The 254,411-nt window shown below is 53.1% G+C and overlaps 3 protein-coding genes across 5 annotated transcripts in view; 1 reads left to right on the top strand and 2 right to left on the bottom strand.

The window, feature by feature from the left end:
* Window positions 1-4,778, bottom strand: part of VAV1 (vav guanine nucleotide exchange factor 1) — a 77,282-nt gene extending 72,504 nt beyond the window's left edge. The window contains exon 1 of the mRNA XM_048487523.1: window positions 4,699-4,778. Within this exon, the coding sequence (XP_048343480.1) occupies window positions 4,699-4,778 (80 nt within the window). The remainder of the gene's footprint in view (window positions 1-4,698) is intronic.
* Window positions 4,779-36,717: 31,939 nt separating this feature from the next.
* LOC125429932 (breast cancer anti-estrogen resistance protein 3 homolog) lies at window positions 36,718-84,144 on the top strand. 3 transcript variants are annotated; one of them, XM_048491538.1, is made up of 10 exons: window positions 36,718-36,833; window positions 52,102-52,229; window positions 55,093-55,517; window positions 63,662-63,759; window positions 66,051-66,616; window positions 67,980-68,095; window positions 72,037-72,208; window positions 73,805-73,916; window positions 77,781-77,972; window positions 83,445-84,144. In XM_048491538.1, exons 2-10 carry the CDS (start codon window positions 52,122-52,124, stop codon window positions 83,594-83,596), a joined length of 1,941 nt encoding a protein of 646 aa, XP_048347495.1. In that variant the 5' UTR covers window positions 36,718-36,833; window positions 52,102-52,121; the 3' UTR covers window positions 83,597-84,144. The 3 variants fall into 3 exon arrangements, with proteins under 3 accessions (XP_048347495.1, XP_048347496.1, XP_048347494.1); XM_048491539.1 differs by having other exon boundaries at window positions 36,747-37,014; XM_048491537.1 differs by lacking the exon at window positions 36,718-36,833 and adding an exon at window positions 41,233-41,683.
* A 1,613-nt stretch (window positions 84,145-85,757) lies between these two features.
* On the bottom strand, window positions 85,758-226,346 carry TRIP10 (thyroid hormone receptor interactor 10). Its single transcript, XM_048490618.1, is given in 15 exon segments — window positions 85,758-87,135; window positions 90,194-90,324; window positions 93,330-93,454; window positions 95,321-95,453; window positions 96,311-96,375; window positions 96,378-96,425; window positions 106,129-106,332; window positions 108,576-108,722; window positions 109,904-110,032; window positions 110,385-110,489; window positions 113,492-113,554; window positions 117,244-117,391; window positions 120,284-120,340; window positions 141,039-141,154; window positions 226,211-226,346. Coding segments are annotated over 15 exon segments (1,644 nt in total). The 5' UTR covers window positions 226,235-226,346; the 3' UTR covers window positions 85,758-86,986.
* Window positions 226,347-254,411: the final 28,065 nt, after the last annotated feature.

Raw genomic sequence — 254,411 nt, 5'->3', positions numbered from 1 at the left:
AATACATGCCCAGAGGCATGCACAGATGGTGCCCAACCCAAAGGCCAGGAGGGCCAGCATTGCCCAAAAATGGATGGTATCAGCGATCAGGCAATGTTGAAGATGGTAAAACTGTCGTGGGGGCTCCAGGGGGGGCAGGCCCTTGATCTAAGAGGCTGGCATCCCCTGAGGCCCAGTGGGTGCTCGGTCTTACAGGCCCTGCGGAACTCACCTGGGTCCGCCAGGGCCCTGGACAGCATATGGTAAAGCATTCCTGCAGGGCCGGGGCCAGGGCTGTAAAGGCCCTGGCCCGGGTAGAGGCCAGCCGTATCGATGGGGGGGCGAGGGACTGCAGCTCAAGTGGCCTCTGCAGAACGCCAGGGCTGGCTGGGCCAGCCAGGGTCAGAGCGGTCTCGTGGGGTATAGAAGGCCCCAAGCGGCTGAGGGCCTTAAAGGTTAACACCAACACCTTGAGAGACGATCCGGAGTCCCACTGGGAGCCAGTGCAGACGGTACAGCACAGGGGTAATATGATCTCTAAAAGAACCACCTGTCAAAAGCCGGGCCGCTGCATTCTGGACCAGCTTTAACTTCTGGATCAGTCGCAAGGGAAGGCCCGCGTAGAGCGAGTTGCAGTAGTCCAGCCTGGAGGTGACCGTGGCATGGATCACTGTGGCCAGGTCGACCTGGGAGAGATAGGGGGCCAGCCGCCGTGCTTGGCGAAGATGGAAAAAAGCCGTTCGGGTAACACAAGCCACCTGTCTCTCTATGGATAATGAAGAAAGTGGGGAGGCTTATCTGGTGGCCCAGATGTGTTTCCAAGACTGCATCTCTTCAAGCTGAGTGACCTTTGGACTAGTCACAGTTCTCTGAACTCTCTCAGCCCCATCTACTCCTCACAGAGTGTTTGTTATAGGGAAAGGAAGGAAAGGAGCTTTAGGCCACCTTTGAGTCTCCCTTACAGGACAGAAAGGTGGGGTGGCAACCAAACTCTTCTTTCTATCCATCACATTGCATCTGCAGGGACACATAATAAGCACAATGGGTGGGGTATTTTATATATATTTCTACACACACATCCTTCCCAGCAATTGCTCATTTCATAGAGCCAGCATCTCAGAACAGAATAACAGCGTAAAGCGGTTCTGTGATTACAGTTCCCTCTGAACACCTGGGCCGCTAAAATCTAAAGTATGAATTGTAAGGTGGTCCGCGACTCACTGGCCTCTGTGAAATTAACCTTTGATGAACTCGCTTTTGTCGAGGAATCCGGTCTGCTTTCTCATCACCCTCGCTTGACAGAATCGTCTTTACATGGCTGCCAAGCTCGGGTTACAACGCAGTCTCACATACAAGCATAAGCATAAGCATTTTATTGTCATTGTGCACGACAAATCTAAATTTACAGCAGCATTCCTCGATGCACACACAATTTCAGACTCACACCCCCATCCTCCCTTCCCCCCTTCCTCCGCCTCCCATCCCTACACAGCCCCTGCTAAAACACATCAACATCGGCCGCGGAGTTCAGCATCGCCACAGCTCTAGAGTAGAAGCCGTCTCTAAGCCTTTGTCCTAGTTTTGATAGACCTGTGTCGTCTGTCGTGGATGGTAACAGTCTGAAAAGAGAGTGTGCTGATGAAACGGGTCTCTCAGAATATTTTGGGCTTTAGGCTTCTGGGAATTATAGAGTTCTTCCAAGGAGGGAGAGGGCAGCCAATAATCCTCTGTGCAGTGATCACCCTTTAGAGCGCCTTCCTATCTGCCACTGTGCAACTGGAACATCTGTAAGTTAACTTCCTTTGTAAAAAAAAACATTTTGTGGTTATCTGTAAGACAGCTCAGAAAAGAGGTTCTAGTAAGACGCCGCGATGTTAACCCAGCTGGGGCCTTGAGAGAAAAGAATCACTTCTGGTTTACAAGAACTGTCTGGAGCCAGCGTGGTGTAGTGGTTAAGAGCAGGTGCTTGGAATCTGAGAACCGGGTTTGATTCCCACTAGTGTAAAGGATTCAATGGTGTTAATGAGAGGGGCAGCCGCCTGGCTATGACTGCATTCTAGCCCAGGCGATAGACTAGCTTCTCCGGCCGACCTTATCTCACGAGGGAGATGAGACCTCCATTCCCGTAGAATCCGGGAGGGGGGATGGGATGAACAGAGTTATAACCTGTAAACAGTAGGAGATGTTTACTTATTCCAAAGTATGCCACTGCGTGCACTTGAGCTTTCTAAGATGTCAGAACCAGCGGTCTTTTGCACTGGGCGCTGTTTCTATGGAATTTCGCCGTACATTGTGGCGGCGAGATCCTGGTGTCCTCTATATTACTGGTCCAGTGGACCTCTGGTGCCTTTCGGCATGCGGAGAGGTTGGATGTTTCTGGGGAAGGTCGCGGTAGCCCCCAACGAGGGCTCCGACCTTTCCCTTCTGGATCTTGAATCGGTAGGAGAGCGGGTCTAGCTGAAGAGTGACTCTTTCCCGTCCTCGATATCAAGCACGAGTCTTCCTTTACTCCGCTGGAGCGAGGGACGTGAAGCCGACCATGGGGACTTACCTGCGTCGTTTGGGGCGCTGTCTATGGATCGAGCGCCTGTGGATCCCGGATATCTACCCGTTTTGTTATGGATTACAAACCTCTCAGATGCAACCTGTCGCGGAGGAGACGGACGTGACCACCTTTCATGCGGCAGCAGGAGTCCATTGAGCGATTCCTGGACTGCATTATTTTGGTGATGCTCCCAAAAAATTACCATTGGCACAGCACTGGGGACCCGTCCGAAGACCACCCGGTGACACTGGGACTATACCAGGGATTGGGAGGGGTATCCGTACCGTCTTCCGATCGGACCCCCCTGATCCCGGACCAGCGGCTGCACCTGAGATACCCGTGGAGCTTACCGGTGGAGCACGATGCCTCGCGTCCAGACGGCGAGGAGTCGGGAGAAAGCCTGCCACTCCCAGCCGGATCTGTTCCCTCTCCCGCTCGAAAGAGAGCTGGGAGGAGGAAGTGGGCCGACTGCGAGATACCCAAGAAGCATGGAGCCGTGAGCGCCAGCTATGGGAAGGCGAACGGGAACAGCTGCAGCAAGAGCGTGAAAACCTGCAGAGAGACCGGAGAGCGGCTTGGCGCAAAGAAGTCCAACTTCAGGTGGACCCGTGCCAAAGAAGCTCCAGCGACTTATTATCGCGCAGAATCTATCAGTCCATGATAAAGTCCTGGGGAACACTCCAAACTGAACTGGCGTCCCTTACGAAAGTGTCCCACGGGCCTTGCGTACACAAAGTGAACTTACTGCAGCTGTTCAACGGGACGGAAACTGACTAAATTGGAACGAGAGGCAGCAGCTTTGCATGCGCACCAGGATGCATTGACTCGCCGGTTCGTGAGCCGGCTGCCTTGGAGAGGGAACTGAAGAAGCGGCGGTGGAAGCCTGGGACAGCCCAAGTTGGAGTCTCGGCTGTCACGGGTGCAGCCCGGCGCCAGAGGGGCGGCGCTGCTGGAGTCCAACCACCTTCCAAGGACCGGCATCCCGCCTCACCTGCGGCACCGGCGTTGATACCTCCGCGATTCGGCCCCCCCCCAGCGCAACCGCTACCTCAACCCGCTCAACCTGCACAACCGCCACCCTCACGGGCGCCAAGAACTGCATGGAGAGGGGTTACTGCAGACCTCCAGCGCACGCCCGTTTTGATGGGACCGCTTTAAACCTCCCTGCGCTTCATCTTGCACCTTCGATGCGCACATGGAGGACTATGATGATTTATGCCGGTCTGAGCGCGAAAAAATACGGGACATCGGCTCAGTCCTGGATGGGGGACAGCAGCCTGACACTGGTTTGTGACTCTTTTGAACCTGCAAGATGAAGATGCTTTCTTACCCGGTGCCCGCTTGTTCCTCCAAGAAGCCTTGAGGGGCTCGCTTCCAAGATCCAGGTGCGAAAAATGAAGCTATCCGCACCATCAAAGCTATTCCAGCAAGGCAACCGACCTTCAGTTTGCAGAATTTGCCTGTGAATTTAAGATGCTGGCTGCTGGGTAGAACTCCCTCCTGAGTGGCCTGGCGCATGAAATCGCGAATACTTCTCGGATGCTGTCGGGCGGCAGAAGCTGCGTGAAGCGGTGTTTTTAATTCCGGGTCCCCGCACTATTGCTGATTGAGATTGCATTTGGGATCCCCAGAGTGAAGCGTCTATTGGAATGCGCTTCCGATGCCGGAGGCCGCATACCGCGCCCGAAGCCGGCCACTGCGTCCACCAAGCCAAGCCCAGCCGCTTCGAGACCACCTCCGAGCGCCGTATGTGGCTGGGATTGTGTCTTTACTGCGGAGAGTCCGGTCATCTAGCCGCCAGCTGCCGAAAAAGCAGAAGCCAACCACTCCGGCAGCGCGCACCCCATCTGCTTAGCTTCACCCGCCAAATCAGGGCCGCCCCCAACGACCTTCGTCTAAAGCAGTCATCGAAGCTGACCCGGAGGAGGAAGCAGCGGTTTGCCTTTCTTCAGCCCCAATGGACATGGGTTGCGACTCCAGGCAGCAGGTGAGTGAAGGCAAGCTCCCATTACAATCCAAGCGTTTCTGGCCAACCCCGCTAAAGCATACTTTCATTATTATAGCCTCAGCCCCTTGTGGATTCCTGGCTGCTCCCATTGTTTAATGCATTTGACCCAGGTAAAGGCGGAGGAGCTAAGAGTCTAGAACCAAATCCCCTGGCTGAAAGCCCATACCTTTCACCCCAAATGGGCCGGCAGTCCTCTCGGGGCGAAGGACAGGCCCAGTTCAAAACGCATAGCCGGTTCTCCTCCATCGCGACCATTGGGAGAAAATTAGATTTTATTCTGGCAGCCAGTGACCTAAACACTCCATAGTTCTGGGCATGCCATGGTTGTTGTTACATGAACCAAAATTCCTTTGGAAAGAAAGGATCTTGGAATTCACTGACCCTCCTCTGCGGGGAACACATGAATTGGGGGGAAAACTTCGACTTCTCCTGACACACCCCGAGCTTCATCAGCGATTGCTCGATTCTGCGGCATCCCACCGGCGTGCAAAGATCTAGCCAGAGTATTTCCAGGAGCAAGAATCACGATCAGTTGCCACCCATAGAGACACTGACTTGCAGGTAATAAGTAAATACAGCCAGGAGCAACTGCCTGAAGGTAAAGTCTGCCGTATGAGAGTCCCAATGAGGAGAAGGAACCCGTGCCTTCTTAGAACAAGAACCTATAAGCATTTCAGCGGGTTCATGCTGGCCGGAGCTACCAAACACACACATGCTGCTCCTGTATTGTTTTAGCGTAAAAAAAAGAAAAGATGGGTCTTTTCGGCTCTGCGGTGCAGATTACCGAGGTCTCAATGCAGTCTCCCTGTCAATAAATACCGCTTTGCCTTTGATCAAGGACCTTTTAAGGCGCATTGGGCAACTGGGACGCATCTTCTACTAAGTTTGGACTTGAGAGAAGCTTACTACAGGGAGGTCAGAATTGCTGAAGGCTATGAACACTTGACTGCATTTAACACAAAGTTTTGGACAGTTTGAATGCCAATAATGCCATTGGCGGGTTAAGTGGGGACCCCGGAGCTTTTATGGCCCTTATCAGCGAAGATTCTCCATGATTTATTGTGTACAAAAGGGGAGTAGTGGTGAATAGCGCACGGGTAGATGGCGTTTTTAATTTATTCACAAACCATGGAAGAGCATGAAGCATTGGTTGGGAAGTATTGAAAGCGGCTTGCTCAGCACAACTCCTCTCTTTAGCAAACTTTCCAAGTGCTGTTTCCACCAAACCTCTATTGACTATTTGGGTTACGAATCTTTCGCCCGAGGGCCTAAAATGGATCCTGCTAAGATTGATCACTTGGTCCTCCAATGGCGGCCCCACCAACCGAAAAGAACTCCAATCTTTTTCTAGGTTTTCGCCTTCAATTTCTATACGGTGACTTTATACCCCAATTACACAGCTGGAACTGACTCATCCCTCTCACGAGACCTCTTGCAGCACTAAGGGTAAAGATCTTACACTGTATCCGCCAAGCCCGGGGCCCCCCCGCTTCCTGGTCTGAAGAATGTCAGACCAGCCTTTTCCAGCTTTTAAAATCTGCTTTTACCACCCGAACCTATCCCTAAAGCACCCTGACCCCAGATCTCCCGTTTGTGGTTCCACGTGGATGCCTCCGGACAAAGCGCTTAGGAGGCAGCCCTATTGCTGAAGAAAAGGAAATAAAGATGATAGGCTGGTTCCGGTAATTAACTTATTTATCAAAGAAATTCTCCGGTGCTGGAACTCAACTGGACTTGTGGGGGGATTAAAGAGACTCGCGGCCATTAAAGTAGCACTCTCCCACTTGGCGCCACTTCTGGAGGGCTAAACTTACCCCTTTCAAGTTTGGTGGGATCTCCACCAAGAACTTGGCGCCCTCTCCACCCCCCCCTCAAGATGTCCGGCGAAGCAACTTCGTTGGAGCCCGATTTCTTTTTTCGTTTCATCTTTCACGGTCCATTTTTTCCCCGGAAGAAACCAATAAACTGGCTGATGCGGCTCTCCAGCGCCTACCCGGGGAGGGGGGTGGAGCCAGCTTCACGGGACATTCGGCGTCAGCTGTTCTCTCCCTCCCAATTAGGGGCTGGCTGTCACCCGATCCTCAGACATCCACTCCTCCTTCTCGCCCATTCCCAGCCTGGTCTCCTCTCCTTTCCCTCACCGGGGGGAACTTCGAGGGAGGCGAAGCGACGCGAGCCTCGGCCGGGCGACTCCCCAGTTAGCGTTTGGAGAATGGTGTTTGGTGGCCCGGGGGGGATTGTTGTCACGATGCCTCCCTCCCTCCGCCAAGCCAGAGTTCTCGAAGCCTGCCATGATGCCCGCTTCGGCTGGACATTTTGGCTTTCCTAAAAACTCTGCATTTTGGCCGCTTGCCGTCCGAGATTTCTGAGGTGGCGCTAGCGTCATAAGGAACATTGAGGCGGTATATTAAAGGTTGCTCTGTTTGTGCAGAAGCCAAGACCGTTCCGGGAAAGCCCATGGTCTGTTGAAACCTCTCTCGGTGGCCTCCCGCCCCTGGGAAGTCATCTCCATGGATTTTATTACAGATTTGCCAGAAAGTCATGGCAACCTGGTCTTGTTAGGGTGGTGGTGGACTTATTTTCGTAAACAAGCCCATTTTATTCCTTATGTGCTTCCATCCCCTCCGGCTCCTAAGTTAGCTCGTCTGTTGCATTCCAGCATGTTTACCGTCTACACTCCGCCCGTTAAAGGTGAGATTGCTCCGACCATGACCCCAATTCATTTCAAAGTTCTGGAAGAAGCTTTTCTAGAGGTTGTTGTTGTAGGGGCCGCCCCGGCACGGTATTACCGCCCTACCGCGTTCAAAGTAGGCGGTGAGTGGAGTGAAGGCAGACAGAACCCTAAGAGCAGTATTTCACGTTGTTACACCAACTACCACCAGGAGCAATGGTGGTCGCGAGGCTCACGTTCACGTTTGCGGAGTACGCCTATAACAATGCGGTTCATAGCGAGTACAAAAAAACCCCCTTTGAAATTGTGTGTCTGTCAAGTCGCTTCCCGCTAATCCCACCGTTACGCCGCAACTACCTCAGCGGAAGCATTGGATCCCTCAAGAGTTTCAACAATGGGATTTCATCTCTGGCCGAGGGGTGGAAATGCGGTCCAGACTGCCTTACAACAGGCTAAAGACTCCCAAAAGCTGCAAGCGGATAAGTACCGCTTCGGATTTCCCTCTGCGTGTAGGGTAGCAAACCTGGGTGTATTTGTCTACCACCAAAATCTCCAGAGGCGTCGCCGGTAAATTTTTCTTTCCTAAACTAGGCAAAGATTACGTGGGACCTTTTTCAGATTACTTAAAGTGATTAATGATGTCACTGCCCGATTGGATTTGCCTAACTCTCTTAGTAACATTCATCCTGTCTTCCATTCCAGTTTACTCAAGGAGGCTCCCGTTTCCGATGCCTGTACGACCACCGGAGAGGCCCCCACCGACTATTATTGATGGCCACAAGCATTACGAAATTGACGCCATCCTGGACTCTCGCTTTAATCGCAAACGCTTACAATATTTAGTCTCTTGGGTGGGGTATTCCTCTGGGTATAATCAATGGGTTTATTCCGAAAATATTGACGCCCCCGCCCTTATTTCTGCTTTCCACCGCGCCTTTCCGCACAAACCTGGGGGGGAGGGGTTTTCTTTAAGGGAGGCAGAGTGTAAAGGATTCAATGGTGTTGACGAGAGGGGCAGCCGCCTGGCCTTGACTGCATTCCACAGCCCGGGCGATGGGCCAGCTTCTCCGGCGGAGACCTTATCTCTGCGAGGGAGATGAGACCTCCGTTCCCATGGGAATCCGGGAGGGGGGATGGGATGGACAGAGTTATAACCTGTGTTTCTGGCGGGAGATCTTATTCCTGCCACTGCGTGTACTTGAGCTTTCTAAGATGTCTGAATAAACGGTCTTTTACACCAAAGAGCCTTTTATTTCTGCTTCTATGGAATTCCTTACAGTAAGGGTGGGGGTTAGTTTCTGCTCTTTCTGCCTGGCCTTGGCGCATTCCTCGTTCTGGGCTTCGTGCCCGGGATGGTTGTGGCCTTAATCTTGCTGTGATTATCTTGTGTGTTTGAAGCTTGTTTCTGTTCTGTCGTGGGAAAACTGCTGGGACGTTTGGGGGAGGTGGCTGAAGGGTCCGTAAAAGCGACACCTGAAGCCCGGGAAAGTCAGAATCCGCATCCCGTGTATTGCGATCATTGAAGTTTATGAAATAAACGTACTGAATTCAGTTCCTTTGTTTCGAGTCCTTTGAGGTTCCTTACATTATGCGGATTCTCTCTTTTCTATCTTCGGATTGATTTTGGGTCGCTACCATTGTCCATCCGTTTTGTGGATCCCTGATGCCCAACGACATGCAGGGATTGAACACCGAGGAGCTTCGTCATTAATTCTTTGGAAGGCGACAAGACTGTAGGCTAGCCCCCAAAGAGGGCTCCATATGCCTTCCCTTCCATAGCGGTGCTCTCTGGAGGAGCCAGCGGAACCCGTCTCCTGGTGAGACCCTCTCTAAGCCTCGGCTCAGCGGTGAGCTAGCCTTCCTCCAACTGCAGCATGAGCAAGTGGAAGAAGCCCCTGATGGCTCGGCAAGCCACCGGTTTTGGCCCGGCCGCCTGGAAGATCGCGATCAGGCTTTCTAATACGATCCTGGTAGGCCGGAATAGTCGATGGATCCAGCTACCCTGGGGCAACAGATTGTTCACCACCAGCCAGCATATGGATTACAGAACTGAGTTGATCACGCGACGGGTTGAGGAGAGGAAATCCCCAGGGATTATCAACCATCCACAGGGACACAGGAAGAGTCCTGGCAAAGATTCCTGGGTCAATACCTCGAGGGTCCCCCTCCCGAAGATCGCTGGCAGAGTACCGCAGCGCGCCCGAAGGCTCGACCCCAATGACCCAGGACTCTGAGGAGGAAGTGTTGGGGAGTTACCCTAAAACTTCCAGACTCCAGGCTCCACGTTCGCAGAAGATGCTCCGATACCGCGACTTAATCTCCAGACTTTATCGGATCTCGAAGAAGCAGCCCCCCCGCCCCTTGATGGTGCCTGCGCCTCCAGCTCTGAGACGTTGATAGGGGCTACCGCCCTGACCGGCCACGGATGCACGGCGTCCCCTGGTTTGGATCTTTGGGAACAGATGGAGGCTCTCGAGAGAACCAAAGCGGGACTGGGGAGCAGGAGCGACGATGGCTCTCGAGAAAGAGCGTGAAGCCTTAGAACAAGAACGTGAACAGCAGCGCCGAGCCGTGGAAGTGGAACTTTCATGAGAGAAGGATGTCCTAAGAGACCAGTTCCTCAAAAACCTCACTTCCCGTGACCGAGTCCTAGAACACTCCCGACTCGGGAGGCTCCAGGCGCCAACGCCTTGAATGCCTTTAAAGGCAGCTGGAAAACCAGGAGTAGGTCGGTAGGCGAACTGCAAGCAGTAGAAGAATGGGATAGACTGCAAGCGTGAGCGGGGAGGGCTCTTCACACGTTGTGAGAGGGAGTTGGCTGCAAGGAGAGGCGGCAGCTCGGAGAAGATCTCGAAGCGCCACCAGTGGCTCTTACCTGCAGCACCGGTGGAAGCGACGACTCACTGACCTATCGCCCGGATATTGCGGCATCGCTCCCCTACTCCCAGCGCCATAGAGAGTCCTGCTCGGTGCTGCAACCTCCAGCCCCCGGTCCAGGGGCGCAACCACCGCCTGCACAAGCTCCGGCCCCAGTTCCGCGAGGCAGTAGGGGTTACCCTCGCCTCTCACATTCCTGCAGCGTTTTGATGGGGACAGCTTCGAGATTGCCATATTTCATCCTACAACTCGACGCACACATGCTTGAGTTTGATGATCTTTATAGGTCCGAAGCCGAGAAGGTGCGTGACATCGGGTCCGTGTTGGATGGAGATGCGGCGGAATGGTTTGTGGAATTGCATGAAGTAGCAGGGGCCCCTGAACTTCAAACCATGGTGGCTTTACTTCAAGGGTTGCGACTCCGTTTTCAAGATCCGGAAGAGGTGAACAAAGCCATCAAGACTGTTAAAACTCTCAAGCAGGGAAATAAAACCTTTGCAGAGTTCGCCCGAGAATTCCGGTTGGCCGCGAGCAAGCTCCCGGACTGGCCCGAACGCATGAAGTGTGAATACTTCCACGACGCTGTCGAGGAGGAAATCTGCACCTGGGCATGCATGGTGCGTGAACCCCAGACCATTGCGGAGTGGATTACAACCGGCAACCTTATTGCGGCCCGTCTTAATCGATCTAAGACAGGGAAAACCGCTCCGGCCAAACCTCCTGCCAAACCGGCAACGACGGTCACCGTCCCACCGAAGAAGGCGAGTGCAGGACTGCTGGCAGCCGAATCCACCTCTGAGCGCTGCCGCCGCCTCGGGTTATGTCTATACTGTGGGGGCCCGGGCCACATGGCGGCCAACTGCCCGAAAAAACAAAAGGCGCCTGTCCCCGCTCCCCGCAAGTCAACGGCACGAACTCCTCGCAAGACAGGTCCTCAGGGGCCCCAAGGAGCTGCGCAAACCACCTATGATGATGAGCCCGGGGAGACCGATGACACTGAACCTGAAGGGGTGAGCCTTTCGTCAGGTCCCACGGAAGAGTTTCCAGGCGCCAGATCGCGGTGGAAGGTGAAGGGGAGCCCCCATAGCTTAATATGACCACGCTAACCAATACCTCCAAGCACACCCATATTCTGGCACGAAGGCTCTCGTAGATTCCGGTTGCTCCCACTGCCTTTATGAAGTCCTCAGGTGGCTGAGAACAACTAGAAGGGCTTCGAAGCATTATAGCATTAGCCAAACCAGATTCCCTTTACTCAAATGGATGGCAGCCCGTTGGGCAACCCGACGGTCCGGCCACGCTTCTGAAGACCCAATCAGTGCTTCTCATGCGATGTGCTGAACACTTTCTGGGAAAGACGGTGAAGCTTCATTCTGGCTCCAGTTAAGCCAAACTTGTCCCATAGTGCTGGGCATGCCCCCCTGAGCTCCTCTCCCATGAACCCACCATGCTTCTGGGGACCAACGCCTTAGATCCGGGATTCACCGATCGCCCTTTGTGGGGATCCACATGCATCGATGGTGAGCCACCCGGTAGAGGCTAAAGAAGATCCCGAGGGACGCCCCAGGCAATGGTGGCTTTAGCCAGCGCTGAGCCCAGAACTTGGGCCGGGGCAGGTTTCCCAAACTCAGTGCACTGGGACTTAGCCAAAGTTTTTGCAGAACAGGAATGCGATCCAACTCCCCCCATAGGGACACAGACTGTAAAATCCTCTTGGTCCCAGGGGCACAACTCCCCAAAGGTAGAATCATATCGGATGAATTTGCCCAACCAAGGAGAAGGAGCTTGAGGGCCTTTCTTTCGATAAGAATCTGGCTGGCGGTTTGCCATTCAGCCGAGCCACCAAGAGCACTCCACACAGCCCCCGTTTTGTTTTGTGAAAAAAGAAAGATGGAGACCCTCACGTCTGTGCAACGCGGGTGATTATCGTGGTCTCAACGCTGTTTCGCTGTCAAATAAATACCCCTTGCCCCTCATCAAGGACCTGCTCGATGCCTTGGGAAAGGGGCGTATTTTTACCAAACTGGATCTGAGGGAGGCTTATTACCGAGTACGAATTGCTGAGGGTTTCGAGCATTTAACAGCGTTTAATACCAAATTTGGCCAGTATGAATATCTTGTAATGCCATTCGGATTATCCGGCACCCCAGGGGCTTTCATGTCACTTATCAATGACGTTCTACAAGATTTTCTGTTTAAAGGGGTGGTGGTGTATTTGGATGACGTTCTAATATATTCCCAAACGATGGAAGAGCATGAACGTTTGGTCAGGGCTGTGTTGCAACGTCTGCTCGATAACTCACTCTTCGCAAAACTGTCCAAATGTGCCTTCCACCAAACCTCCATGGATTACCTAGGGTATCGGATCTCTCCAGAGGGCCTGGAGATGGACCCGGCAAAAGTTGCAGCTGTAGTGAATTGGCCAATACCCACCACCCGTAAGGAACTTCAATCGTTTCTAGGTTTTGCGAACTTTTATCGAGATTTTATCCCCCAATTTGCTAAGCTTGCTCTACCACTCACAGACTTACTGCGTACCAAAGGAAAGGGGCCCCAGGCATCGAAACCCGGGGCTCCCCTTTCCTGGTCCCCTGAGTGTCAAAAATCGTTTCAGGCTCTTAAGACAGCTTTCACTACCGAACCCATTTTGAAACACCCAGATCCCACTTTGCCTTTCATCGTCCATGTCGATGCTTCGGATAAAGCCCTAGGAGCAGCACTCTTGCAGAAAAATAAAGATAACAAACTCGTACCGTGTGCTTATTTATCGAAAAAACTGTCCGGCCCTGAACTCAACTGGACGGTTGGGGATAAAGAAACTGCAGCCATTAAGGAGGCTTTGTCTACGTGGCGGCATTGGCTGGAAGGCGCCGCGCGCCCGTTCCAAGTCTGGTCGGATCATAAAAACTTGGCAGCTTTGTCTACTCCACTCAAAATGTCGGCCAAACAATTGAGATGGGCGGATTTTTTCTCCAGATTCAACTTCACTGTCCATTTTTTCTCTGGTAATAGTAACAAATTAGCTGACGCCCTGTCCCGCCTCCCCAGGGGGACGGACACTTCCTTACGCGCCATGCCTCGTACTATTCTCACACCTTCTGAATTGGGGTTGGCGGTAACCCGATCCCAGACAGTCACGCCCCCGAAACATTCCCCCATGAAGGTCCCGGACGTTGTATCCCCGTTTCTACGTCACCTGGAGGAGGCGGGACGACAGGAGGTTCCAAAAGAGGAATCTGACCCCCTCCTGCAGTTGCAAGGGGGAGTGTGGAGACGGGGTGACTGCTGGTACGTCCCACTGGCCTTACGTAAGCAGGTTCTACTGGCTGGTCATGACGCCCGACAAGCGGGACACCTTGGATTTTTGAAAACGCTTCACCTACTTAGGAGGCAGTTTTGGTGGCGCACCATGCGCAAGGACATTGAGGCATACATAAAAGGGTGTCCGACGTGCGCAGAGGCTAAGGCCATTCCTGGTAAGCCGCACAGATTACTACGCCCCATCCCCCCGGTGGCTCGGCCGTGGCAAGTGATTTCCATGGATTTCATCACAGATCTCCCCGAAAGCCATGGTAATACAGTACTTTGGGTAGTAGTGGACCTCTTTTCCAAACAGGCGCACTTCGTTCCGTGTTCCACCATTCCCTCGGCGCCTAAATTGGCCAAATTGTTTATTCAACATATCTATCGTTTGCATTCATCGCCGGAGAGAGTGATCTCCGACAGGGGCCCACAGTTCATATCTAAGTTTTGGAAAGTGTTCCTGGAGTTGTTGGGAACGGCCTCGGCTGTGGCTGCCCCGTACCACGTGCAAAGTGACGGCCAGACCGAACGGACCAACAGAACGCTTGAGCAGTACCTACGTTGCTACACCAACTATCATCAGGATAACTGGACGGAGCTTCTTCCCTTCGCCGAGTATGCCTACAACAACGCGGTTCACAGCAGCACCAATAAAACTCCATTTGAAGTGGTCTCGGGTCGTTCGTTTCCCCCATTACCCCAGCTCCCCGATCATGCGCTCCAACCCCCTGACTTTGGTGACTGGATCCGGTCTCTAGCTGAAGGCTGGAAATCCGTTTCTTCCTCGCTCTCGCAAGCGCAGGAAGCCCAAAAAAGACAAGCGGACAAACATAGAATGGATTTTCCTCTGCAAGTGGGGGCGTGGGTTTATTTGTCTACCAAAAACCTTAGGGATGTGCATAAATATTCTAAGCTAGGCAAGAAGTTCATAGGCCCGTTTAGGATCACCCAGGTGATCAACGATGTGACTGCTCGGTTAGAATTGCCCAATTCTCTCAGTAATATTCACCCTGCATTTCATTCTAGCTTACTCAAGCGGGCTCCAGATTCAGATGCTTGGCACGACCCAACGGAGGTTCCCCCGCCGGTGATCGTTGATGGCCACAAACACTACGAAATCGACGCTATTCTGGATTCTCGTTACATACGCAAACATTTGCAATATTTGGTGTCCTGGGTGGGATATCCCTCGGGCCATAATCAATGGGTGTATGTTGAAAACATTGACGCCCCCCCTTTGATCGCTGCTTTTCATAAGGCTTTCCCTCATAAACTGGGGGGGAGAGGGGGCTTTCGTGGAGGAGGCGGAGTGTAAGGGTGGGGGTTAGTTTCTGCTCTTTCTGCCTGGCCTTGGCGCATTCCTTGTTCTGGGCTTCGTGCCCGGGATGGTTGTGGCCTTAATCTTGCTGTGATTATCTTGTGTGTTTGAAGCTTGTTTCTGTTCTGTCGTGGGAAAACTGCTGGGACGTTTGGGGGAGGTGGCTGAAGGTTCCGTAAAAGCGACACCTGAAGCCCGGGAAAGTCAGAATCCGCATCCCGTGTATTGCGATCATTGAAGTTTATGAAATAAACGTACTGAATTCAGTTCCTTTGTTTCGAGTCCTTTGAGGTTCCTTACACAAGGGGTTCTGAGATTACTTCTGCCAGTTCTTTTAATACCCTGGGATATAGTTCATCAAGTTCTGGAGATTTGAATTAATTTAAAGTAGCCAGGTATTCCTGTACTACCTCTTTATTTGTTCTTGTTTGGTCTCAAACTTGAAGTCAACAAACAGACTCTGTGTTATTGATCAGTAGCGTTTATTGATTAGGCAATGAAGCAGTGAAGCTTGGCAAAGCCAGTTCTAACAAACCTTTATTCCCCGGCAATTCCCCTCCCCTCTTTCCCAAGAATTTGTGAAAAACAGTCTCCGGAGCTAAGGCACCCCAAGGTCGGCAACAGATACCCTGTTTCTCCGAAAATAAGACATCCCCTGAGAATAAGATGTAGTAGAGGTTTTGCTGAAGTGCTAAATATAAAACATCCCCTGAAAGTAAGACGTAGCAAAGTTTTTGCTTGGAAGCATGCCCTTCGAACAGAACACCAGAGCACGCAGCTGTGGAGTGGAAAACTAAGACATCCCCTGAAAATATGACATAGAGCATATTTGGGAGCAAAAATTAATATAAGACACTGTCTTATTTTTGGAGAAACACGGTAGTAATAGAAAGACACCTGGCTTCCTGCCCCTACAACAGATAGTACCTCTGTCTCTCATGGAACCAGGGTGTCAGGGGTAAGCCTAGTTATCTACAAAGTGTATGAAACCATAAAATAAAGATCAAGGCAAGAATGCCCCAGATGGCAGTGGTAACATATAACAGGCTAGTTACATATATCTTTTAGCAGCACTGATTTGTAGCTCTAAGCAGTTACATTGAGGTAGGAATGCATCTCAATCACCTAGATCAGGGGTCTGCAACCTGCAGCTCTCCAGATGTTCATGGACTACAAATCCCATCAGCCCCTGCCACCCAATACATCTAGGCTGGCCTGGGCCGCTGGGCACGACATGTAGGTAACCCTGTTAAGTGCCGTTAAACCCCACTGATTTTCATGGGAAGAACTAAAGCACAATCCTTTACCTGGGAGTAAGCTCGGTTGCTGGCAATGGGGCTTGCTTCTAAACCCTCCTAGGGTCATGATTCACCCATTTGAAGTGTTGCATGGTTGCTTCGAAGCAAAGCCACCGACTACCACCAAGCTTACTCCTGAGTAACACACGCCTCGGAGCCAACCATGTTTCTAAATTAAAACCTCAGTATTCCGGTTAAATTGCCGTGTTGGCACTTTGCGATAAATAAGTGGGTTTGGGGTTGCAGTCTCGGCACTCGGCCTCGAAAAGGCTCGCCATCACTGCTTTAAGATATAGCATTGTGGGAAATGTAGTCATGTGTATAGCATTACTATTAAAAGTGTATATACTTTTTTTCAAAATTATTTTAATTTTAAAAGGAATTTTTTTTTTATTTAAAAAGGTGGATTAGTTTTACTGAAATAACTGAACCCTACTCGGGGAAGCACAGTGACCCTATCATATTCCTTTGCTATGAACTAACCCAAAAAGCCTTTTTTATTGTTTTTAAACTCTCTGGCAAACCAGAGCTCATTCTAGGTTTTAGCTTTTCTGACTTTCTCCTTGTACGTCCGGGGTATTTGTTTGAATTCCTCTTTGTTGATTTCCGCCTTTTTCCATTTCTTATGCATGCCCCTTTTAAATCTCAGCTTAGTTGAAAGTTCTTTAAACAACCATCTTAGGGGCAAGAGGCAGCTCACAGCGCCCAGGATACACCCCTGCAGGCTGCACCATCAGGCTGTAAAATGACACAGCTAAAGATAATAATGCCAGTGGACATGGAAATAGCCAAGGAAAGATCAAAGGAGGAAGAAATCACACCCATAGCAGAGAAGGAAGGAAACTGAAGGATTGCCAGGACATTTCCCCCTCTTTTATTAGAAAGGAGGGGAGGGGGGATCCAGATAGGGAGGGGGCGTAGGTTATAAATTCTCTGGACACAAAATGGAAGCTCTCTCTTCTTGAGCTTTCTTGTACTGCATAGTTTCAGAGGACAGCTATGTTGGTTTGCAGTTAGGATCATTAGATTAGAGTACAGGAGCACCTTACAGACCAACAAGATTTTGCTTTCCAGAGTCTAAACTCCCTTAGTCAGACTTGAGTAAAATAGAGAGTCCTTTTAACCTATTCAGGAGGCAGGAGGGGCATTGCAAATACTGCTTGTAAAGGATGCAAAGGTACAACTCATAGTGTAATCAGCTTATGCGTCAAAGGATTCAGTGCTTGTTCCTTTAAGCAAATCTATTAGGGACACATCTATTCAGGGTGAGACAGACTGTGGTTTGCCATTTTATCTTTCCTCTTTTGCTCAGTCCTGTAGCTCATAAGTAAACTGGTGTGCGCACACGATTCTTTTAAACGCTAAAAGTCTAATTTCTTTACTGCACCAATATCACATCCTACTCTCAACCATATTACCAATGGCCAAACAAGAGGAGGGGGCAAGTTGACTTCTTCATCCCTGAGGGTTAAAAGGGGCATCTGCTCATAGTGTTACAATCTCCAGGTGGGGCCCAGAGTTCTCCTGTAATTATAAGTGATCTCCAACCTTCAAAGATTAGTTCCCCTGGAGGAAGTGGCAGGGGAAGCTGATTCCATGTTCTGGCCTTCAGTAAGGGAGAACCCGGTTCTCTAGGTTAGAGTCTACCCAGTGGTGGGATCCAAAAATTTTAGTAACAGGTTCTCATGGTGGTGGGATTCAAACAGTGAGGTAGCGCCAATGGGGCAGGGCGGGGCACGACGGGGGCGTGGCCGGGCATTCCGGGGGCAGGGCATTAATAATTTCTCTGTTACTGTAAAAAACTCTTACTGTAAAAAAAAGTTCCTAATTTCCAGCTGGTATCTTTCTGTCCATAATTTAAACTCATTCTAGCAAGCCTGATCGTCTACTGCCAACAGAAACAACTACTTCTCCTCTAAGTGACTGCCTGTCAAATACTTAATATTTTCAAATACTTAATTTTGTTTCTAGAAATCAAAAGAAGGATACTTTCCTTAAACAAGGAACTTTACCATATTTCTAAAACATGTTTTTAAAACAGCCCAACAGGGAGAATTATCCTGTTTTCTACCTTCGCTAACCAGCCACATAGGAAACAACAGGACTCTATGATTTTTGGACCTAATGAAATGTCTAACGGAAAAGCAGACCCAATTAGTAACCCCCCTCTCGGCACACACCAATAATTAGTAACCCACTCTCGGGAACTGGTGAGAACCTGCTGGATCCCACCTCTGAGTCTACCTTCTCTTAACATCACGCTGGTTCTCTCCTTTCATCAAGAAAATGGTGATAGAAAAGGGATGCTGGAAAGTGTGGATATTTTCTCCTAACATCATTTCCTTGGAAAGTGTTGGTATGCAGGTTTTGTTCTTGCTCAAGGTCTGTCAGGGAAAAACTTGTGAGGAATCAGTGGAAGAGAACAATTTGGAAATCCCCCCAAGCCGACAGAGATTAGTTCCCTTGGAGGAAATGGCAACTTCGGACTCCGAAGTTCGGAGTGTGGACTCTGGAGTATTATAGCCTCCTGAGGACATTCCCCTCCCCAAACCTCAACATCCCCATACTCCCTCCCCCAAAATTTTTGTGTTGAATTTTGCAAAGTGGAGTTGGCAATCTTCATTAAGCAGGTGTATGTATTTATTTCATCACATTCAGAGGTGGGATCCAGCAGGTTCTCACAGGTTCCCGAGAGTAGGTTACTAATTATTTGTGTGTGCCGAGAGGGTGATTTTGCGACGTGATTTTTGCCTTAGTTACGCCCCTCCTTCGTTCCTTAGCAGTAGCATGCAGAACTTGAAGCAGTCTAGCAGAGGTGCACCGGCGTGCGTGGCAGCCTGCGCCTGCGTGCATTCGTTTCCCGTCCAAGGACCAGCGCAGTGGCTGCGTCCTTGCCATATCCCCACCCAGCAATGCCCCGCCCCCAGAATGCCCAGCCACGCCGCTGTCGTGCCCCGCCCAGCCCCATTGGTGCTACGCCACTGTTTGAATCCCACCACCATGGGAACCTGTTACTAACATTTTTGGATCCCACCACTGATCGCATTTCTATACCGCCCTCCCCCGAAGGGCTCAGGGCGGTGTCCAACATTAGCCATAAAAAAGTTACAATTAAAACAAGTAATAACAACTAAAATCCAATTAATAGAACAAATATCCAAATGTGAATACGAATGTAAATGGACTGAAAACCCACAAGCAATACAATGCAGACAACCACACCTTTGAATAACAAGTTCCATCCAAAACACTTACTGATTGGTTCCCCACCCTGAGACATGGACAATATATACCCCACTAAACATTCCCTTCTCACTGGACACAGTGTGTAGCACACTTCTCTCTGTGATACACCTCTGAAGACACCAGCTACAGATACAGGCAAAACTTTAGGAACAAGATCTACCAGATCTACCACAGCCCGGAAAACCTACAACAACGAGTTGAATCCAACCGTGAAAGCCTTCGACAATACTTTTCACACTTTGTTGTTCTGTTAATCCATGGGAAGATGGGAGGGGTGTTCAAGAGAGAAAAAAGGGAATACATGTGTCTACAAAAGCCAAGATCTCCAGATCTGGTTTTCTGCCGTTTGAGTCCTTGTTGCCACCCCAATAAAGGCTTCTGATTCACATCCAGAGTCAATTTATTGATCGTTGTGCCAAGACCTAACAACTTCCAATATTTATTTTTTCCTTTGCTTATTAAATACTTAGATCACACTTTTCCTCTTGGCTTGGATCGTATTCTTCTTGGACAGAATCTGCCATTCTGTTGCCTCACCATACCTTCTGAAGAGGTCCTTTTCACATTCTCAATGGTTTGGGATTTTACTCTATGGACAGATTGGTTTCACCTGCTGACTTTGCAACCCCCTGCCTTGACTCCAGATCATGTATGGATGACGTTGGGGCAGGTTTGCCAAGGCTGGGTTGGGAAACCCCTGTTGCTTTGGGAGCAGGGCCTGGGGAGGGTAGAATTTGGGGAAGGGTGAGAGTTCAGCCAGGATATATTGCCATTCAGTCCGTCCTCCAGAGCAGCCATTTTCTCCAGCGGAAAGGATCTCTGTAGCCTGAAGATCAGTTGAAATTTCAGCAGGAGGCTGGCGACCCGACTTTGGAGGACTCTACAAATTTGTCAGAGGCTTCCATGCCTGGAATCAATTTGGTGTTGTGGGGCTTCCGGGCTGCATAGGCATGAGTTGGTAGTTTTGCTCCTAACGTTTTGCCCGTGTCTATGACTGGCACCTCAGAGTCACATCACGGCAAGATGTGTTTCAAACACCGCTGCCACACAACCCAGAAAACCGACAACAACTACTGTACTGATTACTTTCCCTACAGTAGGGAGCAGCAGTGGCGTAGTGGCTAAGAGCAGGTGCACTCTGATCTGGAGGAACCGGGTTTGATTCCCAGCTCTGCCGCCTGAGCTGTGGAGGCTTATCTGGGGAATTTAGATTAGCCTGTACACTCCCACACACGCCAGCTGGGTGACCTTGGGCTAGTCACAGCTTCTCAGAGCTCTCTCAGCCCCGCCCACCTCACAGGGTGTTTGTTGTGAGGGGGGAAGGGCAAGGAGATTGTAAGCCCCTTTGAGTCTCCTACAGGAGAGAAAGGGGGGATATAAATCCAAACTCTTCTTCTTCTTCTTCATTTATCCCTACCCTACCTTTTGGACAATCCATATGAGGAATTCTACCATTGGTACCCTCCTTTCTATGCACTTAATACATTCCAAAAAAATGAACGATGCAAACTTTCTGTTGCAGGAGATGTACTGATTCTTTTTCAGTCCAGTTTGTTGTTAACAGTGTTCTCCATTATAGACTCAAGAGAAATTTCCACCAATTTAGCTGGGCTACATGCAAAACTGGCGGCTCTGTAGTTAAACCGACCCACCCTTCATGGATTAAGAGGCACAGAAGAACACTTCAGTTCACCGAGTGTGACTTGAGAGAACGAATGCTGAACGGCAGACGTGATCAAATCAGTCCAGATACAGGTTTTGTGTCATGCGATATGCTATGGTGAATATCTGCATCCTGATCTAGTGAGCTTGTAAAGGAAATGGCAAACCCAAACTTGGCGAGTGAGCAATGTAAATGTTGTGGCTCTTTCACTCAGACAACTATAGATGCACAGCAAAACTCATGTTCTTTCAGGCTAACAGCTTGGATCCAAGCGTGCTTATGGACAGCAGTGGCAAAACACTCACATAGCCAGTGGTGGGATTCAGCAGGTTCGCACCACTTTGGAGGAACCAGTTGTTAAAATGGTGCTTGTAAACAACCAGCTGTTAAAGTATTTGGAAGTACCACTGGAACCGGTTGTTAAATTATTTGAATCCCACCGCTGCACATAACCTTCACCCCCATGATGAGAAGCAGCATTTCTAAGGGGAGATGGCTTCCCTGTAGAAGGAGAGAAGAAAAGTATGGATTTATAACGCCCCCCCCGTCTCTCCTGTAAGGAGTCTCAAAGGGGCTTACAATCTCCTTCCCCCCCCCCCACAACAAACACCCTGTGAGGTGGTGTTACCGCCCAGGAAAATAGCCAAAATATTTTCCTGAGTCGAGTTACCTGACTACACTGGATCCAGGTCAGGACACAGGGACCTGTGTGGTTCAGAAGCCTCCATAAGGCTTGCAAAGGACATATATATGTGACTGTGCCAATGTTTTACATGGTTTCCCTCTTGCCTTTGCCCCTCTTAGGATATAATGAAAGCCCTTTAGTGTTGAATTTACTATTTACCCATTGTCTAGGTTTATATTTTAGCTAGGTTTTCCAGTTGATTTAAGGTTTTGTTATTGTTTATTTAGGATATTCTTGCCAATAAGTATATGTGCTTGTACTCTCTAAGGTTTTCTCTAATGTTTAAGGTTAGAAATGTTATTTTTTTGATATTTTTTTTTGTTTTGTTAGTAAAAGCAGCAGCCTGTATGAGAGCTGATAGTTAAGGGACAAAAGGAAGTTAGCCCTGGAATTCAGCTTAGACCAACCACCCTAGTTGACTCCTCAGCAAACAAGCAAAGACCCCTTTGGTTTACGCAAATCAAATCCTGATGACAGCACACAGATGTCTCAGCCGTTGGAATTTAGGCGATGTCGGGACCACCATTGGACAGTTTGAACTTTTCTTTTGTTTAACTTGGAACTGAGGCGCGGGAGCCTCGGAAGGTCATAACTGAAGGAAATAGCCGAATCGTCTGATAACAGAGATAACTTTGGGTGTGGTATGCAGGCCTTTACCCAGTTTATGGAATGGAACTTCTCCACTCTCCTTTCAGCACCATTGTAAAGTATTGCGGGAAGACGCTTGACAGCGAGATTTCATGGTCCCATTCACAAAAGTTGTAACTGTATCTTTGTTTTGTATTGATGTTTCTTTATTGGGGTTCGGTAAGGGACCTGCCCCCTTACCTGCCCCCTTTACCTGCCCCTTTGCTCCTTTTGATGTATGTGTATAAAAGTTCTTGCGCTTGGTTACGAGAGGGCAATTCTCCTGCCCGAGCTGTCACCATCACTTCCGAATAAAATACTTTGCTTTGAAGAACACCGGCTTCCTGCGCCTCACTACATTGCTTGAGCTGAAATCACTTATTGTTACCCGAGCAGCAGCGGTAACAGTGGGTGGGGCTGAGAGAGCTTCGAAGAACTGTGACTAGCCCAAGGTCACCCAGCTGGCATGCGTTGGAGTGCACAAACTAATCTAGTTCACCAGATAAGCCTCTACAGCTCAAGTGGCAGAGCGGGGAATCTAACCCGGTTCTCCAGATTAGAGTGCACCTGCTCTTAACCACTACACCTAGAGGCCTAGGCCTGGCCACCAGGATGCTGGGCAGAATGGGAGCTGCAGGCAATTTGAATGGTACCGTCCTGCTGCTACTGCTACTACTTAGAATCACAGATTTTTAAAGCTGGAAGGGGCCTAACTACCACGCAGTCCAACTGTCTGCACCATGCAGGATGAATGACAGCATCCATGACAAACAATTATTCAACATCTGCGTCAACATCTTCAAGGAGGGAGAACTCGTAATATCCCTGGACAACCAGTTCCATCACTGAAGTGCCCTTATGTTACTACTAATCCTATTAAACCGTGTCTGTCTGTTTCCACTTCTTGAGCCTGGATTTTGCCAGCAGTTAGAGTACCTGAAAATTAACTCCCACTTCACAGAGGCAGATATAGGAGGATAGTCTTCCATGGGTGTTTTCCCACTTACCTTCTGCCCCGCGCTACTGTAGGCAAGTAGCGCGGGGTCCCCTGGAACTCCCCACTACAGGGGCCGCGACAACGCAGTCGCCCCGACGCTGCCGCTGTCGCGCCCCCTCAGCGCGCGTCATTCCTGGCACTCTTCCAAATGGCGCCTTTTGATGACCCTGCGGCATGAAGCGCAGAATCGATGAAACTTCCTGGTAGCATGCCAGTAAAATGGCCTGCGCGCTAAGAGGAGCAATGCAGCAGCGGCACAGGGGGGTCGTGGCAAGTGGGGAAACGTCTCCTGTTGTTTGGAAATGTCCCTCACTGGTTAAGCAGCCCTGGAACAGGCTGAGATCAGTGTACTCCATTGATTCAGAATTACACTTGTTTAAATAACCAGCATTTCCATACCCTGCTGTAACATCAACGTCCAATCAGCTTAAGCGAACAAAAGGTTAACTGCATAAGAAGGCATCTGTGTATATGAAGCAAGGGTAATGCCTTGTGTATTCATGTGTTCAGTTCTTGGGTTGTGGCTTAATATATAAGCATCATTCATATATAAATATAATTGCATGGCCAAACTAACGAATCTTGTAAATTGACACTCCAAACACCAATTCAATGAGAAATTGAGTCTTTATTTTTTTTCTACAAATCTGAATCGATTATGTAAAAACAAGACAATTTGAGGATTGAAAATTGATAGATATAATAATTGGACTGGTAAAAATGCTTTGGTTCTCCCTCCCTAAGATCTTATAAGGTCTCTCTAGTAATCAGAAAATGATGTATTGGGATCCATCTGAAAATGATGTATTGGGATCCATAAAATCTAACAGTGTTTTTGTTGATGATAGCATAACTCAGTAACTGCTGGGCCAATTCCTCTGAAAATTCCCAGCCACTATAGTCAGCCAGGTGAGAGTGTTTTTAGATGTTCACATACCTGAAATTTCATACCTGGCCCAGGTAAAACGCCTTTTTCCTGGCACTCCCTGGTGAAGGACATGCAGCTGCCTGTGTGTAACTGTCACCCTTAGAATGTTCGTGCTGCTTAGAATGTTCACTCAGATGGCCAGATATGAGCAGTGAAAACAGTACATAGGCAGTAACTCGAGTGGAAGTGAAACACATACACACACATACTCAGGAGGGAGAGGGAAGGGAGGGAGAGGGAGGGAGGGAGGGGTGGCATGCAAGGGAAGACAGGGAGAGGAAAGGGACGGAGGGGGAGGCATGCAAGGGAAGAGAAGTGAGATAGGGGAGACAGTGAGGGGTGGCATGCAAGGGAGGGGAGGCAGGGGGCCCAGAATCTTGATATGACCCACCCACCCTAGTGGAGGAAAAGGGAAGGGAAGGCGTGCATGCAAGGGAAAAGAAAGGGTGTGGCATGCAAGGGAAAAGAAGTGAGGGAGGGAAGAGAGTGAGGGGCGACATGCAAGGGACGGGAGAGAGGGGCCAGGCACCCTAGATTCCCTGAATACTGCGGTTACAGTTGAGAAAACCAGGCACACATTACTCAGGAGTAAGCTCGGTACAGCAACCGTGACATACTTTGAATGGCTGCATCGCGCCCCTAAGAGGGTTTCCTCAGAAGCGACACCCATTGCCACCAACCAAACTTACTCCCAGGTAAAGGATCATGAACAGCCAGCCTAGATGTGTGGGAGGGGTGCCTTTCTATCCCCCCCCCAGGAATGCGGGCACACACATCAATGACATCGCACAGTATCAGGCTGCGTGTTTGCATGAGCACGTACTGCTGGCCTCTGCAATTGATTTGCTGCTACTGTTCCTTTCCCATTTCACCACAATAAGCCACAGCAACGTGTGGCCGGGCCCCGCTAGTTATGTAATATGTACTTAATATGATGTTGGGCAGATATCTTTATGCTGTAATCTTAACTATTTTCTGTTACTTTTTCTTCCCTTTTTCTGCTCTGTTTAATATATGTTGAAAAATCATTTAAAATTTTTTAAATATATATATAAGGCTTGAAATGTTACAACACACTGCTAGCCAATAGCTACACAGGACTCAGTTCCACCGAGGCCATGTGGAACTGAGTCCTGTGTGGCTATTGGCTCACTGCCAGTCCCCCACTGCCCTTATCCCACTGCCCTTATCCCACCCCAAACACCAAGTGGGGCCTGGCACCAGCCTCCCACTCCCACCACCTGGCTTCCCCCTGCCCCCAAAACCAAGCTGCATGTGTCCAATCCCCTCCCCCCAAGTGCGTCTCCATCGCCTGGGCCCAGGTAGGCTCTGTGCAGCTACCCGGGCCCAGCAATCGCCATTCCCACTGGGTATCAGTATGTTGGATTCAATGGGTATCAGTATGTTGGAGGCGGGTGGTTAATGTCTGGGCTTTACCACCCTGCCGTGTCTCTTCAGCTTGCTGAATCTTTTCATTAATTTCTTATGGGTCTCTTATTTCTTATTGGTCTCTGTTCTAGTAACTGCAGACAACAATGGCATCTCTGTACTTACTTACTGATTGGTTCCCTACCCTGGGACATGGACAATATATACCCCACTAAATATTCCCTTCTCACTGGACACCGCATGTAGTACACTTCTCTCTGTGATGCACCTCTGAAGATGCCAGCCACAGATGCAGGCGAAACGTTAGGAACAAGATCCACCAGACCACGGCCACACAGCCCGGAGAGCCCACCACAACCAGTTGAGTCCGGCCGTGAAAGCCTTCAACAATACATTAAATAACATTGTTTGATTGGCAGCTGCCATGTCAGCTGCCTAGCAGTGGCGTAGGAGGTTAAGAGCTCATGTATCTAATCTGGAGGAACCGGGTTTGATTCCCAGCTCTGCCGCCTGAGCTGTGGAGGCTGATCTGGGGAATTCAGATTAGCCTGTGCACTCCCACACACGCCAGCTGGGTGACCTTGGGCGAGTCACAGCTTCTCGGAGCTCTCTCAGCCCCACCCACCTCACAGGGTGTTTGTTGTGAGGGGGGAAGGGCAAGGAGATTGTAAGCCCCTTTGAGTCTCCTGCAGGAGAGAAAAGGGGGGGGGGATATAAATCCAAACTCTTCTTCTTCTATTCTCTCACCCCTTCTTCCCAGAGTATTTTTATTACCTCCTGGGCTACAGCAACCATTTTGTGATTGCATCTACTACACTGTGCCAGAATTCCAAAGGTGTCCACCAGCTCAGGAAGGTTAGGAGCCCCTGATCTAGATGTTCACAAATGTTTTGAAGCATTTTGTTGAGGAGGAGGGGTGGAGTGACTTTAGAAAGACGTAAAGTTTGAATTCAAAACTTACGAGAAAGACTGTTGCAAGTGAGCAGGATTCCCAGCATGCAGTTCTGCAAAACGCTGGAGAAGCCAGGATGTGCACATCAGCGTGATGACAACCGAGACAAAATAGCTGAAAGGGAAATTTAGTGGCCCTTGAGGCCGCATGATTGTGATCTGGTACCAACCTTCTTCCTAACAACCTCCATAATACATACACAAATCAGGAATTTGCCTATGCAAATGTTGGCTTTGCATTTCGTCTCTGAGATGTCAAACTGGGCTGTCCGGTTGCCATCTCCCTGTAGATATTATGGCATGTTAATTTTTCATGGGCTCTTTGTTTACCGATAAGAATGAAATCTACAAGGGGAGAAAAGTCTATCCGTTTTCCTTGTGAAGCCCCAACTTTCCTTGTGAAGCCTTAGGAGCAAACAATGACGTCATACACAAATGCATATCAAGGAAGTCCTGTACTTAAAAACAGAGCAAAAATTAAAATTCAGCCTTGGAAGGCTGGAGTTTTGAGCAAAGGAGGGCATGAACTCTTTGTACAGCAGCCAATTCCCCTGCTGAAAAATCTCTCAAGTGTTTTTCCCTCCTCAGGGTGCCAGACGTAGATTTACCCTCTTGAACATGCTCTTGGAAATCTGGGGGCTGGGAAACAGCTTTCAAAAAGAAAACCAGATGACAAAAAATCCACCACTTCCTCACTCAAACTGGTAGCACCGTAAGGCTGCATTTCATACAGCCTGGCCCTCAGAAACAGGTATTCTTAGAGGCAGCTCCAAACACTCACAGAAGCGGAAGGCCCATGTTCTGCAAAATTAACTTCCTCACAACCCCAGCAGATCCAGGGGGCCATCAGGCATAATGGAGTGGGAAACATTCTTATCTGATCTGTGGGGTAAAATGGATTGGGAAGTCCCACTGAAATGAGTAAGATTGGCACAAGTAGATGCCAGGATGGAGCAGTTGGGAATAGGGGTGGTGACGGCCAGATTTTTGGCCTCTGGATGCTGCTGAGGCTACCTTGCAGGAATGTTGTGTGGCCTAAGTGCCATGCCAGTGGTGATGGATCAGGGATAGTGATAATACAGCGCTGAGATTTTTTAACCCTTAGAATTGTCATGCTGGATCAAACCACAAATCAATCTAGGGCAGTGGTGGCGAACCTTTGGCACCTTTGGAACCAATTGGCCATGCTGGTGGGGGCTGATGGGAATTGTAGTCCATAACATCTGGAGTGCCAAAGGTTCACCACCACGGATCTAGGGTATTTTTTTTCACACAGTGGCTCATTCCGCACATGCAGAATAATGCACTTTCAAACTGCTTTCAGTGCTCTTTAAAGCTGTGCGAAATAGCAAAATCCACTTGCAAACAGTTGTGAAAGTGGTTTGAAAATGCATTATTTTGCGTGTGCGGAAGGGGCCAGTGTTTCACTGCAACAGTTTTTCCTCTAAGTTTCCCTCCTATATTGCTTTTCACTGGTCATATTTCTGCTGTTGCTTCCTTGTTTCTCCAGACTTTTTAAAACCACCACTGATCCAGTGTGAGAAAGGAACGGTGAAGAAACCATGGAAGGACGACAGATTGAAAATGAGGAAATGAGCAAGCCTGTAGAAAAACTGTTGTGAAAACAGAAAGAAAAACTTCATGAGGAAAGACCCCTTGTCTAGAGTCAGGCCTTTTGGTTCCAACAGCGTCGATCAGTGGTGGCAAACCTTTGGCACTCCCGATGTTCTGGACTACAATTCCCATCAGCCCCTGCCAGCATGGCCAATTGGCCATGCTGGCAGAGGCTGATGGGAATTGTGGTCCAGAACATCTGGAGTGCCAAAGGTTCGCCACCATGGGGACTCTAGCCAAATGCCTTTGGAAAGCTCACCAGAAGAGCATGAAGCCAAAGGTAACCTCCCCATACATTCTGTTTTCTGAAAAGGCTGTGAGGAATCCATGATGGCCATTTCCATTTACAGTAAACATAAAGCAGGTTTAATCTTGCGGGGCTTGAGGAGAAGAAACCCGAGAGGTACCCCAGAGACGATCCATGAGGTACTTACTTCTCAGGCACTCTGTAGGCGTTCACACTTTGTGCCTTCTCTTATCAGCCCTCCCATTTGTTCAATTCCCTGTTTCAGCCTCTAACAAAACCTACCTTAGGGTGTTGTGGGTTTTCTGGGTTGTATGGCCGTGTCCCAGTAGTATTTTCTCCTGACATTTTGCCTGCGTCTGAAGAGGCCAGCCACAGATGCAGGCGAAACGTCAGGAGAAAATGCTACTGGAACATGCCCATACAACCTAGTAAAACCCACAACACCCTAGTGAGTCCGGCAGTGAAAGCCTTTGACAATACAAAAAAACTGCCTTCTCTAAAAGCAAACAACGACCTGCATTCAAGAATAAACCAGGCCGGGGTGCCACCCTGTTTTAGCCTGCAAGCACCTTTGGAATCCTGGTGGGCCCAACCACAAAAAGACTGCCACAGGAGAAGGGGAATGGTTTTTTAAAAATACACACTGAAAGAGCGTAGAACCAACTCAGTGGTGGCAGCGACCACTGGAAAAAAAATATTATTTTAATCTGCCCACCAATTGGATCTCCCATTAGAACAGTGGTGGCGAACCTATGGCGGGGTGCGGGAACGGCGCTCGAAGGCCTCTCCTTGACCGGCATGTGCGGCAGAGTTGCGATGTGGGAGAGGAAGTTGCTTTTACCCCGTCCCTAGGCTAGCCTGGACCCATAGACTCGTTTATTAGCATTAAACCTAAGACCTCATTTTGGGGATTTAAACCTAAGACCTAGTTTTGGGGAAGCAGTATAGGTAACCCTGTTAAGCTGTTAAACCCCACTGGACAGAAAAAGAACTAAAAGCGATCGCCTGTTTGGGAGTAGACAAGTTGCTAGCAATGAGACTTTACTTCAGAGACGACCCTCACAAGGTAAAGTGATTCACTTGTTTGAAAGGATTTTGCGGGTTCAAAAGCCCCAAAAGCAAAACCACCAACTACCCTGAAACATACTCCCAAGTAACGCACACCTTGTAGCCATGCATTAATTTTCTAAACCAGAACCTCGGTAAATCAGAGTTTAAATTGCCGTTTTAGAACTTAGCCAGAGTAGGTTTTGGGTAGCAATTCGAGCGCTCGGTCTCGAAAAGGTTCGCTGTCATAGGTAGAAGCGGAGCTGTACGGACTGGGGCCGCCCTTCGCCCTGCCCACTTGCTAAAAACAAGGGCCCAGGAAAGGTGCTGTGCCTGATAGTAGGTCGCCTTACGCGCAGTGTTGCCACGGTCCTGTTGTTCCGGTTTAGAGTTCATGTATGTGGCAGGGGTATGCAGGGGCGGTGGCCGGGGCAGGCGCCAGGCGGTGGACCCCTGCAAGTCAGAGCTAAGAACATAAGAACAAGCCAGCTGGATCAGACCAGAGTCCATCTAGTCCAGCTCTCTGCTACTCGCAGTGGCCCACCAGGTGCCTTTGGGAGCTCACTTGCAGGATGTGAAAGCAATGGCCCTCTGCGGCTATAGTCTTATCTGCCATCTTGAGTAGCCCACAGAGCCCCTATCTTGAGTAGCCCACAGAGCCCCTATCAGAAATTGTGGGATAACTCCAGCCTCACTGCTAATATGGCTGAATCGGGCAATGCTCCTTGGTCTGGAAGAAACCCACCCCCTTGAAGCCCCTGTCTTTCCCTCCTCTTCCTCCCCCTTAGAAATAGCAAATCTTCCTCTTCCCAGAAGACAACGGGCAGTGATAGTCTACTCCCACCCCATCTATCCCCACTCTGCACCCCTGCCCCACATCACAACAAAGGAGACCAACATTCCCCACCCACATATATGAGATCACATTGTGATCACTTCCTCTCAACCCTTTCGCTACCGGACTCAGCTCCACCAGTTCAGATTCCTTCAGCTTGCTACTGCACTTTATCTGGACACCAACCCCCCATCCCCAAATCTCCTGCTCCCCTCCCTCTATTACCACACACATTTATTCACCCTATCAGCGCCACAGAGAGCGTTCTGTTGATTGCCACGAGGCTCTTTGCTTCCCCGCGAGGTCCTTCGACAGTTATTTCAGCAGTGGCGTAGGAGGTTAAGAGCTCGTGTATCTAATCTGGAGGAACCGGGTTTGATTCCCAGCTCTGCCGCCTGAGCTGTGGAGGCTTCTCTGGGGAATTCAGATTAGCCTGTGCACTCCCACACACGCCAGCTGGGTGACCTTGGGCTAGTCACAGCTTCTCGGAGCTCTCTCAGCCCCACCTACCTCACAGGGTGTTTGTTGTGAGGGGAGAAAAACAAAGGAATTATCCCAGCCCCTTTGAGTCTGCTGCAGGAGAGAAAGGGGGGATATAAATCCAAACTCATGCTTCTTCTAAGCCTGTTCTGCTTTACAGAACAGGAGACACAATTCCGTGTTGTGTCCATCAGCTTCTGTTTTTTAGCGAACGAGAACATGGGAAACACGAGTTCAGATCTTTAACTCTGCCATGAAATTTGCTGGGTGACTTTAGGCTACTTGCATCTCAGCCCAGTTTTAGGCTGCTTAGTCTTGTTGGTCTTCAGTAGAGGAGCAAGGATTGAGTCCTAGAATGCTTTAAAGGTCAGTATGAGCTTTTGAGAATCAAAGCTCCCGGGGAAAAGCTCATTTCCCCCTCTAAGGTCCTCCTGGACATGAATATAACTGCCCTCTCAGCCTAATGCACTTCACAGGATTGCTGAGAAGGTAAAATATGAGCGGGGAGAACTTCCCTGTGTCCCTCAAAGGAACGGTTGGATAAAAATGCTGATGAACGCATCTCTGTAAGAAAGTTGCTGGCGAGGCTGTGCTTCTCCCCGAAACGAGAGAGGTTCTCTCCCCACGTATTTCACTTCCCGCGCCAGCCCCACTCACCTGGGACATCTGAGGACGCAAATTGATCTCACGCAAGTTGACAGCGTGGGGCGTGAGGTTGTTGAGCAGTTGGCAAAGGAGGACGCCGTCCCGCACCAGAGACCTGGGCTGAATGGTCGAACACCGGGGCCCCACCAGAATCACTCGGTGGTTGGGGGGCGGCGCCGACACTTCGATTAGTACCGGGCACATTGCCTCCACAGCTCCATCTCCTCTGCCAAATCCCTCTCCAAACAGCTTCTCTGGTGGCTGTCGGAGAGGCTGGCCCGGCTCAGCTCAGCTCTTAGCACCTTTCTCCACGGCTGGGAAACCAAGCAATGGGTGAGAGCTTCCTCTTTTGCAACTGACTGTAGACCACAAAGACAAGGCCCAGGTGGGGGCTGGGGGACTTCCTTCCCCCCACCTCCGAGGAGGAGCCATCAGTGAAAAAAACCCCACCACATCTTCCCCTGGGTGGCAAAGTTCTCCGCTGGGGAGAAGGGGTTAGGGTTACCAACTCCAGGTTGGGAAGTTCCAGGAGATTTGGGGAAGGCAGGGTGTGAGTTGGCGGGGGCCGCAGCATTTTACTGCAGTATTTATATCCTGCCCTCACAAGGGCCGCTGAGGCGCCTAACCATTTAAAACAGACAAGTTAACACGACATTATAAAACCGCCAACATCATCCCCTCTCCTAAACAACCATCAGTAAAACATTTTTTTAAGAAGAAGAAGAGTTTGGATTTATATTTCCCCTTTCTCTCCTGCAGGAGACTCAAAGGGCCTTACAATCTCCTTGTCCTTCCCCCCTTCTCACAACAAACACCCTGTGAGGTGGGTGGGGCTGAGAGAGCTCCGAGAAGCTGTGACTAGCCCAAGGTCACCCAGCTGGCGTGTGTGGGAGTGTACAGGCTAATCTGAATTCCCCAGATAAGCCTCCACAGCTCAGGCGGCAGAGCTGGGAATCAAACCCGGTTCCTCCAGATTAGATACACAAACTCTTAACCTCCTACACCACTGCTGCTCCTAAAAAGATTTTTTAAAAAGTTAAAATACACACAGTTAAAAGACGTTAAAACCGTTAAAACATTGAGGGGATCCTTGAGCAGATGCAAAGTGATTCAAAGGTCTCTTCGCCCACTGGTGGAAGACTGCAACAGAAAGGGACAGGAGAATCTCTCTGGGGAAGATGTTTGAGAGCTTTGGCGCCATGACTAAGAAGGCCCGCACCCAGGTTGACAACCCCCCCCCCTTCCACATTTCAGAAGTATGATAAAATGCCTTAGAGTTGTACTTAAGGTCTGGGGCCTCTCTGCGGAAACATAAATCTCTCAATTCATTGTGTTCTTTTCCCTCTGTGCAACACCAAATGCAGATATCAATTAGCATCTCTGGAGCCTCCTCACCAAAGGAGAGAGCGGTAGCCAGATGGCTCTCTATCTTTCCCTAGACCTTGGGAATGGACTTTCGCTTTCCTTTAATTTCCCCACTTTTACTTTGTGTAGTTGGGGGCGGGGGAGTGGACAACAGAGGTAATAAAGCTATGGGCATTTGGGGGATGGGTCAGAACTGGCTTTGCAAAAGCCAGGGGTTCAATGTTCGTTCCAATAAAGACTTCGGATTGAAGAAATCCAGAGCCTGCCATTGATTGAATCACAGACCTCACAAGCGTCTGCCCTCCAAATTTGTGGCTTGTGTCTGGGAGGCAACCCCCCCCCCCCCCCCGCCCATCCCATCCCATCCCATGTGCAAGATTAAGTCCTTATGCAGTTGCTGGCCAAACAGAACATACTAAGAGGTGGGATGTAGAATTCTGGTTTCAGTTCTTTTCTTTTTAAAATAATATTGATTGAATTTCAGATAATCACAAAAAAGGCAAGCCAGTAATCACATACATACATGCAAACAGCAAAGAGACATATGGTGTCGTTCCATTCAAGGCATTTGGAGTTTGGCTACAACATTTTTGAAAAGGTAATAGACTGAGGATGGTGGTTCCTATATCGAGTTACCTATCATCTCCACCATTACTTCTGGCTCTTTTCTGTTATTAATGAAACTATTGTTCCATATTTATTTTGATTAATCAAAAGGTCCCCAAATCTATCAAGAAAGAAAAATGCTTTAAGTTGTTGCAGGCCATTTGTGCTGTTTTCCCATTTGGTCCATTTGAAAAGAAAATAAGGTAAAGGGTTTCCCATTGGCTATCACGTTATATCTTTTTAATGATAAATATTCACTCCTTCTATTGTTTTGTCATGTCCAAAGAGAAACATTACTATTGGGGTGGCTCTATGGGAAAGGATATCAAAATCCATATTGATTCTTATTTCTTTCTTTCTAATATATTAGGCTGATTTTATCTATTGTCATAACCGTTCAAGGAAGTCCAACATTCATTTTTTTTAAAGTAAGGTTCTGAACGCTATCTAGTAAGACAGATGAGGGCACTTCTTGGATACCAAAACAGAGGGGTGCAGGCGGCGTTCCTCGTGCGTCACTTTTTTCCCTACTCCTTGATGCACAGAAATAAAGAACGACTCTCATCCTTCTAACCAGCACCCAGAACAGACACACAAAGCCTCAGTCCCACCTCTCTGTTTGTTCTTCATCGAGATCAAAATACGTCTTTGCGAGAATGAAACCCAAAAGAATACAGCCAACCACTAGGCACAATCCAGGAAGCAACGGGGAGTAGTTACAGAAAAACAAAAAAGCCATTTGAACAGTTTGGCCTGGCATTTCCTCCTGAAAAATAATAAACTGACAGCACAATCCTAAGCACGCTTTCCTGGAAGTAAATTCCATTGAGTGAACCCGGATAGGATGCTGTGGAGATGTGCTGAGGATGACTGCACCACAGAAGGATGACTGTACCACCTCAGTTGGAAGCCCTTTCTACAGCCTGGAACAACAGCACAAAATGCTCTCTATCAGGCTGAAGATACCCATTCCTATGGGATGGAAGGCACAGATAAGAGAAGCTAAGCATACTTGTGGGCCAGTACAGGCTGGTGATGCAAGCCCAGTTTCTCTTTACTCTTGGTTTCCTTCCTTTCATTTTTAAGAACCCAACAGACTTATCACAGCTCCACATGATGTCCCCACATGATGTTTCTGTTCAGGATAGGCTGGAAGCTTTCTAGACAAGACTCTAGAATAGTTAAAGAAAGAGGTAGAGAGGCAGGAAGAACTACAGAAATAATGGCTACTGTCCCGAGCTGTGGACGGCCAGAGTTGGGTTATGTCCCCCCATACTCTCCTGTAAAGAGACTCAGAAGGGCTTGCAATCTCCTTCCCCTTCCCCCACCCTGCTCAACACCACAGCTAGGAGGTGGACAGAGCTGACAGAACTCCAAAGAACTGTGACTGGCCCGCAGTCCACCCAGCTGGCATGCATGTTGGAGTGCTGAAGTCAGATCTGAGTTCTGGAGATGGCCCTCACAGCGTAAGTGTGAGTGGGGAATCAAAAACCAGTTCTCCAGATTAGAGGGAGTACACCTGCTCTTAACCACTGCACTTGGCTCGTCTCTCTTTCTTTGAAAAGACTTTTCCAGGGACAGTGAAAAACAGGCATAGTTTGCAAGTACTGCTCCTACTATACATCATCCTTGAGAGTGCTGCCTTCCAAACACCAATCTTGCTTAGCTTTGGAGATCTCCTGAAGGAAGTGTCCAGAGGGATGCTACAGGGTTTGGTGTCCAGTGATTATAATATTTTTATAAAGGATCTTTATAAAAATCACAGGCCCTCCCGCTTCCCTCCCTTTCTTTTTAGCCTTTGGATCGGGCGCCGATTTTATGAAACTGCTGCTTAAATTTTAAATGTTAAATTTAAGGTCCAGTTTAAAGCTGGTGTAGGTTTCCAGGGCTATCATTATGTGATTGCTGTCTGGAACTGCTGCAGCCATGTTGTGAGCCGCCTCGAGCCCTTCGGGGGGGGGGGGGAAGGCCTATAAGTCAAATAATAAATAAATAAATAAATCTGGATGAGGGGGTTGAAAGACTACTCATTAAAACTGCAGATTGATACCAAATTGTAGTGAACACCCCAGTAGAATAAAGAGTGAAATTTCAAGCAAGATCTGCACTGAGAAAAGTGGGCGAGATGAAGACGAGATGCTAGATTTCTGACAAGGACCCAGTGCAGGTTCCACGTACTGGGTAGAAAAATGAGAAGCAGGATGGGGGATATACTTCTCTGTAACACTGTGTGTAAACAAGATCTTGAGGTATGGGTGGACTGTAAGCTGAATTTGAGGAGCCAGTGTGATGTAGTGGCAAAAAAGGCTAATATAGTCTTGGGATGTATCCACAGGGGCACAGCATCTAAACTACACGATGTCATAGCCCAGGCCACACTTGGTATACTGTGTACAGTTCTTGAGGCTTGAAACAGGATGCAGTCTCCTGCGTGCAATAAATATCCGTTGCCCCTGATCAAGGACTTACTGAGTTGTCTGGGGACGGGCAAAGTTTTCACTAAGTTGCGAACAGCTTAATAAGAGCCTCTAGTTCTATATCCAGAATTAAGGTGAAATTGATCATTATGCAAAACCCTAACAGAGGGCAGGGAACAGCAGTGAATTATGGCCCGGTTAGGAAGAGCAGGTGTACTCTAATATGGAGGAACTGGGTTTGATTCCCTGCTCTGCCGCCTGAGCTGTGGAGGCTGATCTGGGGGATTCAAATTTGCCTGTACACTCCCACACACGCCAGCTGGGTGACCTTGGGCTAGTCACAGTTCTTCGGATCTCTCTCAGCCCCACCCACCTCACAGGGTATTTGTTGTGAGGGGGGAAGGGCAAGGAGATTGTAAGGCCCTTTGAGTCTCCTGCAGGAGAGAAAGGGGGGATATAAATCCAAACTCCTCCTCCTCCACCAAACTCCTCCTCCTCCTTCAGCAGTGGCGTAGGAGGTTAAGAGCTCCTGTATCAAATCTGGAGGAACCGGGTTTGATTCCCTGCTCTGCCGCCTGAGCTGTGGAGGCTGATCTGGGGAATTCAGATTAGCCTGTACACTCCCATGCACGCCAGCTGGGTGACCTCGGGCTAGTCACCGTTCTTCGGAGCTCTTTCAGCCTCACCTACCTCACAGGGTGTTTGCTGTGAGGGGGGAAGGGCAAGGTGCTTGTAAGCCCCTTTGAGTCTCCTGCAGGAGAGAAAGGGGGGGATATAAATCCAAACTCCTCCTCCTCCTTCACTGATGGCTTTGGGTCCTCAGGCTTGCTGACAGGGCGGGCTTCTTCTTCCGTATCGGTGCCTCGCGGGCTCCTTCACCTTCGATCTGGCGGGGAGAAAGCGAAACCCGCCCGGCGAGGTTGGGCGGCCGCGGGACCCGGGGGAGGCGGAGACCGGCGGGGCGGGGCGGGGCAGGAGGGCCGGCCGAGGACATCCCGCCCCAGCCTCTGCGGGAGGCGTGCCGGGGCGGGTGGGCCGAGCAGAGCCGTCGGGGGCCCCCGGAGCCTGGCAGCGCGTCCGCCGCCGGGGAAGGTCGGTCCGCCCCGTCGCGTCGCTGAAAGGGCTGCGGGACTGCTCCAGGGCAGCGGCCCCCCACCCCCGCGGGCTGTGTCCCCTCCCCGCCTTCCCTGCCCCCCTCCCCGACGCCCCTACAGTGCCCTTGCCTTCAGACGGGCTGAAGTCCATGGAGGATGCCCCCCGGGTCATCAAGGGGGTGCGTCTTGGGTGTGGGGGTTGCGGGGGGGGGGTGTTGGAGATCTGCTGGAATTACGACGGGTCTCCAGGCAACAGGGAGCACCTCCCTTGGAGAGAGAGAAAAAATGGATCCTGGTGTCTTTTTGCCCCAGGGAAGTCCCTACCCAAACCTTGCTCACCTGAGGCTCCGCCCCCCGCCCCTCCCGAATCTCCAGGGATTTCCCAACTGGGGGGGGGGGGGGCGCGCAACACTTAGATAGTTCTGGATCTGCAAGGTGGACTCCCTAAAATACCTCGGTCCACTAAGCAGAGCTGTCCTCCTTTGGCTTAAAAAAGATTTAGTGCCTTTTATTCCTACCAGCCGCCTGAAAATAACCCGGGGTGGGGGGGGGGGGAGGGATATACAGTTTGCAGCCAGGTTGGCCTTTTCCAGGTTGGGAAACTGCAGATCCGCCTGGGGACAGCAGGGGTTGGGGCGGGGGGGGGGGAGGGGGGGAGAGCTCAGAGGTGTGGAATAGCATCGAGCCTACCCCACAAGGCAGCTGTTTCTCCAGGGGGATTGTAACCTCGAGGTTGGTTGCAATTCTGGGAGATCCCCAGGCTCTGCCTGGAGGTTGGTAACTCTATTTGCACCCCCTTCTCTTTTGGGCTTACACAGTTCTTTTCCCTGGCTCAGCAGCAAGGAACTTTCAAGGTCCTCTGAACTGCAGCCTCTCACATACATTTGAAAGTTTGCTTTCCTTCCCTGGTAAACCCACCCCCACCCCCCAAATTGCCAGTTCTGTGTCTGCTGGTCCCCCTTTGCTCTGAATCGTGGCCTGGTTGCCCCCCCCCCCCTCCACTCTGTTTGTTTGCAGCTGGCAGGAGGCTGCACCCTTCTATAGGGAACCGAGTCTCCCCCTTTTGTGAGCGTGCGTCTAGTTGCCAGTCGGACACTCCTCTTGTGAGTATGTTGACTCAGAGGTGTGTCAGTGGAATGTTTCCTCCAAAGGAAACGTGTGTAATTGTTGCCCAAACATGTCAGTTGGATAATGCTGATCATGCCGCGCACTGTGGAGTTGCAGCCGAGTTAGTCCGGGGATCCCCCGAAGTTCCGTCTCTTAGGGTTCTCAAGGTGAGAGGTGATTGGCCATTGCCTGCCTGGACTTCCTCCGTGGTCTTCCATCCTAGCACCAACCCTGCTTCGCTTCTGAGCTCTGATAAGGTGGACTAGTCCTGGCCTACCTAACAGGATTGGTGTGATAAGATGGAGAAGAGGAGGACGCTATAAGCTGCCTTGGGTCTCCACCGGAGCAAAGAAAGAAAGGAAATAAGTGTTGCCTTTGTGCCTAGTCTTTTCTCAGAGTAACTTACATTACTTTCCTCTCCATCTTTATAACCCTGTGAGGTAGGCTAAGCTGAGGTTATGATGCTGGCCCAGGGTTTGCTTCATGGCTGAACATTTGAAGTATAGGGGCCCTTCCAAGCCCTCTAACCACTGCTTATCAGTGTAATAATTGCATAGGTTGCGGCAACTTTTAGTGAGTGCCATTTTGGGGGGAGGGGGTTGAGATCTTGAGCCCTTCGGGGATAGGCGGCCTATAAGTTTAATAAAATAAAATAAAATAAATCTGTGTCTCAGACATAGAGCACCCATTTTTCATACACGAGGTTGCATGTTCAAATCCCAACACTTCTCATTAAGGCATCTTGGGTAGCAGGCCTTTCTTTGCTTGAGAACCAATCAGAGCAGACCATACTGATCTCAGTGGCCCAATAGGGTGGGCTCATTATAAGGGATCTTCGTGCATTCGAGTTGCACAACAATGGTCACTCACTTCTGGAGTTCTAATGGAAGGAGCCACTTGTTAAGTATTTCTTGTGTGAAACTTTTTACATATCCCAATACAGGTGTACATTTCACAATAACCAGAGCTGTAGGTACTCCTGAGGGTCCCTAGAATCTATGGTTGTGCACCTTTAAAAATGGCTGTGCCTGACCCAAAGCTTTTTGCTCTTTTGATCGGGGGCATGCTAACAGAATAGTGAGCATGCTAATAAAATTTGCAGATGACACCAAATTAGGAGGGGTAGCTAATACCCCAGAGGACAGTGTCAGAATTCAAAATGACCTGGAAAGATTAGAGAGCTGGGCCAAAACAAACATAATGAATTTCAGCAGAGATAAATGTAAAATACTACACTTAGGCAGAAAAAATGAAATGCAGAGATATAGGATGGGCAACACCTGGTAGTAGACCACAAACTGAACACGAGTCAGCAGTGTGATGCGGCAGCCAAGAAAGCCAATGCGATTCTGGCTGTATCAATAGGAGTATAGTGTCTAGATCAGGGGTCTGCAATGTGCGGCTCTCCAGGTGTTAATGGACTACACTTCCAATCAGCCCTAGCCAGCATGGCCAATTGGCCCTGCTGGCAGGGGCTGATGGGATTTGTAGTCCATTAACATCTGGAGAGCCGCACGTTGCAGACCCCTGGTCTAGATCTAGGGAAGTAATTGTACCTCTCTGTTCTGCATTGGTTAGACTCACCTGGAATATTATGTACAGTTCTGGGGACCACAATTCAAGAAGGATATTGACAAACTGGAACTGGTCCAGAGGAGGGCAACCAAAATGGTCAAAGGTCCGGAATCCATGCCCTACAAGGAGAGACTTAGGGAGCTGGGGATGTTTAGTCTGGAGAAGAGAAGGTTAAGGGGAGACATGATAGCCATGCTTAGATATTTGAAGGGATGTCATGTTGGTAAGGGAGCAAGCTTGTTTTCTGCTGCTCCAGAGACTAGGACCAGGAGTAAGCGGTTCAAGGTGAAGGAAAAGAGATTCCACCTAAACATTGGGAAGAACTTCCTGACAGTTAGGGCTGTTCGACAGTGGAATGCACTGCCTCGGAGTGTGGTGGAGTCTCCTTCTTTGGAGGTTTTTAAAGAGATGTCCATCTGTCAGGAGTGCTTTGATTGTGTTTTCCAGCATTTCAGGGGGTTGAACTTGATGGCCCTTGGGGTCTCTTCCAACTCTATGATTCTATGATAGACTAGTGAGCAAAACTGGATTGGGCTTGGGGGAGAGAGGCATGGCATGATGCGTAGGGGACATTTCCTGTCTATTGTGTGCATGCCATAAAAATCAGTCGCCTGGCTGTAGCCAAGGGGTGTGTGCAAGCGTGAACGGAAGAGCAGAAGGGTCATTTTTTTTTGCTTCCTGTATTTCACTAATCAGAGAGTGTCTCTTGGAACCCTCTCTTCTGGGATCAGAACTGATGTCCAGCTGGAAGCATTACGTTTTCCACTGTGTCTCTAACCACAAACTTGGGGGGACAAACCCATTTAAACCCCTGTGATCTCTGATCTGCCCTCCAGTGTGATTCTTTGGAGGTGTGGATACAGCTTTGGAGATTGTTTCAGAGGGGAGCCATGTTGGTTTTCAATAGAAGAGCCAGATTCAAGTCTATTAGCACCATGGAGATCATAAGGGGGTATAAGCATTCCAGACTCAAAGATCCCTCCATTGGATAGATCTGACAAAGGGAGCTTTGACTCCAAGAAGGAGAAGAGGAGTTTGGATTTATATCCCCCTTTCTATTCTGTAAGGAAACTCAAAGAGGCTTACAATGTCCTTTCCCTCCCCCCCCCCACACACAGTGAGGTGTGTGAGGCTGAGAGAGCTCTGAAGAACTGCGACTCGCCCAAGATCACCCAGCTGGCATGTGTTGCACAAGCTAATCTGGTTCACCAGATAAGCCTTTACAGCTCAAGTGGCAGAGTGGGGAATCAAACCTGGTTCTCCAGATTAGAGTGCACCTGCTCTTAACCACTACATCATGCTGACTCTCATCCCCCCCCCCCCCAATTCTGCTGGTCTCTGGGGTGCTTCTGAAAATCGCATCTTGCTTACTTGGAGTGACTCGTTCAAAATTCAGACTAGACTGAAAGAGCCAGCAACACAACTGCCGATTATCTTGCAGTGGCGTAGGAGGTTAAGCGCTCGTGTTTCTAATCTGGAGGAACCGGGTTTGATTCCCAGCTCTGCCGCCTGAGCTGTGGAGGCTTATCTGGGGAATTCAGATTAGCCTGTGCACTCCCACACACGCCAGCTGGGTGACCTTGGGCTAGTCACAGCTCCTCGGAGCTCTCTCAGCCCCACCTACCTCACAGGGTGTTTGTTGTGAGGGGGGAAGGGCAAGGAGATCGTAAGCCCCTTTGTGTCTCCTGCAGGAGAGAAAGGGGGGGATATAAATCCAAACTCCTCCTCCTCCTCCTCCTCCTCTGCTTCTTCTTCTTCCTCTTCTTCCTCTTCTTCCTGTTCTTCCTCTTTCTATGTCTGCTGTGAATCAGTTTTCCTAGATTTTCAAACCTTGTTTATAAGCAGAGAGCCATTTCCTCTTCAGGCTTACCTAAGCAGCGGGCTAACATTTGCCTTCCCAGGGTCAGGGAGTTTGTGGGCGACTTCTGCTTTTTGTTCTCTGACACACTTTCCTTCCCTCCTGGGAACTGACTCCAAAGTCTGGCATCACCTTTCCTTCCCCTTTAAAACGAAATGTTTTCAGCAAGGATGGGGGGGTGGCTGGCAGGCTAGTAACTGAGCTGGCACTTGGCTGCCTTTCCCGTGCATAACTCTGAATGTTCCCGGAGGACTCGGCCATGCGTCTGCGACTGGGGAATGTCTTCATGCATTCTTTCACCAGGACGGGTCAGTACGTTCCACCTTCTGCATAGTTTATGTTTAACCTTCTCATATACTTCCTTCTCAGAAGAGAAGTCCAGGAAAATGGCGTGACTGATTTGTTGAAAGATGTCTGGGAGGTAGCCTTGGCCCCAGGCACGGTTCCTTTTCTGTCCAAAACACTGGTGGGCATCGTGTGTCCGCAGGGCACAGTGAAAGCAGGAGGTGACGGCTTCCTCGCGAGCAAAGCAGAAGCTTTCTCACCATCCTCTCTACGTTATCGGAGGGTGGCGAGCAGTGAAAATTTGGCCATTTTCTGTTCCAGAATGCACCCCGTATAAATCTCAGTGCAGAGTACTTTTGCCTTACAAGGAGAGACTTGGGGAGCTGGGTATCTTTAGTATGGCGAAGAGAAGGTTAAGAGGTGACATGAGGATGGAATGTATAGAAGTGAAAAAATTCTGGGCAACCGTAATGTTATATATCGAGAAACTGGTGAAGATTAATATTGAGATAAATAATGATTTAATGTTCATGGGTGTAATGGAGGATAGGAGGGTAGATAAAAAATATAGCTGTATGTATAAAATAATGATCAAAGCAGCACATGCAACAATAGCTTTAGGCTGGAAAGAAAAGAAAAAATGGACAATCCAGAAATGGTTGGAATATATCTGGGAACAAGTGACACTGGACATTTTCGACATAATAACAAAAAATAAATTGTGGCAAGATAAACAGCGAAATTTTGAAGATATGGACAATATATGCGGACTGGATGAAAGAAGCTGGAGTCAATGAGGAGATATGGGAGAAGAGATTACAAAGAATGAACTTACTGCTGTTTGTTTGATAAAGCTATGAAGAAAATACAGGGGGGAGGGGAAAAAGGGGAAAATGTATTGTTTGAAAACGAGAAGTGTATAATATAAAATGGAATATTCAAATGATACAATAAAAATTATTTTAAAAAGAACAGAAAGATAGTAATGTACTACAAAAAAAAAAGAGGTGACTTGATAGCCGTGCTTAGATATTTGAAGGGATGTCATGTTGTTGAGGGAGCAAGCTTGTTTTCTGTGGCTTCAGAGGTTCCAGGTGAAGGAAAAGATATTCCACCTAAACATCAGGAAAAACTTCCTGACCGTCAGGGCTGTTCGACGGTGGAATGCACTAGCTCGGAGTGTGGTGGAGTCTCCTTCTTTGGAGTTTTTTAAAGAGAGGCTGGATGGCCATCTGTCAGGAGTGCTCTGATTGTGTGTTCCTGCATTGCAGGGGGTTGGACTTGATAGCCCTTGGGGTCTCTTCCAACTCTATGAATCAGGTCTTGACACTATCTGGGCAGCTACCTTGCCAATTGCACCGCCAACGCATAGATGTCAAACCAGTAGAAATACCTGCTTTAAACTGTGAGCAAACCAGCAACGAGTTGAACTGGCATCCTTGGCTTAAGAGCCAATTGGGCCTTCTGAGTAAAGTGCAGTTCAGTTTGGAAAGCTTCACTAAAACTTTCAGATGGGACAGTGAGAGGAGACCAGGAGTGATGGGTTCAAGGTGAAGGAAAAGAGATTCCACCTAAACATCAGGAAGAACTTCCTGACAGTCAGGGCTGTTGGTCAGTGGAATGCACTGCCTCGGAGTGTGGTGGAGTCTCCTTCTTTGGAGGTTTTTGAGGAGAGGCTGGATGGCCATCTGTCAGGAGTGCTTTGATTGTATCTTCCTGCATTGCAGAGGGTTGGACTTGATGGCCCTTGGGGTCTCTTCCAACTCTATGATTCTATGATTCTAAATATCAGATGTCATGGAAAAGGCAAATATCTCTGTTCCATAGGTGGGAGGCTCAATTAGTACTTGATCCGAAGAGCTGTTTTGGGGACATTCCCTGCTGTTCTCTTGGGGGAGTATATCAGGGTTTCTTTCTAAGATCATTCCTCCTATTGATTAAACATGCCTGCATTGCTATTCAATATGAATGCCACTTAGGATGTTTTAGGGCAGTGATGGCAAACCTTTTTGAGACCGAGTGCCCAAATTGCAACCCAAGACCCACTTATTTATCGCAAAGTGCCAACCTGAATACTGAGGTTTTAGTTTACAAAAAACGGTTGGCTCCAAGGTGCGCGTTACTCAGGAGTAAGCTTGGTGAAGCAACTGTGCAACACTTCGAATGGGTGAATCACAACCCTAGGAGGGTTTACTCAGAAGCTAGCCCCATTGCCAGCAGCCGAGCTTACTCCCAGGTAAAGGATTGTGCCCAGACCAGCCTAGATGTGTGTGGGTGGGTGTGGGTGTGTGATTTTCCGCCCCCCCCACATGATGAATTCTGTGCACGCGTGCCCACAGAAAGAGCTCTGAGTGCCACCTCTGGCACCCGTGCCATAGGTTCGCCACCACTGTTTTAGGATTAAAAAGGAACAAACTTTAGAACTTTGTTTTTGTACCACGCTGAGCTGATTTATTCCTCTGAATCTGCTATTGGTCACAGTGGCATATCTTTAATGACGGGAGGCCCTGTTAGCTGAGAAATCCTGACCGGCTTGTTGGGCTGGAAATTGCAGCACGCCCTGTGGCTTGTATTCAGCCATCTGCAGAACTTCCAAGCGTCTCTGGGCTTTGTATCTTTCTCCTATTAATGGTTAACCTTTCCCTGGGTAGTAGTCAATTCCCGGAAGCAACAGCGGCTGTTTGCATTGCTTTAGGGCCAGCCCAAGGCGGTTTCCTCTCCCAAGCAATTTTCTAAGCTGGCTGAAAAGCGGGAAATGCTTCGGATACATCATTTGTGTTTGCTGTGAGGTCAGTCCTCCTGCGGTGCTGTGCGAAAGCAGCCCTGAGAGACAGTTCAAGGGACATTGAGGGACCCGTCTGTCTGTTCCATCCTGACGTCTCTTCATCTTGGCACCTCCTGGTTCTCCCAAATGCCCTCTCTCACATTTTGGTTTGCTTCTGTGGGGCGCCAAAATGCCAGCGGCCCTTACTTAAAAAAAAAATGTTATTGAAATTTAAAACTTCCATGTGTGTAAAGGGCCAGCATCTGATTTATGGAGGTTCTTAGTTGGGTTAAGAGACAAACACAGGGGATTTGCCCTTGCCTGACTGAAAACCAGTCAGTCAGTCAAGTATTTATTGTTTGAGCTATTGGCTATAACAATACAGAGATACATGCAGTTAAAACAATAACTTAGTTAAAACAATAACTTAATTAAAGCGCTTTAAATACTTTGCTCGTAATTTCCTAGCCGCCAGGGCAAAGAGAGCCATCTTGTAAAAAACAGGAATCAATATCAGATAATAAGAAAATCAGTTTCTCATCATCGGACAAAAAAGCTGTCCTAGGTAGGATTGGCTCCAAAAACCTTTTCCTTATTTCTGAATATAAAGGCCATGAGAGTATGTAATGAAAGAGATCCTCAGGCTCTTGTTTTCCACAGATACAAAAGCGCTGAGAAAATGGTACTCGTGTGTATCTACCACTAAACACTTCTGAAGGCATTGATTGAAATCTAATAGAAGTATAAGCTATTCTTAGGTTTTATTTGTTGGTGTGCCGGTCAGATATGTAGCATCTTCATGTGATCATAAAATGGTTTATGCCATGGAGCAGTTTTTAGGACTATTAATGGTGGGACACGAAAACCATATACGTTAGTAAAGTAATGTTTGAGGCGACAGGACTGGATTTACTAGGGTGTTGTGGGTTTTCCGGGTTGTATGGCCGTGTTCCAGTAGCATTTTCTCCTGGTATTTCAAGATGCCAGCCACACATGCAGGTGAAACGTCAGGAGAAAATGCTACTGGAACTCCTGTTTCTGTCTTCGAGACTCCACCACACCCTAAGACAAAGTGTCGAGCAGGGCCCTCCAGATGTTCCTGAACTACAATTCCCATCAGTTCCTCCTAGCATGAACGTTAGGATACTGGCGGGGCTGGGTGGGGTTATAGTCCTCATGAGTATCCTAAGACATATCCGAAACATCTCTATTAGCCCCTAAGACATAGTTTATTCAAAAAGTCTTTCTGCCATCTCTGAACTTCTTCAGGATAGAAGTCTAGCTCTTTCTGTACAACTCTGGCAGGCATCCCCCCCCCCTTTCCGGTCTGCCAAAGGCAATGGAGGATTTTGATTATCAGAGGGGTGCTATCCAGGGAGATCCATCTAAGAAGAAGAAGAGTTTGGATTTATATCCCCCCTTTCTCTCCTGTAGGAGACTCAAAGGGGCTTACAATCTCCTTGCCCTTCCCCCCTCACAACAAACACCCTGTGAGGTGAGTGGGGCTGAGAGAGCTCCGTAGAGCTGTGACTAGCCCAAGGTCACCCAGCTGGCGTGGGTGGGAGTGTACAGGCTAATCTGAATTCCCCAGATAAGCCTCCACAACTCAAGCGACAGAGCTGGGAATCAAACCCGGTTCCTCCAGATCAGAGTGCACCTGCTCTTAGCCACGGCTCTTAGCCACTATGCCACTGCTGCTCCCATTAGTGCAATTCCTGGGGATGTGAAAAGAGCCGGTTGCCCGCTCTTCACTGTTCTGTGGCTTCCTCAGCTGCCAAATGCTTGCCTCTGTGCCCGTTCGGTAACCGTGGCTTCCCCAAGAGGGCACCAGGGTTTGAATTCAGCCTCTTCTTTGCTTGTCAGTTTCCTAACTTCATCAAATGTTCCTTCTATTTTAAAGCTTAATGTATTGCTGCTTAAAACGTAACGAATACAAATGAGAAAAAAAAATCTGTATCGTAAGAGGAACTACAATGTAAAGGTCTGCTACCTACAGGGTAGATTTGATTAAGTCAAATGGATTTTTTTAACCACAATTTAAATCATGATTTAAATCACAAATCTGTAAGTCTAGACTTAAATCATAGTTTTCTACATAGAGACTCACTCTTGCTAGCATAATCTTAATATTTACAACCAGATGAAGGTTTCATTTTTAGAATAATAACTTTTCAGATGAGTTATAGCCAAACATTATTTATTTGTTTATATTACTAGAAATACATAGATAGTTTGCCTTGCAATAATTTAATAAATATCTGTCTCCAGACTTGTGGAATATTCTGCTCAAAAGGTTTCACTTTTATGGCTTCCCCCACTCCCTCCTCACATTTAGCTCCTTGTGCAGATCTATTCCACTCCAAACAATCTTCTAATTGGTTGTTGTGGGTTTTCCGGGCTGTGTGGTTGTAGTCTGGTAGATGGCCACACAGCCCGGAAAACTCACAACAACCAGTTGAATCTGGCCGTGAAAGCCTTCGACAATACACCCTTCTAATCATTGAACTTCTTGTAGCTCTTAAGAGATAAGGGGTTGATTCAGTCTATTGATTTGCAAAGGAACAATAAGATTAAGGTCTTTTCCTCAACTCTGTATGTTTATTTTATAACGTTTTTGATGTGAAGAAGAAGCATGTTTTCTCTGCAGACACAATTTCACAGTTTTGAGAACTGCAAAACCAAGTATAGATTCTAGGTAGAAAAACTGCCCAAAACAATTTTACAAGAGCCTCAGGAAAAACATGACATTTAAAATTTCTATTATCAAAAAATTTAAACACAGCATCTGCATAATCAAAAACTAATCCTTATTTCATAATGAATAAACTTTGGATTATAATGTACCTTAAATAGAAAGCTATCTTTACATAGATTTTCCCTCAAAAAGCATTTTATTTAAAAAATCTGATTTAAATTTTTAAAAATCCAATTTTAATTTTTTTAAAATCCTTTTAATTTTTTTTAAGATCATTGATTTTTATCCACCCTGTCTGTCTTACTGCCTGTCAGATGTTGGTCAACATCTTGCTTTCACCCGCTGGAAGACAGGCAGTAAGACAGACAGTCTCTGTGGCCTTGTATTCTTTTAACCACCGAGACTGACAATGCAGCATTGCTGAGGTTCTCGAAACTGTGCTGAGGTTGCGCCTTCTCTATTTCCCCCTCTTATGTTAAAAAAATTCCTACCCAGGGATTCAGATCCTGACTGTCTAATCAAAGAAGCTTGGTGAGTGGGTACATGAGAGAAGGCCTTTTTGGTGACAGCCCCACCCTTATGAAACATCCCCAGGGAGACATCCCTGGCTCCCTCACTTTCAATTTTTTGGAGGCAGGGTGAAGACGGTTTTATTTAGGACTACTTTTGGTTAAGGTTGCTGGCTTAAATTGGGTGTGTGTATGTGTTGTTTTTAACATATCAAAACATTAAACATAGATGTTTGATCTCCACTGTCAACTGCCTTGAGCTCTGAAAGGCAGAAGGAAGGCTTTAAACAAATTAACAAAATAAATAAAAACCAGTATTCCAATAAACAGTAGCTCACGTAGAAGAGGTCTCTGCAGCCCTGTCCGTGTTTTGAACTGTCCACCCTCCAACTCTGCCTGTGCTCTTGGAGTCCTCTTGTGCTGTTGCCCAGCACTTCCCTCTGGGTTGTCAAACATATGTACTGTCGAAGGATTTTCACAGCCGGAGTCACTAGGGTGTTGTGCAGTGATGGCGAACCTGTGGTACGGGTGCCAGAGGTGGCACTCGGAGCCCTCTCTGTGGGCACGCACACACAGAGTTCGTCGTGTTGGGGGCGAAAAATCACCCCCCCACACACACATATCTAATCTGGGCTATTGAGCACAACATGCGCGCACCGTGGTGACCAGGGAGGACTTGGCTGGTAGGCCTGGTGCCTATGCTCCAGGTGGCTTCTCCCGAGGGGGGCGGGGGGCGCAGAGGAGGCAGAGATGCTAGAGAGGCACAGAGTGGTGCATGCGGGACTTGCTGGAGGCTAGAGCAGGCTGGCCCCTGCTCAAATGGGTGGGGAGGAGGACGAGGGAGCCAACAGTTTTTTTCTAAACTAAAACCTCAGCATTCAGGTTAAATTGCTGTGTTGGCACTTTGCGATAAATAACTGGGGTTTGGGTTGCAATTTGGGCACTCGGTCTTAAAAAGGTTCGCCATCTCTGGTGTTGTGGGTTTTCCGGGTTGTATGGCCGTGCTCCAGTAGCATTTTCTCCTGACGGTTTGCCTGCATCTGTGGCTGGCATATTCAGAGGATCCTCTGATCCACCCTGATAAGTCGATGTACTTGCTCTGCCATGTGAACTTTACCTCTTTTCCATTGGACATTGGAGGCTGCATAGTCTTCCCAGTAAATGTTGTGATATAACATCCTCCTGTGGGTTGGTAAAGATTTGGAGCTTGCATAGGGGAATATCTTTACCTTTGACCTATTTGCTGTTATGTGCCTTCATTTCTCTTGTGTTGGGAGAAAGGTGGGGGTATATCAATACTCGAAATAAACAAAATAAATATTAGTGCCAAAAATAGCATTCTGCCCTGTTATCTCCCTTGTGTACCAACAATGGTGCTGGTGGGTGTGGCAAGACAATACAGCCTGCGGCCTCTGCTTGGTCCTTGCCCATTTGGCTTCTTGGCAGGACAGGGGGAGTGGTTTAATGCTTCATTGATGGAGGAGGAGTCATTCCAACCACCTTAAAGAAGGCGCTTAAAACCTGTTTTGAGTGCCAGTGTGGTGTAGTGGTTAAGAGCAGGTGCACTCTAATCTGGAGAACCAGATTTGATTCCCTGCTCTGCCACTTGAGCTGTGGAGACTTATCTAGTGGACCAGATTCGCTTGTGCACACCAACACATGCCAGCTGGGTGACCTTGGGCTAGTCACAGCTCTACGGAGCTCTCCCAGTCCCACCTACCCCACAGAGTGTTTGTTGTTGTGGGGGGTGTAGGGGTGAGCCCGCAAACCCAGCAGAACCATAGATAGAGCGCCTGGAATGCCGGTGCCAGCTGCGGCCTTCTGGGCGCACACGCTCCCCCACCCCCCCACCCCCGTTCCCCCGTGAGTCACAGGTCATGAACTACCTTACTGTCACCAGGTGTCCCAGACAAAGGGACAAAAGGGCTCTTGCCCCCAGGTATGGATTAGACCCAGACGCGGATGCTTCCTCCTGCACGTAGCAGCCTGATGAGATCACGCATCACATGACGCTCTCCCGCTCTCCTACCTGCCTGCCTCCTTTACACGCCCCCAGAGAAACCCTAATAAAAGGTGCCAGGGACTAGCACACGGCAGAGTTGCCAGATCCAAGGATCCCGCGCTTCCTGCTGCTGGCTCTCTCCACCGGATGATATCACCGCGTCTCGCCTCTTCCTTGTGATCCTCGCGGGCACGACTTCATGCGGGAAGGGCAAGGAGCTTGTAAGCCCCTTTGAGTCTCCCTGCAGGAGAGAAAGAGGGATATAAATCCAAACCCCTCCTCCTCCTCCTTCCCAGATTTTGCCCCCAGATCTCCAGGAAGTTCCCCACCTAGAGTTGGCAATCTTGGGCCAGGGGTTGCTTCCTTCCGTGAGGAACTTCCTGAATGCCCACCTCACAGGGTGTTTGTTGTGAGGGGGGAAGGGCAAGGAGATTGTCAGCCCCTTTGAGTCTCCTACAGGAGAGAAAGGGAGGATATAAATCCAAACTTTTCTTCTTCTTCTATTGGAGGCCCGATAGATGTGTTCCCATTGGAAACGGCATTTGTGGAATGCCCTCTCTTCTATCATTTGCGTGGGCATCTGTCCTTTTTAGTATTCAGACACTGCGTCAACAGGATTTTGTTTCCTCAGGCATTTGGCAGTTAGTGGTTTTGGTTGGAGCGTAGTGTGGATTATGTTTAAACATTGCTTTCCTCCCTGTAAACCTTCAACATTCTTTTCCTACCTTGCTGCTTTTGAAATGCTGTTTTATAGCTTACAGCAGTGATAGCGAACCTTTTCGAGAACGAGTGCCCAAATTGCAACCCCAAACCCATTTATTTATCGCAAAGTGCCAACACGGCAATGTAACCTGGATACTGAGGTTTTAGTTTAGAAAAAGGCTGGCTCTGAGGCGTGTGTTACTCGGGAGTAAGCTTGATGGTAGTCGGTGGCTTTGCTTTGAAGCAATCGTGCAACTCTTCCAACGGGTGAATCACAACCCTAGGAGGGTTTATTCAGAAGCAAGCCCCATTGCCAGCAACCGAGCTTACTCCCAGGTAAAGAATCACGCTTTAGTTCTTCGCATGAAAATCAGTGGGGTTTAACAGCACTTAACAGGGTTACCTACACTAATAATTGAGCCCAGCAGCCCAGACAAGCCTAGATGTGTGCTGGGGGGGTGGGGGTGACTCTGTTTGCACGTGCCCACAGAGAGGGTTCTGAGTGCCACCTCTGGCACCCATGCCATAGGTTCGCCACCACTGGCTTACAGGGTCTTTGACTGTGTTGTGAATCAGCATTGAAATAAAGACATAAGCACCATTCCGGGCCTGCTCAGCAAGAGAAAAACTTTAGTTGTCTAGAAAAGTGGGCCCTTTCTCCGGTCTGCTTGAAAATTGGTAGAGAGGGAGTTTCGTAGATGAGAGGTTGCCAATTTCACCCACATTCAACAGAAAACCAAGCAATCCCTAGAAGTGTGTTTTCATGAGAAATGAATAATGCACTAAGAGAAGGAAATGAATACCTTTTCTCAAAGCCAAGAAACAAAACGTTGCTTGCAGCTATTCCTGTGCACCTAGTGAATACTTTGATCTGGCCACTTTTGGTTTTTTTTTCTCTCTCCATGCAAATCTGGACGTGCTGGGAAGAAGACTTCCGTGGGCCTTTGTGCTTTGCTGTGGTTGCCAGGGTATCCAGGAGCAGAAGTGGCGTAGTGGTTAACAGCAGGTGTACTCTAATCAGGAGGAACCGGGTTTGATTCCCTGCTCTGCCGCCTGAGCTGTGGAGGCTTATCTGGTGAACCAGGCCTCGCCTGGGGCTATTTCTGCCCTGTGGTGAAAATCTGTTAGAAGAACCCAGAACCTGCTCCCAGTGGGTGGCTCTGCATTAGCCTTTTTGGGCTGGGAGATACTCACAAGATTAGCTTGTGCACTTCAACACATGCCAGCTGGGTGATCTTTGGAGCTCTCTCAGCCCCACTCACCTCACAGGGTGTTTGTTGGGGGGGGGGGGGAGGAAAGGAGTTTGTAAGCCCCTTTGAGTCTCCTTACAGGAGAGAAAGGGAAGATATAAATCCAACTCGTCTTCTTCTCTGTCATACAGTGCTGTCAATAACGTCGTCTCTTTTTTTAAAAAGTAAATGTTATTGCTTAAAAAATACAATAATACATACTAAATCCTATATTACATTCAGATTAAAATTAGACTTCTCCTTCAGCACAAAGCTAAACATCATTCAATACCTTAGTTGAAAAAGAAAGAAAACTTAGAAATGTTACAGAAACTAGAAAAGAAGATTATAAAATGTATCTTCTATTTCGCCGAATTTCGTAATCAAAATAATGAATTCAGTTGTCATTTATGCCAATAGTAAAAATCTTTGTGAGCATTAACTTTCGCTCACCTTATTGCTAAACTTCATTCAATAGGGAGTATTTCGTCTGCTCTGTGATGATCAGGTAATCAATCAGTTGTGTCTTGATTTTTTTAGGAGGCACGATCCACAGGAACATGGAGCCTGCCAGTGAGAAACTACGGAAGGAGTTGGAGGAGGAGTTGAAACTCAGTATGGATCAGCTGTGCAGCCACGCCTGGTACCATGGCTGTCTGCCCCGCAAGGTAAGAACAGTGAGGTGACCAGGCCTCGCCTGGGGCTATTTCTGCCCTGTGGTGAAAATCTGTTAGAAGAACCCAGAACCTGCTCCCAGTGGGTGGCTCTGCATTAGCCTTTTTGGGCTGGGAGATACTCACAACACTATTGCCCCAAGATTGGCCTGCCCTTTTCAGAGCTGCAGAAGGGAAAAGCACCTCTTTCCCTTCCCCACTCTCTCCCCCCCCCCCCCAAAGTTTTGAGCCCAGCAGACAGGGTTTCAGTGCAGAAAGCTTGGGGTCTAGATCAGACCTGGGCATTATACGGCCCGCGGGCCACATCTGGCCCGCCGGATGACCCTGACTGGCCCCCCTGCCGTGCTGGAGAGCGAGGCACCTTTGAAAGCCCCGCAGAAGCCGGTTTGCCTTGGCTGTCGGCTTCTGCGGGGCTTTCAAAAGCGCCTCGCCCCCCTGCCTTTTGGCCCGGCCCTCCACAATATTTTCTGTTTCTTATGTGACCCCATGGAAAAAATAATTGCCCACCCCTGGTCTAGATGGTAAAAAAAAAAAACCCCAGGTGGGTGCATCTGGGCCTTGAAAGGACACATTTCGGGTAGAGATGATGAGTCCGGTGTGATCGGGCCAGCTTCCCAGGCTGGACCCAGTATCTTGTGCAAGTAGTCAAGCACAGGGAAAAAATCTCTCCTGTCCCATCTTGGTGGTACTTCTATGTATGTGGAAATGAGCGAGCTAGAAAAGTAGACTGGGAGGGCGTGAGTAACTTGGGGACATGTGTGAAGGTAGAGAGTGAGAGGACAGTTACAGGAAATAACTCAGTAGAGAAGTAAAGAAAGACAGAATAAGTGTGTTCAGGGAAAGGGCTGTGGCTCAGTGGAGGAGACAGTTTTGCATTCAGAAGGTCCCAAGTTCAGTCCCCAGCATCTCCAGGTAAAGGTGATGTGAAGGACCTCTACCAAGATGTCAGAGAGCCATTGCCAGCCTGAAAAAGAAGAAGAGTTTGGATTTATATCCCCCCTTTCTCTCCTGCAGGAGACTCAAAGGGGCTGACAATCTCCTTGCCCTTCCCCCCTCACAACAAACACCCTGTGAGGTAGGTGGGGCTGAGAGAGCTCCGAGAAGCTGTGACTAGCCCAAGGTCACCCAGCTGGCGTGTGTGGGCGTGTACAGGCTAATCTGAATTCCCCAGATAAGCCTCCACAGCTCAGGCGGCAGAGCTGGGAATCAAACCCGGTTCCTCCAGATTAGATACACGAGCTCTTAACCTCCTACGCCACTGCTGCTCCTACTGTACTGAATTGACAGTACAGATCTTGATGCTCCCAGCAGAGGAATATCTAGGGGAAATGTAGCCCGGTGCAACTCACTTGCGTGCTGGGGCCTGATGTCTTCAGATGTCTTGTCTTGAAGTCAGTGTATGGACCTGGGGGAAGGAGGAGGGGTGTTGAGGCGATTTTCTGCTGCTGCAAGAGAGGATTTCATGAACTGCAGCTCACACGACCATCCCTCGAAGAAGAAGAAGCGTTTGGATTTATATCCTCTCTTTCTCTCCTGCAAGGACACTCAAAAGGGCTTACAATCTGCCCCCCCCCCACAACAAACACCCTGTAAGGCGGGTGTGATTGAGAGAGCTCAAAAGAACTGGGACTATCCCAAGGTCACCCAGCTGGCATGTGTTGGAGTGCACAAGCCAATGCGGTTCCCCAGAAAAGCCTCCACAGCTTAAGTGACAGAGCGGGGAAACAAACCCGAAAATGTAAGAGAAGTGGAGACTGAAGCGAGTGTTCTGATTGGTGTGGGGGGCTGAGGGCAAGGAGCAGACGTACCCTGGGTGTGTGCATGTGCAGATATGAAGACCCAGGAAAAAAGCCAATATAAATCAGAGCTTGTGTATCTAATCTGGAGGAACTGGGTTTGATTCTCCGCTCTGCTGCCTGAGCTGTGGATGCTTATCTGGGGAATTCAGATTAGCCTGTACACTCCCACACACGCCAGCTGGGTGACCTTGGGCTAGTCACAGCTTCTCGGAGCTCTCTCAGCCCCACCTACCTCGCAGGGTGTTTGTTGTGAGGGGGGAAGGGCAAGGAGATTGTAAGCCCCTTTGAGTCTCCTACAGGAGAGAAAGGGGGGGATATAAATCCAAACTCCTCCTCCTCCTCCTCTTCCTCTTCCTCTTCCTCTTCCGCCTCCTCCTCTTCCGCCTCCTCCTCCTCCTCCTCCTCCTCCTCCTCCTCCTCCTCCTCCTCCTCTTCTTCTTCTTCTTCTTCTTCTTCTTCTTCTTCTTCTTCTTCTTCCATTTTTCCGCCAAGGCCTACTACGACAAACGAGGACATTTTGGGAAGCATTTTGGGCAGAGCCGGGGGAAACACCTCTGAAAGAATTCCTTTGTTTTGGAATGAACTGAATGCTTTTGAAAACAAGGTTTTACTCACTCAAAATATATAAAAATCCACGTAAGACAGTGGTTCTCAACCTTCCTAATGCTGTGATCCTTTAATACAGCTCCTCATGTTGTGGTGACCCCCAACCCTAACATTTATCCATTTTACAGGTGGAGAACGCTGATGCAAAGAGTCTTAGGCGACCCCTGTGAAAGGGTCGTTCGACCCCCAAAGGGGTCCCGACCCCCAGGTTGAGAACCACTGATGTAAGACATCACTTCAATAGGGTGGTGTGGGTTTTCCTGGTTGTATGGCTGTGTTCCAGTAGCATTTCCAGTAACCATTCCAGTAACATGGCCATACAACCCGGAAAACCCACAACATCCTAGTGATTCCGGCCATGAAAGCCTTTGACAATACATCACTTCAATATTGGGCAATTCCTGGGTATAGCAAAGACAACTCCCTCTCTTTCCATCCTTCTGAGATTTTAGGAGGCAGAGTCTTTGCTGCAGAAGGATGGAGAATTCCTGATCCGTGACTCACGGTCCAGCGCAGGAGACTATGTTCTGTCCTGCTTCTGGGGTGGCCAGGCCCTACACTTCAAGATCATCCGAGTGGTCCTCCGTCCTCGCAAGGGTTATTCCCGCACCCTCTTCCAGTTTGAGCAGGAGCAGTTCGACAACGTGCCGGCCTTGGTGCGCTTCTATGTGGGCAACCGGAAAGCTATCTCGGACACCTCAGGGGCTGTGGTGTCCCAGCCTGTCAACAGGAGCTTGCCTCTCTGTTATCTGGAGGAACGCTACAGGGACACCGGACAGCTCCCTGGACTGGACAAGAAGCACAGAGCACCGGCTTGGCGGTTCAGTTCCCGCACAGCCACAGCTGGTGAGGAAATGGCGGAGGTGAACATACTTTGGTAAGAAAACTGCTGTGATGAAGGAATACAAGGTGGTGGAAAGGGCTTGTGGAAGGTGACAGGGAGGATAGGGTGTGGCCTGGAGCTCAGAACCGTTGCCGTAAGCAAGATCTACATCTGAGTAACTCTGGCCAGCGTGCTGTGTCCCAGCCTCAGGTCCTCACCTGTAAAGTGTAAATGATGAGTGGTCCAATGGGGGAGAGGGCCTATGGTTTAGCAGTATTGCACCTAGCTTTGCATGCAGAAGGGCCCAGGTTGTGTAGAGTTCTGGGCATCGCAATTCAAGAAGGTTATTGACAAGCTGGAACAAGTCCAGAGGAGGGCAACCAAAATGGTCAAAGGTCTGGAATCCATGCCCTACGAGGAGAGACTTAGGGAGCTGGGGATGTTTCGTTTGGTAAAGAGAAAGTTAAGAGGTGACATGCTAGCCATGTTTAGATATTTGAAGGGATGTCAGGTAGGTGAGGGAGCAAGCTTGTTTTCCACTGTTGCAGAGATTAGGACCAGGAGTCATGGGTTCAAGGGGAAGGAAAAGAGATTCCACCTGAACATCAGGAAAAACTTCCTGACAGTCAGGGCTGTTCGACAATGGAATTCACGGCCTCGGAGTGTGGTGGAGTCTCCTTCTTTGGAGGTTTTTAAAGAGAGGCTGGATGTCCATCTGTCAGGAGTGCTTTGATTATGTGTTCCTGCATTGCAGGGGGTTGGACTTGATGGCCCTTGGGGTCTCTTCCAACACTATGGTTCTATGATCCCTGGCATCTCCAATTAAAAGGACCATGTAGTACATAATGTGACAAATCTGAGACCTGGGAGGGCTGCTTCCAGCCTGAGCAGGCAATACTGACCTTGATGGACAAAGGATATGCAGATGGACAGTCAGATGCAACTGTGTGTTTCACATGTTAGGGCCTTGGGCCAGACTAGGGCCTACTAACCGCTTAGCTCTCCAAAGAGTTTTCTGGCTGAGCAAGTGGGAGTGAACACTAGCTGGAGTTGGACTGTTGTGGGTGCCCTTCAAGGGGCACCCACCCATGTGTGGGTGCCCTTCAAGGTGGGCCAGAAAGGTCAGGTGGTTTGATGGAATTCCAGTTCAGTGTGACATCTGAATGAGGATTGCCAATGGAGGTTTATTGGGGAAGCCAAGTGGAGGTGTATTGTAGAATGCTGAACTGGGATTCTAAACCATGTTTTTTTCATAGCACACGAACTAAAGTTGGCACCTGATGGGCCACTGCGAGTAGCAGAGTGCTGGACTAGATGGACTCTGGTCTGATCCAGCAGGCTAGTTCTTATGTTCTTATCTGACAGGCCACCTTCCAAAGTGGCTTTTTTCTCCATGTGAATTGATCTCTCTTGGCTGGAGAGCAATTGCCTGGAGATTTCCAGACACCACCCAGCAATCCTACTTGTCTGGATATCTGGGTGCAGAAATCTTATTTGTTCAGTGGGGCTGCCCCTCTGCAGGTGGCTACACCTGGGCCCTGTGTTTCCTGTGGTCACAATCCTGTTGAACCTGAATATCTGGCCCCTAAAACAACAGCAACAACAACAATAAAGGGTTTGAATTTATATCCCCCTTTCTCTACTGCAAGGAGACTCAAAGGGCTTACAATCTCCTTTCCCTTCCACCGCCCCGCCCCACAACAAACACCCTGTGAGGTGGGTGGGGCTGAGAGAGCTCCCTAGAGCTGTAACTAGCCCAAGGTCACCCAGCTGGCATGTGTTGGAGTGCACAAGCTAATCTGATTCCACAGCTCAAGTGGCAGAGTGGGAAATCAAACCCAGTTCTCCAGATTAGAGTGCACCTGCTCTTAACCGCTACATGAGAAAGAAAAGAGAAGGAACAGGAAACTCACATTGTGTGATTCCTTTTCATTTGAGTCCAAACAGCTTCAACTGTAATGCCTCGTTGTGGAATTCTTCCCTTGTGTAAGGAATTCCATAGACGCAGAAATAAAAGGCTTTGGGAGTAAAAGTCCATTTATTAAGACATCTTAGAAAGCTCAAGTACACGCAGTGGCAGGAATGACACTTCCCGCCAGAAGCACAGGTTATAATACCATTCACCCCATCCCCCCCTCCTGCTTCCCATGGGAACCGAGTCTTCATCTCCCGCGCAAAGATAAAGTCTCCGCCGATGCATCTGGCCTATCGCCCGGGCTGTGGAATGCACTCAAGGTTACTTCACCATCAACACCATTAAATCCTTTACACTCTGCCTCCCCTAAAGAAGACCCTTCCCCCCAGGTTTTATGCCCGGAAAAGTGAAAAGCAGAAATAAAGTGGGGGCTTCAATGTTCCGGAATAAACCCATTGATTATACCCAGAGGAATATCCACCCAAAACTAAATATTGCAAAGCGTTTTGCGATTAGCGAGAGTCAAGATAAGCGTCAATTTACCGTAGTGCTTGTGGCCATCAATAATAATGGGTGAGGGGCCTCTCCGGTAGTCGTGCCAGGCATCCAGGCAGGGAGCCTCCTTGAGCAAGCTGGAATGGAAGACAGGATGGATATTTACTAAGAGAGTTAAGAGGGAAATCTAAGCGAGCAGTGACATCATTAATCACTTTAGTAATCTGAAAAGGTCCCACAAATCTCTTGCCAAGTTTGGAAAATTTATGCCGTCTCTGAGATTTTTTTGTAGATAAATACGCAGGAGCCCACCGCAGAGGAAAATCCGGCCCGGTGTTTATCCGCTTGCAGTTTTTTTGGGGTCCTTTAGCATTTGCTCGAAGCGGTCTGGACGACTTCCATCTCGGCTGGGATGAAATCCATTGTTAGCGAAATTCTGGGGGTCCAGCTGCTGCGGGTAGTTGTAACTGTGGCCCGGAAGGGCGACCAGATACAATTTCAAAGGGTTTCTTTGTACTACTATGAACACGCATTGTTGTGGCGTGCTCCATAAGCGGAATAGCTCGCACCAATTGTCTTGGTGGTAGTTGAGGGTATGCTGCGCGTAAATACTGTACTCTAGGGTTCTGTTAGTTCTCTCTAGTCTGGCGTCACTTTGAGGAAGGCGTGGTAGAGGTGACGGTAGGCGACCCCAACAACCCCAAAAAAACTTTCAGAACTTTGAGATGAATTGGGGGCGTGATTAGGAACCTATACTTGGTGAATGAGCGGTAAACATGTTGAATCAAACAGCCGTGCCAACTTAGGAAGGATGGAAGCACATGGAATAAAATGGAGCTTGCTTGAAATAAGTCTACCACCACCCATAAAACCCGTGTTGCCATGACTTCGGGCAAATCTGTAATAAAATCCATGGAGATGACTTCCCAAAGAGGCGGGAGGCTACCCGGGAGAGGTTTCAATAGTCATGGGGCTTTCGGAAGGATAGTTTTGGCTTCTGCACAAACCGAGCAGCCTTTAATATTTACCTCAATGTCTTTGCATTAGCAGCCACCGAACACTACCCGGCGGGCTAAATGCAAGTTTTCAAAAGCCAAAATGTCAGCGAGCGGGCATGGCAAGCTTCAAAGAACCTGCTTGCGGAGAGCCGCGTACCAACAGTCCCCTCCGCCAAACTCCATTCTCCAAGCGCGGTGGGAGTCTCCTTGACAAGTGCAGCCCGCCTCCTCCAGTTCCCGCAGGAAGGAGAGCGAGACTGGGAGCCGGGGGGTGGAGGAGAAGTGGGCGTTGAGATCTGGTAGCCAGCCCCAACTGGGAGGAAAGGAAAAGAACAGTCGTGGAATGTCTACATTAAGGCAGCCCCACCCCTCGGTAGGCAGCGTCAACCAGTTTGTTAGTTTTCAGGAAAAATGGACTGTAAAGAGAAGCGAGAAAGAAATCATTGCTTGAAGTTGTTTGTATCTTGAGGGGTGGAAAGAGCTGCCAGGTTTTATGATCCGACCAAACTTGAAAGGGGTGCTTAGCCCCCTCCAGCCAGTGATGGCGTAAGTGGAGAGTGCTACATTAGCCGCCAGTCTCTTTGTCTCACAGTCAGTTGAGGTTAGAGGCACCAGAGAATTTTTAGACAAATAAGCACCAGACCAGTCACCATCTTTATTTTTTCTGCAACAGGACTGCCCCAAGTGCTTTGTCGAAGCGTCCGCATTGAACCACAAGCGGAGATCTGGGTGGGAATTGCTTTAGGATAGGTTGATTAGTAGCATGAATTTTAATAGTTGAAGAGCTGTTTGACATTCCTCAGACCAGGAAAGGGGGGGCGGGCTTGGCCGGACAGTGGATCTTTACCCTTAGTCGTAAGAAGGTGTGAGGAAGGAGAGAGTCAGTTCAACAAATTGGAATAAAATCCACGATAGAAATTAGCAAAACCAGAAGCGACTGGAGTTCTTTGGGTTAGGTAAGGGCAGGCCATTGGAGGACCTCGTCATTTCGCAGGATCCATTTTTAAAGCCTGGTGAATCAGTAACAAATAGTCAATGGAGGTCTGATGAAAACAGCTGGAGAGTTTGTAAAGAGAGTTGTCAAGCAAGCGTTTCCAATACCTCTCGAACCAATATTTCATGCTCTTCTATAGTTTGTGAGTAAATTAAAGCGTCATCTAAGTATACAACAACTCCTTGTACAGTAAATCATGGAGAACTTAGTTGATAAGGGCCATAGAAGCTCCGGGGCCCCATAACCCGAATGGCATGATTAAGTATTCAAACTGTCCAAGCTTTGTGTTAAATGCAGTCAAGGTGTTCATATCCTTCAGCAATTCTGACTCTGTAATAAGCTTCTCTCAAAATCCAATTTAGTAAAAATCGTCCTTTGCGAGTGCATCTAAAGGAGTCATGATCAAAGCCGAAAGGATATTTATTGGACAGGAGACGCGTGAAGACCTCGATAATCTGTGCAAAGCCGTAAAGACCCATCTTTCTTTTTGACAAACAAAGCGGGAGCAAGCGTGTATTGTGTGTTTGGTAGCCCGCCCGTATGAACCAGCGAGAGCAAGGTTCTTGTCTAGAAGGCCGCAGTTCCTTCTCCTCATTGGGACTCATGCGGTAGATTCTACCCTTGGGTAGTTGTGCCCCTGGTTGTATGACAATTTTACAGTCAGTGTCTCTGTGGGGTGGCAACTGATGGCATTCCTGCTCTGAAAAACTCTGGCTAGATCGTGATATGCAATTGGGATGCCAATAGAATCCGGAGCAATCACTGAAAACCAGGGAGGGTGTGTGTGTCAGGAAGCGTTAAGGTTTTCTTCCCAATTCATGTGTTCACACTTGAGGGAGGAATTGATTGAATTCTGGGATCCTTTCTTTCAAATGAATTTTTGGTTCATGTAACAATAACCAAGGCATGCCCAAAACTATGGAGTGTTTGGCCACTGGCATGCAAAATGAAACTAATTTTCTCCCAGTAATTATGAGGAGGAGGAACGGCTGTGTTTTGTACTGGGCGATCCTTAGTTTCGAGGGCTGGCCGTCCATTTGGGTGAAAGGGTATGGGCTTAGCCAGAGGAATTCGGTCTAGACCTAGCTCCTCTGCCACCTGGGGCCGCATTAAGCAGTGGGAACTGGCGGGAATCCACAAGGCCGAGGCTATAATCTCGCAGTGTGTTTAGCCAGGGTTAGCCAAATGCTTGAACAGTAATGGGGCGCTGCCTTCCTCACCGCGTCAGTCGGGCCCATGTCCATGGGGGGGGCTGAAGAAAGGCAAACAGCTGCTTCCCCTCCTCTGGAGTGGCAACCCGGTCACGCTTTGGAGCGAGCCAGTGGGGCTGAAACCCTGACCTGCGTGGTGGTTTGGCAGGCGGAGTCTGTGAACTGGGGTTGTTGGTTTTGCTTCTTGGAAGGACAGTTGGCTGGCTAAGATGACCTGGCCCTCCGCGTAAAGACACAATCAAATTAAAGCGGCCGGCGTTCAGAAGGTGGTTCCGGTAGGGCGGCTGGAAGCGGTTGGTGGACACAGTAGTGGTTTTAGGGCGTGGCGGCCTCCTTGGCTGGCGTATTCAAGCGAGGCGCCACCTGAGACTAACTGCTGGATCCAATCTGCAATGGTGAGGAACCCGAATTAAAACACCGTTTCCGCGTAGTTTGTTGTCCACCGCATCTGAGAAGTATTAGCATTTCATCGTTCAGGCCACTCAGAGAGGAGGAAGTCGAGCAGCGCCGCCCGCCTGAAATTCCGCGGACAAATTCTGCAAATGGGCGGTTGCCTTGCTGGATGGTTTGATAGTGCGGATAGCTTCATTCTACGGCCTGGATCTTGGCGGCTCTTAGAGCTTGGAGAATCGCGGGCACTGTCACGAGAGTCCTCATCCCTGCACAAATCAAAACAATCCCGAACCAGTGGGCTGCACCCCATCCAGAACTGAGCGATGTCCCGTATTTTCCAGCGTTCAAGCGGTATAGATCATCATAGTCTTCAAGTAGGCATTGAGTTGCAAGATGATAGGGAAGTTTGAGGCGGTCCCATCAAAGCGGGCTGGTATGGGGCGATGTAGCCCGTTCAGCTGGCCGCAAGCGCCTGCTGGGAGATGAAGTTCGCTGGTTGAAGCGGAGTTGGGCAGGCAGCTGTTATGCGAGAGGCGGGCTCAGGCGCTGGCCGGTGCAGCTGGCGTTTGGAGTGGCGGGACCCGATGCGGCGTGGCCCCCCTGGCACCAGCATGATCAATGCTGCCGCAAGCTCCAGCAGGGGACCCCCCTGGTCTGCTGCCTCCCTTAGTTCCCGTTCCCTCTCCAACGCAGCCAGCTCTCTCTCCTTACTTGAGCCAATGCATCTTGGCGAATGGCATGCAAAGCAGCTTTTCGTTCAATTTAGCCAGTTAGGTCCGTTTGGGGCTGGTGGGATTCACTTTTCGCGTCTTGGTACAGGCAACAGCGTTCACCGTTGTAAATCAGTCTGGACATTTCAGGACTTTATCATGGACTGACAGATTCTGGGCATATTATGGATTGGGCGTCTTTTAGCGCGGTCAACTCGAGCTGGACTTCTTTCGCGTTGCTGTTCCGGTCCCTCTGCAGAGGTTTGGCGCTCTCGCTGCAACTGTGCCGTTCCTCCTCCATAGCTGGCGTTCGCGGTTCCATGCGGCAGGCATCTCGAAGTATTACTTCCTCATCCAGTCTTCTCTGCGATGGGAGAGGAAGCCGGTCAGCTGGGAATGCAGGCTTTCTTCAGACTCTTCGTCGTAGGCGAGCCATCGGAGGCAAGCGTAGCCGCCCGTATACCCGGTAGCTCGAGGCACCTCAGGTCGCGATGCCCGGACGGGATGGGGGAAGTCCGATTAGGGAAGCGGTCACCGGATACCCCTCCCAATTCCAGATTAGTCAGTGTCCTTAGGGCCAGACCCGCTGTGCCACGGTGGTTCCTTGGGAGCATCACCAAAATCACGAGTCAGGGAGATACCGTTCAATGGATTCCTGGATTTGCCGCTATGTGAAAGGTGGTCAAACCCGTCTCTCCTCCATGACAGGTTACGCATCTCACAGGGTTTGTAATAATCCCACACGGAAGCGGGTAGAATCCCGATCCACAGAGCTCGATCCAGACCTTGGCGCTAAGCGGCCATGAAGTCCCCATTGTAAATTAAATCACGTCCCTCGTTCCAACGGAGTAAAAAAAGGAAGACTTCGTGCTGTCGAGGGCCGGGGAAGAACCACCAGCGGTACGTTCTCCTGCGGTTTCTCCAGATTAGAAGGGAAAGGTCAGACCCTCTTTGGGGGGCTTTACCGCGCATTCCGCCAGTAATTCAACCTCTCCGCCATAAGACAAAGAGGTCCACTGCAAGAATATAGATGAATTATGATTCCTGCCACAATGTAAGGAATTCCATGAAGCCTTGAAATAAAAGGCTTTGGGAGTAAAAGTCCATTTATTAAGACGTCAAGCTCAGAATTACCGCGGTAGCAGGAATGACACTTCCCGCCAGAAGCACAGGTTATAATACCATTCACCCCATCCCCCCCTCCTGCTTCCCATGGGAACCGAGTCTTCATCTCCCGCGCAAAGATAAAGTCTCCGCCGATGCATCTGGCCTATCGCCCGGGCTGTGGAATGTACTCAAGGTTACTTCACCATCAACACCATTAAATCCTTTACACCTTGTCTGTCTGAACAATCCTGCCCTGTGCTGGGCACCTGCAGCCTCATCTGCCCACGCAGTTTGAACTCAAGATTTTGTAAGAGAAGGGGGTCTGGGCCACTTGATCTAAGCACTCTCGTTCCCCGCCCCCCTCTTGCCCGGCAGGACAAAGGACCGAAGAGGAAGTGACCCCAGTAGCCTCAACCAGCTGGACTGGAGACCCTCGCTGTACTCTGCTCGTTCAGACAGCAATTTGCTAAATGGTGAGTGTGTGCGTGTGGTGGGGTTTTTCCCCGCCCCAAAACATGCAGCTTGGTACATCATGGAGAGATTGTGCAGAATATATGTATTGTCGAAGGCTTTCACGGCTGGAATCACTGGGGTGCTGTGTGGTTTCTGGGCTGTATGGCCGTGTTCTAGCAGCATTCTCTCCTGACGTTTCACCTGCATCTGTGGCTGGCATCTTCAGAGGATCTGATAGTAGGAAAGCAAATGGAGTATATATACCTGTTGGAGTGTCCAGGGTGGGGGAAAGAACCATTGTCTGTGAACAAGTAATTGCACCCTTTTGCACCCTTTACTTGTTCACAGACAATGGTTCTTTCCCCCACCCTGGACACTCTAAGACAGTGATGGCGAACCTTTTCAAGACCGAGTGCCCAAATTGCCACCCAAACCCCACTTATATATCGCAAAGTGCCAACCTGGCAATTTAACCTGAATACTGAGGTTGTAGTTTAGAAAAACTGGTTGGCTCCAAGGCGCGCGTTACTCGGAAGTAAGCTTGGTGCATGCTTCAAATGTGTGAATCATGACCTTAGGAGCGTTTACTCAGAAGCAAGCCCCATTGCCAGCAACCGAGCTTACTCCCAGGTAAAGGATCGTGCCCAGGCCAGCCTAGGGGTGTGTGCGGGGAATCGTTCCCCACCCCCCACATGATGAACCACAGAAAAGGCTCTGAGTGCCACCTCTGGCACCCGTGCCATAGGTTCACCACCACTGCTCTAAGAGGTATATATACTCCACTTGCTTTCCTACGATCAGATCCTCTGAAGATGCCAGCCACAGATGCGGGTGAAACGTCAGGAGAGAATGCTGCTAGAACACAGCCATACAGCCCGGAAACCACACAGCACCCCTCTGCAGAATATAGTTTCTCTTCGGTCTTCCCGTGCAGAATCTAATGCCTGACATACCCCTGAAAATACTTCGCTGCTTTGCAATGAACGAATGGGTTTCCTACATGGTAGTTGCCTACTTCCTCAACTTGTTTTGGTTTGGGCTCAATGTATTTTGGGCTCAATGTATCCTTTGGACCCAATGTATCCTTTCTGGCACGGAAGGATGATATATGCAGAGCCGTACGGCCTATAGGGACATGGCGTCACCCATGTCCCTGGGTGCATGCTTTTCGGTCACATGATGAAACGGCATGCACCCCAGTTGCAGGCTGCTGAGGGCCCCCCCCGCCCCCCTGCAGGCCATTTCCTGCTGTCCCCAGGGGCTGCCTGGGCCACCCACCGCCGTCAAGCCCCGCGCCCCCGGCCCTCCGTGTAGGCTACCTCTTAGGGCAGACCTGGGCATTATACGGCCCGCGGGCCACATCCGGCCCGCCGGATGACCCTGACCGGCCCCCCTGCCGTGCTGGGGAGCGAGGCGTCTTTGAAAGCCCCGCAGAAGCCGGTTGCCTTGGCTGCTGGCTTCTGCGGGGCTTTCAAAAGTGCCTCGCCCCCCTGCCTTTTGGCCCGGCCCTCCACAATATTTTCTGTTTCTTATGCGGCCCCATGGAAAAAATAATTGCCCACCCATGTCTTAGGGAGAAGAAGAGGGGTTTGGATTTACATCCCCGCCTTTCTCTCCTATACAGAGACTCAAAGGGACTTACAAACTCTTTTCCCTCCTCCCCCTCACAACAAGCACCCTGTGAGGTGGGTGGGGCTGAGAGAGCTCCAAAGAACGGTGGACACCCAGCTGGCAGGTGTCGGAGTGCACGAGCTAATCTCGTTCACCAGACAAGCCTCCACAGCTCAAGTGGCAGAGCGGGGGAATCAAACCTGGTTCTCCAGATTAGAATGCACCTGCTCTTAACCACGACACCATGCTGGCTCAGCAAAAGATGAGCAGGATTTCTGGGGTGTAATATTCCAAGGGTCACGGTGATGATGAAAGGAGTTTTGACTTGAAAACTCATAGAAGAGTTTGGATTTATATCCCCCTTTCTCTCCTGCAGGAGACTCAAAGGGGCTGACAATCTCCTTGCCCTTCCCCTCTCACAACAAACACCCTGTGAGGTGGGTGGGGCTGAGAGAGCTCCAAGAAGCTGTGACTAGCCCAAGGTCACCCAGCTGGCGTGTGTGGGAGTGCACAGGCTAATCTGAATTCCCCAGATAAGCCTCCACAGCTCAGGCGGCAGAGCTGGGAATCAAACCCGGTTCCTCCTGAAATCCTTGTTGCTTTCTAAGATGCTCCTGGACTCAAATTGAGCTCTTCTGCTGCAGACTAACAAGGGGAAACTCTCCCTCTAATCATCTTTTGTTCTTCCTCCCATCCACAGGCAGCCCAGAAGCTCCGCCTGGAATCCAGGACCACAGCCCTCTCCCTCTCCCTCCCCCATCTCCAGTCTTCCGCACAGGGAGCGACCCCGTCCTTCGGCCAAACACTCCTTCATCTTACGCACAGGGGGGCTCGGCCCTGAGTGGCTCTGAGGGGCGGCTCCATGCCAAGGCGCCACTCAAGCCCCTCCGGGCCCCTTCCGTGCTAGTGAATGACTACTGTGAACTGGTGCCCAAGGCCCCCGAAGGCCCCCGGAGCCACGTGGAACACCTGAAAGTGGAAGAGAGGTGGCGTGGCTGGGCTCACGTCACAGAGACTGCCTTTGGGTTCCTGGACGCGGAAGGGTCTTCTCCCTTGCCTGACTTGGGGGACACGAAGGAGGAGCTGGGATTTGAGCGGCCCCTGCTGGAGACGGTCTCCTCCTTCCAGCCTCGGCTCTTCCGCTCACTGCTCTTGCCTCCTGACAATAAGCCCTTGGACCCCAAAACTCTCCAGAGCCTCAAGGCCATCTTTTCCCAGCACGACTGCCGAGTGACTGCCTTGCACATCCTGCAGGTGGACTGCCAGGTGAGGAAAACTTCCAGCTCATCGCTTTTACTCCTCCTCCTCCTCCTCCTCCTCCTCCTCATTTTACAGATGGGGAAAACTGAGGTCGATGGCTTTTCTTTTGCCTACAACTCTCCTGAGGGCTAACAATTGAGCATAACCCCTCCCCACAGGGAAGTTTCTCTTACAGAGAGAAAGAGGAGATATAAATCCAACAGCAGTGGCGTAGGAGGTTAAGAGCTCATGTATCTAATCTGGAGGAACCGGGTTTGATTCTCCGCTCTGCCGCCTGAGCTGTGGAGGCTTATCTGGGGAATTCAGATTAGCCTGTACACTCCCACACATGCCAGCTGGGTGACCTTGGGCTAGCTACAGCTTCTCGGAGCTCTCTCAGCCCCACCCACCTCAAAGGGTGTTTGTTGTGAGGGGGGAAGGGCAAGGAGATTTTAAGCCCCTTTGAGTCTCCTGCAGGAGAGAAAGGGGGGATATAAATCCAAACTCCTCCTCCTCCTCCTCCTCTTCTTCCTCTTCTTCTTCCTCTTCTTCCTCTTCTTCTTCTTCTTCTTCAAGGTCAAAAGCCACTTCACTGATACAGATGCTATTTCTATTATTGGGGAACAACCTCCAATTTTCATTTTTAAGTTCCCAATTTTTCTTCAGACCTGTTTCATTTCCTCAGGTTTGCGGAAAGAACTGTCTCGTCTGTTCGTGACCTCAGTCTTTAGATGTAAGTGTCCACAGATGGGGCCATGTTGAGAGTCAGATGTATAGATTATATTTTTACCATTTGCTAGCCTTCAGTGATGCCAGACAGTCTGTCATTGGAAGCAGTCTTAGTCCTACGATCATTCTTTCTACGAGCGTCCAACTGAAGTGAAGTCAGAGTTAGATTCAGGTGAAAAACTGTTGTATTCTAATATATGCTGTGCAGCATTACAAGAAACGTTGGCTACTTAAAATATTTCCTCTTCTAATGACTCGGGGCAGGCTTTAATATGACAGAACTAAAATCTGAGGGTGTTTGCAGCACCCAAACATTTGAGTGATTTTGATTCTTGAGCTTCCAGTCGGAACATAAATTGGCTTTGTGTAGTCAGAACATACAGTGGTAGCTTGACGTGTAAAGCCCCACCTGCCTGCAGCCTGAAGTTGGTCTGGGTGGGTGGGTGGGAGTGGATTCCCAGAAAAAGCTGGAGGGGATCAGGAGAAGTCTACAATGGGAAGGGAGAATCAATGAAAATGGCTCCTTCTTGTGCATATAGAAAGGTTCCCTGAGATCTAATCTAACATCTTGGCAGTCCGTCAGAGAAACTTCCCCGCGGGGAGGGGTTATCTTCTTCCTCCCCCTTCTATCATTTCCCTAAACACTCCATCTGTTCCTCAGGCTGCCAGAATCACTGGTGTCTCCAAGGAGCAGCAGCAGGCCATGGGGGTTGACTCAGGCCTGGAGCTGATAACGTTGCCTCAAGGGCACCAACTGCGGAAGGACCTGCTGGAAAGGTACCAACTTTGGAGTCTTCTCTTTGCCATGACTGTCAGAACCTAGAGCTGACACTACAAAGCGGCAGGAGGCAGGGTGTATCTTTCACAAATGGCACACCTGCTTCATATAGCCCAGTGATGGCGAACCTTTTCGAGACCGAGTGCCCAAATTCCAACCCAAAACCCACTTATTTATCACAAAGTGCCAACACAGCAATTTAACCTGGATACTGAGGTTTTTGTTTAGAAAAAACGGTTGGCTCCGAGGTGTGCGTTACTCGGGAGTAAGCTTGGTGGTAGTTGGTGGATTTGCTTTGAAGCAACCGTGCAACTCTTCCAACGGGTAAAACACGATCCTAGGAGGGTTTACTCAGAAACAAGCCCCATTGCCAGCAACCGAGCTTACTCCCAGGTAAAGGATCATGCTTTAGTTCTTCGCATGAAAATCAGTGGGGTTTAACAGTGCTTAACAGGGTTACCTACACTGCTTCCCAAAAACTAGATTTTAGGTTTAATGCTAACAATCGAGCCCAGCGGCCCAGGCCAGCCTAGATGTGTGTGGAGGGGTGTGTGTGTGAATGTTTGCACGTGCCCACAGAGAGGGCTCTGGGTTCCAGCTCTGGCACCCGTGCCATAGGTTCACCACCACTGATATAGCCAAAGCAAAATCAGAACTTGACTGAAAAGCAGAAGTGGGGGGGGACAGGCCAAGGACAGATCCCTTTCCCCCCTCCCAGTTAAAAGCAGAAGGAATAGCAAACTCTGAAGCCTCCTCTGGCAATTAGGGAGCCAGGGCCATTTGTAGAAGACGCTCTGCCCATTCGTTCCCCTTCGCTTGGAGATGAGAGGTGATGGAAGGCAGCACCCCTGGGCCTGTACCCCAAGCTAAGGCCAATCTGTTAGTGGTTCCTGGCCCCTCAATGATGCGGCTGGCCTCCACACGGGCCAGGGCCTTTACGGCTCTGGCCCCGGCCTGGTGGAACACTCTTCCTCCAGCTGTCCGGGCCCTGCGGGATCTTGGCGAGTTCTGCAGGGCCTGTAAGACGGAGTTGTTCCGCCGGGCCTTTGGAGGGACCAGCCGCTGAAAGTGCCCGGTTGGCTCCTGATATCTGGGCCTCTCTCCAGCTAATGGGATGTGCCGTCTCTCCCTCCTGGGGAGGATTTTATTAAAACAAAATGGGGTTCGTTGGATGCCTCCTACTGTTATTGCTGCTTTAATTGTTTTACCTAGTTTATTTTAACTGTGTTTTAAAGTTGTACACCGCCCAGAGCCCCTCGGGGATGGGGCGGTATAAAAGTTCAAATAATAAAGAAACAAACAAACAAACAAACTCCGCCGGTGGCTGGGAAGGGAGGACTGAAAGGCCAGCGGGCTGAGGGAACACAAGGATTCCCTTGCAACCGCCACCTCCTTTGCTCAGCCCTTGGCTGCCTGAGGCAGCTGTAGGCATGTGGGGTGGCTTCGACAACAGTGGGCTGGGAGACTACGCCAGAAGGCGGCCTAGCCAGGTGCTCCGACTTGGTCTGCTGCTCCTCCAGGGCCAGGCAAAGAGCTGAGACCTCAACCTGGCTGAAGTGCAACAGACCAGGATTGGACCTGAAGGTCCAGGGGCTCTGACACAATCACTGGGTCTGCTGAGTGGCTCACATCCCAACCAAGCGGAAACCAACCAGGCATCCCCCACCACCAAGGAAGGGAAACAGTGACCCAAGAGACTGGGCTGCTCTCTGTGTTTCACCTTTTCCCCCTTACCTGGGCTAATGCCAGCCCATAGAGGCCAATTCTGATCAGGTCAGTAGTGTAGAATTAGCTCCCTGGCCTTTTCCCACTTCTAGCCCTCCCCAGTAGTGGTTTCGGGGGCACATCGGAGAGCCCTGTTCCAGGTCCCCGGTGTAACTTGGCCTCTGCATAGGTGGAGCTGTGAGTCAGAAAAAGAGTGGCCATTCAAAGCAGGGTCTTTTTTTAACCTTGCCCTCTGACCTTCCGGGAGCTGCCCCACTTCAGAATCCCAGTTGCAATAAAAGCCATCTGGGCTCACCTTCTTTATGTAGTGGCCATGAAGGCAGTGGCGGAGCTATAAGGGGACTGGAGGGAGGGGTGCACCGCGCACCGGGCGTGCACCATTGGGTCATATGGGGGGGCAGAAAATCACCCCTGACACCTCCCCCTTCCCCCTCATACCCCCTTCCCCCCACTCCTCCCCCTTCCCCCTGCAGCCCCCCTTCCACACTGACCTTACTTTAAAGCAGCCTGGTGGGAACTACATTTCCTGGTGTACAAAAAGCAACCTGGTGGAAACGACACTTCCCAGGAGACCTTGCGAGCCCCACTCCCAGGAGTTGGGGCTTGCAAGGTCTCCTGGGAAGTGTAGTTCCCACCATTCTGCTTTTTCTGCATCAAAAAGTGTAGTTCCCACCAGGCTGTTTTAAACTGAGGTAAGTAGGGGAGGGCGAGGGGGGGAAGGGGTAGGGGGCGTGGTGGTGGGGCCGGGCGCCATTCCCCCTCCCCACGCCTCTGCATGAGGGTTACAGTGTACCACATGGGAAACATTTGGAATACTCAGAAATTCTATACAAAACATGCGTAATATTATGCTAAGAAATACGGTAGAAAAACTGAAGCCCCCCCCCCCCCCGCCAGTGGTGGGATCCAAAAATTTTAGTAACAGGTTCCCTCGCCAGCCCCCCCTCAGCAAAGGGGGCAGAGGCGTACCTAGGCAAACCTGAGCCCTGGGCAAAACCTGAGTTGGATGCCCCCCCCATGGGCAGCCACCCCACCACGCCCCCCCCAATTTTTTTTGCACCAGGTCATTTCTAAATCATCATCACATTATAGAAAATGCCCCAACTCACAAATCTGAACACAGCAATGGTGAAACACACAGGTTCTTTGATAGAGACTGGTGAGATAAAAGGTACAAAAGGCTGAGAATCCATGAATTGCAGTACCTGAAAGGGATTAAACCAGTTCAGGGAGTTACATTATCAGTCGCAACTGCTATATGGAACCTTCACGTTCGAAGGCAGGATGCCTCTTGGGGAGGCGAGGGCGTGGAGATGGAAAAGCGGACCCAATTAGTAACCCCCTCTCGGCACACACAAATAATTAGTAACCCACTCTCAGGAACTGGTGAGAACCTGCTGGATCCCACCTCTGCCCCCCGCCCCACCCCCCACCCCCAATTTCTTGTGTGTTTCTTTGAGCACTGGCTTTCTGCACCCTGTGGCACAGCACCCTCTTGGGTCTCACAGAATCGATGCTGCTGGAGCACAGGCACGTGTGGGGAGGAAAGCTGCTGGTGGGGGCATGTGGGGGACAGAAAGAAATCCTAGCATGGAGAACCTCCACTCCTACAGCTTGTGGGCCTACAGCTTGTGGGTCTTGCGGGGGAGCAGCAGTGGCGTAGGAGGTTAAGAGCTCGTGTATCTAATCTGGAGGAACCGGGTTTGATTCCCCACTCTGCTGCCTGAGCTGTGGAGGCTTATCTGGGGAATTCAGATTAGCCTGTGCACTCCCACACAGCTGGGTGACCTTGGGCTAGTCACAGCTTCTCGGAGCTCTCTCAGCCCCGCCCACCTCCCAGGGTGTTTGTTGTGAGGGGGGAAGGGCAAGGAGATTGTCAGCCCCTTTGAGTCTCCTTACAGGAGAGAAAGGGGGGGATATAAATCCAAACTCCTCCTCTTCTTGTTCTTCTTGTTCTTCTTGTTGTTCTTGTTCATGGAAGAAGAGTTTGGATTTATATCCCCCCTTTCTCTCCTGCAGGAGACTCAAAGGGGCTTACAATCTCCTTGCCCTTCCCCCCTCTTGTTGTTGTTCTTGTTGTTGTTCTTCTTCTTCTTAAGAAGGTTGCAGATTCTTCCCTGCTTCTGGCAGAGACCTTTCCTCGCCGGATCCAGAGGAAAAGGCCTCTGGAGGGAGCAGTGCTCAGGACTCCTCTGTGCTCTTTGGCAACCCCCAGGCACCACTTGATCGCTCTGGGCATTGCGGTGGACATCCTGGGCTGCACCGGGGCAGTGACGGACCGGGCGGCCATCTTGCACAAGATCATCCAGCTGGCCGTGGAACTCTGGCAGTCGGCGGGGGACCTCTTTGCTTTCTCCGCTGTGATGAAGGCCTTGCAGATGCCTCAGGTGAGGGGTGGGGAGGGAGAAGGTGGCTGGGAGGGACAGCAATACATAAGGGAGGGGTTGTGGCTCAGTGGTGGAACATCTGCTCGGCATGCAGAAGATCCCAGGTTCAAACCCTGGCATCTCCAGTTAACGGACAAGGCAGTAGGTAATGTGAGAGCAGCAGTGGCGTAGTGGTTAAGAGCAGGTGCATTCTAATCTGGAGGAACCGGGTTTGATTCCCCGCTCTGCCACTTGAGCTGTGGAGGCTTATCTGGGGGATTCAGATTAGCCTGTGCACTCCCACACATGCCAGCTGGGTGACCTTGGGCTAGTCACAGCTTCTTGGAGCTCTCTCAGCCCCACCTACCTCATAGGGTGTTTGTTGTGAGGGGGGGAAGGGCAAGGAGTTTGTAAGTCCCTGTGAGTCTCCTTACAGGAGAGAAAGGGGGGATATAAATCCAAACTCTTCGTCGTCTTATCCTCACAACAACCCTGTGTAGTAAATTAATCTGAAATGGTATGACTGGCTTAGGATCATGCAGTGAGCTCTCATGACACAAGTGGGTATTTGAACCTGGGAACTCTAAATAGTAGTCTAGGAGAAATTGGTTTTCGGAATCGACCCAGGGTCCGTGAAAGTACTGACCTAGGTCGATTCCACAGTCACTCCCCACAGCAGCCGAGGTCGTCGTGCTGGAGCCATGCTCAGAGGGCGGGATCACCTCGGCGCCTCTTCTCTTCGTTCCCGATTGGCTGCTTTTCCCCACCGTTAGTCTCCCGTTCTGCGCACGCCCAAAACACTTATCTGTGATTGGCTGAACGGGAGAATCACAGCAAGGAAGATCCCCCACTTTACTAGTTTCAACCTGAGTTCGACCTAGGTTGGCAGAAAAAACTATCTCCCTGGTGGAATCAGAAAGTTAACAATGGGGCTTTCCCCACTGACAGAGTTGAACTGGTTTCTACCTAGGTTCGCCTCAGTGAATCCCCACTGCCCCCGAGCTCAATATTGTTTTGTCTCAGTCCCCCCCACCCCCAGAACTGCAACATCCTTGTCGCAGTTATGAACTACACTTTTCTGCCAGAACAAGGTCGATACCGCTTCGAAGTGGGGAAGCATCGGAACGACACCTCATTCGTTCAACCAATCACGAGCCGCTTTTGTGGCATGTGCAGAATGGGAGAATCGTGGCGGGCAGAAAGCGCATGTAACTGTAAACTGTAAACTTTAAAAACTGTAAAAAAAAGAAAAGAACGCTCCCGTTTCCCGCTGTAACACAAGCGCCAATCACAATCGAGGAGCGAAACAGGCACCAAGATGGTCCCGCCCACTTAGCTCGGTTCCAGGGGGCCAACTCAGTTGCTGTGGGGACAGCCTGGAATCGCCCTCCACTGAAGGGAACCGAGTCGACCTTAGCTCCCTTCTGTAGTGGGGAAAGCCTCAATAAGAAGGGGCAGAGCTGGAACAGACCTGGGTTGAACTCAGCGGATGTGGGGAGTTCCTAGGGCAAACCTAGGTTGATTCCACAAGTGGGGAATCAGACTCCTTACTTGATCCTCCACGTGACTCACAGATGCAAAGTGGGAGGTGACTCGTGTTTGTTCCTCCTCCTTTAGATTACGCGGCTAAACCAAACATGGCGGCAGCTGCGGCAAGGCCACACACAGAGCGCCATCGTCTTTGAGAAGGAGCTCAAGCCCCTCATGGGGAGGCTGAACCGGGCCGAAGGTGAGTCTTGATAGGCTTTTTTTGCATCTAGTGAAGCAGAGGGACTGGTGGCTACTTCATGCGACAAGTCGGCCTTTGCGGCCAGGTGGTGACACTCCATGGACCCAGCTTTTAGGTTGGGTTGCTCTTTCCTTGTTCTTATAGGGTGGGGCTGTGGCTGAATGGCTGAGCTTCCTCTTGGTATTCAATCTCTGGCATCTCCAGTTACAAAGGACTAGGCCAGGGGTCTGCAACCTGCAGTTCTCCAGATGCTAATGGACTACAATTACCATCAGCTCCTGCCACCATGGCCAATTGGCTGATGGGAATTGTAGTCCATTAACATCTGGAGAGCCGCAGGTTGCAGACCCCTGGACTAGGCAGTAGGAGATGCAACAGACCTCCATCCGAGACCGCAGAGTGCCGCCACCAATCTAAGTAAACAATACTGACTTTGGGGTGTTGTGGGTTTTCCGGGCTGTATGGCCGTGTTCTAGTAGCATTTTCTCCTGGCGTTTCACCTGCATCTGTGGCTGGCATCTTCAGAGGAGACTGACTTTGATGAACTGATGCTCTGATTAAGGGCTTTTTCCACATTCTCATTTTCCTTGTTTGTAAGTTCCTGTTTCTTCAAGGGGTAGTGGTGGTTCCCGTTCTGCATACGTTCTGCTCTACCTAGGGGTTGATTCAATATTACATACATTTGTGTCTGGTTTATTACCCTGCAGATTTAAACTGCAGGTATTTCTGCTGGACATACATCTGAGGGATATCTAATCGACCACCAGAGGGAGCAAAACACATGCAAGACAGGAAGCTCATCCCCAAAAACAGGAACTTGCAAGCCAGAAAAACGTGGGAAAACCCTCAGTATAAGGCAGCTTCATGTGTTTGGGGAGGGGTCATAGCTCAGTGGTAGGGCATCAGCTTAGCACCGTGGTGGCGAACCTTTGGCACTCCAGATGTTATGGACTACAATTCCCATCAGCCCCTTCCAGCATGGCCAATTGGCCATGCTGGCAGGGGCTGATGGGAATTGTAGTCCATAACATCTGGAGTGCCAAAGGTTCGCCACCACTGGCTTAGCACCTTGTTCAGTTCTTGAGAGCATTACCAATTGAAAGGATGAGGCAGTCGGTGATTCGAAAGAGTCCTGTAGACCAGGGGTCTGCAACCTGCGGCTCTCCAGATGTTCATGGACTACAATTGGCCCAGCAGTTACTGAGGTATACTGTCTTCAACAAAAACACTGTTAGCTTTTTATGTATATAGACTAGCGGGGCCCAGCCACGTGTTGCTGTGGCTTATTGTGGTGAAATGGAAAAGGAACAGTAGCAGCAAATCAATTGCAGAGGCCAGCAGTATGTGCTCATGCAAACACACAGCCTGATACTGTGCGATGTCATTGATGTGTGTGCCCACATTCCTTGGGGGGGGGGAATGGAAAGGCACCCCTCCCACACATCTAGGCTGGCTGGTCATGATCCTTTACCTGGGAGAAAGTTTGGTTGGTGGCAATGGGTGTCGCTTCTGAGGAAACCCTCTTAGGGGTGCGATGTAGCCATTCAAAGTATGTCACGGTTGCTGTACCGAGCTTACTCCTGAGTAATGTGTGCCTGGTTTTCTTAACTGTAACTGCAGTATTCAGGGAATCTAGGGTGCCTGGCCCCTCCCTCCCATCCGTTGCATGTCGCCCCTCACTCTCTTCCCTCCCTCACTTCTCTTCCCTTGCATGCCACCCCTCCCCCTCCCTCCCTTCCCTTTCCCTCCGCTAGGGTGGATGCGTCATATCAAGATGCTGGGCCCCCTGCCTCCCCTCCCTTGCATGCCACCCCTCACTGTCTCCTCTCTCACTTCCCTTGCATGCCCCCCCTCCGTCCATTTCCTCTCCCTCCCTCTCTTCCCTTGCATGCCACCCCTCCCTCCCTCTCCCTCCCTTCCCTCTCCCTCGTGTGTATGTGTGTGTATATGTTTCACTTCCACTCGAGTTATTGCCTATGCACTGTTTTCACTGCTCATATCTGACCATCTGAGTGAACATTCTAAGCTGCACGAACATTCTAAGGGTGACAGTTACACACAGGCAGCTGCATGTCCTTCACCAGGGAGCGCCAGGAAAAAGGCGTTTTACCTGGGCCAGGTGTGAAATTTCAGGTATGTGAACATCTAAAAACACTCTCGCCTGGCTGACTATAGTGGCTGGGAATTTTCAGAGGAATTGGCCCAGCAGTTACTGAGTTATACTATACTATCATCAACAAAAACACTGTTAGCTTTTTATATATATAGATGTTATGCTTATGCGATTTTTACCATGTGAAATCTTACGATTATTGTCATTTGCTGCTTGTATTGCTTATGTTTATTGATGTTATTATTTTGTAATGTTATGCCTATTGCTGTTTTGTTGATTGCTGTTTGTTGTTTATATTATTATTGTTTGTTGTTTATATTATTATTGAGCGCTGTATTTTAATAAGGACCACTACTAAATGTACGGAGTTTATTTATCTATTTAACTGTGTTGTAACTGTGTTGTAACAACTGTGTTGTTATTTATCTATTTAACTGTGTTGTGAACCGCCCTGAGCCTTCTGGGGGAGGGCAGTATACTACCATTATTATTATTATTATTATTATTATTATTATTATTATTATTATTATTATTATTATTATTATTAATAATAATAATAATAATAAGCCGATACATTACAACTTCCTAGGCCTCTGGGTGAGGCTCGAATTGTAATTAAGGCCAACAACCAGCTAAAGATCTGGCAGCTGTGAAATCTACAATAATAATAATTGTCCACCACCCTGAGCCCTACGGGGGGAGGGCGGGTTATAAATCGAATAATAAAATGAAAGGGGCAAAAGCCAGGAGCTTGTCAGAGTTTACAGCCGTTTGAAATACTGTTCGGTGGTGGTTTCACAAAGCCTGAAAAATTGTGCAATTTAGCCCCAGAGTAGCCAAAATGGTCCCATGAAGAGGGGGGCGGGGGGAGAGGCAGAGGTGGTGCTGGAAAGGAAGTTGCTGTTCTGGCAAAGTGCCTGGCTTCATCTTGTGATTGGCTCAAACAGTTGAGCCCTCCCCCTCCCATGTTCAGTGCATCAAAGGGTCAGCCTTCAGGTTGGGAGAGCTCACCAAATTACAACTGGTCTCCAGACCATAGAGGTCTGTTCCCTTGGAAGAAATGGATGCTTTGGTGGAGGGAGTCTGTGGCGCCGAGGTCCTTCACCTCCCCAAACCGCAGGCACCCCCAAATCTCCAGGATTTTCCCACAGTCTAGGACTCACTACTTTTTTTTTTATGCAGTCATTTGATGTCCAGTTGTGGTTGCAAGACGGAGGTGCTGCGCGCATGAGTTTCTGAGCCTTTCATTGTGAAGCTGCTTTAGCCCGTCGGTCTTGCATCCTCTTTCTGATACCGGGGGGTGGGGGTGGGGGAGCAGAAATCTTTCCCAGTCCTGTTGCTGATCCTCTTAACCATGTGGAGGCCCTTCTGCATGCCCGACACAGGAGCAGCAGTGGCGCAGGAGGTTAAGAGCTCATGTATCTAATCTGGAGGAACCGGGTTCGATTCCCAGCTCTGCCGCCTGAGCTGCAGAGGCTTCTCTGGGGAATTCAGATTAGCCTGTGCACTCCCACACACGCCAGCTGGGTGACCTTGGGCTAGTCACAGCTTCTCGGAGCTCTCTCAGCCCCACCTACCTCACAGGGTGTTTGTTGTGAGGGGGGAAGGGCAAGGAGATTGTAAGCCCCTTTGAGTCTCCTGCAGGAGAGAAAGGGGGGATATAAATCCAAACTCTTCTTCTTCTTGTCTCTGAGATCCCCCTGCCTTAAAGCTTATTCTTCACCTGTGTCTGTTCTGCGTCTGTCCCACAGGAGATGAGGTCCCCTCCCTGAAGGAAGTGGCCGTGCCTCACATCCTGCCCCTCCTCTGCCTGATGGAAGGAGAAGAGCTTCTGGGGGAGAACGAGGAGACCTGCGCGGTCCTCTTGCGCATCCTGGCAGCTGCCCGCTCCGTTGCAACCAACACCGGTGTCTTTCGTGCCAACGCGGAGGCGAAACTGCAAGGTAGGATCCCGAGAAAGCTGAGCCAACCCCCCTGTTCAGCTGCTACACTAGTAGCTGGTAATTTCATTTTTTCGCCTATAGATCCTGTTTCATATCCAGCTTAGGGCCAAACTCGACGGGCAGGTTTTTCAAGAGTTTGGGTCCCCAAATAGCATCCGGGAGGAGTGGGAGTTGCTGTTCCAGGTGGACGTGGAATTAAAAAAGGGGGAATGACTCTTCCCACGTTGCTGTTTTGGCATGAGAAAATGGCTTGGAGAGAGAGGCAGGGGCCCTTCCTCCCCTTGTGGGGATGTGCCAAGCCCATTTTGGCCCTCCTTTGCTTTTGAAGATGCCATTCCTCATTCCTGCTGTGTGGCTGCAGGGAATGCAAGCCCCAACGCTTCTAGAAACCTCTCCATCTAGTCTGGCTGTTGGTTTCATCAGAAACTGAGGACTAAATGTTCGTGGAGGCAGAGAGTGAGTTTCAAGGCTGAGCTTGAGCCAAGGGCTTTGACCTTGAAGCAGGAAGAAGAATTTGGATTGATATCCCCCCTTTCTCTCCTGTAAGGAGACTCAAAGGGGCTTACAGTCTCCTTTCCCTCCCTCCCCCCAACAAAACCGTGAGATGGATGGGGCTGAGAGAGCTCTGAAGAACTGTGACTAGCCCAAGATCACCCATCTGGCATGTGTTGGAGTGCACAAGCTAACCAGATAAGCCTCCACAGCTCAAGTGGCAGAGCAGGGAATCAAACCTGGTTCTCCAGATTACAGTGCACCTGCTGTTAACCACTACACCACGCTGGCTCTTCCCATGGAGGAGCTGCTGCACTACTGACTCCAGGGCGATTTGCTGGCCAGGCGCTGGGCATTCTCGATTGCTGATCTTCCTCCTGACCCTTCCCTGGAGCGTCAATGCAAAAGTGGGTGCCTCCTGCCCTCTACTGCACGTGTTGCTGGGTGAAAGGTTGGCACCTCTCTTTTCCTACCAAGGCCAAAATGGGCATGGACCCTCCTTGGATTCTGCCACTTCCTCTTTCCACAGACATTATGTTGTGTCCTGGCCCCGCCCCCGTGTCCACAGACAGCTGCATTCAAGAAATAGCTGACCTGCTCCAAAACATGAAATAGAACAAGAACCAGGTTAGCCAACCCCCCAAATTTCTTGCCACAACACAAAGAAGCGTAACAAATTGATATACTGTATTAACTATTACTCATATACTAGTCAGCAATCAATGAACAGAAATCATATCGAATGTCCATGAAATACTTCTAACACACAGTCCGTTTCTACTCATTCATAGTCCATTGAGAGAACAAGTCAAAGCACGATGGGACCACAGTCCACTCACCACGCTACCAAAATGTGTGAATAGCCGGACAAACCAGCTGGGCAGGTTGAAGACGCGGCTATTTGGCTAACCCGGTTCTTGTTCTATTTCATTTCTTGCATTCTTGCCTTTTCTGCTTCCACTGCTCCAAAACATGCCTATAATTGCCTTTGGTGATCAAAATCTGGAAGTCGGATAGCAGTGGGAAATTTTCTCAGCAAGCAAAGCATGCAAGCGTGAGAGGAGGGCGACCAAAATGGTTAAAGTAGGAGAGGCTTAGGGAACTGGGGATGTTTAGTTTGGCAAAGAGAAGGTGAAGAGGTGACATAACGGCCATGTTTAGATATTCGAAGGGATGTCACGTTGGGGAGGGAGCAAGCTCGTTTTCTGCAACTCCAGAGACTAGGGCCAGGAGTAATGGGTTCAAGGTGAAGGAAAAGAGATTCCACCTAAACATCAGAAAAAACTTCCTGACAATCAGGGCTGTCAGACAGTGGAATGCGCTACCTCAGAGTGTGGTGGAGTCTCCTTCTTTGGAAGTTTTCAAACAGAGGCTGGCTGTCCATCTGACAGGAGTGTTTTGATTGGGTGTTCCTGCACTGCAGGGGGTTGGACTTGATGGCCCTTGGGGTCTCTTCCAACTCTATGATTCCATGAGAGCAACCCTACAGAGGGGCCAGCGTGGGCAACTTTTGCAAAGGGGCAGAGGGGTGGCATGTAAGGGAAGGGGAGTGAGTGAGGGGTGCATGCAAGGGAGAGGAAACAAAGCTCCAAGAGCAATTATCAGCAAGCTCTAAAAAAACAGAGTAAAGCAATGCAAAGCATGTTTATTGGTGGACGCTCTACAGTGCAGGTGCCTCCTTGTTAGAACTGCCACCAGATTTTTGCCCCACTGCAAAACAAGTAGCGAAGCTGGAGGGTTAGATAAATTCTAGATAAATTCAGGATGAAGGCCTGAGGATGAGGGGTGGCATGGAAGGGAGGCAGTGGTGGGATCCAAAAATTTTAGTAACAGGTCCCCATGGTGGTGGGATTCAAACTGTGGCGTAGCGCCAATGGGGCTGGGCGGGGCATGAAGGGGGCGTGGCCGGGCATTCCTGGGCGGGGCTGTGGCAAGGATGCAGCCGCTGCGCCGGTCCTTGGGCGGGAAACGAATGCACGCAGGCGCAGGCTGCCACGCACGCCAGTGCACCTCCTGCTAGACTGCTTCCAGTTCTGCACGCTACTGCTGAGAGGAGGGGCGTAACGAAGGCAAAAATCACGTGGCAAAATCACCCATTAGTAACCCCCTCCCGGCACACACAAATAATTAGTCACCTACTCTTGGGAACCTGTGAGAACCTGCTGGATCCCACCTCTGAAGGGAGGGACCTCCCCTCTGCCTGGGCATGGCTTGAGGGAGCTGAGGCTGTGCTAGCCTCAGGCAAGGCCTTTTCAGCATGAGCTGGCTCTGCCAAGGTAGCTCTGAAACCCACCAGCCCGGCTCTGTATCCTGCAACTCCTATTGGCGGTTTGCATGCTCAGGATATCACCTGAAGCTTTCTGGCTGAAGGGTCAGGAGTGACAAAGAAGCAGCGTTTCCTGCTGAGGCTTGCTTCACGTTCCTTTTCTTGAGCGAGGGAGCAAGGCGATCCAGTATGGAACTTGAGTTGAAGGAAATCCCCCTTGTGGAGCGCATGTCGCAGTGGGAGGGGCAGGCTGCTGAGGGCGGGGTTCACATCCTGTTTAAACACCATCACCAAAACCACTGAGGGGCTGGTTTCCCATTAGGGCAGAGCTGGGCATTATACGGCCCGCGGGCCATATCTGGCCCGCCGGATGACCCTGACTGGCCCCCCTGCCTTTTGGCCCGGCCCTCCACAATATTTTCTGTTTCTTATGCAGCCCCATGGAAAAAATAATTGCCCACCCCTGCATTAGGGTGTACAATTCACAGACTGTTGTTGTAATTCTGTATTGCAAAGTCACGAAAGGCACGATGATCGTTGTGTTGATCTCTGGAAGCGTCATTATCATTCTGAAAAGCTGTGTCAGGGGAAAGTTTCCAATTAAATAAGTATTGGAACAATACCCCTAAATCAGGGGTGTCCGACTCAGGCGCCTCAGATGTTCATGGACTACAATTCCCATCAGCCCCTGCTGGCATGGCCAATTGGCCTTACCAGCAGGGGTTGATGGGAATTGTAGTCCATGAACAACTGACATGCCAGGGTTGAGCACCTCTGCTCTAAATGGATAATCCTTAGATGATTAGTGAGCCAGCGTGGTTCAGGGGCTTGCGTGATGGACCCAGATGGGAGAGACAGAGGTTGGTAACCTCACTCAGCCATGGAAGTTTGCTGGGTAAATTTGGGCAAATCACACACAGCCTAACATACCTCGCAGGGTTGTTGTGAGAATAAAATAAGAAGAGGAGGGGGTGAATGAGCTGCATTGGGTTCCCCCAATTCCCCCAATGCAGGGGAGAAAGGCGGACTGTAAATAAAGTAAATAAAATACATAATAAACTGAACTGAAATTAAACTGATTACTTGTTGAGTATGAGCAGGAGTGGTGTGGTGGTTAAGAGCAGATGCGCTCTAATCTTGATTTGCACAATTTGATTCCCTGCCCTCCAACACATGCCAGCTGGGTGACCTGGGGCTAGTCACAGTTCTTTGGAGCTCTCTCAGCCCCACCCACCTCACAGGGTGTTTGTTGGTGGGGGGGGGAAGGGCAAGGAGATTGTAAGCCCCTTTGAGTCTCTTGCAGGAGAGAAAGGACGGATATAAATCCAAAATCGTCTTCTTCTTCTACTTCCAGGTCCCAGAGGCTCAAAGGGGCTTACAATCTCCTTGCCCTTTCCCCCTCACAGCAAACACCCTGTGAGGTGGGAGGGGCTGAGAGAGCTCCGAGAAGCTATGACTAGCCCAAGGTCACCCAGCTGGCATGTGTGGGAGTGTACAGGCTAATCTGAATTCCCCAGATAAGCCTCCACGGCTCAGGTGGCAGAGCGGGGAATCAAACCCGGTTCCTCCAGATTAGAATGCACCTGCTCTTAACCACTACGCCACTGCTGCTCCTGATATCTAGAGCGTTGGCCTTCGAAGAGGTTGTGCCCTGCAGACCAGGTGGGGAGCACGTTTTCTCCCCCACCTCTGGCTCTCCTGCCTCCACAACTCAATCCCTAATCCCACTATTACTGGCAGTAATTGAGAGCCAGCGTGGCGTAGTGGTTAAGAGCAGGTGCACTCTAATTTGGGGAGCCGGGTTTGATTCCCTGCTCTGCCACTTGAGCTGTGGAGGCTTATCTGGTGAACCAGATTAGCTTGTGCACTCCCACACATGCCAGCTGGGTGACCTTGGACTAGTCACAGTTCTTTGGAGCTCTCTCAGCCCCACCCATCTCACAGGGTGTTTGTAGGGGGGGGAAGGGAATGGAGATAGTAAGCCCCTTTGAGTCTCCTTACAGGAAAGAAAGGGGTGGGGGGCGGATATAAATCCAAACTCTTCTTCTTCTCTTCAGTAGTACATACTGGAATTGAGACAGGTGGATGGGGCCTTGAAAGATCAGGCATTTTATTGGGCTGGCAGTACATGACTTATGCAACTCAACTTCAGGGCCTGCTTCCTGTCCCTCTGTACTGAAATCACAGGGGCTCGTGTGATTTCCGTCCAAGGCTTCAGCCTGCCCCAGGGGTGGTGACCGCATCCCTCCAGTGTGGCAAGCTGGTGCCTCCAGCAGGCACTTTGGGGCATCGCTTAGGCCTCACAGTCCTTTGAGTAGGTCACTAGATTGTGCACTCAGCAGCAGTGGCATAGGAGGTTAAGAGCAGCAGCAGTGGCGTAGGAGGTTCTCATGTATCTAATCTGGAGGAACCGGGTTTGATTCCCCGCTCTGCCGCCTGAGCTGCGGAGGCTGATCTGGGGAATTCAGTTTAGCCTGTACACTCCCACACACGCCAGCTGGGTGACCTTGGGCTAGTCACAGCTTCTCGGAGCTCTCTCAGCCCCACCCACCTCACAGGGTGTTTGTTGTGAGGGGGGAAGGGCAAGGAGATTGTAAGCCCCTTTGAGTCTCCTGCAGGAGAGAAAGGGGGGGATATAAATCCAAACTCCTCTTCTTCTTCTACCCGGCTCTTCCCCAGGCTCACTCCTTTGGTATTTTCTTTCCTCCCTCTAGGACTCCAAGCCTTCCCTGAGCTTCTGGAAGCTTTCAGAACAGAGTTTGCCCTTCTGTTATTCTGGGGCAGCAAAGGAGCTGAAGCAGGCAGGACCGAGCGCCACCGAAAATTCGACAGGATTCTGACCGTCCTTTCCCAGAAACTAGAGTGAATGAGGCTGGGGCAGTGTCGGTTCACCCTTCTGGAAATGAACGCAGCCTTATTGGAATGGGCACAAGGCCAGGGAGGCGCGCTAGAAGTGGCCTCTGGAGCCGTACTGGGCTGCTGCATCCGCTGGCTGCAATGCACTTCGGATGGAGACCAGCTTTGGGAGTTGTGAAATTCATCAGCCGGACAAGTGGTCCTGGCCTTCCCCATGGTAGAGCGTGCGCCTCGGGCTGGTCTCATGTGAACAAGTCGATTCACTTCCCCCTCCTTAACGTAAAGCCATGCGGTGTCCTGGTCCTAGAGGCTGCTGTGTGCCCCAGCTGGCAGGCAGAAGTTCAAACAGTGTAGCCCCAGTGGGGGAGGACACAGGCTCCTTCTGCCCACCTCTTCTACTACTGTACGTGTTCCCATCAAGATGCCTCCTACCTGTGGCAACCCTATGAATCAACGTCCATCGATGTAGGGGTGAGCCAGCGAACCCGGCAGAGCTTCAGACAGAGCACAGGAATGCCTGTGCCATCTGTTGCCCTCTGGGCAAGCACCCTCACCGGTCACAAGACCCCCATGACTCACGGGTCACAAGATGTTCTGGACAAAGGGACAAAAGGTGCATACCCCCAGGTATGGATTAGGTCCAGACAGGAACGTTTCCTCCTGCACGTACGCAGCCCCTATGATTCATGTATTGTGCAACATTCTCCCGCTCTCTCGCCTTCCCAAAAACCCTAATAAAAGGTGCCAGGGACCCCAGTTCGGCAGAGTAGCCAGATCCACGGATCACGCTATATCGCCACTGGCTTCTCTCCACCGGATGATATCGCTGCGTCTCGCCTATTCCTTGCGTCGCCCGTAACGACTTCACACCACAACTTGCAAACTGAGGACTGTGTCTCCCATTATGGAACCAGCCCGTTTCATGTCAAGCCTCCCTCTTTTCTTCTGCCTCCAAACCTTTCCAAAGCGCTGTTTTTCCTTCTCCGGTGACTTGTCTTCCTCTTCTCGTTATGTGACCAAAACACGAGAACTTCAGTTGAGTCATTTTAGCTTCTATGGACAGATTTGATCTGGGATCTGCTGGTTTGGTTTTTGGGCGGTTTAGGAGACCCGTAACACTCCCTGCCAACACATTTCAAAGGAATCTACTTTCATCATACTATAGTGGGCGGCCGTACAGAAGGGGGAGCCGGGGTCCTTTGGGCTTCCTGCCTTAACTCTCCTGCCCTCTGCTTCCTTGAGAGCAGGGACGTAACGAGGCAAACTGTAGCCCTGGGCAAAACCTGAGTTGGATGCGCCCCCCCCCCCAATAGGCGGCCACTCCACCACGACCAAATTTTTTTGCACCAGGACATTGGTGCCTGCAGGGGGTGCATTTTTAGACATATCAGCACTTAAATGTCAGCGTATCATCAGGAGACTGTCCTTATGCTACCCCCCCAAGTTTGGTGAGGTTTGGTTCACGGAGTCCAAAGTTATGGACTCCCAAAGGGGGTGCCCCATCCCCCATTGTTTCCAATGGGAGCTAATCCCCAAATTGCGTGCCCTGTGCAGCCCTTTGTCTGGAGTTAGGTCAAAACTCCTTGGAATCAGCCTTTGGGAGTCCATAACTTTGGACTCCCTGAACCAAACCTCACCAAACTTGGGGGGTAGCATAAGGACAGTCTCCTGATGATACGCTGAAATTTTGGTACCGCTAGCCTAAAAACTGCACCCCCTGCAGGCCAAAAATGGAAAACCACTAAAAATACCCCAAAACAAACCCAGCATTTTGATGCCCCCCACAAGGTGATGCCCTGGGCAGCTGCCCACCTTGCCCAATGGGCATTACGCCAGTGCTTGAGAGGGTCCTTTCTCTCGGCTGTCATTAGTCCTAACTGCAGCGGCATTTCCTAGATGGGGAGGGGAGAGAAGGCGGCAAACAGCCAGACAGCCAGGATGTGGATGTTCAAAACAAAAGTGTGGGCAGTAGCCCGTCAAGGCTGGAGGTGAGGAAGCAGGCTCAGAGGATAACCCCCCCCCTCCCCAATTGTCTCATGTCGTGTGTTTGGATTTGGGGGAGAGGGGGAGAACAGAGGTAAGCCCAAGACCTTGAGTGTCCACAAGTATCAAGCGAAGAGCATTTTTACATATTAAAAGGCCAGAGGAACAAATGAACACAACCTCCCGACTGCAGAGGCAGCCCATAAGCTAATTTTATCTGCAATTTCAGAGTGTGTAAAAAGGCACCAGGCTGACCTGGAAATACATTCTACATCTCCAGAGAGAGAAGGTGGCTCAGGAACCCCCTGGGGGAGGGGCCTACAGGTATGCACAGTTCATGCCAGTCAATAGGCTAAACCAAGTAGTAAAATAAATTGGTCACTGTATAAAAAGGCTAATACATTAGTATTTTTTTTTAAAGACACCACACAAAATACAGAGGTTGGGAGCGGGGGGGAGAAGGGGAGGGGTTGAGAGAGAAATTGCGGGGAGGGGGCACAGCGTGCCAGGTGTTCCTGGCTGCAAAGGCCACTGGGAAAGGGACTCGAGATAGGCACTTTCCAAGGGCAGAGTGGGCCAGGGGCCTCGAGTCCAGGCCAAATAAAGTGCATTCAAGGAAAGAGAACCTGGATGTTGGTTAGCAGCCAGAATTGGCCTGGAGGCTGCCCTCTCCACAAGTTTGCTTGCGGGCAGCTGCCCCCGCCCCCTAAGGTCAGCTGACCAGCCTTCCCAAGCACACAGCTGTTCTCCCGGAGGTGCAGGGCCTCTTGTGAAAGGAGAGCCCAAGACCGGCCCAGCAGCAACAGCACGGGGTGGGAGGCCCAGATGCCCCCACAGACCCATTCTCAGAGGCACCACGCCTGGAGGCGCTGTGGGGGCAGACACGGCGTGCCGAGTGCAGCATCGAGGAGGGAGAGAGGTAGCTCTGCTCCACTCAGCCTGCGCCTTGCTGGCAGGAAGGGAAAAGAGCTGTTTCGAGCAGTCCCGCTGGCCCCCCACTCTGCAGACAGAAAGGAGCGTCCCTTTTTTATATGCTCCATGTTTCCAATGTCCATGGAGTTGGGTGTGGGGGTGATGTTCACTCCTGGCTGGAGAACCATTCCCTAGGACTGTGGCAGAGCTGTGCTTACATCAGAAGCTGGTGCAGGGAAAAGCGTTACTAGTTGGGTGCATAGCAGAAGGAAGCCCGTCTTTCACCCCCTCTCTCGCCCGAGAGCTTTTTTTTCCTCTGGAGGAAGGCGATTATCTCGCTCCCTGACCTCTGCAGCAGTAATTTGGCAGAGTGTTCCTTCTTTGACGTTTCCCAACAGGCAGGTACCGAGCGACCTGAAATGCTGCACCCCCAAGGTTGGTTCGCAAGGTCCAAGTCGCAGCTTTTGGGATGCCGCTCGCTCGCTCCTCCCGCCCCCCCCCCCGTTCAGTTTAGGCTGACGCGCAGGTAGGAGGTGGGGACGTATCCCTCCCCCCCTTTGCTTCGTCGGACGCGGGACCACCCATCCCCTTTGTCTTCCTCCATCAAGCTGAGCTCTTCACCCTCCTGCATAGATATGGTGCCCTCGCTAGAACCTGGTGGGGGAAAAAGAAACGGGAACATAAGAACATAAGAACAAGCCAGCTGGATCAGACCAGAGTCCATCTAGTCCAGCTCTCTGCTACTCGCAGTGGCCCACCAGGTGCCTTTGGGAGCTCACATGCAGGATGTGAAAGCAAGGGCCTTCTGCGGCTGTTGCTCCCAAGCACCTGGTCTGTAAAGGCATTTGCAATCTCAGATCAAAGAGGATCAAGATTGGTAGCCATCAATCGACTTCTCCTCCATAAATCTGTCCAAGCCCCTTTTAAAGCTATCCAGGTTAGTGGCCATCACCACCTCCTGTGGCAGCATATTCCAAACACCAATCACACGTTGCGTGAAGAAGTGTTTCCTTTTATTAGTTCTAATTCTTCCCCCCAGCATTTTCAATGAATGCCCCCTGGTTCTAGTATTGTGAGAAAGAGAGAAAAATCTCTCTCTGTCAACATTTTCTACCCCGTGCATAATTTTATCGACTTCAATCATATCCCCCCTCAGACGTCTCCTCTCCAAACTAAAGAGTCCCAAACGCTGCAGCCTCTCCTCATAAGGAAGGTGCTCCAGTCCCTCAATCATCCTGGTTGCCCTTCTCTGCACTTTTTCTATCTCTTCAATATCCTTTTTGAGATGAGGCGACCAGAACTGAACACAGTACTCCAAGTGCGGTCGCACCACTGCTTTATATAAGTGCATGACAATCTTTGCAGTTTTATTCTCAATTCCTTTCCTAATTATCCCCAGCATAGAGTTTGCCTTTTTCACAGCTGCCATGCATTGAGTTGACATTCCCTCTGTTGCTGCATAGTCCGCTTTAAGTCTTGGGGAGAAAGGCAGGCTATAAATGTAGAAAACAAATCAGCCATGCAAAGGAAGGCCAAAAAACACGTGATGCTCCAAGACAGCAAATGGTGGGGGGCGGGAGTCAGGAAATGCTGGTTTCTTTGCGGCAAATTTATAACGGGTTGCAACCATTACACAGGAAGTTGTTTTCCTTTTCCCCATTCACATGCGTGCTGCGCCAGTGGCGATTGGAGCCCATGGAAACAATCTGGGTTGCTTTTGCGCCTTTGCATGGAGCCATTTCTCTCTCTTTTTTTAATTTCCAGCAACACATGCATAGCTACGCAGGCAGAGGTGGAGCTACGGGGGGAGGGGGGAAGGAGGGTTGTGCGTTGCACCGGGTGTGCATCTAGGGGAGGGAAAATCACCTTCCCCCACTTACCTTAGTGAAACAGTGCAGGCTGGAGAAGTGGCCTGTTCCCTTCAGGCTGAAAATGGCCTGGTGGGAACTACACTTGCAAGCCCCAAGGTCTCAGGGAAGTGTAGTTCCCACAAGGCCGTTTTCAGCCTGAAGGGAACAGGCCGCTTCTCCAGCCTGCGCTGTTTCGCTAAGGTAAGTGTGTGTGTGTGTGTGTGGGCACCGCGGGGGGGGGGGGGGCAGGGTGCCGTGGATGGGGAGGAGGTGCAAAGAACACAAAGTGCGTACCTGCGCAGTATGGCCCAGCTACGACTCTGTATGCAGGCATGCAGAAATGAACCCCCACACCCATGGGGGACCAGAGTGGCAAAGCTCTCCTCCCTACTGCGCCAGCAGGAAGATCCTGATGGCATCACCTGCGTGCTGCAGTTCTGCAAGAGAGGTGCTGGATGGGGTGCGAAGCACACAATTCAGTATATTGTCGAAGGCTTTCATGGCCGAATTCAACTGGTTGTTGTGGGTTTTCCGGGCTGTGTGGCCATGGTCTGGTAGATCGTGTTCCTAATGCTTTGCCTGCGTCTGTGGCTGGCATCTTCAGAGGTGTATCACAGAGAGAAGTCTTACACTGTTACACAGTGTGTAACAGACTTCCCTCTGTGATACACCTCTGAAGATGCCAGCCACAAATGCAGGTGAAACGTTAGGAACAAGATCTACCAGACCATGGCCACACAGCCCGGAAAACCCACAACAACCACACAATTCAGCTTCCTTTATTGCCTTTATTTTTAAAAGTACGGTCCTATCTGTTTGCAACCATCTGCCTAGTGCCAGAGGTGGAGAGGGATGAGTATCATTTGATGCTGCTAGCTCAGTGAGGCGAAGGATTTGCAGACCTGACTGTCTCTTGGTAGAAATATCCCAGAAGGATATTGAAGGACAGAAAGAGGCGAATGCCCTGAATTGGCCATGCTGGCAAGGGGTGATGGGAATTGTAGTCCATGCACATCTGGAGAGCCGCAGGTTGCAGAGCCCTGGCCCAGGCTAACCTGATCTCATCGGATCTCATAAGCTAAGCAGGGTCGGCCCTGTTGGTACTCGGATGGGACGAGCAAGGTGGCTCCACAAAGGCAAGGACTCCTGGGAAGTGTAGTTCCCACCAGGCCATTTCCAGCCTGAAGGGAACAGGCCGCTTCTCCAGCCTGCACTGTTTTACTAAGTTAAGTGGTGGAAGGTGAAGCCACCCCTGTCTGCCTCTAGCTTGGGAAACCCTGTCTGCTGCCATTTGTTGGCATTTTCTGTTACCCAAATGGCGGATGATCCCTGAAAGCTGAAATCTCAGGAGTCCAAGGGGTTATGGACTTTTCAAGAAGTCGAAAGCCTCATGCTGTGCATTAGCAGTACATAACCTGGTGAACGATCAGAAAAGTCCGATGCCGTGGCTAAATAGCGGCATCAAGTAAACGAATCGGGCGCCTGGAAATCAGAGAAGCTACCAGTAGCGGGAGTATAACTGTAAGAAAAGTTAGGCTGTTTGATTTGCACAGCTTAACATTATTTGCACAAAACAATTCTACATGAAGGGAAGCTGATTTCTGCAGGGCGTTTAGGCCCGAGGTTGTAATTCTGACAGGGGTGGCAAGGAGAGAAAAAGAAAACGCACAATTTACACGACAATTCAGTCAAACGTCTTCCTCCCATCCCTCAAACAGGTGGCAAGTTAGGATAGAGCAGAATGGAAAACAAGACCTCCCATCTCCTGTTGCCTTTGGCACAAGGTATGCAACACCGCGACCCTCCCAAGCTAAGGGTGCCAAATTTGCTTCTCGTCAACGTGAGAGCGGTTGAGCAGGTACCTTCAAACTGGTACAAGGCCACACAGGTGCCCACGGGAGAGGCCAGGTCTTCTTCAAAGTCCTCGTCAAATTCCGTGTAGATGGGCTGGTTCAGGGTGTCCTGGCTTTCGTCGGAGAGGGTGGCGTCTGGGCTGCAAGGGGTTAAGGGCAAGCGTTGAGGGAGCTGCGCTGGCAGGCTAAAATTCTTCTCCAAAAATTCTTCTCCAAATCTGACCAACCCCCCCCCCCCCGGCTGCTTCCCACCCCCACAGCTAACACCCACAAATGCCCATTGACATTTTGTGATTGGCTCCACCTCCTCTGGAAGTCAGTTTATAATTGCGCCCAACTGCCCTGCCAGTCAGGACTTGTTTTCTGTACATTCAGGTGTGAACACGGCGCACACAAGCAGCCCGTCAAGTATGCGTTGTGTCTGCGTGTGATATTATTAGCCACCCAATTTGCAGTTGGCTCGTCAGTCCTGTATTTTGTCCCTGGGTGTTCCATACCAAGAACAAGCAGGGAAATGCAACACAGCAACCAGCTCCAATCTCACCTTTGCCACAAATGTATCAGGTGGCTAGAGACTGGCATGGATTCAGACTCATGCGCCCTCACCTGTAAGGTGCGCCTTCACTTGCAGGGCTTTGCATATATCAGAGGTAATGTTTGTGATGTGCTGACATTTAAGAACATAAGAACATAAGAACAAGCCAGCTGGATCAGACCAGAGTCCATCTAATCCAGCTCTCTGCTACTCGCAGTGGCCCACCAGGTGCCTTTGGGAGCTCACATGCAGGATGTGAAAGCAAGGGCCTTCTGCGGCTGTTGCTCCCGAGCACCTGGACTGTTAAGGCATTTGCAATCTCAGATCAAAGAGGATCAAGATTGGTAGCCATCAATCAACTTCTCCTCCATAAATCTGTCCAAGCCCCTTTTAAAGCTATCCAGGTGAGTGGCCATCACCTGTGGCAGCATATTCCAAACACCAATCACACGTTGCGTGAAGAAGTGTTTCCTTTTATTAGTTCTAATTCTTCCCCCCAGCATTTTCAATGGATGCCCCCTGGTTCTAGTATTGTGAGAAAGAGAGAAAAATTTCTCTCTGTCAACATTTTCTACCCCATGCATAATTTTATAGACTTCAATCATATCCCCCCTCAGACGTCTCCTCTCCAAACTAAAGAGTCCCAAACGCTGTAGCCTCTCCTCATAAGGAAGGTGCTCCAATCCTTCAATCATCCTCGTTGCCCTTCTCTGCACTTTTTCTATCTCTTCGATATCCTTTTTGAGATGTGGTAAACTGTTTCCCGCTAATTTATTACTGTAATTGGGGTCCCCAACCTTTTTCAGCCTGCTGGCATATTTGGAATTCTGGCATAGCGCAGTGGGTGCAATCACACAAAATGGCTGCCAGAGGGGGTGGAGCCAACCGCAAAATGTCAAGGAACGAGTTTGTATATAATTCCAGTAGTACCTCTTCAACTTTTCAGGCAGAAGCTCAGTTTAACACAGTGGTTCTCAACCTTCCTAATGCTGCGACCCTTTAATACAGTCCCTCATGTTGTGGTGACCCCCAACCCTAACATTTATCCATTTTACAGATGGAGAACACTGATGCAGAGAGTCTTAGGCGACCCCTGTGAAACGGTCGTTCGGCCCCCAAAGGGGTCGCGACCCACAGGTTGAGAACCACTGGTTTAATAGGATGTGTCTTAATCTGGCACAGCCAATCAGAATCCTTCTTGGCCAAAAGCCTCACACTCTTTCTAAAAAAGCAATTGGTGGGTGTCACTGCACCCAGGGGAACCACACTGGAAGCCCTGTATATCTGGTTCTCTTCTTCTTACAGAAGAAGAAGAAGAAAAGTTGGATTTATATCTCCCTTTTCTCTCCTGAAAGGCGACTCAAAGTGGCTTACAGTCTCCTTTCCCTTCCCACCAACAAACACCCTGTGAGGCGGGTGGGGCGGACAGAGCTCCGAAGAACTGTGACTAGCCCAAGGTCACCCAGCTGGTGCGTGTTGGGAGTGCACAAGCTAATCTGGTTCTCCAGATTAGAGTGTACCTGCTCTTAACCACTACACCACGCTGGCTCTCAAGGGAAAAGGGGGAGGGGAGAAGAGCTGAGCCCCAGTACAGAGGGGGCTTTTCAGCCTCTATTTGATGCTTTCTCCTGAAAAGGAAAACCATGTGGTCTGTGGGTCAGAGAAACGGGTGTGGATCCAGGGAGAGTTTCCTGCACCCTTTCCCAGCCAGGTCCTCCACTCCAACATTGGGGGAATGGTCCAAATTCACAGCGATAAGCAATGAATGTTAGACCAACGCCTGTCTCTCCATTGCTTCCGGAAAAACAAGGTGGTGTAGTGGTTAGTGTTGGGCCCTAGGATGCAGAAAAAGCAAGTATTAATTCCCTCTCTGCCACGGAAGATCGCTGGCTGGTGTTGGGCCATTCAGAGTCTCTCAGCCTAACCTTCCTCACAGGAATGGAAGAGAAGTTTGTAAGCCACCTCGAGTCCCCTCTAGGGAGAAAGGTGCGGCATAAACAAAGTAAATGGATAAATAAACAAACTTGCCATCAAGAGCGAACATGCAAGGTATAGAGAACTCAGTTACACCAGAAGTCACTGAAAAGACCTCAGCAAGACCCACGCCACCCAGAAAGCAGTTGAAGCCAACCCCCCCACCCCCCACCCCACGGTGGAGATCTTGGGTGCTTCCAAGCCATCCCCCACCCTCCCACGATCCCCATGCACGGGGCCCTGCACAGCTGCCAGAAGGGAAGAAGAAAAGTTTGGATTTATACCTGCTTTGTCTTTATGGAAAGGAGTCTGAAAAACTCCTTTCCTTCCTCTCCCCACAACAGACACCTTGTGGCACAGGAGGGCCATGAATTTGACACCTATGCCTTGTGGGGTGGGGGAGCTGAGGGAGGCAACTGTGATGGGCCCAAGGTCACCCACCAGGCGTCATGTGTGTGAGCAGCCATGAAAGCCAGTTCCTCAAATTAGAATCCACCCCTCATGCGGAGGAGTGGGGAATCAAACCCAGTTCTTCAGCTTAGAAGTCACCCCTCTTAACCACTTCGCCAAGCTGGCTCTCACAGCTGGCAGAACTTCCACGCACCCACCCCCTTCCAGGCCCAAACTTGCTCTCACCTGTCCTTCTCGTGTGAACAGGTGTTGTTGTTCAGGGTGCTGGCATGATCCAGGTGGCGGTTATACCGTGTGACCGTGTCGGGGCGGTTATTCAGCATCCTGCCTTCTGCATCTGTCAGCCAAGCCTGCACGGACCCAGAAGAAGGGTGAGGGGTGGGGTTTTGCCGCATAAGTGTTCTTTCAAGAAGGGTGGTGCCACCACTAACAAGGCTGACCCTCCCAACTGTGCACAGAGACATGAAACTCAATACTCCTGAAGCCACAACCTATGATGATGTCCCATCTGATCCTGCTGTTTTTGACTCACCGCACAGATCTGCACCAAAACCCACCCCCTCTTCATCCTATGACCTTCAGGACAAACCATGGAGAAGAGTTTGGATTTATACCCCCCCTTTCTCTCCTGTATGACACTCAAAGGGGCTTACAATCTCCTTGCCCTTCCTCACCACAACAAAGATCCTATGTGGTGTGTGGGGCTCCGAAGAACCGAAGAACTGTGATTAGCCCAAAGTCACCCAGTTGGCATGTGTTGGAGTGCACAAGCTAATCTGGTTCCCCAGATAAGCCTCCACAGCTCAAGTGGCAGAGCGGGGAATCAAACCCGGCTCCCCAAATTAGAGTGCACCTGCTCTTAACTACTACGCCACTGCTGCTCCCAAGGCGCAAAAGAGACGTGATTCCCTCAGTCTCTTAACGCTTAATACACACAGAGCACAATCTACCGGTAACTGGATACACAGCATCTCAGGGTTTTCTCAGGAGTGGTCACACGTGTTAAGACCTGTGGATATGGTTGCCAACCTACAGATAGGTTGGGAGATCTCCTGGAATTACAGCTGAGCTCCAGGTGATAGAGATCAGTTCTCCAGGAGAAAATGGACACTTTGCAGGGGGGGCTCAGTCTATGGCAGGGGTCTACAACCTGCAGCTCTCCAGATGTTCAAGGAGAGCCGCAGGATGCAGACCCCTGGTCTATGGCCTCTTTTCTGTCCCTTCCCCAGGCTGTCCTGCTAAATCTCCAGTGATTTCCTAGCCCAGAAGGGCTCAAGGGCTCAGGTGTCCAGTAAGGCTCACGGCCTCAGATGCCCCCCAAGCACAGGCTGCTAGGGAAAAATTACTGGGGGGGGGGGGTTACTCCTGGCAGCCACAGTGGGGGTGTTCCCATCTGCACACATCTCCCAGCACCGCTGGTAAAAGGACATACAGGGCGATTCCGCACACGAGTAAAATAGGTTCGACCCAGTTCCCTGAGAAGGGTACTGACCTAGGTCGAAGTCACTGTTGTTCCCCACTGCAACCAGCTTGATCGCAGCTCGGAGGGCTGGATTATCCTGTGCCTCTTTGCCGCTCCGTTCCGATTGGCTACTGTTCTACGGCCATGTTCCGTCTATGCCCACACACGTTATAAAAAAAACTGCCACAGGAATGGAGGGACGAAGGTGGCGTTTTTTGATTGGCCAGCTGTACGCATGCCCGAAACCCTCAGCTGTGACTGGCTGAATGGGGGACTCCTGGCACCAGAGATTCCTCACTTTACAGGAATCGAGCTGAGTTCGAGCGTGGTTCCCTGAAAAAGTAGTAGCTCCCAACTGGAGTCGGAAATTTGACCGTTACACGGGGCGAAGCTGGTACAAAACCACGTCAATCCCAGTGGTTGTGCGGAGCACTTAGGTCGAACGCAGCTCGAACTGAGGTCGATAACACAAGTGCGGAATCGACCACAGTCAGAGTGAAGGCTGAGGAAGGAAGAACACACAGGGGTGTGGAGATAGGCTGCAAGGAACCCATGAATAGGGGTCCTGATGGAGATGGGGAGAAGGGGCATTCACTGTCTGCCCAGGGTCTCCCTAAACCTGGAACTGGTCTGGAGTGGGAATGCAGCCCTCTGGCGGCCACGTCTGGGCACGAGTGCTGGGTGACTTGGGCCCGCAAAAGGAAAGAGACATCCAGAAAAAGCCAGGCAGATGGACGCCCCCAGCTTCTCTTACTTCATACTTCTGGATTTCTAGGTGCAGCCTCTCGATGTTGCCGAGGGTCTCTGAGATCTTTGGCTCCAAGCTGCTGGGGTCTCCCATCTGGGGTGTCTTCTGATAGACGTCCTTCATCTTATTTAAGGCATCCCTGAAAGAAGGGAGACAGAGAGTTGGTTACTGGACAAAACTTTGCGGATTCCATGAAGGCAGCAGCAGCAGCAGCAGGAGGAGGAGGAGGAGGAAGAGGAGTTGTTTGCATTTATATCCCCCCCACCCCGGTTCTCTCCTGTAAGGAGACTCAAAGGGACTTACGATCTCCTTTCCCTTCCCCCCTTCTCACAACAAACACCCTGTGAGGTGGGTGGGGCTGAGAGAGCTCCAAAGAACTGTGACTAGCCCAAGGTCACCCAGCTGGTGTGCATTGAAGTGCACAAGCCAATCTGGCTCACCAGATAAGCCTCCACAGCTCAAGTGGCAGAGCGGAGAATCAAACCCGGTTCTCCAGATTAGAGTACACCTGCTCTTAACCACCACACCACGCTGGCTAACAAGACCGCCCGGGCAGCCATCTTTTCACACCGGCATAAGGTACTGATAAAACGTTTGTCACCATCAAGTTTAACTGTGAGTCCTGACAGACCCACATTTTGAACCCTCAGTTGCAAAAGTGACACCCAATTAATTTAGAAGAAGAAGAAGAAGAGTTTGGATTTATATCCCCCCTTTCTCTCCTGCAGGAGACTCAAAGGGGCTGACAATCTCCTTGCCCTTCCCCCCTCACAACAAACACCCTGTGAGGTAGGTGGGGCTGAGAGAGCTCCGAGAAGCTGTGACTAGCCCAAGGTCACCCAGCTGGCGTGTGTGGGAGTGCACAGGCTAATCTGAATTCCCCAGATAAGCCTCCACAACTCAAGCGGCAGAGCTGGGAATCAAATTTAGCCGCTTTCATGCCTCCTTCTGGAAGCTGAACAAAAGACAGCGCCGGTTTGGCTTTCAGCCTCTGACCTCTGATCCAGCTCCTTCTGCAGCTCCCGATTTTTTTCTTCAATCTTCTGCTGCAGTTTCTTCCTCCCTTCTGCTCTGGAGGCAGGTGGCTGGAAGTCTTCTGTGATCGTACCGCCTGGCACCATAGAAAGAAACAGAGATCAGCCTTCGATCCTGCCTACCTCACCGCGGACTGCTCCCCGACGACCCTTCCTTCCAACAACATCACAGGGCACCAAAAGATCTGCTTCAGCTGCTCCCAACCTCGCGGGTAGAGGGGACACTCATTCTAAAGGGCTTGCAGGAACCATTCCAGGTCTTGGAAGCTAAGCAGGGTCGGCTCTGCTCAGTATTTGGACGGGAGACCGCTAAGGAAGGCCAGGGTCTCCATACAGAACCAAACAATGGCAAGTCATTTCTGTTTAGTCGAAGGCGTTTCACAGCTGGAATCACTTTGGTGCTGTGTGGAAATATAATGTATGGCTTAGTAAGTAGCATTTTCTCCTGACGTTTCGCCTGCATCTGTGGCTGGCATCTTCAGAGGATCCTCTGAAGATGCCAGCCACAGATGCAGGCGAAACGTCAGGAGAGAATGCTGCTAGAACACGGCCATACAGCCCGGAAACCACACAGCACCCAAGTGATTCCAGCTGTGAAAGCCTTCGACTAAACAGAGGCGGCTTGCCATTGTTTGGTTCTGTATGGAGACCCTGGCCTTCCTTAGCGGTCTCCCGTCCAAATACTGAGCAGAGCCGACCCTGCTTAGCTTCCAAGACCTGGAATGGTTCCTGCAAGCCCTTTAGAATGAGTGTCCCCTCTACCACGGGTTGGGAACAGCTGAAGCAGATCTTTTGGTGCCCTGTGATGTTGTTGGAGGGAAGGGTCGTCGGGGCAGTCCGCAGTGAGGTAGGCCGGATCGAAGGCTGATCTCTGTTTCTTTCTATGGTGCCAGACGGTGATCACAGAAGACTTCAGCCACCTGCCTCCAGAGCAGAGGAGGAAGAAACTGCAGCAGAAGATTGAAGAAAAAAATCGGGAGCTGCAGAAGGAGCTGGATCAGAGGTCAGAGGCTGAAAGCCAAACCGGCGCTGTCTTTTGTTCAGCTTCCAGAAGGAGGCATGAAAGCGGCTAAATTTGATTCCCAGCTCTGCCGCTTGAGTTGTGGAGGCTTATCTGGGGAATTCAGATTAGCCTGTGCACTCCCACACACGCCAGCTGGGTGACCTTGGGCTAGTCACAGCTTCTCGGAGCTCTCTCAGCCCCACCTACCTCACAGGGTGTTTGTTGTGAGGTCCCCACCCCCCCCCCCCCCCCACCCCCCCCCCCCCACCCCCCCGCCCCCCCCACGCCGCCCCCCCCCCACACCCCCCCCCCCCACCCCCCCCCCCCCCACAACCCCCCCCCCCCCCAACCCCCCCCCCCCCCCCCCCCCCCCCCCCCAACCCCCCCGCCCCCCCCCGCCCCCCCCCCCCCACCCCCCCCCCCCCCCACCCCCCCCCCCCCCCACCCCCCCCCCCCCCCCCCCCCCCCCCCCCCCACCCCCCCCCCCCCCCACCCCCCCCCCCCCCCACCCCCCCCCCCCCCCACCCCCCCCCCCCCCCACCCCCCCCCCCCCCCACCCCCCCCCCCCCCCACCCCCCCCCCCCCCCACCCCCCCCCCCCCCCACCCCCCCCCCCCCCCACCCCCCCCCCCCCCCACCCCCCCCCCCCCCCACCCCCCCCCCCCCCCACCCCCCCCCCCCCCCACCCCCCCCCCCCCCCACCCCCCCCCCCCCCCACCCCCCCCCCCCCCCACCCCCCCCCCCCCCCACCCCCCCCCCCCCCCACCCCCCCCCCCCCCCACCCCCCCCCCCCCCCACCCCCCCCCCCCCCCACCCCCCCCCCCCCCCACCCCCCCCCCCCCCCACCCCCCCCCCCCCCCACCCCCCCCCCCCCCCACCCCCCCCCCCCCCCACCCCCCCCCCCCCCCACCCCCCCCCCCCCCCACCCCCCCCCCCCCCCACCCCCCCCCCCCCCCACCCCCCCCCCCCCCCACCCCCCCCCCCCCCCACCCCCCCCCCCCCCCACCCCCCCCCCCCCCCACCCCCCCCCCCCCCCACCCCCCCCCCCCCCCACCCCCCCCCCCCCCCACCCCCCCCCCCCCCCACCCCCCCCCCCCCCCACCCCCCCCCCCCCCCACCCCCCCCCCCCCCCACCCCCCCCCCCCCCCACCCCCCCCCCCCCCCACCCCCCCCCCCCCCCACCCCCCCCCCCCCCCACCCCCCCCCCCCCCCACCCCCCCCCCCCCCCACCCCCCCCCCCCCCCACCCCCCCCCCCCCCCACCCCCCCCCCCCCCCACCCCCCCCCCCCCCCACCCCCCCCCCCCCCCACCCCCCCCCCCCCCCACCCCCCCCCCCCCCCACCCCCCCCCCCCCCCACCCCCCCCCCCCCCCACCCCCCCCCCCCCCCACCCCCCCCCCCCCCCACCCCCCCCCCCCCCCACCCCCCCCCCCCCCCACCCCCCCCCCCCCCCACCCCCCCCCCCCCCCACCCCCCCCCCCCCCCACCCCCCCCCCCCCCCACCCCCCCCCCCCCCCACCCCCCCCCCCCCCCACCCCCCCCCCCCCCCACCCCCCCCCCCCCCCACCCCCCCCCCCCCCCACCCCCCCCCCCCCCCACCCCCCCCCCCCCCCACCCCCCCCCCCCCCCACCCCCCCCCCCCCCCACCCCCCCCCCCCCCCACCCCCCCCCCCCCCCACCCCCCCCCCCCCCCACCCCCCCCCCCCCCCACCCCCCCCCCCCCCCACCCCCCCCCCCCCCCACCCCCCCCCCCCCCCACCCCCCCCCCCCCCCACCCCCCCCCCCCCCCACCCCCCCCCCCCCCCACCCCCCCCCCCCCCCACCCCCCCCCCCCCCCACCCCCCCCCCCCCCCACCCCCCCCCCCCCCCACCCCCCCCCCCCCCCACCCCCCCCCCCCCCCACCCCCCCCCCCCCCCACCCCCCCCCCCCCCCACCCCCCCCCCCCCCCACCCCCCCCCCCCCCCACCCCCCCCCCCCCCCACCCCCCCCCCCCCCCACCCCCCCCCCCCCCCACCCCCCCCCCCCCCCACCCCCCCCCCCCCCCACCCCCCCCCCCCCCCACCCCCCCCCCCCCCCACCCCCCCCCCCCCCCACCCCCCCCCCCCCCCACCCCCCCCCCCCCCCACCCCCCCCCCCCCCCACCCCCCCCCCCCCCCACCCCCCCCCCCCCCCACCCCCCCCCCCCCCCACCCCCCCCCCCCCCCACCCCCCCCCCCCCCCACCCCCCCCCCCCCCCACCCCCCCCCCCCCCCACCCCCCCCCCCCCCCACCCCCCCCCCCCCCCACCCCCCCCCCCCCCCACCCCCCCCCCCCCCCACCCCCCCCCCCCCCCACCCCCCCCCCCCCCCACCCCCCCCCCCCCCCACCCCCCCCCCCCCCCACCCCCCCCCCCCCCCACCCCCCCCCCCCCCCACCCCCCCCCCCCCCCACCCCCCCCCCCCCCCACCCCCCCCCCCCCCCACCCCCCCCCCCCCCCACCCCCCCCCCCCCCCACCCCCCCCCCCCCCCACCCCCCCCCCCCCCCACCCCCCCCCCCCCCCACCCCCCCCCCCCCCCACCCCCCCCCCCCCCCACCCCCCCCCCCCCCCACCCCCCCCCCCCCCCACCCCCCCCCCCCCCCACCCCCCCCCCCCCCCACCCCCCCCCCCCCCCACCCCCCCCCCCCCCCACCCCCCCCCCCCCCCACCCCCCCCCCCCCCCACCCCCCCCCCCCCCCACCCCCCCCCCCCCCCACCCCCCCCCCCCCCCACCCCCCCCCCCCCCCACCCCCCCCCCCCCCCACCCCCCCCCCCCCCCACCCCCCCCCCCCCCCACCCCCCCCCCCCCCCACCCCCCCCCCCCCCCACCCCCCCCCCCCCCCACCCCCCCCCCCCCCCACCCCCCCCCCCCCCCACCCCCCCCCCCCCCCACCCCCCCCCCCCCCCACCCCCCCCCCCCCCCACCCCCCCCCCCCCCCACCCCCCCCCCCCCCCACCCCCCCCCCCCCCCACCCCCCCCCCCCCCCACCCCCCCCCCCCCCCACCCCCCCCCCCCCCCACCCCCCCCCCCCCCCACCCCCCCCCCCCCCCACCCCCCCCCCCCCCCACCCCCCCCCCCCCCCACCCCCCCCCCCCCCCACCCCCCCCCCCCCCCACCCCCCCCCCCCCCCACCCCCCCCCCCCCCCACCCCCCCCCCCCCCCACCCCCCCCCCCCCCCACCCCCCCCCCCCCCCACCCCCCCCCCCCCCCACCAATGGACTACAATTCCCATCAGCCCCTGCCAGCATGGACAATTGGCCATGCTGGCAGGGGCCGATGGGAATTGTAGTCCATAACATCTGGAGTGCCAAAGGTTCGCCACCACTGCGGTAGAGTGACAGAGGCTGACCCTCAAGCTCCCCCAGTGGGAAGCCCCAACTAAATGTGACATGTCATGTGAATCTGCCATGAAGACTTACAGACAGATGGTACTTGCAAGTCCCCTGCGGGAACTCACTTCTGCATTGCCGTAGGGGCCCAGTTATGATGGGGGGTTGAAGGGGGAGGTTCAGCCTTCCTTCCCACACCATCTTGCTGCTCTGAAACAGTTCTGGGGGCATGGCTTACAGAAGAGAATCCCTCCCCAGGGAAACCAGCTAGCATCTGTCTGCAAATCCCCACGGTATGCTCGTGTTACGTGCACCATGAAGCAGGAGTCTGTGTCCGATCTGCTCATCGTTGCACCACGCTTGCTACCCGTGGGTGTGTTGGTGCGCATGGTGGGGGGTGGGGGTGTTCTGGTTAAGAACATGGTCATCTCTGAACTCTCACTCTAGCCTCTCCTAAGGATTGCTGCCAGGACGGAGTGAGGAACCAGGACGGAGTGAGGAAATGTCCTGGTTCCTGGCCCCTCCATGATGCGGCTGGCCTCCACACGGGCCAGGACCTTTATGGCCCTGGCCCCGGCCTGGTGGAACACTCTTCCTCCAGCTGTCTGGGCCCTGCGGGACCTTGGTGAGTTCCGCAGGCCCTGTAAGACTGAGTTGTTCCGCCGGGCCTTTGGAATGTCCAGTCGCTGAGTGGCCCCCGCCCCATCCCTTATGCTTTATGCATTTATTTACCACCTTAATTCTGGTTCCATCTATGTTACCCTCCTAGAGAGGAGTCTGGCCTCTCCTTCTTTTTGGGGGAGATTTTAACGGATTGGGTTATAGGACGCCTGTCATTGTTATGTTAACTGCTGTTTTAATAGATTTTAATGGATTTTAGTTATTGTATTGATTGTTGTGTGGTCACTATTGTGGATCTCTATTTATTTGTATATATATTGATGTTGTACACCGGTCAGAGCCCCTTGGGGATGGGGTGGTCTATAAATCGAATAAATAAATAAAATGAGCCACAGAGTTAGTTTCGCTGCTGTAAAGATTATGGAGGCAACATAACTGGACATGCTTGGAACAACACACACAGCCATATACATGCGAACATTTAACTGCTGCTACTAGGGGTCTGCAACCTGTGGCTCTCCAGATGTTCATGGACTACAAATCCCATCAGCCCCTGCCAGCACAGTCAATTGGCCACACTGGCAGGGGCTGATGGGAATTGTAGTCCATGAACATCTGGAGAGCCACAGGTTGCAGACCCCTGTCCTACTCAATCTATCCTGAGAGGGCAGATGCTTGATAACTCCAGACCATTTTTGGGACTTCTTGTTCTATCTAGCTCATTTCCTTTCCTACATACCTTACATACTCGCATATAAGCCTACTTTTTCAGCACATTTTTTGAGCTGAAAAAGGCCCCCCTCGACTTATACGCGAGTGAACGGCTGAGCTTGCAGACCTGCAAAACAGACTTGCTTTGGGGCAGCGGCTGCCATCACCGCGCAAGCATCTTCATTGTGTCATGGTAAGCTATCCGTGTTAAAGGAGAACCTGTAGGGACTTTTTTAAAGGGGGATCTTGTTGAGCATCTTCCCTATGAAACTCTGAAGAGATACTGTCTGTGAGAGGTATATTTTCCACTTCAGAACTTTTAAAGTTATTGTTGGTACCATCCTGTTTTTCTTTGAAATAAATATTCAAAAACATTTTTTATTGATATCTATTTTCATTTTTGAAATTTACCAGTAGCTGCTGCATTTCCCACCCTAGTCTTATACTCGAGTCAATAAGTTTTCCCAGTTATTGTTGTGGTAAAATTAGGTGCCTCGACTTCTATCCGGGTCGACTTATAGGCGAGTATATACGGTAACTCATACCTTTCCCACCCTTTCCTGGCACAGCACTGAGTGATTAAAAAGATTTATTTATTTATTTATTATTTAAATTTATAGACCGCCCAATCCCCAAGGGGCTCTTAACTGATGCTTAACTGAAGATGTATTCATAAACCAAGCAGCAGTTTGTATTCATTTTATCAATGTACTTTGGCTGGAAAATGTGTGTATATATTGGGGTGGGTTGGTGGGGTATTTTTTGGGGTGGTTGGTTTTTTGCAAAATTTGCAAATTTTCCATCCAGTGAGAGATGAGTAAGCCAGGAACAGTGAAAGGACACACAGGGAGTCACTGTGGCTGTAAAAAAATCCAAGAGGTGTAGTGGTTAAGAGCAGGTGCACACTAATCTGGAGAAACGGGTTTGATTCTCTGTTCTGCCACTTCAGCTGTGGAAGCTTATCTGGTGAACCACATTAGCTTGTGCACTCCAACACACGCCAGCTGGGTGACCTTGGGCTAGTCACAGTTCTTCGGAGCTCTCTCAGCCCCTTGCTGTATGGGGGGAAGAGAAAGGAGTTTGTAAGTCCCTTTGAGTCTCCTTACAGGAGAGAAAGGGGGGATATAAATCCAAACTCCTCCTTTTCTTCTTGGTTGTACAAAGCATCTCCGGTAGAGGTCACAACTGTTCCTCACAGAACAGCTCAAAGGCATAATTTAAATATCTCCTTTGGAGATTTTTAAAAATGTCCATGAACATATTCCTCTTGAGCCAGAGATGTTTGTGGATACGGGAGGAGAAATAATAAAACAGGCAGCAAGCTTACTGGTGTCCAGAGGCAGCACAGTTGATTGTGGTGGTGGGGAGTTACACAGTCCTAAAGCGATGCAGCCAAAGGGCAGATGTTAGGACTGAAATCTGGAATATGTAACCTGATTGCAACTTTGAAGACTGATTGCACTCTGATTGATACGTAGGGGGACTTCCTCTCTTCCTTTCCTTTCTCTTGTTTATTCCTTTGACGCCGATCAATCGTAGATGACTAGGCTGAATGACCCTGAGGAGTCCCTCTGCCTGTTGTGCCTGAGGGGTGAGGCGAGCCAGGTGGCTGCATCTATCCCTATCGCGGCCTTGGAGGCACCTAAGTCTCAAACAAGAAGAAGAAGAAGAAGAATTTGGATTTATATCCCCCCTTTCTCTCCTGCAGGAGACTCAAAGGGGCTGACAATCTCTTTGCCCTTCCCCCCTCACAACAAACACCCTGTGAGGTAGGTGGGGCTGAGAGAGCTCTGAGAAGCTGTGACTAGCCCAAGGTCACCCAGCTGGCATGTGTGGGAGTGTACAGACTAATCTGAATTCCCCAGATCAGCCTCCGCAGCTCAGAGCTGGGAATCAAACCCGGTTCCTTCAGATTAGATACACGAGCTCTTAACCTCCTACGCCACTGCTGCTCTTTGTTTTCACACTTTCTGCTCTTTATTTTCACACTTTCTCTGGGAAATTGGGAGGGGGGAACTGGGCAAGGATAAAGGAGCCCAGGAAAGCCAGGCTGAGCAGAGCTGGCTTTCTCAAGCTAGGTACTTGCTGCCTTTCAATAAATCAGGAATCCAGAGTCTGTTTACTGACTTCAGATCGGAGACCTAACAGTAGGACAGCAACAGATATGCATCTGGGCGGCTGAGTTCTGCACCGGAGGAGTTCCAGGGCAGAGGTGGATAAGGAGGGCCATAAGAAGAGAGTTTGGAGGCCAGATCTACAGGCACAGGAGTAAAGGAAAATGCACACACCTTCACAATGGCTATGATGGGTGAGACACAAAGGAGGCCTCTGCCCACAAGCCTTGCATCAGGAAATAGCTCAGGCAGAAGTTACAAAAGACTCTCTGGAGAAATGGAGGAATCAGGCCTTGGACCTCTGCTATAATCTTCTACCCAGAGGTCAATCAAGGACTGAAGAAGAAGAAGAGTTTGGATTTATACCCCCCCTTCTCTCCTGTAAGGAGACTCAAAGGGGCTGACAATCTCCTTTCCCTCCTCCCCCCCCCCACAGGTAGGACTGAGAGAGCTTCAAGGAACTGTGACTAGCCTAAGGTCACCCAGCTGGTGTGTGTTGGAGTGCACAGGCTAATCTAGTTCCCCAGATAAGCCTCTATAGCTCATGTGGCAGAGCAGGGAATCAAACCCGGTTCTCCAGATTAGAGTGCACCTGCTCTTAACCACTCCACCACGCTGGCTAAGGGAAAGCACTACTACCCAACCAGCTAAGACAGGGGTGGGCAATTATTTTTTCCATGGGGCCGCATAAGAAACAGAAAATACTGTGGAGGGCCGGGCCAAAAAGCAGGGGGGCCAGTCAGGGTCATCCGGCGGGCCGGATGTGGCCCGCGGGCCGTATAATGCCCAGGTCTGAGCTAAGAGCAACAGAGGGCAACTGGGAATTGCGTGTGGGAGCAGGTTTCAGGGTCTGTGTAGTTTGGGGTGGGCAGGTCTGGGAGACACGCGCAAGGGTTTTAATGAGGGTTATTGCGGACATTGTTTTGTTACTGATCACTGCGTTTTAAATTGTTTTAATGTATTTAAGGGTTACTGTATATATGTGATTTATGTTGTTCACCGCCCAGAGCCCTTCAGGAGTAGGGCAGTATACAAAACCCAATAATAATAATAATAATAATAATAATAATAATAATAATAATAATAATAATAATAATAATAATAATAATAATAATAAGAAGAAGAAGAAGAAGAAGAAGAAGAAGAAAAAGAAGAAGAAGAAGAGGAGGAGGAGGAGGAGGAGGAGGAGGAGGAGTTTGGATTTATATCCCCCCTTTCTGTAGGAGACTCAAAGGGGCTGACAATCTCCTTGCCCTTCCCCCCTCACAACAAACACCCTGTGAGGTAGGTGGGGCTGAGAGAGCTCCGAGAAGCTGTGACTAGCCCAAGGTCACCCAGCTGGCGTGTGTGGGAGTGTACAGGCTAATCTGAATTCCCCAGATGAGCCTCCACAGCTCAGGCGGCAGAGCGGGGAATCAAACTCAGTTCCTCCAGATTAGATACATGAGCTCTTAACCTCCTACACCACTGCTGATAAGTGGCTGACAAGACCAGTAGCTGAAGAGAGGAGGCACACTCAGGACAGAGCCCTTGGAGTCCAGACAAGACAGCCAAAGGTTATTTTGGTACAGCCAGATTCAGGGAGTTAGCGCAGACAAAAGAACAAAATATTTCATGAGAACAGGAAGGACAGGAAAGCAGCTGGAGAACAGGGAAAGGGCAGGGGGCACCCTGCTGGTTGCTCCCCATCAAGGCAAGGGTGACTGGTCACCACTGGCATGTTGAGCTGGGGAACGGGTTCCAGGGGCAAGGGCCGATCGCTGCACGGCACTGGACCAAACACCTTCCTGGGATTTCAGGGCTCTGGTGTGTATGGGCAGAAACGAACCCAGTGCCCGCCTTTTCCCACGCCCCAATGCGCAGCCAGAGCGGCTCAGAGAAACCTGCTGCCCCAGCAACCCCAAGGCGCAGAGGAACATGAGATTAGGGCAAAGTGGCCTCGCCCAAGGGGTCCTCCCCTCCCCTCCCTGCCTCAGGGCCCCCACCTTGTTTTTCCTGCCGAAGGGCCAACGCTTGGTCTTGTTCTTGCTCAGCAGGCGGGGGTCCAGCCGGCTATCGAGGGTGCCGCGGGGGTTGCCCAGGCTGCTGTCGGATGAGGTGCGGTTCATGGGCTGGCTGAAGTCTTCAAACTCCATGTCTCCCGGCCTCTCAAACCCAGATTTGTGAAGATCGACCAGCATTTGCGAGTCCTGGCAGGAGGACAGAATCCTTGTTAACAGCGCTGAGCTATCAGCCCTGTGGGCGGGCCACCTTAAGTCATTATGAAACCGCCAAGACCTATATATTACCGGCCTGGGATCTTTAATAAGAGCCTTATGGCGCAGAGTGGAAAGCTACCGTACTGCAGGAATCAAAGATCTCACGACCTGAGTTCGATTCCAAAGGAAGTCGCTTTTGGGATGCTGGCTTACGGTTGGCTTAGCCGTCCATTTTCCTGAGATCAGTAAAAGGAATACCCAGTTTTCTGGGTAAAGTGCAGTGGACTCAGGCTGGTAATGGAAAACCACACCATAAACACAGCCTGCCTAGTACACATTGTGAAGTAAACATTGTGACTCCAAAGGTCAGTGGTGACCTGGCGCTGGCACAGGGGAACCATCTTTACCTTTTAAAGCAGGGGTGTCAGGCGCTTCGGATGTTCATGGACTACAATTCCCATCAGTCCCTGCTGCATGGCCCACTAGCAGCTGGGAATTGCAGTCCATGAACATCTGAAGCGTGAGAGTTGGTCACCCCTGTTTTAAAGGATCTTCAATAAAATGGCACACGGGAACGATCTTTGCCTTTTAAAGGATCTTCAATGCAATAAGCTGTTTAATGCAGGGACCCCCAAGTTTTCTGAGAGTGCAGGCACCTTTGGGATTCTGACAAAGGGTGGTGGGTGCAGTCCCAAAATGGCTGTTGTGGGAGGCGAAACCAGCTATGAAACGTCAGGGAACCAAGTTATATATAACTAGGGCAGCCAAAATGGTAAAAGGTCAGGAATCCACGCTCTACAAAGAGAAACTTAGGGAGATGGGGATGTTTAGTCTGGAGGAGCAAAGGTTAAGGGATGGCCATGTTTAAATATTTGAAGGGATGTCCTGTTGGTGAGAGAGCATGCTTGTTTTCTGCTGCCTCGGAGACCAGGGCCGTTTCCCCACTTTTAAAATGACGTCGGTATCGTCTGGTCCAGGACCTTTTTAGCGCGAGGGTCGTGTTCCTGGGCTTCCCCACTGCCTCGGACTCCGCGCGGGGTCATCGAAAGGCATCGTTTTGAGCAGCGCCAGAATGACCTGCGCTGAAGGAGCGCAAGAGCAGCAGAGTCGGGGTGGCTGCATTGTTGCCGCCCCTGTAGTGGGGAGTGCAGGTGGACCCCGCGGTACTCGGCGAGATTAGTGTGCAGCAAACGGTGTCTATACAACTGAACACAATATTCTAGGTGAGGTCTAACCTCTTTATTCTGCATTGGTTAGACCTCACCTGGAATACTGTGACCAGTTCTGGGCACCGCAAATCAAGAAGGATATTGATAAGCTGGAATGGGTCCAGAGAAGGGTGACCAAAATGGTCAAGGGTCTGGAATCCATGCCCTACAAGGAGAGACTTAGGGAGCTGGGGATGTTTCGTTTAGTGAAGAGAAGGTTAAGAGGTGACATGATAGCCCTGTTTAGATATCTGAGGGGATGTCATGTCGGTGAGGGAGCAAGCTTGTTTTCTGCGGCTCCAGAGACTAGGACATGGAGTAATGGGCTCAAGGTAAAGAGATTCCACCTAAACATCAGGAAAAAGTTCCTGACAGTCAGAGCTGCTCGACAGTGGAATTCACTGCCTCATAGTGTGGTGGAGTCTCCTTCTTTGGTGGTTTTTAAAGAGAGGCTGGATGGCCATCTGTCAGGAGTGCTCTGATTGTGTGTTCCTGCATTGCAGGGGGTTGGACTTGATGGCCCTTGGGGTCTCTTCCAACTCTATGATTCTATGAAGACAGAATCAGCATGTAGGCTCACAATTTAATGATACGAAGAAAGAACTTCAGAAGGTGAAAGGAAATGGTCTTGCATAGTCGGTGTAGCTGAAGCAGCAGAGTCTTAAGAAGATTCTTAGCACCGCTGCCAAAAGGTGAGTGGGGAAAGGGCCCAGGACACAGAGTAATGGGTGCAATTAGCACTCAACACATGCAAATCACACTTGCTGATTGCACCCTTTACACCTATTAACCAAAGCAGATGGTTCTTTCTCCTACCCTGGACATTCCACAGGTATATATACTCCAGTTGCTTTACTACCATCAGATCCTCTGCAGATGCCAGCCACAGATGCAGGCAAAACATCAGGAGGAAATCCTGCTGGAACACGGCCATACAGCTCGGAAACCCCACAAAATGGCTACCCATTTTTTCAGCCTCTAGAAGAGCAGAGGCAGGATACTAGGACTTGTCTGTCAGGCACCTACATTCTTCTCATCAACCAAGTCGGCGGCTGCCTTCATGCCCTCCAGGCACTTGCCAATGATGGGCAAGACCTGCTGCTCGGTGTCTGAGAAGACGCTGTAGCCCTCCTTGAGCCGCTGCACTCGACACTCGTCCATCTCCTGCAGCTTCTGCGGATGGGCGAAAGGAAAAGGGAGAGACACGCAGAGAGGAACAGCAGTTGGAGTGGGAGCACAACAGGAAGCAGCCTACCCACAGCCCACCTTCCAGCAAATACCCCCCTTTCCCCGGTAAGCTAGATGCCACTTGGATGCCGCTCCTCGTTTCCTGGCAGCCAACACTTCAGGTGGGACTGCTAGGACCAGAGGCCATGCTTAAGAGTTTGAAGAAGAAGAACAGTTTGGATTTATACCCCTCCTTTCTCTCCTGTAGGAGACTCAAAGGGGCTTACAATCTCCTTTCCCTTCTCCCCCACCCCCCAGCAAACACCCTGTGAAGTGGGTAGGGCTGAGAAAGCTCTGAAGAACTTGACTCGCCCAAGATCTCCCAGCTGGCATGTGTTGGAATGCACAAGCTAATCTGGTTCACCAGGTAAGCCTCTGCCACTCAGGTGGACGAGAGAGGAATCAAACGCGGTTCCCCAGATTAGCGTGCACCTGCTCTTAACCACTACACCATGCTGGCTCCAAAGAGAGAACGGTTTGAGGACATAGGACAGTGGTGGCGAACTTTTGGCACTCCAGATGTTATGGACTACAATTCCCATCAGCCATGCTGGCAGGGGCTGATGGGAATTGTAGTCCATAACATCTGGAGTGCCAAAGGTTCGCCACCACAGACATAGGATGTTGTTCCTGCATAAAACTGGATTAAGGCAAAAACTGATAGCACAAGACCACTTGCTCCTTAAAGGGACTAAGACCACATTTCATTCTGGAGGAAGGTTAATACTAACAAGTTCACAAGGAACTGGGGGACATGAGGTTTCAAACATGACACACCTCAGAAAAACCTTCTTCTAAGGTGCGATTAGACTCTTGTATTTTGCTGCTGTTAATTTTTTTTAGATCATTCATGTTTTTAAGAAGAATATACTGTGTGGGGCAGGGGTCTGCAACCTGTGGCTCTCCAGATGTTCATGGACTACAATTCCCATCAGCCCCTGGGAACTGTAGTCCATGAACATCTGGAGAGCCACAGGTTGCAGACCCCTGGTGTAGGGCAAATGTCAATATTTCATTTTATGATGCTTTTTACTGGGTTTTGTGTACACCTTTGAGGATCCATCTTAGGTAGAAAAGTGGAACAAAGATTCAGTTTAAACAGAACTAAACAGCTTTGTGGAACTCACGCTGAAGATCTGCGGCATCTCCAGAAAGTAGAACTGGCTCTGGTTGTGATTGAACTTCTGCAAGCAGGACGCATACTCGTTCTTGCTCTCCTCGGCCATGTGGCTACGGAGGTTGGCCTGCTGCTTGGCCTGGAAAAAGTCAGAAAAGAGCTTTTAAGTCCATAAGAAGGGGTGGTGGTGGTGGAAGACTAAAGCTCTGTTACCCCTTCTACCTACTGTAATTAAGGTCAAGTGAAAGAGAAAATAAGAGAAAATAGTAGCACGATAAAGGGTACAGACAGGAGGACGGAAAGAAAAAGAAAAAGAAGAGTTTGGATGTATATCCCTCTTTCTCTCCTGCAGGAGACTCAAAGGGGCTGACAATCTCCTTGCCCTTCCCCCCTCAAATGTGCTGAAAAAGTCGACTTATGTGTGAGTATATATGGTACTCAAAAGAGGCATGGGGGGGAGGAGGGGGGTGCCAGCCAAGCCCGTCTCTGACCTTTTCCACATCCGCTTTCGTGGCATTAATGTCCTGATCCAATCTTTCAGCCATCAGCACGGCTTTCTCCGCCTCCCTGCAGTCTCGTTCGAACTTGCGCTTGCTCTACAAGGAAGGAGCACGTAAACAATCGAGTAGCATGATGGATCGTGAGCTTCTGGGCTAACCAATTTGGGGATCACGCACACCGGCATAGTGAAATGTGAAATATTTGATTCATGCATATTCTGACAAAGAATGCTCCGGCTTTGGAAAGCTCATACCTCAAAAACTGTTCTGATGTCTGAGGTCCTTCTGGACTAAAATCTAGCTCTGTCTAAGGTACCGTTGCGCTATGCATGAATATCCCATTTTATTACCCATTCTGAGCTTTCAAAGAGGAAGAGCAAGGGAGAGGAGTTTAGGTTAAGTTATCCATTCTAAATGGCTTTCAGAGGTCTATACAACTGAACACAATATTCTAGGTGAGGTCTAACCTCTTTATTCTGCATTGGTTAGACCTCACCTGGAATATTGTGTCCAGTTCTGGGCACCACAAATCAAGAAGGATATTGATAAGCTGGAATGGGTCCAGAGGAGGGTGACCAAAATGGTCAAAGGTCTGGAATCCATGCCCTACAAGGAGAGACTTAGGGAGCTGGGGATGTTTCGTTTAGTGAAGAGAAGGTTAAGAGGTGACATGATAGCCCTGTTTAGATATCTGAGGGGATGTCATGTCGGTGAGGGAGCAAGCTTGTTTTCTGCGGCTCCAGAGACTAGGACATGGAGTAACGGGTTTAAGGTAAAGAGATTCCACCCCAAACATCAGGAAAAGTTCCTGACAGAGCTGCCTCATTATGGAATTCACTGTCTCATAGTGTGGTGGAGTCTCCTTCTTTGGTGGTTTTAAAGAGAGGCTGGATGGCCATCTCGTCAGAGTGCTCTGATTGTGTGTTCCTGCATTGCAGGTTGGACTGATGGCCCTTGCCCTTCCAACTCTATGGCGATTCTATGAAGACAGAATTTCTGGCATGTAGGCTCACAATTTAATGATAATGTAAGAAAGAACTTCAGAAGGTGAAAGGAAATGGTCTTGCATAGTCGGTGTAGCTGAAGCAGCAGAGTCTTAAGAAGATTCTTAGCACCGCTGCCAAAAGGTGATGAAGAAGATTCTTTTTAGGGGAGGGTCAGTCAGAGTGTCTTTCTGGCTTACACAGGCAAAAGCTAACTCGGGTGTCTGGAAGACTACCCTAATTCATTGCTGCAACTCACATCCAAGCTCTGCATGATGTAGTGGTTAAGAGCAGGTGGATTCTAATACGGAGAACCAGGGTTTGATTCCCCACTCCTCCAGCCAAGTGGCGGAGGCTTATCTGGTGAATCAGATGTGTTCCTCCTACACTCCTACATTCCTGCTGGGTGACCTTGGGCCAGTCACAGTTCTCTCAGAACTCTCTCAGCCTCGCCTACCTCACAAGGTGTCTGTTGTAGGGAAAGGAGCGTGCAAGGCACCTTGAACCTCCTTACAGGAGAGGAAGGTGGGGTATAAATCCAAGACTCTTTTTCTTCTGGGGACACTTTTGGGGACACCTTCAGTTCCATCTGCTGCTCCCTCTGCTCACTCCCCCCAGCAATGAAAGCAGAATCACATCACCATGATCATAGTTTCAGTAGGGTAGCCATGGTAGTCTGCAGTAAAAAAGCTACATTGGAGTCCAGAAGCACCTTAGAGAGTGGCAGCATCGGCCCTGTCCACTGGGTCGTAAAGTCGCCCCTCCCCCCACTGCACAGCTGGGGGCTGCTGTGAGAACTCTCTACACCAGCAATTCAGTCCTGGTATAACTGCTTCCATGTTTTTCCCCTTCCCAGTTTTGGTGCTGGCCGCAGCGTAACTTTCCTCTTTGGGAGTGGCTCAGCTATGTTCCGTTGTACCTGACCGTGGCAATGCTCCCGACCCTCCAGATTGGACTGTAAGTCTCATTAACCATTTGGGACTGAACTAGGATTCATTTTTAAGGATGACTGGTCAAAGCTTCGGAGCTTTAAGACATTTTTCAAAAGGTTGTCTGTAGCCAACAACCCAAACGCCGGAGTTCTAATGGATGATGTCCCTGTCATGATATGGAAAAAAGAGTAAAGGTTCACAAAAAGGTCATCTTCTGAGTTAGGTGAAGTTTGCAAAACCCAGAGGACGGAGACAGTCAGTATAGGGCATTTCCAGTTTAGATACCATGGATCACTTCATCAGCCCCTGCCACCATGGCTACCGGCCGTGCTGGCAGGGGCTGATGGGATTTGTAGTCCATGAACATCTGGAGAGCCGCAGGTTGCAAACCCCTGGTCTAGGGGCAAAAAGTAGCAAAGATTGACCTTTAACATGATTGGTGAATTCAACTGTAATTCTAGACCAATGAGAGGTTGTTTCTTGGGCGGGGAAAAGTATCCACTGGGATGTATGTACTGTATATGATATGCTAAGTTGAGACAGAGTCTGAGTTAAGTTCTGTGTGTGTTGAACTTTGTTATTGCTGAAGAGTTCTGTATAGTATTATAGTCTTGTATAGCAAAGGGTGGCATGCAAGGGAGGGGAGGGAGTGAGGGGAGAGAAGGGAAGGGGACCCGGCATCTGGACCTGGCCCACCCACCCTAGCAGAGGGAGGGGGAGGGGAGGGGTGGCATGCAAGGGAGGGGTGGGAAGTTTACTTGCAACTGCTAAAGTAAAAACCTTCCTATGGAAAGAACATCTTGCGTGGAGAGTATTCTCCAAGAGTGTTTGAAGGTAGAAGTGAGTGCAAGAAGACTACAGACCTTCTCATCTTATCAGAGTAGCTCCGCTTTAAACTCTGCTGATAGTCCCCTCTCACCATATGTCTGCTTTCAGCCATGTTACCCTTTCTTCTACTCACTAATTCCATACTTATTTAAATTAACCAATGAAGGAAACAGTCTGTGAATCAAAGGCCTCATTCAGGCTCTGCAAGATATTTCCATCCATGGAACGTCTGGAAACTTTCAAGGGTAATGATGCCCTCCACAGCTCTGTCCCATCAGCCTAATCAACAGCCTAATCGATCAGCCTTCCACTCATGACCCTCACATGACACTCATCATCTTAAGAACAGACTTACATTTTCAAGTTGCTTGAAAGAATTCTCCAGCTGCTGCTGAGCCCTTCGGCCTTCTTGTAAGTGCTAAGAAGAGAAGGATAGGCTAAGAGAAAGGAAGTATTTCTTTAGAAGTGTCATAAGAGCATCCAGGAGAGAATCCACACGATGCCACACTCTAATCATCTTGCTCCCCTGACCCTTTTCCCTTTGCTGAGATCTTTCTCAAACCTGGTTTAGTCAGATTCTTTTCAGGAGGGTCTCAATCAAAGCATCTTTGGATGCCCTGTGGATAGCAAGGTATACATTTTCCCATGTACCACCTACACCAGTATTATTTTGCTTGCCTTTGCCCCCAACTACTGTTCCCCACGAAGAGAGTGCTTTTTTGAAAAAAAAATCAGGAATTGCTAGATCATTACAATGCTATATATAGCCATCACAAGGGATGTAAAGAAAGTGTATTTCAACTTATTGTTTTATTAAGTTGACATAACAGTAGCCATTTTGAAGATTGTTAGAGTCTAAAATGTCTCGTCTGTCTGTTCATTTGTTTTAGTAAACGCAGCTGTAAAGAGGTCCGCTTTCATCTACCAAGGTCACCAAAAACATTAAACATGTTGGGGTGCTGTGGTTTAGAGCTGGAAGTTAAGGAAACAGAAATTCTAAGAAAGTTCTCTCTGATGCGTTTAAGCTTTCATTTGTGGCTGGCATCTTCAGAGGATCCTCTGAAGATGCCAGCCACAGATGGTGCATAGCTTAAACGGCCAGGGAGAGAATACTGCTAGAACACGGCCATACAGCCCGGAAACCACACAGCACCCCAGTGATTCCGGCCGTGAAAGCCTTCGACAATACATTAAACACGTTAATTGAAAAGCATTTCTTTGGGTTTCGGTAACTGCTTTCACCTGGGAACTGTTGAGATAGTCTTTGTCTATATAGTTTTTTAGTATAGTGTTAAGAGGCATCTATCTTGCTGGCTATTCTGTTATCCTGTTACCATGAATCATCGCTTTGATTGAGCTTCGCATCCTTTGAACGCTGTTCCTGACTTCAAAAAGACTGGCTGTGCTTGCTCTATGAAATCAAGGCAACACAATCAACTTTTCTGATTGGATTATATTGTGACTTTTGTTTCTTATGCTAGCAACAGCAGTTGTTTTATTCTTATTTTGTACCAATATCAGTGCTTTGGGGGGGCGGGGAGAGGGGGAGGTAACTGTAAGCTACTTTAAATTCCTTAAAGTCGAGAAAAGTGGGATATAAAAATCTTCTCTTCTTCTCCTCTTAATTAATTCATTAAACTTTTAGACCGCCCTCCCCTGAAGGGCTCAGGGTGGGGAACAATAATCCTAAAAACAATAAAATCACAATTTGATATACAAATTTAAAACAGGACTGGTTTAGATGGCGACAATTTCCCACCCCCTTACTTACTGTACCCACGGGAAGCCAAGAGGTTATAGGGATCTATTAATCAACCCGGCTGGCCAAACGCCTGATTGGTTGCAATAATGTACTTGTTCCCAGAGTTCACTGTAAAAAAAAAAATCTTTTCATTATGAATTATAAATATGGGAATTGGTAAATTGTCGCAATTGAGTACTGCAATGTCGTAGCAATCTAGCAATTCCCAATGTTTAAAAGAAAAACCTTGTGGTGGAGTAGAGAATATTGGCTGAAGCCAGGAAAGCAGGGGGAAAACGTCTGCATGGACGCTCTTTTCCTGCTGCAAATACCTCTGCCTTTTGCAGCAATAGCTCTGTAGAGAATCGTCTCTGTGTGGAAAGACAATTCAATAACCCAACACTGAATACGGCGCAGAAGGGGCCACCTGGAATAGGTGTTACTAACAAAGCAATTTTCCAGCATTTATCACACGACTTCCTCAGTACCACCGTTACGTTTAGCCTTTGCAAAGACTGTTGTCACTCTTACCGATGTATGTAAATGCCATCAAGTCACAACTGACTTACGGCAACCCAAGCAAAGGGCTTCCAAGGCACATGAGAAGCAAAGGCATTCTCTGCAGAGTTGTCCTTAGAGGTCACGTGGCAAACCACCTCTGCTTCTCATGAGCCTTGAAAGCCCTTTTGCTGGGGTCGCCGTTAAGTCAGTTGTGAGTACTTGTACTTACCCAGCTTAGCATCCAACATCTGGAGTACTGTGTTCAGTTCTGGTCGCCACATCTCAAAAAGGATATCGAAGAGACAGAAAAAGTGCAGAGAAGGGCAACGAGGATGATTGAGGGATTGGAGCACCTTCCTTATGAGGAGAGGCTGCAGCGTTTGGGACTCTTTAGTTTGGAGAGGAGACGGCTGAGGGGGGATATGATTGAAGTCTATAAAATTATGCATGGGGTAGAAAATGTTGACAGAGAGAAATTTTTCTCTCTTTCTCACAATACTAGAACCAGGGGGCATCCATTGAAAATGCTGGGGAAGAATTAGGACTAATAAAAGGAAACACTTCTTCAACGCGAACGCAGTGATTGGTGTTTGGAATATGCTGCCACAGGAGGTGGTGATGGCCACTAACCTGGATAGCTTTGAAAGGGGCTTGGACAGATTTATGGAGGAGAAGTCGATTGATGGCTACCAATCTTGATCCTTCTTGATCTGAGGTTGCAAATGCCTTAGCAGACCAGGTGCTCGGGAGCAGCAGCTGCATAAGGCCATTGCTTTCACATCCTGCATGTGAGCTCCCAATGGCACCTGGTGGGCCACTGCGAGTAGCAGAGAGCTGGACTAGATGGACTCTGGTCTGATCCAGCTGGTTTGTTCTTATGTTCTTATCTGATGGGATCAGGCCACACCATGCCACATACCCTCCGTATCATGCTTAACTAGTTCTCCTGACAGAAATTTTGTACACCACCTATCCAGAAGGGAGCCTCTGAGAATATTTGTTCAAGACCAAGGCCCAAAACTGTTTAGAACACCAGGGCCCACTTGGATGTACAGAGCTCTTCGGATATTGACCATAGCAAGTCCGTAAGTTAAAGACTCTTCATGCCGTCCCCAAGAACTAGTGACAGTGGCCTGGAAACTCTCATGAACAGAAATGACCCTGTGGGCTAGCCCTGTGAGACTATGTCTATGGCAGTGATGGCGAACCTTTTCGAGACCGAGTACCCAAACTGCAACCCAAAACCCACTTATTTATCGCAAAGTGCCAACATGGGAATTTAACCTGAATACTGAGGTTTTGATTATAGAAAAAAACGGTTATTCTTTGCCGTGCAGTTACTTCGGGAGTAAAGCTTATGCGTGGTGAGTCGGTGGTTTTGCTTTGAAGCAATCCAAGCTTACTCCCCAGGTAAAGCGATCAAGCAGCTTTTAGTGAAAATCAAGTGGGCTTTAATGCAGGAGGCTTAATAGGATTTACCTACACTACTTCCTCAAAACTAGGTCTTAGGTTTGATGCTAATAATCTCCCTTAAATAATTACACTATTATCACTATGATGAACTCTGTGCATACGTGCCCACAGAGAGGGCTCTGAGTGCCACCTCTGGCACCCGTGCCATAGGTTCGCCACTGCTCTATGGGGGCAAGTCCAGCTGCCCAAGACTTCCCCGAGTTCGTAACCAGTGAACGAGATCAAAATATGGCTTCCCCTCCCACAGAGAGCCACTTGAGAGACACATCTTCAAATCCAAGCCGAGCAAGATCACAACCAGATTTGACCTTTGATTTGCCGGACTGACAACCACACTGAGTATTTTGGCCCCACGTACCATTATTTGAGTACTTTGAGGGGTGATACTTTACCAATTTTCTCTCCTGCTTGAGCTCTTGGGAGTACTTGGTGAGCTCCACGCATATCCGCATCACAAGGTTCTCGGCTACTACCTCTCGCTGCCCTGCAAAATCATTCAGCTCCCGTACCACCTGCAAGAAGGCCTGGTACTGGCAGAACCTGTAGAAAAGGAAACAGCCGAACCCCATCACTGAATCACATTCGAAACTGGTCAGCCTCTCTAGCAAAAGGACACAACAACTGCCCCAGAAGTTTACGAATTGAGAAGATGGTGCTTGTTGTAATAGTTGAGAGCAGTGGATTCACAGAATCATAGAGTTGGAAGAGACCCCAAGGGCCATCAAGTCCAACCCCCTGCCGTGCAGGAACACACAATCAAAGCACTCCTAACAGGTGGCCATCCAGCCTCTCTTTAAAAACCTCCAAAGAAGGAGACTCCACCACACTCCAAGGTAGTGCATTCCACTGGCAAACAGCCCTGACGGTCAGGAAGTTTTTGCTGATGTTTAGGTGGAATCTCTTTCCCTTCACCTTGAACCCTCCTTCACCTCCTGGTCTTGTCTCTGGAGCAGCAGAAAACAAGCTCACCAACATGACATCCCTCCCCAACATGACATCTAAACATGGCTATCATGTCACCTCTTAACCTTCTCTTCACCAAATGAAACATACGCAGCACCCTAAGTCTCTTCTTATAGGGCATGGATTCCAGACTTTTTACCATTCGGAGGACTGTGTTGGATTCCCCACTCCTCCACAAGAGCAGCGGACTCTTATCTGGCCAACTGGATTTGTTTCCCCACTCCTCTACTTAATGCCTGCTGGTTGACCTTGGGCCAGTCACGGCTCTCTCAGGACTCTCTTTCTGCCCCACCGACGTCACAAGGTGCATGTTGTGGGGAGAGGAAGGGAAGGAATTTGTAAGCCCCTTTGAGTCTCCTTACAGGAGGGAAAGACCGGGTATAAATCCAAACTCTTCTTCTGCTGCTGCTCTGTTGACCCTTTTGACACAGAGGACGTAACCAGAATGTGGAGGGTCAGCAACAGAAGGACTGTTTTGTATACAGAGGGGGCCCACACTTGAGGTTAAAAATAAAACACTACTTACCCAGAACAAAAGACTGCTTTGAAAATCAGGGAAATGGCAAGAAAGCAGGAAGTTTTTGACTCTTTCATCCCATTCTGTTTTAAATTGTCTCCTGAAGTCGCTAACAGCTTTGCGGGGAGCAGAAAGCTCTTATGAATTCTTTCTAGTAATTGGGGGTGGGGGGGAAGTGGGGACATGTCTTCCCTCTCCTCTCCTCAAAGCTCAACTGCAGCTCAGAGAATCAGCACAATCAGGGAAACAGCACAATCAGGGAAACAGCACAAGAGGAATGTGGATAACACATTCTGGTGTTATCCACATGAGGACAGGCCTGTACAGTTTCCCTAGTAGCTTTTTCAAAGACAGCAATGTAATAGTATTGTTATTACTCTTACTCTTACTCTTACTCTTACTCTCACTCTCTCACTCTCTCTCTCTCTCTCAAGGGTGATCACTACTGCACAGAGGATTATCAGCTGCCCTCTCCCCTCCTTGGAAGAACTCTATAATTCCTGAAGCCTAAAAAAAGCCCAAAATATTCTGAGAGACCCGTCTCATCCAGCACACTCTCTTTTTGAACTGTTACCATCCGGCAGACGATACAGATCTATCAAAACTAGGACAAGGAGGCCGAGAGACAGCTTCTACTCTAGAGCTGTGGCTATGCTAAACTCTGCGGCTTCGTGTTGATGTGTTTGGGGCTGTGTAGGGATGGGTGGAGGAAGGGGAAAGTGAGGATGGGGTATGAGTCTGAAATTGTGTACATCGAGGAAGGCTGCTGTATATTTCGTTGTGCGTGCACAATGACAATAAAATGCTTATGCTTACACACACACACACACATATATACACACACTAAAATATATATTTGGGTGCTGTGTGGTTTCCGGGCTGTATGGCCGTGTACTAGCAGCATTCTCTCCTGACGTTTTGCCTGCATCTGTGGCTGGCATCTTCAGAGGACCTACAGCCCGGAAACCACACAGCACCCAAGTGATTCCAGCCGTGAAAGCCTTCGACACTAAAATATATATTTTAGTAAATATATACTCTGAATTCTCTGAATATATACTCTGGGAATTCAGAGAATGGGATGCATATTTTGGTGTAACAATATATTGATATAGTGTTTTTTAGATTGGTATAATGCTATTGCATTGCCAAGATGAGAAGAAAAGAGACAACCCTCTGCAGTAGGGAGAAGAAACAGCTCCTGTTTAGCAAGGACCAGGGAAATTCAAATGTTGCCACCCATGAGGGCAGCTACCCAAGCTTTGCTGCAATATTTCCAAAAAACTAGGGTCAAAGTAGGTTTCAGAAAGACCATAGAAAACCTCGGGAGCCCCAGGAGGTACACAAAATGCACTATGATGCTGTGGGGAAGCAGGGAAAGAAACACGCTCCCCTCAATGGGAAACCACCAGGAACCCCCCCAAATCCACTTTTTAACAACACTAGACTTAAGGGAAATAACCTGTGCCAAAAATCCCAGTCTCCCAAAACTTAGGTTACCAACTATGCTAAGGTACAACTCTGTGTTTAGATCTTGCCAAGAAATTTGAAAAAAAAAACTGAAAAATGATCAACTCAGATGGGATTAAAAATTGTATGGGATTGGGTTGGAACAAGTTAGACCCCCTTGAAGAAGAAGAGGAGTTTGGATTTATATCCCACCTTTCTCTCCTGTAAGGAGACTCAAGGTGGCTAACAAGTTCCTCTCCCCACCTCTCCCCACAACAGGCACACCTTGTGAGGTAGGTGGGGCTGAAAGAGTTCTGAGGGAACTGTGACTGGCCAAGATCACCCAGCAGGAATTTAGGAGTGCAGAAACACATCTGGTTCCCCAGATGAGCTTCCACCACTCAGATGGAGGAGTGGGGAATCAAACCCAGTTCTCCAGATTAGAATCCACCTGCTCTTAACCACTACACCACGCTAGCTCTCATGCTCAGAGTAGTCCTTACTTTGATTCCGGGTCTTCCCGCGCCGTCCTCTTGGGAAGATGCTTTTTTACAAGATTCCTGCCCAAAAAAAGAGAAAAATGAGCATGTAGGAGGCAGGTCAAAACATTGGTCTCTTCTTTAGTATAACCTTTGTTCAATCAATTTTTTAGAAAAATCTAAGTATGTAGGCCCAGATGAACATCCCATGAAATAATTCTGATTCAGTAAAACCAGTGATCTGATTAATTCTGTACAACTCTCTCCCTTGGCTACGTACCCATAGATGATTGCTTTGGGTGAATCATAGAATCATAGAGTTGGAAGAGACCCCAAGAACCACAAAGGCTGTTTCCCCATTTTTAAAATGACGTCCGTTTCATCTGGTCCAGGACCCTTTTAGCTGCAGGGTCGTGGAAAGCCTCCGGCTTCCCACTGCCCCTGTGGTAATCAAAAGCAGCTGCTGAGCAGCTACCAGAATGACCTCGCTGAGGGCTTAAGAGCAGCAGAGTCGGGGCGGCTGCTTTGTAGCTGCCCCTGTAGTGGGGAGTGCAGTTGGACCCCGCACTACTCGGCGCAGCAAACAGTGAGTGGGGAAAGGGCCAAAGTCCAACCCCCGAGGTAGGGCATTCCACTGTGCCTTAGGCACAACTGATCTTCCCTTCATTCATGTGTATTTTTTATTTATCTATCTTTCATTTCGAGTCCACCTTTCTCACTGGGACTGAAGGTGGATTAAAGTACAACAGAATTATCTACTCAATCAGTAAGCTGACTACGAAATATAGTAACACTTGAAGGAGGATGTTTGACTCTAATGTATGCGCATGCACAATGTCTGGATTAGCCCGAACACAAATATTTCCATTTGAATATTAATTTTTGTGTGTGTTGCGCACTGAGAAATCACACTGTATGTTCCAAAAATTCCAAATAAAAGTTTTTTTAGAAGTGGCAGGAATAACACAGGGTGTTGGGTGTGTGTGTGTGTGTGTGTGTGTGTGTGTGTGTGTGTGTGTGTGTGTGTGTGTGTGTGTGTGTGTGAGATGCATGTTAAAATAAGAAAGTAACCATAGCTGTGTTGACTTTTGTAGAACAGAAAATTCTGGCACAGAAGGGAAGAGAAGACAGAAGGTAGCAGCAACACATCTCCAGCCTGGGACGGAAAACGTTCATCCGCCTCCGTCCTTCCCGGAGAAGGAAAAAAGCCTCTCTGGATTTGGGGGGGGGGCAGTCGCCGAGTCACAATCCAGCAGGAATTCTACCATCATGTCAATAAGGCTTATGCAGGAAGCATTTTTCTGAGGAACCCTGCTGATAGATTGCATTAGGAATGTAAACACACACTGATGGATAAGTTGCCAGCTCCCTGATAAAATTTACACCGCCTGTTAATTTGTAATGATCGAAAGCTAAATCAAATATGAGTCAATTGGCATCTTCTTTAAAAAAAACAGGCTCGCAAAGGAACTATGATATCGATGGGTTCAGACGAGGTTTTGGGAATGGCCTAGTGTTCTTCAAAAACCCTTTCACTCAGCATCTTTTCCAATGCAGACGGCCTCTTCTTTGCAGCTCACCGTTTGCCCTCCAACACTAGCACCAGACCCCCGGCACCCTTTACCCTCATATATGTTCCAGCAACTCAAAGGGAACTAAAAACAGCTCATCAGAAGGCTTTTGTTTGGGGGGAGCGGGAGGAGAAGAACAGAGCTTAGCTCTGCTGTTTTAAAGGACGTGCCGGACTGGCTGCAGACCGCATCTCATCCTGGGCTAGGTTTTGCATTCTGCCTCTGTATCTGCAGCTGGCCTCTCTGAGGTCCCTTCCACACATGCAAAATAATGCACTTCCAACACACTTTGCAGCTGGATTGTACTGTGCGAAACAGCAAAATCCACTTACAAACAATTGTGAAAGTAGATTAAAAGTAGTAGAAGAAGAAGAGTTTGGATTTATATCCCCCTTTCTCTCCTGTAGGAGACTCAAAGCGGCTTACAACTTCTCTTGCCCCTTCCCATCACAACAAACACCCTGTGAGGTAGGTGGCTGGGCTCGAGGAGTTCCTCGAGCAGGATTAGCCCAGGAATCCTAGCCAGCAAATTAGGCCCAGGGAATCCTTCATTCTATCAAGCTCTACCACCAGCATGGCCAATTGGCCATGCTGACAGAGGCTGATGGGAATTGCAGTTCCTGAACATCTGGAGAGCCGCAGGTTCCCTACCCCTGGACTAGCCCAATGTCACCCAGCTGGCGTGTGTGGGAGTGCACAGGCTAATCTGAATTCCCCAGATAAGCCTCTACAGCTCAGGCGGCAGAGCTGGGAATCAAACCCAGTTCCTCCAGATCAGAATGCACCTGCTCTTAGCCACTACGCCACTGCTGCAAAAGTGCCCTGAGTGAACTGATCAGTCTTTGGACTGCATTTTCTTTTACTCTGGCAGCCTTTGTACACCTCCCCCAGTGCAGCCTTTGCAGCCCCCCGCACCTCCCTTATTGGTGGGGGCAAGGGCTCAGCAGGTGGCAGCAGCCGGCGCCGGGCCAGGAGGCTTCCGCGGGCCCCCCGGGCCCCCCTCACCAGGTTCCCAACCCAGTGCCAGCTGCTGCGGCCCCCCTCCATCAGAGGCTGCGCCTTCTTCGCTCAAGGGGTTTGCTGCAACCTGGCACCAGCTACTGCCAGCAGGGGCATCCATACCTGCCGGAGGGATATGCAGGCTCCCAGCCCTTGACCACACATGATCAAGTGGGTGTGGCCTGGGGACATGTCACCCCACATGTCCCTCTGGCAGGTACGCCCCTGCTCTGGCCCCTCCCTGTAACACTTCCGATCCCTCCTCCCTTTCAGCTGCCAATACAAATAGATGAAGACTCCTATGCATCTGATGAAGCGAGCTCAGACTCACCAAAGATTTACACGGGAATACACTGTTGTTAAGTCTTGATGTGACACCTGTCTCCTATTTTGCGTGTACAGAAAGTGCTGTCGCAGCTGACTTACGGGGACCCCATATGCAGAGACAAATAGAAGCTGTTTGCCATTGCCTGCCTATGCAAAGCAGACCCTGGACTTCCTTGGCAGTCTCTCCCGTCCAAGAGGGCCGACCCTGCTTAGCTTCCAAGATCTGGTGAGACTGGCCCTAGACTGGGCCATCCAGGTGAGGGCATTTTATTTATCTGATTTATATTTATTTATTTGTTCAACTGGTCACACCGCCCATCCCCGAAAGGCTCTGGGTGGTGCACAGAAGATTAAAAAATGAACAGTTAAAATCACAATCTAATAATTAAAACAAACTCAATTTAAATACAGCCTCAACAAAACAGGAAAAAACCTAACAGTAGATGGGAACTCAAAAGAACCTCCTATGCCAGTGATGGCGAACCTTTTCGAGACCAAGTGCCCAAATTGCAACCCAAGACCCACTTATTTATCGCAAAGTGCCAACACGGCAATTTAACCTGAATACTGAGGTTTTCGTTTAGAAAAAACAGTTGGCTCCGAGGCATGGGTTACTTGGGAATAAGCTTGGTGGAAGTCGGTGGCTTTTCTCGGAAGCAACTGTGCAACTCTTCCAATGGGTGAATCACGACCCTAGGAGGGTTTACTCAGAAGTAAGCCCCATTGCCAGCAACCGAGCTTACTCCCAGATCGCGCTTTAATTCTTCACATGAAAATCAGTGGGATTTAACAGCGCTTAACAGGGTTAGCTACACTGCTTCCCCAAAACAAGGTTTAATGCTAATAATCGAGCCTGGCGGCCCAGGCCAGCCTAGATGTGTGTGTGGTGGGGGCGTCTCTGTTTGCGCGTGCCCACAGATACGGCTCTGTGCATAGGTTTGCCACCACTGTCCTATGCCCCTGGAAGCGAACCGGGCACAGCACTTGGTGGCCATTGGTGGTAGTATATGGGGGAAATGGTATGGGAGGCAATCAGTGACCAGCCGCCCCCCCAAAAACCCGGTGAAACAGCTCCATTTTACAGGTCCTGCGTAACTGTCCAAGGTCCTGCAGGGTCCTGATGGCTGGAGGGAGAGAGTTCCACAAGGCAGGGGCCAGGGCAGTGAAGGCCCTGGCCTGAGTAGAGGCCAGTCGCATCATTGAGGAGACCACAGATCGCAGAGGCCAAGTTGGGACATAAGGGGAGAAATATATTTAGGTACAATACAGGGACATGTTTAAGTACAATATAGGTATCCATACTCCCCCATGGAGTCAACAACAGCTTGGAGGGGTGATCTCCACGGGGAAACAGCAGAGGCGAAGCTAGGGAAAATGGAGACCGGTGCAAAATCTGAGTTTTGTGCCCCCCCCCCCCCCCATGGCCGGCCGTTGTGATGCTGGAATCCACCCCCAAACAGCATCACTTTCAATGGTGTTTAAACTAGGGAGCCCAGATTCTCCTTTTAAATCCACCTTAAATGGACAATGTGGGGCCCCCAGTTTAAACAACATTGAAAGTGATGCTGTTTGGGCGTGGATTATCCCCCACCCTTAAACAGCATCACTTGCAATGTTTAAACTGTGGGTCTCAGATTCTCCCTTTAAATCCATGCCGAAGGGGATGGATTTAAAAGGAGAATCTGGGGAAATTTGGGGGGTGCCTGCTGTCAGGGGTGCAATTGCTAAGCTAGCAGCACCAAACGTTTAGGGTATCTTTAGGAGACCCTCCTGCTTATACCACCCAGGTTTGATGAAGTTTGGTTCAGGGGGTCAAAAGTTATGGACCCTCAAATGTGTAGCCCTCATCTCCTATTAACTCCCATTGGAAACAATGGGGGATGGGGGCACCCCCTTTGGGAGTCCATAACTTTGGACCCCCTGAACCAAACCTCACCTAACTTGGGTGGTATCATCAGGAGGGTCTCCCGAACAAAATCCCTGAAATCTTGGTGCTGCTAGCCTAAAAACTACGCCTCCTGCAGGCCAAAAACTTAAAAAAACACTAAACATACAAAAAACCACAAACGAACCTGAATTTTTTGGGCCCTCCACCCCCCAGGCGCGCACCCACTGCAACTCGCACCACCACCACCCCTGCCCCCTGGTAGCTCCGCCTCTGGGAAACAGTATATGTGTGTTGGTTTGGGTTAATTCTAAGCCACGTCTCCAAACCAAATTGGACTGGGGTTGCAGTTGTTTTCAGTCTTAATTTTTTTTCAAAGGAAAAGTAATCAATCCCAAGCATGGATCTTCTTTAATTTGAGTAGCTTAATGGTTTCCGTGTGTGTGTGAGAAGCTTAGACATTTCAAGGATCGTTGTTATGCTGAACTGCTGCTGAAAAGCCAAAAACATCTATCCTGTTTTTCAAGTTGCCCTACTGGTTCTTGCTCCATTTCAAATTTAAAAAGCAGAGAGGAGACAGCCAACCTGCCAGACAGGATAGCAGAGCAAGATGTTCTCAGGTGAGGGCCCTCAGGAAATGGTGGGATTCTCCTTCATTCCCTTCAGGTTCACATAATCTGAAAAGTAGTCTTACCTTTCACCTGTTCTGTTAATTGGGAGTCTGCCTTTTACTAGCAAAAAAAATCTATCTGATCAAAATCTGCATGATTGACACAAAGAGAAAAACATGAATGTTTAAGGAAATTTAAAATGAACATGTATTAAATGTTGAAACAAATATAATGACAATCCCCAACAACATATGTGTGTGAACCAATACAGCTTAATGAAGTGAATATCAGCTAATCAGGGAGCAGCAGTGGCGTAGTGGCTAAGAGCAGTGGCTAAGAGCAGGTGCACTCTGATCTGGAGGAACAGGGTTTGATTCCCAGCTCTGCCACTTGAGTTGTGGAGGCTTACCTGGGGAATTCAGATTAGCCTGCACACTCCCACACACGCCAGCTGGGTGACCTTGGGCTAGTCACAGCTTCTCGGAGCTCTCTCGGCCCCACCCACCGCACAGGGTGTTTGTTGTGAGGGGGGAAGGGCAAGGAGATTGTAAGCCCCTTTGCGTCTCCTAAAGGAGAGAAAGGGGGGATATAAATCCAAACTCTTCTTCTTCTCTTCTAACTACAGCTTACGAAGGTATTTTCTTGAGTCCTCCTCCATGATAAAGGAAAAAAAAACATTTAATTGCTTCAAGAAAAAGTGGATTACTTCATGAGTGGAGTTGGACATCAAAACTATAGATTACATTCACCAGTTGGATTTCTGACTGTATTTTATAAGTTTAAAATAGGTTTCTATGTATTTATTTGTTTGGTTAGTTGCTTAGTGGATATTCACTTCATGAAGCTGTATTGGTTCACACACCTATGTCGCTGGGCATTGTCGTTATATTTGTTTCAACATTTAATACATGTTCATTTTAAATTTCCCCCAAAATTCATGTTTTTTTCTCTTTCGTGTCAGTCATGCAGATTTTGATCAGATAGATTGTTCTTTTGTTGTTAGTGTTTTGCTCTGCTTTCCACCTCAGACAGACACACACTAGCTACAGAAGGCAAAGGAATATCGTGAAAGGCAAAGGAACTGGCAGGCATATGAAACCGAGGCAAAGAACAGGCCCCACTCCTGAATCAGGAGTCTAAACATGCTCTGCAAACTTAAGATGGAATTACACAAGGGGCTTAGTAGTGCAAACACCATAAAAAGGGGTGCGCCGACCGGGATGTTGTGGTGGTCAGGATCTGCGAGGACAGTCGGGCTGGAATGGTTTTCCCGCTTTGCCTGACTGTCGAAAGTTGGAGGGAAGAAAGGAAGAACTGTTGAAGGTGTTGCGTCTGCGAAAGGATTGCTGCGAAGGCCAGAACTTGCTGTCTCTGGGAGCCCGGGCAAGGGTGCGTTGTGAGCGGAATGTAGTGTAAGGTTTATAGGATGAGGAACCTTGATCTGGCCTAATGTATCTAGGCATGGTTTTCTTATTATTCTTAGGTTCAACTAAGGCAGCATCCAACTCCTTGGCAAAGAGTCTAGACCTGTAGGGAGTGAGCATTATAATCTAGATAGCCAGGGATTCGTTAATTATCAGGCCCCTCACCAACATGGCCAATTGACCATGCTGGCAGGGGCTGATGGGAATTGTAGTCCATAACATCTGGAGTGCCAAAGGTTTGCCACCACTGGGACTCTAGACCCATGGTAATCATAAGTGGTTCCATTCCAAGCCCTGCTTGGAATGGAAGTCCGCTGACCATGATCTTAACCAAGCCTGTCTCCTGACTACCACCCCCAGCGCTAAGGCACGAAACACCAACATAAGGAAATCAAAGGTGGAGTCAGCCCAATAAGATACTGCCTTGAGTACCCTTTCCAATCCCTCTCTGACTCCCTGGTCCTCTGGAAGGACCACGAGGAGAAGCCTTCTGATCCATAGAATGGAGGCTCTAGCCATGGTGGAGGAGGGAGTCATTGCCCTAATGGTCAAGGCCAGACAATCGTGAATTCTTTTTAAAAACACGTCTGCATGGCGATCTGAAGGGTCTTTTAGTTAAGCTGGACCACTCATAGGAACAATACTATTAAAGATTGCAAGAATCTGTCCACTGCAGTTCTGAAATTTTTTAACATCCATGGTGGAAGGTTTATTCCAGCAGCACTGAAGGTGTTTCATGCCAAGGTGGTACCTATTGTATGGTATCCCTGTTTGGATCCAAGCTTGGCACAAGAACCTGGAGCGTATCCAATCAAACTTCCTATATAAGATATTTGGCACCCCACATTGGGTCCCTTATGGTGTGCTCTGTCTGGAATCAGGGCAACATTTATTAGAAACTAGGGCATGGGCTGTAACATTTAAGCTTGGCTTAAGGCGCCTCTGCTTCCTGCACAGATCCAAAAGTTTATCTTTGCTAGAAATGAGGGAGCTTCAGCTTTCGAAGTGGTGGTGGCTCCATTATTGAAAAAAAAAAAAATCTTCTCCTTGGGTTTCTCATGGGAGTCTCTTCATATGCCATTACTGCCACCGGAAATCTTAACAATACTCTCATCATCTAAAGACCAGACTGTACGACCAGGAATACCAATCTCTCCTAAGTGCTGCACAAAGCTCCTGTTCCCCTCTATACTTTGGGATCACACCCCCGAAATCTAGCCCTGCTGTATACTTAGAACAGTTTGTTAATTATAAGTGCAGATGGGTCATGACCAGAGCAAGGTGCAACTCATTCCCCTCTGTCTATCTTCAAGGTCGTTTCCTTAACATCCCACAAAGTGAGCGTTGTTGTCGGTACTGTCCCAGTACTGCGGGACGCTATCGACTCAATCCCTCATATCCTGCTTTACTGTTCGAGGTATAATGATATTAGAACTGATCTGGGAGCTTTATTACCTCTAGATGTAAGGAATTCCATAGACGCAGAAATAAAAGGCTTTGGTAATGAAAGTCCATTTATTAAGACATCTTAGAAAGCTCAAGTAATAACGCGAGGGTAGGAATATTACTTCCACCAGAAGTTAACAGGTTATACTAACCATCTCACCATCCATCCCCTTCCTGATTCCTATGGGAACGGAGACTTCATCTCCGCCAAGAAAGATAAAGTCTCCGCCGATGCATCTGGGCTCCATCGCCTGGCTAGGAATGCACTCAAGGTTACTTCGCACCATCAACACCATTGAATCCTTTACACTCTGCCTTCCCCTTAAAGAAGACACCCCTTTCCCCAGGTTTGGCGCGGAAAGCGCTGTGGAAAGCAGAAATAAGGGTGGGGCTTCAATGTTTTCGAATAAAACCCATTGATTATACTCCAGAGGAATATCCCGTTCCTAAGAAAACTAAATATTGCAAGCTGCCGCGATTAAAGCTGCAGAGTCCGGTGGATAGCTGCAATTTCAGAAAGTGCTTGTGGCCATCAATAATAATGGAGGGCCTCCCGGGCTGGTTTTTTTCAAAAGCAGCATCGGAAGCGGAGCCTCCTTTGAGCAAGCTGGAAATGGAAGATGGGATGGATGTTACTAAGAGAAAGAAGTAAACCTAAGCCGGCAGTGACATCATCATTAATCACTTTAGTACCTTAGAAAAGGTCCCACAAAATCTCTGCCAAGTTTGGAAAATTTATGTAACGCCTCTGAGATTTTTGTAGATAAATACACCCAGTGAGCTCCATTAATTTAGAGGGAAATCTTGAGCTGCAAGTTTATCCGCTTGCAGCTTTTGGGAGTCCTTTGCCGTTGCTGTGGGCATGGTCTGGACCGACTTCCATCCCTCGCTAGGGATGAAATCCATTGTTGGAATTTGGGGGTCCAACGCTGCCGCGTGGTGAAGTTGTGGTAACGGGCGGAAGGAGCCACTCAGACACAATTTCCCTCAAAGGGGGGTTTTCGGTACCAATTAAGGAATCGGTGATTATTGTAGTATGCATCTCGCAAACGACAAGCTTCTCGCACTAATTCAGTTGTCTTGGTGGCAGTTGCGGAAAAAATAACGTAAATACTGCTCTAGGGGTTTCTGTTCGCTTCTCTCTCCGCCTCATTGGCCACTTTGAACGCAGTAGCGCGCAAGATTGCCGGCGTTCCCAACAATCCTAAAAAAACGCTTCCCAGAACTTCTCTTGAGATGAATTGGGGCCGCTGGGTCGGAGACCAACCTTAACGGGGGGGGCGGAATGGAGACGGTAAACATGTTGGAATAAACAGCCGTACAACTTAGGAGCAGAGGGGATGCAGCCATTACGGAATAAAATGGGTTTGCTTAGAGAATAAGTCTACCACCACCCATGTAAACCGGCATAGTCATGACTTTCGGCAAATCTGTAATAATGAAATCCATGGAGATGACTTCCCAAGGGCGGGAAGTTACCGAGAGGTTTCAACAGTCCATGGGGCTTTCCCCTGATGGTTTTGGCTTCAGGCCAAACCGAAAGCAGCGCCTTTAATGTAAGCCTCCTAATGTTCCTTTATGCGATTGCGCTAGCTTTCACCTCAGAAACTGCCGCCGGGCGGCTAAGTGCAGAGAGTTTCTAAAGCCAAAATGTCCAGTCAATCGGGAGCATCGTGGCAAGCTTCAAGAACTTGTTTGGCTATGGGGAGGCATCGCACTACCATCATTCTCCCTCCGCCAAACTCCATTCTCCAAACGCAATTGGGAGTCCCCTTCAGCCGCTAGGTTCATGCAGCCTCACCTCCAATTCCCCGCGAGGAAAGGAGAGGACGACTGGAACGGGGTGGAGGGGAGGCTTGGACGCTTGAGATCGGTGACAGCTAACCCCAACTGGGAGGTGGGGAAAGAACGGTATGGAATACTCGTAAGGCAGCTCCACCCTCGGTAGAAGGTTACGCTTGGTGAGCTGCCAGCCAGTTTGTTGGTTTTCCCAGGAAAAAATGGACTGTAAAATGAGAAATCAGAAAAGAAATCGCTCCAACGGGTTGTTTTATGGACATCTTGAGGGGGGGTGGAAAGAGCTGCTATGGTTTTGCTGATCCTAATAAACTTCTTGAAAAGGGTGCTTAGCTCCCCTTCCAGCCAGTGGCTTTCAAGTGGAGAGTGCTGTTTGATGGCCGCAGTCTCCTTGTCTCCTACAGTCCAGTTGAAAGTTCTGCACCAGAGAATTTTTTTTAGACAAATAAGCACACGGAACCAGTCTACCATCTTTATTTTTCTGCAACAGGGCTGCTCCCGAAAGTGCTTTGTCCGAGAAGGCCCACGCGGAACCACAAACGGGAGATCTGGGTCAAGTGCTTTTAGGATAGGTCTCGGTGGTAAACGCAGATTTTAATAGTTGAAAGGCTGTTTGACATTCCTCTGACCAGAGAAGGGGGGCCCCGGCTTGGCGGACAGCGAATCTTTACCCCTTAGTGCTGTAAGAGGTCTGTGAGAGGGAGAGTCAGTTCAGCAAATTGGGGTATAAAATCACCTATAGAAATTAGCAAAACCAAGAAATCCACTGGAGTTCTTTATATTGGTGGGGCAGGCCATTGGAGGATCAAATCAATTTTAGTAGGATCCATTTTAAGCCCTCGGCGAGATCCGTAACCCAAATAGTCAATGGAGGTCTGATGAAAACAGCATTTGAGAGCGTTTGGCAAAGAGAGAAGTTGTCAAGCAAGCGCTTCAATACCTCTCGGACCAACATTCTCATGCTCTTCTATAGTTTCGCAGTGCAAATTAAAAACGGCCATCTAAATATACAACAACTCCCCTTTGTACAGTAAATCATGGAGAACTTCGCTGATAAGGGCCATGGAAAATCTGGGGCCCCCCCCATAATTCTTAACCCGCTAATGGCATTATTAAATATTCAAACTGTCCAAACTTTGTATTAAACGTAAACGAAGTCAGGTGTTCATATCTCCCAGCAATTCTGCAGACTCTCAGTAAGCTTCTCTCTAAGTCTAATTTAGTAAAATAAAGCGCCCTTTGCCGAAAGTGCATCTAAAAGGTCCTTGATCAAAGGCAAAGGATATTTATTGGACAGGGAGATCCCATTTTCGAGACTCCTCGGATAATCTGTGCAAAGTCCGTAAAGACTCCATCTTTTCCTTCTTTGACAAACAAACGGGAGCAGCGTGTGTATTTATAGCCCAACGCGATGAAACAAGGCGAAAGCAAGGTTCTGCTCCAAGAAAGCACGGGTTCCTTCTCCTCATTGGGACTCATGGCGGGGATTCTACCCTTGGCAGTTGCGCTCTGGTTGTATGACAACTCTTTACAGTCAGTGTCTCTGTGGGTGGGTACTGATCGCGATTCCTGCTCCTGAAAAAAACTCTGGCTAGATCCTGAGATGCAGGTGGGCCGTCAATAGAATCGGCAGCAATCACCGAGGAAGCCAGAGAGGGGGGGAGTGTCAGGAGACGCTGGATTTTCTTCCCCAATTCATGTGTTCACCGCGAGGGAGGGTCAGTGAATTCTAGGATCCCTTTCTTTCCAAATGAATTTTGGTTCATGTAACAACAAACTCCAAGGCATGCCCAAAACTATGGAGGTGTTAGGCCACTGGCGCTTAAATGAAACTAATTTTCCCAATGGTCGGCGCAACGGAGGAGAACCGGTTGTGTTTTGAATTACCAAATGTCCTTCAAGCTTCCTCGAGGGGCTGCCGCCCATTTGGGTGAATGGTATGGGCTTAGCCAGGGGAATTTCGTCCACCTTAGCCCCTTCCGCCACCTGGGGTCAAATGATAAGCAGTGGGAGCAGCCGGAATCCAATAAAGGGCCGCAGGCTATAATGCGAAAGTGTGTTTACGTGGGTTGGCCAGAAATGCTTGAACAGTAATGGGAGCTGCCTTCACTCACCGCTGCCAGGAGTCAATATTCCATGTCCATGGGGCTGAATAAACAGACAGGACAGCTGCTTCCCTCCTTCTGGTCGCCTTCTTCGGTCACCGCTTTAGACGAAGCAGTGGAGGGCGGCCCTGACTCCATGCGGTGGTTTGGCAGACTGGAGTGCCGGAGCTGGAGCCAGTTGGTTTTGCTTCTTGGGGACAGTTACGCTAGACGACCTGGCCCTCCAGTAAAAGACACAACCCAAGTCAGCGACGGCGCTCAGAGGTGGTTTCGGGTAGAAGCTGCTGGGCTTGACTTGGTGGGCATAACGGTAGTGGTTTTCGGCTGCATGGCCTCCTTTGACGAAGCCGTGATATTCCAAACGAGACGCCACTTGAGACCTCCTGCTAACTGGATCCAATCTGCACCGTGGTAACAGGGAACCCGGATTAAAAAACACAGTTTCAATGTGAAGTTTGCTATCCACACAGCATCCGTGAAGGCGATTCGTGATCTCACGCGCTCAGGCCAACTAGAGAGGGGCAAGCTTCCAGCAGCCGCATCGCAAATTCACGGACAAATTCCTGCAAACGGGCGGTTGCCTTGCTGGATGGTTTTGATGGTGCGGATAGCCTCATTCTTCGGCTCTGGATCTGGAAAGTTCTCGTACCAAAGCTTGGAGGAATGCTGGCACTGTGCCAGAGTCCCCATCCTGCAAATCCAAAATGTCACCTAACTAGTTTGCCGTCACCTAATCTAGGGACTGGAGCCGCTGTCCTCAGATTTTTCGCTCGCTCAGACCGTAGAGACTACTCATAGTCTCCATGCGGTAATTGAGTTGCAAGATGAAGTAGGGAAGTTTTGCAAGCGGGTCCCATCAAAACGGGCTGGTATCGGGGTCCGGAAGTGAAGCCCCGCTCGACGGGCTCTTGCCTGCTGGGAGGTGGCTGGGCGCTTGGCTGGAGCAGGTTGGGCAGGCGGCTGTTGTACAGGCTGGGGGGTTGGAATCGGGCGCTTGGGCGGTGCCGGGCTGGCATTTGGGTGGCAGTGGGACCTAGCGCATCGGCCCCTGGCAACCGTGGGTATGATCATCAGTAAATAAGTATATAGGTTCCAATCCTATGCCCCTCTGGTCTGCTGCCTCCTTAGTTCCCTCCAAAGCAGCCAGCTCTCCTCCCATGGCAGCCAATGCATCTTGGTGCGATGCAAAGCAGCTTTTTCACTCAGCCTCCCAATTTAAGCAGTTCGGGTCCCGCTTAAGGGCTTCTGTGTGAGTTCACTCTTTTATGCGCGCGATGAGCCTGAACGCCAAGACAAGTAAATCCAGTCTGGACTGTTCCAGGACTTTATCATGGACTGACAGATTCTGGGTATATTGTCGCTGGAGCTGCCTCTTTGGCAATGCAGCCCAACTCGAGTTGGACTTTTGCTGCTGTTCCCCGGGTCCCTCTGCAGGGTTTCGCCTTGCTGCAACTGTGCCTCGCTCTCCTCCCATAGCTGATGCTCACGGTTCCATGCCGCCATCTCGTCACTTCTCATCCCAGTCTTCCTCGGCTGGGAGAGGGAAACCGGTCCTGGGTTGGGAATGCAGGTCTTCTTCAGACTCTTTCGTCATCAGGAAGCTTAGCCCTCGGAGACAACTGTGAGTTGCCAGGAGCCACCGGGTGGCTCCCCTCGAGGCATTCCTTCCCAGGTGCGGTCACTGATCTGGATGGGGGGTCCGGGACAGCGGCACTTGGATACCCCTCCCAATTCCAGGTTGAGTCCCAGTGTCCTTTGGATACGGGCCTCAGTGCTGTGCCACGGTGGTTCTTTTTGGGGAGCATCACCAAAATACTGGAGTCCAGGAATCGCTTCAATGGATTCCCTTAAGGCTGTCAGATGAAAGGTGGTCAAGCCCTCGCCTCCTCCACATGACAGGTCATTGCATCTGAGGTTTGTAATCCACACGAACTGGTAGAGACTCCATTCCACAGGCGCCGATCCATGGATTAGCGTTTCAAACGCACTCTTGGCGAAGTCCCTATCGCTAATACGCCCCTCGCTCCAAACTGAGTAAAGGAAGACTCGCTGCTGATACGAGGATCGGAAAGAGCTACCAGCGTAGGCCTCAAGCCCTGCCGGGTTTCTCTAGATCCAGAAGGGAAAGGTCGAGCCCTCTTTGGGGCTACCGCGACCTTCCTCAGAGTAACATTCAACCTCCATCAGTAAAGACAAGTAGGTCCACTGCACAAGAATATAGATGAATTCGGATTCCTGCCACAATGTAAGGAATTCCATAGACGCAGAAATAAAAGGCTTTGGTAGCGAAAAGTCCACGATACATTGATTCCTTTAGAAAAGCTCTTCAGTACACGTGAAAGTGGCAGGTGGAATGACACTTCCTCGGCCAGAAGCACAGGTTATAATACCATTCACCCCATCCCCCCTTCCTGATTCCCATGGGAACGGAGACTTCATCTCCCGCGCAAAGATAAAGTCTCCGCCGATGCATCTGGCCCATCGCCCGGGCTGTGGAATGCACTCAAGGTTACTTCACCATCAACACCATTGAATCCTTTACACTAGAATTTATGTTTCTCTCAGACAAACTAAAAATGTCTAAGCTATTGAACAGCCCTAATGTAGAAATTTCTGAAGCAGTTGCTACATTTTTAATCCATGTTCTACATGATATATGTTCTACATGATATATAACAATGATCCTGTTTTTGTATTTGGAATGTATGGTACTTCTGGTTTATGCCTAATAAAGGTTTTTGGATTGGATTGGAGATTTCCTTCTCCGTCCTTAGTGACCAGTCCCCCTGACTGAAGAGCAACTACGGGGGCGTCTACTAGAGGGGTTTGGATTATGTTATGTATGTGTTCTGGCAACACATAAATTTTTTTGAGAAAGGATGGGCAGCTTCTACTGGCCTCCAGGTTTAGCCACTCCCTCCTAATTCTGACCACCAAGTATTCTGGGAGTGGAAAGGCTTCTGGAGTGACTTCCATTTGGGGGTGAGAAGCCTTTCTTCCCTTTTGGGCAGCCTTTGATGGGCTTTTTAGAAGTTGAGGGAGAGGATGGGTCTTCTGCATCTGCGGGGTCTTGTAACTCTAGGGCTAAATCGTTCTTGCCATCATTAAGGCTAGATTCTCCTGTTTAAAGAATCTAATGCATTATTCATTCGTTTCGATGGGACCTTCCTCTACTTCTGAAAAATGTTCAGAAGAGTCCCCCAGCTCTCCCTCACTACCTTCCTCCTCCTCTGGCAGATTGAGCGGATCCCTATAGGCAGAGCCGGGAGGCAGGACTGGACTGGCAGATCTGGAAGATGAGCTGGATCTATGTCTATGTCTGTGCCCTGCCCTAGAGTGGGATCTGCACCGTCCTCTGTGCTTTGCTGCCTCCTTTTCCTTATCATGGAGGTGTTGCCCCGGGTGCCATTTTATATCAGTATGCCTCTGGCACTGGCTAACAAAAGGTGGAAGCAGAGAGTACAAAGGGGGGAAATAGAGCAGCGAGAAAGAGGAGACCATGCTTCCGGATGAAGGAGGGCTTCCAGTCTAAGATGGAGGCTTCATTACTTCACGCTGGATGCTTGATGAGCAATACATGATGGGATCTGATTTCTCATTTCTGAGAGCCAGCAGAGGTGAGCAGGATAGCAAAAGGTGAGCTTTTATGTGTGTGTGTGTGTGTGGGGGGGGGGTTATCCTTAAATCTTAAACTCTAAACTGGCCCCGTACCTCTCCCGTTCTGATCTAGCAATGGTGATCCATGCAGCGGTCACCTCCAGGTTAGACTACTGCAACTCGCTCTACGCGGGCTTGCCTTTGGCCATCATCCAGAAATTAAAACTCATTCAGAATGCAGCAGCCAGGCTGCTTACTGGCAGTTCGAGCAGGGATCAAATTACACCGATCCTATACCATCTGCACTGGCTGCCGATTGAGTTCCGGATTATGTTTAAAGTGTTGGTTTTGACCTTCAAAGCCGTTCGCGGTCTCGGACCTGCATACCTGAGGGACCGCCTCTCCCCATATTGCCCCGGTAGGCCCCTCTGCTCCTCGGAGGAGGACCTACTCGTGATCCCTGGCCCCAAAATGATCAGGCTGGCCTTGACGAGGGGCAGGGCCTTTTCAGCCCTGGCCCCTACCTGGTGGAACAGACTCCCTAGGGAGATCAGGGCCCTGCGGGACTTACAGAGTTTCCGCAGAGCCTGCAAGACAGACCTGTTCCACCAGGTATTTGGCCAGCCTGGTTAAAAAAAAACAACATCTACCATGTCATCTGGCCTCCCGTGGGCACAAGGGGGGAGGGGAGTAGTTAGACGCCATCCACATTTTAAAATGGGTTGTTTTTATATAATTGATATTTAAATAATGTTTTAATGTTTGTTTTAACCTGTTGTGAACCGCCCTGAGCCCTCAGGGGGAGGGCGGTATATAAAACTAATAATAATAAACCTTTAACTTGTATGTGGGGGGGGGGGGTGTTTGGGGTTTATTTTAGGGCTTGTGTGTTTGTTTGTTTTTGAGTGCTTGGGAGGCCTTTGGTTTGTGTGGGGGCTTCGGTTTGTTTTTGGCTGTGGCCTGGAATCCATGCCCTACGAGGAGAGACTTAGGGTGCTGGATGTGTTTAGTCTGGAGAAGAGAAGACCAAGGGGTGACATGATAGCCATCTTTAAACATTGAAGATGGAGCAAGCTTGTTTTCTGCTACTCCAGAGACTAGGACCAGGAGTAATGAATTCAAAGGAAAAGAGATTCTACCTAAACATCAAGAAGAACGTCCTGACGGTAAGGGCTGTTGGACAGTGGAATGCACTGCCTCAGAGTGTGGTGGAGTCTCCTTCTTTGGAGGTTTTTAAACAGAGGCTGGATGAAGATATGTCAGGAGTGCTTTGATTGTGTGTTCCTGCATGGCACAGGGTTGGACTGGATGGCCCTTCTGTCTCTTCCACCTCTATGATTCTATTACCAGGTGCAGATTTTTATTCTATTAACTTTATTTACAATCCACCTTTCTTTCTGAGGGTTATGAGCCAGTCCCTGGTTGATGAGGTCTGTAACATAAAGCCTGAAGACACTGTGGATCCAGAACTGACTTCATGCAAGGAGATGCAGGCAACAGAGCCAGGTCCAAGCCCTTTCCTGCCAGCCACGGCAGAGCCTGATGCCATGCAGCTGGGAGAGTCATTTGCGTGAAGGAGACAGACAGAAGCTGCAGCTTCATTCTAAAAGGAGAAGCATCCACATTGTTGCTTGGTATGACAGACGGCTCTGTGAGCTAGACTCACTGGCCTCTGAAGGACTCAGCCTCTGCAGGAGCCGAGCCGCATTAGCAGGGCCCTCCTACTTAAGCCCTGCCTGAGGTTTGGCTCTGCCTGGGTGCAACGAGAATATTTCACAGGGAAGCTCCATGTACCGGGCCTTCTTCTGAACTCTGGCTCTCAACCTAACTGCCTGACCTGCTGCCTGTGCCTTGACCTCTGGACTATACCCCTCAGCACGGAGTAGTGGTTAAGAGCAGGTGCACTCTCATCTGGAGAACCCGGTTTGATTCCCCACTCTGCCACTTGAGCTGTGGAAGCTTATCTGGTGAACCGGATTAGCTTCTGTGCTCCAACACACGCCAGCTGGGTGACCTTGGGCGAGACACAGTTCTCTCCGAACTCTCTCAGCCCCACCTACCTCACAAGGTGTCTCTTGTGAGTGGGGGGAAGGAAAAGGAAATTGTAAGCCCATTTGAGTCTTCTTGCAGGAGAGAAAGGGGGGACATAAATCCAAACTCCTCCTCCTCCTTTTTCAACACAGCCTCTACAAGAAGAATCTTGGCATTCTGCTGGTATGCAAACACGGCTACAGCGATGGTATTCTTTCCTCTGCCTGTGGGTGCCGTGCACCTGTCAACACCTTTCGTGGTGCCTGCCAAGTGTTTTTAGAAAGTGAGCCAAGGCTTTTGTGGTTGCACCCACTACACTGTGTCAGAATTTCAAAGGTGGCTGCAGCTCGGACAGGTGGGGACTCCTGCTTTATTTACCACGTGAATTATATCCTCAAGAGACTCCTACTAGCTTGTTGGCATTATCAGGGATAGGACACTCTACAGAGCAGTTGTAGTTCCACCCAGTGTGAGGCTAAATAAGGCTCCCATTATGAGGAGTAGTAATTACACAACAAGAACAGTACATCTTTAAAAAGAAACACAGCTCAGCTACTTCCTCCACATTTGGGAGGACAACTAGATGCCCTTTTTATTTTGAGAAAGCATTCCACAAATGTGTGTGTGTGTGTGGGGGGGGGGGGGCTCTCTACCAAGCATGCCCCTCAGCACGGAGTAGGTCCACTTTCTACACATATTTAGCAAAAAATAATTTGAATTGGAACTCTGAAACCTTAGCACCTTACAAACACCATGGATTTTCACCAAAGCACTCAGATGACCCCTGGAATATTTGTGACTTACTGATAGAACAAAATCAAGAAGAAAAGAAAAGAGAAACTGAAGGCTTGGGATGTACAGATGTCAGACAAACTTTCAGCTCTTGCTTTTTAAAGACGAAAGCAGTTTTGAAAGCTCAGTTGATTTCTGTCAGGTTGTCTGGCCAGATTACACTCCCAACAGTGAGAGCTGTACGGAAATAGCCCATCACCTCATCTATTGAGAGCCAGCGTGGGGTAGTGGTTAATAGCAGGTGGATTCTAATCTGGAGAACTGGGTTTGATTCCCCACTCCTCCACCTGAGTAGCGGAGGCTTATCTGGTGAACCAGATGTGTTCCTGCACTCCTACATTCCTGCTGAGTGACCTTGGGCTGGTCACAGTTCTCTCCAAACTCTCTCAGCCCACTCTGCCTCACAAGGTGTCTGCTGTGGGAAGAGGAAGGGAAAGGAGCTTGTGGGCCACCTTGAGTCTCCTTGCCGGACAGAAAGGTGGGGTATACATCCAAACAACAACAACAACAACAACTCCTCTTCTTCCTACTCTTCATTTACATTGTTTACAGCTCTGATGGGAATTGTAGTCCATGAACATCTGGAGAGCCGCAGGTTGCAGACCCCTGCCCTAGCCGCTCCAGCGGCAATACGTCCGCCGCCAGAAGAACCCATTTATTGTGCATTTATTTCATAACCTGCCCCACCCTGTGGTCCACAGAAATAGCATCCTTTTAAGTCCCCAAAGGGCACACTACCTATGAACAATATTTGCAAGATGCCTGTAAGACAGATCAGTAAAATCATCCCCAGATTGTGGAGGAGTAGTGGAAAATGGCTGAAGTTCAGCATTTTTTCATCCAAACTCTTGCTCCATAATGCCACTCCATTTCCATGATCCAACCAAGGGCCCAAAACTTAAACCGGCGTTGGCAGGATCATCCCTGACTGTAGGTTTTCCAGGCTGCAGTCTGGTAGGTTTTGCCTGCAGGTGAAACATCAGGAGCAAAAACTACCAGATCACAGCTAGTTGATTCTAGCCATTAAAGCCTTTAACAACAGAAGATAAGAAGAGTTTGGATCAGGGGTAGGGAACCTGCGGCTCTCCAGATGTTCAGGAACTACAATTCCCATCAGCCCCTCCAGCATGGCCAATTGGCCATGCTGACAGAGGCTGATGGGAATTGTAGTTCCTGAACATCTGGAGAGCCGCAGGTTCCCTACCCCTGGTTTGGATTAATACCCCACCTTTCTCTCCTGCAAGGAGACTCAAAGGGGCTTATAATCTCCTTCTCTTCCTCTCCCCACACCTTGAGAGGTTTGTGGGGCTGAGAATGTTCAGAGAGAACTGTGACTCACCCAAGGTCACCCAGCTGGCATATGTTGGAGTGTGGAAACACATCTGGTTTACCAGATAAGCCTCTGCCACTCAAGGTGGAGGAGTGGGGAATCAAACATGGTTCTCCAGATTAGAATCCACCTGCTCTTAACCACTACACCAGGTTGGTGGGAAAAGGGTCTTCTGTGTAGCAAGTTTCCCCACAGTAGTCCTGCCTCAGACCCTCATAGCAGGCATTCCCCTGCAGCAGTGGCGTAGGAGGTTAAGAGCTTGTGTACCTAATCTGGAGGAACCGGGTTTGATTCCCAGCTCTGCTGCCTGAGCTGTGGAGGCTTATCTGGGGAATTCAGATTAGCCTGTGCACTCCCACACACGCCAGCTGGGTGACCTTGGGCCGGTTTAAGAGTTCGTCAGTTGTGCCCAGCCATTTTTCTTCCTCGGTTGTCGCCAGGTGCCTTGGAGTTTGTCTACACCGTTTGCGCAAATTTACGCTTTTTGTGTAAAATTGCTACGCCATTTGCGTAGCACATGCGCAAATGCCGTGGCCTCGGTTTACGCCGGTTTTGGAGTTTGCTGAGCGCCGCCGGGCGGATTACTGGTGATTACCAAGGTTCCATTGTATGTACTTTATTCTATCTCGAGCTCTGTAAGGAAGAAATGCAGCTAATAAATGTTGTATGTCAATAAATAAAATATGAGGCAGGGAGAAGTATCCCAGAACGAACTCCAATCCTTTATCCTCAGGCACTCTTTCCCCGAACGAGGCATAAACCAAATCACTGCCTGGTCTTGCCTTTCAATCCCTTGTATTCCTGCTCTAAGCTTTATCATTACCCACCCAGGTGCCATCACCCTCCAAGGTCCTGCAGGCCTACCTCAACTGTTTGGCGTACGCTTGTTCGATCTCCGTCCGCTCCTTCACGAACTTGACATATTTCTCCACCAGATCCAGGCCCCACTGGGTATGGCGTTCAATGGTGTCAAACTGATCCTAAAGGGGGAAAAGGAGGGAAGCTTCATCAAAACCGCAGCAGAAATTAAAGGAAGTGGCTAGGTTTGCCTGCCTCTGGGGAAGTGGTTGGAGATCTCCTGGGATTACTCTGGACTGCAAGCGACAGAGAGCAATTTCCCCTGGAGAAAATGGCTACTCTGCAAGACAGACTCCGTGGCATTGCACCCTGCTGAATTCCCTGCCCTCCTCAGACTCCCCCCCTCCATCTCCAGATATTTCATAATCAAAGGTGGAAACCCTAGAAAGGTTCTTGTGATTTTGAGATGGGCCTGTCCTGTAGAAGGGCTTGAAGAAGAAGAAGAAGAAGAAGAAGAAGAAGAGGAAGAGGAGGAAGAGGAGGAGGAGTTTGGATTTATATCCCCCCTTTCTCTCCTGCAGGAGACTCAAAGGGGCTGACAATCTCCTTGCCCTTCCCCGCTCACAACAAACACCCTGTGAGGTAGGTGGGGCTGAGAGAGCTCCGAGAAGCTGTGACTAGCCCAAGGTCACCCAGCTGGCGTGTGTGGGAGTGTACAGGCTAATCTGAATTCCCCAGATAAGCCTCCACAGCTCAGGCGGTAGAGCTGGGAATCAAACCCGGTTCCTCCAGATTAGATACACGAGCTCTTAACCTCCTACGCCACTGCTGAAGAAGAAGGAGGAGGAGTTTGGTGGAGGAGGAGGAGTTTGGATTTATATCCCCCTTTCTCTCCTGCAGGAGACTCAAAGGGCTGACAATCTCCTTGCCCTTCCCCCCTTACAACAAACACCCTGTGAGGAAGGTGGGGCTGAGAGAGCTCCGAGAAGCTGTGACTAGCCCAAGGTCACCCAGCTGGCGTGTGTGGGAGTGTACAGGCTAATCTGAATTCCCCAGATAAGCCTCCACAGCTCAGGCGGCAGAGCTGGGAATCAAACCCGGTTCCTCCAGATTAGATACACGAGCTCTTAACCTCCTACGCCACTGCTGCTCCTTGAGACAAATGGACTGCTCCTCCACTTACACACGCATTTGAACATACACACCCTGTACCTAGAAAGCCAGCATGTCTCCTCAAGCCACTATAATAGGTCACAACTCTTTGGTGAAAGGGAAAAATCAGTCACAGAAGCCCTACCTGCAGGCTGAAGTGGTACAGCCCAGAGACATGTTTAACTGTCTTAGGGAGAAGCAGGCGGCCATCTGATGCTCATGATCTTTCCTTAATAAAAGGAAAGGCCAAGGTTAAGAGATGACATGATAGCCATGTTTAGATATTTGAAGGGATGTCATGTTGGTGAGATAAGCCTCTGCCACTCAGGTGGAGGAGTGGGGAATCAAACCCGGTTCTCCAGATTAGAGTCCACCTCCTCTTAACTGCTACACCACGTAGGATCCAAGCATGCAGAAGAAAACATAAAAGAAAAAATATTTCCATTTCACATTCACCAAAACCCACACTCCCCCCCCCCGCACAATGCTGAATGGTAGGAGTAGGATAGACTAATGGACTGACTATCTGTCTATCTGTCTATCTGTCTGTCTGTCTATCTATCTTCCATCTATCTATCTTCCATCTATCTATCTTCCATCTATCTATCTTCCATCTATCTTCCATCTCCCCCTATCCATCTATCCATCCATCTATCTATTTTTGATTGACTGATTGATTTAATTTCATAGACCGCCTCATCCCCAAAGGGCTCTAGGCCGTTTACAGCAACAACATCCATAATCGATAATTAAAAAACAATTAAAACCCTTAAAATTCAGTAGCAGCGTATCAATCTCTAAAACATGTATATATACTGGGGGATGGGAACCAAATGTAAGGATCTCAGTCGTTCTTGTTTCCCTTACAGCCCAACCTGGCCTTGACGGAGATTCTTTTGGCCGGGCGTCCGGTCAGGACCTGCACCAACCTTGTGAGAATGCTTATCTCGCTTTTGCATAGTAGAATTCCGTTCTCATGAGAACGGAGCCGGGGGGATGGGTTAGTCAGCATTATAACCTGTTGTTTGAGCGGGGTTGCTCATTCCTGCCATGTCGTGTGTGTGTGCTTTCCAGGATGTCTGAATAAACGGACTTATAATCAAAAGCCTTTTTATTTCTGCTCTTTGGAATTCCTTACATTATGGCAGGAATCTAACTCATTTTTTCTCTTGACTGTGTTTGGATCTCTGGTGTTCTAACATGCAGAGATTGAGTACTCTTGACCATGTGGAAGGCACCATAGCCCCCATAGAGGGTTTCGAGCCTTCCTTCCAGACTCCGAGGATCCGGGATGATCCGGTTTTCGCTGGTGACTCTCCACCTCGTCCAGTTCGAGTCTGCCTCTCTTCCTTGGGACGATCGACATGGTTCAGATCGTGTGGAGATGCATGAGAATTTTGGGGCGCTACTCATGGATCGAGCTTCAAGGATCGTTCAAGCTTCCACCGACAACGTGTGATTACAAACCCCAGATGCAGCCAGTCCTGAGGAGTTTTGGATTATCTACCATTCATGCTGACACCCAAGAATCCATTGAAAGGTTCCTGGACAAATACTGGCGATATTCCCAAAGATCAGCAGTGGCATAGCACCAGAGCTCGGCCCCAAAGTTACATGAAGCAGGACGATGATCTGGAGAGCTGATCGATGATCGAAGAGGGTTCCACACCACCTCGCAGTACCAAACCCGAGCCAACGAAATGGCTGGGTGAAACTGTGGAGCAGTTGGAGGCGTGGGAGGAAAAAAACCATCAGAGGAGGAACTGGATCCCGGATCCCCGAAGTCGCTACCTATGCTCCTCAAAGAAAATTGGGACGACGCGGGTGGCCATGCCAAGTGGACGCAACTTGTCGGGAGTTTGTTAACCGTGGAAGAGGAGCGAAAGTCTGCAACGGACTGTGAAAGTTCGCAACGGACCGTGAAAAGCAACGCAAGGAAATCCAAATGGAGTTGGACCGTGAAAGAGAAGCGCTAAGGCCATCAGTATCAACAGAATCTAACGATTCATGACAAAGTGCTGATCAGTCCAAACTGGATTACAACGCCAGCGAAGCATCAAAGCCATCCAAACCCAGAATGAACTGACTTTAGTCACTCAACGAGACGAAAAGAGCCAAATTGATCGTAGAGAGGGCGAAGCTTTGTAACGCCGCGACCAAGATGCCTTTAACACGCGGTATGAAAGCGGGAATTGGCTGAACGGAGCAAACTTAATGACGGCAACGCGGTATTTTGGTTAGAGCCCCAGTTGGTGCCTACATCTTCACCCTCGCACCAGCTGCCCTCCTGCCAGAGGCGCTACCAGCGCCCAGTTCCAGTTTTCAACTTGGGCTCAACCCCTGCTCCTCCAGCTCTACCCCATCCAGTACAACAACCAGGCTACATGCAGCAACCCCAACACGCACTCCAGAGCGATTGAAAGAGGGCCCCGCCAGACCCCATCCCAGCTCGCTTTGATGGTACCGTCCAAACTTCCTTACTTTATCCTGCAACTCGATGCTCATATGCAAGAATTTCATGATCTATATCGTTCTGAACGTGAAAAAATACGAGACATTGGGTTGGTGTTGGATGGGATAGCCGCTGAGTGGTTTGTTACTCTTTATGAATTGCAGGGGGACGATACCCGCACGGTAGCGGGCTTCCTCCAAGTGTTGCGCATTCGGTTCCAAGATCCCAATGCTGAAAACGATGCCATCCGTACAGTAAAAACCATCCAACAGGGCAACCGCTCCTTGCCTGCCAACTCAAGGATCGTCCAAAGCTACTTTTGATGAGGATGTCGAAGAGGAAGAAACTGCGCTTAGTCTTTCAGCGGCACCCGTGGATCTTAATCCTTCCCCTGATTCGGTGAAAGGAAGGCAGCTTCATTACTATTTTGACTTCCTTAGCCAACCCCTGGTAAACATAATGTGATTTTGGCCTCTGCACTTGTGGACTCAGGTTGCTCCCACTGTCTTATGAGACCGCGGTCGAACTCGGTTAGACAGTTCCTTTGGTGAAGCCTTATCCATTTTCACCCAAATGGACGGTAGCCCACTGGGTGGTGAGGGTCCGCCCGGTTCAAAACCCAACCGGTACTTCTCCGCTGCAAACGATCATTGGGAAAGATTAGTTTCATTCTGGCTTCAGTTGCAAAGCAATCCATTGTATTAGGGTATGCCATGGCTACTTTTACACTAACCAACCTTCGTTTGGAAGGAACGAATCCTTCAATTCTCTGATCCCTCCTGCGGAGATCACATGGATGGGGGAAGATCCATCGGTAGGGGAAGCAACCATCGCTACAGCTTTCAATGTACTGTCGGCTCCCCTTGCTGTAGAAACTCGGCGTATCAAGACCTATCTAGAGTTTTCCAGGAACAGTGGAGTGCGATCAGCTTCCCCATAGAGATACCGATTGCAAGATCCTGCTACAACCCGGAGCCCAATTACCTAAGGGTAGGATCTATCGCGATGAGTCCCACCGAGGGAAAAGGAGCTCCGCCTCTTAGATAAAAAGAATTTAGCCCGCCGGATCATACACGCGAAGCCACAAACAAAAACCCATGCCACTTCTTTTATTTGTAAAGAAAAGGACGGTTCGTTAAGACTTTGTACTGATTATCGTGGACTAAATGCTGTTTCCATCTCCAACAAATATCCTTTGCCCTTAATAAAGGACCTCTTGGATGCCCTAGGCAAAGGCCGATTTTACCAAATTGGATTTATGGAAGCTTATTATCGTCCGATCGCTGGAGGGGTAATGTAACATTTAACAGCATTTAATACCAAATTCGGGCAATATGAATATTTAATAATGCCCTTCGGATTAGCTGGGGCCCCAGGGGCTTTCATGGCCCTCATATAAACGAAGTATTACATGATTTGCTGTACAAGGGAGTAGTCGTATATTTGGATGATGTTTTGATTTACTCACAGACCCTGGAAGAGCATGAAGCTTTAGTCCGGGAAGTTTTACAACGTTTACTTGATAACTGTAAGGAATTCCAAAGAGCAGAAATAAAAAGGCTTTTGATTATAAGTCCGTTTATTCAGACATCCTGGAAAGCACACACACACGACATGGCAGGAATGAGCATCCCCGCTCAAACAACAGATTATAATGCTGACTAACCCATCCCCCCCTGCCCCGTTCTCATGAGAACGAAATTCTACCATGCAACAGCGAGATAAGCATTCTCACAAGACAGGAGGTCCTACCGGACGCCCGCCAAAAGAATTCCGCCAAGGTCAGGTTAGCCTGTAAGCGAAACAAGAACGACTGATATCCTTACACTCCGGCTTCCCCCCAAAGAAATCTCCCTCTTTTCCCTCCCCGTTTGTCCGAAAGCTTGGTGAAACGGCATAATTAAAGAGGGCATCGAGAGTTCTCCTTATACACCCATTGATTATGGCCAGAGGAATAGCCAACCCATGACACCAGATATTGTAGACTTTTGGCAAAGAAGCGAGTCCAGGATAGGCTCCTATTTCCATAATGCTTATGTCCATCAATTATAACTGGCGGGGTGTCTCCGAGGGTCGCGTACAGGCATCTGAAGCGGAGCCTTGAGCAAGCTGGAATGGAAGATTTACGAATGTTACTTAGTGAATTAGGCAGATCTAAGCTACAGTAACATCATTGATCACTTTGTAATTTGAAAGGGACCCACAAATTTCTTTGCCAAGTTTTGAATATTTATGCAACGCCTGAAGGCGGTGGACAAATAAACCCAAGCTCCAACACGAAGGGGAATTCTGAGCGGTAAGCGGTCTGCCTGAAACTTTGGGCTTCTTGAGCCTGTTTTAAGGTGGACTGAACTGACTTCCAGCCTTCAGCTAGTGACAAAATCCATTGATTGAATTCTGGTGGTTGCAATAATTCGCCGCAGCTGGGGCAACGGCGGAAGGATCGCCAGAGACTACTTTGAATGGGGTTTCTAAGGCACTGCTATGAATTACATTATTGCGGGTATACTTCCGCTAAGGGAAGCAATTCACACCCAGTTGTCCTGATGGTAGCTCTGTATAACAACGTGAAATATTGCTCTAGTGTTCTGTCTGTCCGCTCACTCTGTCTTCGGGCCACTTTGAACGCAGGGCGACTGCTGCGTGGTTCCTAACAACTCCAGGAAAGCCTTCCAAAATCGAAATGAATTGAGGGCTACTTATCCGGATACCACCTTCCTTGTGAGAGGAACGTAGGCGTAGATGTGTTGAATGAACAACCGGCCAGTTTGGGAGCTGAAGGCATGGTGGTGCAAGGAATGAAATGCGCCTTCGTTTGGAGAAGAGATCCACCACTACCCACAAACAGTGTTCCTGATCGTTTGGCAAGCCAAAGGGATAAAATCCATTGAAATAACTCCGCCAGGGTCGGGAGGCAACGGGTTAGGTTTCAGTAACCCATGAGGCTTTCCCCGGTATTGAATTTGGCCCGCATTACATGGAACACCCTTTAATGTAAGACTCAACGCCTCCAGATAGAGCGCCATTCAAAACTGGCGTATGGGCTAGATGAAGGGGGTTTTCACAAACCCGGCGGCGTGCTCCAGCCTGACAGCATCATGGCATGCTTGAAGAACTCCGCTTTCGAGTGGGGAGTAGGAACGCATCAACACCCCTTTCCAGACACCATCCCGCGTAGCTTGCATCTTTTTTCCTCTGTTGGCAAAGCCCGCGAATCCCGGCCTTGAGCCTTTGAAGGAAGGGGGGGAGACGAAGGGCTGGGGATGGGCTGGGTGACGTAGAGGATTGTGAGCCGGGTGACAGCCAATCCTAGCTGGGAGGGAGAGAAAACGGTGCTGGAATATCCCGTAGGGATGCGCCTCCTCCCCGAGGCGGGACAATGCATCAGCCAGCTTATTGCTTTTACCGGGAAAAATGGACCGTGAAGGAAAAGCCGAGAAAAATCAGCCCAACGTAATTGTTTAGCTGACATTTTGAGGGGGTGTGGAAAGCGCAGCCAAATTTTTATGATCCTAATTCAGACTTGAAGGGTGCTTGGCTCCTTCTAACCAATGGTGCCAAGTGCTCAACGCTGAGTTTGATGGCAGCGGTTTCCTTTATCTCCCACAGTCCAGCTTTAGTTCGAACCAGAAAATTTTTTTGGATAAATAAGCACACGGTACCAATTTATTGTCTTTATTTTTCTGCAAGAGGGCAGCTTCAGCTTTGTCCGGCGACATCCACGCGGAACGATGAAAGGAAGCTCAGGGTCGGATGTGTCTGAATTGGCTCAGTTGTGAAAGCTGTTTTCAGCTGCTGGAACGCTTAATTGGCATTCCTACCTCAGGGAGGGGGGCCTCGGCTTGGCCGCTAAGGCCCTTTCCTTTAGTGCAAAAAAGATCAGTGAGCGTAAGGCAAGTTTGGCAAAATGGGGAATGAAGTCACGAGCAGAAGCTAGCAAAGCCTAAGAAAGATTGCAATTCCCTTCTATTGGTGGGGCAGGCCAGTCAACCACCGCGCCACTTTAGCCGGGTCCATTTCTAGACCGTCAGAGGATATGCGAGCAGCCCAGGTAGTCTATGGAGGTTTGGTGAAAACAGCATTTTGACAACTTGGCAAAGAGGGAGTTATCAAGTAAAACGTTGTAAACCTTCCCGGACTAAAGCCCCATGCTCTTCCAGGGTCTGTGAGTAAACCAAAACATCATCCAAATATACCACTACTCCTTTGTACAATAAATCATGTAATACTCGCTTATGAGGGCTATGAAAGCCCCAGTCTCCCAGCTAATCCGAAGGGCATTATTAAATATTCATATTGCCCTAATTTGGTATTAAATGCTGTTAAATGTTCAGACTTCGGCGCGGACACGATAATAAGCTCTCGCGAACTAATTTAAAAAAATCCGCCTTTGCCTAGGGCATCCGAAGAGGTCCTTTATTAAGGGCAAAGGATATTTGTTGGAGATGGAAACAGCATTTAGTCCACGATAATCAGTACAAAGTCTTAACGAACCACCCTTTCTTAACAAATAAAACAGGGCGCATGGGTTTGTTCTTTGTGGCTCGCTGCATGAATCCGCTGGCTAATTCTTTTATTCCGGCTAGCGCTGAGCTCCTTTTCCTCGGTGGGACTCCATACATAGATCCTACCCTTAGGTAATTGGGTTCGGGTTGTGCAGGATCTTGCAATCGGTATCTCTATGGGGAAGCTGATCGACTCCTGTTCCTGGAAAACTCTAGATAGGTCTTGATACTTCGGGGATTTCTACAGCAAGGGGAGCCGACAGTACATTGAAAGCTGTAGCGATGGTTGCTTCCCCTCCCTACCGATGGATCTTCCCCATCCATGTGATCTCCGCGAGGGGATCTGAGAATTGAAGGATTCGGCCTTCCAAACGAAGGTTGGTTCGCGGTAAAAGTAGCCATGGCATACCTAAAACAATGGAGTGCTTTGCAACTGGAGCAAGAATGAAACTAATCTTTTCCCAATGATCGCTGTAATGGAGAAGTACCGTTGGTTTTGAAATCGGCCGACCTCACCACCCAGTGGGCTACCGGCCCATTTGGGTGAAAGGGAATGGGCTTCACTCAAGAGAACTCGGTCTAATCCGGGAAGTTCTCGCCACTTGGCGTTTCATAAGACAGTGGGAGCAACCTGAGTCCACAAGTGCAGAGGCCAAAATACGCGGATGTTTACTGGGGTTGGCTAAGGAAGCCAAAATAGTAATGGGCTCGCTGCCTTCACTCAACCGGATCAGGAGAAGGATTAAGATCCACGGGTGCCGCTTGAAAGACTAAGCAGTTTCTTCCTTCGACATCCTCATCAAAAAAAGTAGCTTTGGACGATCCTGAGTTGGCAGGCTGGATTTGCGTGGAGGCTTGGCAGCCGGATGCTGGCCCCCCGAGGAGGCTTCGCTTCTTCGGCAGTTGGCAGCCAGGTGGCCAGGACTCCTCCGCAATAGAGGCACAATCCCAAACGGGCGACGCATTCCGACGGTCTCGCCGCTACGCCAGGCTTGGTTTCTAGCTGCATGTTGGCTGGTTTCAAGGGCGCCTCCAGCTGGCATAGGCAAGACGGGCAGCAATCTGCGAGCCGAAGCCGATCCAACTGCTAAGCCGCTTATGATCCGAATAAGGATCACTGTTTCATCTAAGTTTAATATCCATTGCTTCAAAAAAATACTGCGATTTCAGCGCGCCGGCCAGTCCGGGTGGAAGTTTACTAATGGCTGCCGAATTCACGGGCAAAATCAGCAAAGGAGCGTTGCCCTGTTGGATGGTTTCTTACTGCACGGATGGCATCAAGCTTTCAGCATTGGGATCTTGGAATCGAATAATGCTAACGCTTTGAGGGAAGCCCGCTTACCATGCGGTATCGCCCCCCCCTGCAATTCATAAAGAGAAACAAACCACTCAGCTGCTACCCCATCCAACACCGAACCCAATGTCTCAGATTTTTTTTTCGCGTTCAGAACGATATAGGTCATGAAATTCTTGCATATGAGCATCGAGTTGCAGAATAAAGTAAGGAAGTTTGGACGCGGTACCATCAAAACGAAGCTGGGATGGGGTCTGTAGAACCCTCTTTCAATCGCAGAATAGCGTTGGGGCCGCTGCTGCATGTAACCTGGTTGTTGTACTGGATAGGTAAGGCTGGAGGAGCAGGGGTTGAGGAGGTGCCCCGTTGAAAAGCCGGAACCGGGCCGCTGAGATACCGGCACCGCAGGAGGGGCCGCCCGGTGCGGGTGAAGGTGTAGGCACCAACTGGGGCTCTAGCCATCGTCTCACGTTGCCGTCGTAGAGTTTGCTCCCGTTCAGCCAATTCCCTTTCCTTGCGTGTTAAGGCATCTTGGTGCTGCGTGCAAAGCTGCCCTCTCGATCCACTTAGCTCTTCGTCTCGCTGAACGGCTAAAGTCAGTTCATTCTGGGTTTGGATGGCTTTGATGTTGTCGCTGGCGCTGTAAATCCAGCTTGGACTGATCCAGCACTTTGTCATGAATCGCTAGATTCTGTTGATACTGTTGACTTAACGCTTCTCTTTCCACGGTCCAACTCCATTTGGATTTCTATGCTTTTCACGGTCCCGCTGCAGACTTTCACGGTCCCGTTGCAGATTTCAGCTCCTCCTCCCACAGTTCGCTGGCTCGCCTAGGCAAGTTTACACCCGCAGCATGGCCACCGCGACTGTCCCAATTTTCTTCGAGGCATGTGGGTAACGACTGATCGATCCAGTTCCTCCTCTGATGGTTTTTCCTCCACGCCTCCAACTGGTCCAAGAATTTCACCCATTCGCCTTCCTTCGGCCCCGGTTTGGTACTGCCCACGTGGTGTGGAACCCTCTTCCGACCATCGACCCAACCCTCTTCATCGCCCCTGCTTCCCCTGTAACTTTGGGACGAAACGCTATGCCACTGCTGATCTCTGGGAATGTCCCTCGAAGTATTTGTCCAGGAACCTTTCAATGGATTCTTGGGTGTCAGCATGAATGGTGGTAGATAATCCAAACTCCTCAGGGACTGGCTGCATCTGGGGTTTTGTAATCCACACGCGGTCAGGTGGAAACGAATCGTCAACAGGCCGATCCATAGATAGCCCCCCAAAAGTCTCATGCATCTCCACACGATCTGAACCATGTCGATCGTCCTAAGGGAAGAGAGGCAGACTCGAACTGACCGAGGTCGAGAGAGTCACCAGCGAAACCGATCATCTCCCCGGATCCTCGAGTTTGAAGGAAGGCTCAAACCCTCTATGGGGCTATCGTGCCTTCCACATGGTCAAGAGTACTCAATCTCTGCATGTTAGAACACCAGAGATCCAAACACAGTCAAGAGAAAATGAGCAGATTCCCGCCATAATGTAAGGAATTCCAAAGAGCAGAAATAAAAAGGCTTTTGATTATAAGTCCGTTTATTCAGACATCCTGGAAAGCACACACACACGACATGGCAGGAATGAGCATCCCCACTCAAACAACAGATTATAATGCTGACTAACCCATCCCCCCTGCCCCGTTCTCATGAGAACGAAATTCTACCATGCAACAGCGAGATAAGCATTCTCACAAGGTTGGTGCAGGGTCCTGGCCGGACGCCCGGCCAAAAGAATCTCCGTCAAGGTCAGGTTAGGCTGTAAGGGAAACAAGAACGACTGAGATCCTTACAATAACTCCCTCTTCGCCAAGTTGTCAAAGTGCTGTTTTCACCAATCCTCCATAGACTACCTGGGCTATCGAATATCCTCTGACGGTCTGGAAATGGACCCGGCTGAAGTGGCCGCAGTGGTTGACTGGCCTGCCCCCACCAATAGAAGGGAATTGCAGTCTTTCTTAGGCTTTGCTAACTTCTATCGTGACTTCATTCCCCATTTTGCCAAACTTGCCTTGCAGCTCACTGATCTTTACGCGACTAAAGGAAGCGGGACTTCAAGTGGGCCAAGCCCGGGGCCCTCCCTGGTCGCAGGAATGCCAATACGCTCCAGCAGCTGAAAACAGCTACAACTGGAGCCAATTCTGACAGCCATCCCCGACCCTGAGCCTTTCTCATCGCTCACGTGGATGCTTCGACAAGGCTGGGCGCTGCCCTCTTGCAGAAAAAAAATAAAGACAATAAATTGGTACCGTGGTGCTTATTTATCCAAAAAATTTTCTGGTTCGAACTAAACTGGACTGTCGGAGATAAGGAAACGCTGCCATCAAACTCGCTGCTGGAGCACTTGGCGCCATTGGTTAGAAGGAGCCAAGCACCCTTTCAAGTCTGGTCGGATCATAAAATTTGGGCGCTTTCCACACCCTCAAAAAAATGTCCGCTAAACAATTACGTTGGGCTGATTTCTCTCGCTTCCTTTACGGTCCATTTTTTTCCCTGGTAAAAGCAATAAGCTGGTTGGATGCATTGTCCCGCCTCCCCGAGGGAGACGATCCCACGGGATATTCCACGACCGTTCTCTCTCCCTCCCAGCTAGGATTGGCTGTCACCCGCTCACAATCTCTTCTACGCCACCCCCCCCACGCCTATCCCAGCCATCGCTTCCTCCAGGAACTCAAGGAGGTCGGATTACACGAGCTGCCAACAGAGGAAAAAGATGCACAGCTACGCTTGGAGGATGGTGTCTGGAAAAGGGGTGTTGGTTCGCCTTACCCTCGAAGCAGGTTCTTCAAGCATGCCATGATGCTCGCCAGGCTGGGCACTTCCGGTTTGTGAAAACTCCTTCATCTAGCCCGCCAGTTTTGGTGGCGCTCTATGCTAAAGGACGCTTGAGTCTTACATTAAAGGGTGTTCCATATGTCGCGGAGGCCAAGTCAATACCGGAAAGCCTCATGGATTACTGAAACCTATCCCCTCGCTGCCTCCCTCGAATTTGGCAGGTTATTTCCCAATGGATTTTATCACTGACTTGCCGGACAGTCACGGGAACACTGTTTTGTGGGTGGTGGTGGATCTCTTCTCCAAACAGGCACATTTCCCCATTCCTTGCACCACCATACCTTCAGCTCCCAACCAGTCCGCCGGTTGTTCATTCAACACATCTACCGCCATTCCTCTCCTGAGAAGGTGGTATCGGATCGGCCCTCAATTCATTTCTCGATTTTGGAAGGCTTTCCTGGAGTTGTTGGGAACTACACCAGCAGTCACGCCTCTACCACGCTCAAAGTGACGGGCAAAGGAACGGACTAACAGAACACTAGAGCAATATTTACGCTTGTTATACAAATTACCATCAGGACAACTGGTGTGAATTGCTTCCCTTCGCAGAGTATGCTTACAATAATGCAATTCATAGCAGCACGCAGAAAACCCCATCTCGGCGCAGTCTCTGTCGATCCTTCCCGCCGCTGCCCCAGCTGCCGGGCGGAGGTATTGCAGCCACCAGAATTCAATCAATGGATTTTGTCACTAGCTGAAGGCTGGAAAACAGTTCAGTCTACCTTAAAACAGGCTCCAAGAAGCCCAAAAGTTTCAGGCAGATAAACACCGGCCGTGAATTCCCCTTACGTGTTGGGGCTTTGGGTTTATTTGTCCACTAAAAAACCTTTCCAGACGTGCACAAATACTCAAAACTTGGCAAGAAATTTGTGGGTCCCTTTCAGATTTCAAAAGTGATCAATGATGTTACTGCTCGCTTAGATCTGCCTAATTCACTAAGTAACATTCATCCCGCTTTTCATTCTAGCTTGCTCAAGGAGGCTCCCGCCTTCAGATGCCTGGCACGACTCCTCCTGGAGACACCCCTTTAAGTTATAATTGATGGACATAAGCATTATGAAATAGATGCTATCCTGGACTCTCGCTTCTTTCAAACGTCTACAATATCTGGTGTCATGGGTTGGCTATTCTTCTGGCCATAATCAATGGGTGTATAAAGAGAATATCGATGCCCCCTCTTTAATTGCAGCATTTCACCGAGCTTTTCCGGACAAACCGGGGGGGGAAAAGAGGAGATTTCTTTTAGGAGAGGCAGAGTGTAAGGATCTCAGTCGTTCTTGTTTCCCTTACAGCCCAACCTGGCCTTGACGGAGATTCTTTTGGCCGGGCGTCCAGCCAGGACCTGCACCAACCTTGTGAGAATGCTTATCTCGCTTTTGCATAGTAGAATTCCGTTCTCATGAGAACGGAGCCGGGGGGATGGGTTAGTCAGCATTATAACCTGTTGTTTGAGCGGGGTTGCTCATTCCTGCCATGTCGTGTGTGTGTGCTTTCCAGGATGTCTGAATAAACGGACTTATAATCAAAAGCCTTTTTATTTCTGCTCTTTGGAATTCCTTACACCAAAGCTCCAACATAAATAACTTATGGGGGAGAGATGGAGACTGCAAAGTTAGACATTTCCCACTCTGCATCCATTTGCTATTGCCAATGAGAAAACCTACAAGATGATGTCATTGCAACACAAGATGACCACCCAGAGCATCACAGAGAGGAACATGACCTTGGGGCGGGGGGGGGGGGTTGAGGATGGGGGTATTCCTCTTTCCTGCAGGCGTCCCCTGTCCTACTTTCCATCGGCACCAACACATTTTCTGCGGAACAGTTTTGCAAACCGCAGCCTGTTATGTAAGGACAACTTCTTGTTCGAGAGGGGAGGGAAGGATTTTGGCCGGCATGAAGGAAGAAGCAATCCCAGCCGGAGCCAGAGTGAATCACTCTCAAGCTATTTCCCTGAGTAATTTCAGCCCATCCACTCAAGTCCTGGCTCTGCCGACAGGATGGAACTAAAATCCCAGGCAACAGACGGAGACGGGGTGACCCGAGACATGACGGGAGCAGCCACGCATGTTTCTGGGAAGGGGGGGGGGGAGCGCAGGAAGGCCCGCTTTTGTTACATGTGGTCCAAAAGAGTGAACCCCTCCCCTAACCTTCCCTTGCTGTCCTCTGCTCTATTGGGCACACTTCCCTTTCTGGGGCCCTATTCATTCGCAAAGCAAGGGAATTTCCAGGGAGAGAAAGAGCTGGGATGTGGAGACTGTTGTCATCAACTTCATCTCCACAGGTTGTCACTGCCAGAGCAATCACTTTGTCCATGCTCTACAGCACAGTATGGCCCAAGGCCTGCACAGGTACGTGGCCGATGGCGGCACAGCCACAGTAGTTCCACTGGAGTTGAACTGAGAGCCGGGGTGACATAGGGGCTTTCCCCACTCACCTTCTGCTGCGCGCCACTCTCGCGTCATTCCTGGCGCGCTCTTGGGGTTCCCCACGACCCTGCGCGGAGGGTGCCGTTTCTTCAGCGCCAGGAATGACGCGCGCTGAGGTGGTGCAAGAGCAGCAGCGTCGGGGCGGCTGCGTGGTTGCCGCCCTTGCAAGTGGGGAGCGCCGCTGGACCCCGCGCTACTTTCCCGGAGTAGCGCGCAGCAGAAGGTAAGTGGGGAAAGCCCCATAGTGGTTAAGAGCGGCAGACTCTAATCTGGAGGATCGGGTTTCCCCACTCCTCTGCACAAGCGGCGGACTCTTATTTGGGGGAACTGGAGAACCGCGTTTGATTCCCCGCTCTGCCACTTGAGCTGCGGAGGCTTATCTGGGGAACTAGATTAGCTTGTGCGCTCCGACACATGCCAGCTGGGTGTCCTTGGGCTAGTCACAGCTCTTCGGAGCTCCCTCGGCCCCACCCATCTCTTAAGGTGTGTCTGTTGTGGGGAGAGGAAGGGAAAGGAGTTTGTAAACCACCTTGAGTCTCCTTACAGAAGAGAAAGGGGAGAGATAAATCCAAACTCCTCCTCCTCCTCCTCCTCCTCCTCCTTCTACTACTACTATTATCGTGTTTCCCCGAATATAAGACAGTGTCTTATATTAATATGTCTTAATTAATATAATAATGTCTTAATTAATATGTCTTAATTAATATAATTATATATTAATTAATATAATAATATAATTAAGACAGTGTCTTATATTAATTTTTGCTCCCAAAGATGCGCTATGTCTTATTTTCAGGGGATGTCTTATTTTTCTGTGTTCTGTTCGTCAGGCATGCTTCCAAACAAAAACTTTGCTATGTCTTACTTTCGGAGGATGCCTTATATTTCGCACTTCAGCAAAACCTCTACTATTATTTTCAGGGGATGTCTTATATTCGGGGAAACAGGGTACTACTACTCTGCGCTTCAAGACTTAACGTTCAACTTTTAACAGAAAACGAGTTTGTCGTTCTCACGGGTTACCCCAGGAAATTCCAAAGAGCACGAGGCGATCTTTTTCTCCCAAAAACTCAGCACTTCGATTCCATGACAGCAGCTTGACTTCTTCCGCTATTTGCAGATGAGAAGCAGATGGAAGGCCTGTCCTACGGAAGGGGAGATATCCAGGGACATTCTGTTGGCTTTTATTGCTGTGATTGCACAACGAAGGAGCCTGGTTTCCCCAGGGCCACCACCAAGAGAGCTGCTGTTGGAACAGAGCTCTGCATCTATCGATCACAGCCTGCCCTTCGGCAGAGTATGGCTAGAGCAGGGGTCTGCAACCTGCGGCAGGGGCTGATGGGAATTGTAGTCCATGAACATCTGGAGAGCTGCAGGTTGCAGACCCCTGGGCTACAAGGGCCCCACAGAGCTAACCTGCTCTCCTCACAAGACCATTAGCGAGAACATAAGTTACTTAAGTGCCCTCTATATAACAAGCTTAGAGAAGAAATCCAGGATCCTGTTTTGACTGAATGGGCTGGAAAAGACAACAAATGGAAACCGAACTATTTGCTGTGATGTAGCCCAGTTTTGTGTTTCAGTCCATGATGTAGCCCGGTTTTGTGTTTCAGTGAACAAATACAGGAGAGCAGGTGGACAGGAGACCCTTAATCCCTATAGAGCAGTGGTGACGAACCTATGGCACGGGTGCCAGAGGTGGCACTCAGAGCCCTCTCTATGGGCACACATGCACAGAGTTTGTCATGGTGGGGGGTGGAAAATCGCCCCCCCCACACACACATCTAGGCTGACCTGGGCCACTGGGCATGACGTGTAGGTAACCCTGTTAAGTGCTGTTAAACCCCGCTGATTTTCATGGGAAGAACTAAAGCGCAATCCTTTACCTGGGAATAAGCTAGGTTGCTGACAATGGGGCTTGCTTCTAAACCCTCCTAGGTTTGTGATTCACCCATTCGAAGTGTTGCACGGTTGCTTCAAAGCAAAGCCACTGACTACCACCAAGCTTACTCCCGAGTAATGCACACCTTGGAGCCAACTGATTTTTCTAAACCAAAACCTCAGTATTCAGGTTAAATTGCTGTGTTGGCACTTTGTGATAAATAAGTGGGTTTGGGGTTGCAGTTTGGGCACTCGGTCTCGAAAAGGTTCGCCATCACTGCTATAGAGGAATGTTAAAATAAGTTTTACTTTATATTTCAACTTTTCCGATCTCTTTGCTTATAAATGATTTGGAATTTGGCTTTTTATGAATTGTTGTTTTACTGGTTGTTAAGCGTAAATAAATCTACTGAAACTGAACATCTAACCTGCTGCCCAGCGCTTAGCCTGAACAGCAAAGCTGGTTTACCGCCCAAGTGATCAGAGCCACTGCGGCTCATCATATATAGGGTAACAACTCTGGGTTAAGAAATTCATGGGGATTTGAGAATGGAGCCACAGCTGTGTAAGGGGGGGGAGCAGAGTTTAGGGCAGTGATGGCGAACCTTTTCGAGACCGAATGCCCAAATTGCAACCCAAAACCCGCTTAATTATCGCAAAGTGCCAACACGGCAATTTAGCCTGAATACTGAGGTTTTAGTTTAGAAAAAATGGTTTGCTCCGAGGCACATGTTACTCGGGAGTAAGCTTGGTGAAGCAACCGTGCAATGCTTCAAATGGGTGAGTCATGACCCTAGGAGGGTTTACTCAGAAGCAAGGCCAGCCTAGATGTATGTGTGTGTGTGTGGGGGGTGGGTGGGTGGTGATTTTCCGCTCTCCTACATGACGAACTCTGTGCGTGCGTGCCCACAGAGAGGGCTCAGAGTTCCACCTCTGGCACGCGTGCCATAGGTTCGCCACCACTGGTTTAGGGGATGTAATGTTGTAGAGAGACTGTCCTCCAAGATTCCCATTTTCTTCAGCTAAATTGATCTCTTTAGTCTGGGGATGAGTTCTAATTCCAGGAGATCTCCAGCCCCCACATGAAAATTGGCAGCCCTGCGCTCAGTGCCCCTCAGCCAGCAATGTGATAGGGTAGGAAAGAAGGAGGAGGAGGAGGAGGAGAAGAATTGGATTTATATCCCCCCTTTCTTTCCTGTAAGGAGACTCAAAGGGACTTAAAAACTCCTTTCCCTCCCCCCCACAAAAAAACACCCTGTGAGATGGGTGGGGCTGAGAGAGCTCTGAAAAGCTGTGACTAGCCCAGCTGGCATGTGTTGGGAGCATACAAGCTAATCTAGTTCATCAGATAAGCCTTCACAGCTCAATTAGCACAGCGGGGAATCAAATCCGGTTCTCCAGATTAGAGTGCACCTTAACCACTACACCACGCTGCCTCCAGACTAGCTGCCACTGCTCAGGTGCACAGAGAACTCTAAAGGCTCTGCTGCTCGTCTCCTCCCTGACAATTGTCAGAGGTACACCGTCGCCTCTCTTTGAGTCACCAAAACACCTTGAGCGGGAGCGGGAGCGGGGGGGCGGGCACAGCTGCAGGCAGGCAGGGATATTTGTTGAGTAAAAAGTAATGAAATCACTGGTTGCCAGCACAAAACAATATTGTAGGCTACAAAAACCTTGACACAAGTTGCTGAGAACAAGCTGTTGCTTCTAGGCAGCCGGACATCTGGCAGGAAAGATCGCCAGTCAGCTGGCCGGCAAGAGAAGGTTTGGCTGAAAACAAATCTCAGAGCGGGATCATCCCGGAGCTCAGATCCTAAGGAGGGATTACAAGAGGAAATGCCGATCTTCCCACTCACAGCATCATCAAGACAGAAAACAACTCGGGGCAATGTTTATGGAGAAGAAAACCGAATACAGAAATCTGGCAAATAAAAACAACCAGGAACAGAGCTCATCCTGTTGGACAGACAATCGTCCAGAGAAAAGAGGATATTGTTTCAGAGAGCTGGAACTCTGCTGTCCGGGAATCAAAGCACAGACTCCTATGGACAGTTTGTATTCTCCAGGGAGAAGATATGAACATACGGAGCTGCAGCTGTTCCAGACCATTGGTATATGGGGATGGTCGATTCTGAGAATCACCCATCTGTGCTTTACTAAAAAGAAATTGGTATTCCAGTTCAAATAGTCTAGCTCAGTGGTGGCGAACCTATGGCCCGGGTGCCAGAGGTGGCACTCAGAGCCCTTTCTGTGGCCACGCGTGCACAGAGTTCGTCATGTGGGGGGACGGAAAATCACACACACACACACCCTACACACACATCTAGGCTGGCCTGGGCATGATCCTTTACCTGGGAGTAAGCTTGGTTGCTGGCAATGGGGCTTGCTTCTGAATAAACCCTCCTAGGGTCATGATTCACCCATTCGAAGTGTTGCATGGTTGCTTCACCAAGCTTACTCCCGAGTAACACGAGCCTCGGAGCCAACTGTTTTTTCTAAACTAAAACCTCAGTATTCAGGTTAAATTGCCGTGTTGGCACTTTGCGATAAATAAGTGGGTTTTGGGTTGCAATTTAGGCACTCGGTCTTAAAAAGGTTCGCCATCACTAGTCTAGCTTTTAGTTCGTAACATAACTCAGGAGCAGTAAGCATTAGTAGAGACTCCCATTTGGGAAGAGGCCTTCTTTGTGCTACAGTCCAAAATCCTTCAAATGGACATGCTAGGGAATGAATTTGGGATTGAAGACAGGATATCTCTTAGAGAGGAGGAGGAAGAGGAAGAGAGGAAGAGTTTGGATTTATATCCCCCCTTTCTCTCCTGCAAGAAGACTCAAAGGGGCTTACAATCTCCTTTCCCTTCCCCCCCCCCCTCACAACAAACACCCTGGGTGGTGGGTGGGGCTGAGAGAGCTCCAAAGAACTGTGAGTAGTCCAAGGTCACCCAGCTGCCATGTGTTGGAGTGCACAAGCTAATCTGGTTCCCCAGATAAGCCTTCACAGCTCAAGTGGCAGAGCAGGGAATCAAACCCAGTTCTCCAGATTACAGCGTACCTGTTCTTAACCACTACACCACGAAGGTTCTCTTGGCCTTCCTTAATGATGGGATAGCTAAAGGATCCAGGAAGGTTCTGGTCCCACCTCAGCCATGGACTCAGTGGGTGGCCTTATCTTCACAACCTCCGATTTCAGATATGAGGACAATTACCAACATACCTTATTTCATCACTAGTCTCATATATGTGTTGGGCATTACATACTTAACAGAAAGGCGCTTTGACTCTCAAAAGCCTTCTCCCAATATCTTGTCGGTTTCGAAGGTGCTGCTAGCCTCTAGCTATAAAATCTAAGTGTTATTTTACAGATACTCATCATATAACCCAGTCCAAGGAACATGAAGAAACCAGAGAAATTCTGCCACAAAACACAAAGGCACACAGTAGACACTCCCACTGATAGTTCCACCCATCCATCATACCCTAAACCATGCTGGCAGGGGATGATGGGAATTGTAGTCCATAACATCTGGAGGGCCACGAGTTTGACACCTGTGCCCTAAACGCAGGGACGTAGGTATAGTTTTTTTATGGGGGGGCCACACCCCCACCCACCCCAGGGCATGGCCACGCCTCCCCAAGCCCCGCCCTGGCCTAGCACTTATAAAAACAGCTCTCCGAGGCCGGGGACGGCAGACTCCCCTGCCCTCCCCACCCCTGCCCCCCACCAGCTGGGCACCAGCAGGCAGTTCCTTCTGCCCTCCCCTCTGGGAAGACATAGAGGAAAAATCGAGTCTGGTGCAAAATCTGAGTTTTGCGTGCCCCCCACCTCCCCCAGCAGCCGCTGTGATGCTGGAATCCACCCCCAAACAGCATCACTGTCAATGGTGTTTAAACTAGAGAGCCCAAATTATCCTTTTAAATCCACCTTAAAGGGAGAATCTGGGATCCCTAGTTAAACAACATTGAAAGTGATGGTGTTTTTGGGTGGATTATCACCCATCCTGAAACAGCATCACTTTCAATGTGGCGTAGTGGTTAAGAGCAGGTGCATTCTAATCTGGAGGAACCGGGTTTGATTCCCTGATCTGCCACTTGAGCTGTGGAGGCTTATCTGGGGAATTCAGATTAGCCTGTGCACTCCCACACACGCCAGCTGGGTGACCTTGGGCTAGTCACAGCTTTTCGGAGCTCTCTCAGCCCCACCCACCTCACAGGGTGTTTGTTGTGAGGTAGGAAGGGCAAGGAGATTGTAAGCTCCTTTGAGTCTGCTACAGGAGAGAAAGGGGGGATATAAATCCAAACTCTTCTTCTAAACTGAGGACCTCAGATTCTCCCTTTAAATCCATGCCAAAGGAGGTGGATTTAAAAGGAGAATCTGGGGAAATTTGGGGGGTGCCTGCTGTCAGGGATGCAATTATTAAGCTAGAAGCACCAACCTTCAGGGTATCTTTAGGAGACTCTCCTAATGATACCACCCAGGTTTGGTCAAGTTTGGTTCAGGGGGTCCAAAGTTATGGACCCTCAAAAGTGTAGCCCCCATCTTCTATTAGCTCCCATTGGAAACAATGGAGGATGGGGGCACCCCCTTTGAGAGTCCATAATTTTGGACCCCCTGAACCAAACCTCACCAAACCCGGGTAGTATCATCAGGAGAGTCCCCCAAACAATCCCTGAAAGTTTGGTGCTGCTAGCCCAAACAATGCGCCCCCTGCAGGCCAAAACCCCAAAAAACACTAAACATGTTTTAAAAACCTACAAACGGGGGGGCGGAGCTTCAGATGTGAATGGGGGGGTTGAACCCGAGAAAAAAACCCCCCTCACCTATGTCCTTGCCTAAACGATTTCTGTAGTGTAGTGGTTATCACGTTCGTCTGACACGCGAAAGGTCCCCGGTTATGAGATGGTGTAGTGGTTTAGAGCAGGCGGATTCTAATCTGGAGGAACTGGGTTTGGATTCCCCACTCTACCCCTTGAGATGTGGAGGCTTGTCTGGGGAATTCACAGCTTTTCGTCGTTCTCTCAGCCCCACCTACCTCACAGGGTGTTTGTTGTGAGGGGGGGGAAGGGCAAGGAGATTGTCAGCCCCTTTGAGTCTCCTGCAGGAGAGAAAGGGGGGATATAAATCCAAAACTCTTCTTCTTTTTATCTTCCCCCAAATCCAGCCGTTGCTATTCTAATGGTCTCCCATTGCAAAACTAAGGAAACCCCCCAGACCAGACAAGCCAGTATCAAGTATGGTTACAGAGCCACACAATATGGAAGGCAGTTAGTTGTACATCAGTTGGAAGAGGACAACCCAAGGACCACGGTCAGGAGAGGAAATCGCCCTTAATGAGGCTGGGAGGGGAATTAGTCACGCTCAAGCACACACATAACAAGAGGGCTACCTTGCAGCCCGCTGGCTTCAAAAGACTGAGGCAGCTCTCAACAGAACGAGGGGGGCAGAACTCCTAACCTCTTTTAGAAGAAGAGAAGAAGAGTTTTGGATTTATATCCCCCCTTTCTCTCCTGCAGGAGACTCAAAGGGGCTTACAGTCTCCTTGCCCTTCCCCCCTCACAACAAACACCCTGTGAGGTAGGTGGGGCTGAGAGAGCTCTGAGAAGCTGTGACTAGCCCAAGGTCACCCAGCTGGCGTGTGTGGGAGTGTACAGGCTAATCTGAATTCCCCAGATAAGCCTCCGCAGCTCAGGCGGCAGAGCTGGGAATCAAACCCGGTTCCTCCAGATTAGATACACAAGCTCTTAACCTCCTACGCCACTGCTGCTCCTTATAGGGGTGGAATCCTTATAGGGGTGGAATCAGGGGAAAGAAATGCGTATGGGGAGGCATGAATCCCCCTGAAGGCTCCTCCTGCATTATACAACTCACATTTAGGACTTAAGCACATAAGAATATCAGAAGACCAGCGGAGATCCATCCTGTCTCACACAGCGGCCAACCAGTTCTTCTGGAGGGCCAACAACAGGGCACAGAAGCCGTCCTCAGATAGGGACATCCAAAGAGCCCAGATGGATCAGATGAATGAAGGTCCATCTAGTCCAGCATCCCATCTTGCACAGTGGTCAACCAGTTGCTCCAGAGGGCCAACAACGGGGCATAGAGGTCGAGGCCATCGCCCTGTTGAGAGCATCAGAACAGCTCTGCTGGATCAATCTCATGAGGATCCATCCAGTTCAGCATCCCGTCCCACACAGTGACCAACCAGCAGTGGCGTAATTGGAGCAGCAGTGGCGTAGTGGCTAAGAGCAGGTGCATTCTAATCTGGAGGAACTGGGTTTGAATCCCCGCTCTGCCGCCTGAGCTGTGGAGGCTTATCTGGGGGATTCAGATTAGCCTGTACACTCCCACACAGGCCAGCTGGGTGACCTTGGGTTAGTCTCAGTTCTTCGGAGCTCTCTCGGCCCCACCCATCTCACAGGGTGTTTGTTGGGGGGGGGGGAAGGAGATTGTAAGTCTCCTGTGAGCAGCAGTGGCGTAGGAGGTTAAGAGCTCGTGTATCTACCCTGTTTCCCCGAATATAAGACATCCCCTAAAAATAAGACATAGTAGAGGTTTTGCTGAAGTGCGAAATATAAGGAATCCCCCGAAAGTAAGACGTAGCAAAGTTTTTGTTTGGAAGCATGCCCGACGAACAGAACACAGAAAAATAAGACATCCCCTGAAAATAAGACATAGCGCATCTTTGGGAGCAAAAATTAATATAAGACACTGTCTTATATTCAGGGAAGCACGGTAATCTGGAGGAACCGGGTTTGATTCCCCGCTCTGCCGCCTGAGCTGTGGAGGCTTATCTGGGGAATTCAGATTAGCCTGTGCACTCCCACACACACCAGCTGGGTGACCTTGGGCTAGTCACAGCTTCTCAGCCCCACCTACCTCACAGGGTGTTTGTTGTGAGGGGGGGAAGGGCAAGGAGATTGTAAGCCCCTTTTAGTCTCCTGCAGGAGAGAAAGGGGGGGGGGATATAAATCCAAACTCTTCTTCTTCCTACAGGAGAGAAAGGGGGGATATAAATCCAAACTCCTCTTCCTCCTCCTTCTCCTCCTCCTCCTCCTGCTGCTGCTGGAGGGCCAACAACAGGGCACAAAAGATGAGGCCTTACTCTTATAAGAACATCAGAAGAGCCCTGCTGAATCAGACCAGTGAAGGTCCGTCTAGTCGAGAATCCTGTCTCACATTGAGGCCAACAGAGTCTCAGCGACCCGCCTTTCTTTTTCCAGAACAATACTGGGGCTGTTGGTGCAGGGGAAGAAGCCGGTCAGATGAAACCTTCTTTGAATACCTTTCTCAGGTCCCGGTATTGAGGGGGAATTGCTGCCTCGCTCGTGGCCAATGCCACCAAGGGGCCCTCCTCCACTGTTATGGGGGGGGGGGATGCAAGTATTGACGGCCCCCTGGTGAGGCCATATATGGGACCCACAGGATGGAGCCCCGAATCTCACTACCCTGTACCTCCACTGAATGTCGGGATCGTGTTTAGTTAATCAAGTCATGTCCAGCACTACCGAGTACTTTCCTACCACTACGATGATGAATTGCAGCTTCAGCCAATGAGCCACGGCCAACACAGGTCCAGTCTGATATGCCATGAGGTGGCCTCCCATCACACAACCATCCATTTGCTGGAAGTAGAGGGGGTGCTTGAGCCGGGAGAGCTTGAGCCCCAGGCCTTCAGCCACTGTGAGGTGTATAAATGTCAGGCCTGCGCCAGTCTGGGTCTGGCAATTCACACGTCCGCATCCCAGCTGCAGGTGGCCCGGCCATTATCATCGCTTAAGGCTACCCTCCTTTGCTTGCATGAACCTAGCTCAGTGGTGGCGAACCTATGGCATGGGTGCCAGAGGTGGCACTCAGAGCCCTCTCTGTGGGCACGCACAGAGTGCCCCCCCCCACACACATCTAGGCTGGCCTGGACCTCTAGGCTCAATTGTTAGCATTAAACCTAAGACCTAATTTTGGGGAAGCAGTGTAGGTAACCCTGTTAAGCACTGTTAAACCCCACTGATTTTCATGCAAAGAAGAAAAGTGCGATCCTTTACCTGGGAGTAAACTCGGTTGCTGGCAATGGGGCTGCCTCTGAGTAAACCCTCCTATGGCCGTGATTCACCCATTGGAAGAGTTGCACGGTTGCTTCAAAGCAAAGCCACCAACTACCACCACGCTTACTCCTGACCTCGGAGCCAACCCTTTTTTCTAAACTAAAACCTCAGTATTCAGGTTAAATTGCCGTGTTGGCACTTTGCGATAAATAAGTGGGTTTGGGGTTGCAATTTGGGCACTCGGTCTCAAAAAGGTTCGCCATCACTGACCTAGCTCAATAGAGCTTAACTGTTTCTCCTTATCTGCCTTCTTGGAGGAGTAAGCTGTCTGTACCAAACAATGCTGTTATTCTCACTGTCCTTTCACATGCTGATATTGTGGGAATGCGTGGGTAGGGGGATTAATGGGTTGAGCCTAATTGTAAAAGTATATACCAGGGGTCAGAGAGCCAAACCCCCAGTTTCGGCTATCTGAAACCTGGATGACACAGTTCCAATAAAGCTCTTGAAATCTTCCCAAGTCTTGTTGATGACTGGAGTAACAGACCCTTACAATAAGGCACTTTGAACACCCTGAGTCAATTAGACCCCTCCCGATAATTTTAGTTCCTTTGCCCCTGTTCAGTAATGTCAGTGGTAGAACTAAGGGGGTGTTCCCCTCCATCTTGGCTCTACAACTAGATCCTCTCTTTCCCTCATGCCTATATGACAGTGGTGGCGAACCTATGGCATGGGTGCCAGAGGTGGCACTCAGAGCCCTCTCTGTGGGCACGCACAGAGTGCCCCCCCACATCTAGGCTGGCCTGGGCCGCTGGGCTCGATTATTAGCATTAAACCTAAGACCTAGTTTTGGGGAAGCAGTGTAGGTAACCCTGTTAAGCGCTGCTAAACCCCACTGATTTTCATGCGAAGAACTAAAGAGCAATCCTTTACCTGGGAGTAAGCTCGGTTGCTGGCAATGGGGCTTGCTTCTGAGTAAACCCTCCTAGGATCGTGATTCACCCGTTGGAAGAGTTGCACGGTTGCTTCAAAGCAGAGCCACCAACTACCACCAAGCTTACTCCCAAGTAACACACGCCTCGGAGCCAACCGTTCTTTCTAAACGAAAACCTCAGTATTCAGGTTAAATTGCCATGTTGGCACTTTGTGATAAATAAGTGGGTTTTGGGTTGCAATCTGGGCACTCGGTCTTGAAAAGGTTCGCCATCACTGCCATATGACATCACAAAACCTAATTTGAGGCCATCTGTACCCCCAAAAGGACAACAGCCAGCAGAAGAGGAGGGAACGATCAGAATATGAGCATTACAGCTCACTGGCACCTAGAGACGCAGATCCTCAAGCACAGAGGCGTTTGGACTATAAAAACTAGCAATTGTGTCCTCTCAGCAACTCCAAGTGTCAACCGTCACCATGACACGGTTATTCCCTTACATTCCACCCTAGCAAAAATTACAGCCGCATCAGCACTTCTAGTGAAGAGAAGTTTTCTTCCTCCTGTCACTTGATAAGAAACGTTCCACATTCCAATGAGGTAACTCAGCCTCTTTCCTGCAACGCCTTCCACCACACCTTCGGGCCAACCAGAAGACTCCCCTCTAAGCTCGCCTCTGTTCTCCTCTCCTCCCTAAGGAAAAACAAACCTGCTGAATTCTGCTCTTTTCCAAGCCCTTTAATCGACAGTAGAATCTATTCCTCAGCTGTGGCTGGTCTTGCCACGAGCCCCTGTAGGGTTCAGCTCTTGTTCTCTGCTCAGCCCTGCTCAGATTTCTGCCTCTGGCAGGCACCTCACCAGTTGGCTCCAGACCACCCCACGGTACCATGTGTTTTGTTTGCTGCCTCTTCAGCTGGAAAGCTCCGCTGACAAATCCCCATTCCAGATAGGTAAGGGGTAAACCCTCTGCCTTCCATTTTCCTGTCTCCCTCTCTGATCCATCCCTCTGTCTGGAGGAGGAGGAGGAGGAGGAGGAAGAGGAGGAGAAGAAGATGGGCCCTGCCTATCTCCTCCCCTTCCTTCCTTCCTTCTTCTTTTTTTCTTTGGCCTTTAGATCGGGCGCCTGTGTGTATATGTGTTTTACACAATCTTGCTGTTTTAATTTATTTATTGTTATTAATTGCTGCTGATTTTAATGGGTTAATTTTATGTTGTACCAATTTGCTGTTGGAAACAGCAGTGTTGTGAGCTGCCTCGAGCCCTTTGGGGATGAGGCAGCCTATACATTTTAAATAAATAAATAAATAAATAAATAAATAAATAAATAAATAAATAAATAAATAAATAAATAAATAAATAAATAAATAAATAGTAGAAGAAGAAGAAGAAGAAGAAGAAGAAGAAGAAGAAGAAGAAGAAGAGACTACTAGTAGTAGCAGCAGTGGTTTGGATTTATGCCCCACCTTTCTCTCATCTAAGGAGGCACAAGATGGCTTACAAGCTCCTTTCCCTTCCTCTCCCCACAACAGACATCTTGTGAGGTAGGTAGGACTGAGAGAGTTCCAGAGAACTGTGACAATCCCAAGGTCACCCAGTAGGAATGTAGGACTGCGGAAACACTTCTGGTTCACCAGATAAGAAGAGGGTCGGCACTGGGAAGACTTACGTCTCAAAAGAGGCACCTTAGGACTTGGATGTCATTTGTTTCAGGGGGACTATTTATACCCCAAGGCCCCCCCTCCCCTTTTCAGGATTCTCCACTTTTAGGCACAGCACTCTTTGGGAACATTTCCAGTCTTCATCAAGACTTTTAAAATGATTTTTTTAAAAACAGCCACGTTTTTTGCTATCCGCCAAAAGGCTATTTGGCTCTAAAAAGCTCATACCCCAACTATCTATAAGATGCTTCTAAACTCAGACCTAGCTTTCTTTTTTGGGTGCAGGAGGGTACCTGAAGAATTCCTTAGCTATAGAAAGACCCCTTTGTTGGTGACTCAGATTTATGACGCTGTCGCCTATACAAAGTCCAGTTAGTTTGCCATGAAGTTTAGCGATAAAGCAACAATCAGTATGGCTTCTTCAAAAGGGAAATCTATCTTCTCCAGATTGTTAAGTCCTTTGAGAGGGTTAACAAACATTTGGGCAAGGTGAACCAGTAACCATTATATACTTGGGCTTCCAAAAAAACCCACACACCTTAGATACCAGTCCCCCAGGCAAAGGCCACTGAGTAAACTTAGCAGTCATGGAACAAGAGGTCAGAACCTCTCGTGGATTAGTTACTGGTTACTAAATGACCGGAAGCAGAGAGCAGGAATAAACATGAACTGAAACAATCCTCATAATAGAAGGAAATAAACTGCATGTTCTCTCCAAGGTAAACGCCACAGAATCATAGAATTGGAGAGACCATCAACTCCCTTCAGGAACACACAATCAAAGCGCTCCTGACAGATGGCCATCCAGCCTCTCTTTAAACACCTCCAAAGAAGGAGACTCCACCACACTTCAAGGTAGTGCATTCCACTATCAAACAGCCCTTACTGTCAGGAAATTCTTCCTGATGTTTAGGTAGAATCTCCTTTCCTTCACCTTGAACCCACAACTCCTGGTCCTAGTCTCTGGAGCAGCAGAAAACAAGCTTGCTCCCTCAACGACATGACATCCCTTCAAATATCTAAACAGGGCTATCATGTCACCTCTTACACCTTCTCTTCACCAAGCTAAACATACCCAGCCCCCTAAGTCTCTCCTCGTAGGGCACAGCTTCCAGACCTTTTGCCATTTTGGCTGCCTTCCTCTGGACACATTCCAGCTTGTCAATATCCTTCTTGAATTGCAGTGCCCAGAACTGTACACAATATATTCCAGGTGAGGTCTAACCAATGCAGAATAGAGAGGTACAATTACATCCCTCCATCTAGACCAGTGGTGGTGAACATATGGCACTCCAGATGTTCATGCACTACAATTCCCATCAGCCCCTGCCAGCATGGTCAGTTGGCCTTGCTGGCAGGTACTGATGGGAATTGCAGTCCATGAACATCTGGAGTGCCATAGGTTCGCCACCACGGATCTAGACCCTATACTCCTATTGATACAGTCCAGAATCGCATTGGCTTTCTTGGCCGCCGCATCACACTGCTGACTCATGTTCAGTTTGTGGTCTACAAAGATTCCCAAATCTCTTTCACATGTAGTGTTGTCCTATGGATTATTACAAAAGAAACGTAAGATAGTCAGCTTTATACTATCCTCATGTATGGTGCGGCTGCATTTGGAATACTACGTGCAGTTCTGGTCATCCCACCTCAGCCACTAGGAAAGATGGAGAAAAGGTTAATCAAAATAAAGGGATTGGAACATCTTCCCTGTGAGGAAAGGCTTCAGTCTGGGACTTCCCAGGTTAGAGAAAAGACTTGCTACCACAGGGATCCCCAAACTCGTTCAGCATATAGGCACTTTTGGAATTTTGGGGGAAAAAAATAGCAGGTGCCACCAAAAACAGGTGGAGTAACACTAGTCACAAAATGGCGGCTTCTTTGGCTCTTTACATAAGCAACACGGTGGATACACTAGAACAGTGATGGTGAACCTTTTTGAGACCGAGTGCCCAAATTGCAACCCACCCCCCCCCCCCCACCCCCCCCCCCCCCCACCCCCCCCCCCCCCCACCCCCCCCCCCCCCCACCCCCCCCCCCCCCCACCCCCCCCCCCCCCCACCCCCCCCCCCCCCCACCCCCCCCCCCCCCCACCCCCCCCCCCCCCCACCCCCCCCCCCCCCCACCCCCCCCCCCCCCCACCCCCCCCCCCCCCCACCCCCCCCCCCCCCCACCCCCCCCCCCCCCCACCCCCCCCCCCCCCCACCCCCCCCCCCCCCCACCCCCCCCCCCCCCCACCCCCCCCCCCCCCCACCCCCCCCCCCCCCCACCCCCCCCCCCCCCCACCCCCCCCCCCCCCCACCCCCCCCCCCCCCCACCCCCCCCCCCCCCCACCCCCCCCCCCCCCCACCCCCCCCCCCCCCCACCCCCCCCCCCCCCCACCCCCCCCCCCCCCCACCCCCCCCCCCCCCCACCCCCCCCCCCCCCCACCCCCCCCCCCCCCCACCCCCCCCCCCCCCCACCCCCCCCCCCCCCCACCCCCCCCCCCCCCCACCCCCCCCCCCCCCCACCCCCCCCCCCCCCCACCCCCCCCCCCCCCCACCCCCCCCCCCCCCCACCCCCCCCCCCCCCCACCCCCCCCCCCCCCCACCCCCCCCCCCCCCCACCCCCCCCCCCCCCCACCCCCCCCCCCCCCCACCCCCCCCCCCCCCCACCCCCCCCCCCCCCCACCCCCCCCCCCCCCCACCCCCCCCCCCCCCCACCCCCCCCCCCCCCCACCCCCCCCCCCCCCCACCCCCCCCCCCCCCCACCCCCCCCCCCCCCCACCCCCCCCCCCCCCCACCCCCCCCCCCCCCCACCCCCCCCCCCCCCCACCCCCCCCCCCCCCCACCCCCCCCCCCCCCCACCCCCCCCCCCCCCCACCCCCCCCCCCCCCCACCCCCCCCCCCCCCCACCCCCCCCCCCCCCCACCCCCCCCCCCCCCCACCCCCCCCCCCCCCCACCCCCCCCCCCCCCCACCCCCCCCCCCCCCCACCCCCCCCCCCCCCCACCCCCCCCCCCCCCCACCCCCCCCCCCCCCCACCCCCCCCCCCCCCCACCCCCCCCCCCCCCCACCCCCCCCCCCCCCCACCCCCCCCCCCCCCCACCCCCCCCCCCCCCCACCCCCCCCCCCCCCCACCCCCCCCCCCCCCCACCCCCCCCCCCCCCCACCCCCCCCCCCCCCCACCCCCCCCCCCCCCCACCCCCCCCCCCCCCCACCCCCCCCCCCCCCCACCCCCCCCCCCCCCCACCCCCCCCCCCCCCCACCCCCCCCCCCCCCCACCCCCCCCCCCCCCCACCCCCCCCCCCCCCCACCCCCCCCCCCCCCCACCCCCCCCCCCCCCCACCCCCCCCCCCCCCCACCCCCCCCCCCCCCCACCCCCCCCCCCCCCCACCCCCCCCCCCCCCCACCCCCCCCCCCCCCCACCCCCCCCCCCCCCCACCCCCCCCCCCCCCCACCCCCCCCCCCCCCCACCCCCCCCCCCCCCCACCCCCCCCCCCCCCCACCCCCCCCCCCCCCCACCCCCCCCCCCCCCCACCCCCCCCCCCCCCCACCCCCCCCCCCCCCCACCCCCCCCCCCCCCCACCCCCCCCCCCCCCCACCCCCCCCCCCCCCCACCCCCCCCCCCCCCCACCCCCCCCCCCCCCCACCCCCCCCCCCCCCCACCCCCCCCCCCCCCCACCCCCCCCCCCCCCCACCCCCCCCCCCCCCCACCCCCCCCCCCCCCCACCCCCCCCCCCCCCCACCCCCCCCCCCCCCCACCCCCCCCCCCCCCCACCCCCCCCCCCCCCCACCCCCCCCCCCCCCCACCCCCCCCCCCCCCCACCCCCCCCCCCCCCCACCCCCCCCCCCCCCCACCCCCCCCCCCCCCCACCCCCCCCCCCCCCCACCCCCCCCCCCCCCCACCCCCCCCCCCCCCCACCCCCCCCCCCCCCCACCCCCCCCCCCCCCCACCCCCCCCCCCCCCCACCCCCCCCCCCCCCCACCCCCCCCCCCCCCCACCCCCCCCCCCCCCCACCCCCCCCCCCCCCCACCCCCCCCCCCCCCCACCCCCCCCCCCCCCCACCCCCCCCCCCCCCCACCCCCCCCCCCCCCCACCCCCCCCCCCCCCCACCCCCCCCCCCCCCCACCCCCCCCCCCCCCCACCCCCCCCCCCCCCCACCCCCCCCCCCCCCCACCCCCCCCCCCCCCCACCCCCCCCCCCCCCCACCCCCCCCCCCCCCCACCCCCCCCCCCCCCCACCCCCCCCCCCCCCCACCCCCCCCCCCCCCCACCCCCCCCCCCCCCCACCCCCCCCCCCCCCCACCCCCCCCCCCCCCCACCCCCCCCCCCCCCCACCCCCCCCCCCCCCCACCCCCCCCCCCCCCCACCCCCCCCCCCCCCCACCCCCCCCCCCCCCCACCCCCCCCCCCCCCCACCCCCCCCCCCCCCCACCCCCCCCCCCCCCCACCCCCCCCCCCCCCCACCCCCCCCCCCCCCCACCCCCCCCCCCCCCCACCCCCCCCCCCCCCCACCCCCCCCCCCCCCCACCCCCCCCCCCCCCCACCCCCCCCCCCCCCCACCCCCCCCCCCCCCCACCCCCCCCCCCCCCCACCCCCCCCCCCCCCCACCCCCCCCCCCCCCCACCCCCCCCCCCCCCCACCCCCCCCCCCCCCCACCCCCCCCCCCCCCCACCCCCCCCCCCCCCCACCCCCCCCCCCCCCCACCCCCCCCCCCCCCCACCCCCCCCCCCCCCCACCCCCCCCCCCCCCCACCCCCCCCCCCCCCCACCCCCCCCCCCCCCCACCCCCCCCCCCCCCCACCCCCCCCCCCCCCCACCCCCCCCCCCCCCCACCCCCCCCCCCCCCCACCCCCCCCCCCCCCCACCCCCCCCCCCCCCCACCCCCCCCCCCCCCCACCCCCCCCCCCCCCCACCCCCCCCCCCCCCCACCCCCCCCCCCCCCCACCCCCCCCCCCCCCCACCCCCCCCCCCCCCCACCCCCCCCCCCCCCCACCCCCCCCCCCCCCCACCCCCCCCCCCCCCCACCCCCCCCCCCCCCCACCCCCCCCCCCCCCCACCCCCCCCCCCCCCCACCCCCCCCCCCCCCCACCCCCCCCCCCCCCCACCCCCCCCCCCCCCCACCCCCCCCCCCCCCCACCCCCCCCCCCCCCCACCCCCCCCCCCCCCCACCCCCCCCCCCCCCCACCCCCCCCCCCCCCCACCCCCCCCCCCCCCCACCCCCCCCCCCCCCCACCCCCCCCCCCCCCCACCCCCCCCCCCCCCCACCCCCCCCCCCCCCCACCCCCCCCCCCCCCCACCCCCCCCCCCCCCCACCCCCCCCCCCCCCCACCCCCCCCCCCCCCCACCCCCCCCCCCCCCCACCCCCCCCCCCCCCCACCCCCCCCCCCCCCCACCCCCCCCCCCCCCCACCCCCCCCCCCCCCCACCCCCCCCCCCCCCCACCCCCCCCCCCCCCCACCCCCCCCCCCCCCCACCCCCCCCCCCCCCCACCCCCCCCCCCCCCCACCCCCCCCCCCCCCCACCCCCCCCCCCCCCCACCCCCCCCCCCCCCCACCCCCCCCCCCCCCCACCCCCCCCCCCCCCCACCCCCCCCCCCCCCCACCCCCCCCCCCCCCCACCCCCCCCCCCCCCCACCCCCCCCCCCCCCCACCCCCCCCCCCCCCCACCCCCCCCCCCCCCCACCCCCCCCCCCCCCCACCCCCCCCCCCCCCCACCCCCCCCCCCCCCCACCCCCCCCCCCCCCCACCCCCCCCCCCCCCCACCCCCCCCCCCCCCCACCCCCCCCCCCCCCCACCCCCCCCCCCCCCCACCCCCCCCCCCCCCCACCCCCCCCCCCCCCCACCCCCCCCCCCCCCCACCCCCCCCCCCCCCCACCCCCCCCCCCCCCCACCCCCCCCCCCCCCCACCCCCCCCCCCCCCCACCCCCCCCCCCCCCCACCCCCCCCCCCCCCCACCCCCCCCCCCCCCCACCCCCCCCCCCCCCCACCCCCCCCCCCCCCCACCCCCCCCCCCCCCCACCCCCCCCCCCCCCCACCCCCCCCCCCCCCCACCCCCCCCCCCCCCCACCCCCCCCCCCCCCCACCCCCCCCCCCCCCCACCCCCCCCCCCCCCCACCCCCCCCCCCCCCCACCCCCCCCCCCCCCCACCCCCCCCCCCCCCCACCCCCCCCCCCCCCCACCCCCCCCCCCCCCCACCCCCCCCCCCCCCCACCCCCCCCCCCCCCCACCCCCCCCCCCCCCCACCCCCCCCCCCCCCCACCCCCCCCCCCCCCCACCCCCCCCCCCCCCCACCCCCCCCCCCCCCCACCCCCCCCCCCCCCCACCCCCCCCCCCCCCCACCCCCCCCCCCCCCCACCCCCCCCCCCCCCCACCCCCCCCCCCCCCCACCCCCCCCCCCCCCCACCCCCCCCCCCCCCCACCCCCCCCCCCCCCCACCCCCCCCCCCCCCCACCCCCCCCCCCCCCCACCCCCCCCCCCCCCCACCCCCCCCCCCCCCCACCCCCCCCCCCCCCCACCCCCCCCCCCCCCCACCCCCCCCCCCCCCCACCCCCCCCCCCCCCCACCCCCCCCCCCCCCCACCCCCCCCCCCCCCCACCCCCCCCCCCCCCCACCCCCCCCCCCCCCCACCCCCCCCCCCCCCCACCCCCCCCCCCCCCCACCCCCCCCCCCCCCCACCCCCCCCCCCCCCCACCCCCCCCCCCCCCCACCCCCCCCCCCCCCCACCCCCCCCCCCCCCCACCCCCCCCCCCCCCCACCCCCCCCCCCCCCCACCCCCCCCCCCCCCCACCCCCCCCCCCCCCCACCCCCCCCCCCCCCCACCCCCCCCCCCCCCCACCCCCCCCCCCCCCCACCCCCCCCCCCCCCCACCCCCCCCCCCCCCCACCCCCCCCCCCCCCCACCCCCCCCCCCCCCCACCCCCCCCCCCCCCCACCCCCCCCCCCCCCCACCCCCCCCCCCCCCCACCCCCCCCCCCCCCCACCCCCCCCCCCCCCCACCCCCCCCCCCCCCCACCCCCCCCCCCCCCCACCCCCCCCCCCCCCCACCCCCCCCCCCCCCCACCCCCCCCCCCCCCCACCCCCCCCCCCCCCCACCCCCCCCCCCCCCCACCCCCCCCCCCCCCCACCCCCCCCCCCCCCCACCCCCCCCCCCCCCCACCCCCCCCCCCCCCCACCCCCCCCCCCCCCCACCCCCCCCCCCCCCCACCCCCCCCCCCCCCCACCCCCCCCCCCCCCCACCCCCCCCCCCCCCCACCCCCCCCCCCCCCCACCCCCCCCCCCCCCCACCCCCCCCCCCCCCCACCCCCCCCCCCCCCCACCCCCCCCCCCCCCCACCCCCCCCCCCCCCCACCCCCCCCCCCCCCCACCCCCCCCCCCCCCCACCCCCCCCCCCCCCCACCCCCCCCCCCCCCCACCCCCCCCCCCCCCCACCCCCCCCCCCCCCCACCCCCCCCCCCCCCCACCCCCCCCCCCCCCCACCCCCCCCCCCCCCCACCCCCCCCCCCCCCCACCCCCCCCCCCCCCCACCCCCCCCCCCCCCCACCCCCCCCCCCCCCCACCCCCCCCCCCCCCCACCCCCCCCCCCCCCCACCCCCCCCCCCCCCCACCCCCCCCCCCCCCCACCCCCCCCCCCCCCCACCCCCCCCCCCCCCCACCCCCCCCCCCCCCCACCCCCCCCCCCCCCCACCCCCCCCCCCCCCCACCCCCCCCCCCCCCCACCCCCCCCCCCCCCCACCCCCCCCCCCCCCCACCCCCCCCCCCCCCCACCCCCCCCCCCCCCCACCCCCCCCCCCCCCCACCCCCCCCCCCCCCCACCCCCCCCCCCCCCCACCCCCCCCCCCCCCCACCCCCCCCCCCCCCCACCCCCCCCCCCCCCCACCCCCCCCCCCCCCCACCCCCCCCCCCCCCCACCCCCCCCCCCCCCCACCCCCCCCCCCCCCCACCCCCCCCCCCCCCCACCCCCCCCCCCCCCCACCCCCCCCCCCCCCCACCCCCCCCCCCCCCCACCCCCCCCCCCCCCCACCCCCCCCCCCCCCCACCCCCCCCCCCCCCCACCCCCCCCCCCCCCCACCCCCCCCCCCCCCCACCCCCCCCCCCCCCCACCCCCCCCCCCCCCCACCCCCCCCCCCCCCCACCCCCCCCCCCCCCCACCCCCCCCCCCCCCCACCCCCCCCCCCCCCCACCCCCCCCCCCCCCCACCCCCCCCCCCCCCCACCCCCCCCCCCCCCCACCCCCCCCCCCCCCCACCCCCCCCCCCCCCCACCCCCCCCCCCCCCCACCCCCCCCCCCCCCCACCCCCCCCCCCCCCCACCCCCCCCCCCCCCCACCCCCCCCCCCCCCCACCCCCCCCCCCCCCCACCCCCCCCCCCCCCCACCCCCCCCCCCCCCCACCCCCCCCCCCCCCCACCCCCCCCCCCCCCCACCCCCCCCCCCCCCCACCCCCCCCCCCCCCCACCCCCCCCCCCCCCCACCCCCCCCCCCCCCCACCCCCCCCCCCCCCCACCCCCCCCCCCCCCCACCCCCCCCCCCCCCCACCCCCCCCCCCCCCCACCCCCCCCCCCCCCCACCCCCCCCCCCCCCCACCCCCCCCCCCCCCCACCCCCCCCCCCCCCCACCCCCCCCCCCCCCCACCCCCCCCCCCCCCCACCCCCCCCCCCCCCCACCCCCCCCCCCCCCCACCCCCCCCCCCCCCCACCCCCCCCCCCCCCCACCCCCCCCCCCCCCCACCCCCCCCCCCCCCCACCCCCCCCCCCCCCCACCCCCCCCCCCCCCCACCCCCCCCCCCCCCCACCCCCCCCCCCCCCCACCCCCCCCCCCCCCCACCCCCCCCCCCCCCCACCCCCCCCCCCCCCCACCCCCCCCCCCCCCCACCCCCCCCCCCCCCCACCCCCCCCCCCCCCCACCCCCCCCCCCCCCCACCCCCCCCCCCCCCCACCCCCCCCCCCCCCCACCCCCCCCCCCCCCCACCCCCCCCCCCCCCCACCCCCCCCCCCCCCCACCCCCCCCCCCCCCCACCCCCCCCCCCCCCCACCCCCCCCCCCCCCCACCCCCCCCCCCCCCCACCCCCCCCCCCCCCCACCCCCCCCCCCCCCCACCCCCCCCCCCCCCCACCCCCCCCCCCCCCCACCCCCCCCCCCCCCCACCCCCCCCCCCCCCCACCCCCCCCCCCCCCCACCCCCCCCCCCCCCCACCCCCCCCCCCCCCCACCCCCCCCCCCCCCCACCCCCCCCCCCCCCCACCCCCCCCCCCCCCCACCCCCCCCCCCCCCCACCCCCCCCCCCCCCCACCCCCCCCCCCCCCCACCCCCCCCCCCCCCCACCCCCCCCCCCCCCCACCCCCCCCCCCCCCCACCCCCCCCCCCCCCCACCCCCCCCCCCCCCCACCCCCCCCCCCCCCCACCCCCCCCCCCCCCCACCCCCCCCCCCCCCCACCCCCCCCCCCCCCCACCCCCCCCCCCCCCCACCCCCCCCCCCCCCCACCCCCCCCCCCCCCCACCCCCCCCCCCCCCCACCCCCCCCCCCCCCCACCCCCCCCCCCCCCCACCCCCCCCCCCCCCCACCCCCCCCCCCCCCCACCCCCCCCCCCCCCCACCCCCCCCCCCCCCCACCCCCCCCCCCCCCCACCCCCCCCCCCCCCCACCCCCCCCCCCCCCCACCCCCCCCCCCCCCCACCCCCCCCCCCCCCCACCCCCCCCCCCCCCCACCCCCCCCCCCCCCCACCCCCCCCCCCCCCCACCCCCCCCCCCCCCCACCCCCCCCCCCCCCCACCCCCCCCCCCCCCCACCCCCCCCCCCCCCCACCCCCCCCCCCCCCCACCCCCCCCCCCCCCCACCCCCCCCCCCCCCCACCCCCCCCCCCCCCCACCCCCCCCCCCCCCCACCCCCCCCCCCCCCCACCCCCCCCCCCCCCCACCCCCCCCCCCCCCCACCCCCCCCCCCCCCCACCCCCCCCCCCCCCCACCCCCCCCCCCCCCCACCCCCCCCCCCCCCCACCCCCCCCCCCCCCCACCCCCCCCCCCCCCCACCCCCCCCCCCCCCCACCCCCCCCCCCCCCCACCCCCCCCCCCCCCCACCCCCCCCCCCCCCCACCCCCCCCCCCCCCCACCCCCCCCCCCCCCCACCCCCCCCCCCCCCCACCCCCCCCCCCCCCCACCCCCCCCCCCCCCCACCCCCCCCCCCCCCCACCCCCCCCCCCCCCCACCCCCCCCCCCCCCCACCCCCCCCCCCCCCCACCCCCCCCCCCCCCCACCCCCCCCCCCCCCCACCCCCCCCCCCCCCCACCCCCCCCCCCCCCCACCCCCCCCCCCCCCCACCCCCCCCCCCCCCCACCCCCCCCCCCCCCCACCCCCCCCCCCCCCCACCCCCCCCCCCCCCCACCCCCCCCCCCCCCCACCCCCCCCCCCCCCCACCCCCCCCCCCCCCCACCCCCCCCCCCCCCCACCCCCCCCCCCCCCCACCCCCCCCCCCCCCCACCCCCCCCCCCCCCCACCCCCCCCCCCCCCCACCCCCCCCCCCCCCCACCCCCCCCCCCCCCCACCCCCCCCCCCCCCCACCCCCCCCCCCCCCCACCCCCCCCCCCCCCCACCCCCCCCCCCCCCCACCCCCCCCCCCCCCCACCCCCCCCCCCCCCCACCCCCCCCCCCCCCCACCCCCCCCCCCCCCCACCCCCCCCCCCCCCCACCCCCCCCCCCCCCCACCCCCCCCCCCCCCCACCCCCCCCCCCCCCCACCCCCCCCCCCCCCCACCCCCCCCCCCCCCCACCCCCCCCCCCCCCCACCCCCCCCCCCCCCCACCCCCCCCCCCCCCCACCCCCCCCCCCCCCCACCCCCCCCCCCCCCCACCCCCCCCCCCCCCCACCCCCCCCCCCCCCCACCCCCCCCCCCCCCCACCCCCCCCCCCCCCCACCCCCCCCCCCCCCCACCCCCCCCCCCCCCCACCCCCCCCCCCCCCCACCCCCCCCCCCCCCCACCCCCCCCCCCCCCCACCCCCCCCCCCCCCCACCCCCCCCCCCCCCCACCCCCCCCCCCCCCCACCCCCCCCCCCCCCCACCCCCCCCCCCCCCCACCCCCCCCCCCCCCCACCCCCCCCCCCCCCCACCCCCCCCCCCCCCCACCCCCCCCCCCCCCCACCCCCCCCCCCCCCCACCCCCCCCCCCCCCCACCCCCCCCCCCCCCCACCCCCCCCCCCCCCCACCCCCCCCCCCCCCCACCCCCCCCCCCCCCCACCCCCCCCCCCCCCCACCCCCCCCCCCCCCCACCCCCCCCCCCCCCCACCCCCCCCCCCCCCCACCCCCCCCCCCCCCCACCCCCCCCCCCCCCCACCCCCCCCCCCCCCCACCCCCCCCCCCCCCCACCCCCCCCCCCCCCCACCCCCCCCCCCCCCCACCCCCCCCCCCCCCCACCCCCCCCCCCCCCCACCCCCCCCCCCCCCCACCCCCCCCCCCCCCCACCCCCCCCCCCCCCCACCCCCCCCCCCCCCCACCCCCCCCCCCCCCCACCCCCCCCCCCCCCCACCCCCCCCCCCCCCCACCCCCCCCCCCCCCCACCCCCCCCCCCCCCCACCCCCCCCCCCCCCCACCCCCCCCCCCCCCCACCCCCCCCCCCCCCCACCCCCCCCCCCCCCCACCCCCCCCCCCCCCCACCCCCCCCCCCCCCCACCCCCCCCCCCCCCCACCCCCCCCCCCCCCCACCCCCCCCCCCCCCCACCCCCCCCCCCCCCCACCCCCCCCCCCCCCCACCCCCCCCCCCCCCCACCCCCCCCCCCCCCCACCCCCCCCCCCCCCCACCCCCCCCCCCCCCCACCCCCCCCCCCCCCCACCCCCCCCCCCCCCCACCCCCCCCCCCCCCCACCCCCCCCCCCCCCCACCCCCCCCCCCCCCCACCCCCCCCCCCCCCCACCCCCCCCCCCCCCCACCCCCCCCCCCCCCCACCCCCCCCCCCCCCCACCCCCCCCCCCCCCCACCCCCCCCCCCCCCCACCCCCCCCCCCCCCCACCCCCCCCCCCCCCCACCCCCCCCCCCCCCCACCCCCCCCCCCCCCCACCCCCCCCCCCCCCCACCCCCCCCCCCCCCCACCCCCCCCCCCCCCCACCCCCCCCCCCCCCCACCCCCCCCCCCCCCCACCCCCCCCCCCCCCCACCCCCCCCCCCCCCCACCCCCCCCCCCCCCCACCCCCCCCCCCCCCCACCCCCCCCCCCCCCCACCCCCCCCCCCCCCCACCCCCCCCCCCCCCCACCCCCCCCCCCCCCCACCCCCCCCCCCCCCCACCCCCCCCCCCCCCCACCCCCCCCCCCCCCCACCCCCCCCCCCCCCCACCCCCCCCCCCCCCCACCCCCCCCCCCCCCCACCCCCCCCCCCCCCCACCCCCCCCCCCCCCCACCCCCCCCCCCCCCCACCCCCCCCCCCCCCCACCCCCCCCCCCCCCCACCCCCCCCCCCCCCCACCCCCCCCCCCCCCCACCCCCCCCCCCCCCCACCCCCCCCCCCCCCCACCCCCCCCCCCCCCCACCCCCCCCCCCCCCCACCCCCCCCCCCCCCCACCCCCCCCCCCCCCCACCCCCCCCCCCCCCCACCCCCCCCCCCCCCCACCCCCCCCCCCCCCCACCCCCCCCCCCCCCCACCCCCCCCCCCCCCCACCCCCCCCCCCCCCCACCCCCCCCCCCCCCCACCCCCCCCCCCCCCCACCCCCCCCCCCCCCCACCCCCCCCCCCCCCCACCCCCCCCCCCCCCCACCCCCCCCCCCCCCCACCCCCCCCCCCCCCCACCCCCCCCCCCCCCCACCCCCCCCCCCCCCCACCCCCCCCCCCCCCCACCCCCCCCCCCCCCCACCCCCCCCCCCCCCCACCCCCCCCCCCCCCCACCCCCCCCCCCCCCCACCCCCCCCCCCCCCCACCCCCCCCCCCCCCCACCCCCCCCCCCCCCCACCCCCCCCCCCCCCCACCCCCCCCCCCCCCCACCCCCCCCCCCCCCCACCCCCCCCCCCCCCCACCCCCCCCCCCCCCCACCCCCCCCCCCCCCCACCCCCCCCCCCCCCCACCCCCCCCCCCCCCCACCCCCCCCCCCCCCCACCCCCCCCCCCCCCCACCCCCCCCCCCCCCCACCCCCCCCCCCCCCCACCCCCCCCCCCCCCCACCCCCCCCCCCCCCCACCCCCCCCCCCCCCCACCCCCCCCCCCCCCCACCCCCCCCCCCCCCCACCCCCCCCCCCCCCCACCCCCCCCCCCCCCCACCCCCCCCCCCCCCCACCCCCCCCCCCCCCCACCCCCCCCCCCCCCCACCCCCCCCCCCCCCCACCCCCCCCCCCCCCCACCCCCCCCCCCCCCCACCCCCCCCCCCCCCCACCCCCCCCCCCCCCCACCCCCCCCCCCCCCCACCCCCCCCCCCCCCCACCCCCCCCCCCCCCCACCCCCCCCCCCCCCCACCCCCCCCCCCCCCCACCCCCCCCCCCCCCCACCCCCCCCCCCCCCCACCCCCCCCCCCCCCCACCCCCCCCCCCCCCCACCCCCCCCCCCCCCCACCCCCCCCCCCCCCCACCCCCCCCCCCCCCCACCCCCCCCCCCCCCCACCCCCCCCCCCCCCCACCCCCCCCCCCCCCCACCCCCCCCCCCCCCCACCCCCCCCCCCCCCCACCCCCCCCCCCCCCCACCCCCCCCCCCCCCCACCCCCCCCCCCCCCCACCCCCCCCCCCCCCCACCCCCCCCCCCCCCCACCCCCCCCCCCCCCCACCCCCCCCCCCCCCCACCCCCCCCCCCCCCCACCCCCCCCCCCCCCCACCCCCCCCCCCCCCCACCCCCCCCCCCCCCCACCCCCCCCCCCCCCCACCCCCCCCCCCCCCCACCCCCCCCCCCCCCCACCCCCCCCCCCCCCCACCCCCCCCCCCCCCCACCCCCCCCCCCCCCCACCCCCCCCCCCCCCCACCCCCCCCCCCCCCCACCCCCCCCCCCCCCCACCCCCCCCCCCCCCCACCCCCCCCCCCCCCCACCCCCCCCCCCCCCCACCCCCCCCCCCCCCCACCCCCCCCCCCCCCCACCCCCCCCCCCCCCCACCCCCCCCCCCCCCCACCCCCCCCCCCCCCCACCCCCCCCCCCCCCCACCCCCCCCCCCCCCCACCCCCCCCCCCCCCCACCCCCCCCCCCCCCCACCCCCCCCCCCCCCCACCCCCCCCCCCCCCCACCCCCCCCCCCCCCCACCCCCCCCCCCCCCCACCCCCCCCCCCCCCCACCCCCCCCCCCCCCCACCCCCCCCCCCCCCCACCCCCCCCCCCCCCCACCCCCCCCCCCCCCCACCCCCCCCCCCCCCCACCCCCCCCCCCCCCCACCCCCCCCCCCCCCCACCCCCCCCCCCCCCCACCCCCCCCCCCCCCCACCCCCCCCCCCCCCCACCCCCCCCCCCCCCCACCCCCCCCCCCCCCCACCCCCCCCCCCCCCCACCCCCCCCCCCCCCCACCCCCCCCCCCCCCCACCCCCCCCCCCCCCCACCCCCCCCCCCCCCCACCCCCCCCCCCCCCCACCCCCCCCCCCCCCCACCCCCCCCCCCCCCCACCCCCCCCCCCCCCCACCCCCCCCCCCCCCCACCCCCCCCCCCCCCCACCCCCCCCCCCCCCCACCCCCCCCCCCCCCCACCCCCCCCCCCCCCCACCCCCCCCCCCCCCCACCCCCCCCCCCCCCCACCCCCCCCCCCCCCCACCCCCCCCCCCCCCCACCCCCCCCCCCCCCCACCCCCCCCCCCCCCCACCCCCCCCCCCCCCCACCCCCCCCCCCCCCCACCCCCCCCCCCCCCCACCCCCCCCCCCCCCCACCCCCCCCCCCCCCCACCCCCCCCCCCCCCCACCCCCCCCCCCCCCCACCCCCCCCCCCCCCCACCCCCCCCCCCCCCCACCCCCCCCCCCCCCCACCCCCCCCCCCCCCCACCCCCCCCCCCCCCCACCCCCCCCCCCCCCCACCCCCCCCCCCCCCCACCCCCCCCCCCCCCCACCCCCCCCCCCCCCCACCCCCCCCCCCCCCCACCCCCCCCCCCCCCCACCCCCCCCCCCCCCCACCCCCCCCCCCCCCCACCCCCCCCCCCCCCCACCCCCCCCCCCCCCCACCCCCCCCCCCCCCCACCCCCCCCCCCCCCCACCCCCCCCCCCCCCCACCCCCCCCCCCCCCCACCCCCCCCCCCCCCCACCCCCCCCCCCCCCCACCCCCCCCCCCCCCCACCCCCCCCCCCCCCCACCCCCCCCCCCCCCCACCCCCCCCCCCCCCCACCCCCCCCCCCCCCCACCCCCCCCCCCCCCCACCCCCCCCCCCCCCCACCCCCCCCCCCCCCCACCCCCCCCCCCCCCCACCCCCCCCCCCCCCCACCCCCCCCCCCCCCCACCCCCCCCCCCCCCCACCCCCCCCCCCCCCCACCCCCCCCCCCCCCCACCCCCCCCCCCCCCCACCCCCCCCCCCCCCCACCCCCCCCCCCCCCCACCCCCCCCCCCCCCCACCCCCCCCCCCCCCCACCCCCCCCCCCCCCCACCCCCCCCCCCCCCCACCCCCCCCCCCCCCCACCCCCCCCCCCCCCCACCCCCCCCCCCCCCCACCCCCCCCCCCCCCCACCCCCCCCCCCCCCCACCCCCCCCCCCCCCCACCCCCCCCCCCCCCCACCCCCCCCCCCCCCCACCCCCCCCCCCCCCCACCCCCCCCCCCCCCCACCCCCCCCCCCCCCCACCCCCCCCCCCCCCCACCCCCCCCCCCCCCCACCCCCCCCCCCCCCCACCCCCCCCCCCCCCCACCCCCCCCCCCCCCCACCCCCCCCCCCCCCCACCCCCCCCCCCCCCCACCCCCCCCCCCCCCCACCCCCCCCCCCCCCCACCCCCCCCCCCCCCCACCCCCCCCCCCCCCCACCCCCCCCCCCCCCCACCCCCCCCCCCCCCCACCCCCCCCCCCCCCCACCCCCCCCCCCCCCCACCCCCCCCCCCCCCCACCCCCCCCCCCCCCCACCCCCCCCCCCCCCCACCCCCCCCCCCCCCCACCCCCCCCCCCCCCCACCCCCCCCCCCCCCCACCCCCCCCCCCCCCCACCCCCCCCCCCCCCCACCCCCCCCCCCCCCCACCCCCCCCCCCCCCCACCCCCCCCCCCCCCCACCCCCCCCCCCCCCCACCCCCCCCCCCCCCCACCCCCCCCCCCCCCCACCCCCCCCCCCCCCCACCCCCCCCCCCCCCCACCCCCCCCCCCCCCCACCCCCCCCCCCCCCCACCCCCCCCCCCCCCCACCCCCCCCCCCCCCCACCCCCCCCCCCCCCCACCCCCCCCCCCCCCCACCCCCCCCCCCCCCCACCCCCCCCCCCCCCCACCCCCCCCCCCCCCCACCCCCCCCCCCCCCCACCCCCCCCCCCCCCCACCCCCCCCCCCCCCCACCCCCCCCCCCCCCCACCCCCCCCCCCCCCCACCCCCCCCCCCCCCCACCCCCCCCCCCCCCCACCCCCCCCCCCCCCCACCCCCCCCCCCCCCCACCCCCCCCCCCCCCCACCCCCCCCCCCCCCCACCCCCCCCCCCCCCCACCCCCCCCCCCCCCCACCCCCCCCCCCCCCCACCCCCCCCCCCCCCCACCCCCCCCCCCCCCCACCCCCCCCCCCCCCCACCCCCCCCCCCCCCCACCCCCCCCCCCCCCCACCCCCCCCCCCCCCCACCCCCCCCCCCCCCCACCCCCCCCCCCCCCCACCCCCCCCCCCCCCCACCCCCCCCCCCCCCCACCCCCCCCCCCCCCCACCCCCCCCCCCCCCCACCCCCCCCCCCCCCCACCCCCCCCCCCCCCCACCCCCCCCCCCCCCCACCCCCCCCCCCCCCCACCCCCCCCCCCCCCCACCCCCCCCCCCCCCCACCCCCCCCCCCCCCCACCCCCCCCCCCCCCCACCCCCCCCCCCCCCCACCCCCCCCCCCCCCCACCCCCCCCCCCCCCCACCCCCCCCCCCCCCCACCCCCCCCCCCCCCCACCCCCCCCCCCCCCCACCCCCCCCCCCCCCCACCCCCCCCCCCCCCCACCCCCCCCCCCCCCCACCCCCCCCCCCCCCCACCCCCCCCCCCCCCCACCCCCCCCCCCCCCCACCCCCCCCCCCCCCCACCCCCCCCCCCCCCCACCCCCCCCCCCCCCCACCCCCCCCCCCCCCCACCCCCCCCCCCCCCCACCCCCCCCCCCCCCCACCCCCCCCCCCCCCCACCCCCCCCCCCCCCCACCCCCCCCCCCCCCCACCCCCCCCCCCCCCCACCCCCCCCCCCCCCCACCCCCCCCCCCCCCCACCCCCCCCCCCCCCCACCCCCCCCCCCCCCCACCCCCCCCCCCCCCCACCCCCCCCCCCCCCCACCCCCCCCCCCCCCCACCCCCCCCCCCCCCCACCCCCCCCCCCCCCCACCCCCCCCCCCCCCCACCCCCCCCCCCCCCCACCCCCCCCCCCCCCCACCCCCCCCCCCCCCCACCCCCCCCCCCCCCCACCCCCCCCCCCCCCCACCCCCCCCCCCCCCCACCCCCCCCCCCCCCCACCCCCCCCCCCCCCCACCCCCCCCCCCCCCCACCCCCCCCCCCCCCCACCCCCCCCCCCCCCCACCCCCCCCCCCCCCCACCCCCCCCCCCCCCCACCCCCCCCCCCCCCCACCCCCCCCCCCCCCCACCCCCCCCCCCCCCCACCCCCCCCCCCCCCCACCCCCCCCCCCCCCCACCCCCCCCCCCCCCCACCCCCCCCCCCCCCCACCCCCCCCCCCCCCCACCCCCCCCCCCCCCCACCCCCCCCCCCCCCCACCCCCCCCCCCCCCCACCCCCCCCCCCCCCCACCCCCCCCCCCCCCCACCCCCCCCCCCCCCCACCCCCCCCCCCCCCCACCCCCCCCCCCCCCCACCCCCCCCCCCCCCCACCCCCCCCCCCCCCCACCCCCCCCCCCCCCCACCCCCCCCCCCCCCCACCCCCCCCCCCCCCCACCCCCCCCCCCCCCCACCCCCCCCCCCCCCCACCCCCCCCCCCCCCCACCCCCCCCCCCCCCCACCCCCCCCCCCCCCCACCCCCCCCCCCCCCCACCCCCCCCCCCCCCCACCCCCCCCCCCCCCCACCCCCCCCCCCCCCCACCCCCCCCCCCCCCCACCCCCCCCCCCCCCCACCCCCCCCCCCCCCCACCCCCCCCCCCCCCCACCCCCCCCCCCCCCCACCCCCCCCCCCCCCCACCCCCCCCCCCCCCCACCCCCCCCCCCCCCCACCCCCCCCCCCCCCCACCCCCCCCCCCCCCCACCCCCCCCCCCCCCCACCCCCCCCCCCCCCCACCCCCCCCCCCCCCCACCCCCCCCCCCCCCCACCCCCCCCCCCCCCCACCCCCCCCCCCCCCCACCCCCCCCCCCCCCCACCCCCCCCCCCCCCCACCCCCCCCCCCCCCCACCCCCCCCCCCCCCCACCCCCCCCCCCCCCCACCCCCCCCCCCCCCCACCCCCCCCCCCCCCCACCCCCCCCCCCCCCCACCCCCCCCCCCCCCCACCCCCCCCCCCCCCCACCCCCCCCCCCCCCCACCCCCCCCCCCCCCCACCCCCCCCCCCCCCCACCCCCCCCCCCCCCCACCCCCCCCCCCCCCCACCCCCCCCCCCCCCCACCCCCCCCCCCCCCCACCCCCCCCCCCCCCCACCCCCCCCCCCCCCCACCCCCCCCCCCCCCCACCCCCCCCCCCCCCCACCCCCCCCCCCCCCCACCCCCCCCCCCCCCCACCCCCCCCCCCCCCCACCCCCCCCCCCCCCCACCCCCCCCCCCCCCCACCCCCCCCCCCCCCCACCCCCCCCCCCCCCCACCCCCCCCCCCCCCCACCCCCCCCCCCCCCCACCCCCCCCCCCCCCCACCCCCCCCCCCCCCCACCCCCCCCCCCCCCCACCCCCCCCCCCCCCCACCCCCCCCCCCCCCCACCCCCCCCCCCCCCCACCCCCCCCCCCCCCCACCCCCCCCCCCCCCCACCCCCCCCCCCCCCCACCCCCCCCCCCCCCCACCCCCCCCCCCCCCCACCCCCCCCCCCCCCCACCCCCCCCCCCCCCCACCCCCCCCCCCCCCCACCCCCCCCCCCCCCCACCCCCCCCCCCCCCCACCCCCCCCCCCCCCCACCCCCCCCCCCCCCCACCCCCCCCCCCCCCCACCCCCCCCCCCCCCCACCCCCCCCCCCCCCCACCCCCCCCCCCCCCCACCCCCCCCCCCCCCCACCCCCCCCCCCCCCCACCCCCCCCCCCCCCCACCCCCCCCCCCCCCCACCCCCCCCCCCCCCCACCCCCCCCCCCCCCCACCCCCCCCCCCCCCCACCCCCCCCCCCCCCCACCCCCCCCCCCCCCCACCCCCCCCCCCCCCCACCCCCCCCCCCCCCCACCCCCCCCCCCCCCCACCCCCCCCCCCCCCCACCCCCCCCCCCCCCCACCCCCCCCCCCCCCCACCCCCCCCCCCCCCCACCCCCCCCCCCCCCCACCCCCCCCCCCCCCCACCCCCCCCCCCCCCCACCCCCCCCCCCCCCCACCCCCCCCCCCCCCCACCCCCCCCCCCCCCCACCCCCCCCCCCCCCCACCCCCCCCCCCCCCCACCCCCCCCCCCCCCCACCCCCCCCCCCCCCCACCCCCCCCCCCCCCCACCCCCCCCCCCCCCCACCCCCCCCCCCCCCCACCCCCCCCCCCCCCCACCCCCCCCCCCCCCCACCCCCCCCCCCCCCCACCCCCCCCCCCCCCCACCCCCCCCCCCCCCCACCCCCCCCCCCCCCCACCCCCCCCCCCCCCCACCCCCCCCCCCCCCCACCCCCCCCCCCCCCCACCCCCCCCCCCCCCCACCCCCCCCCCCCCCCACCCCCCCCCCCCCCCACCCCCCCCCCCCCCCACCCCCCCCCCCCCCCACCCCCCCCCCCCCCCACCCCCCCCCCCCCCCACCCCCCCCCCCCCCCACCCCCCCCCCCCCCCACCCCCCCCCCCCCCCACCCCCCCCCCCCCCCACCCCCCCCCCCCCCCACCCCCCCCCCCCCCCACCCCCCCCCCCCCCCACCCCCCCCCCCCCCCACCCCCCCCCCCCCCCACCCCCCCCCCCCCCCACCCCCCCCCCCCCCCACCCCCCCCCCCCCCCACCCCCCCCCCCCCCCACCCCCCCCCCCCCCCACCCCCCCCCCCCCCCACCCCCCCCCCCCCCCACCCCCCCCCCCCCCCACCCCCCCCCCCCCCCACCCCCCCCCCCCCCCACCCCCCCCCCCCCCCACCCCCCCCCCCCCCCACCCCCCCCCCCCCCCACCCCCCCCCCCCCCCACCCCCCCCCCCCCCCACCCCCCCCCCCCCCCACCCCCCCCCCCCCCCACCCCCCCCCCCCCCCACCCCCCCCCCCCCCCACCCCCCCCCCCCCCCACCCCCCCCCCCCCCCACCCCCCCCCCCCCCCACCCCCCCCCCCCCCCACCCCCCCCCCCCCCCACCCCCCCCCCCCCCCACCCCCCCCCCCCCCCACCCCCCCCCCCCCCCACCCCCCCCCCCCCCCACCCCCCCCCCCCCCCACCCCCCCCCCCCCCCACCCCCCCCCCCCCCCACCCCCCCCCCCCCCCACCCCCCCCCCCCCCCACCCCCCCCCCCCCCCACCCCCCCCCCCCCCCACCCCCCCCCCCCCCCACCCCCCCCCCCCCCCACCCCCCCCCCCCCCCACCCCCCCCCCCCCCCACCCCCCCCCCCCCCCACCCCCCCCCCCCCCCACCCCCCCCCCCCCCCACCCCCCCCCCCCCCCACCCCCCCCCCCCCCCACCCCCCCCCCCCCCCACCCCCCCCCCCCCCCACCCCCCCCCCCCCCCACCCCCCCCCCCCCCCACCCCCCCCCCCCCCCACCCCCCCCCCCCCCCACCCCCCCCCCCCCCCACCCCCCCCCCCCCCCACCCCCCCCCCCCCCCACCCCCCCCCCCCCCCACCCCCCCCCCCCCCCACCCCCCCCCCCCCCCACCCCCCCCCCCCCCCACCCCCCCCCCCCCCCACCCCCCCCCCCCCCCACCCCCCCCCCCCCCCACCCCCCCCCCCCCCCACCCCCCCCCCCCCCCACCCCCCCCCCCCCCCACCCCCCCCCCCCCCCACCCCCCCCCCCCCCCACCCCCCCCCCCCCCCACCCCCCCCCCCCCCCACCCCCCCCCCCCCCCACCCCCCCCCCCCCCCACCCCCCCCCCCCCCCACCCCCCCCCCCCCCCACCCCCCCCCCCCCCCACCCCCCCCCCCCCCCACCCCCCCCCCCCCCCACCCCCCCCCCCCCCCACCCCCCCCCCCCCCCACCCCCCCCCCCCCCCACCCCCCCCCCCCCCCACCCCCCCCCCCCCCCACCCCCCCCCCCCCCCACCCCCCCCCCCCCCCACCCCCCCCCCCCCCCACCCCCCCCCCCCCCCACCCCCCCCCCCCCCCACCCCCCCCCCCCCCCACCCCCCCCCCCCCCCACCCCCCCCCCCCCCCACCCCCCCCCCCCCCCACCCCCCCCCCCCCCCACCCCCCCCCCCCCCCACCCCCCCCCCCCCCCACCCCCCCCCCCCCCCACCCCCCCCCCCCCCCACCCCCCCCCCCCCCCACCCCCCCCCCCCCCCACCCCCCCCCCCCCCCACCCCCCCCCCCCCCCACCCCCCCCCCCCCCCACCCCCCCCCCCCCCCACCCCCCCCCCCCCCCACCCCCCCCCCCCCCCACCCCCCCCCCCCCCCACCCCCCCCCCCCCCCACCCCCCCCCCCCCCCACCCCCCCCCCCCCCCACCCCCCCCCCCCCCCACCCCCCCCCCCCCCCACCCCCCCCCCCCCCCACCCCCCCCCCCCCCCACCCCCCCCCCCCCCCACCCCCCCCCCCCCCCACCCCCCCCCCCCCCCACCCCCCCCCCCCCCCACCCCCCCCCCCCCCCACCCCCCCCCCGCCCCACCCACCCCCCCCCCCCCACGCCCCCCCCCCCTCACCCGGCCCCCCCCCCGCCCCCCCCCCCACCACCCCCCCCCACCCCCGCCCTCCCCCCACCACCCCCCCCCGCGGCCCCCCACCCCCCCCCCCCCCCACACCAGCATGGCCAATTGGCCATGCTGGCAGGGGCTGATGGGAATTGTAGTCCATAACATCTGGAGTGCCAAAGGTTCGCCACCACGGTCATAGGGTGACCTTGGCCCTGTCACACTCGGTCTGGTCTAATAAAATGGAGGAGAAGAGAAAGATGTCGACTGCTTTGGGTCCCCATGAGGAAGAAAGGCAGAGTAGGGAGGGGCCATGTCTCTGTGGCAGAGCATTTCAAAAAGGACCCAAGTTCAATTCCCAGAATCTTTGGTTAAAAGAATCTAGAAGCAGGTGATGTAAAAGGTCTCGGTCACTCCCAATCTGAACAGACAAGACCAGTGATGGCGAACCTTTTCGAGACCGAGTGCCCAAATTGCAACCCAAAACCCACTTATTTATCGCAAAGTGCCAACACAGCAATTTAACCTGAATACTGAGGTTTTAGTCCTGCGTGCACCCGCCGCTCTGCCCTGCGCTACTCCAGTGCCTCCACCCCACCTGCTCAAGCAGGGGCCAGCCTGCTCTAGCCTCCAGCAAGTCCCACGCGCACCGCTCTGCACCTCTCTAGCATCTCCACCTCTTCTGCCCCCCCTTGGGCATCAGCCACCTGGAGCACAAGCACCAGGCCTGCCAGCCGAATCCTTCCTGTTCGCCGTGGGGCATTGTGCCCAGTGGTCCAGGCCAGCCTAGATGTGTGTGTGGGGTGTGTGTGTGTGATTTTCCACCACCACCACCCCGACATGATGAAGAGAGGGCTCTGAGTGCCACCTCTGGCACCCGTGCCATAGGTTCGCCATCACTGGACAAGACTGACCTTAATTTACCAAGGGTAAATATTACCAATTTACCTAGGGTAAATTAAGTATAAGGCAACTTCATGTGTGTAACAGAAGGTAAATAAATAAACAAACAAACCATGATTTGCTGATGTGACTGTGATATTTTTGGGCAATTCTGAATAAGGTTGGCATCAGAAGTTTGAAGGATTCCCCCACCCTCCACTCCCAGTTACTTTTCCTTATGGCTTCATGTTTGCGTAATGTATTCAGTAATGTTAGCAAGTAGGCCTTTCAGTGTTCAAAGTGCTTCGTGTATATGGTGATCTTGGCAGTAGTCCTGCAAGGATGATTGGTATTCTGTTGCCGAAGGCTTTCACGGCCGGAATCACTAGGGTGTTGTGCCTTTTCTGTGTTGCACATGGCCATACAACCCTGGAACACAGCCATACAACCCAGAAAAACCACAACACCCTAATGACTGGTATTATTCTCCCCATTTTACAGGTGTGGTGTTGAGGCAGAGAGGCGACGATTTACCTTAGACGACCTGGCGACTGTAGGGCTGAGGGCAAGATTTGAACCAGGGACTTTCCAGATAACAGTTGGCTCTCTTTGCCATTGTGTCAATTCAGGCCGGGGGTGGGGTGGGGTGGGCTGGAATTTCTAGAAGGTTCACTGTGACAGGAAGAGCTAAGAAATGTGCCAAGAAGGGCAGAGTTTGAATCCACCGACCCAGATTGCATGGAGGAGTTAGGAGCTGATATTGTGTGTTGGGGTGATTTTGGAAGGTGAGAAGAGGATGAGAATTGAAGGGTTAGGCTGACAGGAGTTAACCAAGGGTATGAAGTGTACATTTGCCTGGGAAAGTGTTTCCCTGAGGCACGTGCAGAGTGAAACCTAACAATCCACTTATCTCCTAATTCATTGTTAATATTTACCTTGTTGTGTTTTAATTTTTTTTTTACATTCCTGTTCATTTGACGCACAAGCTGTGTTATGTCTTTCAAGTTTGATCTTGGTGGTTCTATGCTTGGGTGGGTTTACACTCAGACCCAGATCCTGTCCCTCGAACTTCCTGTCTATTCTTCCTTTCAATTTCTTGCTGGGAACCTGCGCTTTGGGGTTGGATGGAAACCCGGAATGGAAGGCAAACATCCGGTGTGTGGGATGGGAGCTAGTGTGGTTGCTCCCTGGAAGAAGTAAATTCGTTAGAACATAAGTTGCTTAAGTGCCCCCGTATGATAAACTTAGAGAAGAAATTCTGGGTCCTAACTTGACTGAATGGCAGTGGCATAGCCACCAGGGGGAAAGGGGGTGCGCGATGCACCGGGCGCATGCCTGAAGGAGGCGCCAAAACCTCAAAAATAAAAATTTAAAAATATTTTAGTGTTTTTAATTTGTTGGCCTGCAGGGGGTGCAATTTAAAGACTAGCAGCACCAAAATTTCAGGTTATCATCAGGTGACACTCCTGATGATATCAGCCAGGTTTGGTGAAGTTTGGTTCAGAGGGTCCAAAGTTATGGACCCCCAAAAGGGGTGCCCCCATTCCCCATTGTTTCCAATGGGAGCTAATAGTAGATGGGGCTTCCCTTTGGGGGTCCATAACTTTGGACCCCCTGAACCAAACTTCACTAAACCTGGGTGGTATCATCAGGATAGTCTCCTGAAAGTAGCCTGAAATTTTGGTACTGCTAACTTAAACATTGCTTCCCTGACAGAGACACTCAAATTTTCCCCAGATTCTGGTCGCTTCTGGTCCCTTCTGAGTGTCAGGCTCTCGAACGTGGAAATAACAGAGACCGTAGGAAAGTCCCAAAGCAGTTTATTTCTACAACGCGTAGAGTAACAAAGAAAGCTGAATCTAAGCTTTCTGCTTAGATCCCGCAATTATATCCTTCAATCCCCCCCCCCCCCCCATTTGACTCCCACCAAATGGGCTTCAGAGAGAGAGCATGACATTTGCACTACAGAGCTTCAAGAAACCTGGGAACGTTCGCACTTTCTCGCAGGAGGGCTGGCGCCGGGAAATTGCCAGGGAGGGGAGGGGGAAACCGAAAAGCATTTACAGGAAACATTTGCAATCTCTACACAGCAAGACATCTAAACACTGACAGGCATGGGCCTGACACTGAGTGGATTTAAAGGGAGAATCTGGGGTCCATAGATTTAAAAAAAATTGAAAGTATTGTTGAAGGCTTTCACAGATGGATTCAACTGGTTGTTGTGGGTGTTCTGGCCGTGTGTCGGTGGTCTGGTAGATCTTGTTCCTAATGTTTCGCCTGCATCTGTGGCTGGCATCTTCAGAGGCGTATCACAGAGAGGAGTCTGTAATAAGAGAAGTCTGGACACAGTGTATAACAGACTTCTCTCTGTGATACCTCTGAAGATGCCAGCCACAGATGCAGGTGAAACATTAGGAACAAGGTCTACCAGACCATGGTCACGCAGCCTGGAAAACACACAATCTACCCTGAAACAGCATCATTTTCAATCTTGTTAAACTAGGGAGCCCAGATTCTCCCTTTAAAGTGGATTTAAAAGGAGAATCTGGGCTCTCGAGTCTAAACAACATTAAAAGTGATGCTGTTTCAGGGTGGATTCCTCCACTCCCCACCCCCAAACAGCATCACTTTCAATGTTGTTTCAACTAGGGAGCCCAGATTTGTGAGTTGGGGCATGTGTTCAGATTTGTGAGTTGGGGCATGTTCTATAATGTGATTGTGACTTTGAGATGACATGGTGCAAAAATTGTTCTTTGGTCATAGTGGGGGAGGCCGTCCACATGGGGGATTTTGCACCGGGCTCCATTTCCCCTAGCTACACCTCTGCTGAATGGGTTGGAAAAGATAATAAATGGAACTTGAACCATTTGCTGCTGGGTAAAGGACCAAAGAATTTCTAGTAATGTAGCTTGGTTTTGTGTTTTAGTAAGTAAATACAGGAAAGCAGGTGGATAGCAGACCATCAGTTCTTTTAGAGTAGTGCTTCTCAACCTGAGGGTCGGGACCCCTTTGGGGGTCGAACGACCCTTTCACAGGGGTCGCCTAAGACTCTCTGCATCAGTGTCCCCCATCTGTAAAATGGATAAATGTTAGGGTTGGGGGTCACCACAACATGAGGAACTGTATTAAAGGGTCGCAGCATTAGGAAGTTTGAGAACCACTGTTTTAGAGGAAGAACTTTTTACCTCTTTGTAAAAAATTGGAATTTGGTCTTTTATGTATTGTATTACTGGTTGTTAACCGTAAATAAACATTCATTCATTCATTCATTCATTCATTCATTCATTCATTCATTCATTCATTCATTCATTCATTCATTCATTCATTCATTCATTCATTCATTCATTCATTCATTCATTCACTCACCTCTCCCAAATATCTATCACAAGCAACTTTGCTTCTTGCAGGAGAAATCGTAATGGTTTGCAAGGGAGTGTTTGTGTGTGCCCGTTTAGATTTTAGTAATCATATTTGTGGTCCTGGTTTCCTCCAGGTGAGGTGGTGTGGCAGACCAGGTGACCAGAGTCCGTTATGGGTACCTGATCAGTTACCATTGAGCATAGACATGTATATTGTATTTTAAAGTTTTAACGTATGATATATTGATGGCATTCAGTTATGCATGTAAGCCGCCCTGGGCCTGGCTTTGACTGGGAAAGGGTGGGGTGTTAAACTTAATAAAATAACACAATCACAGATGCTTCCTCTGAATCATCTCCCACTCCCTATAGCCTTTCTAAAAGGAGAAAAGTTTGGATTTATGCCCCACTTTTCTCTCCCATAAGGAGACTCAAGGTGGCCTACAATCTCCTTTCCCTTCCTCGCCCCACAACAGACACCTTGTGAGGGAGGTGGGGCCGAGAGAGTTCTGAGAGAACTGTGACTAGCCCAGGGTCACCCAGCAGGATGTAGGAGTGCGGAAACACATCTGGTTCACCAGATAAGACTTTACCACTCATGAGGAGGAGTGGGGAATCAAACCCGGTTCTCCACTTTAGAATCTACCTGCTCTTAACCACTACACCACACTGAGAGACGGGCACTTGAGTTGAAGTTGCTTGTTCAGTATTTACTTATTTAATTCATTTATACCCCAATTTTCTCCCCAACGGGGATCCAGAGAGGCTTACACCATTCTCCTCTCCTCCATTTTATCCTCACAACAACCCTGTACAGTAGGCTATGCTAAGAGAGTGCCTGACTGGTTTACAGTGCAAGTAAGCTTACATGGCAGATCTCAATCTGACCCTCTTAACCATTGCGCCACACTGGCTCATCCGTAGTGATGCAGCAGCACCTTGACTAGTAAGCCAAGGAAATAATGGCAGAGCTTTAAGGGGAGTGGTGGTGGTCAGTTTCCCTGGTCAGAAGCTCCCAGTGGAAATATCCTCAGTTTGGGTTGTGCTGGAGAGGAGAGAAGGTTTCTAAACTTTGTTTGGAGTGGAGACAACGTTTGGCAGAGAAGAAGGCACGTAACCATTCTGGAACTTCAGCAACATTCCAGAAAACTTAAACCCACCCACCCACCCCCCGCCCCGAAAAGCCACAGTTCCTTGCATGGTTTTTGGCGTTCCTGTGTGTGGAGTGCCATTAAGGCACAGTCAACATATGGCAATACCCCCATGGAGTTTTCAGGGCAGAGGTTTGCCATTGCCTGCAACTCTGCGTAGCAACTCTAGACTTCCTGGTTGGCCTTTCATCCAAGTACTAGCCGGGACTCACCCTGCTTAGCTTCTCAGATCTGGTGAGATCGGGCTTCCAGCTGTTGAAGGCTGTTTGAGATTGCCAGGTTGTAATCTCTGAGTATTGCTGTAATCTGGTTTCTCTCTGTCCTTTGTTGGTGGGATTTAGAACCATTATGTTTGCTCCTCTTGAGCAACTCTGCTGCTGATGTCAGGGAGCTTTTGTCTTGGTGATAAAACGCCCAGCAAATCTGAGCTTTCCTTCAAGCCTTGAGCGTTAGATGTCTGACTACAAGAAGAAGAAGAAGAAGAAGAGGAGGAGGAGGAGGAGGAGGAGGAGTTTGGATTTATATCCCCCCTTTCTCTCCTGCAGGAGACTCAAAGGGGCTTACAATCTCCTTGCCCTTCCCCCCTCACAACAAACACCCTGTGAGGTAGGTGGGGCTGAGAGAGCTCCAAGAAGCTGTGACTAGCCCAAGGTCACCCAGCTGGCATGTGTGGGAGTGCACAGGCTAATCTGAATTCCCCAGATAAGCCTCCACAGCTCAGGCGGCAGAGCTGGGAATCAAACCCGGTTCCTCCAGATTAGATACACGAGCTCTTAACCTCCTACGCCACAAGCAGCACCCCCAGAATCCACGTGGAAGGGCAGCCAATGACCAAGCTGTGTACCATCTTTACTGATTGTTTGTGCAAATCTTGACAAAAGGAGACAGTGTTGTCCTTGAAGTAGACCCCTGTACTTCCAGTTGGATCTGGACAGCTTCTTTAGCTCCAAATGCCACATGAGTTACTGACCAGGAACCGACTTGCATGTGGCCACTTTTGGAATATTGCAGACCGTGGTTAGTTTTGAATTAGGAATGGTGAGACCTGGGTCATGGAATCATAGAGTTGGAAGAGACCACAAGGGCCGTCAAGTCCAACCCCCTGCAATGCAGGAACACACAGCTCAGCTGTGCATTGTGCATTGCCCCGCCTTCCCTGGCACCAAGGATTTCTTCCAGCTAATTCTTGCTGGGGTTGGAATGGTTTCGGTTCACCTGCATCTTGCTGCATCTTGGCTGGGTTGAAGTGGGCAAAATGGGGACCACTCGTGGTTCTTGGGTTGCAAGCAAAGGGCAGTCTAAACAGCGCTTGCACTGGGAAGGGTTTAGCACAGTGGTGGCGAACCTATGGCACGGGTGCCAGAGGTGGCACTCAGAGCCCTCTCTGTGGGCACGTGCAGAGTCCCCCCCCACACACACACACACATCTAGGCTGGCCTGGGCTGCTGGGCTCGATTATTAGCATTAAACCTAAGACCTAGTTTTAGGGAAGCAGTGTAGGTAACCCTGTTAAGCGCTGTTAAACCCCACTGATTTTCATGCGAAGAACTAAAGCACGATCCTTTACCTGGGAGTAAGCTCGGTTGCTGGCAATGGGGCTTGCTTCTGAGCAAGCCCTCCTAGGGTCGTGATTCACCCGTTGGAACAGTTGCATGGTTGTTTCAAAGCAAAGCCACCAACTATCACCAAGCTTACTCCCAAGTAATGCACACCTCGGAGCCAACCATTTTTTCTATACTAAAACCTCAGTATTCAGGTTAAATTGCTGTGTTGGCACTTTGCGATAAATAAGTGGGTTTTAGGTTACAATTTGGGCACTCGGTCTCGAAAAGGTTTGCCATCACTGGTTTAGCAAATGCGTTTCCCCCCGTTAAGCCTGCAACAGCTGCCTCGCCTGAACAGTTTACGCCTGAACTTCTCAACTTTCTGTGCCACCATGTCCTGCTTGGATCCTAAAAATAATCCAGGGTGGAAGTGGTGGGTTGGCAGAGGCACCGTCCAGCAGAGGCCAGTTTCCAAGGGCAACTCTGAACACCCTTCTTTTTCCATGCTGCTGGCAGCTTAGACCTGAAAAGTTCAGGATTTCTCGGTGGCCAACCTGGGCAGTGGCTTACGGAGAGGACAGGATTCCTCCAGGCTCCTCGGAAGAGAGGCGTGTATCAGATGGGGATGCGTGCGCTGCTGCCGTTCTTTTCTCTCTTTCTGTAATCTCTTCCCATGTGATATGGCCTGGATCCAAAAGGCCTCTAGAAAAACAAGTTTTGCTAAGGCACAAGCATTCCCTGGCAGCTGGCTCGGCCTCTCTTGCCTTCGTTCCGCTTCTCCTTCCTTCTGCGTAGAATTCAGGCTTTGGGGTTTTGCGCGGCACAGGCAGAGGGGGCTGCTGCTTTGTTAGGTCTGGCATCAGGGCCGGTTTGGTTACCTGACTTCTTTCCTGACCTGGGCCCGGAGCTCCAGGTGTGAGAGCTCTCTTTCTGGTAGGAGGCCGGCCGTAAGGAAAGCTCAGCTTGACAGTCTATCACCGTGGTGGCGAACCTTTGGCACTCCAGATGTTATGGACTACAATTCCCATCAGCCCCTGCCAGCATGGCCAATTGGTCTTGCTGGCAGGGGCTGATGGGAATTGTAGTCCATAACATCTGGCGTGCCAAAGGTTCGCCACCAGGTTTCCCGACAAGGGTTGAGAGCCTCAGAAGACGCATTATTCTTGACCAGAACGTTTCTCCGCTGACAAGACGGGGCGCTCCGGATTTCGTGTTTTCCTGCACTGACAGACATCAGGATGGGTTGTGGTTCAGGAAGTTAAAGGCCCCGTTTGGGCGCTTTAAGCTTCACTCCCCGGGGCTGGTTTTGGAGAGAGCTTGGAAGATCTGAAATGTGCTGCTCCCTTGGAGCGTTAATATATCGCCAAGGTTTATTGTGCCGCGTTTGCAACTTCATCTCTCCTTGACAGTGGGGAGGGAGCAAGCTTGTTTTCTGCGGCTCCAGAGACTAGGACCAGGAATGATGGGTTCAAGGTGAAGGATAAGAGATTTCACCTAAACATCAGGAAAGACTCCCTGACCGTCAGGGCTGTTCGACAGTGGAATGCACTACCTCAGAGTGTGGTGGAGTCTCCTTCTTTGGAGGTGTTTAAAGAGAGGCTGGATGGCCACCTGACAGGAGTGCTTTGATTGTGTGTTCCTGCATGGCAGGGGGTTGGACTGGATGGCCCTTGGGGTCTCTTCCAACTCTATGATTCTATGATTCTCATCTTCCTTCATTATTGGGTCACATTTGCCAAGTAATGTCACAGATCCTCCTACCTGAGGCAGAATAACTTCGCACCAGTTCATGCTGAACAAGTTTATATTTAAATTCATATTTTGGTGTGTTGTGCGCTGTCAAGTCGCTTCTGACTTACGGTGACCTTGTGAATTAATGACTTCCAAAAGTCCTTTCCTTCAGAGCCTTGCAGATCGAAGGGTGTGGCTTTCTTTACTGAGTCAATTAATTTCACGTCGTCGGGTCTTCTTCTTTTCCTGCTGCCTCCCCCTTTCCTAGCATTATTGTCTTTTCCAGTGACTCATCTCAGAATATGACCTCAGTACAATTGTCTCTGTTTAATCATTTAAGCTTCTAGTGACAGTTCAGACTTGAGTTGATCTGGGCCCTACTGGTTTGTCTTTTTAGCAGTCCACGGTATCCACGACACTCTTCCAACACCACATTTCAAAGGAGTCAACTTCCTTCCTGTCAGCTTTCTTTCTTGTGCAGCTTTCACACCCATCTGTAGGTGTTAAGTGCCATTTATAGCACTCCTTTAAATTACTGAAATGTCCTTTCCTTAACCGCCCTGCTCTGGTCTTTCAAATTTAAGACTGGCTTCAAATTCCTACTCCTCACCAACATGGCATCCCTTCAAATATTTAGGCATGGCTATCATGTCACCTCTTAACCTTCTCGTCAGCCCCACCTGCCTCACAAGGTGTCTTTTGTGGGCAGAGGAAAGGAAAGGAGCTTGTAAGCCACCTTGAGTCTCCTTGCCAGACAGAAATCCAAATTCTCCTTGCTTCCTTGCTTCCTTGCTTCCTTGCTTCCTTGCTTGCTTGCTTGCTTTAATAACAATTCATTATGCACCACTCTTTGCTTTGGGAGTCCCAGTTGCTCATGCCCTGCCTGTACTATCTGTTATGCCAAAGTAGTCAAAATTTACTCTGCCCAAGTTTCAGTGCAACAGTAATATTCCTGGAAGAGCTTGTTGCCCTATTGTGGGTTTTTTGGGGGAAAAATTGAATTAGGAAATTTTTCTGGTAATATTTAAATAAATAATACTTGCAACAAAAAAAGGCAAACAAACTATATACAGATACTGGGGTTTCTTTAAGAGTTATGCCCTGAACAGAGATAAATATTACACCCCGCTTAGTTTAAGTGGTATATTCGTATTTCAGTTAATTAGAGTTATTCTAAGTAGAGATTTTGTAAGATATGTGATGTTTGAGAGTTTGTTGGCATGACTGTGGTGTATGTAGAATGGATATGTAGCATGTGGTGTATGTATGAATGGATAACTCGTTAAACAGTGGAACCTCGGTTTTCATTGGTAATCCGTCCGAAAAGAATTGATGAAAACCGAAACCGATGAAAACCGAGGCAAACTTTTCCATAGGAATCAATGTAAATCCAATTAATCCGTTCTAGGCACTCCAAAAAACATACCAAAAAAACCTTTTTTTGGTGAATAAACACAGTGTTTAATGCTGAAAACAGTAACAAACAATAACACTAGGACCAGCTTCAGAGCCAGTGGACTAATGTCGCACCAGAAAGCTGTCCAAAGAGGTCTGTTTCTGACGCCTCTTTAAGATTTGTCTGAAATGGGGCAAGACATGGTCTTTAAATAAGTTACAGACACGGCCTGCAACAGCTTTGTCCGGGTGATTTTTCTCCACAAACCCCTGCACCTGACTGCAAATCGATGGAAACCGAGACAAATTTTTCACTGAAAAAATCGATGAAAACCGAAACCAATGAAAACTGAGGTTCCACTGTGTTTATTTTTCTACACTATTAAAGGATTTTTTGTACTTATAATGTCAAGGTTTGCTAAGTGGGGTGTAATATTTATCTCTGCTTGGGTCTTTTCACTGCCGCTAGCACTGTTGTTATTCTTGAAGAGTTGCCAACCACCAGGTGGGGCCTGGAGATCTCTCAGAATTACAACTAATCTCCAGACAGCAGCGAATTATTCCCCTGGAGCAAATGGCTTCTTGGGAGGGTGGACTCTATAGTCTGCTGAGATCCCTTCCCTCTCAAATCACACATTCCTCAGACTCAACCCCTTCTCCCCAAATCTCCAGGAATTTCTCAACCCAGAGTTGGCAACCCTATCTGTCCATGCTTTTATACCTGACATTTAGCCCACCCCACATGACTGATTTGCAGCGCAACAGCCCTGACAGCAATAGATATGCGAACTAGGAGGTGGCGTAGGAGGTTAAGAGCTCGTGTATCTAATCTGGAGGAACTGGGTTTGATTCCCAGCTCTGCCGCCTGAGCTGTGGAGCTGTGGAGGCTTATCTGGAGAATTCAGATTAGCCTGTACACTCCCACACGCGCCAGCTGGGTGACCTTGGGTTAGTCACTGCTTCTCGGAGCTCTCTCAGCCTCACCTACCTCACAGGGTGTTTGTTGTGAGGGGGGAAGGGCAAGGAGATTGTAGGCTCCTTTGAGTCTCCTGCAGGAGAGAAAGGGGGGATATAAATCCAAGCTCCTCCTCCTCCTCCTCCTCCTCCTCCTCCTCTTCTTCTTCTTCTTCTTCTTCTTCTTCTTCTTCTTCTTCTTTATTTACGTATGTGGAACAGAAATCTTTCCACGGGAGGAAAAATACAGCGTTGGAAATGTTTCCGTCCCGTACCACTCACTGGCCCCTCCGCATCTTGTCATTTCCCTTGGCAACTTTCCAGCAAGTTACAGCAACCTCTGAAGGCCCAAAGGCCCGAATCAGCCCGGCTGAGCTGATTAATCTGGGATTGCTGGAACAATATATTCCCATGACTCAGTGGGTTGGCCTCATTAGAATTCCTGGCCTGTTTATCCAGGCTGGTGAAGTGCATTCCAGGCCTCTGTGTAGTGTGGGGTAAGGGGTTTGGACCAAGATCTTGCGCTTGTGGGTTATTTGTTTCCTGACTGCCCCGTGGTGACTGCTTCCGAGGCTTGGAGCATTGCTCTGTGAAGGTTGCTGCTCCGTTTATCATTTACTGCATTCCAAGAAGCAGCCTTTCAGAAGGGCACTAGGGGGATTTTAATCTATTGATCAAGCGTGTAGCTGATCCAGTGGCTGCAAAGCTTGTCTGCTTTAGAGTTGCCGTCGTAGCCAACAGGCGGAGTTCTGAATCGGGAAGTCCCTGAAGCCAAGAAACTGTGCTAGGAAGTTTCCCATTCAAATGTCAGGTGTTGCTTTCTGGTCCCAAATGGGCTGAAAGGGATCTGGGGATCTTGGTAGACCACAAACTGAAAATGAGCCAGCAGTGTGATGCGGCAGCCAACACAGCCAATGCAATTCTCGACTCTAGCAGGGATCTGAGTGGATCGCTTTCCTCCAGCAGTTGAGAAGCCAGTTGAGTGCAGGACCAAGGAATGGTCCAGGATATGGTAGGAGGAGAGCTTTACTTTGGATTGGCCCCCTCTGTGTGAAGGACTCCCTGTCTAGGGTTTCTTTGCTATAGTGCAGGTGACATAGGAGGGTGTGACCTCACAGCAATTTCTTTTGCTTTGGCACAAAATGTGGGAACGGGACAGGTGAAATCTGGAGGCCCATTGGCCAGGGACTGATTGACTCTCACTACTCCATGTGTTTTCCAGTTTAAATGGGTACCTGCCTCCTCCTCCTGTTTTATTGCCCTGTGTGAGATAACTTAGGTGCAAGGTCCACAATTGTCCAGAGAGCATAGTGGTTAAGAGCAGGTGCACTCTAATCTGGAGAACCGGGTTTGATTCCCCACTCAGCCACTTGAGCTGTGGAGGCTTATCTAGTGAACCAGATTAGCTTGTGCACTCCAACATATGCCAGCTGGGTGATCTTGGGCTAGTCACAGTTCTTCAGAGCTCTCTCAGCCCCACCCACCTCACAGGGTGTTTGTTGTGGTGAGGAAGGGAAAGGTGATTGTAAGCCCCTTTGAGTCTCCTTACAGGAGAGAAAGAGGGATAGAAATCCAACACTTCTTCACAATCTTATTCCAACAACTACATCCCTCTGTCTCTCAAAGACCTGAAAATGAAAACGTTTTTGCGCCGATACACACACTGGCCCACCCCTGCACGGGGAGGAACGGGGGGAGGTGAGGCTCAAGCGCTGGAATCCGAGAAGACTTGAGTTTAGCTGCTCCCTGTGTCTTGCTGGCCTATGACCATAGAGCTCATGGGCTGGGCAAGCAAATATACATGCATTTCATTATATATATTTATTTCATAATGACCCCGCCTCCTGCAACCGGAGTTACTAACCTCCAGATTGTGGCTGGGGCCAAGGGCGTACCACCCATGGGGATATGGGCTCACACCATTTGGTCACTGGGGAGGGGGGGTGCTGGGCTTGCACCCAGCCTCTCCTGTGGCGCGGCGACCCGGCCAGTGCCCGGTGGCTCCTTCTGTGCCAGGGTGCTGCTCGCTGGCCAAGCTGTGTATTGCGGCCACAGGCCAGCCCCTTCCCTGCCCAGAGGCCAAGGAGGGCAAGAGCTGGCCTATTGCCATGGTGCCCGCCTGAGCCGCCCACCTGAGCCACCTGCTGCCCTGCCCTGCCCTCCCCGGCCTCCCTGCAGACCGGATCCTCCCCTCCCCAGGGAGACTGGGGAGGGCAGGGCTCAGCAGCAGTGGGCGGCTCAGGCGGGCATCATGGCAGCAGGCTGGCTCCTTCCCTCCCTGGCCCCTGGGGAGGTCAGGAGCCGGTCATGCCACAGGCGCCATTTTTTGCCTGGTACGCCTCTGGCTGGGGTTCTCTTGGAATTACATGAATCTCCAGATAAGCTCCCCAGAAAAAAACGACTGTTTTGGAGGATAGACTATATGACATTGCACCCCACTGAGGCTCCTCCCCCTGTGCAAGGACCACCCCCAAGTTTCCAGGAATTTCCCGAGCTGGAGTCGGTAACCCGAAGTCCACAACTTTGGTATGCTGTGTCTTTAATCAGTTGACTTGATACTGCAGTTGTCTGAGCTTAGAACAGGGGTCTGCAAGCTGCGGCTCTCCAGATGTTCATGGACTGGCAGGGGCTGGTGGGATTTGTAGTCCACGAACATCTGGAGAGCCGCAGGCTGCAGACCCCTGGCTTAGAAGGATTTGAGCTATTTCACCTGCACTCTCCCCCTTTAGCCTTCCTCCGGCAGAGGGACTCCGACCCCTGGTGAAAGAGCCGCTCAAGTTGGAGGAAGACTCTTTGGTCAAGAGGAATGTTTCAGATTTGGCAGGCGCAGCAGGAGGATACAGGCCTCTCTTTCTGTCCAAAATCCATTTTTTTAAAAAAAACAAAACTGAAAGGGCTCTTTGCTGTGATGTGGTCCCTTTCATGTGCCTTTATGCTGTCCAACTTGATGCGAAATTGCTTCCTTTCCTCTTCTCTGGATGGACTTTTCATCTGTCTTTCAACGGCAGCTCCTTAATAACAGAATGAATGGGGAGCTGGCATTCTAAGAACATAAGAACAAGCCAGCTGGATCAGACCAGAGTCCAGCTCTCTGCTACTCGCAGTGGCCCACCAAGTGCCATTGGGAGCTCACATGCAGGATGTGAAAGCAAGGGCCTTCTGCGGCTGTTGATCCCAAGCACCTGGACTTTTAAGGCATTTGCAATCTCAGATCAAAGAGGATCAAGATTGGTAGCCAAAAATAGACTTCTCCTCCATAAATCTGTCCAAGCCCCTTTTAAAGCTATCCAGGTTAGTGGCCATCACCACCTCCTGTGGCAGCATATTCCAAACACCAATCACACGTTGCGTGAAAAAAATGTTTCCTTTTATTAGTTCTAATTCTTCCCCCCAGCATTTTCAATGGATGCCCCCTGGTTCTAGTATTGTGAGAAAGAGAGAAAAATTTCTCTCTGTCAACATTTTCTACCCCATGCATAATTTTATAGACTTCAATCATATCCCCCCTCAGACGTCTCCTCTCCAAACTAGAGTCTCAAATGCTGCAGCCTCTCCTCATAAGGAAGGTGCTCCAGTCCCTCAATCAATTCTGTTTACCATCCCCTGTGGAAATTTTTTGAGGCAAGAACTTAAGTCTTCCCTCTTGGCCGTGGATCAGTGTCTGGTCCAGAGTGCCAATAGCTACTACAAAGGTGGCATTATCTGTTTGCATTTAAACGGTATCCCTCCTGCATTCTGGCAGGAACTCAGTGGTCCAGTACTAGGCCATCCTTCTTTACCGGTTTGTCCCATTCACATCCTCAGATGGTTCTAAGCTGGGTGTTAGGGGGATTGTATCTGGGTGATTGAGATGTATTCCTCACTTGATGCAATTACAAACCAATGCTGCGGCAAGATATATGCAGCCAGCCTGCTATATATTACCACTGTCATCTGAGATGTTATTTCCTTGATCTTTACTTTATGGCTTCACATGCTTTTTAGGTATCTGGGCTTCCCCTGACACCCTGGTCCCATGAGAAACAGTGTTGCTTCCGTTATCTCGTGGGGGCAGGAAGCCAGGTGGCTTTCTATCGCTATCTGTCGCAGACCTTGGGATGCCTCGGCTCCATAGACTATCTTTCACTACCTCTTGGGAAAACGGGAGGGGGGGGACTGACAACAGGGATGAAGGGGATAGCAAATTCCAGGTTTGTCAGAACTGGCTTTGCCAGGCTTTGGTGCTCTGACGCTTATCAATAAAAGCTACTGATCAACAATACAAAGTCCGTTGATTGACTTAAGGTTCAAAACCTAACACTGTAAGGCAGATGCCAACAGACATGTTGTTGTTTTTTTTAAGTGGGCTTTTCTATGGCAAGGCTTCAGATTGGCTGTGCAGATTTTTTTTAAAAAAAATGTTGCTTTGACAGCAGGTGCTTCCACAAAAATCTTTATTGTGTGATTGAAGAAAAGCTAGTTCTGCGTGTCATGCAACCAAGCTTGAGGGGGCCAAGCTGGTCTTTGTAGTACCTGGGTTCTTTACTCCAAAACTCCACACCAGCTGAGTTCTCAAGGATTTTTATTGTAAAATTCAAATCAAGGAAAGAAAAAAAAACTTTAGTTACAAAGATTTCTCAGCTGGACACGATCCTTTTGGATTCCTTTGTCCTCATTCCGGGTGCCCATGGCCCAGAGATGCTTCTCTGGCCAAATCCCGAGGTGGAATCTATCAAGCCCTTTGTCCTCACTTCCCAAGAAAACTTCCCTCCTTGCCATGCGGCCCTCCAAGCCTTTGAAGTGCCGGTTTGGCTCCTAGCTTGCGTTGGGTAAAATTTCCATAGCCTTTCCGGTTTCTCCATCTGAAGATCAAAGACCCTTTTCACAGGTAGGTGTGATTGTGATACAGTAACAGAACCACTTCCATCACACTGCAGCTGCGCCCACCATGCAGAGTCAAAATCCCAAAGGTACCTGCTCTATACCTCTACGCTGCGTCCTGCTTAGCTTCATTGAGAATGTATAGAACTGCGAAAGGCATGGCACGCATCCTCTTTAAGTGTGCCTTCTACCACCTGGTACTTCCAAAAAGGAGCAAAAAAATGGAAGCTGTGTAAAGAGAGCTTGCAGACCAGCAGACCCTGACAAGCAAGAGAATCTGTAGCCAGACCCATGCCCTTTAGCCTGCTGTTTTATCCGTTCATGTATAGTCTGGGTAGTCCAGGCTAGCCTGATCTTGTCAGATCCTGGAAGATAAGCAGGGTTTATTTGGATGGGAGACCACCAAGGAAGTCCAGGGTTGCTACACAGAGGGCAGTTCCGCACAGGTCAATAAACACGAGTTAAGGATGGTTAAAAAAAACGTTTTTTGGGGGGGGGGCTTTGCATGGATCCCCCCCCCAATGGGGTTTTTCAAGAATCGCACTATCCGCAAGTCTTTTGAAAACCCCCGGATTGTAGCCGCTTGTCAGTGGCAGGAGGTGCTTTTCCTTTTTTCATTTCCCATCTTACATCTGCGTAGCCGCACAGGTGCAAATGGTCTTATCGGGGTATTGTTAGACACCAGCATGGCTGTGGGGGTTCATTTAACATACCTGCGTAGCTACGCATCAGTGGGAAGTAAATAAATTAAAAATAGACACGCCTCCGTGCAAAGGTGTGACAGCAACCTGCATTGTTTCCATGGGCTCCATTCGCTGCCTGCATGGATGCATGTGAATGCGAAAACAGGAAAGCGGGTTCCTTTATCCTGGCTGCAATCCGTTTTATATTTGCTGTGCGGAAAGGGGCAGAGCTGGGCTACAGCAATCCACCTCTGTTCGTCTGTTGTCTTGTTCTGGATGGCCTCAGCTGGCCCAATCTGATCAGATCTCAGCTGCTAACCAGAATCAGCTCTTGATAGTCCTTAGATGAGAGACAGCTGAGGAAGTCCAGGGTTGCTATGCAGAGGCAGGCTATGGCAAACCACCTCTGTTCGTCTGTTGTCTTGTTCTGGATGGCCTCGGCTGGCCCAATCTGATCAGATCTCAGCTGCTAACCAGAATCGGCTCTTGATAGTCCTTAGATGAGAGACAGCTGAGGAAGTCCAGGGTTCCTATGCAGAGGCAGGCTATGGCAAACCACCTCTGTTCTTCTGTTGTCTTGTTCTGGATGGCCTCGGCTGGCCCAATCTGATCAGATCTCAGCTGCTAACCAGAATCGGCTCTTGATAGTCCTTAGATGAGAGACCGCTGAGGAAGTCCAGAGTTGCTATGCAGAGGCAGGCTATGGCAAACCACCTCTGTTCGTCTGTTGTCTTGTTCTGGATGGCCTCAGCTGGCCCAATCTGATCAGATCTCAGCTGCTAACCAGAATCGGCTCTTGATAGTCCTTAGATGAGAGACTGCTGAGGAAGTCCTATGGTAAACCACCTCAGGCTATGGCAAACCACCTCTGTCCATCTGTTGCCTTGACCTGGATGACTAGGTTGACCCAGTCTCATCAGATCTCAGATGGTAAGCAGGATCAGCCCAGGCTAGACCGCTCTCATCTGATCTCTGGAGCTAAGAAGGACCAGGACTGGTTAGTACTTGGATGGAGACCACCAAGGAGGTCCAGGGTTGTAATACACAACCAAGCAATGGCCAACATTTTCTGGTAGTCTCATGCATTGAAACCCCCATGAGGGGTTTGATTGTGACTCGACAGCACTTTCCACCAGCAGTCTGCTTGGAAGGGCTTTTCCGTAAAGGCACAGACGACAATATGGTGGTACCAACTCAACCGATGTATTTTTAGTTTGCCTTTTCTCTGTTCAGCTTCCCTAATATCCTGTTGCTCTTCTAATAATGAACATTTTGTGGATTTCCAGCATGTAGCTGTTCACCCAGAGCGCAGTGTTAAGCAAGATGTCAGTGTCTGCAAACTGGGGACGTGAGTGTGAGTGTTCCTCCTTGCTTATGGAAAGGTAGCAAGTCAGCGTGGTAGCTAAGCTAGACCTTTTGCCTTGCTAATAAAAGGAAACACTTCTTCACGCAACGTGTGATTGGTGTTTGGAATATGCTGCCACAGGAGGTGGTGATGGCCACTAACCTGGATAGCTTTAAAAGGGGCTTGGACAGATTTATGGAGGAGAAGTCGATCTATGGCTACCAATCTTGATCCTCTTTGATCTGAGATTGCAAATGCCTTAAAAGTCCAGGTGCTTGGGAGCAACAGCCGCAGAAGGCCCTTGCTTTCACATCCTGCATGTGAGCTCCCAAAGGCACCTGGTGGACCACTGCGAGTAGCAGAGAGCTGGACTAGATGGACTCTGGTCTGATCCAGCTGGCTTGTTTTATGCATGGAGAAGCGTTCAGTCGCTTGAGTAATTCCTGCAGTCTACAGTGATGAACCCCCATGAGAACTTGCCCACAGCATAGAAAGCACCTGTATAGTTAAAGTGTATCTATTTTCCATCATTCTCTTACTGGAAATAGTACTGATAAAATCAAGATGTATTGTCGAAGGCTTTCACGTCCGGAATCACTGGGGTGCTGTGTGGTTTCCGGGCTGTATGGCCGTGTTCTAGCAGCATTCTCTCCTGACGTTTCGCCTGCATCTGTGGCTGGCATCCTTCAGATCCTCTGAAGGATGGATCCTCTTGGCATCCTTCAGATCCTCTGAAGATGCCAGCCACAGATGCAGGCAAAACGTCAGGAGAGAATGCTGCTAGAACACGGCCATACAGCCCGGAAACCACACAGCACCCCAAAATCAAGATGATTTGTCATCTTAAGATCGTCAGTTGGGAAATTCCTGGCGAACTGGGGATAGAGCTTGGGGTGGGACCATTACAGGCATCAGGTAGAATTCCAGGTCCCACCTAGAGGTTGGTAACCCTGGTTATCACAGTCAAGGAGTCCAATCTGGTCACACTTAAGAAGATGATGAAGAAGAGGAGGAGGAGGAGGAGTTTGGATTTATACCCCACCTTTGTCTCCTGTAAGGAGATTCAAGGTGGCTTACAAACTCCTTTCCCTTCCTCTCCGCACAACAGACACTTTGTGGGGCAGGTGGGGAGCTGGGAGAGTTCTGAGAGAACTGTGACCACCCCAAGGTCACCCAGCAGGGAATGTAGGAGTGCGGAAACACATCCGGTTCACCAGATAAGCCTCCGCCACTCAGGTGGCGGAGTGGGGAATCAACCCTGGTTCTCCGGATTAGAATCCACCTGCTCTTAACCATTGCACCATGCTGGCTCTAGATTCTCGTGAAGATTGGTTGGGAGAATACAGTTTGAAAACTTTTTTCCCTGAAAATGAAAAAGGCAGGTGCCTTAATCTACAGTTTCTGCCGATTAGTGAATGTTGGAACACCTCTATACTTTCCTCTCCAAGGGGAAGCTTTGTGATCCTAGAACAGTGGTGGCGAACCTATGGCACGGGTGCCAGAGGTGGCACTCAGAGCCCTCTCTGTGGGATTTCCCACACACACACACACACACTGGACTTGATGCGCACACACCTCAGTAAGCAGGGAGGACTCGGCTGGCGGGCCTGGTGCCTGTGCTCCAGATGGCTGCTGCCCGGTTGGGGGGGGGGGGCAAGGTGGCAGAGATGCTAGAGAGGCACAGAGTGGCACTTGTGGAACTTTGCTGGAGGCTACAGCAGGCTGGCCCCTGCTCGAGGGGGTTATTCAGGTTTAATTGCTGGGTTGGCACTTTGCGATAAATAAGTGGGTTTTGGGTTGCAATTTGGGCACTCGGTTCGCCATCACTGTCCTAGAACGAATGTTGCTGTCTGGCTGTGTGCATTTCATGCTACAGGGCCAACCGTGGCCATGAACCTCCCTGTCTGTGTCTCTCAGATTGCTTGGCACCGAGTCTGAACATGGCGAGTGCATTTTCCTCCCCCGCTCCCGATGCAGCCAAGCATGTCGATGGCATCTTTGTTGTGGGAGTCTGGAATTGGCCTTTTCTTCTCTTAACTGGGAAAACCAGGCTAGCTGCATTCTCCACATCGGAGCACTTCAAAGGGGGGCGGGGGGAGAGAGATGCGTGTTTGACCCTGCCAATACTGCCCGCCGGTGTAAATCGCTTTTGTGTTCTGGGCATGGCTGCAGAAGCCGTCTTGCGTGAAAGGAGGCTGTAACCACGGCCACAGAATCCACAGATGGGCAAATGGTCATCCCCTGAATGGGGAGCTATTGTGCATTGTCTTTTCCATGGAGAAATGACTCTGGCCACATTGAACGCAGACCTTTCGGCTCTCCTGTGCTCGACACATGGGATTGCAAACTTGACCTCTCCCCACACCCAGCGCAGCAATCCCTTCTGCTCATTATTTCTCCCTGCTCTTGCTGACTTTTCTCTGCGTAGGAGGTACACTAAGCAGAACCAAAATGTGGGGGAAATTAGCATGGGTTTTAGTATTGGCACCATCTTGCTTGCTGCATTGGGATTTTCTCTTGTCTCTTACAGGTCGGTAATGGCAAAGGGGAGGGGAGCTTGTGGAACTCAGAATGTTGTGCTATGGTGGGGTTTGGTTTGGGACCAACGGTGGAGGAGCTAGAAGATGACAGCCATCATCCTGATAGCCCCCAGAGAACCAGTGTGATGTAGTTGGTAAGAGCAGTTGCACTCTAATCTGGAGAACCGGGTTTGATTCCCCGCTCTGCCACTTGAGCTGTGGAGGCTTATCTGGGGAACCAGATTAGCTTGTGGATTCCCAACACATGCCAGCTGGGTGACCTTGGGCTAGTCACAGTTCTTCGGAGCTTTCTCAGCCCCACCCACCTCACAGGGTGTTTGTTGTGAGTGGGGGGAAGGAAAAGGAGATTGTCAGCCCCTTTGAGAGAAAGGGGGGATATAAATCCAAACTCCTCCTCCTCTTCTTCTTCTTCATCCTCCATCCTGATAGCCTTACCTAGAATTCCTCTTTACTTCCAAACTTTCTACAGAAAGCGTTCCCTCCCATGTGTGTCTTACAGCAACTATGTGGACTAGAAGTTTGCTCGTTTCATTTTTATTTTTGAAAGTTGTTCTCCATGGTTACCAAATCCTGCACTGGATGGCAAGAAGTCTTCATAGCCTGTTGCAGAGATCTCCCACCTTGATGTTCAATGGTAAAGCACCCCAAGTTCCATCTTTGACGTAGCCACAGACGTTGCTGAGTGGCACCTGACTGCATTAGATGTGTACAAATACCCCCGACCAGACTGTATGCACCCGAGAGTGCTCAAAGAACTTCCTAAAGCAGCGGTTCTCAACATGTGGGTCGCGCCCCCTTTGGGGGTCTAAGACCATCGGAAAACACATATTTCTGATGGTCCTAGGAACCGAGACACAAATAATTTTATGGTTGGGGGTCACCACAACATGAGGAACTGTGTCAAAGGGTTGCGGCATTAGGGAGGTTGAGAACCACTGTCCTAAAGGGAGCAATCAGTGTGGTGCAGCAATCATCATCATCATCATCATCATCATCATCATCATCATCATAATAATCCTGACCTCACGATTGTGGGAAAAAAAGAAAGTGTGGATAGTTGATGTTGCAATTCCTGGTGACAGCAGAATTGATGAGAAGCAACTGGAAAAACTTACACGATACGAGGATTTAAGGATTGAACTACAAAGACTCTGGCACAAACCAGTAAAGGTGGTCCCAGTGGTGATCGGCACACTGGGTGCAGTGCCTGAAGACCTTGGACGGCACTTAAAAACAATCGGCGCTGACAAAATCACCATATGTCAGCTGCAAAAGGCCACCCTACTCGGCTCTGCACGCATTATTCGTCGATACATCACACAGTCCTAGATGCTTGGGAAGTGTCCGACGTGTGATGTAATACAAAATCCAGCATATTGATCTTGTTTGCTGTGTATAACTGTTTTGTAATAATAATAATAATAATAATAATAATAAAAGAGTACAATGCTTATCAAGACAAGGTTTTACTCACTCAGAGCATAGAGAATGAAAATCCTACGGCAAGACTCCCTATAGCATCATCTACCGATAATTCTTATGTATGCAACAAACAATATGGTTTTGTTTAAATGTGAATAATTCTGGCAACAATTAAATATGCTTCAGTGTCTTTGTTGGCCATTTATCATCATTAAAGAACGCAGTCTTCTCAGAGTTATAAATCTGACGCGGAAATATTGGCAGTAGCTGTTTTGTGAGGCTGTTTTTGTCCAAATTTCGCTTGTAAAAAACTAATCATGTTATCCTAAGCAGAGTTACACCCTTTGGAGTCCGCTGAAATAAGGCGCTTAAACAGGGTTGCCAGATCTCCAGGTGGATCCACCATAAAGGTTGGTACACCAGTGTCAGGAACAGCCAGTGTCGACTAGAGCCTGTACAACCAGTTTGGGGCAACCTGGTCCTCCGGATAACACAAGGGGTGGGCGGTCCATCTCACTCACCTGCTCAGGCTTGGTAGCTTCCCAAGGGGTGGGCGGTCCATCTTCCTCTACTTGAGGCATCATCGAACGGGCGACCCCTTTCGACGATTTGGATGGCTTAGCGACTGGTGTCGAAGTAGCCGGGGTAGCCGGGCGCTTCGCAGGACAGACAGCGGCCATATGCCCCTCGCCCCCACAATACAGGCAGAGGCTGAGCCGCCGCCGATGGGCATTCTCATCGGCTGAGAGTTGGCGTTTGGGCGGAGTGGGGCAAGTGGACTTAGTACTGGCGGGAGTCCCGCGGCAAGAGTGAGAAAGTGGAGAGTGACTGGACGCCGCCCCTAGAGTGAAATCAAGAAATTCTGCACCAAACAGCTTACAGCACACAAGTACCATGTTCTAAATATATTAAAGTGTTGAATATTCAAGAAACAATCTTTCAATCTTTTTAATATGATCTATATCAAAGGCAAATATAAGATGTCACTTCTCCTTACAAAACGTTTAAAACAGCAGTGGCGTAGGAGGTTAAGAGCTCGTGTATCAAATCTGGAGGAACTGGGTTTGATTCCCAGCTCTGCCGCCTGAGCTGTGGAGGCTTATCTGGGGAATTCAGATTAGCCTGTACACTCCCACACACGCCAGCTGGGTGACCTTGGGCTAGTCACAGCTCCTCGGAGCTCTCTCAGCCCCACCTACCTCACAGGGTGTTTGTTGTGAGGGGGGAAGGGCAAGGAGATTGTAAGCCCCTTTGAGTCTCCTGCAGGAGAGAAAGGGGGGACATAAATGCAAACTCCTCCTCCTCCTCCTCCTCCTTCTTCCTCCTCCTCCTCCTCCTCCTCCTCTTCTTCTTCTTCTTCTTCTTAAACACGGTACTTGGGGACTGTCAGCTTTTTGGTGAAGAATTTCTTAACTTTAGAATTACAGCCGAACTCCAGACCACAGAGATCAATTTCTATAGGGAAAATGGATGCTTTGGAGGATGGGGCCCAAGACAATTATAGTGCTGAGGTCCATCCCCTCCCAAACTCCACCCGCTACAGGTTCTACTCCCAAAATTTCCATGTATTTCCCAAACCAGAGACAGGAACCCTAGCTTTGAAGGATGTAATTCAGTTTAGGATGCAACTGTAATCCACTTACTTTTAAATGCCATAATTCTGGCAACAGTACAATTGTGTATGCAATTACATAAACGAAGCACCTCATATTGTCAAAAACAATTGCATAAATTCAGGTTTAACAGGAAGGTAAAAAACAGCATATATTTGGATTTGTCCTCAAATTTCCTTTTTTTAAAAACAGCCCCACCCTCCAATCAAACGTGTTCCTCCCAACGGCGGCAATATTTCTAGAAATGTTGTGTCTTTTACATGGCACTGTTGTGTTGGAAGGAACCCTTCCCCCACAGGGCAAACCCAGCTTTGCCATGCAGGGTATACTCAAGAGGCAGAGGAGTCGATTCCAATCCCTACAGAATGCTGCTATTTTACACTTTGTGTTTTAGGTGTCCCTGCAGAATTGTCATTTGTGAATAAGAATAGAAAGAATCTGCACATCTGAATTATATTTCTGTAATGTTTATTAAAACACATATATCCCACCTTTCCCTTTGGTCAATTTATAAATCCCAATCTGACACATAGAAAAATAATGTCCCACTCACCCCGTTACGCCTAAGTCTTACCCTCTCTCAATTCCCTTCCTTGGCTACCACAGAGCCTGTCTCCCATAGAGACTCACTAGGAAACCGCTCTTGGTTACTCAATTCTCTGAATCAATTACTTCCTGCTAAACAAATGCAACCCTCCCATCCTTTGCGACGAAAACAAAAACAAAACTCACACCACCCCAAAATAAAAGCATTATGAGAAACAGGGGACGGTTTCATGATCACTACAGCCAGCAGGGCCATGCATGAATTTTCACTTTCCTCGTTCACGCAAGTCCTTGCTACGGGCAACCTGGTCTTGATTCCATCTGGCAGAATCCTGTCTCTCCCCTAGGAAAAGGCTATGCTTAATCATAACCCCCCCAGCTGTATACAGACACGGCTGGGCTAAGTACCAGGAAGAAAGTCTGAATTCAGACAACTGTATCCAAGTCAACACAAACAAACAAAAAAGGAACAGCAACTACTGCTGCCTAGAAGTCAGCCGCTTTTATAAGAAATGCCAACGTCTTGGGAGGAAATGCTGAAGATCTAGTTTCAGGGTCAGAGGTGGCATTTTGGGGGGGTGTTTCATTTTGTTGCAGAGCTCCCTGCTTCCTTGGTAGAGAGCTGCTTTGGCCACCAGAACCATGAGCAAGGATTTGCATCGCTTTGCCTACGATGCTAGCTTTATCCTTCAGAAGAAACTGCAGCTGGTTAAATAGACGAGGAAGGTTCAAAGGCGGTAGCAACTGGCCATGCTCAGAGCTGGGGTGTCGCCCCACAAGCTTTGGTGAGCAGCAAGTTGCACAAGTGATAGGGTTGATTATTGAAAAAGTGAAGAGTAGTAGTACTTTCTATTGCATTAACCATAAGCCATCACAATCAATACATAAAACAAACATTAAGAGACATATACCATAACTACAAATAAACTACACACTGAGGATAAAATCTCCTGAATTAAAATTGTCCAGAATAAAACCGAAACTATTATAACACCCGTCAAAAGACATATACTGTAACTACAAATAAACAACATACCGAGGATAAAATCTCCTGAATTAAAATTGTCCAGAATAAAACCGAAACTATTATAACACCCGTTAAAAGACATACACTGTAACTACGAATAAACAACAAACCGAGGATAAAATCTCCTGAATTAAAATTGTCCAGAATAAAACCGAAACTATTATAACACCCGTTAAAAGACATACACTGTAACTACAAATAAACAACAAACCGAGGATAAAATCTCCTGAATTAAAATTGTCCAGAATAAAACCGAAACTATTATAACACCCGTTAAAAGACATATACTGAAACTACGAATAAACAACAAACCGAGGATAAAATCTCCTGAATTACAATTGTCCAGAGTAAAACCGAAACTATTATAACACCCGTTAAAAGACATATACTGTAACTACAAATAAACAACAAACCGAGGATAAAATCTCCTGAATTACAATTGTCCAGAGTAAAACCGAAACTATTATAACACCCGTTAAAAGACATATACTGTAACTACGAATAAACAACAAACCGAGGATAAAATCTCCTGAATTCAAATTGTCCAGAATAAAACCGAAACTATTATAACACCCATTCATTTCTCTTAAACATTGTGTAATACAATAAGCATATCTCGTTACCAATTGCCTGTATCAATGGGGAATGTAAAAGCACAAAGTGTAATACCCAACACAAAATACGACAAGCAATACAATCGCTATAGCCCGATAAATGAATAAACTCATGTTCTTTATCCAATTACTTTTAAAGTTTTAAAAGAAACAGAATTTTCAAAAATGAGATAAGCAGGAAAACGTCCTGAGCATCTGGAGGCATCGAGGGAGCCGCTTATCAGCTGCCCGGCAAGGACAACGGCACAGGAAGGGCAGCGTCTAGGGCTGCCAACTCCAGGTTGGGAAATTCCTGGAGATTCTGGGATAGAGTCTGGTGGGGTTTTGGAGAGGAACAACCTCAGTGAGGTACAAGGCCACAGCCTACCAAACAGGGGATGTGATCTTTCCAGTCTGGAGATCAGCTGTAATTCCATATCTCCAGGACTCAACCGGAGATTGGCAGCCCCAGTGGCGCTAGCGCTGGGTAGCATTCAGTTGAACCCTAGCTGTTGCACGGCATGGAGTAGTGGAAACCGGTAAGGGATGACGATGGGCTTCAGCACCTCTTGGCACAATTCTGTGCAGGGATTTTTAAAGAGAGAAACTTTTCTTACATGGGCTCCTAAAGAGAGAGAGAGAAAGAGAAACTGAGGCTTGTACAAAGTGCTCCAGTTCTTCTAATGGTGGAAGGCAGTTGGGACCCGCCATGTATCCATTATTTTCCCCTTCAATTTGAAAACTGTAGCCAAAACATCCTTATGTGCTCCAAAACAGGGAGGAGAGCCAGCCTGGTGTAATGGTTAAGAGCAGGTGGATTCTAATCTGGAGAACTGGGTTTGATTCCCCACTCCTCCACCTGAGTAGCAGAGGCTTAACTGGTGAACCAGATGTGCTTCCGCACTCCTACATTCCTGCTGGGCAACCTTGGGCTAGTCATAGTTCTCTCAGAGCTCTCTCAGTCCCACCTCCCTCACAAGGTGTCTGTTGTGGGGAGAGGAAGGGAGAGGAGCTTGGAAGCCACCTTGAGTCTCTTTACAGGAGAGAAAGGTGGGGTATAAATCCAAACCTCTTCTTTCATTCTAGCTGGAGAACTGCAGATCTAGAATGTTTAAACAGGGAATTTCATTCAGGCTTCAGACAAGTGGGGTAAAACAGCCACTGGGAAATTTTGTCACCGTGCCTTCACTGTGCCTAAAGACAGAAACTAATCCTTGCTAAAGGCCAAGGTTGTCTCTGGACAGAAAAAACCACTTAAAGTTAAATACAACTTTGCAAATATCATAGGAAAAAAATCAGGGAAAAAGTGCACACAAGTTAGCAGGAATCCAAATGTTTGTGTCTGATAACGCATGAAGACTCGTATTGCACAAAACATTTACAATAGACACTAAACTGATTCCCATCTTCCATTTTAAGACACATACTGAAACTTGCAGAGACAACTCTAACTCCAACAGATTATAACTACTGGAAATGAATTTTCCCATGAAAAATGACCATCAACAGCTGGAATTATATAGGAGTCCAGGAGCACCTTAAAGTTTAACCACATTTGTTTCAGATTTGGAGCACGCATCCACTTCGATACCTGGTAGATGCGGGGGGGGGGGGGGGGGAGAATGTTACCAATAGAGGCCAGGTAAAATCAAGGTGTTGCTGAAACAGCAGACTAGTCCAGCTTCCTATAACAAGGTAGCTTTTAGCTTCTTCTGGTGTGTCTAAACTTTCAAGGGTAGTTGTGTCAGTCTGTAGCAGAGGAGCTAGATTCAAATCTAACAGTGGAGATCAACGAGATTGGGGTGGGTTTTTTTTTAACCTTTTGACACTTCGTTGGTCTTTGAGATGCTCCAGGAATTGAACCTCGTGTGTCTAGCAGCCAGAGTTAGTTTTTGCAGTATATATCTGCCCTTCTTCCCTCTCCCAATTTAGAGTGGTATTTGCTAAAAATAACCCATTTAGATGACATTTCTCTTGCCCAGGGATCCCCAACGTGGCACCCACCAAGTGTTTTTAGGAAGTTGGGGCTTCTTCCCAGCAAGCCTTCTGATTGGACGCTAGAGATTTGATTGGCAGTGCAGATTTCTTAAAAATGCTGTTTTGGCAGCAGCTGCCCCCGCAGCACAAGGGCCTTCTTAGATGAGCCTGTACACTCCCACACATGCCAGCTGGGTGACCTTGGGCTAGTCACAGCTTCTCGGAGCTCTCTCAGTCCCACCTACCTCACAGGGTGTTTGTTGTGAGGGGGGAAGGGCAAGGAGATTGTAAGCCCCTTTGAGTTTCCTACAGGAGAGAAAGGGGGGATATAAATCCAAACTCCTCCTCCTCCTCCTCTTCTTCTTCTTCTTCACTGTGCATCCGAAGGAAAACTGGAACAATCATTTCGTACGTGGCACCGCCCCTTGCAGCAGCCATTTCATGGCAGACATTTTGTGGCTGTGCCCACAACCGTATGTTAAAATACCTAAGGGGCCCGGGGGCTCAGAAGATCTGGGCACCCCCCTGCAATCACTTCCTTGTCCCATCCCCAAGCAGGAAGAGATGAGGAGTGAAGGAAAACGGCAAAGCATAGAAGGCAGGACAGGAAGAGAAAAGGCCCCACTGAAGTCGTTTGGGGTCACTCTCTGCAGGCAACACCCTTTAGGCCGCGGGGGAAAGCCAAGCAGGTCAGGCCTGCGAATGGTTTGTGCCTGTCAAGTGAACTGGGAAGGGGAGAGGGCAGGACACCATCTCGCGCAAGCAGCTGCAGTTGGGGCGGCTGAGGCTCGTGCTTCGATTCCACCCAGCAGCTCACCAATACAAACACAGCTGCCTTTTCAGCGCTGCGCATTGCGAGACGGGCTACCCCCAAGGCTTGCAAACAGGACTTCGCCCAGCCGTAGGGCTGAAAAGACAATAGACAGCAGACTGAATCGGTTGAGACACCAAGAAACCAGTAGAGCTTCCTCTTCGGCCCTGCCCTGTAAAGAAAGTGGAGCTCATTCAGCGAGCGACCGTGGTGCTCGGACTGGCGAGCAGAGACCTGCCACTTAACCTTGGAGCAAGACATTTGTGGGACAAACATTCTTTAAAAACCCCTAGAACCAGAGGTGGGATCCAGCAGGTTCTCACAGGTTCCCGAGAGTAGATTACTAATTATTTGTGTGTGCAGAGAGGGGGTTACTAATGGGTGATTTTGCCACGTGATTTGTGCCTTCGTTACGCCCCTCCTCTCAGCAGTAGCGCGCAGAACTTGAAGCCGTCTAGCAGGAGGTGCACCGGCATGCGTGGCAGCCTGCGCCTGCGTGAATTCGTTTCCCGCCCAAGAACCGGCACAGCGGCTGCGTCCTTGCCACAGCCCCGCCCAGGAATGCCCCGCCCCCAGAATGCCTGGCCATGCCCCCGTTGTGCCCCACCCAGCCCCACTGGTGCTATGCCACAGTTTGAATCGCACCACCATGGGAACCTGTTACTAAAATTTTTGGATCCCACCACTGCCTAGAACATTATTTACAATAGACACTAAACTGATCCCCATCTTCCATTTTAAGACACATACTGAAGCTTGCAGAGACGGCTCTCACTCCAACAGATTATGACTGCTGGAAATGAATTTGCACATGAAAAATAACCATCAACAGCTGGAATTATATAGGAGTCCAGGAGCACCTTAAAGCAGGCCATAATGGCATCGATCCATGCGTGGGTCTGCCAGTCTTCCCCAGCCAAGTTTTATTTATCTACTCATCAATCCCTTACAATTCAGATTAGCCTGTGCACTCCCACACACGCCAGCTGGGTGACCTTGGGCTAGTCACAGCTTCTCGGAGCTCTCTCAGCCCCACCTACCTCACAGGGTGTTTGTTGTGAGGGGGGAAGGGCAAGGAGATTGTAAGCCCCTTTGAGTCTCCTGCAGGAGAGAAAGGGGGGATATAAATCCAAACTCCTCCTCCTCCTCCTCCTCCTTCTTCTTCAAGGTTTCTTCTGCCAAGTCTTATCTTTACAATAACCCTGTGAGGTAGGCTGGGGTCATAGAATCCTAGAGTTGGAAGAGCCCCCAAGGGTCATCAAGGCCATGCAGGAACACACAATCAAAGCACTCCTGACAGATGGCCATCCAGCCTCTCTTTAAAAATCTCCAAAGAAGAAGACTCCACCACACACTGGCTACGGAAGGCAAATGGATTTTTGAGTTTCCACGTATGTCTTCATGATAACTCTCTGTCCCCTCACAGTTAAGGAAGTTTTACACTGGCTTTCCAAAACCTGTTTTGCTCAGATCTTTTCGCTGCTGTAGCCCTTTTTTCTTGAGGTGCGCGAAACCTGTCAAAAAATCCCGTTATGCGAAGCTAAAGTGGAGCACACCGTCAGTATGAAAAGAACCCTACCCACACTTCTACAAACAACATACCTGTGTGCAGCTCAAGCATGATCCCACATAACCTGCATTTTTTGACCAACACCTGCTACCTGCCCAGGTATTTCGTTAGATTAGAAACAGGCTTCCAGTAAAGAGTAAAATATCCCCCACTTTCCCAAACCACAGATTCAGGCTGCAGTATAACATTTGTCCTTGCTTGGCTGAGACAGTGGATTGAAGATGTACAACATCCAAATGATGCAATCTGCCAAATTTCACTTCCTCTACAGCAGGGGTATCAAACAGGTGGCCCGGGGGTGGGATCCAACCTCTTGGTAGGACTTACCAGGCCTGTGAGCCACTGGTCATGCGTCTGATAAGCCCTCTCGAGGTGACCCCCCCCCCCACAGTACCTGTCTGGGCAGGGGAGCCTACTGGGGGCAGCCCCGCCCTACCCTACCCCGCCACCAGGGTCCAGCCCAACCAAGTCACATTTATGCTATATCCATCGCTGGTAACAAATGCGTCCGACACCACAGCTCTACAGCCTCCCTCAAGACCTGTGGCTCTTTGAGAGAAAATCTGGAGAATTTTTTTTTCAAAATGAGACTTGTACCTAAAATATTTGAATAACTAGAGGAATAGAATAGTAATCATATATTACTATTTACGTTAAATGTAGAGTATATAGAAATGATAAGATAAGCTATAGTTATCCATTTGTATTATTTATTTATTTTTATTTCTCGGCTGTTCTCCACCCTTTCTCTCCTTTGAATTTAAAATAGGATTATAAAATGCAGTAAGGGAACGTTATAATGACAGACTGTTGGAAAGATGGATTTCTTTTTCTTTTCTTTCTTCTCTCTCTGTCATTATGAGAATTCATGTTTGCAATTAGAAGTTATAGGTGATTAAATTGTAAAAGTTTTAACTTTTCTTCTCCTTGAGTATATTTTTGAATGATGCATGAGAAGAGATTTAGATACACAAAGGTAACATATGTAGGTACTAAGAAACATTTTCTTAGCTAATAATTAGTTTAATTTCTTGTTAGCTCTCTTGTGTTTCTCTTACAATGTTTTTTTAAAAATTTCCTTATTATTGATTGCTCAACAATTATAATTCGTTATATTTCATTCTGTTATTATTCTAGTGTATTAAATAAATAAATATTTTTTTAAAAAAACATTTAAGACCTCTTATGTCACGCATTGCGAACGTAGAAGTAATTTCGTTTTCTTTGCTGCGGCCACCAAGAGTCCTTAGAAGCCGAATCTTTGGGACATTGAAATATTCTTTCCCCTGACAAGACGGGAAATCGTGCGACAGCCTCAGCTTTTGGGGTGGGGGTATCCGCGCCAAAAATAGCTCCCTCCGCTCCAGCAACCAGGCCGGGACTAATCTCTGCTGTAGCCAGATTAGACGCAGAGGCTTTGCTCATGGAGGTGGGAAAGGCACCCCCCAGGACCACATGCTCACAGGAGCTGACGCAAGAGAAAGCACAGGTCTCAGCAACTACAGAGGAAATAACTTCGTAATCACTGAACCACTGTGTTGGAGGGGGTGGGGGATCCACGTGCCCGAGAATCTATTTTTTCGTAGGCTCTAATGGTCAACTAACAGTGTAACCCCAGGCAGACAGTTTCAGGTGTGTCTGTAAGTGGAACAGCTAGACTGAAGTCCAGGGGCACCTTAGATACCAACAAGACTTTCCATGGAATCTTGCTTGCTATTCCATAGCCAGCGTGGTGTAGTGGTTAAGAGCAGGTGGATTCTAATCTGGAGAACCGGGTTTGATTCCCCACTCCACCTGAGTGGCAGAGGCTTATCTGGTGAACCAGATATGTTTCTGCACTCCTACATTCCTGCTGGGTGACTTGGGGCTAGTCACAGCTCTTTGGGACTCTCTGAGCCCCACCTGCCTCACAGGTGCCTGTTGTGGGAGAGCAAGGGAAAGGAGTTTGTAAGCTACCTTGAGTCTCCTTAAATGAGAGAAAGGTGGGGTATAAATCCAAACTCTTCTTCTTCTATGCAGGATTACTTGTCTATATCCACTGAAATCACCGGGCTTAGACTGGAGTCTGTGTAGGCTAATTTTAAAGATGTGCAGATTCTATAGGCTGTCCAACTTTAATGGACAGGTCAAAGCTACTCTTCAACCCATCAAAATGGCATTCCATGGAAACAGAGACCGTCTTCCCAGAAGAAAAATACTGACTGTCCTGCTTGTATACAGAACCTGCCCTACTGGATGCAAAAGCTATTAACTCTAATGTTCTGCGTTGTGTTGGAAGAAGGTCTGTTCAACAGGGTATAAAGGGAAAGTTAGAACTGCTCAGTCTTCTCCCTAAACAGGGATTACATGCAACGTAGCAAAAATCGCATAAATAGTAAGGGAACAGTTTTGCAGCTCAAGATTGCTAAACTTTAAGTAGATGTGAAATAATATCGTCCTCCTTTGATCAGAAATCCAAGCTAAGGTTTCAACTAGAGACAATTCATATTCAAGCCACAGTGTGGGAAAGGGACTCCCAATATTCTTCTCAGAAATGAGGCTTGAATTAGGTCAAATTCTGAGTTAAAGGAATCAATCCATATGGGGATCCTGTAAAGAATCTTTGGTATCATCTTTGCTTGGAAAATCTTTAGGGCAGCGATTATAGATTGAAAACCCTTCCCATAGTAAAACTGAATGATTCCTGAGGATACGCTTTTCCCAGAAGAGATAGAGCACAATCTTTGTAATGACCATTTGAGGTTATATTGAAAACTTCGGCCTAGATATTTAAACGGTTTGTCCTGTTTAAGATAGACGTTGTGAATTTTCCATATCAACCACTGGCCAGAGAATACCCAGCTATCTTAAACCAGTTCTTCCTGCATGGATGAACGGAATCCTACTAGGGTAATGAAGGAACTCAGAAGCATTTGAGAAATACCATTGAACTAGGACAGTGGTGGCGAACCTTTGGCACTCCAGATGTCATGGGCTACAATTCCCATCAGCCCCTGCCAGCATGGCCAATTGACCATGCTGGCAGGGGCTGATGGGAAATGTAGTCCATGACATCTGGAGTGCCAAAGGTTCGCCACCACAGAACTAGGAGGTGCCATGATGCTGTGAAAGCCAAATCTTGTCCCAATCTTCTGAAAGCAGAAGAATTATTTGATAAACTAGTCAGGTAATTTGAGAAACTAGTCAGAAACTAGTCAGGTAATTCTGAATAACAAGCCTGTAAGTATTCTGAAATCACAGTCTGGATTAATAAAAGGCAATACAGATACGTTACGAAATCTTGCAACTCTCATTATCATGTGTTTGTAATAGGAATTATGGGAATGCAATGAATGAAGAGAACTTTGACTTCAGCAAGGCATTTGAAAAAGTCCCCTGTCGTAACTTTGGTTGAAAACTGGTTCTATGTGGGCTGGACAATAGGACTGTTGGGCAAATCACTAGCAAGCTTATATGCAACAAGAATTTGTCTGGACCTGCATTTCACCTGTCTGGACAGAGGTCTTGAGCAAGGAATCAAACAATCATAGAGTTGGAAGAGACCCCAAGGGCCATCAAGTCCAACCCCCGGCCATGCAGGAACGCACAATCAAAGCACTCCTGTCAGATGGCCATCCAGCCTCTCTTTAAACACCTCCAAAGAAGGAGACTCCACCACACTCCGAGGTAATGCATTCTGTTTGCAGAGGTGACTTTTTGAATGATTCCAGCCTCCCACACATTCCCCCGCACACACATTTCAGGTCCAAGGACCCAAAAAAGCGCAGTCTTGGGGGGGAGGGGGGCAGGGCACACAGACCTCCCCTCCTGCAAGGCTCTGCTCACACTCCTCGGGATCCAGGGCAAAATGATCTCCCCAGAGGTTCAAGGAATAAGGCAAATTACAAACTTAAAAACTTCCCCCAAGTCTAGGGTGTTGTGGGTTTTCCGGGTTGTCTGGCTGTGTTCCAGTAACATTTTCTCCTGACATTTCACCTACATCTGTGGCTGGCATCTTCAGAGGATCCTCTAAAGATGCCAGCCACAGATGCAGGCGAAACATTAGGAGAAAATGCTACTGGAACACGGCCAGACATCCTGGAAAACCCACAACACTCTAGTGATTCCAGATGTGAAAGCCTTCAACAATACATTCCCCAAAGTTTTTGGAAAGGAAACCATCCTGGCATTAAATGCCCATCCTTATGTAGAGCTGAGACGGTGGTGATTTTGTGTCCTGGGCGGACTCATCTTGAGGGCCTGCAGATTTTGCCCGTCTTTGGCTGACCCATTATTAGTAACTCGTGCTAGATAGAAGAAGAGGATTGTAAAGAACCGATGGGGACATTTTATGTTTTATTTTTAAAATACTGGATCTATATCCCACCCTATCTCCATAGGGCTCAGAAGAACTTTGCTGGATCAAACTAGCTCCGTGGTGGCGAACCTTTGGCACTTCAGATGTTATGGACTACAATTCCCATCAGGCTGTAGTCCATAACATCTGGAGTGCCAAAGGTTCGCCACCACTGATTTACTAGCTGGTCCAGCATACCGTCTCACGCAGGAGCCAAGCAATTTCTCTGGAGGGCCAACAGAGGCTGATGCCTCCCACAAATTCAAGAAATAAATAATGCCTCCCACAAATTCAAGAAATAAATAAATAAATAAATAAACAACAAATAACAATACATACTCGCGATTTGAAAAATCGAAGCTTCAAGTACGCCTATGGCAACAAACCAGCTTGAGGTCAGCCCCAGTGGTAATCGGGCACGCCTACGCCATCCTGAAAACACTAGGGCAGCACTTGAAACATCTTCGAATTGACAAAATTAACATCTTGTCAAATTCAGAAGGCAGCCCTGCTGGAATCCGCACGAATACTACGCCGATACATTACAACTTCCTAGGTTTCTGGGTCCCCTGGAGAAAGGCTCAAATTGTAATGAAGGCCAACAACCAGCTAAAGATCTGGCAGCTGTGAAATCTACAATAACAACAACAACAACAATAATACCTCACTTCTGATGCCGTGACAACTCCAGCCAAATGGCCACTGAGAAAACAGGGTCTAAGTGGAAAGGCACAAGCAATCTGGGGGTGTCACCAGAGGCCGGACTGAGGTGTTTTCATATCCTGAGTGCCCTCATGCCGGATTTGAGCATGGGTCCCACCACCCCTGACACAACTAGAGAGGGCTAAAAGCAGCCTGTTTAGCTGCGTGTGTGTGTCCCTGTGTAAGTGTGTCCCAAGTGGTAAGTGTGTCCCAAGTGCAGGGCGATCATCCTGGCACCCGTCCCTTGCGTCCCTTGCGCCCACGGGTGGTGTCAGATATCAGAGCAAATCAAGCTTTGAACGCTTTGCTGCTTGTACTTTCTTTTCCTGCTTGCAGCCAAGGTGGTTCTACGAAGAGCCACGTTCACCTGCAACCCCCATCCCACCTATGCGACGTCTCCCCCCTCAGAACCAGAGGCGCCTCTTTCTTCCCAGTCCTTCCATCCCACCTGTCACTCCGAACAGACTCGAGGCAGTTGACCAAGTCACCATTGGCCCCTTACAGGACCCGAGAGCAGTTGCCAACACCCAGTTGTGAAATTCCTGCCAGCGGGGGCGGCTGGGGGGGCGGGACGTGCGTGGGGTACACTGCCGTACATAAAGCCCCTCCCCCTTCGGCAAGGGTATCTCCTGAAGGGGAAGCGGCCCGGAGACCAGGTGATATTCCGGGAGACCCCCGGCGCCGGCTGCAGGTTGGCAAGCGCCTTCCGAGCGCCCAGCCCGCGCCCAGCCCGCCTCCGGGATTGGCAGGCACCCTCGCTCCTCTGCACAAACCGGGAGGGAGGGAAGGGAGAGAAGCCCCCGCCCTCCCGCTCCCCTCCGTCCCTCGCCCAGCACCAGCCGGGCCTTCCCCGCGCAACCCAGCCCGTCGGGGCGCGCAGCGCAGCAGAAAGGGGCGCAACTCCGGGGAGGCCAAGCGCTGCGCTCCGGGCGCGCTCAGCTCTGGGTCGAGGGGGGGGCAGCAACACGGCCCCCCCCAAAGTCAAGCGGGGTGGGAGTGGGGGAAGGAGGGAGCCAGGACCCCCCACGCCCGCCACTGTCCGCGCCCCCGAGGAGGGTAGCCCGGAAAGAGGGACAGGGGTGCAGGGGCGGCGCGCGCGGGCGGCTCACCCAAAGCTCGGTGCCCCAGTCCATGCTGGCCGCTCCGCCGCCGCTCCCGGTGCTGGTCGTGGCCGTCGCTCCTCCTGGCTGGCTGGCTGGCTGGCAGAGAGGAAGGTTGCAGCGCCGCCGGACCCTCCCCGCCCCCGCCCCCGCCCCCCCTGCCTGCCTCCTCAAGCGGCTGCCCGCCCTTAGTTGGGTGCTGGTTGTTGTCCTTTCGCGGCGGGCTCCGGCCGGTTTCGGCGCGCCTTTCCCCGCAGCACTCGGGGGCGGGCGGCGTTGCCAACTCCGGGCGGGGAAGGGCTGGAGATTCGGGGATGACGTCCCGGGCGGGGAGGGAGCTCAGCGGGATCTTATGGTGCCGTCCGCCCCGCCCCCCAAAGTCCTCGTTTCCTCCCGGGGAACAGAGCTCGGGCGTCTGGAGGAGACCAGCGGCAATTCCGGGAGAGCCGGGAGATGTAGTCAACTTGTCCTGCCTGGAGTTTGGCAACTCTGCAGGGACGGGAAATCCCGGGCGATTTCGGGAGGGGCCTGGGGCGAGCAGCCTTGGGGGATCTCAGTAGCCCCACCACCGGCCATCGATGGAGGGGTCCACGATTGCCATCTCCAGGTTGGGGAGCTTGGAAATGTCGGGGTGGAGCCTGGGGAAAACAGGGGGTCCAGGGCCACGCCATTTTCTCCAAGGCAGCCATTTTCTCCAGGGGACCCAATCTCTGTCGCCTGGCCAGGAGCTGTGATCCTGGGGAGTCCCCAGGTCCCACCCGGAGGATGGGAGTATTCTATTCCCCCTCTTGCACGGGCACTTGTGGCCTATGACATACCTGCACATTGCTGGTAAAGAGGGAAGGACCCAGAGGTCAACCTTGGAAGTTGCATCTGTGGCAGCACCTTCAGATTCAAACGAAACGTCAGGAGAAAATGTGACTGGAACATGGCCGAACAGCCCGGGAAACCCACAACACCCTAGTGATTCCAGCCGTGAGAGCCTTCGACAATACATTGAACAGACTTTTTACTTATATATTTCATAACAAACTTAAACGGAAATGTACCCAAAGTTTACAAGTGTGTGACCAACCAACCAGAGGAACAAAACAGCGCGTCACACACTGAAGACGGAGGATCAATATATTCAATAAATGTATTTATGTATATTTTGTGGGTTTGTGTGTTAGCTCTGTTGAGAGACAAAAAGACCTGTGCATGGCAAATGAATGAATAATTTTCCTGAAAGAATTACTTCTCCTGAGGAAGACTACAGTGAAAACGTACTTATAAACACGCGAGTCGTTTGGGAAGTACTTTCTATATGGAATATAATTATCCTAAAGATATTGGGAAAAAATGAACTATTTTTGTTCAGTAGATATTGAAGATGTGGATTATATATCTCAAAAATGAACTTTTATTGTTGGAAAAACTGGATGTACAATCATTGGATTCAGTAACTGAACACTTATAAAATATACATAAATACATTTATTGAATATATTGATCCTCCGTCTTCAGTGTGTGACGCACTGTTTTGTTCCTCTGTCATATACGTTACACACAATTTGGCTTGTTTTCATGTTTTAACCAACCAACCACCTATACAAGAACAAGGTAGCTGGCAATCTAGACTCAGTGCCGACCTGGAAATGAAACTTCAAGGCTCATTAAGCAGAATGGTGCTCAGAAACATAACTTGTTATGGGATCATCAAAAGGAACTGCGCTCTGCTCACTCGATTCCCACTTCTCCCGAAGTTCTGCTGGAGCCCTCTTTGTTGGACTGCCCCAGACCAGAGAAGCCGGCTCAAGTGGACCCTTGCTGTCCCGATGGTGACTCAAGAATTAGCCCCCCCGCCCCCCGGCATTACAGGCTCTGCTTTGCAGCAGTGGGTCATGCTCAGAGCAAGGCCAAGGGCCTTACAACAGTGTTTGAAGCCATGTGCACACATGAAACTGCCTGACACGGAATCAGAACTTTGGACTGATTCCCCGATCCAAAGAGATGCTCGATGGCCATCTGTCCGGAGCAGAGGTGTACCGGGGTAAATGGTGCCCGGAGACAAATTGTCTCCAGGACGCCCCCCAGGCTCTGCCCCCGCCCTGCCCACCTCAGCTCCGCCCACACTGCCCTCATTTCTGCCGGGACCCAGTGCTAAAGCACGTCACCATGGACATGGGCAAGGTTTAGGGTGCCCACCTCCCCCCCAGACTCCCCCTGCCGGCTGGGCTTCCTGGTCACGTGGGGGGCCGATTTTGCGCCCCCCCACGTGACCAGAAGAGTGGCGCCCGGGGACAAGGGGTACCCCTTGTCCCTAGGCAGATTCGCCACTGGTCGGGAGTGCTTTGGCTGTGTGTTCCTGCATTGCAGGGGGTTGGACTGGATGACCCTTGGGGTCTCTTCCACGTCTATGATTCTATGACCACACGGTCATTCAGTGAAGCCCTGCCACGCAGCAGTGCGTGATCAGCAGCAGCCACACTTCTGTGCCGTTAAAAGGAGACTCTGACAGAAAACCCGGGGCAAAACCCTGCAAGCCGTGGCACTGAACCTTTGCGCCAGATCCCCCCCACTCAATGAATTCCCCACCTTTTTGGGCCTCTGTTTCCCCTTATTAGCACCCCAGTCTTTAGCCTGCCCCTCTAATACTTTAATTTCAGTCAAAACTGACTGCTTTCCCTTCTCTGGAAAACAGACCATCATACAGATGGCAGGGCCCAGAAATATTAATTTCAGAGTAGGCTGCTGTCCTGTTCTCGGCGGGATCATTTGTCTCTGTAGTGTAGGGTTAGGTTTGGGACTTTGTTCACTGTGTCTGGGAGTGCTTTTAGTTATTGACTGAAGTATTTAAATGCCTCCTTTCTCACCAGGGATACAGCTAAAGGAAACACAGAGAAACTTGATTTACAGACAGTGAAGAGTTAAAAAACAATAACAGAGCAAGAGGGGAAATCCCTGGGACTGCTTGGGATGGTATGCCAAGAGCACCCTCTCCTGGACGACCAGGGCCTAACACCTTTCATATGTGCCTTTATAGAATCACTAGCGGGCCTGGCCACGCTTTGCTGTGGCAATTGTCCTTTTCATCATAGTCTGCAACCCACACAGATGTCCATGCAGGTCCAATGATCCCCAGCATAGCCTTTTGGGGTGGTCAAATGGGATCCCTCTTTCCCTTTTCAATGCACATCGTTATATGGTGCTGTCTTGTTTTTTTAGTATAAGGTAATCCTTTCCATTCCACAGCGGAACTGTCCAGAGTGCGAATCCCGCTGTCCATGAGGCTGGTTGCCATGCACAGTCCTGGCTTGGGTAAGGCAGAACTGGGATAAGGAGGCTATCCCAGTCAGGCAGCACAGGCAGGGTGGTGAGGCACTCAGATCGAGGCCAGCTCCCTGGGTTCGTAAAGGGCCAAGTGCAAAAGAAGCGGAGCAGGTAGTGTTGGTTCGCCCCCACCCCGCAGATTTTCTTAGAAGAAAAAGGCAAACTCCAACTCGCTTTTAGTAAAAGAGAGCTGTGGCGAATATGGGTGAGGAAGTGGGTAAGTGGTGGTTGGATGTGAGGGAGGGCAGAGTGAGGTGTGTGAGGATGAGCTGGATGTGTGTTGTGTGGTAGTAGTGGGTGAGGCACAGAGAGTGAAAGTTACCTGCGTGTGACGGGGGGAACCCCACCTGAGGTCTCACATGGCAAAGTGTGTATGTGTTTCACTTCCACTCGTACTACCTAACAGTATTACCTATTTACTGTTTTCACTGCTCATCTCTGGCCATCTGCACGAACATTCTAAGCCCTCAGGCCACAGACAGACAGGCTGCACGAACATTCTAAGGGTGACAGTCAAACAGAGGCAGCTTCATGGCCTGGTGCGCCAGGAAAAAGACGTTTTACCTGGCTCAGGTATGGACTTTTGGCGATTTGAAGGTCCGAGTACCTGCCAGCAGCAGGGAGGGATGTCCTGTGAAAATTTGGGGGCGATCCGTCCAGCGGCTTCTGAGGGAGACCATCAGGGACAAACACACTGTTAGATTTTTATATAGAGAGAGTTGGAAAAGACCCCTAGGGGCATCAAGTCCAATCCTCTGCAATGCAGGAACACACAATCAAAGAGATGGCCATCCAGCCTCTCTTGAAAAACCTCCAAAGAAGGAGACTCCACCACACTCCGAGGCAGTGCATTCCACTGTCAAACAGCCCTTACTGTCAGGAATTTTTTCCTGATGTTTATGTGAAATCTCTTTTCCTTCACCTTGAACCTGTTACTCCTGGTCCTAGTCTCTGGAGCAGCAGAAAACAAGCTTGCTCCCTTACCAACATGACATCCCTTTGAATATCTAAACATGGCTATCATGTCACCTCTTAACCTTCTCTTCACCAAACGAAACATCCCCAGCTCCCTCAGTTTCTCCTCATAGGGCAGCGGTGGTGAACCTATGGCATGGGTGCCAGAGGTGGCACTCAGAGCCCTTTCTGTGGGCACGCGTGACCAGAGTCCGTCATGTGGAGGGGTGGAAAATCACACACACACACACCCCACACACACATCTAGGCTGGCCTGGGTGCGATCGTTTACCTGGGAGTAAGCTCGGTTGTTGGCAATGGGGCTTGCTTCCGAGTAAACCCTCCTAGGGTCGTGATTCACCCATTTGAAGTGTGGCACGGTTGCTTCACCAAACTTACTCCCGAGTAACGCATTTCTAAACTAAAACCTCAGTATTCAGATTAAATTGCCGTGTTGGCACTTTGCAATAAATAAGTGGGTTTTGGGTTGCAATTTGGGCACTCGGTCTCGAAAAGGTTAGCTGCCGCTGTCATAGGGCATGGATTCCAAACCTTTTACCATTTTGGTTGCCATCCTCCGGACATGTTCCAGCTTATCAATATCCTTCTTGAACTGCGGTGCCCAGAACTGTTCACAATACTCCAGGTGAGGTCTAACCAATGCAGAATAGAGAGGTACAATTACCTCCCTTGATCTAGACACTATACTCCTCTTGATGCAGCCCAGAATCACATTGGCTTCCTTGGTTGCCACATCACACTGCAGACTCAACTTGGATGCTCTCAGGAACTCTACATGAACCCCAGTCTAGAACAGAAGTCGTATTATGAGAATTATCAGGTCACTGTTCTGAGCTGGTGGCCATTTTTGCAATTCTGACATAGAATGGGGCAATGCAAAATAGCCAGCCCAGGAGGTGGAGCTGACCACAAAATGGCTGCTACAGGAAGTGGAGCCAAACACAGAGGAAACACAAGGGTAGAAGAGGGGCAATAAGAGAAGTGGGACAATGAAACAACAGTGAGAGGGAACAGAACACACACTGTAGCTACCACCAAAATGTTTTTATACTCTGCATAGTTGATCTGGGGTCAACCTCTTCAGGTTGGGGTCAGGTTGGGTGGGGTCAACCTCTTCAGGGGTCAACCAGAAGCCCAACTGGGCCAGAGCTCCACCCCTCCCACTTCCAAAAAACACGGGGGGGGGGGTCCCAGCCCTGCAGGTGACAAATTGGGACCACCATTTCGCCCTTTCTTCATCCTCATCCATGGGTTTTCTAGAACGTTTTTCAGAAAATGTTCTGATTCAAATTTAGATAAACCATTTAAATAAATAACATTATTTATCGAGCTGTCAATAATGTCTGCATTTAGAAGAAGAAGAAAAAAATTGGATTTTTATTAAGGTGACCAGATGGTCACCTTTGTGAACCGGGACGCATGGGTATGGTAGCATGGGCGGTTGCATCGCACATCGCCAAGATGTGCATGCAGCCTATATTGTTTCTTAGCGCCACTGCCGTTTCTCGCCCTGTCACAGGGCGGGAAACGGCAATTTCAGAAGGTTGTGTTCCTGTGGCCGCTACAAGACGGGAGGCTGTCAGACTGTCTTTGCTCCTGTGAAGGCAGTGCAGCAGCCTTCCAAAATTGGGACAATTGAAATAACCCATGGGACGCGGGACAAATTGTTTGAAGGCGGGACTGTCCTGCCAAAGCGGGACGTCTGGTCAGCCTAATTTATATCCCCCCTTTCTCTCCTGTAAGGAGACTCAAAGGGGCTTACATACTCCTTTCCCTTCCCCCTCCCACCCACAACAAACGCCCTGTGAGGTGGGTGGAGCTGAGAAAGCTCTGAAGAACTGTGACTAGCCCAAGGCCACCCAGCTGATATGTGTTGGAGTGTACAGGCTAATCTAGTTCCCCAGATAAGCTTCCATAGCTCAGGCTGCAGAGCGGGGAATCAAACCTGGTTCCTCCAGGTTAGAGTATGCCCGCTCTTAACCACTACACCACGGCTGCTCCTAATTGACAAATGAATTGGCAAGAATTGTACTACAACAACCTTGAGCCTACAGCTCCAAAAAAGGCTGATGATACGGGGATGTGAGCGTCTTGAATAAAAACGAAAAATAATGCTTTTTATCACTTTTGCTTTAACCAAAGCAATGCAGGCTAAGTACATTAACACAAAGACCAAACACTTAACATAAGCAACATAAGCTAGCCCGTCGGCTGGATTCAAGACGGAACCTTGATATTCTTCAAGGCTTGTGTTTATACAAATGAATCTTTTTTTAAGCAGGCACAAATCCATCTGCTAGACCAAAGCATTTCTGCCAGGACCCGGTGCTAAAGCACGTCCATTATACAAAGATCCATTATACATTTAGATAAAGGTCATCCATTGTACATTTAGACAGACGTCATCAGCTAAAGTCCCCAAGAGAAGAAGAAGAGGAGTTTGGATTTATACCCCCCCCCCTTTCTCTCCTGCAGGAGACTCAAAGGGGCTTACAATCTCCTTGCCCTTCCCCCCTCACAACAAACACCCTGTGAGGTAGGTGGGGCTGAGAGAGCTCCGAGAAGCTGTGACTAGCCCAAGGTCACCCAGCTGGCCTGTGTGGGAGTGCACAGGCTAATCTGAATTCCCCAGATAAGCCTCCACAGCTCAGGCGGCAGAGTGGGGAATCAAACCCGGTTCCTCCAGATTAGATACACGAGCTCTTCACCTCCTACGCCATTGCTGCTCCTCTATCTAACAGAGCCGTCTCTATCTAACAGCCTTTCCTGAAGCTAGACTGGAAAGGGTAACTTCAGCGCCTGGAGAGGCTTATTTGCTCCAAGGACTTCGTATTCCAGAGCAGCTACCACAGACTTACTCCTTGGGGGTGGAAAGTGACACCAGGTCACAGCCAATTTATGGCAACACTCATGAAGTTTTAAAGGCAAGAGACACACAGAGGTAGTTTGCCATTGCCTGCCTATGTGGCGCACCCGTAGACATCTGTGGTGGTCTCTCATCCAAGCACTAACTGGGCCTGACCCTCCTTAGCTTCCAAGATTGGGCTAGACTGGGCCATCCAGGTCAAATTTGCTGCCTCCTTAGCATCCATTAGCAGTTCAAGGTGGTCCTTTCTGTCTCTGCACATGCTACATCCTTGCAGGTACAGAAAAAAATGGGGAAATGGAAACTCCATATTAATGCACGCAAAGTTATGTGGGGAAATGCTGTGGGGTTCTTTAATAACTAATACGTAAATACTTATGGCCCTAAAGGGCTTCTTAAATAAAGGGAAATGGTACTATAACCAATGGTGGGATCCAAAAATTTTAGGTTCCCATGGTGGTGGGATTCAAACAGTGGCGTAGCACCAATGGGGCTGGGTGGGGCACGACGGGGGCGTGGCCGGGCATTCCGGGGGCGGGGCATTAATAATTTCTCTGTTACTGTAAAAAACTCTTACTGTAAAAAAAAGTGTTTGTGGAAAAAAAAAGTTCCTAATTTCCAGCTGGTATCTTTCTGTCCATAATTTAAACTCATTCTAGCAAGTCCTATCGTTTACTGCCAACAGAAACAACTACTTCTCCTCTAATTGACTGCCTGTCCAATACTTAATACTTTCAAATACTTAATTTTGTTTCTAGAAATCAAAAGAAGGATACTTTCCTTAAACAAGGAACTTTACCATAGTTCTAAAACATGTTTTTAAAACAGCCCAACAGGGAGAATCATCCCGTTTTCTGCCTTTGCTAACCAGCCACATAGGAAACAACAGGACTTTATGATTTTTGGACCTAATGGAATTTCTAACGGAAAAGCAGACCCAATTAGTAACCCCCTCTCAGCACACACAAATAATTAGTAACCCACTCTCGGGAACTGGTGAGAACCTGCTGGATCCCACCTCTGACTATAACCCACTACGTAGCCACTATATAACCCCAATCCTTAAAGTCAAAACTAATCTGCCTTCAGTCTATATAGTGAATTATTTATTAAATGATGCATCTTCTGAGATAACCTCTAAGGTTGCAATATATTTAGCTGATGTAATATCTCAAAGACGATATTAAAATGTGATTTTCAATCTATTCAAATATTTAACCATATTGATGTAATTTCTGAGGCTTAAATCCATTGTGACAAACATGAGAAGTTACTTAAACCGACTTTAATTAACATCTGGATATTAAAATAGGTCTACCAAAAGTCTGTATATATAGTTTATCTTAACTTTGTGTCTTGGGATTTTTGTAGCTGTATTGTTGTTTATGATACGAACATACTGTATGCAGAACTATTTATGCATAATAAAGGTTTACTGTTTACTGTACTGTAACCCATGCCCACTGGCGTAATGCCCATTGGGCAAGGTGGGCAGCTGCCCAGGGCATCACCTTGTGGGGGGCATCAAAATACTGGGTTTGTTTTTGGGTATTTTAGTGGTTTTCCATTTTTGGCCTGCAGGGGGCGCAGTTTTTAGGCTAGCGGCACCTAAATTTCAGCATATCATCAGGAGACTGTCCTTATGCTACCCCCCAGGTTTGGTGAGGTTTGGTTCAGGGAGTCCAAAGTTATGGCCTCCCAAAGGGGGTGCCCCTATCCCCCATTGGTTCCAATGGGAGCTAATAGGAGATGGGGGCTACAGTTTTGAGGGTCCATAACTTTGGCCCCCCTGAACCAAACTGCACAAAACTTGGGGGGTAATATTAGGGCGGTCTCCTGATGAGACCCTGAAAGTTTTGAGACTGTGCCTTCAGAAATGTGCCCCCCACAGCCTGCAACCCCCATTGACAGCAATGCAGAAAACTCAATGCAGAACAAAGATTCTTGTGCAAATTTCTAGGATAGCCTCCTGCAGGGGGTGTATTTTTGGATGGGAATCGGCACCAAAATTTCAGGGTATCATCTGGAGATGATGGTAATTCTAAGCTTATGCAGTTTGGTTCTGGGGCCAAAGCAATGGACCCTCAAAACTGTAGCCCCCATCTCCTATTAGCTCCCATTGGAAACAATGGGGGATGGGGCACCCCCTTTGGGAGTCCATAACTTTGGACTCCTTGAACCAAACCCCACCAAACGTGGGGAGTAGCATAAGGACAGTCTCCTAATGATATGCTGAAATTCTCAGTGCTGGGATATGTCTAAAATCATTCTGCAGGCAATTCAATGTCCTGGTGCAAAAACATTTTTTGGTCATGGAGGGCTTCATGGGCAATCCAACTCTGGTGGTTTCTTGCCTAGGGCTTACAGGCTCGCCCAGGGCCGCCCCTGCTGCGCCCCTGCCCATGCCATTTTAGTATTTGTGTTTTGTTTGGATCTTAGAGCCGAGGGTACAAGAGTTCACTGAGCATGTGCCGTTGGTAAACTTGCTTACTTATTACCAACTGCAAGAGCCCCACCCTCCTCAGTTGATCTGGCCTGCAGTAGGAGAAGGCAGACCCATAGCTCAAATTGCTCAATTGAGGGAATTACTTTTTTTTTAAACAGGCCCAAGTTGAAGAAAGACCTGCAGCAGCTACATCCTATGCAGAAGAACAGATGAGAGAAAGAAGCTCTGCTTAATTAATAGTTTGGACTTTCTTGCCGTCCTTGATTTATTGGGCACTGTTAGTAGTTGCAACTGTTTTGAGTGCTTTTCTTAAAAAGCACTGAAGATTTTGTATAATTGAGTTGTGCTGTATATAGTTACATGTGATAGCGGAGTCAGAAATGAATTATTCCATTTCTGATCTTGCTGTTTAATTGTGTTTTATTTCTTTATAAGTTAGATAGGAACAAGGTGTATTCGGTAGAATGTAGGAATTAAAGTTGTATTCTATATTAGTATCTGTATGGAACCTCCTTTGCCCAAGGCAGGAATCCACCCCTGCTCCACCTGGGCACGACCCCTTCATTTGCAAAAACCATGAATAGACGTTTGACAAAAGGGACCCCGGAAGAAGCGCCTCCATCTGCCTTAATCCCACCAGCAGGCAGATAAGGGTGCCGTCGTTGTTAGGTTTTGTTTCCTGGCCCCAAGCACCCAAAGGACTCTTTTGTTTTTCCCGCCTGTGCCTACGTTATTGCCTCGCCCTGCTTCGGCTGCGAAATTCAAGAAGGGAAGGCCCTCTGGACTCTAATTGGTTCCTTTGTATTTGTAGATGAATGATTGGTTCCTGTGTATTTTGTGAATGAATGATTGTAGGTTGCCCCGTACCCTCCCGGATTCCCGGGCAGGAGACTGTGTATAAAAGTTGTCGTAAAACTGCTAGGCAGCTGCAGTTGCCGTGGTGCGGAGGTGCTGACACATAGGTCAGCACCTCAATAAACTCATTTTTATTTTCAATATTCTCGCTGTGTTGGGTCCTGTTTCTGTTCCTCCGCGCTGCCGAGAGCTGGCAGATCTGGGAGAATAAAAGTTACCCAGGCAGCGCGGTAACACATGTATAAGTTCACGATTATTTATCCCTAAATGATAGAAAGTTGTTGTGTTTTTAAATTAAAGGTTTGTTAATTTCTTCAAGCAATTTCATATTTGTTTGTCAAGTCAAGGGTGCTGTCATTATATTAACTTATTTTTTCCTAGGTCTCCAATGGAGATTGATGTGGCCAAGGATAAGTAGGTTACAGTACCAAGGAAGAATTGCTAGTTATCGAAGTACAAACCAGTACCAACCAGGGAGCAGCAGTAGCGTAGGAGGTTAAGAGCTTGTGTACCTAATCTGGAGGAACCGGGTTTGATTCCCAGCTCTGCCGTCTGAGCTGTGGAGGCTTATCTGGGGAATTCAGATTAGCCTGTACACTCCCACACACGCCAGCTGGGTGACCTTGGGCTAGTCACAGCTTCTGGGAGCTCTCTCAGCCCCACCTACCTCACAGGGTGTTTGTTGTGAGGGGGGAAGGGCAAGGAGATTGTAAGCCCCTTTGAGTCTCCTGCAGGAGAGAAAGGGGGGATATAAATCCAAACAACTCCTCCTCCTCCTCCTGCTCCTGCTCCTGCTCCTGCTCCTGCTCCTGCTCCTGCTCCTGCTCCTCCTCCTCCTCCTCCTCCTCCTCCTCCTCCTCCTCCTCCTCCTCCTTCTTCTTCTTCTTCTTCTTCTACCACCATGCAGGGGACTTCTGCGTCTATTTGTTACTTTTTGTGAGAACTCAGGTGTGCCACTTGCTCATAAAGGACCTGCCGCAACCTGTGTTTGGGCTGTAGAGATGCTGTAGACTACTGTTAATCAGTGCGTCAATTATCAGTAATGTTCAGTGGTGTATTTCTGGTTATGCAAGCAGGTAGGCTTTCTTATACCAGCTCTTTTTCTCACTTTTGACATCATTTGTCCCTGTGGTTATAATAGGTTGCTGACTTCTGGTTTCCCGCACAGGGAGCATGAAAGCATTCACCCCCTAGCAAACGCTTCATTTTGGAAAGATACAGACGTTGGATAATTTTGCACCTGTACCTTTTGGGACGGCGGCTAGCTGGGCATAGAGCCTAGTGTAAGGAATTCCATAGACGCAGAAATAAAAGGCTTTGGTAGTGAAAGTCCATTTATTAAGACATCTTAGAAAGCCTGGCACACTTACCTGCGCCAGTGGGAATGACTTGCTTCCATGCCAGAAGCACAGGTTATAATACCAGTGACACCATCCTCCCTTCCTGATTCGCATGGGAACGGAGACCCCCCCATCTCAGCGCTAAAGATAAAGTCTCCGGCCGATGCATCTGGCTCCATCGCCTGGCTGTGGAATGCACTCAAAGGTTACTTCAGCATCCAACACCATTGAATCCTTTACACTCTGCCTCCCCTAAAGAAGACCCTTCCCCCAGGTTTATGCGGAAAGGCGCGGTGGAAAGCAGAAATATATGGTGGGGGCTTCAATGTTTTCGGAATAAACCCATTGATTATACCCAGAGGAATATCCCACCCAAGAAACTAAATATTGCAAGCGGCTATGCGATTAAAAGCGAGAGTCCAGGGATAAGCGTCAATTTACCGTAGTGCTTGTAATATCAATAATGAGTCGGAGGGCCCCTCCGGTAGCTGGAATACGCGCTATATCCCGAGGAAGGGAGCCTCCTTGAGCAAGCTGGAATGGAAGACAGGATGGATGTTACTAAAGAGAGTTAGGCAAATCTAAAGCTGGCAGTGACATCATTAATCACTTTAGTAATTTGAAAAGGTCCACAAATCTCTTTGCCAGAGTTTGGAAGGAATTTATGCACGCCTCTGAGATTTTTGTAGATAAATACAACTCAGGGAGCCCACACGAGAGGGAAATCTGAAGCGTAGTTTATCCGCTTACCAGGTTTTTGGGAGTCCTTTGCTTGCCGTGGGCATGTCTGGATCGACTTCCATCCCTCGGCTAAGGATGAAATCCATTACATTTGGAATTCTAGAGGTCCAACGCTGCTTGGTAGATTGTGGTAATTGGCAAGGAAGGATGACTCAGACCTGGCCAATTTCAAAGGGGTTTCTTTGTACTACTATGAACCGCATTATTGTATGCATCAAGACTCGCCACGGAATAAGCTCGCATCATCTGTCTTGGTGGTAGTTGGTGTAACAAGCGTAAAATACTGCTCTTAGAGGTTCTGTTCGCTCTCTCCGTTCTACGCCGCCACTTTGAACGTGGTAAGAGTGGCGACCGACATGTGGCTGATCCCTAAACAATCCCAAAACGCTTTCCAGAACTTCGAGGATGAATTAGTCATGGTCGGCGTGAGACTTCCTGTACCTTAACGGGCGGAATGGAGACGGTAAACATGTTGAATAAACAGCCGCCAACTTAGGGAGCAGAGGATGGTAGCACATGGAATAAAAAAAGTGGAGTTTGTTTAGAGAATAAGTCTACCACCACCCATAAAACCGCATACAAGGACTTTCTGGCAAAATCTGTAATGAAATCCATGGAGATGACTTCCTGGCATGGAAGCTAACGGGGAGAGGTTTCAACAGTCCATGGGGCTTTCCGATGGTTTTGGCTTCTGCACAAACCGAAGCAGCCTTTAATGTAAGTCTCAATGTCTTTACATTGGCGGCCACCAGAACTGGCCGGGCGGCTAAGTGCAGAGATTTTCAAAAGCCAAAATGTCAGCCCGAGTCAGATCCATCGCGGGCAAGCTTCAAGAACTTGCTTGCGGAGGGAGGGGCATCGTGCACAACATTCCCCACTCCGCCAAACTCCATTCTCCAAACGCACTGGGAGTCCCCTTCAGCGCAGGGGCTACCATGTGCAGCCTCGCCTCCTCCAATTCCACGCAGGAAAGGAGAGACGAGACTGGGGAACGGGGGTGGAGGGAGGCGACGCTTGAGATCGGGTGACAGCCAACCCCAACTGGGAGGGGGGGGGAAAGAAGCGGTCGTCCGGAGATGTTAATGCAAGGCAGCTCCACCCCCCCTCCTCGGTAGGCGCGAGCCGCTGGCCAGCCAGTTTGTTGGTTTTCCAGAAAAAAATGGACTGTAAATGAGAACGAAAAGAAATCGGCCCAACGCCAGTTGTTTTCATGGAACATCTTGAGGGGGGTGGAAAGAGCTGCCTGTTTTTATGATCCGACCAAACTTGAAAAGGGTGCTTAGTCTCTCCAGCTAGTGGCGCCGGGTGAGAGTGCTGCTTTACGATGTAATGCAGCTGAGCCCTTACATGTTCCACAGTCCCGAGTTGAGTTCGCACCAGAGAATTTTTTTTAGACAAATAAGCACACGGAACCAGTTCCGCTCATCTTTATTTTTCTGCAACAGGTTACCCCCGAGTGCTTTGTCCGAGAAGGCCGCACGTGAACCACAAACGGAGATCTGGGTCGGGTGTTTTAGATAGGATTCGTGGTAAACGCGAGATTTTAATAGTTGAAAGGTTGCTTGACATTCCTCAGACCAGAGAAGGGGGGGCTCCGGCTTGGCCGGACCAGTGAATCTTTACCCTTAGTGCGTAGAGGTCTGTGAGAGGGAGAGTCAGTTCAGTAAATTGGGGTATAAAATCCGCACGATAGAAATTAGCAAACCAAAGAAACGACTGGAGTTCTTCTTATGGTTGGTATGGGTAGGCCATTTGGAGGACTCGTAATCAATTCTCTTGAAGTAGGATCCATTTTTTAAGCCCTCGAAGGCTAGATCCGGTAACCCAAATAGTCAATGGAGGTCTGATGAAAACAGCATTTGGAGAGTTTGGCAAAGAGGAAGTTGTTCAAGCAAAAGCGCTTCAATACCTCTCGGACCAACATTTCATGCTCTTCTATAGTTTGCAGTGAAATTAAAACGGCCATCTAAATATGCTCACAACAACTCCCCTTGTACAGTGTAAATCATGGAGAACTTCGCTGATAAGTGGCCATGAAAGCTCCTGGGGTCTCCACCTTAACCCGAATGGTATTATTAACACATTCAAACTGTCCAAACTTTGTATTAAAACGGAATAGTTCATATCCTTCAGCAATTCTGACTCTGTAGTAAGCTTCTCTCAAAGTCTGAATTTGGTAAAATAACCTTGCCGAAAGTGCATCTAAAAGGTCCCGATCAAAGGCAAAGGATATTTATCAGACAGGGAGACCGCATTGAGACCTCGATAATTCCAGTGCAAAGCCGTAGCATTCCATCTTTCTTTTTTTTGACAAACAAAACGTGGAGCAGCGCAGGTGATGTTTGGTAGCCCGTCAGATGAAACCGGGCGAGCAAAAGGTTCTTGTCTAAGAAAGCACGGGTTCCTTCTCCTCATTGGGACTCATCACGGTAGATTCTACCCTTTGGGTAGTTGTTTCTGGTTGTATGACAATTTTGCAATCCAGTGTCTCTGTGGGGTGGCAATTGATCGCATTCCTGCTCCTGAAAAAACTCTGGCTAGATCCTGATATGCAGGTGGGATGTCAATAGAATCGGAGCAATCACGCGAGGGAAGCAGAGGGGGGGGGAGGCTGAGACGTTGGATTTTCTTCCCACTCCATGTGTTCACCTTAGCAGGGGAGGGTCAGTGAATTCTAGGATCCTTTCTTTCCAAATGAATTTTGGTTCATGTAACAATAACCAAGGTACTGCCCAAACTATGGAAGTGTTTGGACACTGGTAGCTTAAATGAAACTAATTTTCTCCCCAATGGTCGAAACGCGAACGGAGGAGAACCGGGTGTGTGTTTTGAATTGGGCCGATCCTTCGCTTCCGAGGGCTGCCATTCATTTTGGGTGAATGGTAACAGGCTTAGCCAGGGGAATCTGGTCCAGACCTAGCTCCTCACACCACCTGGGGCGCGTGAAGCAGTGGGAGCAGCCGGAATCCACAAGGCCGAGGCTATAATGCGAAAGTGTGTTTAGCGGGGTTGGCCAGAAATGCTTGAACAGTAATGGGAGCTTGCCTTCACTCACCGTCAGAATTGAGAGTCAAATTCATGTCCATGAGGGGCTGAAGAAAGACAGACAATAGTTGCTTCCTTCACGCCTTCGGCTAGCCGGTCCGCAGCTTTAAGACGAGCCAGTGGGAAGGCGATCAGTCCCGACCTGCGCGCGGGGTTTAAGACAGGCCAGTAATGCAGCGGAGCTGGAAGCGGTTGGTTTTGCCTTCTTGGGATAGTTGGATGCTAGATGACCTGGGCTCTCCCGCGAGTAAAGATTACTTTCAACCCAAGCTCCATGCACGGGCGGTACGTTCCAGGAGGCGGTTTTCGTAGAAGCGGCTGGGCTTTGACTTGGTGGAACACCCGCGGTAGTGGTTTTGGTGGCGGCGTCGCCCAATGGCGTCTTTAGACGAGCTGCGAGCTCTGTAAACTGGACCACTCTGAGACCCCAACTGATCCACCCGTACGGTAACGGAACCCGATTAAAAACACAGTTTCATCGTGAAGCTTGCTATCCACAGTATCCGGAGAAGTATTCGTGATCTCTAATGCGTTCAAGGCCACTCATAGAGGAAATGAGCAGCCGCTGCAACGGAATTCCACGGACAAATTCTGCAAACGGGCGGTTGCCTTGCTGGATGGTTTTGATGGTCGCTGATAGCTTCATTCTCACCAAACTTCGATCTTGAAAGCGCCAGCCTCAAAGCTTTCTGAGGAATCACCCGGGCACTGTCGCTTAGGAAGTCCCTCATCCCGTAAATCTAAAACAGTCAATGAACCAGTCGTATGTCACCTTATCTAGGACTGAGCCGATGAGGTCCCAAGATTTTTTCGGCGTTCAGACCGGTAGAGATCATCATAGTCTTCCAAGTGGGCATTTGAGTTGCAAGATGAAGTAGGGTTTACAGCCGGTCCCCATCAAACGGGCTGGTATCGGGGTCGAAGTAGTCCCGCCGACGGCTCTTAATGGCTTCGCTGGGAGGTGGTTTTCGCTGGCTATTGAGCAGGTTGGGCGAGGCGGCTGTTGTACAGGCCAGGCTGGAATCCGGGGTTGGCCCGGTGCCGGGCTGGCATTTGGGCGGCAGGACCCAGGCACGCGGGCCCCCCTGGCACCGGCATGATCAGTAACAGCATAGGTTCCAACTTCTGCGCCCTCTTGGTCTGCTGCCTCCGCCTTAGTTCCCCTCTCCAAAGGCAGCCAGCTCTCCCTCCTCGCCCCAATGCGAGCCAGTTAATGGCATCTGGTGCGATGCAAAAGCAAAGCTTTCTGCATTCTAATTTAAGCAGTTCGTCCCGCTTAAAGAGGCTTCAGTGAGTTCACTGCGTTGCGCCAAGGCTGAGAGTCTGAACGGCCATGCCGCTGTAAATCCAGTCTGGACTGTTCCAGGACTCTTTATCATGCAGACTGATGATTCTAGCATACTGTCGCTGGATGGCTGCTCTTTAGCACGGTCCAACTCGAAGGCCTGGACTCTCTTTGCGTTGCTGTTGTTCCCGGGTCCCTCTGCAGGGTTTCGCCTGTTGCTGTAACTGTGCCCGCTCCTCCTCCCCATAGCTATGCGTTCACGGTTCCATGCCGCTTGGGCATCTCCGAAGTCGCCTCTACTTCCTCATCCCAGTCTTCTCTCGATGGGAGAGGAAACCGGTCCGGCTGGGAATGTAGGCTTTCTTCAGACTCTTCGGCTATCAGGAAGCTGAAATCCGGAGACACCAGAAATGAAGCCACCGGTGGCTCCCCCCGCAGGTAGGCCCTTGCAGCGGTCGTGCCGGACCGATGGGGGGGGGGAGTCGATTGGGGACAGCGATGCACGATACCCTCCCAATTCCAGGTTGAGTCCCCGTGTCCTTTGGATCGGGTTCCCAGTGCTGTGCCAATGGTGGTTCCTGGGGAGCATCACCAAAATAATGAAGTCCAGGGAATCGCTCACCGGATTCCTGCTGCCGTGATTGAAAGGTGGTCAAGCCCGTCTCCGCTTATTGTAGTTGCATCCGAGGTTTGTAATCCACACAGAACGGTAGAGATCCGCTCACAGGCCGATCCATGGGACAGCCCAAACGCACTCCATGGAAGTCATCCCTTATCGCCGTTGCCACGTCCCTACGCTCCAACGGGAGTAAAGGAAGACTCGTAAGCTGATAATGTAGGACGGGAAAGAGCCACCCAAAGCGAGGCCCTCGCTTCCCGCCGGTTTCTTCTAGATCCAGAAGGGAAAGCATCGGAGTTCTTTGGGGCTACCGCGCATCTCCGGTAGTAACATATCTAACCTCTCCATCGCAAGAACAAAGAGGTCCACTGCACAAGAATATAGGATGAATTAGGATTCCCGCCACAATGTAAGGAGATTCCATAGACGCTAGAAATAAAAAGGTTTTGAAAGTAGTGAAAGCTCACGGCTTAACACATCTTTAGAAAGCTCTGGCACACGCAAGTGGCAGGGAATACATCTCCGCCAGAAGCACAGGTTATAATACCAGTCACCCCATCCTCCCTTCCTGATTCCCATGGGAACGGAGACTTCATCTCCCGCGCAAAGATAAAGTCTCCGCCGATGCATCTGGCCCATCGCCCGGGCTGTGGAATGCACTCAAGGTTACTTCAGCATCAACACCATTGAATCCTTTACACCTAGAAGCCTCTCTGGCAGCCTTCCAGTTTCCTCCTGCCTGGCACACTTCCAGCTCACAAAAGTCACACCAAACCAGAGGAGGGTGCTTCCCAGGAAAGCACGTCACATCTTGGGAACTACAGCCGTATTTCCTGCAGTGCTGCATTGTGAGAATGAACACACGACTTCTGCTGAGTCAACCCACAGACCGTTCCCACAGGCAGAGTTAATATCACTGACCCTGAGCCCATTTTAACTGGGGATGCCAAGGTCATCTTCTGGGATCTTCTGCGTGCAAAGTGGGGGCTTTACCTCTCAGCCACTGCCCCTCCCATGCCTGAGTTTTATTCCTGGAAAACATAAACATGGTCAGCAACGAGGAAGCAAATGGGTACCTGGATTATAAGAAGAGGAGTTTGGATTTATACCCCACCTTTCCCTCCTGTAAGGAGTGTCAAAGCAGCTTACAAACTCCTTTCCCTTCCTCTCCTTACATCAAGCACCTTAAGAACATAAGAACATAAGAACAAGCCAGCTGGTTCAGACCAGAGTCCGTCTAGTCCAGCACTCTGCTACTCGCAGTGGCCCACCAGGTGCCTTTGGGAGCTCACATGCAGGATGTGAAAGCAAGGGCCTTCTGCGGCTGTTGCTCCCAAGCACCTGGTCTGCTAAGGCATTTGCAATCTCAGATCAAAGAGGATCAAGACTGGTAGCCATAAATCGACTTTCCAAATCCCTTTCCTGGTCTGTGACTGATAGCACTGACCCTTGTAGCTTGTATGTGAAGTTTAGATTTTTTGCCCCATGTGCATTACTTTGCATTTTGCTACATTGAACTGCATTTGCCATTTCTTAGCCCACTCACCTAATTTATCAAGGTCCGCTTGGAGCTCTTCGCAATCCACAATCCTTGTGAGGCAGGTGGGGCTGGCAGAGTTCGAAGAGAACTATGACTGGCCCAAAGTCACCCAGCAGGCTTCATGTGGAGGAGCAGGGAAACAAACCACTTCGGACTGCACTTTGGGGCTCACATGACTGGATGCCAAAATGCCTTCAGGATTGCCTTCTCCTTTATGAACCCACCTGCTCACTTTGGTCATCTTCAAAAGCCCTGCAGCAGTTGCTTGAGAGGCCGGTTCGACCATGTCCAACTAGCAGCCCCGGACACTGTCGCCAGCATCGGCTGTCACACTGAGGCTACTGGTGAGCAGCCACGCGGACAGGCAAATCAGTGATGGCAAGAGACCATCAATGTGTCAGGATTATGCTGACTATGTTTGATGTTTTCTGTGAGTGAAATGCAAATGTTATTGCTATTGCAATGTCCCTCTCTTCCTTCCTCTCAACAACCTCCGGGCACCGGTCTACCTCTTCAAAGAGGTGCGAAAGGTTCCCAAGTCCTTTGATGTTTTGTAGTATTGTCGCAGTGACCATTTGGTGTGGCCTGCAACGGGGGAGGGGGGCTAGTGAAATAAAGTAGCGAGATCTGAGCGTCCTGCTCAGATCCAACTTTAGTATGTTACTCTTCGTATCTAGAATAAACGCTGTAGAACCTTTTCACGGTCTCTGTTATTTCTATGCTCGAGAGCCTGACACAATGCGGATCTGAAAGTAACAGGCCTGCAACCAGACATCGCGCTCGATCGAGAGAAGTGGCGTTTAAAAATCCGAGCAGTGGACCCTGCATTCGTGGGACAACGATAGGAAGAAGAAGGCTGAGGAGGACTCACCACCGGCACCTTCTCTGGGTTCATTCCTGCATAAGAACAAGCCAGCTGGATCAGACCAGAGTCCATCTAGTCCAGCTCTCTGCTACTCGCAGTGGCCCACCAGGTGCCTTTGGGAGCTCACATGCAGGATGTGAAAGCAAGGGCCTTTTGCGGCTGTTGCTTCCAAGCACCTGGTCTGTTAAGGCATTTGCAATCTCAGATCAAAGAGGATCAAGATTGGTAGCCATAGATCGACTTCTCCATAAATCTGTCCAAGCCCCTTTTAAAGCTATCCAGGTTAGTGGCCATCACCACCTCCTGTGGCAGCATATTCCAAACACCCATCACATGTTGCGTGAAGAAGTGTTTCCTTTTATTAGTCCTAATTCTTCCCCCCAGCACTTTCAATGAATGCCCCTTGGTTCTAGTATTGTGGGAAAGAGAGAAAAATTTCTCTCTGTCAACATTTTCTACCCCATGCATAATTTTATAGACTTCAATCATATCCCCCCCTGTACAGGCGTCTCCTCTCCAAGTAAAACTTAAAAAAAGGAGTTCCAAACGGCTTCTTCCTGTGTTCCGAAAGCTGACCTTTGATCAACCTTTCTAGGTTGCTCGGTCAAGGATCTCCCGGCTACAAGCAGCATCTGAAAAGGGCTGCTGGGGTGCCTCGAGAGGGGGTGACTTCATTTCTCTGGTCTGCGGGCTTTGATTCGCCATTAAATGTCACACATGAAAGTAGATGACTGTGAAACGGTCCCCCCCCCCCCCCGCCTTCCATGCTCTGTCAGCAGCTACATTGGATCTGATGTTTGAGGCTTTTTGCCCGGAAACAATTCTGAAGAACTTGAAAACTGGCTGAGTTCAGAGACGCTTCGTCCGGTCCTAACGATCCCACAAATTGTTTCTTTTTGGGATTTTTTTGTGGACCAAACGGCACTTTCCTCCCCATCATTTGTAAGCCAAAAAAAAAAAAACACCATCTGAGACACATGCTAGGTGAGAATAGAATAGAATTGAGGAGATAGAAAAAGTGCAGAGAAGGGCAACGAGGATGATTGAGGGACTGGAGTACCTTCCCTATGAGGAGAGGCTGCAGCGATTGGGACTCTTTAGTTTGGAGAGGAGACGTCTGAGGGGGGATATGATCGAAGTCTATAAAATTATGCATGGGGTAGAACATGTTGACAGAGAGAATTTTTTCTCTCTCACAATACTAGAACCAGGGGGCATCCATTGAAAATGCTGGGGGGAAGAATTAGGACTAATAAAAGGAAACACTTTTTCACGCAACGTGTGATTGGTGTTTGGAATATGCTGCCACAGGAGGTGGTGATGGCCACGAACCTGGATAGCTTTAAAAGGGGCTTGGACAGATTTATGGAGGAGAAGTCGATTTATGGCTACCTATCTTGATCCTCCTTGATCTGAGATTGCAAATGCCTTAACAGACCAGATGCTCAGGAGCAACAGCCGCAGAAGGCCCTTGCTTTCACATCCTGCATGTGAGCTCCCAAAGGCACCTGGTGGGCCACTGCGAGTAGCAGAGAGCTGGACTAGATGGACTCTGGTCTGATCCAGCTGGCTTGTTCTTATGTTCTTGAATAACTTTAATGTCATTGTGCACACACATTGTGCCTTGTGTCCACACAATGAACAGGGACAATGCAAAGTATTTTGTCTCCCCAATCCAGGTCCCCCCCCCCCCTTGTTAAGCCTGCATCCCTGGCAGCTGGGTCCATGCCGGGTCCCTCTGATGAGCCCCTGTGCCTCCCCAATGACACATACCACATGCCTGTTCTGGGTTCAGAGCTCCACTCTGCTTGCTGGGTAACCTTGGGACTAACCTACCTCACAGGGCTGTCGTGGGGGTAAAATTTAGCACCGCATTAGATTAATTTGGAGGAATTCTTAAATGGTGGTTTTAAATTGTGGTTTTTATTGTTGTTGTTTTATTTACATTGTAAGCCATCTTGAGTTGCGTACGGTAGAAAGGAAGCTAAGAAATGTTTTAAATTAATAAAATGGAAGAGAGGGGAACGGGGCTGTAAGCCACTTTGGGCGCACACTGGGGAGGAAGGTGGGGTATAAATGAAGTTACATAAATCAATGAAAGCATCTAGATAAAAACAGTCTTCACCCTTTAGCAAGATGCGGCAGCCAAGAAAGCCAATGCGATTCTGGGCTGCATCAATAGTAGTGTCAAGATGGACGGAGGTAATTGTACCTCTCTATTCTGCATTGGTCAGACCTCACCTGGAATATTGTGTACAGTTCCGGGCACCGTAATTCAAGAAGGATATTGACAAGCTGGAACATGTCCAGAGGAGGGCAACCAAAATGGTCAAAGGTTCTGGGTTCCATGCCCTACAAGGAGAGGGAGCTGGGGATGTTTCGTTTGGTGAAGAGAAGGTTAAGAGGTGACATGATAGCCACGTTTAGATATTTGAAGGGATGTCATGTTGGCGAGGAAGCAAGCTTGTTTTCTGCTGCTCCAGAGACTAGGACCAGGAGTAACGGGTTCAAGGTGAAGGAAAAGAGATTCCACCTAAACATTAGGAAGAACTTTCTGGCTGTCAGGGCTGTTCGACAGAGGAATGCGCTACCTTGGAGTGTGGCGAAGTCTCCTTCTTTGGAGGTTTTTAAACAGAGGCTGGATGATCATATGCCAGGAGTGCTTTGGTTGTGTGTTCCTGCACTGCAGGGGGTTGGACTTGATGGCCCTCGGGGTCTCTTCCAACTCTGTGATCCTGTGAAATTTACCAACATCTTTATACCACTGAGTCAGCAAAGAGCTCAGGATAAATGTGGCGGTGCGGAGAAATGTTTCCCATTTTATCAAAACAATATCCTTGGGAGGCTGAACAATTACAACTCGGCTAAGGTCATTCAAGGTAGTTCTTCCAGGCCGAGAGGAGCTTTCGAACTTGGGCCTCCCCATCCACGCGCTGCCCTTTACCTGCCTGAGGCATTTGCTTAATCATTTGACAAGGCAGCAAACTTCTGCAAAGGAGAGATTGTCTCCAGGTTGAGCCAGTCAGGCACCAGATCAAGAACCGAGCTGTGTATTTTCTCTACAGGCAGCGGCGATTTTGCTCCTCACAGATCTAATACTAATTTCAAGACTTGGTCAAAATGGCTACCCGTTTGCATACGCTGCCACACAAAACACATCTTCCTCCCAAAGTCCAATTCAGCTTTTCAAGCTTTCAACCATCTTAAAAGACTTGTAGTGGAAAAGGTTTATGGACACATGGACACAATATATCCAATACATAGAAAGAGACAGTAAAAACAGAATTATTCAAAATTATGTAAAACAATAAAATTGAAATTGATTTTGCACTGAGAGATGTTACTGAAACTAGAATAGCTAGTAAAGGAATAAAGACATACCTTCATTTTGTATAATTATACATCAGATAAGGGAAGAATCAGGGGGAAGCCCAAACCAAGCACAAAAGGGGTAGGTGAAATATTTAGGGAAAACCAAGCACAAAAGGGGTAGGTGAAATATTTAGGGAAAACCAAGCACAAAAGGGGTAGGTGAAATATTCAGAGAAAATCAATAATAGTACAAGTATAAACAAAGGGTAAATTAGAATAAGAACATAAGAGTGAAATAAAGGGAATTATACTAGGGGTAAAGGACTGGGGAAATAAGGAAGGGGATTAGTGATAAGAGATTAAATGTTATAGAAAATAGGGTAAAGAATTGGTAAGGGTGGAGAGAAGGTATACATGATAAGGGGGACAGGGTATATTTTAAGAGGGGGTATATTTGTGGGGTAATTTTGAATGTCCACGGTGATTTATTGTCGAATTAGTAGGGTGTAATGTATAATGTGCAATGTGATATATGATTTGCTTGTGTTTGAATGTTTATTATTAGAATGTCTAATCTGTAATGTTTAATGCAATAATGTAATAATAAAACTTTTTGTTAAAAAAAATAAAAATCTTAACAAACCCACCGGAGGTCTGAGGGAAGGATTTCTGGAACCTACGACCAAATAGCAAAGGCAGCTTCTCACCAAAACCAGTCCAGAGTTTGGCCCCTGCCACAGACATATAGGTCTTATCGCAGCTCTACTTGTGCAACACTCTTCCCTATATAATACCCGCAGAAGATCGCGTACGAGTGGGAACACAATAAGACGTCACACAAGAGCAAGACCTTTTCCTTGCATTTCTGTTCGCGCAACCTGGGTCCAAATGAAAACACTCTTGGATCTGACAACAAACACCTCCCTCTTGTAAACCCCCCCCCCCAACAAGTGTTTCCCTTTGGAAAAAGTCCCACTTTTCTATTAGGTTTCAATCCCCGTCCCACCGGCAATAAAGGGAAACGAGGAAAGAACTCAAGACAGGCACACAGAAAAAGAAAAGATTGTCGCACTGAAGATCAGCCCAATTCACTTTATTATATTTTCATCTCTTTCTCCAAGTCCTCAGGTTTTGAACGCTTCTCCCACACGCCAATGCTCCGAGGTAGGGCAGGCAGAGACAGTAGCTGACTCGAAGCCTCTCAGCGCCCTTCATGGGGGAATGGTGGTCTGAATTTGGCCCATTCTGGTCTAGCTCTTCAACCCTCCTCTTGTGCTAAGGGTCAAGATGAGAGGCAGTGTTTTTGAACAGAGGCTGATCGACGGCCATCCGTCGGGAGCGCTCGGGTTGAGTTTTCCTGCTTGGCAGGGGGTTGGACTCGATGGTCCCGGTGGTCTCTTCCAACTCTATGAGACAAGGTTGCGGACCTTCATGTGGGGGTGTGGAGATTCTCCGGAATTACAGCTGATCTCGAGACAACAGAGATCGATTCCCCTGAAGGAAAAGACTCCTTTGGAGGGTGGACCCTGTGGCATTAATGGACGCCGATAATTCTGCACTGTACGCTGTGTTTTAAAGGGTTTTATTTTATAGTTAACATTTAATTTATATTTTGTGGGGTAGGAGGTTAAGAGCTCGTGTATCTAATCTGGAGGAACCGGGTTTGATTCCCAGCTCTGCCGTCTGAGCTGTGGAGGCTTATCTGGGGAATTCAGATTAGCCTGTGCACTCCCACACACGCCAGCTGGGTGACCTTGGGCTAGTCACAGCTTCTGGGAGCTCTCTCAGCCCCACCTACCTCACAGGGTGTTTGTTGTGAGGGGGGAAGGGAAAGGAGATTGTAAGCCCCTTTGAGTCTCCTGCAGGAGAGAAAGGAGGGATATAAATCCAAAACTCTTCTTCTTCTTTGTTGGTTTGTTGTGCACCGCCCAGAGCCCTTCGGGGGAGGGCTGGTATATAAATTTAATTATAAATAAATAAAATAATACCCTGCCAAGGCCTCTCCCCTCTCCAAACCCCATCCTCCCCCAGAGTCCGCCCTCAAATCTGGTAACCTGAGCAAGTCGAGAGTCTCTGGCAACTTCAGACTCAACCGGCAGCTGATTGTTTGTTTCCTGCTGTCGGATTCTCTCTCTTCAACTCACAGCCTTTTCTTTGTTGCCTCTGCCACCCCCCCATCTCACCCCCGACTGCTGGCTTCTGCTTTTTACGAAACCAAAGGAGCAGCTTCTTTCCTCTCCTCGTGACTAATTCCTCTCAGCCTGGCAAAAACGGTGATCCTTGAAAAATTTGAACCTTGCAGCTCGGCCGCAGCCGGTGCCAGAAGGCTCTAGACGGCAGGGAAGGCTGAACCACACCACAGAACCAGAGGTGGGATCCGGCAGGTTCTCACAGGTTCCCGAGAGTAGGTTACTAATTATTTGTGTGTGCCGAGAGGGGGTTACTAATTGGTGATTTTGCCACATGATTTGTGCCTTAGTTACGCCCCCTCCTCTCAGCAGTAGTGCGCAGAACTTGAAGCAGTCTAGCAGGAGGTGCACCAGCATGGGTGGCAGCCTGCGCCTGCGTGCATTCGTTTCCCGCCCAAGGACCGGCGCAGCAGCTGCGTCCTAGCCGCAGCCACGCCCAGGAATGCCCGGCCACGCCCCCGTCATGCCCCGCCCAGCCCCATTGGCGGTACGCCACAGTTTGAATCCCACCACCATGGGAACCTGTTACTAAAATTTTTGGATCCCACCACTGCACAGAAGCCCACAGTCAGACTTTGCCCCAAACACCCCCAGGCAGGGCTGTGCCAGCCATGGGGCCGGTCAGTTATGTGGGGGGTGCAAAATCGCCCCCACCCCCTCCTTCCTCTGCTGTCCCCACTCAGCAACCATACCTGGGGCCTGCTGCAGGCTGCCCCTTGGCCTGGCTCCGCTGGCTGAAAGAGCAGCCTGGTGGGGCCGGGTCGAGGGGCGCCCAGCTCCCGTGCCCCACTTACCTTAGCAGGCGGTGGCAGTCCCAGGCAGCCTGATGGGGCAGGTCCGCCAGGCTGCTCCTGCTCCACTGGCTGAAGGTACCCATCAGTCTGCCCAGGACTGCCGCCGCCAGCTAAGGTAAGTGGGGTGCGGGGAGGTGCCTAGAGCAGGCGTTGCAGGTCCCATCCCCCCCCCCCCCCCGGTATGCCTCTGCCTCCAGGGTTGGGGAGTGCTTTTGAGAACCTTGGAATTCCTCCCTATTTGCTGCCCCAGGTCTAATGGAGGACCAACTGGTACATCTTCCCAAACCCTGGAATTAGGAAAACAATACTCAGTTGCTGGGCTATTCAGTCACTGCTTTCAAGGGCTGGTATTTTCTCTCGCCCCTGGCAGCACAAAAGGGGCATCTCTCCCCCTTTGGGGTTGCCAAAGAGGGGCAAGAATGGAGCGTTTGGTGTTGGAGAGACTAGAACCCAGGGCTAGAATTCAGTGAAACAGATTGTTGCGGTAGGATTGGTGTGATCTTTTTTTTTTTTAAGGTGAGCTATCTCGTTTTTAGGTTCAAATTATGAAATGTTTGGGAGATGGTTGGGAGCAGCGCTCATTTTACACTGCCGGCAAATCAAGAGGGAAGGACAGTAATAGGATTGCATCCCTTTGCATCCACCTGCTTCACAGGGTGTTTGTTGTGGGGGGGGGGGGAGGGAAGGGAAAGGCGATTGTAAGCCCCTTTGAGTCTCCTATAGGAGAGAAAGGGGGATATAAATCCAACTCTTCTTCTTCCTTCGAACCTCTTCCCAAGTGAGAGGATTCCAGATGTCAGGTCAAGAAGCCCGTGGCATTTCATATCCTGCTTTTAATCACCAGGTTATGATTCAGGAAAAAATAACCACCCAGCCATGCCAGTTTTAATCCTGGATAAATATACCAACTTGGCAGGCATTTCTGATGACGGCAGGGAGCTTGGGTTGCAACCCTAAATGCAGGAGCCAGCATTAGAAAAGGGATATTAAGGTTACATCCCCCAGGCACAGCAAGTGAAGCTAACTCCAGCCTATCATGATACCTTCTCCCTTACTTGATATCTTAATCAGAAGGCTTCTCCTATGTGAATCCCCCCCCCCCCCCCATGTCCATTCCAGTCAACTTCAGAGGCTCTTCTTCGGGTGCCCCCGCCAACTGAGGCTTATATGGGTAGCGATCAGGAAAAACTTCCTGACAGTCAGAGCTGTTTGATAGTGGAATGCACTACCTCGGCGCGTGGTGGAGTCTCCTTTGTTGGAGGTTTTTAAAGAGAGGCTGGATGGCCATCTGTCAGGAGTGCTTTGTGTGTTCCTGTGTTGCAGGGGGTTGGACTTGACAGCCCTTGGGGTCTCTTCCAACTCTATGGCCCCTTCCACACACGCAAAATAATGCGTCTTCAAACCACTTTCACAACTGTTTGCAAGTGGATTTTGCTATTCCACACAGCTTCAAAGAGCACTGAAAGCAGTTTGAAAGTGTATTATTCTGCATGTGCGGAATGAGCCTATGATTCTATTCTATGATCTGAGAAAGGGCCTTTTTAGTTGTGGAACTTCCAAAACTTTGGAACTTCCTCGTCTGCCTCCCTCTTTTGGTGTCTTCCATCAGCCGGTGAAGACCTGCTTTTTGGTTATGCTCGGCACACCCCCAATAATGGTTATTGGCCCTCCTCCCTGGTTTTGTGTGCATAGGTCTTTATTTAATTATTTCCCCCACCTTATTTAAATGCAGCTTTAATGTTTATAGGTTTGCCGGAGGGACTTTATATCTGGGTAAAAAGGCAGCATAAAAAATGTTTTAAATAAGTGAGCTTTCAAGCACGGATAATGCAAGTTGGACTTCATCCCAGCACCAAATGGCCTCCTGATCTGAGCACTAGAAATCCACAGGATTTTTTAAGCTCTGGAGGGCTGAAACTTCACCTTCAGGGCTGACTCAGGGCTTCATACCTCCCGTGGCGACGCTGGGATTACCTCCGAATCAGGATATCTTCCATCTGCTGATGGGCAAGTTATAATAAGGGTG

The sequence above is a fragment of the Sphaerodactylus townsendi genome, linkage group LG03 (genome assembly GCF_021028975.2).
Source record: "Sphaerodactylus townsendi isolate TG3544 linkage group LG03, MPM_Stown_v2.3, whole genome shotgun sequence".
Classification (NCBI taxonomy): Eukaryota; Metazoa; Chordata; class Lepidosauria; order Squamata; family Sphaerodactylidae; genus Sphaerodactylus; species Sphaerodactylus townsendi.
The sequence above is the reverse complement of the archived record's forward strand: the minus strand, read 5'-3'. Positions and strand labels throughout refer to the sequence as shown.

Bases quoted from the DNA above. Each gene is read 5' to 3' on its own strand.
- LOC125429932 (XM_048491537.1), top strand. From the start codon at position 41,614: ATGTTCCCGGAGGACTCGGCCATGCGTCTGCGACTGGGGAATGTCTTC. The intron at 41,684-52,101 runs GTCAGTACGTTC...TGATTTTTTTAG, and splicing joins GCATTCTTTCACCAGGACGG to GAGGCACGATCCACAGGAAC. The intron at 66,617-67,979 runs GTGAGGAAAACT...TCTGTTCCTCAG, and splicing joins TCCTGCAGGTGGACTGCCAG to GCTGCCAGAATCACTGGTGT.